General features: G+C 43.0%; 1 long non-coding RNA gene across 2 annotated transcripts; it reads right to left on the bottom strand.

Annotated features, from left to right (window-relative positions):
• Nucleotides 1–5,245: 5,245 nt before the first annotated feature.
• Nucleotides 5,246–182,210, bottom strand: LOC141095936 (uncharacterized). Of its 2 annotated transcripts, XR_012233514.1 has the most exons (3): nucleotides 182,023–182,210; nucleotides 52,845–52,940; nucleotides 5,246–6,172 (listed from the first exon to the last, which is right to left on the bottom strand). It is a non-coding gene; the product is annotated as an uncharacterized lncRNA (long non-coding RNA). The 2 variants fall into 2 exon arrangements; XR_012233513.1 differs by lacking the exons at nucleotides 52,845–52,940; nucleotides 182,023–182,210 and adding an exon at nucleotides 7,587–8,137.
• Between the last annotated feature and the right edge of the window lie 66,384 nt (nucleotides 182,211–248,594).

The following is a 248,594-nucleotide window of genomic DNA, read 5'->3' as shown; positions in this document are numbered from 1 at the left end:
TTTTCTATGTATTTATGTCTGAGATGTTGCAGGACTACAAGTGTGGCAGAGTGATAACATGGCAGTGCCAAGATACAGTATTATTAAAATCGAGGTTCAGCCACCTAGAGGAAGCCAGATAGATATACAAGATTTGCCAAAATTTGATACATCGGCCCTTGGAGCTTAGATCCAGTTCTACAGTATTTATTTATTTTTTTATTTCTACAGTGATAAGGATTTAATCCGACACATACATTACAAGAAATATCGTCATTTTCACTTTTTTTTTTTTTCTCCATCAACAACGTTTCGACTTCCATGCTATCTTCATTAGCAGCTATGGCGAAATAATGGTACCTTGGATTGGTGGAGAGGCAATTTTTTAGATCTTCGGCGTTATATGGTAAGAAACATAATTGTGTAGATGTCTTCATTCATCTTCCCGAGTAGGAAACATGCGCAGCTGTCATCTCAACATTATGCCGTCTTTAATTGACTTGAATCTTCCTTACTTGACAAGTTGATGTTTTATTCCCATGTTAGACAGATGCGATTCCTAAAAGTGACAACCTATTGGTTTCAATCATTTTTGAAAGGTAACCATCCCCAACTGACCAATGGAACTACATATCAAAAAGAAGATTGAAAAGAACAAACAAGCAAAAACAGCAATATAATAATAATAATAATAATAATAATAATAATAATAATAACAACAATAATAATAATAATAAAAAAAAGTTTCAGATACATTTATTGTAATTAAAAGGGTGTACAAGTTCTTTGCTTCCATGACCACCACAACCTTCCATGTTTATGCTGACATCACTGTTTTTAGGGAAATATTCCATTTCCAGGCATATGGTTTCCATGTTGGACCTTATTTCATAGATACCATCTGAATAGACAATCACTTTGGACTTCAACTGGAATTTAATGATTTAATGATGAGAGTGGATTTCAGGTGGGGTGTCACAGTTTAAAAATGACTCTATGCATCAGGTAGTAGAGTCCTCCCCTACTGTATAGGGGTCCTATAGTACAGGGGGCTTCAGTACAGATGTGCTCCTTTGTCCAGGCATCCATGGATACATAATTTAATGTCCACTAGGGACCACCCTTGTCTCATCCTACATAATGCAAAGTATTGTAGGATGCATCCATCATATTTCCCAGGAATGAAGGACAGTGAGAATTGTCTATGTCCAGGCATCTATAGAGGACATGCCTCTGATTTCCTTGGGTGCAATGTGCATCATAGGAAGAGCTGAAGGTCACAGACACCTTGCTGCTGTCTTTGTTAGTACACATGAGCCCCTAGCTGCCCTCTATTCCGGGGATGCAGCTTATTAGAAATGCAAGAAGCATTCATGGGAAAAGCCTCTGATGAGAGGAGACCAGAGCCCAGGTTGGCTCTGTGTAACCCTAAAGGGAAAAGGACAGGCAGTGCTAGCAAGAGGGTCCCCAGTCACTAGTGCAGATGAGGATGTTAGATTTGACTTAACAGTGAGCACAAGTAATTAGGGGCTATCCTTAGTCCTGACAGCTGAAGTAATAGGATGCCTCTGTGGGTTTGGGGCTGGGAGGTGGGAAGACATCTCTCTCTAGTGACTGAAAGAAGCAGAGTGTGATCTGCATGGTGGGATTCTCAGAGCTCTGATCAACAACAAGGTCATAACCTAACAGTATATATTTACTGTGAAGGCCAAGTCATAACCAGGCAATTGTCCCTTCCCCCTCCACGCCTAAACCCATTATTAAAATTCATAAATATTTATTATCTGAAATACAGATATGTGCTGGGTGAATGCAGTTATTGTAATCTATCATTCCTGAAAGAACTGATACAAATCACTCTATGGAAAAATATAACCACTCATCTATTGGAATATCACTTATTTCTTGTGCATTAACTATCTGTCTATCTATCTATCTATCTATCTATCTATCTATCTATCTATCTATCTATCTGTCTATCTGTCTGTCTGTCTGTCTATCTAACTATCTATCTATCTGTCTGTCTGTCTATCTAACTATCTATCTACATATCTATGGATCTATTGATCTATTTCTCTATAATCAGTCTACCTATATCAATGCATCTCTTTCTCTTTGCAATATATCAACTCTTCTTTTTTTCTTTCTTAATGATGCATAATGATAATAATAATAATAATAATAATTAAAAAAAATAAAAATTCGAATCACTTGTGAGTCTATGGGTATCTTGCCTGAAGTGTTACTGACTTCTTGCAGGTTTATCCAAATATGTGTGGCTACACATTAGAAACCTGCAGAGGGACTTTGCCCCGGTAGTGTGCAGTGACAGTTCTACATGCATTCTTAGTGTAACCCTGAGAAGGTTCATCTAATTCTGAGATTTTTTTATGTCTGTGAATCTTCAGTATGTTCTTGTCTGAAAGTCACTAATCGAATCTGTCTCCTGAGAAGAATTCTCCAATTATTTAGCGTCTAAACTTTAAACACCCAATAATTACACTTATTAAAGGTTGCTCCCTCCAAAAAATTTCCTTAAGGGCAGAACATAGTCATGATATATAACCTTCACTACATGCTAGCATTGATCCACCGACACACAGCCTTCTATCTATCTATCTATCTATCTATCTATCTATCTATCTATCTATCTATCTATCCCATATCTATCTATCTATCCATCCCATATCTATCTATCTATTTATCTATCTATCTATCTATCCCATATCTATCTATCTATCTATCTATCTATCCCATATATATATATATATATATATATATATATCCTATATCTATCTTTCTAGATAGATAGCTACAATTTTGAAGAATTATGGTCGGTTGAAGATTGCACTTGATAAAGAACATCCATCTCATTATTATTGTTTTGTAGATAATCATTGTGATTGTTTTCCAATTGTAAAAAAAAACCAAAATAACAGACAAACATAGCGATTACCTGCACTACTGATTATGCTAGAGGAACGTACAGGAAGATCATAATTAATATTATATATCTATCGTATATATTTTAATTATGTCATTATCTATCTATGTATTATAAATCTATATCTATCTATCTATCTATCCCACATCTATCTATCTGTCTGTCTGTCTATCTATCTATTATAAATATCTATCTATCTATCTATCTATCTATCTATCTATTATAAATATCTATCTATCCCATATCTATCTATCTATCTATCTATCTATCTATCTATCTATCTATCTATCTATCTTTCTATTATAAATATCTATCTATCTATCTATTATAAATATCTATCTATCTATCTATTCCATATCTATCTATCTATCTATCTATCTATCTATCTATCTATCTATCTATCTATCTATCTATCTATCTATCTATCCCTGCTCTTCTAAATGCATTTAATTGTTTTTAAAAAGCAAACCTAGGCATCACATTCACTGCTGTTTACCCCAGAACAATTCACAGTAAGATCAGGCTTAATATCGGACACTGTATGTGAGAAAATTATCATAGAAGGACAAGAAACGAATTACAGAGAGAAAACATAGAACTTTCTACAGTTAAACTAATCACGGTGGTTTCCTGCATTTCCACCAGATATAGTATGTATCAAACATTCTGTATTTATCCCTTTGCCAGACCTCCCATTTCACAGCAAATAGAAATAGGCATTGTGCAAATCTCTTGCTTCCTGCTCCCTATGTAGGGATCAGACAGATGCAGAGAGACTGGGGAGATGTTGCTATGAGCAGCCAGATAGTCCATTGGGCAGGTGTCTCTGACAGAGAGTGGCTGCCATGAGCAACCTGCACAACCTTTCTCCCTATATAACTCTGCTCTCTCCTCTGCTGCCCACACTGGGTCCCAGCACAGACTCCTCCTGGAGGGGGGTCTAATGAGCAATATAGAAGGAATAAAGAAGACTCTGGCAATGTAAAGATGTATAACTTTTGACATTAAAAATCCTCAACCAAAAATGTATAATTGTAACATGTATAGTTTTAGTTCTGGAAAAGCAGATATTTACCAGTCTGAATACAGATATGAAGCTAAAAACAATCACTTGCTGCAACAAAAAAAAACAACACAAAGCTTATAATGTTATATATAATGTGATTTTCACATATTTACTGAGACATTGCAGAGGATTATGGGTGCAAGTAGTCACTGACATTAATAATAATAATAATAATAATAATAATAATAATAATAATAATAATAATGAAAGTATATATTGTAATCACACTACTACTGCTTCTACAATAGCATGTCAATAATTATTGTATATTAATTACTATAAATGAACAATTTACTAGTAGTATTAATAGTAGCTGTATCAATTGTAGAATATTATTATAAGATATACTGCTTTCTACTTTATTCATGTTATTATTATTATTAGTATTATTATTAGTAGTATAAGAAGCAGTAGTTGTATTGGTAGTAGAAAATCATTATAAGACATACTAGTGTCCACTATATTATTGTCAGCATTATTAGGAGTAGTAATAGTAGTAGTACATCATAAGATAGGCTAGTTTCCACTTTATTAATTGTATTATTATTATTATTATTATTAGTAGTAGTAGTAGAAGACATTTTAGTAATAGAAGTAGTAGTGGTTGTATCAGTAGTAGATCATTATAAGATATACTGGTTTGTAGATTGTTCTGCAAGATGTTTTACACTAAAGGGGAGCACTGTCTCTACAGCATGAACCTCACTAGTGGCGCAGTGTTACCACACATCAGTTTTATGGTAACTGTGTAGTTATTATCTATTAACCCATGACATGCTGCACTGAACTTTTCTAATCTATTACCTTGATTAGATCTTAGTGATGTCTATGGACCTCTGAGCGCATCAGCTCTACACTTGTAGGTGCGTTATTTTTATATATATATATATATATATATATATATATATATATATATATATATATATATATATATATATATATAGTAGGCTTTAAATAACCACCAAAAGCCGCATTGAACAGGAGGATTAATCACTGTCTACGTTCTGGTGCCGAGTGGATAATAATACATTTATTAATTACTTTCTTCCCCAAAATGTAATCGTTTGGTCTTTTTGTTTTTGACATATTTACAAGTAAAAAAAAAGCATTTTGTGACCTCAGCTCATCTTTTTCCTAGCAGGAGCCAATATTCCAGTCTCTGGGCAGGCACTCATGAGGATCTGGTGGATTTGCTATTTGGTCCATTTATAAATCACTAATTCTGTTATTTCTACAAAGAGTTCTCAAAGGCCATATTTCTCTTTTTGTTTAATTTAAACAAACGCATGGTCAGCTCTATGTACACATTGTGCAGAAAACCATCATGTGCAAAATAATTATTCAGCTAGGACTTCACAGTGGATATTCTTAGTCCCTTATTTCCTGCAACACTGGAATATGTCTATCTATATATCCCATGCCTATCTGTCTATCTTTCTTTCTATCTATCTATCTATCTATCTATCTATCTATCCCATATCTATCTATCTATCTATCTATCTATCTATCTATCTATCTATCTATCTATCCCATACCTATCTATCTATCCCATATCTATCTATCTAGCTATCCCATATCTATCTATCTATCTATCTATCCATCCAATATCTATCTATCTATCTAACTATCCATCCAATATCTATCTATCTATCTATCTATCTATCTATCTATCTATCTATCTATCTATCTATCCCATATCTATCTATCTATCTATCTATCTATCCAATATCTATCTATCCCATACCTATCTATCCAATATCTATCTATCTATCTATCTATCTATCTATCTATCTATCTATCTATCTATCTATCTTTCTATCTATCTATCTATCTATCTGTCTATCTATCTATCTTCCAAATAGCATGGGGAAGGCTCAAGTCTTACACTGATATTAGATTATAGATAGATGTAATCATGCTTTGTGACCGGCTCGGCTCTGCTACATCTGCACCCATGTGATATATAAGGCTCAGGATCTCCTGTCTGGGGTAATGGGCCTGGAGGAATTATCTATATCTAATGGCCCATCTCAGCTGCTGGCGCTTTCCTTCCACAGAAGAATTCTAATCCTCACAGACAAAACAGCCTATAGTGTGAGAGTGATGTCCGGATCCCGCAGCCTGCGCTCCCCGGTCCTGGGTCTCTCTGCATTCCGCGGACTTCTCACCTCTTTGCTTCCAGCCTGATAAGAGACAATAGCAGCTAATTAGCTCATTTACCCTAATGGCTCATAAACAAGAAGGGGGAGGGGGACACAGTGTGGCCCCTCTGATGACAAGAGACATTACACACTAATGTGGGCCCCTATATCATGGTCAGGGCTGTTAGTGCTGTTATTGGTTTTTGTGTCTTTTAGTCCATTTCAGTTTTTTTTTCATCTTCATCATCATCATCATAATAATAATAATAATAATAATAATAATAAACCATCGCATAACATACTCTATTGTGACCAATATTTCCATCCAGCCTATTCTTAAAAACTTCGCAATCTCCACAAAATTTCAGAATACTAATTCATTTCATTTGCATATTTGTTATAATATTTTCTTTTTCTAATTAGGATCAATTTCCGTTCCCTTTGTTAGCGGGGTCTCTAGTGGCTTTAAATCGCTCTCCTGCCACGAAGTATAATTTGTATTGAATCACAAAAGGTTAATCCATCCCCAGGACCCCCCTTGTTAACCTCCTTCCAACCCAACATCTGACATTTTCTTATGTCGTTAAAACCCACCATTCATAAGGGGCAGGGTGTCCCCCTCCCAGAAATGAGTGTATGATGTGATTATTGAGGGCTGCCATAGGCAGAAGGCACAGTATGCCAATAGATACTGCCCAAAAATAAAGGGAACACATCCTAGTAGTCTGTGTGGGTTAAGTGCTCCCTTTATTTTTTTTTGAGCAGTATATATATAACTATGTGTGTATATATATCTATATATATAATGCTAGTTTTCAATATTTTGTGCTTAGTGTGACAGAATAAAGCATATATAATGTGTTTATATGGGATTTCATTTTTTATTCTCAGGGGGACTGAAAAAAGAAAAACGATAACATCATTAGATAGTAAAAATTGTGACAATTACCATCAGTAAAGCATTATAAACTATGGTGTATATTGCAATACTTTAGTGTGGAAACTGTTTTTTCTTTTTTTTTTGCAACACAGAGTTTTTAATTTATAGCTATGTATCTATCTACAATGATCGTTACGGATTTTATTTAGAAAGAAAACGTTTTTGTTACAGAAAACATAAACGAATAAATGAATGCATACATAAACAGATAAATGCAAAAATAAAACAAACGGTGCAAAAGAAGAAAAAATAGATACAAAAGTATAAATTAAATGCAAAAAAAACAAATAGATAAAAAGAAACTAAAGAATCCTTACAGTCACAATATTTAACAGTCATTATTTCATGTTTGCTTGATTGCTTGATGATAAATGCACATCTTCCCAGTATATATATATATATATATATATATACCATGTACAGCACCATGGAATCAATAGTGCTATATAAATAAATAATAATAATATGTATGTGATATAGATATATATATCTCACATACATATGAAATGCACTCACTTTTATCTTAGTCCTTTCTTCTTCCAAAGACAGTCTAACAATGTAATACTACTGGTGGAGAACTACAAGCCAGGTGTGCTATTAATGAGAGAAGAATATACACTTGGACAGGTTTGTGCAGACCTGGTCCTCAGCACTTGGCTGTGGCAGGAGATCTCCATCTCTGGAAGTGACTTGCTCACTTTCATTCCTATAGGATAATCGATGTTGTGCAGGAATCAATGAGTTCTAGATTTGATATTTGGGATTAGAATCGCAGGGGGCTGGATCATTTTTTTTTGTGTCTGAGGAAAAAAAAAAAAAACACGAGAAGCTAATGCTATGTTGATGTGGTGCCTCGTCTCTCCTGCGGGCTGCGGTCCTCCTGCCGGGCTGCGGTCCTCCTGCCGGGCTGCGGTCCTCCTGGCGGGCTGCGGTCCTCCTGGCGGGCGGGGCGGCATTCAGCAGGATTTGTGAATGAGCGGCGACTGCTCTTTCCCAGCTCACAGATCAGAGGGCTGAGATCACTGCACGGATCTGCTCCAATGGTTCCCTCCAAGATCTGCTCGGGTACAATGCAGGGGGCAGCTCGGAGCTGCAGCTCTCCTTTTCATACTCATCCCTTTGTGGAGTCACATACTTCAAAGGCAGGTTGGACACTTCCACCGAGAGCTTGTCACCTCCTAGGGCGCTTTTACTTATTAAAAATATAGATTTGACAAGAAAGGGAAACAGGCAAACGCATGGAATGACTACATTATTGTTAGAAGGGTGTTTAGTGATGTCAGGCTTCCATTTTTTCAGAAAGCATTTTGGATAACAAGATGATGCAAATGATGGGAATCACAAACTTCACAGACAATACAATACATTGATTGCATGTAGCAAGAAGAATCCAATGACATGGATGCTATCATTCTATCTATCTATCTATCTATCTATCTATCTATCTATCTATCTATCTATCCCATATCTATCCCATATCTATCTATTATCTATCTATCCCATATCTATCTATCTATCTATCTATCTATCTATCTATCTATCTATCTATCTATCTATCTATCCCATATCTATCCCATATCTATCTATTATCTATCTATCCCATATCTATCTATCTATCTATCTATCTATCCCATATTTATTCCATATCTATCTATCTATCTATCTATCCCATATCTATCCCATATATATCTATTATCTATCTATCCCATATCTATCTATCTATCTATCTATCTATCTATCTATCTATCTATCTATCCCATATTTATTCCATATCTATCTATCTATCTATCTATCTATGAAATCTATCTATCCCATATCTATCTATCTATCTATCTATCTATCCAATATCTATCTATCTATCCAATATCTATCTATAGAAAAAACCTGACCAGCACCTCCTAGGTGTGAACAGGTGCCAGCTGGGATAGCTGCATCATATAGAAAAAGAAAACACAGCAGCACTCTATAGGAGCCATTATATATGCAAACACTGAAAACATTGAATCTAAACTGTATTATTGTATTATTATTCAGTAAGATGAACTTACAAAAACTAAGGTTTTTCAGCACAAATTTGCCAACTCATGTGTGCCCATCAACCACAGCAAGGTGACCTTCCTCTGATGGGTTCCTGTTCTACTGTACATTCCTCTCTTGAGCTATTAGCCTACAATTAAATGAAAAAAAAAACCATGTCTCTCGCGGGTCCATGAGTCTACAATTCAAATGGGCAAGTAGAACTGATAAAATCACGGGAGGAGTGTTTTCTTTTTCTATATAAGGGAGCTATTGCAGCTGGCACCTGGTCACACCTAGCAGGTGCAGGTCAGGTTTTTTCTTTATGTTTTACTATTGGAGGTGTGACTGCCTCCAACATGACTCTGCGCACTCCTCCCATTGACCAGCAGCTGATGTATATCAGTTCTACTTACCCATTTGAATTGTAGACTACTGGTCCTCCAGAGACAGGTTTTGTCCATTTAACTTAAGGCTAATAACTCAAGAGATCTATGAACAGTAGAACAGGGACCCATCAGAGGGTGGTCACCTTGCCATGGTTGATGGGTACATATGAATTGGCCAATTTATGCACGAAGAACCTTAATTTTTGTAAGTTCATCTTACTGAATTCTAACACATTTTAGATTCAATGTTTTCAGTGTTTGCGTATATCTTGGCTCCTATAGAGTGCTGCTGTGTTTTATCTATCTATCTATCTATCTATCTATCTATCTATCTATCTATCTATCTATCTATCTATCTATCTATCTATCTATCTATCGATAAAAGCAGCACTTTTCCATGCAAATATTGGTGAAAGCCCCCAAAGGTTATAGCTAAAACCTCTTGCACACGAAAACTCAAAAAGGGGGCAGCACTCCAAAATAATTTGAATGAAAACTTTAATCTAAAAATGTCAGAAAAAAAATCTATTTTTAGAAAATTGTAATAATCTAGGAAAAGGAAAATTTGTTTCCAACACACAGGCTCCCCATGCATGTGCCGTGACTGTAACACAGCCGCGACATGCAGCAGCGGTGGCGGCAATCAGCTGTTCATCCGGCGCGATCCAGGAAGGCAGGTTCCCGCTGTTAGTCTTTTCGGCAAGCGCTATAGCTTGCTCAATAGGCCAGGAACTGAAGATATTCGCACAACTCTAGTCACCACTTCTGCATTTCTCACCTCGTTTTGCCTCCTTACAAATGCTGATATAAGATATTGATCAACTACTGAACGTGCGAATGTGTCTTAAAACTCCAGCAAAGTGAATGGAACTTATAGAAATCTCACGCCTACTGTGCTTTTTTCCCCACTGTGTAAGGGTGTGTGCACAGGTTGCGGATCCGCAGCGGATTTGACCCTGCGGATTTTTCCGCGGTTTTAAATTTGCAGCATGTCAATTCTTTGTGTGGAATCCGCTGCAGTTTGACACCTGCTCCATTACTAGGTGTTAAAATGCAGGGGAAAACCGCAGGCTAATCCGCACTAAATACGCAGTTAAAATGCAGGTCATTTGACCTGTGGATTTACCTGCGGAATTTAGCCAAATCCGCAGCAGAATCCGCAATGTGCGCACACACCCTAAACTGACCTACGGTGAGATTTTTCAAATCTTCAACATGTCAATTTCTTTTGCAGTTGCGCAAAGTTTTATGTGCGCATTTTCCTCATGGATTTGCATTAGATGCGGAAATTCTGCAGGTAAAAAAAAAAGAAAACCGCTAAAAACATGTAATCCGCACATGACTTCCAATAAAGTATTGTCAAGTCAAATACCAGGATGTACCAAAAACAAAGAAGCTTAATTTAAAACATGCCATACAAAAAAAAACAGAGAAAAACTGCGGCTTCAAAATGAGATAAAAATACATTGAAAAACATGCAAATAACCTAATTTACGCAATAGGTGTATAAATGCAGACTTTCTGAGCCCTGGATGAAGCAACAGGCGAAACATGTGCCGAGTCGTGAGTGACTGCCCAGTTTTCAGTAACCCTTTATTTTGGTATTACGTTCTTCATTCTTTGACCAGTACAGGCACGTTACAGTTAATGGATTTTGGTATCACTTTGACTTATATATACAGTATGCCCATATTCAATCTGTGCCTGTATCTGACTATGTGAACGTAAGCATTCATTCATACTGGTCAGGGTGTACTTTCTTTTCCCACTTATATGCAGTGTCACTCTTTTCTATATGTCTTTTTAATCATGTTTGATAAAGATTCTTTTTATATTTAATATTGCACCTCTTGTATATGATATTGACTTTATGTCTGACACCTTTTTTGCTTATTGCTTGCATATTGGGTATTTACAGATATTAGTATTAGTATTTACAGATGTTGTTATGGACATAGGAGTTTTTCTATGTAGTTGTATAGTATAAAAAACTCATCAAATACTTACCGTAGGAAAGAAGCCTTAGGCTGTGTGCACACGCTGCGGAATCTGCTGCTGATTGATCCGCGCAGATTTTTAAAATCGGCAGATAAATCCTATCTGCGGATTATCCTGCGGTTTTAGCATCTCCACAATGGAGGAGATGGTAAACCACAGCGGAATCCGCAGAAAGAATTGACATGTCAATTCTTTCTGCGGTTTAGAAACCGCAGAAAATTCCGCACCGTCTGCCCTGCGGTTTCCATTTCCCATAGGGAATAATGGTACTGTACACCGCAGCTGAATCCGCAGCGTGTGCACACACCCTTATAATGTTTGACGCAGTATTGTACAAGAACAATGCTTTGAAGAAAGCAGTGAAAACGCTTGATGACAAATTGCACAGTTTTCTATCAGTTGTGTCCCAATGAGTTATATTGGGCAGGAACAGGTTATTCTGAGCACATAAACTGTCATTGTTCTCGGCAGCACATGTCCTGTTTTCCCTAGGCCAATGTGCTGTTGAGAAAGATGATTTTTAAGCGAGCTTACATTTTTTCCAACAAACAAATATTTTATTATTAGGTAACGAGCATTTCTAGGAATATTTGGCCAGTGTAAATGTACCCTAATAAATATGGTATAGCTTCATTCCCACCTATGGTCGTCTGGCGATGGGGTCATTCACATTCGTCTGGCACGTCACTTGTTGCATTGGACTCTTCAAGTTACCAGATTAAAAAACACCATATATTACATTTTTTTTTACATACAACTTAGGCCAAGTTTCCATATATTTGCACAATCCATGTTAGTTTCCTTTGTGCCTGAACTGTTCACAATTGATGTCAAAATTGGATCAGTTGTCATCAGGCATTTTCACCAGTTTCAGATATGAATGATTCTATAGAAAACTTTCCCATCCGTTTTCACATAGGATTAACTCTGGTGTTTTATTGCCATGCCGGATGGAATAACCCCCCCCCCCAAAAAAAAAAATGGATGTCCAGATATTTAGGAACTCAGCCCTACCAATTTTGCAGTGGGACTGGCAAACAGATTTGCTGACAGCTGATGCATTTTTGATATTAGTGTTGATCTATTAACCCCTTCATGACAGGAGCTTTTTTTCGGTTTTGCGTTTTCGTTTTTCACTCCCTTTCTTCCCAGAGCCATAACTTTTTTATTTTTCAGTTAATATGACCGTGTGATGGCTTATGTTTTGCAGGATGAGTTGTACTTTTGAACAATCTCAATGGTTTTACCATGTCTTGTAACAGAAAACGGGAAATAAATTCCAAGTGCGGTGAAATTGCAAAAAGAAGTGCAATCCCACACTTGTTTTTTGCTTGGCTTTTTTGCTAGGTTCACTAAATATTAAAACTGACCTGCCATTATGATTCTCCAGGTCATTACGAGTTCATAGACACCAAACATGTCTAGGTTCTTTTTTATCTAAGTGGTGAAAAAAATTCAAAATTTTGCTAAAAAAAAAAAAAATTGCGCTATTTTCCAATACTCGTAGCATCTCCATTTTTCATGATCCAGGGTTGGATGAGGGCTTATTCTTTGCGTGCCAAGCTGACAATTTTAATGATACAATTTTTGTGTAGATACGATCTTTCGATCGCCCATTATTGCATTTTAATGCAATGTCGCGGGGACAAAAAACCCGTAATTCTGGTGTTTTGATTTTTCTTTCTTGTTACGCCGTTAAGCGATCGGGTTAATCCTTTTTTCATTGATAGATCGGGCGATTCTGAACACGGCAATACCAAATATGCCTATGTTTGATTTTATTTTTATTGTTTTATTTTCAATGGGGCGAAAGGGGGGTGATTTGAACTTTTATGCTTTTTTATTTTTTTCATATTTTTAAAACCTTTTTTTGTTTACTTTTGGCATGCTTCAATAGCCTCCATGGAAGGCTAGACGCTACCACAACTTGATCGGCTCTGCTAAATAGAGGCGATGCTCAGATCGCCTCTATGTAGCAGAATTACTGCATTACTATGAGTGCCGACCACAGGGTGGCGCTCACAGAAATCCGGCATCAACAACCATAGAGGTCTCAAGGAGATCTCTAGTTGTCATGCCGACACATCGGTGACCCGTGATCACGTGATGCGGGTGACCGGTGAGCGCATTTACGTCCGGATGTCCGGAAGCACTTGTTAAATGCCGCTGTCAGTTTGACAGCGGCATTTAACTAGTTAATAGCCGTGGGCGGATCGCGATTCCGCCCTCCGCTATTGCGGGCACATATATTATACCGTCGGATGGCAGTAAGGGGTTAAGGCACAGGAAAGCTGATCCATAGAGGGAAACCCAGCCTAATGCTAAATGGTTTGGCCATGATGAGGCCATGAACTGTCTTTTTTTTGTATTTCTTTGTAATTGATTGCTTGAGTTTCTGCTGTGCCCCAATATAAGGACAAGTTCATTCCGAGATTTGTTTTATTTCTCTTTTTTAAGCCGAAGAAAAAAAAGCATAAAAAAGTTTTAAGCTACGTTCCCATGATGAGCTTTTTGAGGAGTTTTGATGTACTTAAGTTTCTGCACTTCGGATCATGCGCAGTGCGCCTCTCTGAAGCTGGCACCCGTACACCTGACTTCAGAGGATCAATGATGAGCGGGAAAAAGCCACGGACATGCGTGAGGTACAGTAAGTATAGCTCTTACGATGTCGCCGACCCTTGTAAGTTATATTATCACGTCCACAGGGACGGGATAACATGCTTAGTGGGCCGACTAGTCTGGGGATACTAAGGTGTTGTGAATTCCCTCTCTGGTTTCCCTCTGGTGATTACTGAAGGTAGTGGAGCTAGTCAGATTGAGAGAGGGGTTACGAGTTCTCTTTCTGGGCTCCCTCTGGAGGTTACTGGAGGTAGTGGAGCTGATCTGATTGACAGAAGCTTGCCACCTGATAATGAGGAAGACGATTGGAGATCTGGGGTTTCTGATTGGGATTTAAGTAAGCTGACTCCCTCTATCTGCTGGTGATTTTCTTCCTGTGCCTTCTGAGGTCTGATGTCTCCTGCTCTTTCCCTGCATGGTTCAGCTAAGTAGTTCATTTGCTATTCTGATTGCATTTGATCTGGTTTTGTCTATCTCTGCTTTGTGCAGGTCAGCCAGCTCTGGCTGGGGCTGTGCTAAATCACCACCCATATGTTACCGCTTGTGCCAGTTTGTTTTGTCCCCTGTTATATTGGTCTCTTTTTGGTTTGCTTTCAGAATATACAAGAGTGCTGATATAGTGGGGGCGAAGTCGTGCGACTTCAGTGTCTTTTGTGCATCAGACATGTTGGACTTTTTGCAGGGTTTTTTGCGTGATTGCAGGCAGTGTCTTTCCTTTCCTGTCCTGTCTAGTCAGTGTGGGCCCCATCGTTTGCTCAGTCTATTTTTCTGCCTGCATTTGTGTTTTCATCTTGTCTCACCGACAATATATGTTTGGGGGCTATCTATTCCTTTGGGGTCTGCTCTGGGGCAGTTAGATTTCCCCTTTCTTGCTTTAGGCTTAGTTAGCTCTCCGGCTGTGCCGAGGCGTTTAGGATCATCGTAGGTACGCTCCACGGCTACTGCTAGTTGTGTGGACAGGATCAGGGGTCTGCATCCGCTTAATTACCAACCTCTCTGGTTTTCTGTGGCTTAGCCTGGGCCTGCTATCCTCCTCGGTGACCCATTCATAACACTAAGGCTATGTGCACGCGTAGTTTTCAGTGGTGCGGATTTTGGAAAAACTGCAGGTCAAAAAGACCTGCGGTTTACCTGCGGTCTAGGCTGCAGTTTAGCCCTGCAGTTTCACACCTCTACAATAGAGGAGATGTGAAACCGCAGTGGATTCCGCACAAACAATTGACATGCTGCGGATTGTAACCCGCAGCAAATCTGCGCTGAAAAATCTGCAGCATGTGCACAGCGTTTTTGGTTTTACCATTGGAAACAATGGTACTGTACAACGCAGCAGAAACTGCTGCGGACCCGCAGGGCCAGAATCGCTGCGGATCCGCAGCAGAATCCGCACCGTGTGCACATAGCCTAAGGCCCACTCGACTAGTCAAAGGGTTCATTTACAAATCATAAATGGACTCTAGAATCACTTTTTATAAAGATCTGTTTATGTAATGTAATACAAGGACTGTTAGACAGCGTGTTTATACACAGCTCTGGCAAAAATTAAGAGACCACTTTCAAATGTTCAGTTTATCTGATTTTTCTCTTTACAGGTATATTTTTGAGTAAAATGTAAATTGTTCTTTTAGTCTACAAACTGCTGACAACATGTCTCCGAATTTCCAAGCAATCAATTTTGTTTTTTTTTTTCTGAAGAGGAGAAATGGTCAAAATGAAAAAAAAACAACAACAGTGCTTTCAGACCTCAAATAATGCAAAGAAAACAAGTTCATAATCTTTTAGAAATAACAATACTAATGTTTTAACTCAGGAAGAGTTCAGAAATCAATATTTTGTGGAATAACCATGATTTTTATTCACAGCATTCATGCGTCTTGATATGCTTTCCACCAGTCTTTCACACTGCTTCTGGCGCAAATATTTAAGCAGTTCTTCTTTGTTTGATGGCTTGTGACTATCCATCACCCTCTTTATTACATTCCAGAGGTTTTCAATGGGGTTCAGGTCTAGAGAATGGGCTGCCCATGACAGGGTTTTGATGTGGTGGTCTCTTAATTTTTGCCAGAGCTGTATGTAGACACTAGTACTGGTGGTTCTGGGGGCACGGGGGACCTGACAGGTTCCTTTTAAGTATGATAGGTTACTTTCATTTTACCCAAAAATATGCAGTGTCAAAAACTCACTTCAAATACACTGTGGTAACGTAGCCTAAAAGAAGAACACTTTTTGAAAGTTTTTTTTATGCATTGGTTGCATTATTCTGTTTTTAGTGATGCAATGACTACAGTTGTTAAATGTGAAATGCTTCAAGAAATTATGTTGCTTTTTTTTCCACTGCAAAAAAAAACAAAAAAAAGCCCAAAAAATACGTGAGGCATGTTTTCCCATCTATATGAATAAAGCTTATTAAACAATGTTGTTTTTTTTCAGAAAGACATGTTTGATATGAATTTTGGAGTAGAGTTTACTCTAAAAAGCCATAGGAAAAGACCTTACTTTGGAGTAAGTAATAAAAATGCCTTAAAACATTCTCTCTCTCATTATTCTGGCATTTGGCAAATATTAATAATTATGGTAATCCTAATTGACCTAAAACAGGAAAGGTTTATTCTGATTTCACATCAGATATTGAGAAAAACATGCAGATGTGTCTTTATGTATAGTGTATGAAAACTTCTAGTTTCCACTGTATGTACTGACATAATAATGAATCGTACATGTCCAGCAGAAGTAGGCAATAATTACCACAGACTGCACAATGCAATAACGGAAGCACGGTGGCTCAGTGGTTAGCACTGTTGCTTTCCAGCACTGGAGCCCTGGGTTCAAATCCCACCAAGGACAACATTTGCAAGGAGTTTGTATGCTCTCCCCATGTTTGCATGGGTTTCCTCCGACACTCCAAAGACATATAGATAGGGAATGTAGATTGTGAGCCCCAATGGGGACAGTGATGATAAAGTACATTATCTATTTGATATATTAGTGTTTTTATCTCTTGATATTTGTGTCCTTTGGGGGCAAGTTTAGTATTTAAAGTATTTGACCATTGGGCTTTTTCTTGCATGTATACAGTATACTGTATATTTTATATAGATGGAGCATGGACCTCAGAATTTTTCCTTCTAAGCCTTAGTCAGACACATTCTACCTCTGTTGGCTTTATATAGTGTTTCTCCTTATTAAGGTCACACATATACAGTAATAACACATGAATATATAACATGTAACACAATGATGCTGTGTTGTAGTATCCCCATAATGACATTTCTATATATATATATTTTTTCCGGGGGGGAGGGGGTGACTGCATTGACTATACGTATAAGATTACTTTATTGTGGAAATGCTAAGCACAACAATATTATAATAATAATAATAATAATAATAATAATAATTTCGTTGACCATGGGTATATGGGCATGGGACTATGGGATGGAGGATGTGTGATGGGTATATGGGCATGGGACTATGGGATGGAGGATGTGTGATGGATATATGGGCACTCGACTATGGGATGGAGGATATGTATGATGGGTATATGGGCATGGGACTATGGGATGGAGGATATGTATGATGGGTATATGGGCATGGGACTATGGGATGGAGGATATGTATGATGGGGTATATGGGCATGGGACTATGGGATGGAGGATGTGTGATGGGTATATGGGCACTTGACTATGGGATGGAGGATGTGTGATGGGTATATGGGCATGGGACTATGGGATGGAGGATATGTATGATGGGTATATGGGCATGGGACTATGGGATGGAGGATGTGTGATGGGTATATGGGCACTCGACTATGGGATGGAGGATATGTATGATGGGTATATGGGCACGGGCCTATGGGATGGTGGATATGTATGATGGGTATATTGGCACGGGACTATGGGATGGAGGATAATTATAATTTGCTATAACTAACCACAGTTAGTTACTATGCCCGGGCAGCGCCGGGCTCTTCAGCTTGTAAGACATAAATTATACTCTAAAATTCGGTATTCTATCAGTAAATGAAGATGTCAAGTTCCACTTCATGTATGATCCCTACATACATATACTGGTATAAGACTCAGTGTCACCCATCATATACATTTCTGTTAGTCTCTTGGTGTCTCTATTTTCTGTATCTGATCTCTGGCATAGTGGGAATGCGAACTACAAACTTTAAGCATAAAAGTGCATAAGCTCCTGGGACATCAAAAGAAAATGTGGGTAAGGTCAGCGAGCCACAGAAGGGATCACAGCCCCCCAGCAGGGCTCGCATTGTGCTCCCAGCGCTAAAATGGGGAGGCATGATTAACAGGAAATAATGATTTAATGAACAATGCACATCTTTATTGGATTGTCACCACAAATGTGGCATATTCTGTGTACTCTATATACTGGTTACCTTAGGACAACAAAAATCCCATATGTGTATAAATACGGGATGATAAGAGGAGATCCAAAAATATTTAAAGACAGAATAATTAATTTTTATTTAGTAATATTTAAAAACATCATACGAAAAAAAGCAGAAATGCAGTTAGGGAACGCCGAGCATAAAGTACCAGTGGGGGGACAGAGGGGTGTCACATAGAGTATGGAGTGGGTAGCTGAAAGGGGTAAATAAAGGTGCAATTCCTCACATATAACAGATAAACAACCACAGAGTATAAATCAATAAGAATCAATCAATTTATATGGATACACCTGAATAAAATGTGAATGGTTGGTGATATCAACTTCCTGTTTGTGGCACATTAGTATATGGGAGGGGGGAAACTTCTTAAGATGGGTGGTGACCATGGCGGCCATTTTGAAGTCGGCCATTTTGTTCAATGGAAAGAGGGTCATTTGACACATCAAGCTTATTGAGAATTTCACAAGAAAAACAATGGTTGCTTGGTTTTAACATAACTTTATTCTTTCATGAGTTATTTACAAGTTTATGACCACTTATAAAATGTGTTCAAAGTGCTGCCCATTGTGTTGGATTGTCAATGCAACCCTCTTCTCCCACTCTTGACACACTGATAGCAACACCGCAGAAGAAATGCTAGCACAGGCTTCCAGTATCTGTTGTTTCAGATGCTGCACATCTCGTATCTTCACAGCATAGACAATTGCCTTCAGATGACCCCAAAGATAAGTCTAAGGGTGTGTGCACACAATGTGGATTCTGCTGCGGTGTACAGTACCATTAGAATCAATGGAAAGCAAAAACCGCAGTGCACACGGTGCAGAATTTTCCGCGCGGCCTTGCTGCGGTTTCAAAACCGCAGCATGTCACTTCTTTGTGTGGAATCTGCAGCGGTTTTACACCTAATCCATTGTCCAGGTGTCAAACCACAGGGGAAAACCGCAGGCTAATCCGCAGATAAACCGCAGGTCTTTTGACCTGCGGAGTTACCTGCGGATTTTGCAAAATCCGCGCAGAAAATTCCGCAGCAGAATCCACAGCGTGTGCACACACCCTAAGGGGGTCATCAGATCTGGAGACCTTGGTGGTCGTCGTGGGCCAGTTGAATGGCCAATCTACTTTCCAGGAAACTGTTCATGTAGGAATGCTTGGACCCGACACCCATAATTGATGGTATGGTGTGGTATATGGGGTACAAAGATAGTGGGGCCATTCTTCATCAGTGGAAACCTCAATGCCACTGGATATCTGAAATTGCTACATGATGATGTGTTGCCCTCTTTATGCACTGAAGATGGCACGTTCCCTGAATTTTTCCAGCATGATGGTGCACGACCACATTATGGGCGTCAGGTCCGAACATTCCTACAAGGAATCTGCCCCCCTTAGACTAGCATTTCTTCTGCGGTGTTGCTATCAGTGTGTCAAGAGTGGGAGAAAAGGGTTGCATTGACAATGAGAGGGTGAGTCAAATTGGCATGTGACCGCAAGTAAAGTGTGCAAATCTCATACATGCAGCCATGTGACTGCTCTCCCATAGGGAAATGCAGGGGGATCATGACAGTGTGCACATTGCACACTGTCCCAGTTTGACAGTCTGCAGTCACATAAACTTTTCTTCTGAGGTCGGACAGCTCCAGCTTGCAGCAATTCTGTAGAAATTACAATTCGTATCTTAGGGATGAGGTGATAATTTCTACAGAGATGCTACATGTATTTTAGTAGTTCTTTCTACAAGAACTAAGAGAACTTATTAGAATTATACCCACCTGGCTGATTCAATGCTGGTGAAGACATACAATTTTACTCAAAGACTTATGACAACTTTAGCCATTTTCCTTTCCCTATCAAACGCAAAAAATACAGTGGTATGTAAAAGTTTGGGCACCTCTGGTCAAAACTACTGATTGTGAACAAATAAGCAAGTTGAAGATGTAATGATCTCTAAAAGGCCTAAAGTTAGAGATGACACATTCCCTTTGTATTTTAGACCAAAAAAATAAAAATATAATGTAATTTTTTAGATTTTAAAAATTACAAAAAGGAAAATGAGCCAAAACAAAAGTTTGGGCCCCCTTGGAGATTTGTGTACTCAGATAACTTTGACCAAGGTTTCAGACCTTAATTAGCCTGTTAGGGTTATGGCTTGTTCACTATCATCGTAACGAAAGGCCAGGTGATGCAAATTTCCCAGCTTGAGGCTGAGTGCAGACGGACTTTTTTGCCCTGCGGATTTTTCCGCGCAGAATGGAAGAAATCCGCAGGTCAAATGACCTGCATTTTTCCTGCTGATTTCTTCCATTTTTCATGCGGTTTTCATGTGGTTTTTGTGCGGTTTTCCATCGCGGTTTTCCCCCTGCGAATTTGGTGACAGGGGAGATGGAAAACCACACAAAAGCAGTAACATGCTGCGGATTTTGTACCGCGGAAAAATCCGCAGCGTCTGCACAGCTGTTTTTTTTTTACATTGATTTTAAGGCTACTGTACATCACAATGCAGAAATGCAACGTTTCTGCGTGGTAAAATCCGCTGCGGAACTGCTGCAAATCTGCATCGTGTGCACACAGCCTTATAAAACACAGCCTCCTCTAACCTCATGCCAAAAAACAGCAGCCATGAGTTCTTCTAAACATCTGCTTAGCACTCTGAAAATGGTGGAGGCCCATCAAGCAGGAGAAAGCTACAAGAAGATAGCAAAGTGTTTTCTAGTTGTCCTTTCCTCAGTTTGAAATGTAATTAAGAAATGGTAGTTAACAGGAACAATAGAGTTCAAGACAAGGTCTAGAAGACCAAGCAAAATTTCAGGGAGAGCCGCTAGTAGGATTGCTAGAGAGGTAAATCAGAACCCTCGCTTGACACCAAAAGACCTTCAGAGAGATTTAGCAGACTCTGGAGTTGTGGTATATTTTTCTACTGTTCAGAGACACCTGCACAATGTGTCCTTCATGGAAGAGTCATCAAAAGAATGGATTCCATGAAATTTCAACAAATTCTTGATACAAATATAACATCATCTGTAAAAAAGCTGAAGTTGAAAAGTCAAAATCCTCAAGAGAATACCTCAAAAGGTGCAAGCTGAAGGTTTTATACAATGGCTCTCATATCATTGAAAATCTGTGGCTAGACCTGAAATTAACAGTGCATGCAAGACGACCCAGGAATCTCACAGAACCGGAACATTTTCCAAGGAAGAATGGATGAAAATCCCTCAAACAAGAATTAAAAGACTCTTGGCTGGCTACAAAAAGCGTTTACAAGCTGTGATACTTTCAAAAAGGGGTGTTACTAGGTATAAACCATTCAGGGTGCCAAAAACGTCTGCATTGATCCATTTTCCTTTTTGTAATTTTTAAGATGTAAAAGACGAAAATATATATATATTTTTTGCCTAAAATACAAAGGAAATGTGTCATCTTTAACTATACAGTAGGTCTTTTAGAGATCATTCAATCTTCAACTTGCATAATTTTTCACAATAACAGTAATTTTGTCCAGGGGTGCCTTAGTTTACATGCCACTGCAAGTAGAATGCGGATATCTGTTCTCATACGTTGGAACAAGTTAGCAAAACAAATCAGCAGAGAGAATGGGATGCTTCTAAATTATTATCCCCATTTTCTAATTTGTGATAAGACTTGTATTACTAAATCCAATCCACCATACAGCCTAACCATCTTTCTCCTTTAATGCTTTGACATAGCTGCAGTCAATGAGCTCATCCAAAGATAATTAACATATGCAAGAAGGGAAGGCGCCCTTGTGGCCTGTGCATATGATGAAGATGCTAACCCTGATGGTCCCTCCTTTTCCACTTTACATTGAATATCCTTCCAAATCCTTTTTCCTAATATGTTCTGATTGCCTTCATAAGCTCAGTTTAGAGTGGACCCTTGCTCAGAAGTTTTGGCACATATGTCAGATGGAATTGTGGAAATCAAGTCAGAAATCATGGCAGAAGGTAAAGTCAATAGGGTACATAGGCCACCAGTGGCATCCATTGTATGACAGATTTGGCAGTGCATTATGGCTTCATTATAAATGTAAACCAAGTACAAATATGAGCATAGCCTTATAGAGTGCATCCAATCATAGAATCTTAGAGCTGGAAGGGAGCTCCAGGGTCATAGTGTCCAACCCCCTGCTCCATGCAGGATTCACTAAACCATTTCAGACAGATGTCTGTCCAGCCTCTGTTTGAAGACTTCCATTGAAGGAGAACTCGTTCCCTCTCATGGCAGCCTGTGCATTACAGTGAGATATTAGACTGATTTATACAGTCCTTGCACAGGGGCCTCCATATGTCTGTTTGTCCCTTAGCAGGATGGACTCTCTTTCTGCAAGAATCCTATTCCACAGCTACGTGCGACTGTATGGGCCTTCAGTTTTATTAGCCAGGTCGTTGTGGAATAAGTTGCCATAATATTGCATTCAGCATCCCCACTTATTGTGTAAAATCTTATGCTGGAAACATTTTTTTTTGTGTCTGAACAAGTCCACAGGGGCGAAACCTGGGCAGACAGATTGTCATGTTGGTGAAATATCTTGCAGAGTATAACCAGACATTGTACAGTTTCCAGAAGTTTTAAAGAGCAGAATCCAAAAGGAAAAAAAAAAATAAAAAAATAAATGACACCCCTGCTGTTTTCTTATTACTGTCAGTGATACATATATGCTTGTGAAACAAACAAAAAGACAAACAAAAGAAAATTCACCCTCTTACAAGAACTGGGAGTTAGAAACTCTCCCAGCAGTCAAATCGCATCATCCATATTTGCAAGTGGTGAGCGGTGTATGATGAGGCTTCGGCATATCTATTTCCCTCATGTTTTTCATTATAATTTTGCTTGCTCAAGTGATGTGTTAGCTACCACTGAATCATCTGTGTGGAAAAAGTTGACTGGTAAATAAAGGACGGCTGCAGCTACTGTATACTCACAAAATATTTTATTATTGCAAGCAATCCTGACATTAAAATAGATGACTTTTGGGGCTGAAATAATTAACAGATGGGGAACTATCAATCACAAGCAATCCTAGGCTGACACAGTTTAGGGCTAGAAGTTACTCTACTGAAACCTAGATATTGAACATTATGTGAATGAAGGTCAGATTAAGCTCCCAATACTCCCAAATCCACCTCCCCCACCTGAGTCTTAGGCCGGGGTCACACTAACCGACGCAAAATACGGTCCGTAGTTTACATGCGTAATACGGATGAATGACCTCTAAATAGTGCTCCGAATGTCATCCGTAAGCAAGGTGTGGTCGCGTATTTTGCGCATGTCAGCATCCGTATGTAATCCGTATGGCGAGATTTTCTCGCAGGCTTGCAAAATGGACATTTAACGGTTTTGAGGCCTGCAAACAATTTAAATCATTAGCCTGCCCCTATTTATTGGCTCAGGAATAGGTGGCTGCCACCATTCTGTCCATTTGTGACCTTGCCTTCACTAGGTGTGTTGGTGTTGTATGTGCAACATGGCAGACAGTCTGACTTTCAACACAACTGAGCAGGTTCTCTTCAACTGGCTTTTGTCACGCCGCTTTGGTCAACCATACCCAGTGATAGTGGATCCGCGGAGGAGGAGACGCATGTGGCTACATCCACTTTTGAGGCAACGACTCACAAGAGGTCATTTTCACCGCCTCTATTCTTCTCTGTGGGAGCATCCGGCAAAATTTTACCAATACTGTCGCATGAGCCTTGCAACATTTTTTTTTTATCATAAAGGTTTTTATTGAGTTTTCAGAAAAAATACAAACTTCTCATACAAAAACATCAAGAACAGGAGCAATGAGTAGCAAGAGGTGGAATAACCTCGAGCCATTATTAGAATATCAATCTGGGACATTAAATACCCCTTCCAACAACAACTTGAACATAGAAGCGGGGAGAGGGGGGGGGGAAGGGGAAGCAGCTCTACATGCATGGCATTCTTAGGCACAATCAATTTATTTATGGTGTAGGTGTCTGTGTCTGGGGGAGGGCCGTTGCATAAAGGGAAGTGGCCCACGGATGCCATTGTTTAAGTCTCACCGTTCTCTTCTCTAGATTGGGGGTCAAGTTGGTTTCGTATAGCCAGTGTAGGTTGGTCCTCTCAATTAGTTCTGTTTTTGTAGGGGGGCTCACCGACCTCCACTTGTATGCTACACAGTACCTGCCGGCTATGAGAATGTGAGAAATGATATATTTTTTAAAAGATCCGGGATCCCATCTAGGCCAATGTGTAGCACCGCTAAGGTTGGGTTTGGGGAAAGACGGAGACTAGTAACCTCATGGATTAGATTGAACACCTCCTGCCAGAAGTTAGATAACTTAGGGCAAAACCACCACATATGACACAAGGTGCCCCTGTGGTTGCATCCCCTCCAGCACAAAGGTGACATATGTGGGGAAAAAGAAGCCAGTTTAGTAGGGGAGTTGTACCACCGCAGATGAACCTTTTTTAATTGCTCTATGTGATTGAGACATGAAGAGAATTTGTGGATCCATTTTGAGGCCGCGAACCATTCTTGCGACGGAAGCTGAGAGGCTAGATCTTTTTCCCATTTGAGCATAAGCGGCAATTGTTTGTCCGGTTCCGGGGAGTTTAGCAGGTTTTGGATGTATGAAAGGCCTTTGATTTTGCTATTTTGAAAGAATTTTTTAATTGCGGCGTGGTCGGCTGTTGTGGGAACCGGTAGGTGAGGAGCGGACTGAAGGAAGTGACGTATTTGAAAAAACTGGAATAAACTGTGTCGGGGGAGGTTAAATTTAACACACATTTCTGAGTACGGGAGTAGGACGCCTTCTCTATAGAGATCTGCTAGGGTAATTGGACCTCCACGTGTCCAGGCGGCAAGATTCAAATTCGGAATGAAGGCTTCCAGCGATCTAAGGGGAAGGCTGGGACCTAGAGCCTGTGACACTGGCTTGCTCTATAAGGACCAAGCTTTCTTTAGAGCTGCTGTGGTGGGTAGAAGATCGCCGGGGGGCGAAGGGGTTAGGAGCAGGGAGTCTATGAATTGTTTAGGGGAGTGGGCCTGTGCCCAGGTGTACTCAATCTGTAACCATCTCAAGTCTGAATCATTCTTCCACCAATCTCGAGCCGGTTCCAGGATAGCAGCTCTGTGATATGTTAGAATATTAGGAATACCCATTCCTCCACCACTGAACGGGGCATGCATACATCTCAGGGCTATTCTAGGTTTTTCCCAGCCCATATAAATTTACTCATTAGCGAATGAATTTTGGTGAGATACCGTTGCGGAATTGTTAGGGGCAGGCAACGAAGTAAGTAGATAATTTTTGGGAGACAGATCATTTTAAAAGTCTGCATTCTCGCCACCCAAGAGAGCGGGAGAAGAGAAAGGCGAGTAAGTTCTTTATCCAATGAGGTGTGCAGGGTCAGCAGATTTTTCCGGATCACGGAGTGTAGCGGGGCCAGTATAATACCCAGGTAGGGGATTCCCTCGTCTTCCCATTTGAAAGGGTAAAGATGAGAAAGAGTGGCTCTGGTAGAGGCTGGCAAGAAGAGCGGAAAAATTAAGGACTTGGTAATATTAAGCTTGTAATACGAGACTTGAGCGAAGGAGGACAGGATCTCCATTACGTGTTGTAGGGACACCTCTACATTAGTGCAAGATAAAATCACGTCATCTGCATATAGACTGACCACATGATTTATACTCCCCACTCGAATCCCCGAGATCCGAGGGCATTCACGGATAGTCTGCGCCAGAGGCTCTATAGCAAGGGCATAGATAATAGGGGAGAGCGGACACCCCTGGCGTGTCCCATTGGTTAATTCAAAACTCCGAGATATAAATCCGGATGCCAGAACTTTGGCGTTAGGGTTAGAGTACAGTGCCATTATGGCATTAAGTATGGGGCCTTTGAAACCAAACTTGGCCAGAACAGATTTCAGATATCCCCAGTGCACCCTGTCGAACGCCTTCTCTGCGTCCAGGGACAGGAATACACTGGGGATTTTCCTCCCCTCAGCCACCGCAATCAGATCCAGCATACGTCTCGTCCCATCTTTCGCCTCCCCGCCACAAACCCCACTTGATCCGGGGAAATCAGTGATGGAAGAACTTTATGTATTCTAGCTGAGATTATTTTGGCGTACAATTTTAAGTCGCAGTTTAGGAGGGATATTGGCCTGAAGTTTCCTGGTGAAATAGGGGGTTTTCCTGGTTTTGGCAGGGTAGTTATAATGGCCTCTAGATTATTTGGTGAAATATCTGCTGTGGCTCGCCAAGAGGAGAAAAGTCTCAGGAGGAAAGGAGACAGGGTTTCAGTGAATTGCCTATAATAGGAGTTAGTGAGACCGTCTGGGCCTGGAGCTGAATTTCTTTTGGCTGTGGTCACCGCCTGGCGAACCTCTTCCAGAGAAAAAGGGGAATTTAGTTGCTCCAGCTGTACTGCAGATAACCGAGGAAGATTAATATTGTTTAAGAAGGAATTAATTGCCGTTTGGGTAGGCTTTGGGGCAGTGGGGTCATTTTTAAGGTTGTAGAGAGACTGGTAAAAGTCAGCGAATGCGTTGGCTATTTCCGTTGGGTTGCGTATTGTGGCATTAGAACCCGTCACGAGGTATTCAATTTTATTTTGCATTTCTCGTTTTTTAACCCTCCTGGCTAGTAAGGCACCCGCCCTGTCGCCCATCACATAGTACCGCTGTTTGAGGGATCTTAAGTTTTTCTCATAGTCTGCCATCAACACCTGGCGGAGCTGTGTTCTTAGTTTCCTGAGTTCGTCAGATGTCGACAAGTTTGGGGCAGATTTATTGTGGGCTTCCAAAAGTACTATGTGGGACAGTAGAGCTTTGTAAGTTGCCTGACGCCTCCTCTTCTCCCTAGTGGCAATTTTGATGAATGACCCCCTAATATAGGCCTTGTGTGCAGACCAAAGCGTTTCCTCTGTCACCTCCTTGTTATCATTAAAGTTAAAAAACTCTGCGAGGTCGGCCTGCAACTCCTCAGAGATTTGTCTACAGGCTAGGAGGGAGTCATTCATGCGCCACCGGGCAAAAACAGGCGCGCGGTTTTGCTCCTGAACTGTCAGGTATATGGGGGCGTGGTCCGACCAAGCTATAAGTCCAATTTTTGAATCTGAGCAATCCATAATAAGTGAGCTATCAACCAGAAAGTAGTCCAATCTGCTGTAAGAGGTGAACCGAGGCGAGAAGAATGTGTAGTCCCTCTCATTTGCATGTTGGTATCTCCATATATCATGGAGATGCCTTTCTGAAATTATTGTGCTCATCTCCTTCCTCTTTACAGCAGTATTGGAGCAATCCAGAGTGCTGGACATTACCATGTTAAAATCCCCGCAGATTATTTGCTTACCCTCTTTAACGGATGAAAGCTTGGAAAGAAACCTCCGCAAAAAGCTGATCTGACCAGAGTTGGGGGCGTAAACGGTTGCAATAGTATACTTAGATCCATTTATGGAGCAATTAATAATGGCGTATCTACCGTCAGGGTCTAAATGTTGTGAATGTAGTGTGAACGCAACAGTATTTTTTACACAAATGAATACTCCAGCCTTTTTTTTTTTTTCCCACAAGCCAGCAGTATGAAAGGAAATTTAGCATTATTTAACCTGTGCGAGTCCCCTTGGAGGAGATGAGACTCCTGACCACATATTACATCACATTTGGATTTAACCACTTCCCGCCAAAACATGGATCTCTTGGCTGGCGAGTTCAGACCCCTAACATTTATAGACATACAGTTCAGTACCATTGTACATGGAAAAAAAAGTCTCTTGCCTAGAGCTGCAGGGGGAAAAGGAAGGTTAGGCAGGAAAGAGATAACACTAACAATATTGACATCACTAACATTACTGATGTAGGGAGCATCAGTCCACAAAGAAAAAAGCCCAAAAAAGGGGCCTGCGGTATGGTGGAAATTTACCGCCATGGGGGTTCAGGGTCCTGGTTGAACAGAACCAGCGGACCTTAAAAGTAGCAACTAAGTCTCAGCCGCGACTCAAACATATCACATAACTCACACGACGGACCAATCTTCATTCACTTTATCCTGTTGGGATGATCCTGTAGCTCTTGGAGATCTGGCCGGGAGATTTGCCAAGTTCCATGAGGACAGGAGCTTTGCCAACTGCTGTGGGGAATGGCAGGCGTGGGTATTTCCTGCTCGGAAAAGCAGGATCTTTACAGGGAAACCCCATCTATAGGATATAGCTTCATCCCTGAGAACTTTGGTATAAGGAGCAAATTCCCTCCTTTTTGCCAGGGTTCCTGCAGACAGATCTGGAAAAATGGACAGGTGCCGGAATTGCTCAGACAGAGGGGGTCTCTTTCTCAGGGCTTGCAGCAGGGCTTCTTTGGTCTTGTAAAAGTGCAGGCGAGCTAAAGTGTCCCGAGGGACATCAGCACTGAGGGATTTAGGCTTAGGGACTCTGTGTATTCTGTCCACCAGGAAATCAGTTGCAGTCAGGTCTGGGAGCAGCTCCTGCAGCAAGGAGCCCAGAAAACTCTGCAGCCCCTTGTCTGGTATGGCCTCTGGAATTCCTCTGATTCTTATATTATTTCGGCGGGACCTGTCCTCTAAATCCAAGACCTTGGTATGGAGCTTTTGCACTTGTTCCTCCAGTGCTGCATTGGCATCAATGAGGCTATTGTGTGACTTTGTCAGCTCCCCCATTTTAGATTCAATATGTGCCGTACGGCTGCCTATGGCAGTGATATCTCCCCTCAGCTCAGCCACCATATCTTTCCAATCCTGCTGCAGTGATGAGCGGAGGGCACTGAGCAGTTTCTGCATTGTACCTTTGGTAAGCGGTATATCTGCAGCGTCTGTGTCCAAGTCTGGGCCTGCTGTGGATCCCCTCCTGGATGAGCGTGAGGAAGCTGTGGAGGAGGATGCTGCCGCCATTTTCCCTCGCCCCGTGCTGGAGAAGAAGTCTGTAACTTTCGCCGGGGACGGCTTCTTCTGGGATTTTCCCCTTGGCATGCTATGATCCTGGATACCTCCGCAGCACTCCCCCCCGTGTGCAGAGAGATTGGTGCCGCTGGCGAGCCGCAATGAGCCGATTAGGAGTCGAAGTGGCTGGAGCTCAGCAGCTAAGTGACCGGTGCCATTAGCAAGCAGGCCACGCCCCCAGCCTTGCAACATTTGATCTACTCTTGGAGTCAGTGCGCCCTGGGATAACCTTTCAGGACACAAGGATGCGCAAAGCTATATCTGGTGAAGAGCGACTTCTACTCATATTACGGTATGTACTTCACAACCACATTGTCTATGTTCATGATGTGTTGCCCAAAGTATGTATTTATTGCTTCTTGGACTAAGTTTAATGCCCTCATCTTATTCCAGATATGTAGAAACTTACAGACCAAAATGTTATGTGTAATACAGTATGTACTGAATATCACTTAGTCATTGTGAGACCAAATATGTGTGCTAGTAGATCTGAAATCCTAACAAGTTTTGTATGTATGTACCTGTTTTTTGGTTAATTTGTGCATTCTAAAATGTTCCATTTCTGTTGTTCTTCAGCTTCCTGTCCACTGGCCTGTCTTATGCCGCCCTCCACCATGAGTTTCTGATTGGAAAATCTACCATTTCTGGCATAGTCAGGTCGACATGTAGTGAAATATGGTCAAGACTACATCAACTCATCATGCCCGAGCCCAGGATGGAAGACAGGTTGAGGATATCAAGGGACTTTGAGGAGGAATGCCAGTTTCCTAATTGTATTGGGGCCCTTGATGGCAAACATATCTGGGTGCGTAAGCCGCCGAATTCTGGCTCCCAATTCAATTATAAACAATACTTTTCTGTTGTATTGTTTGCTCTGGCCGACCCTCAATACAAGTTTATAATTGTTGACATTGGGGCCTATGGAAGGACGGGAGACTCTAGAGTCTTCAATACTTCCATTATGACTCGGCGCTATGCACCAACCAGTTGGATCTACCACCACCACGCCAGCTACCAGGCTCCACTCAAGAATCTGTCCCTTATGTCCTTGAGGTGTTTCAGTTAAAGCGCAATGTCATGAGGCCATATCCCCGGCGCAACCTTGACCACCATTGCAGAATTTTTAACTTGCGCCTATCACGTGCTCGGCGACTGGTGGAGTGTTCCTTTGGCATTCTTTATGCTAAATGGCGGGTACTCCAGTCTGCCATTCAGCTGAGTGAACAAAATGTTAATGAAGTAGTTAAAGCCTGTGTGGTTCTTCATAACTTCACCAGGATACATGATCGTTCCTCCTCTGCTGGTGTTGTGCGTGGGTTGGACAATGTGCGTAGGGCAAGACCACCTATTAACCCTCAACGTAGACCGCTCTCTGGCCTCAAAGTGCGTGATATTTTCACAAATTACTTTGTCACCTGAGGGGGAAACTTCTTGGCAAGAGCATGCTGTGTCTATGTTATAATTTATTTGTTTATGTCTGTCTAAATATATATATTTCAACCCCTTCTGATTCTATGACTGTTTAATTGTATTGGTAAGCATATGTTAGTATGCTGACACGGTTTTTTAGAATTGAGACAGAGACGTAAAATGTAGTAAACAAATGTTTACTTTTCCTTTTGTTTGTTAAGCAAAACATATTCTTGCCATATGCTAAATGTGGCAATGGGCCACATTGGCCTTTGTGCAGATGTGAACATTGTCTCAAAATAACATTTTTGGACATATAAAACCCAAACAATACCATTAGGCAATAACAAAATGGCTAAATTATACATTTTGGAATGTCGGGGGAGGAGAAGGTGGAAGACCAGCCTGTGTTTGCTGCTGCCTACTTTGCCCAACTTGACCATCGCCCTGTGTGGGGGCATACTGTTGCCCATGATTTTGGTAGTGTACTGCCTACTGGGGTTGTGCTTGGTACTGACTAGAGTGATACTGGAGAGGGGCCTCTTGTTGGGTCTGGTAGGCCTGTGTCTCATACCCACCAATATAGCCATATCGTCCCCAGCCTCCAACACTGGGTGGTAACAAGTGGCCATATTCGTGAGGTTGGCAAGAGCCAGACATATGTGGCTGCTGTTGTAAAGGTTGGGTGGGGGAGGAAGGGGGTGAGGTGTAGGCCCACGTATTTGAGGATCCTCAGAGCCTGCTTGAGCAAGCATGTGTGTGGGGTGTCTAAGGCGCATTAGATTTCTGGGTGAAAGCTGCCACCTCTCCAGATATTCAAATAGCTCATATGGGGTATTGGGGTGTGTGCTTGCATCAAGCAGGATATGAAAACATCCTCGAATACGGCGCCTCACCTCACGGGAAAGGGCACGAAGATAAAGGGCCATTCTGCATGAGTATGCCTCCTCGCCATCATTATTCACTCTAGCCAAATAGTTGATTACCCCTGTGTCAACATTGGTACGGGTATCTTGGGCAGGGATTTGGCGCCTTCTTCTTCCTCGCCGGGATGGTCCAGCAGGCTGTGGGGAGCCCCGGGTCTGGGCAGTTGGGCTACTGCTAATGTTGCCCTGCTCCTCCTGTCTGGCTGATGGTGCAGCAGCAGACGGTCCTGTTTGTGGATGTGGTCCTTCCTGGTGGTGGGGTATGTGGTGCAGGCACTGGGTTTTCTGGAGAGGAATCTTCACCCATGCTTCTTGGAGGGGGAGAAGATGGGCCAGCCACCTCTTCCCCTACAGACCCAGGATCTCTGATCGGCCCAGTTTCTCTCTCCGTAAGGTTGAGCTGAGTTCTGTTATGAAATAGAACAGAGCCAAAAATAATTCTTTTTTTTGGCCCAGTAAAGTATCTGTGTAATGCGGTGTGAGATATTTACTTACGGTCTCCGATCCAAATTATGGGCCATAATGGGCCAAATTATGGCACATTATGGCATTGTAAAACCATGGGTCACATAAAAATCTACCCGCCTCATGAGGCAAAAAGTCCAAGCACAGCACAGGAAGGGGGGTGGGCCTGATTCTAAATGCCTTTTTTGATGTGAGGTGATTTTAAACAGTTTTTGGGTTGTACTTACTCAGTTACTGCTTCTCCTAACGTGGCCGATCAGCAAAATCGTGGAACATCTGGCGACATATGTGCCTCCATGACGCCACCTTTCTTGCCCGGTTGGCATAATGGGCATCACGTTGGTCCCAGATTTCTGGCCGCTCCTGCACTAGCACAATCAACATCTCCACATTTAAGAAATATGGCGCCATGATGCTGCAGGACTCTGTGGAGGCGTACTTCCTGGATGTCTGGAGCGCTTTTTGAGCTCATTTGCATGTCTATGCTTCCTGATGATGGATTGGACCATTTCCTGTCATCTGGCAAAAGACCTGCGTATTTCTCGCAAGTCACACGTGTGGTCCGTGTGTAATCCGTATTTTTTGCGCTCCCATAGACTTGCATTGGCGTACTACGGGCGTAGTACGCTAACAATCGCAGCATGCTGCAATTGGCATGGACCGTAGAATACGGACGAGAAATATACGGCTGTTGGGAGCTTCCCCATAGAGAATCATTTGTCCATGTGTAATGTGTGCTTTTAACGGCTCTCACTCGTCCTTATTCCTCTCTAGTGTGACCCCGGCCTTAGAAGAAAATACATGATAATTACTATAAGGACTCGTACAAGATTGGGCCATAATCAGTACCTCACCAGCTACTGTAAAGGAAATATGTCAGTAGGATCATCAATCTGAACATGCAGGTAATAAAAAGCTGAATAAAATGATACCTTGATATCTGTGATCAAATGTTCTATTTCAGAGTAATCCACATTTTTCCTAGCATGTAAATGAACTGTTAAGATCTATGGACTGGACATAGGTCTCTCAGAGAATCTGCTTCCAGAGCTTATTTTACTTGAAAGGAGGCATTATCAGGGTGCGACATGTAATAACTGACAGTCTACTCTCCTGATCTACATGTATCACACTGGAAATGCTCCTATTTATTTAAAATATAATAAAAGTAATCTTAAAATCTTGCAGCTTTCACTCTTACCACTGAGATTAATATTAACCTGGCACTTCCTATACTGTAGAGATCCCTTCTCAGCTGTCTTCTTATTATCATTACAAGTGTGATTACAATGAAAGGTAACACCTATATTTTAGTAACACGGCATCCAAAATTCACAATAAGCAATGGTTACAGGTTACCTTCTCCCCTCCCTGCGCAATAACCTCTGCGCAGATCACAGAGCATGCTTAGAAAAATCTCCCATACAAGCGAATAAACAACTTCAGACTACCGTTTTCTATGATCCTTGTAACTGCTATAGATTAAAGCTCTGAAAGCTACCACCAGCAGCTCAGGTACGATGCCCATGTAAGGAGGTGGCAGAGACCCTCGACTGCACCCTCTCTCCTTCACTTTTTCCTCTGATTGCACCACTCCTGGTTTTATCTTACAAATACTGATATAAAATACTGATCAAATACTGAATGTGAAGGTTCAAATCTGCAAGAACAAAAATGAGCAGTGTGTTCATGAGATTTCAGAAATCTTATTCACTTTGCTGGTACATAATTTCTCCGTGGCAGAAATGTACGTGTGAACAAACCATTAGCGTGGTTTTATTTGGTAAAAAAAACATACATTCCCTTTAAGAAAAAAATCTACAGTTAAAGGACGTGTTACTTGCAAAAAATATGTAATTTTACCAAATGTAAAGGCTGCAGTTCTCCTGAATTTGGTGTTGCTTTTCTTTTGCTCCTTAGATAGGGTCCTCTTTTCCCTGTATACAGATCTAGTTTTTTTTTTTTCCAAGTGGGCCAAATTGGCTTAAAAGGCTAGATTTGTATAAGGCCTCTTTCACACATCCTGATATTTCCGGTACTGGAAAAAACTAAGCTAGCCTTGTCCGTATGTAACATACATGTGGCATACGTGTGCCGCAACAGTGTAAGGCCGGGATCACACATGCCAGAAACTTGAGCAAGTATGGCATCTTAATACCCGGCAGCAGGCGGCTGCATGTATTTCTATGCAGCTGCACGCTCCGCTCCCGAGTGCCGACGGCAGTGCCGGGTATTAAGATGTGAGACTCGTCTGAGTTTCTCGCATGTGTGATAACGGCCTAACACGTTCAGGCACCTGAAAAATGTACAGTTCACACGGTTTCCTGGGAACCTTTTGAGATATTGGCTCCTGTCCCAGATTATTAACATCATCCCCCAGAGGTCGGCTTTCCCTCTGCTGGTTATGAAAATTAAGCGGAAACCCATGCCATTTTTTTTTTTAATTATTTATTTTATACACAATGTACACAGTGGGAGCGGAATACAACTTCCATCATTATCTCCTGGTTGTGCAGATCTCAGGAAGATCCGAACTGTCTTCAGCACATGGCTCCTGAGAACAGCGGGAACTGTACCTCTTTTTCCCAGGTGCTGATGCATGTCAGAATGCACTTATGCGGGACATATTGTGGTCCGAGCTGCTGTTAAAAAACAGACATGTCAGCGTGTTTTGCCCATGGACACACGGTCCTTGAAAACATACTGACTTGTACAGACCCATTGATTTGAGCAGGTCTATGGAGCAATGCGTAGTAGAAGACTGTGAAAAATGAGAATGAATGAACTCACGGAGATCAACATCCAACACTGCGGAGACAACATCACATGTTTCTCAACGCAGTAATTCCAGAACATTGCCCCCATCCCTTATGGGAAATATGTAAAAACATGCAAAACACAAGCCGCTGAGACACCATCACATGTTTCTCAACGCAAGCAATGACTAGCCAGGTCTTTCCCCGGGAAGGAACAACCACGGGAAGGGCAGTCTCCAATGAAGGAAGCCACCTATGCCAAATCATGGTATCCATCCACAGACAGCTGTTTCGGGGTATTGCCCCTCATAAGGGATGGGGGCAATGTTCTGGAATCAATGCGTTGAGAAACATGTGATGGTGTCTCCGCAGTGTTGGATGTTGATCTCCGTGAGTTCATTCATCCTCATTTTTCACAGTCTTCTACTAGGCATTGCTCCTACTGGCCAGTTTCCTACTCCACACTGATGAGGGGCAAATACCCCGAAACAGCTGTCTGTGGATGGATACCATGTTTTGGCGTAGGTGGTTTCCTTCATTGGAGACTGCCCTTCCCGTGGTTGTTCCTTCCCAGGGAAAGACCTGGCTAGTCATTGCTTGCGTTGAGAAACATGTGATGGTGTCTCCGCGGCTTGTGTTTTGCATGTTTTTACATATTTCCCATAAGGGATGGGGGCAATGTTCTGGAATCACTGCGTTGAGAAACATGTGATGGTGTCTCCGCAGTGTTGCATGTTGATCTCCGTGAGTTCATTCATCCTCATTTTTCACATTATCTGTGTAAGTGTGTCTGGTGCGTGTGAAAACTGTCACCATATGTACTGGAGACACTGACATGTGAACGAGGCCTAAACGGAAGAGGAAACCACATCTTGGGAAAAGAAAGACGCATGATAAAATAATTATAAAAAAAAACAATGCCAAATTCGTTGACTTTTACACCAATAATAAAGTGTTATATTTATGGTAAGTGACAGGTCCTCTTTATGGCTTGTTCCTTTGTGAAGTATGAGCACAGCTGGGTACAGTAGGACGATCACATGCTGGATGGGCCTCATAATCGGGAGACATAGATCCCAGCTGTGCAAATGACATCAGTGACCAGTCAGATTACAGCTGACATTTACAACCTAAATCCAATGAAATCACTGTGCAGTACTGCAGCCTTCCTTTATACCATAGTATAATCATTAAGACCACGTGCACATGTAAGCCAAAACCAGGAGCGGGTAAAACAGGCATGTGGTGGTGACGTGTTTCTATTATACTTTTCATCTGATTGTTCCACTCCTGGTTTTGGCTTAAAAATACTGAGGTAAAAAACTGACCAAATACTGAACTTGTGAATGTGGCCTTAAGCTGCGTTCCCACAATGAGATTTTGTTGAGTTTTTTGATGCTGCAGTTTTTTGCAGCTATTAAATAAATTACTGTAGGTTACTTTTTATCGTGTTTTTGACTCTGTGGATTTTGTCTCTTGTTGGTGTGACATTCTTTAAATAAAGCTGCTTTATTTTTTATATTTCTTGTTATTTGGCTTTGAGAAGAGGTTATTGATACAGTCATGTGCGGATTAAATGCATTTTTGGCATGTGCGGAAACACATTTAAAACGTCGAGACGTTTTTTACCGAAGGATTTTCTGCATAAATTGCAAATCCATGGGAAAAATCTGCACATAAAACTCAGCGTACCCACAAGAGAAATTGACATGTCGCGGATTTCAAAAATGCACCGCAGTCAGCTTATGCAGCAAGAAAAAAAATCACAGCGGGCACAAGATTTCTTTAAATCCCATCCACTATGCTGGACTGTATGGCCACGTTCACATGTTCAGTATTTTACCTCCGTATTTTCAAGCCAAAACCAGGAGTGGAACAATCAGAGAAAAAGTATAATAGAAACAAGTCACCACTTCTGTATTTATGACCCAGGCCGGGGTCACACTAGAGAGGAATACGGACGAGTGAGAGGCGTTAAAAGCACGCATTACACACGGACAAATGATTCTTTATGGGGCACCTCCCAACAGCCGTATAATTCTCATCCGTATTCTACGGTCCGTGCCAATCGCAGCATGCTGCGATTGTCAGCGTACTACGTCCGTAGTACGCCAATGCAAGTCTATGGGTGCACAAAAAATACGGATTACACACTGACCACACGTGTGACTTGCGCGAAATACGCAGGTCTTTTGGCAGGTGACAGGAAATGGGCCAATCCATCATCATGAAGCTTAGACATGCTAATTAGCTCAAAAAGCGCTCCAGACATCCAGGAAGTATGCCTCCACGGAGTCCTGCAGCATCATGGCGCCATATTTCCTCAATGTGGAGATGCTTATTGTCTTAGTGCAGGAGCGGCCAGAAATCTGGGACCAACGTGATGCCCATTATGCTAACCGGGCAAGAATGGAGGCGTCATGGAGGCGCATATGTCGCCAGATGTTCCACGATTTTGCTGATCGGCCACGTGAGGAGCAGCAGCAACTGAGTAAGTACAACCCAAAAACGGTTTAAATTACCTCACATCAAAAAAGGCATTTAGAATCAGCCCCCCCCATCCAGTTCCTGTGCTTGGACTTTTTGCCTCATGAGGCGGGTAGATTTTTATGTGACCCATGGTTTTACACTGCCATAATTTGGCCCAGGCTACAAGCTCCTCTTCCTCCTAGCCAACCAAGTTTTAAATGTAGTTACTTGATACCTGAACTATTGTGACCTGTGTATCTGGCCTGGATGCCCCAATTATATACAGTGGGGAAAAAAAGTATTTAGTCAGTCAGCAATAGTGCAAGTTCCACCACTTAAAAAGATGAGAGGCGTCTGTAATTTACATCATAGGTAGACCTCAACTATGGGAGACAAACTGAGAAAAAAAAATCCAGAAAATCACATTGTCTGTTTTTTTTCATTTTTTTTGCATATTATGGTGGAAAATAAGTATTTGGTCAGAAACAAGCAATCAAGATTTCTGGCTCTCACAGACATGTAACTTCTTCTTTAAGAGTCTCCTCTTTCCTCCACTCATTACCTGTAGTAATGGCACCTGTTTAAACTTGTTATCAGTATAAAAAGACACCTGTGCACACCCTCAAACAGTCTGACTCCAAACTCCACTATGGTGAAGACCAAAGAGCTGTCAAAGGACACCAGAAACAAAATTGTAGCCCTGCACCAGGCTGGGAAGACTGAATCTGCAATAGCCAACCAGCTTGGAGTGAAGAAATCAACTGTGGGAGCAATAATTAGAAAATGGAAGACATACAAGACCACTGATAATCTCCCTCGATCTGGTGCTCCACGCAAAATCCCACCCCGTGGGGTCAGAATGATCACAAGAACGGTGAGCAAAAATCCCAGAACCACGCGGGGGGACCTAGTGAATGAACTGCAGAGAGCTGGGACCAATGTAACAAGGCCTACCATAAGTAACACACTACGCCACCATGGACTCAGATCCTGCAGTGCCAGACGTGTCCCACTGCTTAAGCCTGTACATGTCCGGGCCCGTCTGAAGTTTGCTAGAGAGCATTTGGATGATCCAGAGGAGTTTTGGGAGAATGTCCTATGGTCTGATGAAACCAAACTGGAACTGTTTGGTAGAAACATAACTTGTCGTGTTTGGAGGAAAAAGAATACTGAGTTGCATCCATCAAACACCATACCTACTGTAAAGCATGGTGGTGGAAACATCATGCTTTGGGGCTGTTTCTCTGCAAAGGGGCCAGGACGACTGATCCGGGTACATGAAAGAATGAATGGGGCCATGTATCGTGAGATTTTGAGTGCAAACCTCCTTCCATCAGCAAGGGCATTGAAGATGAAACGTGGCTGGGTCTTTCAACATGACAATGATCCAAAGCACACCGCCAGGGCAACGAAGGAGTGGCTTCGTAAGAAGCATTTCAAGGTCCTGGAGTGGCCTAGCCAGTCTCCAGATCTCAACCCTATAGAAAACCTTTGGATGGAGTTGAAAGTCCGTGTTGCCAAGCGAAAAGCCAAAAACATCACTGCTCTAGAGGAGATCTGCATGGAGGAATGGGCCAACATACCAACAACAGTGTGTGGCAACCTTGTGAAGACTTACAGAAAACGTTTGACCTCTGTCATTGCCAACAAAAAAGGATATATCACAAAGTATTGAGATGAAATTTTGTTTCTGACCAAATACTTATTTTCCACCATAATATGCAAATAAAATGAAAAAAAAAACAGACAATGTGATTTTCTGGATTTTTTTTTCTCAGTTTGTCTCCCATAGTTGAGGTCTACCTATGATGTAAATTATAGACGCCTCTCATCTTTTTAAGTGGTGGAACTTGCACTATTGCTGACTGACTAAATACTTTTTTTCCCCACTGTATGCCACCCTGGATAGAAAGCACACCCTAGAAGGCCACATGCCTAGGCTACTGGTAGCAAATTTGACCTAGCAAATATGTGAAATTGAGAATATTTCCTGTCACATTGCAGTGGAAGAAGTGATGAGACGGTGGCGCAGCATCTGCGACCAATACAGGCGGGAACGTCAGCAGCGGGCCAGGAGTGGTGATGCGGTCCACACAAAGCAAAAATATATTTATTATGATCGTCTCTCCTTCCTCGCTCCTATTCTGGATCTGACACCGTAAGTAGATACCTCACACCACATTACACAGATACTTTACAGGGCCAAAAAAATTGATTTATTTTTGGCTCTGTTCTATTTCATAACAGAACTCAGTCCAACCTACGGAGAGAGGAACTGGCTCAGATACCGAGCCCATCATAGATCCTGGGTCTGTAGGGGTTTAGGTGGCTGGCCCATCTTCTCCCCCTCCAAGAAGCATGGGTGAAGATTCCTCTCAGGAAAACCCAGTGCCTGCACCACAAACCCCACCACCAGGACCACATCCACAAGCAAGACCGTCTGCTGCTGCACAATCAGCCAGACAGGAGGAGCAGGGCAACATTAGCAGCAGCCCAACTCCCCACAGCCTGCTGGACCATCCCGGCGAGGAAGAAGAAGGCGCCATATCCCTGCCCGAGATACAATACCAATTTTGACACAGGGGTACTGAACTATCTGGCTAGAGTCATAAAGTAATTTGTGAAAATATCACGCACTTTGAGCCCAGAGAGCGGTCTGCGTTGAGGGTTGATAGGTGGTCTCGCCCTACGCACATTGTCCGACCCACGCACAACACCAGCAGAGGAGGAACAATCATGTATCCTGGTGAAGTTATGAAGAACCACACAGGCTTTAACTACTTCATTAACATTTTGTTCACTCAGCTGAATGGCAGACTGGAGTACCCGCCATTTGGCACAAAGTATGCCAAAGGAACACTCCACCAGTCGCCGAGCACGTGATAGGCGCAAGTTAAAAATTCTGTGCCGGTGGTCCAGGTTGCGCCGGGGATATGGCCTCATGACATTACGCGTTAACTGAAATGCCTCATCTGCCACGAGGACATAAGGGACTGATTCTTGAGTGGAGCCTGGTAGCTGGCATGGTGGTGGTAGATCCAACTGGTTGGTGCGTAGCCGCCGACCCATAATGGAAGTATTGAAGACTCGAGAGTCTCCCGTCCTTCCATAGGCCTGTTTCACACTTAAGTTTTTTTGTGTCAGTTAAAATCCGCCAAAAGGGCGGAAAGCGGATCCGTTGCTAACTGATGTGAACGGATGCCACCGGACCGATAATTTGATGGATCCGATGAATGAAGAATTTTAAAGGAACCGCAGCCCGGGGAGAGAGAGAGAGAATTTTTTCTGTCCCCCAGAAATGATTTCAGGGTTAAATTTCCGGCTGACTTCATTCCTCCGGGCATGCGCACTATAAAATGCGGATCCGGCAGCAAAAAAACTTTGCATGGTACCTCCAGGCATGTCGGCGGACGCAAAAAAATTGACGGATCCGCAAAAAACGGATCCAACGGATGGCCATCCATCAAGATCCGCCGGTAATGCAAATCAATGGGGAAAAAAACGGATCCGCCAAAAAAATGGAGGATCCTTTTTTTTTTTTTGCAAAACGGCGGATTTTGACTGATGGTCAAAAACAGAAGTGTGAAACAGGCCATAGGCCCCAATGTCAACAATTATAAACTTGTATTGAGGGTCGGCCAGAGCCAACAATACAACAGAAAAGTATTGTTTATAATTGAAGAATTGGGAGCCAGAGTTCGGCGGCTTACGCACCCGGATATGTTTGCCATCAAGGGCCCCAATACAATTAGGAAACTGGCATTCCTCCTCAAAGTCCCTTGATATCCTCAACCAGTCTTCCATCCTGGGCTCGGGCATGACGAGTTGATGTAGTCTTGACCATATTTCTCTACATGTCGACCTGACTTTGCCAGAAATGGTAGATCTTCCAATGAGAAACTCATGGTGGAGGGCGGCATAAGACAGGCCAGTGGACAGGAAGCTGAAGAACAACAGAAATGGAACATTTTAGAATGTACAAATTAACAAAACACCAGGTACATACATGCGAAACTTGTTAGTGATTCAGATCTACTAACACACATATATTTGGTCGCACAAAGACTACATGATATTCAGTACATATTACACATAACATTCTGGTCTGTAAGTTTAAATATATCTGGAATAAGATGAGGGCATTAAACTTAGTCCAAAAAGCAAAAAATACATACTTTGGGCAACACATCATGAACATAGAGAATGTGGTTGTGTAGTACATACCGTAATGTGAGTACGAGTCGTAGAAGTCGCTCCTCTCCAGATATGGCTTTGCGCATCCTTGTGTCCTGAAAGGTTATCCCAGGGCGCACTGTCTCCAAGAGTAGATAAAATGTTGCAAGGCTCATGCGACAGTATTGGTAAAATTTTTCCGGATGCTCCCGCAGAGAAGAATAGAGGCGGTGAAAATGACCTCTTGTGAGTCGTTGCCTCAAAAGTGGATGGACCCACATGCGTCTCCTCCTCCGGATCCACTATCACTGGGTATGGTTGACCAAAGCGGCGTGACAAAAGCCAGTTGAAGAGAACCTGCTCAGTTGTGTTGAAAGTCAGACTGTCTGCCATGTTGCACATACAACACCAACACATCTAGTCAAGGCAAGGTCACAAATGGACAGAATGGAGGCAGCCACCTGTTCCTGAGCCAATAAATAGGGGCAGGCTAATGATTTAAATAGTTTGCAGGCCTCAAAACCGTTAAATGTCCATTTTGCAAGCCTGCGAGAAAATCTCGCCATACGGATTGCATACGGATGCCATACGGATTACATACGGATGCTTACATGCGCAAAATACGCGACCACACCTTGCTTACGGATGACATACGAAGCACTATTTAGGGGTCATTCATCCGTATTACGCATGGAAAATACGGACCGTATTTTACGTCGGTTAGTGTGACCTCGGCCCCACTCCTGTTTCTGGCTTACAAATACTGAGGTAAAATATTGACCAAATACTGAACGTGTGAACGTAGGTGACAGTGCATTTTTGACTCAGCAAAAATACACGTCAAAAACTCAACATGGGAACATAGTCGAAGGCCATGTGCACATATTGAGTATTTGGTGAGTTTTTTACCTCACAAAATACTCAGTGGTAACGCTGTTTCTATTATACTTTTCCTCCGACTGTTCCACTCCTTGTTTTGGCTTATACATGCTGAGGTAAAATACCGATATAAAGTACTGAATGTGTGAACGTGGCCTCGGTATAAGATGACAGAATAGATGTCTTTTTTTTTTACTTGATTTGCAATCTAATATATAAAGCACAAAGTGGGTGTGTATGTATGTATGTATGTCAAGGATTGGCATCCGCACCGTCGCAGCTACAGCCACAAAATTTTTCACAGTCACACGTCTGGACCCCGAGAGCATCATAGGCTATGTTGTGAGGAGAAATTTTAACCCCGTGTGCTCCAATTCACCAAACAATTTTGCCCCTATCAACATAATGGGGAAAAAAGTGTATGTATGTATTGGCATCTGCACCGTCGTAGCTACAGCCACAAAATTTTGCAGTCACACGTCTGGACCCCGAGAGCACCATAGGCTATACTGTGAGGAGAAATTTTAACCCCGCGTATTCCAATTCACCAAACAATTTTACCCCTATCTACATAATGGGGAAAAAGTGAAAGGAAAAGTGTTGGAGGCAAATTGACAGCTGCCAGATGTGAACAAGGGGGACTGAAAGAATGAGAGCGATGGCGCCAAAGTGTATATACCGTACAGTTGCTAAGGTGGGGCCCTGACATGGGATACTCACCACACACGGGGATATGAATATGAACACACACACAAAATGCGCCACACACTACCACGTGCTTCAACACATATACCACCCTCAGCACACATTTCACCACACATACACCAACCTCGCCACATAAAAGTCGAAACACAAAGGTTGCCACTCAAAACTCACCACGCTGTCCCAGAGCTGTTTAAAAGATGAAAAATGAGCTGTGATTGGTTGCTATCAGCAACAGTTTTCTTTGTAGACAGTTGTGGTAACTGAGGCCTATTATTCTTATAATTTCTATGGTGTTATCGTCCTTCTGTAAAGCTGGAAATAACACAATTTATTACCGTGCCAACACAGACCACCCTCTGACACAGACTGCAGGGGGAGCCCAGTATCACACAGGATAGGATTAGATACACGGCTCAGCAGTCAGTATCACACAGGATAGGATTAGATACACAGCTCAGCAGTCAGTATCACACAGAATAGGATTAGATACACAGCTCAGCAGACAGTATCACACAGAATAGGATTAGATACACGGCTCAGCAGTCAGTATCACACAGGATAGGATTAGATATGCAGCTCAGCACACAGTATCACACAGAATAGGATTAGACACACGGCTCAGCAGTCAGTATCACACAGGATAGGATTAGATGCACGGTTTTTATGTGCAATATAATCATTATAATTTGCTATAACTAACCACAGTTGGTTACTATGCCCAGGCAACGCCGGGCTCTTCAGCTAGTTTATTAATATAAAACTTTTGGTCAATGATTGCATATACAGGTTGATAAAAGCCGTTAAAGTAAACTTAATATTATTGTACAATTACCACGTCTAGCGCCCATCATTAACCTAATGCAAGGCCAGAATAACACAATGGCCACTGTGTGTTCTTGCTGTTTTGATTCAGCAAAGGTCTCCAGTCTGAATGAGAGCAGAGACCTCCGGGTACAATGCTATGTGATTATAACCTGCAGGAATGAAGCAGCAGCACACGAGAACCTCTTAATGACCATGTGTTTTTAAAACAAGGCCCATTAAAGGTGTCATGACCAAATCTATAGCCATTGACAATGTAAAAAGGAGCTTTTACTCTCTGAGCCAATGCAAAACAACAGCAAGCTAATGTAATCTAATACACAGTATATGCTGTTTACATTGTGCCAGGATTCCAAGGATTCTCAGACACACACCAAACTAATCTCCACGGTCCCACTGCTCCGCTCATGGACATGTACTACTCTGGTATTCCCCTAGGAGGAAAAAGAAAAAAATCTAAAATAAACTTTTTGGGGATCAAGAAACGTTTGATTCCACACAATTATATTTAGATTTTAGATGCCAGCAAGTGCAGAGTATGTCAGGTATAATTTCCAAGGTATTTTTTTCATTCTGAGTAATTGGTGGCACTTGTTCTTCTGACGTTGCAGAATATTTTATTTATTTTATTTTATGTAATCCCTGCCAGACAGAAATTTAAAGGCTTCAACCCTAAGGTCACGTTCACTCGTTCAGTCATTGTTCAGTATTTTACATCAGAATTTGTAAACCAAAATCAGGAGTGGAACAATAAAAGGAAAAGTATAATAGAAACACGTCACCACTTCTGCATTTATCACCCACTCCTGGTTTTGGCTTACAAATACTGATGTAAAATACTGACCAAATACTGAACGCGCGAACGTGGCCTATAGGCTCTTTTAGGCCGGAGTCACACTAGCGAGGAATATGGACGAGTGCTATGCGATAAGACATCGCATAGCACTCGGACCGCTGTTAATCTTTGGGGCAGCTCCCATCACCATTTTTTTCTCGGCCGTATTATATGTGCGAGTGAAATCGCAGAATGCTGTTATTTGCTGTGTATATCAGCCGAGACTCACCAATGAAAGTCTATGGGTGCAAGAAAAAAAATCGCACAGCATTGGCACCATGCGAGTGCTGTCCGATTTTTACGCCCTGGTGTCCTTTGAAAAAGCAGAAATTCATGTGTGGCTACAGTAAAATCACACTGACAGCTTAGAAAACAATAGATATATACACATAGAATACATATATATAGATGTCAGTGACACACACATATATACAGTATATATGTATTTATATTGCAGAAAGAGATATATAGAAGAATAGCCGGTAATTCATTTGTCGGCTTCTGTAAAATCACTGCAGGAGCCGACAGGATAGGAGAGATGGATTACATACAGTAAATCCATATAGAATAGGTAGATATACATGTAAGTGACAAATACAATTAGTATAGTGTGTGTGCAAATTTTTGGACATGTATTTAATTACTAAAAGATTATTTCATGGAAAAAAATGGTGTGGGATCCCTCTATAATTAATAGCCAGCAATGGCTATGCAACTGATGGCTGATGTTAATAGCCAAAGAAGAGACCATGGATAGTGCTCCCTCACCGGCTAAAAATATCAGCTCTCAGCTGCCCAAGAAAAGGTGCATCTCTAAGTTGCACCAATTCTGGCACATAACCTTGCTCTTCCCACTGCCCTGTAGCGGTGGCATATGGGGTAATAGTAGGGGGTTAGTGTCACCTTTCAGGTGACAACAATCCCCGAGGTTAGTAATGGAGAGGCGTCAATAAGACGCCCCTATTACTAACCCCATTGTCAAATTGTAAAGAAAAAACAGGCACTCCTTTATTTAAAATAAACACACAGCCTTCTTTATTATATTTAATCAAACGATACTTACAAACACACCTGTTATGATTGAGTCACCGTAGGAGGCAAAAACAGAAATGCTAGCTAAGTCCTGAAAACCAGAGAAGTTGGCAACTATCAGATTGCAGACCCCTGAACCTATCAACACAACTAGCAGTAGCCGTGGGGGTTCCTACGATGACCTAGACCCCTCGATCACAGCCGGAGAGATACATAGACCTAAAGAAGGAAAGGGGAAATCTAACTGCCCCAGAGCAGACCCCAAAGCAATAGGCAGCCCCCCACATATAATGACGGTGAAGCAAGATGAAAACACTTACACAGACAGAAAGACAGGCTGAGCAAAGACGGGGCCCAAAAACTACCTAGATAGGAACGGATAGGAAGGCTGCTGTCTGCAATCTGCCAAAACCCTATCAGGGACAAAAGCCAACAAGCTGATATAAAAATGGCCCTGAAGCAACTAAGCTTCAAAAACTAAATCAGCACTCAGGTACTTTCAGAAAACAGAGCTCAAGGAACACTGCACACTCCAGCAGGGAGTGGCAGAATCCAAAAAGCAAGAAAAACAAAAACAAATCTTAGATGCAAAAAGGCAAAACAGCAAACTTAGCTTTAGGAGAGCAGGAATCAGACTGGTGTCCAAGAGTCCACAGAGAAATCACCCGCAGGGCAGAAAGGGCGTAGGCTGCCTTAAATCCAGTCATTGACTCCACTCAGCCAATCGTCTTCATTAGTCCCAGGTGCCTGATAATCAGGCTCACTACCTTCCTTCACTAGAATAGGGAGTTCACCAGGCCTCAGTGACGGAGGGGAAAATGAACTCACAACACACACCTAATCCATGTGAAGCCCTCGTTCTCCTATAATAAATATAAAATAAAAAAGCAACAATATTCCATATCTGTCCGTCATTGTGTCCCACGCCAATCCATATCTGGGGGTTATACATTTTTCAACCTGGAAGGTGCTAGAATGCGACCATCCCGGCTGAAAAACCACTGATGAATGAGGAGATGTTTCCAGTGCAGCTTCTGTGACTAGCGCTGACGTCACTGAGTCTGCGCTCCCTCACAGCCTGACCCATGCTGAACTCTGGAGCGTGAGAAAATGTCAGATCATTTTCCCACGCTACAGACTTCAGCGCAGGTTAGGCTGTGAGGGAGCGCAGCATCAGTGACATCACCGCTATTCACTGAAGCTGTTCTTGCAGCCGGACTGAACTGCTGTGACCTCAGCACCGTGGGAAAATGCCAGTGATGAGGTCATGGCAGTTCATGCTCACTGGATTCATAGCAGATCACTGTGAGAATTTCTACCCAAGTGTATTCAGCTCTGCAGAATATTCCTTAGGCTGGGGTCACAATTGCAACTGAAATGTGAGAAACTCGCATCTATACTCGGCACTGCCGCTGGCACTCAGGACTAGAGTGTGTGGCTGCATGTATTTCTATGCAGCTGAGCGCTCCAGTCCCGACTGCCAGCGGTGTGGCGCCCCCAGGAGTATGGACGTCACAGTGGCATTGCCTTTCTCCAGGGAGGGTGATGTCAGGCTTGGAGGCAATGAAGGGTCTCTCTAACAGTTAACCATGTCATACAGCACAGTTCCCACTCCAGGCCAGCAGAGGGAGCTCTGAACCAGAATTGGGGGAGGAGTGCTCTCTGAGGGCCAGGAAGGGAAATGAAGAGTTAGTGTGAGGAGGGCAATGTGTTTAGACGTGTGGAGAGAAGCTGGAGGTTGAGCTGAGGAAAGATAGCTCCCTCCCAGTGATAGCGCATGATCTGGAGCCTGGTCTCCACGGTTGTATGGATACTGAAGGTCCTGCAACAGAAACCAGAGGAATAGGAAGCTGTAAATGCTCTATTCCCAACTAAGACTCGGAGGCACAACAGCGACGGGTGAGCCAAGAGAGATAGAGGGCTACAGATGTCTGCCATACGAGGTAGTTCTAAGAGAAGATAAGAAGGAGGAACTTCAGAGTAATACTGTACTGCATGTACCTCAAGCCAGCGCTAGGAAGGAAACTACACAACCCATCTGATAGAGAGATCCCTGAGTTGCTTCCAGGCTAGCCTGCTCCTGTGCCATCTGTAGCCAGGACCCTGGACTGCGTTTGCCAAGTAAAGGTAAAGAAACTGCACCCTGTTGTGTCCTTGCCTCCTTCCTGCAACATCCTCAGCACTGCTACATCTCTGTGCCAAACACTGCACCCTCTTCCTAAACATTCCGCTACACTGCCCTGGGACCAACAGCCCTACCTGTGGAGGGCTACAACATCATTGCTGCACTACACCATCTGTCCCAGAGGATCTGTCTGCAGCGTCAGCTTAGCACCTCCCTTGTCGAACACCACAGGTGGCGTCATGAATCACTTATAAACTTTATTCCCAACTCAACCCCTTTTACATGGGCGCCCAGGGCCACGGACCGGGTCACCGCTGCTGTGACAGTCCCCTCTGAGAGACCGGCCCAGTACCGAGTACCCCACAGCCCTGGGAGGGCGGCACAGCGGCAGTTCCGGGTATTGATGCGAGAGACTAGCACGAGTTTCTCGATTTGCACTCACAAGTGTGACCCCGGCCTTAGATAAAGATTAATGACCTCAATGGAATCCGCCAGGGATTTCTGTGCATGATGCTCATAGTCAATGCTGAATAAATCAAGATGTTTTAAGAACTTTGCTTCCATTTTTTCATCATTTGCATATCATGAATATCTCTATCCATCCGGTGATTTCCATAATCCACAAATTTTCCTTTTTGGTGCTGTAATTTTAATGTTCAGGCACGTATAATTCTTATCTCAATAGGAAAAAATTCCCTGGGCCCCAGAACAACATTTATAATGGCCCCCTCCCCTCATCTAAAATCTCCCTCTACAATACTGGCATTTCCTATGTGGTACATGGATGTTTGACCCCTTCATCAGCACCAGGGGCTTGTCATCTACAATAAAACCATCTATTTTAGACATGCAGAATTGTAGAATACATTGTTAAATTGTGTTGCTAGGTAGAAATGTCTCATATATACATTTATACTGTATATACATTTAATTTAGGTCCATTGTGAACAGTACAATGTAGCCTTAAAGGAACAATAGCCCAGCTAGACAAACAGTGATACCGGAAACAATATCCCATAGCATGTCAGCACCAGCGACTTTTACTTTTATAGGTTAAACTGACCTTTAAAGGGGAATCTGCCACAAATACTTCCTGCGGGATCAGTCATTTGCCTAATACTGTCCTCTGAACCTATTTGTTTCCTTTCATGGATCAGCCCTAACACTTTCCCCTCTGCAGAGAGCTCTTTAATTTCATTAGAGGAAAATGTGCATTCCAGGACATTCCTGCAAACGCCATTGTGTTATCTGTTCTATTTCCTAAAATAAAGTAAATGAAGCAGCGAAGACTTTTCTTCACCAGAATGGACACTTTGAAATAATGTTTAAGGCAGATAATTTATCTGGTTTAATTACTCTTTAATCCCCCTGATCGTCCTGGCGTGCAGGGTTAAATCCCTTCTGAATAGGGGCAGTGGGTGTGAAGCTTCCTGAGGTTCAGGAGCTACTGGGCCCTACTGTCCGCCATCCTGCAAGACACAATCACCATCAACCTTTTTACCTAAAATCTGGAACATGGATATTTGGATATATAGGATCTGTCGGCCTAAACACTATGGATGTCATTGTTCAAGTAGTGACAAAACAGAAAATAGCTATACAAGGCTAAGATATAAGATACAAGAGTAATGTAAGGACTATGATGAGACGTAAAATTACCCAAAATGCTGGTGTTGTCTGATGTTTGGTCAAAATATTCATAAAAAGCAACTTGTATCCAGAGATGCATAAGTGTATTTAGATTTATGGTGATTGATAGACAGATATATAGAAAGATAAATAGTAGATAGTTAAATATTAGATAGATATTAGATAGCTATATATCATAGATCGATAAATGGATAGAAATGAAAACCATAGATAGTTTGGTATATCAATAGTTAGATAAATAATTGACAAATGGATAGATAATTGATAAACAACAAAAAGTTACATAAATAATTGATAAATAGATTGATGATCGATTGAATAGATATAAATATAGACACATAAAAAATAAATGGATATATGATACATAATGATAAAAAGATTGATTGATTGTTAAACATAGATAAAGTTTAGTTAGACATTTCGTACATAATTGATTAATGGATAGATGTTAGATAATTGATGAACAATATGTCATGATCCAGGTCGGGGTTTACTTTCAGTTATAATGTCAGGCTACTGCAGTGCGGTTACACACAACCTCCACCAGAGGTGCTGGTGAGGGGAAAAGGATGCACTCACAGCGTAGCACCAAAGTGCAGCAGCGCAGTAGCAACTAGATAGCAGAAGGGTTTCAATCCAGTTTTTTCCATGCCTATGCATGATTTGAGAGACCCCACCCCTCTCTTGTGTGACATGCACATAAAGAGCTGGCTTACACCATGTGCCCATACTAAGAAGCGGCCTATCTTCATCCTGTTCATTTAGACACTGTTCACATGTTCAGGTTTTAAATACATAAGATAGGGACTGCTTCAATAGGGTTACCTTGACGCGGTGAAGCAGCTTGATATACATTTTTTTGCAAAAAAAGTATTGACTAAATACCCTGTATTTGTTATCATCTTTTCATCAGCACTTGCTGGCTACTGTTATATGTTTTACTACAGGATATTTCTGCACAATTGTCATTCTGTGCTCTCTGTGTTTGAGTCAGTGGGTGGTATGAACAGTGTCCTACCGACTTGTTCATATGTGTGCATGTCACATGTGTTTTTAATCAAGTTTTTTCCATGCCTATGCATGATTTGAGAGACCCCACCCCTCTCTTGTGTGACATGCACATAAAGAGCTGGCTTACACCACGTGCCCATACTAAGGAGCGGCCTATCTTCATCCTGTTCATTTAGATACTGTTCACATGTTCATGTTTTAAATACATTAGATAGGGACTGCTTCAATAGGGTTACCTTGACGCGGTGAAGCAGCTTGATATACATTTTTTTGCAAAAAAACGTATCACTAAATACCCTGTATTTGTTATCTTTTCATCAGCACTTGCTGGCTACTGTTATATGTTTTACTGCAGGATATTTCTGCACAATTGTCATTCTGTGCTCTCTGTTTGTATTTTAGATAGCAAAAGGGTAGTCAGACAAGCCGGGTCAGCAACAGACAGGGAACGTGGTGTCAGAGGAAGAAGCAGTACATGTGGTGAGAAACAAGCCAGAGAAGTCAGAGCTGATCGGGAACAGGAGCGCCAGAGACGGAGAACAGTCAGACAGGTCAGAGAACAAGCTGGGTCAAATACCAAAGGGTCATAGCATGGGAAGCAGACACTAAGACAACTGAGTAACGGGAGGGGACAGGTACAGGAGCACAGTGAAAGGACAGAGGACAAATCAGCATGTAATGGGGTCAGCCACTCAAGCCGGGGCAGGAACTATAACTGATGCTGCCTGCCATCTGCGGCAAACAGAGCCAAACAGATCCAAAAGAGAGGCAGGGAAAATTAACCTCCGCAAGACCAGGTGGGGAAGAGGATAACAAAAAGTAAACCCCGTCCTGGATCATGACACAATAGTTACATAAACAATCAATGGATGATAGAAATATATTATATATTACAATAAATAATTGAATCTACAATGTTTTATGATTCATTTAAAAAGAACCGATCACTAAGTTAAAATTAATAATTTTTTTCAACATTTTTTTCAATGAGCGTTCCGTTATTTTTTTTGGATGTTTTTAAAACATGTCATATTGTTCCAAAGTGCAAATTCAGTGTAACTTTGTGGGGGTCTATACCAAGGGGATGTTGCTCACAGGGCAATAATGCAGAGCAGACTAAAGACACAATCTCAGAGAATCTTGTGAGCCATGTCCCCTTGGTATAGATCATAAAAAAGCACTATAAAAGACCAATATAAAAATTCAAAAATGTAATAATTAGGGTAACAGCGGGAAAAGAATATGAGCAAAATTGTCCACTTTTGTCTTGTCGGCAGGTTCTATTTCATATATATTATTAAAATGTTTGTATTTCTTTTTCTTAATTCCCATATTACTTTACCCGCCTGCTATATTTATGTAAAGCAGCCTACCTTAACCCTTTAAAACAAACAGAACAGAACAAAACAAAACAATTTTCAGACTCATACTATCAGAACAGCTAAACTGCTTTTATTTCTCCAAGCTGTCATCGGTAGGATTGCTCTCTCCAATATATAATATAGATATCATCTCTCAGGTCAGTGGCAGGATCATTTGCTTGTGTATACAGGATCATCTTCATTGATCAAGGCTGTGGAAATGAGCATCTTTACTCAATAAAAAGTATCCATTACAACCAGTCAGACTGCTATGTCCAGTTTATCCCCATCCCCTGTAGACTGCTATCCTCTTACAGAATGGCAGTAATTAAAAAGACTTTGTTGAGCTCACAGCCTGACCTAAGACACTGCTCCAAAACCAAAATGTGATTACTGACAAGTGACATTTAGCAGTTTTCATGTGGGTCACATGGCATTGGTTTATGGTGAAGAAAGAATATGTATCTGGTAAAACATGTGGATTAATTGGGGGTTAAATCAACACTAATTGTTAGCAGTGAGTCCAGTATTGATCTAGGTATACATGGAAATATTAGGTGTGGAACTGAGAGTATCACAGTTATTTAAAGAAGCACTGCTATCATAAAAGTGTTTATCCTCTAATATATTCCAGTCATCATATTAAATAGCATTGTGGACTTACAATAGCTCTTTTTGCCTTTCTACCCAGTTAATTCTTCTCTTTTCCATTAGGTCTATGACATCACGAGATTAAAAATTGACTAGCCGAATTGTTCTAAGCTCTATGTAAAAAGTGGAAATCTCTTTTACCTGTATGAGTCATCAGTCACTGCAAAAGTCCCTGACAGGGGGAGGAGGGAGCGGCTGGGTCAGGAGTTTCATGTAGGAAAAATAGACTTCTTGTTTCTACATAAAGCAGAGAAAAGAGAAGAATTAGCTGGGTAGAAAGGCAAAATGAGCAATTGTAAGTACACAGCGCTATATAATATGATGACTGCAATATATTAAGGGGATGAAAACTTTGATGGGAGGAGTGCTTCCTTAAAGAAATGGTACATGGATGTAGGGCGTTCAGGACAGCAAACTTCAGTAAGATACATTATATTACCTATGGTGTGTTCTTGTTCCAGTATGTTGAGTTTAGTATTATAATTTTGTATGTGAAATAATGTACTGCAATCTATGTGCAAATACAATTTTCCAAAATTTAAAAATTTAATGTTTAAAAGTTTTCAAATTTTTCATTTTGACTTTTTGAACCAATTTAATTCCTTCGCATAGAGAGACAAAGAAGGTATATGGCTTGAGATTCCAGAAGTCTGCCCTTACCAAAAAATTACTTACCATATATACTCGTGTATAAGCCGACCCGCGTATAAGCCAAACCCCTATGAATATGCGCATATTCATGACTTTCCACAAATTGAGAAAATAGATATCTGGCATCGTTGTGTGAAAAAAATTACCCTGAATGTCTGCACATATATTTTTCTCCACATTAATTAAAAAACACCTTAATCCCACTTGGAACGGGTGCTCAATCCCATAATTAAAAAACAGAACATTTCATTGTAGAGAAGAGAGAAAGCAGGATGGCACTCACCGTTCATGAGAATCAAATCACTTTACTTCACATACACAGGGCATCGGCATAGGCACGGGAGCAATGTGCTAGAAGATGGACAACAGCCGTTTCACGCTCAGTTGCTTCAACAGGTCCTGTTGAAGCGCATTGAGCGTGAAATGGCTGTTGTCCGTCTTCTAGCACATTGCTCCCGTGCCTATGCCGATGCCCTGTGTATGTGAAGTAAAGTGATTTGATTCTCATAAATGGTGAGTGCCATCCTGCTTTCTCTCTTCTCTACATATTCATGACTTTAATGAGCGGTACCACGTGACAGCCTAAGGAGACCGGGAGAAGCAGGGGGGCTGCAGAGACCGCGCCGGGGGGTCAATATGGTCTGACACCCCCGCTCCCTCTCCCCCACCGACCCCCAGTATATGACTCGCGTTTAAGCTGAGAGGGGGACTTTCAGTCCCAAAAAATGGGCTGAAAAATCTCGGCTTATACGCGAGTATGTACGGTATATATTGTGGGTTGCAAGAATTCTAGAGTTTCTTGGGATCGTGATCTATCCATAAAGAGCAAGTTCACTTCTAGTTCCATCATTTTCTTAGCTGATTTCACACATGGAACAAATGATAGGAAGGTGCATTGCTGATGAGCCAATCAGAATACACCAGTGATTTTTTTCTAAAGACAATTTCAGTGGTGACACATTGTTATTTCAGAATCCTTACTGAGTGCAGCAATATCCTGGGCTCAGATGGGTCAGTCCAACCCTGCAGGTTAGCAAAGTAGGGAGTACAATTATTTGCCGTAATCAATATTATAAGTGATGAAAAATGCTTACAGGTAAGTGTTAAACAGAAACACCAGGGGGAAACTGAAGTCCAGTCCCAGATTTTTTTGGAATAATTTTTAGTCATCACTCATCAGTTATTGATCTGGACTTGTAATAGAACACTATAAATAATGTTGCATGCAGTGTTTTTTTGATATTTGGATGCTGGAATCATGCAGAGTGTACAACTTTATCATTAGTTGCGCCACATACAGCTGATACACGAAAACCCATCTTTAGTAGGAATGAGCGGACCTGTGGAAGTTTGAGTTCTAGTACTTGAACCCAACTTTATTCCAAAGTACTGAACCAGAACTTGAACCAGAACCCAAACCCCATGGGTACCCAACCTTATGTCTGGTTAAGAAAAAAACCCCCAAACCTCTCTTTAACCCCTTTACCCCCAAGGGTAGTTTGCACGTTCATGAAAGGGCCAATTTTTACAATTCTGACCACTGTCCCTTTATGAGGTAATAACTCTGAAACGCTTCCATGGATCCCGGTGATTCTGACTTTGTTTTCTCATGACATATTGTACTTCATGTTAGTGGTAACATTTCATTCATATAACTTGCGTTTATTTGTGAAAAAAATGGAAAGTTGGCGAAAATTTCGCAATTTTCCAACTTTGAATTTTTATGCCCTTAAATCACAGAGATACGGCACACAAAAAACTTAATAAGTAACATTTCCCACATGTTTACTTTACATTAGCACAATTTTGGAACCAAATTTTTTTTTGTTAGGAAGTTATAAGGGTTAAAAGTTGACCAGCGATTACTAATTTTTACAACACCATTTTATTTTTACGGACCACATCACATTTGAAGCCACTTTGAGGGGTCTATATGACAGAAAATACCCAAAAGTGACACCATTCTAAAAACTGCACCCCTCAAGGTGCTTAAAACCACATTCAAGAAGTTCATTAACCCTTCAGGTGCTTCACAGGAATTTTTTGAATATTTAAAAAAAAAAAAAAAAATGAACATTTTAACTTTTTTTCACAAAAAAATTTTTTCAGGTTCAATTTTTTTATTTTACCAAAGGTAACAGGAGAAATTGGACTGGAAAAGTTATTGTGCAATTTGTCCTGAGTACGCTGATACCTGATATGTGGGGGGGAACGACTGTTTCGGCGCATGGCAGAGCTCAGAAGGGAGGTTTGACTTTTTCAATGCAAAATTGGCTGGAATTCTGATCGGACGCCATGTCACGTTTGGAGAGCCCCTGATGTACCTAAACAGTGGCAACCCCCCCAAGTGACCCCATTTTGGAAACTAGACCCCCCAAGGAACTTATCTAGATATGTGGTGAGAACTTTGAACCCACAAGGGCTTCACAGAAGTTTATAACGTACAGCGGTACAATTAAAAAATCATATTTTTTCCAAAAAAATGATCTTTTCACCCCAATTTTTATTTTCCCAAGGGTAACAGGACCCTAAAAGATATTGTGCAATTTGTCCTGAGTACGCTGATACCCCATATGTGGGGGTAAACCACTATTTGGGCGCATGGCAGAGCTCGGAAGGGAAGCAGCGCCATTTGACTTTTTTGGCTGGAATTGAGATCGGACACCATATCGTGTTTGGAAAGCCCCTGATGTACCAAAACAGTGGAAACCCCCCCACAAATGACACCATTTTGGAAACTAGACCCACCAAGGAACTTATCTAGATGTTTGGTGAGAACTTTGAACCCCCAAGGGCTTCACAGAAGTTTATAACGTACCGTCGTACAATTATAAAATCATATTTTTTCCACAAAAATGATCTTTTCACCCTCAATTCTTACTTTCCCAAGGGTAACAGGACCCTAAAAGTTATTGTGCAATTTGTCCTGACTACACTGATACCCCATATGTGGGGGTAAACCACTCTTTGGGTGCATGGCAGAGCTCGGAAGGGAAGCAGCGCCATTTGACGTTTTTGGCTGGAATTGAGATCGGACACCATGTCGCGTTTGGAAAGCCCCTGATCCCTGATGTTCCTAAACAGTGGAAACCCCCCACAAATGACACCATTTTGGAAACTAGACCCCCTAAGGAACTTATCTAGATGTGTGGTGAGCACTTTGAACCACCTCTCAGAAGTTTATAATGCCCGGGCGTGAAAATAAAAAAATCGCATTTTTTCCACAAACATGATCATTTAGTCCCCAATTTTTTTATTTTCCCAAGGGTACCAGGAGAAAATGGACCCCAAAATTTGTTGTCCAATTTGTCCTGAGTACCCTGATACCCTATATGTGGGAGAAAACTACTGTATGGGCCCACGTCGGGGCTCGGAAGGGAAGTAGTGACGTTTTGGAATGCAGACTTTGATGGAATGGTCTGCGGGTGTCATGTTGCATTTGGAGAGCCCCTAATGTACCTAAACAGTGGAAACCCCCCACAAATGACACCATTTTGGAAACTAGACCCCCTAAGGAACTTATTTAGGCATGTGGTGAGCACTTTGAACTCCCCCAGTGCTTCACAGAAGTTTATAACGCCCGGGCGTGAAAACAAAAAAATCGCATTTTTTCCACAAACATGATCATTTAGTCCCCATTTTTTTTATTTTCCCAAGGGTACCAGGAGAAAATGGACCCAAAAGTTGTTGTTCAATTTGTCATGAGTACGCTGATACCCCATATGTGGGAGAAAACTACTGTGTGGGCCCACGTCGGGGCTCGGAAGGGAAGTAGTGACGTTTTGGAATGCATACTTTGATGGAATGGTCTGCGGGTGTCATGTTGCCTTTGGAGAGCCCCTGATGTACCTAAACAGTGGAAACCCCCCACAAATTACACCATTTTGGAAACTAGACCCCCTAAGGAACTTATCTAGATGTGTGGTGAGCACTTCACAGAAGTTTATAACGTCCGGGCGTGAAAATAAAAAAATCTTATTTTTCCCACAAAAATGATATTTTTGCCCCCAATTTTTTATTTTCCTAAGGGCTACAGGAGAAATAGGACCCCAAAAGTTGTTTTGCAATTTGTCCTGAGTAGGCTGATACCCCATATGTGGGGGTAAAACACTGTTTGGGCACATGGCAGAGATTGGAAGGGAAGGAGCACCATTTGACTTTTTCAACGCAGAATTGGCTGGAATTGAGATCAGGCGCCATTTTGCGTTTGGAGAGGACCCGAAGTGCCCAAACAGTGGAAACCCCCCAATTCTAACTCCAACCCTAACCCCAACACACCCCTAACCCTAATCTCAGCCCTAACTCTAGCCATAACCCTAATGGGAAAATGGAAATAAATACATTTTTTTAATTTTATTATTTTTCCCTAACTAAGGGGGTGATAACGGGGGGTTTGATTTACTATTTATGGCGGTTTTTATTTTTGGCAGCTGTCACACGCTAAAAGACGCTTTTTATTGTAAAAATAGTTTTTGCATCACCACATATTGAGAGCTATAATTTTTCCGTATTTTGACCCACTGAATCATGTGAGGTCTTATTTTTTGCGGGACGAGTTGACATTTTTATTGGTATCATGTTTGGGCATGTGACATTTTTTGATCGCTTTTTATTCCGATTTTTGGGATGCAGAATGAACAAAAACCAGCGTTTCATGAATTTCTTTTGGGGGGTGCGTTTACACCGTTCCGCATGTGGTAAAATTGATAAAGTGGTTTTATTCTTTGGGTCAGTACAGTTACAGCAATACCTCATTTATGTCTTTTTTTATGTTTTGGCACTTTTATGCAATAAAAACAATTTTATATAAAAAATAATTATTTTTGCATCACTTTATTCTGCGAGCTAGAACTTTATTTTTTCTCTGATGATGCTGTGTGGTGGCTCGTTTTTTGCAGGACAAGATGATGTTTTCAGCGGTACCATGGATATTTATATGCGTCTTTTTGATCGCGCGTTATTGCACTTTTTGTTCGGCGGTATGATGATAAATCATTATTTTTTGCTTTGTTTTTTATTTTTATTTTTTAAGGGTTCGCTAAAGGGGTTAACTAATGGGACAGTTTATAGGGCAGGTCGTTACGGACACGGCGATACCAAATATGTGTACTTTTATTGTGGGTTTTTTTTTATTTCCAAAAAATGAATTTATTAGGGAATATTTTTTTTTTAATTTATTTAGCGATTTTTAAAAAAAATATTTTTACACTTTTTTTTTTAACTTTATTAGGTTGTCCCAGGGGGGACATCACTGTCCTGTGACAGATCACTGATCTGTCACATCACAGATCACTGTGACAGATCAGCAATCTGTCACAGGCAGTGTGTAGGTTTCCTCCTTGCCTGTGCTTTGCAGGCGCTGAGGAAGCCAGCTCCCTGCAGGCCCCTGAAGGTCCCCATCGCCATCTTGGATCCGGGGACCTGCAGGGAAAGAGCCCCCCGCATCAGCGCTACACATTGCGCTGCTGTGGGGGGCTTAGGGAAGCACGGAGGGAGCCCCCTCCCTGCCCTTCGTGTTTGATCGCGGTGTGCAAGGGGTTAACGTGTCGGGGGTGGTCTGTGACCGCCCCGACACATTGTGCCGGGTGTCAGCTGTGATAATCAGCTGACACCCGGCCGCGATCAGCGGCGCTCACCATGTGGGCGCTGCTGATCGCACTTGACATACTATCCTGTCCATGGGCATAGGGGCCCGGGCCCCATGGACTGGATAGTACGTCTGATGTCAGAAAGGGGTTAATGACAGCCAATACGTCTTTTTACTAACCTGAGATATAATATACTAACATCCCCATACAGGTGACAATCCAGCAGCTGCCGGCTGTACACTATAGCTGACAACTTGCTGCATCAGCCATGATCAGTGTTAGCACCGTCCACATCTGTTTAACCCCTTAAATGCTGCTGTCAATAATGACTATATCATATAAATGGTTAAAAAAGTATGGTGGCTCCCTCTTTATCCCTATTGACACCCTGAGATCATAATTGTGTAGTCCTGATGTTTGCCATGGCAATTCACGGCCAAATAGCGGCCTTAGAGTCTGCCGGCTGCAATGACCTGTTTAGAAGTTAGCAATATCTAGGTGGTAAAAATCAACTTTTTCATTCCTGTCATGCCACGTTATATTAATTCCTGAAAATCACCTGAAGGGTTAATAAACTATCTGACAGCAGTTTTCAGTATGTCAGAGAGTGCTGTTTTTTTCCAATATATAGGACCCCCAAAGTCGCTTCAAACCTGGATAGTTCCCTAAAAAAATAAATTTTGTAAATTTCCATGAAAAAATGAAAAATTGCTGCTACATTTTTAAACCTCCTAAAATGCAAATAAAATAAGATTTTACCAATGGTGCTGATTTAAAGCAGGCATGCATGAGGTAAATGTTATTCATTATTGTTTTTGTGTGGTATGACTATCTGGATTAAAGGGATAATTATTCAAAGTTTGAAAATTGCTAAAAGTTTTACAGTTTTGTCAAATTTCTGATATTTTTTATAAATAAACACAAAACATATAGCCCTAAATTTACCATTGTCATAAAGTATAATGTACCACGAAAAAACAATCTCAAGATCACAGGGATTTGTTGAAGCATTCTAGAGTTATTACTACATAAAGTGACACTGGTCAGATTTAAAAAATTTGGCCCGGTCACTAAGTGGTTCAACCCTTTGTTACGTTGGGCATAAGAGTACGCCCATGTCGGAATCCCTCCCTTTGATTTGGAACAGCTGACATGTGCCTTTAACAGCCGCCGGTGGAATCCCGATCCACCTACGGCTGTTAACCCGTTAAATGCCGCTGTAAATCTCTGACAGAGTCATTTAACTGAAGCCGGAAATCCCGCCCATCTGTGCCCCGTCATGTGATCGCGGGTCACCAATGGGTTTGCATGACAACCAGAGGTCTCCAGCAGACCTCTATGGTTGTCATAGCCAGATTGCTATGAGTGCTGCCTGGTGGTCGGCGCTCATAGCAAGTGAGCATTTCTGCTACATACAGGCGATCTGATCAACGCCTGTATGTAGCAGCGCCGATCGGACAACTGCAGCTTCTAGTCTCCCATGGAGACTATTGAAGCAAGCAAAAAGTAAAAAAAAAATGTTTCTAAAAATATTAAAAAATAAAAAATATATAAAAGTTCAGATCATCCCCCCTTTCGCCCAATTCAAAATAAAACAATAAAAAATTAAACATACACGTATTTGGTATTGCCGAGTTCAGAATCGCCCAATCTATCAATATAACAAATAGAATTAACCCAATCGCTAAATGGCATAACGAGAAAAAAAATTCAAAATGACAGAATTACGTGTTTTTGATCACCGCTACATTGCAATAAAATGCAATAATGGGCGATCAAAAGATCGTATTTACACCAAAATGGTATCAATAAAAACGTCAGCTCGGCGCACAAAAAAGCCCTCACACAGCCCCACAACACGAAAAATGACGCCTTTTTTTTTAACCAAAGTTTCTATTTTTTTTTTTTTACACCACCTAAAAAAGAACCTAGACATGTTTGGTGTCTATGAACTCGTAATGATATGGAAAATCATAATGGCAGGTCATTTTTAACATTTAGTGAAAATGGTAAAAAAAAAAACAAAGTAAAAAAGAAGTGTGGAATTGCATTTTTTCTTTTGCAATTTCACCACACTTGGAATTTTTTTCCCGTTTTCCAGTACACGATATGTTAAAACCAATGGTGTCGTTTCAAAAGTACATCTTGCCCCGCAAAAAAAAACAAGCCCTCACATGGCCATATTGACGGAAAACAAAAAAAGTTATAGCTCTGGGAAGAAAGGGAGCAAAATTCAAAAACACAAAAATGGAAAATGGCCCGGTGGTTAAGGGGTTAATGGGAGGCTAGGAGGATGTATGAACCAACGGGGAATTTAGGAAACAGGAATATTTGTGGTTTGGTTAATATTAGTAACAATTGCGTAATTCAATGGACAAAGTTGCTTATGGTCAGATCTTTGCAGGTGTGGACTTGATTGTATAATTCCTTTTGCGTGAAGCCTTCTCTGACAATGTGGTGATGACTGGATATTTTGCTTCTAGTTGGCCCACCACGTATAATCTGTGGGGGAACGAATCAGTGTGTGTTCAATATCCCAGCAGCGTCACAGCAGGTAAAGAGAAGCATTACATGGAATCAATGGATTGTGTATGTATTGCATACACACACTGTCTCCTCCAGAGAGAAAGCACTTTTTGTAGCCACTCTCTATTTTGACTGGAGGGTCTCATATAGGTACCACCTCTATAAATTCACAATTTGTTATTTGAAAACAGGTTGCCTACAACAAAAATAGGGCTGTGGATGATGCAGGAGTAGATCTCACTTTGGAAACTGAATATTACAGATATTTATATTGGATATTGCAGAAAGAGAATTTTTGATGATTAAGTACGTAGAGACATCAATTAACATTCACTTTGCATTTATTCACATCTGCTCACATTTTAGGAATTATTCTTGTTCTTTCCCACAGTTATTCCACAATATGTTATTTCTTAGCGACGTGTGCGTTTAATGTGGCATTTTGTCACCAACTGTCACACTATTCGGATCTGGGCACAGGTAGAGAGCAGCTGCTGGAGGATGGAACTGGACTCTGAGCACAACCTGTTCTGTGTTCTTTTCTAAATTAGGAAAACTAATAATTACAGTGCAAAGCTTGTAAAGTTTGTTGGCCAATTAGTAAGACTGTTCTCTATTTTTATAAAAGTTAAGATGAACAAATACATATTTTGGTAATATGAAGTCTAGGAGAGACCATCGTTCTCGACCCTCATGTACTATTCAAAGCAGAGGACAGCTATTAAGTCTCTCACTATGGAGGGCCGGGAATGTCCATGCAGTACACAGATAACCCAATGATTTTTATGGGAACTGTTTCATGTTTCTCCAGTGGTGGTGCTGCAGGGCAACTGAACACTTAAATCCAGATTACAAATTACAACTGATCGCTGTGGACCTTTCTAACAGAATACATTGTTCAAAGTGGATGATTTTAATCAGTAATGAAAATGTTAACACAGGAGATATGTGACTGCTGGCATCCACAGAAGATAGATGTCAGCCAAAATGTGATTTGTCAGTTTGGACTTTCCTGGGTATTGATGGTTAGAAATATAGGTGTAAGGTATGATGAACCGACTTTACGTAATCAGTGGTTACTTTGTACAAACACCTACATGGCCTTCTACTTTAATTCGTCATGCCATCAGGAATACTTCAACTGTGAGAAACAGAATCTAATAATAAAATCCAGAACATCACATTGTAGGTTTCTTACATAATTAATTTGCCTTTTTGTTGCATGAAATAACTATTTGATACAACAGAAAACAGAGCTTAATATTTGGTACAAAAACCTTTGTTTGCAATTACAGAGGTCAGAGGTCAAATTTTCACACACTGCAGCAGAGATTTTTGCCCACTCCTCCATACAGATATACTCCTGATCTGTCAGTTTTCGGGACTGTCTTTAGGCAACATTGAGTTTCAGCTCCCTCAAAAATTTTCTATTGGGTTCAGGTCTGGATTCTGCATAGGCAACTACAGAATATTGAAATGCTTCTTACGGAACCACTCCTTAGTTGCCCTAGCTGTGTGTTTTGAGTCATTATCATGCTGGAAGACCCAGCCACGACATATTTTCAATGATTTTACTGAGGGAAGGAGGTTGTTGGCCAAAATCTCATGATACATGACCCCATCCATCCTCCCTTCAATACGGTGCAGTCGGCATGTCCGGTTTGCAGAAAAGCATCCCCAAAATATGATGTTTCCCCCACCATGCTTCATGGTTGGGACATTGTTCTTGGGGTTGTACTCATCCTTCTTCTTCCTCCTTACACGGCAAGTGGAGTTGATACCAGAAAGTTCTATTTTGGTCTCATCTGATTACATGACCTTCTCCCATGCCTCCACTGGGTCATCCAGATGGTCATTGGCGTACTTCAAATGAACCTGGACATGTGCTGGCGTGAGCAGGGGGACCTTGCGTGCCCTGCAGGATTTTAATCCATGACGGCGTAGTGTGTCACTAACGGTAATGTTTGAGATTGTGGTCCCAGCTCTCTTTGGGTCATTGACCAGGTCCTCCTGTGTAGTTCTGGGCTGACTCCTGACCTTTCTCAGAATCATTTTTACCACATGAGGCGAGTTCTTGTATGGAGCCCCAGACCGAGGAAATTTGACAGTTATCTTGTGTTTCTTCTATTTTCTAATAATTGTGCAAATAGTTGTTGCCTTCTCACCAAGCTGCTTGCCTATTGTCCTGTAACCCATCCCAGCCATGTGCAGGTCTACAATTTTGTCCCTAGTGTCCTTAGACAGCCCTTTGGTTTTGGTCATGGTGGAGAAGTTGGAGTGTGATTAAGTGTGTGGACATTTGTCTTTTATAAATGTAATGAGTTCAAGCAGGTGTAAGGGAAGTGGACTGACGTACGGACCTGTCTACAGTGGGAAGGTAAAGGTATAGTGTGCTTTAGGTGGACTGTTGCATTTATAGATGGGAGACAGCTGGAGAAGGGAAAGATGGGTGTAGTGCTACAGTTTGGCCACAAGCTGGGAGTAGAGTTGTGAGAAATGGACTTAACATCAGTTTATGGCTACAAAACCGCACAGTCATGGGGGCGGGGTTACAAAAACGCTAGGGGGAATTCCAAAGGAGTGGGATAGAAGGAGGCTGGAGAGTTCTAGAAGTGGTCAGTCCAGGGAGAGGAGCTCAGGAGAGAAGACTGAAGGGAGAGACAAGAGAAGCTCCAGGAAGGACTGACAACGGAGACAGTCAGGGGGTTGCCCTGACAGGAGAAGCCGCAGACGGAGAGACAAGAGAAGCCCCAGACGGAGAGAGCCTGGGGGTACCACAAGACGGACGGACTCGGGCAGGTGAAGCGCTGTAGTGGTAGGCCTAGGGCAGGTGCAGTGAAAGAGCCGCGAGGGCCGTCATATGGAAGTAAGGAGGAAACAAAGGTACCCGGGCCTGTGTGCAGAGAGTGTCTAGCTGCTGCTGTATGTTGCTGCGGGTCATCAAAAGGACGGCCAATAAAGAGGACCTTTTTTTTCGATGCACTTCAGTCTCGTCTCAGTCTGTTCGCGGCGGTAAGAGGACCACCCCCCAGTCGGCTCACGTACCTACACAGGTGCAATCAATACAGGTAATGAGTGCAGAGTAGAAAAACTAACAGGTCTATGAGAGCCAGAATTGCTGGTTGGTAGCTGATCAAATACTTCATGCAATAAAATGCAATTTAATTATTTAAAATCATACAATGTGATTTTCTGTTTTTTACTCATAGATTCTGTCTATCACAGTTGAAGTGTACCTACGATAAAAATTACAGACCTCTCCATTCTTTGTAGGTGGGAAAACTTGCAAAATCGACAGTCTATCAAATAATTATGTTCCCCACTATGTATGGCCAGTTACATTTTTCTTACAGAAGATGTACACTATTTGAAAAATAGCTCTCTGAACAGTGCATAAAGAGTTAATAAATAAAAGGAAGACCAGCTCACCAGCAATGACTTCTTGGATATCGGAGCATGGAGACGTCGTGTTGGAGCACTTTGGAAAATAAATTGGAAGAAGTTCTCCGGCTCCACGATATTGTGAAAACAAATTTTCTTTATTCACATCAGACGATACAAAGTGGGAGCTAAAATGCCAGCATAGAAAATGCAGATGCTTGCGTTCTCAACGCGTTTCTGGTGTCTAAGCACCCTTAGTCATTTTAACTCCCACTTCGTATCGTCTGATGTGAATAAAGAAAATTTGATTTCACAACATCGTGGAGCCAGAGAACTTCTTCCAATTTATCTTATAAAGAGTTAATACACTGAGCTTGCAGTGCTAAATGCTAAGTACTGTGGAGTGTGAAGTTAGCATTTACTTGTCTGCTTATGTCCCTGGAAGTGTACAGAGAGCTAGATTCTCCTGTGTTACTTCCTAAAAGTGGAGACACATGCAGACTAGCAGCCAGGCAAAAGCTGAAGAAGAGAGAGGTTCGCATAAAATGTCTGCAACATAGAAAGCTCGTGATTAAGGGGTAAGAAATACTTTCCAGTTGGTGTGTCAACTTTCCAAACTGGTTAAGGCCACAGATAAACATGTAATAGGCTCCAGCCATCACTGCAATCAATGCAAAACAAAAATAGAGGAATTTTGCAACACTTCCATCCTATGAATAAAAAATACTTCACTGTAAAAATAAGGGAATCATTGTGGAGATGAATAAAAAACTGCCCCCAAATGTATTAGCTAATTTTTACAGATTTACAATAAAGTATTTTGTATTAATTGGATGAAAGTACTGCAAAATTCCTCTATTTTGGTTTTGCTGTGCCACTCCAGCAGGATTTGGCACTTATCAATGTCGAATTCTCAACTTTACATGGTTTGGACTAGAGTGGTGAGCGATATACTTTTCTTTTTTTTGTTACAGTCAATATAGTCTGTCTCAGGTAGAAGAGATTAAGCCACCTGGTTGAGAGAGCTGCCATTAGAGAAAGATAGAATTGTAGCCACAGAGGGAAGGACAGAGGCTTATTCTGGGGAGAAAAAGTATTTTCACTGATAAGAAGAAGTTAGCCACCATAGGAGCAAAGATTTTCAAAAGCAGAAGGAGGCATATAGGCTTACTCCTGATTGTGAGGGTTGACACACAAGTAGAGTCTGAGCGCTGATGACCACATCAGAGACGACCAGTGACAAGTGTCTGAGAAACTGTGATGCAGAGTGAGTAGGCAACAAGTGTGTGTAATTTGTCAGATGAGCTACTTACTACAGGACACTGCTACTAAGAGAGGTGACCATGGTGGGACTGTGACCAGCACTGAGGATGTCTGCTGTACTGTATTGCAAAATATGTCAAAGAGATTGTGCCTGAGTGCTGGAGGTGCTGCTGAAGTGTTTGCCAGCTGAACGGATTGTCACACGTAAAAGAAAAAGTCCCCTGTGTTAGCTCTTTGCTGTTTGCAAACAGTTTGCCCCTATACAAGCATATTACCTCTTAAAGAGAATCTGCAACCATCATGGTCATTGCCTCCCAGTGAATAAAAATGTCAGGATCCTGTTAGCGCCGGCGAACTGCCACGGCTGCACAGGGTGACTCACCCACACTGTGGGAGGGCCCGGGGTCCGATACTGCAGGGAAAGTTCAGGCAGACAGGACCTGCGGCGCTGAAGGTAGTAAAAAGTACAAGGACCTACGATCATGTGACCGCAGGGGGCAAGGCTTAGTGTCCTACTGCTGGAGATGATGTAATATACTTACTACAGGGATACTGTAGTAGAGGAGAGGGAAACTCAGGTCAGACAAGCAGAGGTCATACACGGAGAGGGTGACGCGGTACCAGAGGGACGAGCAGAGAGTAGTCAAAAAGTAAGCAATGAGTCATACACGGAGATAGCTGCACAGTACAGGAGGGGCGAACAGAGAATAGTCACGTCACAGGCAATGAGTCATACACAGAGAGTGTGCTGTTCCATCTAAAGTTATGATTATATGCTTATATAGATTGTGTTATGTTACCATTCTTTGTGTTCAGTTTTGCATTTGGTCTGCTGCCACCTGCTGTCCTTTTTCTGTACAGCAGACTGCAGCTAATTAATTTTAGTACATGCCTTCCACTTCCAGGTCAGTCACTCCTTCTCTTCCTGCTGGTGGCCATTATTAGTTTCATTTTCTCCTGGGAGAAACACGCTTACCAGGCTGTGAAAGGCATCAGTTTTTTTACTACAATTTGCTCAATTTGCTGAATCATCGTGCTACCAACTTGCTGCACACCTTGCTGCACACCCATTGCTGTATCACCTTGGTCGTTACACCTGTATTTCTGGAGAAGTACTGCATTATCATTCATTCGCTGTATGTCCAGATTTTCAATAAACAAGTCTGGACTTCACAATATCTGGTGTGTATCATCTCTCCAGATGCATGAACAGCCAAACAGCAACAATGGGTCCTGTCTGCTCTGCATTGAGGAATCGGAAGGTAGGAATCTCTCCCAGCCCCAATCAACTACACCTCCATTCGCCTCATGTGGGGACAGAACAGTAAAAAAACTGCCTTGAAGCCCGGCAAAAAATCACCCTTATATCCTAACCCGTCTGCCCGCTCACATACTGCAGCCCTGCTCTGATAAAAAAAACTCTGCAGCGTCATCCCAGACCGCATTGTGCATAGAGACTGTCTGTATACAATATTGCTGCAGATTGTCGGACTGCAAAACCCCACAATTCTCTAAAAACACATTGGGGATCTCGTCAGGATGTCTTAACTAAGCTGCACTGCGATTTCCAGCCCCCAATTCAAAAGTTGAGTTTCTTAAAGAGACAGTGCACCTTAAATCAAAATGGCCGAAAAAGACCCTACACAGTCTCCCATTGCTGAAACACAGCACATACTACCCGATACTGTCCATTATGAAGAGGGGGAAACAGTGCCAGCTTCAGAAACAGACCAAGACTCACGACCAAGACGCTCTGTCAAACCAACCATAAAGGCTGTCGAAAACTATCACAGTTCAAAGGATGAGTTCAATGACAACCTGGACGACCTATGGGAACGAGTCACCTCCCTCATGTCAAGCATCCAACGCCACAAAAATGATGCAGCTGGTCTACAGTACACAATAAAACGGCTAGACACGGCCTACGGAAGATACAAGAGACTGTCCGCAAGGTATGCCGCCTTCCTAAAAGACTCCAATATTGATGAAGCCTCATCAGAGTTAAGCAAAGTAGATTCCACAGACAGAGAAAGGGACGCCGCTGTGCAAGACGCCAAGGATAAAGCGGAGCTCTGTATTGCTCATCTGCAAGAATGAAGATCCCGCAGGTTAGACTCATCCAGACAGTCTTCTCGGTCATACAAATCATCCTGCTCAAGAACTTCAGCCCTCAGCAACAGAATCCTAGAGGCCCGTTTAAACACAGAGCGATCCAAACTAAGATGCTCCTACACAGAAAAGAAAGTAGAAGCAGAGGCAGAAGCCAAGAAAGCAGAGGGAGAGGCCAAGAAAGTAGAAGCAGAGGCTCGGGCAAAGATTCTTCAAACAGAAATGGATGAAGAAATCGCGCTAGCTGAAGTAAAAATACTCGAGCAAGCAATGAATCAAAACCTCGACCCGATTTGCCTACCACCACTGGAAGAAGAGGACCCAGATGTCCGTACCAGTGATTATGTGCAGAAACAGATATCTGCAGCACACACCTCCAGCGACGTTCAACCCAACAATGTGGAAACGTCCAAGTCAGCCCAACTTATGGTGCCAGTATTACCCACAGCATCTGCAGAGACCCAAAACCAACACAATAATGTGTCTTCTCAGGAGCAGCAATCATCACAAGACGATCGCAAGATGCATTCCAGTCCATCTCCACAGTTGAAGCCGCAGTCATCAAAATCTCCAGAGGTTAAACCACAGCTCAACCCTGCAGCAACATCACTCTACCCGGGAACAATTCACCCTTCCACGCCACCCAGCTTATACGCTCGAGAGGCAACACAAGCTAACATGGTAACAAGGAGTGAAGGATCGGATATGCCCGAGTTAGCCAGGCTTATGGTGAGCAAAGATCTAATCAGTAGAGTTGAGCGACTCTGGTCGGATCGGGTTTCATGAAACAAAATTTGTTTCAGATGAAACTGGTCCGACTAGGGCAAAAAAAGTCGGAGTTTCGTCTGAAACCCGACCCCAATGCAAGTCAATGGGAAATAAAAGTCGGCATTGAGTGGATGAATGTCATCCGCTCAATGCCGACTTTTATTCCCCATTGACTTGCATTGGGGTCGGGTTTCGGACGAAATTCTGACTTTTTTTTTTGCCCTAGTCGGACCAGTTTCATCTGAAACAAATTTTGTTTCATGAAACCCGATCTGACCAAAGTCATTCAACTCTACTAATCAGCACTAGCCTCTCAAAGTTTGACGACTGTGCAGACAACTACAGAGCCTGAAAAGCAACCTTCAAGGCCACCATTGCTGACCTCAATCTATCTGCATAACGGGAGCTCGACCTCATGGTAAAATGGTTGGGTCCTGACTCCATAAACCGTATCAAGAGTCTTCGGACCGTCTACGTGGGGCAAGCTGAAGGTCTCGCTGCTGCCTGGCTGAGACTCGAAAGAACCTATGGCAGCGCTGAAGCCATAGAAAAGTCCCTATTCGAGAGACTGCAGAATGTTCCAAGGATCAACCTTAAGGAAGCCCACAAGCTTCTGGACTTAAGCGATCTGCTTATGGAACTGGAACTTGCAAAGAGAGACCCTCATCTGTCTGGATTATGCTACCTGGACACTGCCCATGGGGTGAACCCAATCGTCTCAAAGCTGCGCATAGTCTGCAAGAGAAGTGGGCAGTATGCGTTTCCAGGTACAAAAGGTCACATGATGTCACCTTTCCTCTGTTTAATCAGTTCTGCAAGTTTGTTGACGAACAGGCCCAAATGAGGAACGACCCTAGTCTAGACTTCCTTGAGTCTAACACTACAGCTCCAGCAACACCGTCATCAAGGTATGAAAGCGTCTCACATAGACGCAAGGACTTTAGGAGCAATATAAGTGTCAGAAAGACTAACCTGCCACCACCTGCAGTAACTGCCGATAAACAGTACACTATTTCATCGAGAGATAAGTCTTTCAATCGTGAGTGTCCCATTCACAAAAAAACGCACTCACTGAATAAATGTATAGGCTTCAGGTCCAAAACCATGCAGGAGCGCAAGAAAATCCTCAGCGAACTTGGGGTATGTTTAAAGTGCTGCGCCTCATTAGAACACATGGCCAAGGACTGCAATTCTGCCATTAAGTGTGAAGAGTGTCATAGTGACAAACACCCATCAGCTTTGCATCCAACCTCAGCCACCAGCGATCCAGCAGTCAGTTACCTCTAGTCCATCAACAAGCCATGGCGGGGAGCCACAGAATAATGCCAATTCTACCACGGCTGTCTCCTGCTCATGCTCGAGGTATGTGGGGAGAGCCAAAGTGATAAATGCTGTGCCAGGATATGCCTAATCAGAGTTTATCCAGAAGGGCAATCAGAGAAGGCAGTAAAAATGTATGCCATCCTTGACGATCAGAGCAATCGATCCCTAGCTGGACCTAAGTTCTTTGAAACCTTTGGAATCAAGGGACCAGCAACGCCTTATACTCTGAACACTTGCTCAGGCCGCATAGAGACTAGCGGCAGGAGGGCACAAGGTTTCATTGCTTCTCCTGTCAACGGAGGCGTAGAAATACCCCTACCTACGCTAATCGAATGCGATCAAATACCCAGCCAAAGGGATGAGATTCCTACCCCAGAAGCTGCGTTCCACCAATCACACCTAAGGCACCTAGTCAGCGTTATCCCACCTATGGACACAGATGCTGAAATCCTACTTTTGCTCAGCAGAGACAATTTAAGGATAGATACATAAGGTCCGCCAACAGTGCAATGGTCCCGACTATGCCCCCTACGCACAGAGACTCAACTTGGGGTGGGTAATCATAGGAAATGTGTGCTTGGACCAAACAAGGGTCAACGCCTTTAAGACCTATGTACGCCGAGATGGATGAACTACTTTCTGCAAACCATGCCCTCATCACTATGATGTGAAAGAGAAGCCTCCAGATTCAGTACAGCTGCCTGATGTCATTCCTTCTCCCTATGCAGACGACTTAGGAAGATCAGTGTTTCATACAACTAAGGATGACAACAAAGTAGCCCCGACAATGGAAGACAAGGAATTTGTCAGGATAATGGACAATGAGTTCCTTAAGGATGAGACCAATCACTGGGTTTTTCCCCTACCCTTCCGAGCTACCAGGGTAAGACTCCCGAACAATCGTGAACAAGCCTTGTCCAGATTCAACTCTCTCCAGCACACACTTAGCAACAAACCGGAGATGAAAGAACACATTGTCATCTTTATGAGCAAGATATTCCGGAATAACTATGCAGAGCCAGCGCCTCCCTTAAAGGAAAACGAGGAGTGCTGGTACCTACCCTCATTCGGAGTATATCACCCATGGAAACCTAAGCAAATTAGAGTTGTCTTTGATTCAAGCGCCAAACATCAAGGCGTATCTCTCAACGATGTCCTCCTCATGGGTCCTAATCTTACAAACAACCTAGTAGGAGTGTTGATGAGGTTCCGGAAAAGCCCCATTTCCCACTTGAATCCAGTAATGGACGGCTTCGGTTTGCTGAGAGTCGGTGGTTGTTTAAATCAAGCCAAGATTGTGGCTTCAGAGCAACATCCTTGCATCATTCCCAGTAAACATCATATCACTGATCTACTGATCCGGCACTTTCATGAAAAAACCGAGCACCAAGACAGGCAGATCACAGAAGGCAAGTTACGGTCTGCAGGGCTTTGGATCATAGGTATTAAAAGACGTGTAGCAGGATCACTACATCGCTGTGTGCAATGTCGGAAAACCAGAGGAAAACAGGTACATCAATAAATGGCCGACCTGCCCTCTGACAGACTGAGTGCTGAACCGCCTTTCACCTACATTGGCCTAGATGTCTTTGGACCATGGATGGTATGCACGCAGAACTCGAGGTGTCCACGCCAACAGCAAACGTTGGGCTGTACTATTCACTTGTATGAGTGTCCATGCTGTCCACATAGAGGTAATAGAGTCTATGGACACATCCAGCCTGATCACCGCCCTCCGGCGGTTTCTAGCGATCAGAGGACCGGTGAAACAGTTGAGGTCTGACCGCGGAAGCAACTTCATCGGTGCATGTCGAGAGCTGGATATTGACATCACGCCAATTCAGGATCAACTGGCAGAAAGAGGTTGCACCTGGAACTTCAATCCTCCGCATAGTTCTCACATGGGAAGTTCCTGGGAAAGGATGATCGGGATCTCACGCAACATCCTGAACTCTGTTTATGGATGTAAATTCTTCAAGGCTTACGCATGAGACCTTGGTTACTCTTCTGGCTGAAGTTTCTGCCATAATCAACTCAAGACCACTTGTCCCAGTGTCCATGGATCCCGAAAAACCGACCATTCTTACGCCAGCTACTCTTCTCACCCAAAAGACCGGGAACCCGCTAACAGTTAGTGGAGAGTTTGCTCATGCAAACACCTACCAGAAGCAGTTGAAACGTGTGCAGTACCTCGCTGACTACTTCTGCAACCGGTTGAGAAAGGAATATCTCGTGACTCTCCAAGGAAGAAGAAAATGGCGACAGAGTAAACCGAACTTGAAAGAAGGAGACGTGGTGCTAATGAAAGAACAACAAGCCCGAAGGATCGACTGGCCTATGGGAATCGTTACAAAGACTTTCCCTAGTCAAGATGATAAGATCCGAAAGGTGGAGCTGAAGGTCCTTAGGAAAGGCAAGCCTAATGTTAGGAGTCAGATTTCTGTCTCTCCTATGCTGAAATCTAGATCCTCACATTCTGCAGTCTCCTGCTTTTCATCTGCTGCGGAGGAGATTGCAGAGGAGATTGCCTTGCGGCAACTCTCTCCAGAGGCAAATTGGATTGCCCTCCCAGGGCCGTGGGGTACTCGGTACCGGGCCGGTGTCAGGGGGAAGTGCTGCGGTGGTGGTGACCCGGTCCGTGGCCCTGGGCGCCCAATAAAATGGTGGTTTATGTTATAGTTTATATGAATAGTTCATGACGCCACCCGTGGTGTTTGGCAAGTAAGATCTTAGGCCAACGCTGCATACAGATCCGCTGGGACTGATTGTGTGGTGCAGCCAAGATGGTGTAGCTCCCCACAGGTGGAGCTGTAGTCCCAGGGCAGTGTAGGTGCAATGGATTAGGAGGCATGGGCAGTGTGGCTGTTGATGCCCAGATGTAGCGGTGCTGAAGGTGTTGCGCACGGATGAATGGAGGACACCAGGAGTGCAGTTTCAAAGCTTTACTCACAGTTCTTGGTACACACTGGTGCCTGCCTCCGTGCCGCGTCCTCCGGGGATGAGACTCAATCAACCTCCCGGGCAAGTCAGGTCTCTCCTCTCCAACACTCCGCCAACATGTACCTTTCCTGAACGACTCCTCCAATGCGCCTTTAAGTGCGAAGCACTCCAGTACTTAGTTACCCTGGAATGCCTCTCTTCAGATGTTCCTAGAACTCTACTTGTATGACAGACAGCTGTAGCCTGCTCGGGGACCTCCTGGATTCCGGCTCTCTATTCAGTTGCTGTTGTGTACCAAGTCTTTGATGGGAGTAGTGAATTTACAGCCAACTACTCCACCGGTGTCTGCTGCAGAACCATAAGTGTCCATACAACCTCGGGGACCGGGCCCCGGCCTTGAGCTGAGAACCTATAGGCAGGGTTCCTCTTCCAACCCATGACTCCTCTCTGTTCTCTCTCCTTCGTTCCGTACTTGTCCCTCACTCTCTATGGAAACTTAGGTTACAGTTCTACGCCTTTCTCCTTCTCTTCCTTTCCTGTGCCAGCTGGCTCAGATCACTGAGGCAGCTGCAGCACTTCTTCCTCCATCCCTTCTTCCAGGGATCCACCTCACTGAGTGACTTTTCTGTCCTACTCCACCTGCCCTCTTAACAGACTGACCTCACGGTCCTTCTGACCGACTGACCTGTAATTCTATACTTTTCCCTTCTTTTATAGCTAACTCCACCCACCACCCAGCACATCTCGTGTTACGAAGCAGGGTTCCACGAAGGGTGCTCTGCTACCCTCTGAGCCTGAAGCTGCAATGTTGTCCTGCTGAACTATCCTGTGTGTGGGATGCGGTGTTGGAGTGTGGAAAGGAGTTCCCAACTTACCAGGATAGTGGGGCACTACACCTTAGGAGAAGGTGCAGTGTTATGATGAGTCACCGAAGGAGGAAAAAACAAAATACCAGCTAAGTCCAGAAAAACCAGAGAGGTTGGCAGCTAACGGATTGCAGACCCCTGGTCCTATCCACAACAACTAGCAGTAGCCGTGGGGGGTTCCTACGGTGCCCTAGACCCCTCGATCACAGCCGGAGAACTACATAGCCTAAAGACAGAAAGGGGAAAAACTAAACTGCCCCAGAGCAGACCCCAAAGCAATAGGCAGCCCCCAACATATAATGACGGTGAAGCAAGATGAAAACACTAACACAGATCGAAAGATAGGTTGAGCAAATGATGGGGCCCAAGCTAACTACATAGGACAGGATAGGAAAGCTGCTGTCTGCCATCCGCAAAAACCCTATCAAAATGAGCCAACCGACTGATAGGAAAAACAGGCCCTGAAGTCGCTAGGCTTCAAAAGACTATATCAACACTCAGGTATATTCTGAAGACAGAGCAAAAGATCAACAGATCAGAGACAAAAATGGAATACAGCTCACCCCCGGCCGGGGATGGCAGAACTCCCAAAAAACAAGGCAAAACAAAAACAAAACTGAAGAGTACAAAGCAGAGAAGAAAAACTTAGCTTTGAGATGCAGGAATCAGACTGGTCTCCAAGAATCCAGCAGGAAAATCACCAGCCAGGAAGAAGGGCATCGGCAGCCTTATATCCAGTCCTCAATTCCAGCCACCCAGTCATCATCTAGCTGCCCAGGTGTTTGGTAATCAGCCTCACTACCTTCCTTCACCAGAGGAGGGAGTTCATCAGACCTCAATGGTGAAGGGAAAAATGAACTCACAACAGTGCAGTACTTCTGTGGCGACTGAGCCTCAGGGGCGCCACATACCCCCCAGTTAAACACAGCACGTCCGCGGGCTGCAAGGTAAACAGAGTTAACAGCAAAGAAACATTCAAAAATTTTGTAATGCAAAACAAACATTTCTTATACTAATCTTCCTAGTATAGGAGGTACTCATTCTTGAACGTTACCAACAATTCTTATCTAACTATCTAAAATTTTTAATTCTAAGTACAATTCTCAATTCAAAGTGCTGTTCTTCTGTAACACATTTCTTTATTATTTTTCTCTTACTCTGTCAGTTTTCTCTTCTAGATGCAAGACGCTGACCACAGATACCTGGCCCGTCACCTGTCACTTTCAATTCTTTATTCACATTGCTCATCTCTATATCAGACATTCCTAATTCTCTATAAAAGCCATTTCTCAGTTACTAATACTTTTATAAAGCACATTATCAAATACTTTACAATAAAACAGTCAAAAGATTCTTGTAAATGCTGAACACTGCTCCCAGCTGGGATTTCTTGCAGTGTCCTTTGAGGTAGACATCATTCTTCGAAAAGTGTCCATGCAAAATACTATCTTCGCAAAGTGTCTTTATGTAAAACATTATCTTCGCAAAGTGTTCTATATGTAAAACCAAGAGAGAGCACCTAAAGAGGTGCAAACTATTTACAATACAGTTCTGGATCAATCAGCGTCTATGATCTCCTCAGTTCAATTGAAGGAAAACGCTGCCAATGAAACTAGACAACTAGGTGCAAAACATGATAAAAAGGCACAACTGGTGCAAATGACCCCTTCTGGGTAACAAGATTAGAAATTTTCTTTTACTGGTGATCCCCTCCTGGGGTTCTGGAACTGGAACCGTTACCAGATGTGGTGTCTTCTCCGGAAATAAAATTGACAACTGCCTGTTCGGGTACCAAGGTAGCTGATGAGTCCGTTGCTTTTGGTTCTGTGGGGGTTGCAGCCGGTATCTCCGCTGTCAGCGATTCGGCTAGAGCGGCAGCAGGTACCAATAGATGTTGTTCGCAATTGCAGGGGGTATCACAGTGAATGAGACTACGGCCGGCGGTTGCGGGTATAAGGCAATTCGGTGGCCACCCCCGGACATCAGACCATTTCTGTCTATGGGTGCGGCTCCCAACACCAGGATCATAGCAGGAGCAGTCATACCTGCTACCTACCGGGGCTGTTCTGGCTCCTGTGGTGGCACCGGATGGCGAATGATGGCAGTCGCAACCCCCGGGGTTGTCTGTTGTACGGCCGGTAGCTGTATCCATCCCGGCTCATGGCCCGGACAGGCTGGCATGAGTCTGAGTGGCCGCGCCGGTTCCGGGCTGGGACTCCGCTCCCTCCACCCAACCTCTGGGGCTCTCATGTACCTTCTTCTGGCAGGACGCGTCCAATGACAGCACTGGCCTGGATACAGCGGCGGTCGCTGTAAGGGATACTGAAGCGCGGTACGCTCCGCGAGCGCTGCCTGGGGGAGGGCGGCTTCCCCCGTCATCTACTTCTGGCCTCCACGCTCCTTCCATCATGGCGTTCTGGCGTTCTTCTTCCTGTCTCGGCCCCTTTCCCGCCACTGGCTTCTTCTGCCCCTCCTTCTGGGGGCGGCGTCTTCTTCCAGCGCCTCCATACCAAGCCAGTATACGAACCCCTCGAGTGGTGGGCCATGTATCTGTCACATAGTAATTCAGGCAGGGAAGGCCCAATACTCTTCGCGGTCTTTTCTTAGGACCTCCCATCTCTTCACGCCCTTCTTCTCTGCACGAGCGGCCATTTTTGAGATTCATGTCACAGTCTATTAAATTTGGTCTTCTGCACATTTTCAAAAGTTCAGAGTCTGACAAATCATAGGCGCACAGAACCCGATGGCATCGGGTCTCGTCATCCTGTTCGTGATGCCAAAATTAGGTCGCCCTCCCAGGGCCGTGGGGTACTCGGTACCGGGCCGGAGTCAAGGGGAAGTGCTGCAGTGGCAGTGACCCGATCCGTGGCCCTGGGCGCCCAATAAAATGGTGGTTTATGTTATAGTTTATATGAATAGTTCGTGACTCCACCCATGGTGTTTGGCAAGTAAGATGTTAGGCCAACGCTGCATACAGATCCGCTGGGACTGATGGTGTGGTGCAGCTCAGATGGTGTAGCTCCCCACAGGTGGAGCTGTAGTCCCAGGGCAGTGTAGGTGCAATGGATTAGGAGGCACGGGCAGTGTGGCTGTTGATGCCCAGATGTAGCAGTGCTGAAGGTGTTGCGCACGGATGAATGGAGGACACCAGGCGTGCAGTTTCAAAGCTTTACTCACAGTTCTTGGTACACTCTGGTGTCTGCCTCTGTGCCATGTCCTCCAGGGATGAGACTCAATCAACCTCCCGGGCAAGTCAGGTCTCTCCTCTCCAACACTCCGCCAACATGTACCTTTCCTGAACGACTCCTCCAATGCGCCTTTAAGTGCGTAGCACTCCAATACTTAGTTACCCTGGAATGCCTCTCTTCAGATGTTCCTAGAACTCTACTTGTATGACAGACAGCTGCAGCCTGCTCGGGGACCTCCTTGATCTCGGCTATCTATTTAGTTGCTGTTGTGTCCCAAGTCTTTGATGAGAGTAGTGCATTTACAGCCAACTACTCCACCGGTGTCTGGTGCAGAACCATAGGTATCCATACAACCTCTGAGACCGGGCCCCGGCCTTGCGCTGAGAACCTATAGGCAGGATTCCTCTTCCAACCCACAACTCTCTGTTCTCTCTCCTTCGTTCCGTACTTGTCCTTCACTCTCTATGGAAACTTAGGTTACAGTTCTACGTCTTTCTCCTTCTCTTCCTTTCCCGTGCCAGCTGGCTCAGATCACTGAGGCAGCTGCAGCACGTCTTCCTCCATCACTTCTTCCAGGGACGGAACCGGATCTAAACCAAATAAGCAATAAGTTATCAGGCACAAGGCACACATACGCAAGGGGTCAACTAACTAAGCCAAGCGCAGGAGTATAACAGACACTGGACCTAGGTCGCGTGGTCACTAAATAGCCGCCCTCTGCCAGAGAGCGGCAGAAACAACCCCTGTCTGACCAGGACGGGCCAAAGGCAAAACCCCGTCATGGATCATGACAAAAATCCAATTGAACATTGTTCTCCGTGTCTGACTGCCTTACTTTTGCCATCCTGAGTGGGAAAACTACTTTGTCCAACAAGTGCCAGAGTATACTATTTAGAGCGGCACACCGCACAATCAAAACCGCCCTTACATACTAAACCAACTATTGATACTCTTAAAATATAACGGGTTGGGTATTCTGCATTAAACCTAATGGGGACACAGCAGGTCAGTACTAAATGTTGTGTAGCATCTTGCTTTTCAGTGTAATTTCTGGTCATAATGTATTCATCCTTATCCCATATAATCTAAGATTATTACTTAGTCTTGCATACAGTATTAAACAATCCACTTTGATAAAGGATTTCCTGTGAGTTCTGTTTTGTCCGTAACTGGTGCACATTATTACTGGATGTGTTTTGCTCCTCCAGATTTGATAGAAATCCTGATGCTGTACAGAGAGTTATCTACTGCCACAGAGCTTGATCCAAGGCTACGCTTCCCTGTTAGATAGATACCTTGTGTCTATGAACCATATCTTATAGTTATAATAAAGGTTAGATTGATTTTTGTCTGTTTTCTGTAAAGACAATTTTGATTTCAAGCTTAAATATTGGATTTCTGTGACACTCATAGTGTGTGGGCATACTGGTGCAAGATATATTGGCAATCCACCATAAGAAATGTAACACAATCAATGCAATGGCTAGAATATTCTAGGTTATGCATATAATATCAATGGCAAAAAAACACTAATAGTGAGAACCATTGATGTAATAGGTCAACATGCATGAAAATTGTGTTTGTGACATCAGTAGAATTTATTTTGCATCAGTAATTTCCACAATCTAAGTTTCCAAGCAGAATGACTTTGGAGTGTGTGAGGAAACGCACGCAGAACATACAGTACAAACTACTTGAAGATGTCGTTGGTGAGGTTTGAACCCAGGACCCCACTGCTGCAAAGTAATAGGGCTAACCACTGAGCCACCACAGTACCACAATGTATCATGTTTAGCAGCTCATCTCTAAGTATTTAGTCCTACAAGTACGGAACTACGGTCTTCTACCTTATGATATTCATGAAAAGTAGCACATGAATAAAAATAGACCTTTCCTGGATCCATACTCTCCAAAAATTTTACCTTTTCTGGTAAAGATCTGTGAACCTCTAAAAGGAAGGAGCTTAGAAAAACCAAATACAAAAGTAGGCATTGGGGAAGGGATGTTTTCCCCAGATATTTAGGGGGCATTACTAGAGAGAAGGCTTAATATATTTATTTTGTTCTAGGAGTGTTGGTAATTATGACTTTAATCTGATGGACATTTCAGCATACATGGCTGCAACTACGGTCACACTATCTGTTAGGCGTCAGGTTTCTGCGTCTGCTCTGCAGGAATCCAGAGCCTCACATTCTGCAGTCTCCTGCTGTCTTTCTACTACAGAGGAGATTACTTTGCAGCAGATCGCTCCAGAGACTAAGTCCCTCTGTGCTCCTACTGGGCATGCTCACGGGACGATCTCCCATTGGAGAGGAGAGTCATGTGCCCAGGTCCTGTTCCAGATCTCATTGGTCCATCTCGGAGATCTGGATGGTCCCGCACAGCTATAAAAAGCGCGCATGGCCGTTCCGCCATGCGCTAGTATAGACTATACTGCTATGTGTGAATGGTGACGGATGTATGACTCTGGTGACTGACTCATTTGAAACCCCTTCCCTCTGATATTACGCATGGTGATAGGGAATTAGTTTAGTAGTCAGCGCCAGTCAGTGGCAAGCTTTAAGCCACTGTGCTCACCGCACCGCTACGCTAGAGTCCGACATCGCGCTTGCCTTCCAGCCTTGTCATCGAGCGGCAGTGTCCTACGCCGCGCTGTAGTTGTAGCCCATCTTGGCGACGCCGCACACACGGTAGGTCTAGAAGGACGCAGCTCCTCTGTCTTAGGTCCTGCTCCTGTGACCAGATACCGTGTGTGCATTTTAACTGAACTCTGTGACACTAGCAGGTTCAGTGTTCTTTGTGTTTTTGTGTTGCGGCATCTCTGTGTGTGAACAGAGCCCGCTCTGCGCACTACGGGTGAAATTGAACCCGTGCGCATTATACCGCCATATTGCTCCTGCCATCACTCAGCAGCAGTTGTAACACCTACTGCACGGTGGACCCCGAGCGGCGAACGCACTTTATTATCATTTTTATTTAGTGTATTCCGCCGCTCCTAACACTATCAGTATTTGGTCAGTATTTTTCTCCATATTTGTAAGCCAAAACAGAGGAAAAGTATGATAGAAACATGTCACCACTTCTGCATTTTTCATCCACTCCTGATTTTGTCTTACAAAATCATTCAAGATCTTTATCAATGATTTAGATGAAGGAATTGAGGGTAAACTGATTAAATTTGCTGATGACACAAAGCTAGGAGGGATAGCTAATACTAGAGAAGAGAGAGAGAGGATTCAAAAAGATATAAATGAACTGGAGCAGTGGGCAGCAACTAACAGAATGGTTTTTAGCAGGGAAAAATGCAAAGTACTACATCTGGGCAATAAAAATGAAAAAAGCATATACAGAATGGGAGGAAGAGGGCTAAGCAACAGCACATGTGAAAAAGACTTGGGTATACTAATAGATCACAGACTGAATATGAGTCAACAGTGTGATGCAGCAGCAAAAAGGCAAATGCAATTCTAGGATGTATTAACAGAAGCATACAGTCTAGATGACGTGAAGTCATTATTTCCCTCTACTCCTCTTTGGTCAGACCTCATCTAGAATACTGTGTCCAGTTTTGGGCGCCACATTTTAAAAAAGGCATCAACAAACTGGAGCAAGTTCAGAAAAGAGCGATCAGAATGGTGACCGGTCTGCAAACCCTGTCTTATGAGGAAAAGTTGCAGGATTTGGGAATGTTTAGCTTGCAGAAGAAAAGACTGAGAGGAGACTTAATAGCTGTCTACAAATATCTCAAGGGCTGTCACATTGTAGAAGGATCATCTTTATTCTCATTTGCACAAGGAAAGACTAGAAGCAATGGGATGAAACTGAATGGGAGGAGACACAGATTAGATATTAGAAAAAACTTTTTGACAGTGAGGGTGATCAATGAGTGGAACAGGCTGCCACGAGAGGTGATGAGTTCTCCTTCAATAGAAATCTTCAAACAGAGGCTGGACAGACATCCGTTTAGGATGATTTAGCGAATCCTGGTTTGAGCAGGGGGTTGGACTAGATGGCTCAGGAGGTCCCTTCCAACTCTACAATTCTATGATTCTATGATGTGAAATACTGCCCAAATACTGAATGTGTGGCCAATGCCTTTAGGCCATGTTCAGACATGGCAATATTGGTGGTGCTGGACCTGCAGTGCAACTCTTCAGCAATATATGATACATGACACATGTAGAAATATAAGATTTGGAAAAAAAATCTAATCCACATGTATCAGATTAAATTTGCATGGAAATCCGAGGATAGTTATTATAAGGGGTAGTTATTTCCCCATGTGCTTGTTATTCCATCACATCTCAAGTTTTCCTAAAACTCATAGTTTTATCTCAAGCATTCTTGGGCAAGAATCTAAAGCGACACAAGGACACAGAGGTTTGTATATTGAAAATTAGAGAAATTGAATGTTTTTATATTGGAAAGCAATTAGTTGCCAACTTACATTTATAAATCTCCACTTTTTAAAGGAGTTGTCAAGTGGGCAAGTGAGGTACTGCTTCAGGGAAAAAAAAGCAAATGTTTAAAAATGTCGTATATCCTGTTTAAAGGGGTTGTCCTATGTATAATATTTACTGCCTACCCACAGCACAGGGCATTTTTATATATGAATGATCTGGCTGCTGAGACCCCAATTGTTCCTGAATATGGGGGACACAAAGTACCTTGTGTAAAGTGACCACCAGTCCTATATGGAATAGATGCAGCAAAGGTGGCACATGCTCACAACAGCTCTATTCACACAGGGAAGTAAGGACTCTTGTTTTAATGGTGTTGGGGTCTCAGCAGTCGGATCCTGATCATACCTTTGTCTATAGCATATGTGATATATGTTGATTTAAAGAATAAACATCTTTATATATATAATAAGAAACTTTATCATATATCTTATAAGAGAAATCTGCTTCTGCCCTGAACATTCACTCTCAAAATTCTCAATTCACAGGTAAAATCTGTCTTCGGTGAACACAGACTTTCCCGTTACTGAGATAGAAGGTGACAGTTGGTGCTTATAAAGTTCTATGGAACTTGCAGCAGAAGGTCTGTCTGTCTCTCACTCCTCCCTCCCTTCTCTATAGAAATCTCATAAGCACCAACTGTCATCACTAATCTCAGTCTTCACTGAATACCGATTTTACCCACAAACTGAGAGTGAATGATCAGTCCAGGAGGAGAAAAAAAGATGCTTTCTCTGATAAGATATATTACAAAGTTGCTTATTTTCATATGTACTGTTAATTTATGAAATAGAAATTGAAACGACAGTTACTCGTTGTAATTTACTGACATAATTACATGGCTGGGAACCAGAAGAAAAGCAAGAACCATAAAGCAACATCAGCGAGAGCTTTCAGGAAGCCATATATAAACCAATATAACCACAATGACGCTATTAGATACCAATCTACAACCCCAGTGGTTACCCCATGGGTCATTTAATAGGATGCCTGATGGAGAACACTAATCTTTTTGCTATCAGGAAATAAGAGACGTGTTATACACCGCCCGGAGGAAACTCAACTTATTCCAAACAGAACTTTTATTGTTATTTGGTCTAGAGTGACAAACGAAATCTAATTCACACAAGAACATGTAACACTAATGGTCTGTGTTTGCTCCAAGCAAATACTTTAAATACCCCAACCTTGCCCTTGTGGAACCCCGATAGCAATACGATTTCAGTATGCTAATAAACATCGTTCAGGGCAGATTTAAGTAAAATATACATAATGAGAACAGTTCCAGTAAAAAAAAAAAAGGTATAATTTCCTCTGTTCTCTGAAAAGAATAATATAGTGAAATGTATCCCAACGTAATCCACTATATTATTCCTGGCAACATCGGGCCAGAAAGTGTTTGTGCCCAGGTGTCTGCTAATCACTGCCACTCTCCGATTGTTTTCAAATGGCTGTATTGTTTACATTAGGGTTTAAATTAACTCGATGGCTCCTCTCCAAAAAAACAAGACTGACAGCCAGGAAGGGTAAGTCTCTTTGTTTTGGGTTGGAGGATTGTCTTTATAATTATGAATGTTGTATTAAGAGCCTATGACAGATGTTATATTGGAATATGACAATGCAGGCGAGAGATTCATGTATTTCACCCTCATTTCCATTGTGCAAAATAATCTCACATTGAGCACAGATACAATTATACCCACTGCTCAGAAAGGAAACATTTTCTACCAAAGTATTCTGATAGAAATTGAAAGAGCCTGGCTGGAGTGCAGCAGCAAATACTGATTGTGTTTTTCGATACTTTAAAAAAAAATTTTTTTTTGGGGTGTGGTAATGGTTAATTGTAAAAAAAAAGAATTTATTAACAAACGCTATAAAATGGTTATAACGATCAATAGAAGCCCGGGATTCAGATTGGGGATAATGAAGATAGCTATTTCACTCTGATTGTTGTTCATTTAATCTTTTCTTAAACAGAGTCAGAAAAATAAACCAAGCGTGAGAAAATAAATATACAATATATACAATATGTACACAGTGTTCCTGCTGTGTGTGTACCGCGCTTGAAGGAAACCCGAGTGTTTGCACTGTACAGCCATTCCATAACTTCAGGATCTTAAAAGTAATTGTGGTCTCTTTTTTTTATTTTACACGCTGTGGACTTTGTAAATCATTAAAAAAAAAAAAAAAAAATCGCAGGATTTTCGTTGCAAAAAATAAGGGGGAATAAATAAATCGAAAATGATAAGAAAAAAACCCCAGACAAAATGAAAAAATGTTCAATGAATAAACAAATAAATTTACAGTATAATATTGTAAAAAGCTCATAGAAACTTAACCGAAACTTGACCATATATTAATAAATCAAAAGCGATAGCAAGAGGTGCCATCATTATGGTTCAAAATGGCTGCACTTCCTGTTTTAAAATGCTGCTGCAAGTTATAGCAAAATAATGCTATATCTGTAGTTTTATTTTAAAACGCATAACTACTAAATGTTGACCACTTGTTATTTACTAACGTGACTAATTTTACATTTTCAGCAAACATTATTTTTTATTTAAAGCTGTTGTTCCATGAATAAAAAAACATTTTAATCAATAGATCTTGAAATGATAAATAATTCCACAGTTGCATGTGTGAAAAAATAATCTTCCTGTGCTGAGATAATCTTATACATGTGCCCCTGCTGTGTACTGTGTAATGGCTGTGACTGATCATGCAGGAACATGGTCTGATCGTACCACAGCTCCTGGGCAGGGGAGGAAGAATAAGTGATTATACACATGACTTAGCAGTAGCTTGCAACTACTCCTTTTTACTCCTGCCTGTCTTATCACAGGATCGAGTGTTTCTCCTGTGTCTACAGTCCCCTGAGCTCATCATACAGTATATCAAGTCATTACAAATCAGTCTGTCCCACTTAGACTCCACTAAAGACGTGGAAGTGAACAGAATAAACACAAAAGAAAAAATGCCAAACAAATCTTAAATATCAATTAGACAAAATTTATTTGACACAAATCTATTAATTACAATCAATAGTAACCTCAAAGTACTGAGGGACACAAATCGCTACTGGCTCCTTTAAAGGCACTCATTAAATAGGTGATGCAAATATTACCAATATTGGAGCAATTTATACTTAAACTTATTAAAGTGCTCAATGCAAAGAGGGGGAAAAATAGTACAAGTAGCGCTAAAGATATATCTAAAAAAGACTATTTAATTTATGCAGCTTCTATAATTTCACCATCCTTTGCAAATAATGCCACCGTTCAAATAGTACAACAAAGGCTCCGCATGATATTACCTGCTAGAGTGTGTGGAGCTCGTGCCGTGTCCCTCCACCCCGATGCGCGTTTCATATCAAGTCTGTGTGGTGGTAGCTCTAGCTGCCACTGAGCTTATATGTCACTGACTTAATAAATGAAGAGATCAGAGGTCTGGAGATGCAGCAGAAACACTCGCTCCTGTGATAAAAAGGTAGATAAATGCTTTACCTCACAGAAAGAATCAGCTACAATACCATACTGTCCTGTCAGCATACTCTCTTTTGTTTCTTTTTCTTTCCAGGAGCAGAGGTATGAACAGATCATGTTCCTGTACGGTCAGACACAGCTATTACACAGTACACAGCAGGGGCACATTTATAAGATTATCTCAGTGCTGGAAAAACTCTCCATAATGCTATTTAATGGGATTACTAACAGGAAGTTCAGTCTTTGTCTTCTTTTATAATTTGTACTGTATACTACATTTCTGCAGTTCTAAGAAGCTTTGGAGTTACATACATAGCTAATAGTGGCAGTAACAGCCTCCTTTTCTAAACTAGTAATTAAACACTTTATTTTCATGCAACTATGTAATACTGATGAGTATAAATCAAATGAATCCCTTGCGGGAGGGATCACTGTTTGGGGTTGGTCAAGACTCCTTGATATGTCTCTCTATCGCCACAATTTAGTCCATTTCAAGGGCTTGTTTAGAGTGTATGACCTATCTCTGAATGCAACCACCGATCAGCTACCTGAAAGCCGATGGGCGCTTATTCAAAAGCCTTCCGGTGCACACGGAATGGTCATAAATATATCATTCTGTACATATGGACTGCCATTGTTCTTGGCATCACATGTCCCGATACAAAATGCTTAAAATTAATTTTCCACCGACAAATGAGAGTTTTGCTAATTTGTGAAGTGATTGACAGCCCGTTTACACTACCCGAATACTGGGATGTGAGGGCTCATTCTCGAAAATCACGCAATGCAAAAAGCACCCTTTGTTTATTTCTGCTTTGTCAAGAGAGCCAACAAAATTAGTGATCAGTAAGTGACTTCATTTATTTAATATTAAGTATTTATTAAGAATTAATTTATTTATGAAGAATGTATTAAGACTTTTTCATATTATCTAATTGATGTTTTCAAACTTTTATGTATTTGGATCTTTGCATACAGTGCAGAGACTTTTAGAGGATTTATCAGTAGTCTATTTTATCACAATTTAATTTCTTAAAATAGTTTGAAATGAGAGTTTTGCTTCTAGAGTGATAGCGATTTTACAGCGTCCCTTAACAATTTATTTGGATTTACTATTCAAAGGCATGCTGCCAAAAAAAATGTGCAGTTCTGTTCTTGACCACCAGGGAGAGCTCATGTGCACATGTGTAACAATGCATTTTACATTGTAGACTGAGTACATGCAATTTCTTTTCACTATAAACATGCTATGATGTGTTTTTTTACTATTGTGCATACAGCAAATTAATCCCATTGCAAAACAGACAGTTATTTGGAGTAAGCCATGCCTTGCATTAACACAATTCAGTTTACTTGATAGATTTCATACTCTTCTGACAAGGGAGTCAACAGATTTGGTGATCAGTAGATGACTCCACTTTTTTCTATTTTACATTACCCCATGTATCCACTTATTCCGCACAATGATTTTTGCAAAGGTAAAAATGCAGTCCTATTCTTAACCACCAGTCAGAGCTGCAATTTTATAACAATACTCTTTACTTTGCAGACTACTTTACAGCAGCATGTATATTTATTAATTTTGCTCATGTATATAGCACCATATATGAATATACAGTGGGGAAAAAAAGTATTTAGTCAGCCACCAATTGTGCAAGTTCTCCCACTTAAAAAGATGAGACAGGCCTGTAATTGACATAATAGGCAGACCACAACTATGAGAGTCAAAATGAGAAAACAAATCCAGAAAATCACCTTGTCTGATTTGGCAAGATTTATTTTGCAATTTATGGTGAAAATAAGTATTTCATCTCAATATTTTGTTATATATCCTTTGTTTGCAATGACAGAGGTCAAACGTTTTCTGTACGTCTTCACAATGTTGGCACACACTGTGGGTGGTATGTGGCCCATTCCTCCATGCAGATCTTCTCTAGAGCAGTGATATTTTGGGCCTGTTGCTTGGCAACACAGATTTTCAAATCCCTCCAAAGGTTTTCTATGGGGTTGAGATCTGGAGACTGGCTAGGCCACTCCAGGACCTTCATATGTTCCTTCAAAGCCATTACTTCATTGCCCTGGCGATGTGCTTGAGATCATTATCATGCTGAAAGACCCATCCATGTTTCATCTTCAATGCCCTTGCTGATGGAAGGAGGTTTGCACTCAAAATTTCACGATACATGGCCCTATTCATTCTTTTATGTATGCAGATCAGTCATCCTGGTCCCTTTGCAGAGAAACAGCCCTAAACCATGATGTTGCCACCCCCATGATTCACAGTAGGTATGGTGTTCTTTGGATGCAACTCAGCATTCTGTCTCCTCCAAACACTCCCAGTTTTGTTTCTACCAAACATTTCTACTTTGGTTTCATCAGACCATATGCAATTCTCCCAATACTCTTCTGGATAATTTAAATGCTCTCTAGCAAACTTTAGATGGAACCGGACATGTACTGGCTTAAGAGGGGGACATGTCTGGAGCTGCAGGATCTGAGTCACTGGCGGCGTAGTGTGATACTGATGGTAGCCTTTGTGGCGGTGGTCCCAGTTCTATGCAAGTCATTCACTAGGACCCCCGTGTGGTTCTGGGATTTTTGCTCACCGTTCTGGGATTTTTGCTCAAACAGGTGCCATTACTACAGGTACTGAGTGGAGGACAGAGGAGCTTCTTAAAGAAGAAGTTACAAATATGTGAGAGCCAGAAATCTTGCATGTTTTTAGGTGACCAAATACTTATTTTCCATCATAATTTGTAAAATAAATCTTGCGAAATCTGGCAAGGTGATTTTCTGGATTTGTTTTCTCATTTTGACTCACATAGTTGTGGTATACCTATGATGTCAATTACAGGCCTCACCTTTTTAAGTAGGAGAACTTGCACAAATGGTGGCTGACTAAATACTCCCCCACACACTCTATTTATATATTCCACAGCACTTTACAGACATTATATCACTATCCCCATTGGGGTTCATAATCAAGATTCCCTATCAGTATGTCTTTGGAGTGTGGGAGGAAACCAGAGGTGGAAATACACACAAACTCCTTGAAGATGTTGTCAATTTACAATAAATCTCCATCAAAATATATAAAAAACTCTGAAAACCAATATACAAGACCAAAGATTCAATTTTCCTAAGGAACATGTGGCATCATTGTAAATAGAGGAAGAGAGAAAAATAACAAAGGGGCAACTTGAAAAATTACATAATTATATATATATATAAATATATAGTTAGATATCCAAAAAATGTAGGGAGAAGGGATGAGCATATCCGTGGGAGTTCGGGTTCTGGCATTAGGTACTAGGTGTCCGCTGCGAACCATGAATTTTACAGTTCGGGTTCACTCCTCTCTGGTAGGGAAGAGTCAGGCTAAAAGACATACGGTATATTGGGATTAGGGTGGAATTAGATCCACCATGATCCCTATAAAAAGAGGCAATAAAAAGTTTCCTATAGTTGTACTCCTAATGGGCAGTGATAGCTGTACATTCAAAATATGGATGGATAAAGTGCATGAAAGTCAACACTTATCTATAGCACCCAACACACTGATTATAGTGCTGGTAGCATACAAGATATCAGGAGAGAATAGTGCACAAAAATATACAATTATCCATTTAATTATGATATTGGCATAGAAAAGTGAAAAACACTTTTGTAATAACATAAACCCAAGATAAGAAATATGTTCCATGAAAAATTTGGTGTATAATCATCAAATTACCTTGAGACATAGTGAGTCTAATGGAGGTGACCTCTTTACAGATGTTGTCTCTGGTGGGATTGGAACCCAGGACCCCAGCACTAGCAAATCAACAGTGTTAACCACTGAGCCATGTTTTATTTGCCTGCTATTATAGAGATCCTAAGAAGGGTGTGGTTCAAAAATGAAACATAAAATTCTTGTTTTGTACATTGCACACCTGCTAATATCTAGAAAAAATGGACGGTAGATCGCTAGATAAGGAAAGATATCTATATTCTAGAAATACAATCCTCCACTATATGCCCGTGTTACTTTTTTGATTCCACCGTGTTTATGATAACTGGTGCACGGAAATAACTATCTGTCACAGCCAATACAAGTTATTCCGCTTACATAAAATGATATTTTTGTGATGAGATTTAGATAGCTTTTACCAGCAGTCACTTACGAGTGGCATGCCATTTTTCTCCTTGGATCTTTTCATGTAACACCAATCAGCTAAATTCACTCGTCCCTTTGTTCTGTGACAGCTGCTAAGGCAGTGAAGGAAAAAGGAAGTCTTTTGACTGTGGGTTGAGATGTGGAATGTTTACCTCCAGCTATTAAAGGATGTAATATGGTGTGTGCATGTGTGTGTGCGAGAAAGGGAGAGGGGGGACCATTTTCACTGCGATTATTTCCCTGCATTCATTACACGATACCATAAAAAAAATAACCTCACTTCCCTACAGAGAGATGTGCAAAGATACATGACAGGTTTATGTAAAGGATCAAGAAGTTGCGCAGACATGGTGTCTGGTCCATTGTTTTATGTACATCTATTATGTATACATCATATGCCGCTTTATTAGACGAGAGTCATTATAGTCATCAGGAGTGGCAGCCACTTGCTGAATGACACGTTTGATTGAAAAGAGAAGGAATTATTTCCGACAAAAGATAGACAAGCGTTGTTAGGTATGGCTTGTGCTGCCTAAGGTTTTCGCTACTCACTTAACAGGCACCTTTAATACATGTATACATTTGATAGGTTGGCTGCTAATGATAGGAGACACTTGATGTTGATGAGCTTTTTAGGAATGTACCTGTATTATCCCAAAGACAAGTGGTTACATTTAAAATTCTTAAAAAAATATAATTGCTCAGCAGCTAGAGCAGAAAGCGCGACTCTGCCTTATTGAGATACCCACATCATATTAAATAATCCATGAGCTGCCGAAATGGCATATAGGTCTAAATTTGTAATAAGGTGTAATTCTATTTCCTATCATTTAAAGCGGATCATTTGTCGAGCTGTGGATTTTGCGAAAGCCAACAAAATGCTCTGACAAATGAGTCCTGGAGAATAATAACAATACCGGGGGTCTGGATTCTGCAACGTCGGTCACTGGATTTTCTGCTGGATAACTTTCTCTGCACTAAACTTTTAATACTATACCAATATAGATTAAGGTTTATAGGATGCATTCGAGTAGTGAACTATATTTCCTTCTATAGCACAGGCAAGGAGAGGAAAGAGAACCAGAACAAATATTCATATGAATGTATGCCGAGATTTTTTCTCTGTTGAATTCCTTATGAAACTGACAATATCATTCCATGGTTCATTGGTTGCTGGATTACAAAACTATTCTCATGTAGAAACATTGCTTCTAGGGTAGGTAAAATATCTCTGAAATATGATATCGTACAGCGCACCGTATTACAGTCGGCACATATGGTACAATGTTTCATTGGGGGAGCTACTGGAGATGGAGAGACTCTAGGTCACTAATGACCTGAATCTGCGCCATTACGTAACAAAGAAATACCAGTAGGTATGTGATAGAAGAGAAGTACTGAGTGATTGGTAGGTGAATATGGGTCGCCCTCCCAGGTCCGTGGGGTACTCGGTACCGGGCCGGTGTCAGCGGGACGTGTCACAGCAATTAATGTAGGGGATGTGTAATGGTTTGAATGTAGTTTAAATGAATAGTTTGTGACGCCACCTGTGGTGTTCGGCAAGTAGGATGTTAGGCTGACGCTGCATACAGTTCCTCTGGTGCTGGTGGTGTGGTGCAGCCAAGATGGTGAAGCTCCCCACAGGCGGAGCTGTAGCCCCAGGGCAGTGTAGGTGTAATGGATGAGGAGAGGCGCAATAATGAATGGAGGACACCGAGGCTTGTAGTTCCAAAGCTTTACTCACAGTCTATAGTACACACAGGTGCCTGCCTCCGGGCAATTTCCTCTGGGTCAGAGACTCAGTCAACCTCCAGGGAAGATGGAAGGCTCCCCTCCAACACTCCGCCAACATGTACCTTTCTGAACGTCTCCTCTATAGCGCCTTTAAGTGTGAAGATCTCCTAGTACTGAGTTACACTGGAGTTCCTCCTGACAGATGTTTCCAAGAACTCTACTTGTATGGCAGACAGCTGTAGCCTGCTTCGGGGACTCCCTTCTCCTGAGTCTTAGCTCTCTATCCAAGTTGCTGTTGTGCCCCAAGTCTTAGATGGGAGTAGTGCATTTACAGCCCACCTATAGGCAGGGTCCTTCCTCTAACCCACGCCCTCTCTGTTCTCTTTTACGCCTTCATTCTGTAGTAATCTCTCTCTCTTATGGATGCTTAGGTTACAGTTCAATGTCCTTCTTCCTCCTTTCCTTTCCTGTGCCAGGTGGCTCAGATCACTGAGGCAGCTGCAGCACTCCTTCCTCCATCCCTTCTTCCAGGGATCCCCACTCCTCCCCGAGTGGCTTTCTTCCTGACTGTCCTCACGGACTCACCCTCACAGACTGACCTGAATTTCTAAACCCTCCCACTCTTTTATGTATTCTAACTCCACCCACCTCCCAGCATGTTTAGTGTTCCAAGCAGGGAGCCACCAAAGGTGCTCTGAGGAAAGGAGCCGCAATGTGGCTTTGCTGAACTACTGTGTTGTGTGGGGTGTGAGTGTTGGAGCATGGAAAGGAGTTCCCACCTTACTTGGATGGTGGGGCACTACACCTTAGGAGACGGTGCAGTACCTCTGTGGCGGCCGAGCCTCAGGGGCGCCACAAATATATATTAAATCTTGGCTATACTTGTTTTATTAACAGAAAAAGAAGCAAAACACCCTTTAAAGAGGTTGTACGTTGTATGTGAAGCCGTGCAAAGAAAGCAGCTGCCCTGCGAAGACAAACAAATAATACGGTAATTACTAATCGTCCGTTCTGCGACCATAGGGCTCATACTCACTTGTGAGAGACTCGCATGATTCTCGTGCTAGTCTCTTGCATGAAAACCTGGCACTTCTGCCGGCACTCGGCCCGGAGCGTGCGACTACATAGAAATACATGTAGCCGCACGCTCCGGTCCCAGTGCCAGTTGCTGTGCCAGGTTTTCATGCGAGGGACTCGCACAAGAATCGTGCGAGTCTCTCGCAAGTGAGTATGAGCCCATACACAGACATCAGCGGTATACGGCCCGAAACCGCTGAGGCTAGTGATTGGCTGCAGACATCAAGTGGGGGGTGTGTGTGCAGGTCTGCAACCAATGTAAACAGTATACCAGTGGAGAGCAGAGCTCACCCAGCACTAGAATGGATCATGTGTAAGTATTATTTCTTTTAGCAGTGCAGTTTCCTCTGTTGTGAAATATAAAAAACAGTAATCTTGTTCAGCACTTAATCTCCAATTTTCCAGTTCAAAAAAGAATTTCATTGATGTATTAAAAAGATGTTAAAAGCACACAAGTATAAAAACATGACATGGATTTTTTTTTAGCGGCCTTCTGCTCGATCTCGAGCGGTGTTGACTTGATGGATGAATGATCTGTAGGAACATAGATCTTGTGTAAGTCTAGATAGGTCCACTAGTATCAAGAAATCGGATTGCTGGTCTTCCTCTTTGCCTTGTTCAACTATTCTTCCGACCATGATGTCCTTCTCCAATGATTGCTCTCTTTGTATGATATATCCAAAGTAGGTAAGTCGTAGCTTGGTGATCCTTGCTTCAAGTGACATGTCTGGCTTGACTTGTTCCAAAACTGATTTGTTTGTTCTTCTTGCCTTCCATGATATTGATACCACCCTTCTCCAGCACCACATTTTGAAGATGTTGATTCTTCTTCTGCCTTGTTTCTTTATCAACCAGTTTTCGCATACATATACTGTATCACCACAGAAAAGACAAAACTATGTACGAGCCGTGTCTTTGTCACCAGTGAAATGTTTCTTGATTTGAAGACCTTGTACAGAGACTTCATTGTTGATGCTACCTTGTCCAGTGACTTATTTGCTGTTACGGCTGCGATCACAGATACGGCCCAGCCTACGCCTCCACGTTGCCTGACTATGATGACATGGGGCGAGCGTCCCAGGTGGGAACAGAATGTGGACCCACTAGACCACAGAAGGGTAACCTGGACGAGCAGGGTTTGTGGCAGCTGAGCATGTGGACAAGATGGCGACAAGCAAAACTAGATAACGCTGCACAACTTCAGGTATGAAGAAACATAAAGTTTACTTAAACAAAATTACAGTACATAAATGGAACATAACGATGCCAGGCTCCCGATTCTGCACATCAAGGAAGGGAACACGTCACAGGTTAACAGACGAAGGCAAGGGACATCACGGGTTGATGCAGTCCAGGGTTATCTGGCACGGGCATACTAGGACGGCCACTTTCTCAGGCCTCAGGCATAGCACAGGCTCAGCAGGAGAACATCAGACACCGACCCAGGACAGACACCATCACAGGGTGGACTCTGGGGAACCGGCGGAACATCCGGACACAGGCAGAACATCAGGACTCAGGCAGGACATCGGGACATCAGGATGTCTGGACAAAGGCTGAACATCAGGACACAGGCAGGACATCAGGACATCAGGACACAAGCTGTACATCAGGACATCAGGATACAGGCTGGACATCAGGACATCAGGACACAGGCAGGACATCGGAACACAGGCATGACATCGGGACACTGGCGTGGCAGCCCAGGTCATCGGCTGGGACACGGATGGCACAGGACCAGGAGCAACAGCATGGCAGGTCAGATCATAGACAGCTCAGGTCCAGGAACACCGGCGTGGCAACTCAGGACATCGGTTGAGACATGTATGGCACAGGACCAGGCAGCGGTGGTCGGGCTCCGGGTACCAGACAGCAGTTGCCAGACTCTGGACATCAGACACGATCTCCAGGCACCAGGCAGAAGTCGTCAGGTTCCAAACTACAGTGGTCAAGCTCCGGGCATCAGACCTAGGAAGGAACTCAAGCGAGACGGTGCAAGCACCACCGGGTTGGATCGGGGACAGACGGAGTTAGCCCCACATAACAGGCTGAGCACAGCATAGTAAATGCTCAGCAAATACACCCACCCAAGTTCACAGTCACTGGGTACAGGGTTCCAGACACAGAAGGACTTCAGGAACATAACACAGAGGACACAGTTCAGACAGGGTCAGGTACAGGAATGGATACAGAATCAAGGGTTCAGGCCTGAGAATGCAGCCCTCAGGAAGGCGGGAAACAAAACATAACAGAAACAGGCTTGGATATGCAGCCTCCAGGAAAGGCGGATCTGGGTACTCAGCCCCCAGAACAGGTGCAAAAACGGGACACAAACAGAAATGGATCTGGGTACTCAGCTCACAGGGCAGGCGGAAAAACAAGACAAACAGAAATGGATCTGGGTACTCAGCCCCCAGAGCAGGCAGAAAAACAGGCATCAGCTTCCCTAGAACTGAACGCAGGCAGAACAGGAGCTGAACACCAAACACACATGGTAAGACTCAGAAACTTAATTTTTTTTATTAGGATGTCTTGGTTTTAAACTTATGTGTTTTTCATATCTTTTTAATGGATCAATAAAGCTTTATTTTTACTTGGGAATTTGGAGATTAAGTGGTGGATAAGATTACCGTTTTTTTCACATGTTTTCTATCATCCTTCCATCTGGGATTCAGTGTCCGTGAAAATCTTGAGAGTTCAAAGATTTTTTTCAGCAGATTATCTAAACATTTCTATTTTGTAAACAGTTTCCTCTCTACAGGTTTTCGCACAACTTGGACTACCTCTTTAGCCTCCATATGTAGATGTGGAGTTTCCTACACGGCAATCCCCAGGATGTTCTCCCTGTAGTAATCATTGCTAGCATTGATGGACATGATGATATTTACCGCAGGTGTTCATAATACACCTCAGAAAGAGTTCAGTGATAAATGAAAGTCAGGGCAGGCAGCAAACAAAAGTATGTGGGCAGGATAACAAGAGGAGCTGTAACTACAAACAGCAGACACAAATGCATACAAAAGCAGACTGAAACCAAGTGGAGCTAATCTTAGGCACAGATTACTGTGGGAACAAGGGCGTAACTACAATAGGTGCAGGGGTTGCAGTCACACTTGGGACCTAAAGCATAAGGTGTTCAAATGTCCCTTTGGCCTATATGAAAAGACCAATACTATTTAAAATTGCAATAGTTGATGGGGGCCCAGTTGGACGTTTTGCATTGGGGCCCATGAGCTTCAAGATACTCTACTGTGTGGGAAAGATCCTAATGAATCCTAGGCTACATTGAGATTGGTTTAAATCAGAGGCATTTAATACATATTGGCCCTTTAGGAGGTCAGATGTTGGAGTGTCTGTACAACCCATGAGTGGAGCATCACGTTACAGGAAGAGAGTGGCAGCCAGGAGCAGAACGTCAGGCACCTATAGAGTTGAAGAAAAAAGTTGTCGGATCACACAGCTGAATAATCAAAAACAATTCTTCTTTATTTCACACCATCATAAAAAATGTGTAGATATATCCACAAATAGATAAAAACAGAGTCACATTCTTACGCGTTTCTGGCTATCAGCCCTTAGTCATAGAATGATTATTCAGCTGTGTGATCCGACAACTTTTTTCTTCCTCTCATTGTGATCCGACGATCACACGGAATTTTTTGGATCGCTGCTGGCAAATTCAAGGCTACCAGGCAGGCACATTGACACGGGGAGGCATTCCGTTTTTCCCTGTATTTTTTCTGTTGTTCACCTATAGAGTTGATCCAATGTACTACCACATACTGATAGCTTGAACCTCCATGAAGGTTAACGTAATCTAATATGAATAAAGTCAAAGTTGTTTTTAAGTCTAAAATATTTAACCCCTTAACGAACGCCGATACGCCTTTTGACGGCGGTAATTTAGTGTACTAAAACCACAGCGCCGTTAATTCACGGCGCAGTGGAGAAAGTACATAGCGCCCCCCCAGTGTCGGATTTTCTCCAGGGTCTCGGCTGCCAGGGGTAGCCGAGACCCCAGAGAACATGAATCGGTTGGTTTTTACCAACCCCGCTTTTGCGATCGCCGTTATTAACCCTATAACGGCAACCGCAAAAAAAGCCGCGATTATGCATTAAATTTCTCTTTCCTCTGATGTGATCGCACATCAGAGGAGAGAGAAATAGGGTCCCCGATCCCCCCCGGTACCTCTCCGTGGTCCTCCGTCCCCTCCCGGTGGTCCCGCGTCCCGCCGGCATCCTCCGATGGGTGCCGCCATCTTGAAAATGGCGGGCGCATGCGCAGTGCACCCGCCGGGAATCTGCCGGCTCCGGCTGGCAGATTCCATTCACTATTTTGATCACTATGATAAACGATCATAGTGATCAAAATAAAAAAAGTAGTACATAACCCCCCCCCGTTTATCACCCCTTATATAGGCAAACATAATGAAATAAATAAAATATTTTTTTTTTCAGTTTTCCATTAGGGTTAGGGCTAGGGCTAGGGTTAGGGTTAGGGTTGGGCTAGGGTTAGGGTTAGGGTTGGGCTAGGGTTAGGGTTAGGGTTGGGCTAGGGTTAGGGTTGGGCTAGGGTTAGGGCTAGGGTTAGGGTTGGGCTAGGGTTAGGGCTCGGGTTAGGGCTAGGGTTAAAATTAGGGTTAGGGCGAACTAGGATTAGGGTTAGAATTAGGATTAGGGATTAGGGTTGGGATTAGGGTTAGGGGTGTGTTGGGGTTAGGGTTGGAGCAAGAATTGAGGGGTTTCCACTATTTACCAACTTTGGGGGTCTAAAAATCGGGGTCTAAAAGATCACTTTTGTGGAAATATAAAAGACTTTTTATTTTCACGGCTCTGCGCTTATAAACTTCTGTGAAGCGCTTGGGGGTTCAAAGTGCTCACCACACATCTAGATAAGTTCCTTAGGGGGTCTAATTTCCAAAATGGGGTCACTTGTGGGGGGTTTCCACTGTTTAGGCCCATCAGGGGCTCTGCAAAAGCAACATGATGCCCGCAGACCATTCCATCAAAGTCTGCATTCCAAAATGGCACTCCTTCCCTTCCGAGCTCTCCCATGCGCCCAAACAGTGGTTCCCCCACATATGGGGTATCGGCGTACTCAGGACAAATCGCACAACAACTGTGGGGGTATGATTTCTCCTGTTACCCTTGTAAAAATAAAAATTTGGGGACGAAATATCATTTTTGTGGAAAAAAAATAGATTTCTTATTTTCACGGCTCTACGTTATAAACTTCTGTGAAGCACTTGAAGGTTCAAAGTGCTCACCACACATCTAGATAAGTTCCTTAATGGAAGAAGCCCGTGCGAAACGCACGTAGGGGTGAGGGAGGACACGTCACACACCACACTGCGCCACCAATGTTCCACCTACTTAAAGGTAATCTTATATTTCTCTCATGTCTAATATTTTTATTGGAATTATCCAGACTATTATTATAAGCGCCCTTCAATTTATGGCCGTGATTTTTTTGCTATAGTTATTGCTCCTTTATTATAATAGGGATTATCTTGGCAGTAATATATTTGTCAGTTTACATGGGGGAATATGTGACATACTAATAAAGTTCTTTTGGAACTACTTAGGCTAATTATATTAGCGTTTTCCAATTTTATAGCCGCGAATTGTTTGCTTAACATCGCCATGGATATAGTGATTGTTATTTACTACAATAGGTATTACCTTGGTAGTGATATTTTTCATCTTATATTAGGGGAACATGTGACATATTAATAAAGGTTTTGTATAGACACTGTTCTTTATAATATATATTTATATAAACTATAAAACTTCCATTTTGCATAAATTGGTATTTTTTGCTATAGATCAGAGTGGCGATATCAGTGTTTTGTTGTGTCTTCCATTGGGCATTGCTGTTTATTATGTATTAAAATATTGTAATAATAAAAATATTTTTCTATAATATTGCTGGATCTCTTAATTTTCGGGTACCTTTTTTGGTGTTACTCCGAATAAGGGTTTTTGATTTACGTATTTAAGTGCCAGCTCCTTGTTTAGTATTTATAAGGACACTCTTTATTTAATAAGTTCCTTAATGGGTCTAGTTTCCGAAATGGGGTCACTTGTTGGAGTTTGCCACTGTTTAGGCACATTAAGGCCTCTCCAAACGCAACATGGCATCCGATCTCAATTCCAGCCAATTCTGCGTTGAAAAAGTCAAAAGGCGCTCCATCCCTTGCGAGCTCTGCCGTGTGCTGAAAAAGTGGTTTACCCCCACATATGGGGTATCAGCGTATTCAGGAGAAATTGTACAACAAATTTTGTGGTTGATTTTCTTTTTTAACACTTGTGAAAATAAAAAAAATTGGTTCTGAAGTAATTTTTTTGCAAAAAAAAGTTAAATGTTAATTTTTTCATTCCACATTGCTTTAGTTCCTGTGAAGCACTTAAAGGGTTAATAAACTTCTTGAATGTGGTTTTGAGCACCTTGAGGGGTCTAGTTTTTAGAATGGTGCCACTTTTGGGTATTTTCTGTCATGTACACCCCTCAAAATGACTTTAAATATGATGTGGTCCCTAAAAAAAATGGTTTTGTAAATTTTGTTGTAAAAATGACAAATCGCTGGTCAACTTTTAACCCTTATAACTTCCTAACAAAAAAAAATTTTGCTTCCAAAATAGTGCTGATGTAAAGTAGACATGTGGTAAATGTTATTTATTAAGAAATTTGTGTGATACATCTCTCTGATTTAAGGGCATAAAAATTTAAAGTTTTAAAATTGCAAAATTTTCAAAATTTTTGCCATATTTCCATTTTTTTCATAAATAAACACAAGACTTATCAAAGAAATGTTATCACTAACATGAAGTACAATATGTCACGAAAAAACAATCTCAGAATCAGCGGGATCCATTAAAGTGTTCCAGAGTTATAACCTCATAAAGGGACACTGGTCAGAATTGTAAAAATTGGCCTGGTCATTAACCTGCAAACTGGCTCTGTCGCTAAGGGGTTAAAGGGAATCAGCCACCACCTATGGTCCTGCATATATAGTGGTAAATAGCATTAAATCATGTCTGGCTGGCTAAGTTGAGCAGCAGCTACAGGGATAAAATGACATTTTATTCTTCCTGAGGCCGCTTACTGATAGTTATCAGGGCGGTGCAGGGAGCTGTCACAGTCATATCTCACTATACAGTGAGTGCACTGTAATCACTCCACGGTACTTTAATTGACAGCCTGCTCTGCACACAGAAGCAACAGAACAAGTTGGCAAAAAATGTGCCGGAGAGTGATTACAGCGCACAATATAGTGAGCGGCGACTGTGACAGCTCCCTGCACTGCCCTGATAACTATCAGCAAGCGGCCTCAGGAAGAACAAAATGTCCTTTTTATCCCTGTAGCTGCTGCTCCACGAAGCCAGCCAGACATGATTTAAACGCTCTCTACCTGAAGATTGCCACTACATGTGCAGGTAAATAACATTTTTGGAGACGACAGGTTCCCCTTAAGGCATACTGTTCTAATAATGAGTTTTAAATAACAAGTAAGCGCCTTAGCATTCCCCTAGTGGTGCCTGCTGGAAGCTAGAATTTGTTTTTTTTAAAGCTCTTTTACCATACAGGGGATTTGGAGCTATTTAGCATAAATCACCAGAACTCATACAACTTTAAAGATTTAGTAGAAAATGAATAAAGAAAAAAGTGTAAAACTATTTATCTGAAGCAAAATTGTTCCCTTTTTTTCTCAATCTTCTCATCCAAAGGAATCAAATTACACTCTGATCCCACTCTGATCCCACTCTGATCAGTGTGCTATTTGCATAATCGGCCTGATTCTCTCAGAGAGGCCGGGGTCACATTTGCGAGAGTCTCGCACGAGTCTCGCATCTCAATACCCAGCACTCCCGCCGGCACTTGGACCGCAGTGCTCAGCTGCATAGAAATACATGCAGCCGCAGACTCCGATCCCTAGTGCCGGCGGCAGTGCCGGGTATTGAGACGCGAGACTCGTGCGAGTTTCTCGCAAATGTGACCCCGGCCTCTCTGAGAGAATCAGGCCGATTATGCAAATAGCACACTGATCAGAGTGGGATCAGAGTGGGATCAGAGTGTAATTTGATTCCTTTGGATGAGAAGATTGAGGAAAAAAAAGTCTCCATTCTGTCAGTCCGTGGAAATTGGACTGCATTCAGATGTCATCCAAGGTAAATATATCTCACAGGGAATTGTTTTTGGCAATGGTCAAAATTAATAATGCACAAATATTAAATATGTAATTCTGCAATTATACAAATAATGTCTTTAAATTCTCAGCTTGTGCACCCTTGTAGGTGATACAGTAGAGTCAGATGTGAGGACACATGGCTGCATGACCACAGTGCAGGTCTTTGACTTCTTGACTCACTATTTTCCCAAACCCACATCTGTATTTTCTTGTTTTATTTTATTTTTTTCAACTTGGGCAAAAGCTAAAAGCATCAGAGCACAAGTCTAATAAGTGCTCCCATTGCCTGCGCTTTGGTGTATGTATGGGAGCTGATGAAAGGTGCAGTCTGCACAAACATCAGGTGTAGCCTGACAGAGATCTGGGACTTATAACTTGCATGTTTGCACTGCGACTCTGAATGTCACAAAGCTAACGACTTCAGTGAGGAAAGAAGTGACATCCGCACTATTGTAATGATATCTGTCACTTTCAAAGCATTTTGTTCTATGAGATTCCTAGAACTGTCTTGTAGCAGTGACATTGCAGGAGACTTCATTTGCCCGTAAAAGAAAATAGCAAAAAGAAGGAAAACTGTCCTGCAGGAAGGCTGTATAAGAACACTGTGCATACAGTATGGCAGACCACAAGCAGAAAGCAGCTGATTCTCATATAGGAGTCCACTTGAGATTTCACAAGAGACACAGGGATCTTAAGTTAAATTAATTCCAACTAATGTTAGTTTCACATAGTATTGTTATTTTGTATTCTCAGTATACACAGGGAAGTTCTGGAGAGCAAATTGGATTTTGAAAGCAGGTCAGACATTGTGATTTCACAAATCAAATAGTATATATTAAATTGAATCCAACAACAGATGTTTGCTATGTAATCTGGCAGCATGATATAGGGACAGAGACCCTGATTCCAGCAATGTCTCACTTACTTTACTGGGTGCATCAGATGTGATAGTCACAGATTTCTCTTCTGTAGATCCTGCAGTGAGCTCAGTTGTATATAATTCTGACCACGCCACAGCTTTTTGTGTACATTGTATATTGACAGAGAGCTGCCAATCAGTGCTGGAGGCGTGGTTGGACTAGAAGGCAGGAGGACACTTGTCCTCTAGTGATAATCTCCTGCTGATAAAACACTTAGGCCGGGGTCACACTAACCTGCGCAAAATACGGTCCGTAGATTACAGGCGTAATACGGATGAATGACCCCTAAATAGTGCTCCGTATGTCATCCGTAAGCAAGGTGCGGTCACGTATTTTGCGCATGTCTGCATCCGTATGTAATCCGTGTGGCATCCGTATGCAATCCATATGGCGAGATTTTCTCGCAGCCTTGCAAAATGGACATTTAACGATTTTGAGGCCTGCTAACAATTTAAATCATTAGCCTGCACCCTATTTAGACACTCTGAAACAGGTGGCTGCCTCTATTCTGTCCATTTCTGACCTTGCTTTCACGAGGTGTGTTGGTGTTCTTTGTGCAACATGGCAGAGGGTCTGAGATTCAATACAACTGAGCAGGTTCTCTTCAACTGGCTTTTGTCACGCCGCTTTGGTCAACCATACCCAGTGATAGTGGATCCGCGGAGGAGGAGACGCATGTGGGTCCATCCACTTTTGAGGCAACGACTCACAAGAGGTCATTTTCACCGCCTCTATTCTTCTCTGCGGGAGCATCCGGCAAAATTTTACCAATATTGTCGCATGAGCATTTCCACATTTGATCTACTCTTGGAGACAGTGCGCCCTGGGATAACCTTTCAGGACACAAGGATGCGCAAAGCTATATCTGCAGAGGAGCGACTTCTACTCACAATACGGTATGTACTACACAACCACATTCTCTTTGTTCATAATGTGTGGGCTAAAGTATGTTTTTTTGCCTTCTTGGACTAAGTTTAATGCCCTCATCTTACTCCAAATATGGTTCAACTTACACAACAGAATGTTATGTCTAATGTGTACTGCATATCACTTAGTCATTGTGCAACCAAATATGTGTGTGTTAGTCTATCTCAATTCCTACCAAGTTTGGTCAGCATGTAACTGATGTTTTTGGACTTTATGCATTCTAAAATTATCCATTTCTGTTGTTCTACAGCTTCCTGTCCACTGGCCTGTCTTATGCCGCCCTCCACCATGAGTTTCTCATTGGAAGATCAACCATTTCAGGCATAGTGAGGTCAACATATAGTGAAATCTGGACAAGACTCCATCAAGTGGTCATGACCGAGCCCAGGATGGAAGACTGGTTGAGGATATCAAGGGACTTTGAGGAGGAATGCCAGTTTCCAAATTGTATTGGGGCCCTGGATGGCAAACATATCCGGGTGCGTAAGCCGCCGAACTCTGGTTCCCAATTCTTCAATTATAAACAATACTTTTCTGTTGTATTGTTGGCTCTGGCCAACCCTCAATACAAGTTTATAATTGGTGACATTGGGGCCTATGGAAGGACGGGAGACTCTAGAGTCTTCAATACTTCCATAATGGCTCGGCGGCTACGCACCAACCAGTTGGATCTACCACCACGCCAGCTACCAGGCTCCACTGAAGAATCAGTCCCTTATGTCCTTGTGGCAGATGAGGCGTTTCAGTTATCGCTCAATGTCATGAGGCCATATCCCCGGCGCAACCTTCACCACAGGCGCAGAATTTGTAACTTGCGCCTATCACGTGCTAGGCGACTGGTGGAGTGTTCCTTTGGGATTCTTTGTGCCAAATGGTGGGTACTCCAGTCTGCCATTCAGTTGAGTGAACAAAATGTGAATGAAGTTGTGAAAGCCTGTGTGGTTCTGCATAACTTCACCAGGATACATGATTGTTCCTCCTCTGCTGGTGTTGTGCGTAGGCCGGACAATGTGCGCAGGGTGAGACCACCTATGAACCCGCAACCTAGACCGCTCTCTGGCCTCAAAGTGCGTGATATTTTCACTAATTACTTCATCTCACCTGAGGGGGCAACTTCTTGGCAAGAGCATGTTGTGTCTATGTTATAATTTGTTTCTTTAAGTGTGTCTAAATATATATAACTCAACCCCTTATGATTCTATGACTGTTTCATTGCATTGGTTAGTGTATGTTAGTATGTTGACAGGGTTTTTGAGAAATCACACAGAGACGTTAACTATAGTAGACAAATTTTTAGTTTTGCCTTTTTTTTTGTTTCTTAAAGGCAAACATAATATTGCCATATGAACATTTTGGCAATGGGCAAAATGGCCCTTTTTGCCTTCTTAAACTTTTTTGAAAAGTAACATTATATAACATAACCCAAAAAAACATTAGGCAATAACAACATTGCTGCATGAGAATATTTAAATACAAAGGAAAAAAATAGGTGAGCTCCATCAACAAAATTAATCAAAATTAATGCTAAAAGATAACACTCACATTTCTTCAGAATGTTTTCCAATCATAGAAATATTCCACCATGACAGGCAAGGCTACCTCACATCTTTCACACAGATATTACCTGTCTGTAGAACAGAGACTATTTAACCATGCTATACTGGAAAGGATGAAAAAACAAAACTCACTTGTTAAGACATAGAGAGAGCGTGATATTCTGAAGGCTGGTCGCCTTGATTTGTTACTATAGATTGCTAGCAAAAAAGGTGACTACTTCACTAAGGCCAGCACGCCTTTCCTAGGCATTAGCAAGTGAGTAGTGTATTTTCATCCTTTGACTTTACAGTATAGCGCGTTTAAATATTCTCTTTTGTACACACATGTAATATCTGTCTGAAAGGCGTGAGGTAGCCTTGCCTGTCATGATGGATTCTTAATATGATTTGAAAACATTGTTAAAAAATTAGAATGTTAAATTTTGTAACAAAGTTTGGTGATGGAGAACACCTGTTTTTTCCTTTGTATTTGGAGCACCAGTGAAACCACACTGGACATCTACGGCCATCAGACTTATAAATCCTCATAGGTTGGGGAAGGGGAACGTGGAAGAGCAGCCTGTGGGTGCTGCTGGACACTGTGGTCAACATCGCCCTGTGTGGGGCCATACTGTTGCCCATGATGTGGGAATTGTCCTGCCTCCTGGGACTGTTGGGGATACTGGCCAGAGTAATGATGGGGAGGGGCTTCTTGTTGGCTGTGGTAGGCACGTGGCTCATACCCACCAAGATAGCCAGATCGTCCCCAACCAGGTTGGGACCAGCCTCCAACACTGGGTGGGTACAAGTGGCCATATTGGTGGGGTTGGCTAGAGGCTGACATTTGTGGCTGCTGAATAGAAGGTTGGGTAGTGGGAGGAAGGGGGTGAGGTGTAGGCCCACGTATTAGAGGATGTTCGGACCCTGCTTGAGCAAGCATCTGTGTGGATGGTCTCATGCGCATTAGATTTCTGGGGGAAAGCTGCCACCTCTCCAGATATTCGAAAAGCTCATATGGGGTATTGGGGAGGGTGCTTGCATCAAGCAGGATCTGAAAACATCGCCTAATACGGAGCCTGACCTCACGGGTAAGGGCACGGAGATAAAGGGTGAGGCTACGTGAGTAGGCCTCCTCCCCATCATCTGTAGTTACTCTTGATAAATAATTTAGCACCCCTGTGTCCACATTGGTCCTGCTGTCTTGAACAGTGACCTGGCGCCTTCTTCGTGTTCGCCGGGATGTAACAGCAGCCTGTGGAGATCCCCTGATATGGCCAGTTGGGCTGCTGCTCAAGTTGCCCGGCTCTTCCAGGATGGGTGATGGGGCAGTAGCAGACCGTCCTGGTGGTGTTGTGTGTTGGGCAGCCAATTGGTTCTCCTGTGATGCCTCATCTTCTGCCATCCTTCTTGTAGGGGGAGAAGATGGGCCAGCCACCTCATCCCCTACAGGATCAATTATGGGCTCTGTCTCTGAGGCCGTTCCTCGATCCGTAAGGTTGGATTGAGTTCTGTTATGAAATAGAACAGAGGCAAAAATACATCAATATTTTTGGCCCTGTAAAGTATCTGTGTCATGTGGTGTGAGGTATCTACTTACGGTCTCAGATCCAGAATTGGGGCGAGGAAGGAGAGCCGGTCATAATAGATGTATTTCCTTTTGACGTATCCCGCATCCCCACTCCTGGACCGCTGCTGGCGTTCCCGGCGGTATTGGTCCCGGATGCTTCGCCAGCGTTTCATCACATCTTCCACTGCAATGTGACAGGAAATATTGTCAAATTCACATATTTGATAGGTCACATTTGCTACCAGTAGTCTAGGCATGGGGCCTTCTGGGGTGTGCTTTCTACCCATGGTGGCATATCTAATTGGGCAGATACACAGGGTCTCTTTAGCTACACTTAATAATTGGTTTGTCTAGGAGGATGAGGAGTTTGTGGCCTAACCTCAAATTATGGCTGTGTGAATCCACGTGTCACATCCAAATTTAACGGCCTCATGAGGCAAAAAGTACATGCACAGGAAGGGGGGTGCTGATTCTATATTCCTTTTTTGTTGTGCGCTAAGGTTACTCATGTTTTGCCTTGTACTTACGAATTTTATGCTGCTCCTCACGTGGTCGGTCACCAAAGTCATGGTACATCTGGCGACAGATGCGCCTCCATGACGCCTCCTTTCTTGCCCGGTTTGCATAATTGGCATCGCGTTGGTCGCAGATTTCGGGACGCTCCTGCACCAGGACAATGAGCATCTCCACATTTATATATGTGGACGCCATGCTGCTGCTGTACTCCGTGGAGGCGTACTTCCGGGATGTCTGGAGCGCTTTTTGAGCTCATTTGCATGTCTAGGCTTCCTGATGATGGATTGGCCCATTTCCTGTCACCAGCCAAAAGACCTGCGTATTGCTCGCAGGTCACACGTCTGGTCCGTGTGTAATCCGTATTTTTTGCGCACCCATAGACTTGCATTGACGTACTACGGCTGTAGTACGCTGACAATCGCAGCATGCTGCGATTGGCATGGAGCGTAGAATACGGATGAGAAATATACGCCTGGTGCGAGTGACCCCATAGAGAATCATTTGTCCGTGTCTAATGCGTGCTTTTAGCGCCTCTCACTCGGCCGTATTCCTCGCCAGTGTGACCCCGGCCTTATTGTATTAAATCAGCAAAACACAGTCTAGTAAGTGACACATCACTGTAATCAGGGTCTCTATTCCTAAATTATGGTGCAATAAGATTACATAGCAGAAACCTAGTGACAGATTCCCTTTAATAAATAAATCTCTTAAGGCCCCGTCACACATAGCGATCTCGCTAGCGAGATGGCTGCTGAGTCACAATTTTTGTGACACAACAGCGATCTCACCAGCGAGATCGCTGTGTGTGACAGCGATCAGCGACCGGCCCCCATGCCGGTATCGCTGATCGCTGCAGGAAAGGCCAGGACTTTTTTTTGGTCGCTGGTCTCCCGCTGGCCACCACGCATCGCTGCGTGGGACAGGCGGGAGACCAGCGATCTGCTGGTAACTAAAGTACACATCGGGTATCCAAGGGACCGGCGTCCCTTAGATACCCGATGTGTACGTTAGTTACCAGCTTCCTGCATCAGCGCGCTGGTTACTAACGTGCACAGCGACGCCGGGCGCTGGGCGTCGCTGTGCTGATCGCTGGTGAAGCTGTCTGTTTGACAGCTCACCAGCGATCACATAGCGATTCACCAGCAATCCTGACACATTGATATCGTTGTCAGGATCGCTGGTGAGTTGCTATGTGTGATGCCAGCCTTAGGCCTGATGATGCTGGTTTCTTTATTTTGAAAATCCACACCATAATAGATGTATAATTCTTTTTAAAAGTTTTACCTACTGATATTGAAATGAACAATTGCTTTGTAAAGTAAGTATACCAGCCTCATCAAGGTTAAAACATCTATTAAGTTATGTATACAGCATGAAATATGGTGAGAAATCTTTTTTAATATAATGGAGGATAAAGACTTTAACCTGTCAAATGTGGATTAGAAAGGACATTCTCCTGGTAGATATTTGACAGTGATACCTCAATAAAGCTTTGCTTCAGCCTTATCATAAATCACTCAACCTTATAGAAAAAGATGTATACCCCGAGTCATTGTCAGATGTGTACAACTGTACAAGGATACTGTCCACAGAGATCCACCAGATCACACTGAAATGTACGTATACTGTATGTGGCTGGAGCACCAGACACTGAACAAGCATGGTGAAAAGGATTAAGCAATTGTACTAATCCGGCTTCACAGCTTGGTAGAAGTAAAAGGTAAATGTATTTTATCCACACATAAAATCTTCATGAAGGACATACGATACAGATATAACCTACACTGATTCAACCAACGTGTTTTGAACTAATGACTCATAAGCGCAAAACGTGTTGGTTCACTTTTTTTTTGTTTTTATCTCTATCCTTTGCACATCGCCAAGATTTCATGTGAGAATAAATGCAATTTAGGATTTCTACCAAGCTGTGAAGCTAGATTTCTGCACTTTGTATGGAAGAATGCAGTGGTATATGTCTAGCGCACACGTTTGGCTGAGTCTAGACTCAATAAATGAAGAAAAAAGAGGATATGCTACTTAGAAGAATTTTAGTACACCCATATCATGGGTAAGAAACTAATAGAGAATAAGCTTAGGATATTAGTTTGCTAGCTAATACTGCAGATAGAAATCCAAAGCTTGTAAATTGTAATGAACCACGTTTCAGAGTGAGACGAGCTTTGAAAATATCCAATTACTCGTTTGCAAAAAAGGAAACTTAAGGAGTTTTCTTGCAATGTTCTATCTATAATCGTACATTGTGTGTCATTTTACAGCCAGAACTATTTTTTTTCAGTTTAGTCACCAGAGTGTAAATTATTAGAGCCTTTAGAGCACTTGTTGGGAATTATAACTTGGCCTTCAGCCGTGTGCTTTGCAGGGCCCCAGAAGTGTGTAGCAATTGCTCAATAATGCACATCCTGAAGAGTCTAATTGCTTCGTTCAGAAATTCCCTGCAGCTCTGTGAGCTGTACATTACCACCAATGGCTGCATTTTAGTAGAAATTCATGGCCCCAATCATTGCCTGCTCCAGCATAAAAAAATGTCTTTTCCATACTCCCCTAGTCACCACCAAGGAATATGAAACAGCTATTGAATATTTTGGAAAGCACTATGTTCTTTTACAATGTTCGGACGTTTTCCTTAGAAATATACTTTATATAGACAAATTTGGCAAGTTGCGGGTGCATTGAAAAAATGTAGAATTGCTGAATATTGTATTTCATATAAAAAGTGGTAAAATATAAGTATATGCCCTTGTTTCCTTAGGATCTGAATTCACTATCTTTTAATCCCATCCTGGGGCCTCAGACTCTTGAGACTTGTTAAGGTCATGGACATCATCTTGAAAGGCCTCAATAAAGTATTAGGCTACTTTCACACATCAGTTTTTTGCCGTCAGGCAGGATCCGGCTATTTTTAGAAAAAACGGATCCGGCATAAATTTTGGAGAACTGTAGAAACGGATCCGTTTTTTTGCTGGATCCGTCTAGCAGGTTATATCTGTTTCCTGGGGGCTGGCCAATTGGATCTGAGCATGCGCAGACTTAAAAAAACGGATCCGGTGGCTGGATCCGTCTTTTTCTGGATCCGGCCCATTCCGGCGCCCATAGACTTTCATTGTAGCAAAAAGCTGGAAGCACCGGATCCGGCGCTTCCGGCTTTTTCGCCGGAGACAAAAAACGTTACAGTAGCCGTTTTTTCCAGACGCCGGATTGAGACAAGTAGCCGGATCCGGCAAAAAACGGATGAAACGCAATGCCATCCGGCGCGATCCGGCGCTAATGCAAGTCAATGGGGAAAAACTGGATCCGGCATTGCATTTTGCCGGATCCGGTTTTACAAAAAAAAGCCGGATCGCGCCTGATGGCAAAAAACTGATGTGTGAAAGAGGCCTAAAGGCATCAGTATTTTCCCCTGAACTGTTCTAATAAAGAAATCATATCACTATTATATAACGGGGTATTAAAAATGGCCATTGTCCATAAACCTCCTGTGAAAATGACCTGGATGTAATATTTTCACAAGCAAGATAATGGTGAGAGCATGAAGGAGAAGGCCTCTCTTACTCAGTGCAAAATGTGTCTATTTTAGTGTCTACTCGATATTCTTCATTACAGAGGTTGTTCAGTACTATTATTTTTTACAATGTGCCTAAGAACTTACAAGCAGGTGGTTGCTAACTACCTGCCTGCTGTGTCTGGCATCAATCTCTGCCGGCATGAAGCGGTTACAGACCGCTCCTGCCAGCAATTCAATGGCTACCACTGATGCTATATTGACAGAGCTGTGGCTTCTCCTCTGCTCTGCTTTAGTGACGGGACATTACTGCTAACATCATGCTGATTGACAGCTGTTGCTTAATTGTAGGAAGCCATTTGTCAATCATCATGAAGCAACAAGTCACACCTCGTCCACAGAGCAGTCCAGAAGAAGGAGAGCTGCTCTGTTGACGTCGAACAGTTGAATTGCCAGCGGGAGTGGTGAATGAGAGCTCTGTGCCGACGCTTGGTACAATAGGCGTTGCCTCTGTTAGCAACTACCTGTCTGTTAGTTTTTAGGCAAATAGTAAACAAAAAAAAGTCCTGGCCATCCCCTTTAATGATTTCATACAACTCATATATTTAGCAACTGAGTGGAAAAGTGGACAAGTAATATGTCATAGAGCTGAGCAAGAACATTTGCCGATAATTGAGAACTGAAACGATTCCGAGAACACAGCAAAAGGCAGTTTGTGCTTTCTGGTGTCACTGGAAGAATCTTTTTACCCACAGATTTATCTTACTAGTAGTGCATTTAAAGGCAACTTATCAGGTGATTCATGCTGCCCAAACTGCGGGCAGCTAGGTATATTAGCTTTTCAGGAAAAATATATGTTAAATATCCAGCCTGGGATCATAACCAGAGACCAGCATTGCTGCAGGTGATTGAAAAATGTTTCCCTTGGGTGTAACTAGGGAAAGACTTGAAAATCACTTGCAGCTGAGTTTATGAAGAGCCATCCAGTGAGGTAACCAGTCTAGTATGGTCTCTGGTTATGTTCCCAGTCGGATCTCTAAATAAGCACCGGGGTTTCAGACAATAATATATCGGGCTGCACTAGTGCAGTCAGACTTTGATTCACGCTTCCTGTGATTTCATGGCAACACGAATCTCCTGACAGGTTCCCTTTAATAGGAGATGTATACATCTATGCAGTGAGCTCCCCCTAGTGGCTGTTCTAGGCTGTAAGAAGTGTATAATTTAACTCTTATAGCTGTATAGACCTAGGACAAAAAATAAAAAGGATTCAACATTTACAAAATTATATAGACTATGGCCAGTTCTCAACGGGATGGTCCTATCTTTATTTAAGAGTAAAATTTCAAAGTGCTTATAAAAATAGGCAAATTTGCAATTTACCTTTTGTTACAAATCCACTCCATTTTCAAGGACAGAGGGATTTAAATTTCTACTGTGTACCTGTCCTCATTGCAGTCTCAAATTCACTGGCTGACTAGGCAAAGAGGGCCTCTGCTTACAGGCTCAATATTTTAGAGCCTGCTTTCACTGCTGTGAAGATGGCTTGATTGCTGGATCCGTCCAGCTTCAGTCCCCTGTACTTCTTCCATGCAGCAAATGCAACACTGACACTGCTAGCAGCATGGGAACCAACCATGTTGCTGGTCTGAACCTCAGTCTTCGGGAGTGGACTGCTTTGCTGCAAACAGGAAGCCAAGAGGCAGAGGAGCAGTGAGCTCCTGAAGAAAGAAGAGGAAACAAGGAAACAAACCTTTCAACTATCATATGCTCCTTTGTGAGTATGATAATTGCGTTTTAGAATAAAAATGTGCTAGAGTAAAACCAATTTGTTTTCGCTGCTCTGATTTATAGAGAATCAAATTTTTAATTTGGAGAAGAACATCTAAGGCATTGAAAACACACTCTAAGCATTATTATTATTATTATTATTATTATTATTATTATTATTATTATTATCATCTATTTATAAAGCACCATTGGTTCCATGGTGCTGTACATGAGAAGGGGTTACATACAAATTACAGATATCACTTACAGTAAACAAACTAACAATGACAGACTGATACAGAGGGGAGACGACCCTGCCCTTTCGGGCTTACATTCTACAGGATGGTTGGGAAGGAGACAGTAGGTTGGGGGGTTGCAGCAGCTCCAGTGATGGTGAGGCGGTAGCTCCGGTAGTGGTGAGGAGGCAGCGGGGATCATTGCAGGCAGTAGGCTTTCCTGGAGTGGTGGGTTTTCATGTTCAGTCTGAAGGATCTGAATATGGTTGATAGTCAGACATTTTGGGGCAAAGAATTCCAAAGGATGGGGGATATTTGGGAGAAGTCTTGGAGGCCGTTGGGTGAGGAGCGAATAAGTGTGGAGGAGAGAAGGAGGTCTTGGGAGGACCGTAGATTACGTGAGGGAACAAATCAGGAGATTAGTTCAGAGACATATGGAGGACACAGGTTATAGATGGCCTTGTAGGTCAGTATTAGTAATTTGAATTGGATAAGCTGAGGGAAAGGGAGCCAGTGAAGAGATTTGCATTAAATCCTAATATACCATCTATCCTAATGGATGCTGCCTGATTTGAAGATCAGTCTGGACAAAGCATTAAAGGGAACCTTTCACTAGGTTTTTCCCATTTGGGATACGACCACCACCTTTCAGCGCTCATATACTGCATACTACTCTGCTGCCATATACAGTGGGTACGGAAAGTATTCAGACTCCTTTAAATTTTTCACTCTTCATTTCATTGCAGCCATTTGGGAAATTCAAAAAATATATATTTTTTTCTCATTAATGTACACTCCGCACCCCATCTTGACTGAAAGAAAAACAGAAAGGTAGAAATTTTTGCAAATTTATTAAAAAAGAAAAACTGAAATATCACATGGTCTTTTGCAAAGAGGAGTGGACCAAAATTCCAAACATGGCGAGTTGAGTTAATGCGAAAGAGCTCAATTTTTGTCTCATCTGACCACAGCACCTGCTCCCAATCACTCACTGAATCATCCAGGTGTTCTTTGGCTAACTTCAGATGGGCCTTCACATGTGCCTTCTTGAGCACGGGGATTTTATGGGCAATTCAGGATTTTAAATCTTTACGGCATAATGTGTTGCCAATGGTTTTCTTGGTCACTGTGGTCCCAGCTGCGTTGAGATCATTAACAAGTTCCCCACCCGTGTAGTTTTAGGCTGATCTCTCACCTTCCTCCTGATCAAGGATACCCCACGAGGTGAGATTTTGCATGGTGCCCCAGATCGATGTCGATTGACAGTGATTTTGAAATTCTTCCATTTTCTTAATATTGCACCAACAGTGTCTCCTTCTCACCCAGCCTCTTACTTATGGTTTTGTAGCCCAAAGACCAAAGCTCTTTGGTCTTGCCCATGTTGCAGAGGTTAGAGTCTGCCTGATTAATTGAGTCTGTGGACAGGAGTCTTTTATAAAGGTGACTATGTAAGACAGCTGTCTTTAATGCAGGTAACGAGTTGATTAGGAGCGCCTAACTGGTCTGTAGGAGCCAGAACTCTTAATGGTTGGTAGGGGACCAAATACTTATTTCTCCCTGAAAAATGGAAATGAATTTATAAAATTTATACAATGTTATTTTCTGGATTTTATTTTTGATATTCTATCTCTCAATGCTAATTAACCTACCCTTAAAATTATAGACTGTTCATGTCTTTGTCAGTGGGCAAACTTACAAAATCAGCAAGGGATCAAATACTTATTTCCCCCACTGTATAAAATGAAATAATATGTAAAGGACCAAAATGATTGTTTAACACCTAATTAATAGGAATCAGACAAGAAAAAAAGAGATGTAGATAACCATATATTGTGGAATAAAAACAATCTTTATTGATACATAATAAAAAATAGATAACCATACAACTAGCCAATGTAATGGTCCACAAACCAGTAAATCAGAATAAATAGTAAAGTATAATCAGTTTTAGAACATGATTATGTCATAACTAAACATGTGGAGGGTTATAGGACCAATAAATGACATATAATAAATAGTAAATAGAAGTAGTACATGTACAATATAGTGGTCCATAGATAATATATATCACCTTTTAAGACATCTCATAGACAAACAATTAGCCCAGACGAAAAGATGTATCAGACAGACATGAACAAAATGATTTACCTAAATGGGATAGTGGAACCAGGTACCCCTACGTACGTTTCGGCGCACAAGCCTTCTTCTGGGGGGAGTCAGTTTGTATATACGCCATGCTACAATGCCAGATGACCATTTTTCCTATTATTTCAATGTATCAAAGAAAAGCAACTTTGCAATTTGTCTTGATGAAAACTCTCTCGTTTTCTGTGTGCAGATTTTGGATGATCCTTTGTGACCCTAAGGTAACATGCTACAAACCAATGCTCTGTAGTAAAATCATGCAGTAATTCTGATAGTTGTTCTACAAAAGAGCTGAGTAAATAAGATATTGTAATGATTCACCCCTCAGTGCTGAGCTGTCTGTGCAGTGATTGACAGCTCAGTTATCCAGTCTGGTACAGTGATGTGCTGAGCTGTCTGTGCTGTGATTGACAGCTCAGTTATCCAGTCTGGTGCAAGGGCGTGCTGAGCTGTCTCTACAGTGATTGACAGCTCAGTCATCCAGTCTGGTGCAAGGGCGTGCTGAGCTGTCTATACAGTGATTGACAGCTCAGTCATCCAGTCTGGTGCAAGGGCGTGCTGAGCTGTCTATACAGTGATTGACAGCTCAGTCATCCAGTCTGGTGCTGGGGCATGCTGAGCTTTCTATGCAGTGATTGACATCTCAGTTATCCTGTCTGAGGCAGGCGCTTGCTGAGTTATCTGTGCTTTAATTGACGGCTCGGCAGTCCAATCTGGGACCGGGATGTGCTGAGCTTTCATCAGGTGCTCTGAGTTGGTAAGCAGGTAGGAACATGCAGTAATGGGTCGGAGGCAGAGCAAGCATTAACGTGGGGTTTAATTTAATAGGTACCGTATTTTCCACTTTGTAAGACGCACTTTTTTTCCCCAAAATTTGGGGGGAAAACAGGGGTGCGTCTTACAAAGCGGACATGCCTTACCTAGGCTGTGATCGGGGGCGTCCGGCGGTTGCTGGCCGCTGCTGCGGGTGTGTCCGGTGCCGCGTTGTGTGCCCGTCGATGCCCGGGGCTCTGCCAACATTGTGCGACAGGCCAGAGCCCCGGCATTTCCTCAGTTCCCTGTGTGCCGGTAAAAAGATGGCCGCCGGCGCGTGCGCAGATGGGATCTCGGGACCCAGTTCTCGAGAGATGAGATTTGAAATCTCATCTCTCGAGAGGTGGGTCCCGAGATCCCATCTGCGCACGCGCCGGCGGCCATTTTCCCTGGGTTCCCTGTGTGCGCGCGGTGGTGCCTGCAAAAAAATGGCCGCCGCGCGTGCGCAGATGGGATCTCGGGACCCAGCTCTCGAGAGATGAGATTTCAGATCTCATCTCTCGAGAACTGGTCCCGAGATCCCATCTGCACACGCGCCGGCGGCCATTTTTTTTTTACCGGCACTTCAGCGCACATATACAGGGAACCGAGGAAATGCTGGGGCTCTGGTCTGTTGAACAATGTCGGCAGAGCCCCGGGCATCGATGGGCACACAACGCCGCACCGGAGCACCCGCAGCACCGGCCTCCAACCGCCAGACAAGTGGAGAAACCTGACACCAGCACAAGACTCTGCAGCAGCAACAGCACACATCGGAGCCCCCCCTCATCCCTGAATGCGGCCTGCAGCATCACTCCATGCCTGCCTCCTCCAGCAGCGAGCCTGGGACCCCTCTACACCGTAGCCACCAACCCCGGTAAGCAATAAGATGCAAGGATTATAAGAGGCACCACCATTTTATTAAAAAATATTTTTTTCTTATTTTTCTCCTCAAAAATTGTGGTGCGTCTTATAATCCGGAGCGTCTTATAAAGCGAAAAATACGGTATACTCCTCGCAGGGAGAAAACAGATAAAACAGTATAAAGGAACACAGGGGATGTAACTCAAGGGAAGCGGGTGTGAAGCATAGGGTAGGAAGTTCAAGGATAGAAAACTTATCAGTCTGATGACTTCAGAATGCGGTTAGTTCAGGACGTGGACATTGGCGCCAAAGCAGTGGCACATAAGGGGTCCGGTATGGTCCTGGAAAAGATGGCATCCTGGATCCTGGGGGCGGAGGTGATTCCTCGTGGTCCAGTGTAGTCCTGGAAAAGATGACATCTTAGCTCCTGGTGGCGACGGTGATTCCTTGTGGTCCGGTCAGTGATCGGTGTATCAGGAAATGATGAGCCAGACAGAGCACAGTCTTTCCCCCTGTAAGCCTACAGGAACAATGAGCAACTTGATTCAGTTACAAATGGAAACCTCTCACAGCGGGTGTCCCAATTCTCCCGTCGGTGCGCGCAGACTTATGTCCTGACTGGGTGTCCTGTCACTCATGGTCAGCGATGTCAGCGGGGACCAGGTACGTCGTTGTCGGCAGTCTCTGTTAACAGCTTTTACCCTCTGATGGTTTTTGCCCGCTATGACAGTTGGCCCCCCGCAGAAGCCCTGACACTGCCCTCCTGTGCAATGCACGTGCCCACGGCAACTAACTGATTTGCCACGCGCTGTGGCCCTTTTATCTTAGCCATGCCCCCTACTCCCAGGTGCAGAGATTGGTCCCGGGTGACAGCCCCGACAGTTCTGGATCAGTCACGGAGAAGGTAGGCCTGGTCTGGGTCTTCTCCTTACAAGTTCCCATTATTGCTCAGCTATTTAACTGAGCTGGCAGTCCCAGATAGCTGTCAGCTGTAGCTTCTGCTAAGTGTGGATAGTTTACCCTGGGATTTGGATTTTACTCATTGATCTCTCATTGCCTGACCTTGGACCTCGTTCTGACCATCTGTTTATTTTATCCCTTTGCTCTGATCCGTTATCCTCCTGGTATTTTGACCCTGGATTGTTATCTGTCTCTTCCCTCTATTTATGATGTACCCTTCTGCCTATTGACCTTGGACTTCTCGATTATCCCAACCCACGACTTTTCCGTGAAAATTGACTCAGGTAGACAGATATATATTTTTTCTTAAAGGGAATCTGTCAGCATCATTTGACACTTGAGACTATTTGTATGTTCATGCAGCTCTTTCAAAGGCAAATCAAACAATACCTTTACATGGACTGTTTGCTCCTCCATAACTGAGAAATCAGCATTTGAATTGATATGTACATGAGGCTGAAGTGCTATTGCAGATCTGCTGCCTCTGGAACTCCAGCTATATTCCCCATCCAGCACCACCTCCTCATGCCTGACTGACTGCTCATTTGCCTGAGGTTACACAGCATGGAGACTCAGTCAAGCAAGAAGAGGTGGCACTGGGCTTGGAATGGAGCTGGAGTGACAGAGGCTTCAGATCTATCATAGTCCTTCACCTTAATTTTCATATCAACTCAAAAACTGAGTTCTCAGTATTGGAGGAACAGACTGGGTATGTAAAGATATTGTTTGACTTGTCTTTGGTAGAGCAACATGTGTATATAAGTAATTTGGGATATGAAATCTTGCCGATAAATTCCTTTTATGCCTATTTGCAATGTTTTAATTTTTCTTGTTTTAGATTAAATAGTTGCAAATGTGATATATAAGTAATAAATATATTACTATTCAGTAATAAAAAAGACCTTTATTCATTTTTTTCTGTTTGCTTGTATTGATCATATATTAATAGATTAATAATAATATTATGTTCCTACAAGACTGTTTTTTTTTTTTTTCAAATGTGTATTGTGAGCCAGCCATAAAGGCCAGATTTGTGACAAAGAATCATTGTAAGATGTTTTCCACTATTAGTTTGTAGGCAATGAATGAAGAATTTTCTAACCGCCCTATTCACCATTTAGATTTAGTAGGGTGAGAGAAGAGCAGAAGCCAATGAGCAGAAAAGGAATGAATTGTTCCAATAAGATTTGATTTTCTCACTTTTCTTGCTGATAAGACCATCATGAGTACATCAGAAAGGTAGATGTCTAGGTTATGATATAAAACGCTTGTCAGAGAGGAGAAGTCAGTAAGTGAAATCAAAGGTTACAGGAGGGAATAATATTATATTGAAAGAATAATGTTACAACAAGAGGTCATGCTCCATGGCTGGAGGGTGAGAGGTGAGACAATTTAAGGTCATTCGGATTTATGAAGGGAGATCTGGGGCTGTAGTTTCCCTGCAGAGAGGATGAAGCGAACACAACAAAGCAAACAGAACAAATCACTGTCCACATAAGTCATATTCGTGCAATACATGGACTTTATTTTGTATGGAGCAAGTTTAAGTATTTTTGGTAACATTTTCATAGACCACCCAAGAGTAGAGAATATAATAACATTGTGCTCTGCTCAAATAATGCAAACATTAAAGGGAATCTGTCACCCCCCGGGTTGTACCATATATGACCTATTAATATGGGCATACAGGTAATAGAAATGTTACACTTGTTCTTTCTGTATGCCTCATATTAATGGTCTTGTTGCTGAGAAATGTTATGTTCTGTCTTTATGCTAATGATTTCTTCCAGGCTCCGGGTTGTGCGGTGCCTGGAAGAAATCCCTGCCTCCTCTCCTCATTACAACACTACCCCCATCCCATGTATGTCAGTTCCGGCCCCAGAATCCTGCGCCTGCTCCCTGAAATATTTTGGAAATGCATATCTCATCCTCTCTTCTGTGGGCACTGTATTCCAGGATCATCTGCACAGGTGTTGGCGACTTCCGCTCCAGTGACCTCCCGTGTGCACGCTGATAAGAAGCTCTCTCCATTTCCTCCCTGCATAGTCATCGCTATCTACACATGGTTCCTAGTGATGACTGTGCAGGGAGGAAGTGGGGAGAGCACATTATCTACATGCACACCGAAGGTCACAGTGACTCTCCTACGCCTGAGCGTAAGAATCCCGGAGTGCAGTGCCCATAGAAGAAAGGATGAGGTATGTATTTCTGAAGGACTGCAGGACGCAGGCGCGGGATTCTGATGCCAGAACTGGCGTTGATGGGAGGGGGTAATATTACAATAGAGACAGGAGGCAGGGATCTTTTCCAGGCACCGCACGCCCTGGAGCCTGGAAGAAATCATTACCATAAAGACAGAATATAACATTTGTCAACATCAAGACCATTAATATGAGGCATACAGGTAGGACTAGTGTAAAATTTCTACCACCTGTATGCCCATATTAATAGGTCATATACGTCCCTGTTATATTTTAGGAATCTTAACTTGGTTCTGATTTTGGAACTAGCAAGCATTAATGCAAATTAAAAATGATCATAGATTGGGAGAGACAATAATGAGATAAATAGATAGATAGATACACATGGTCAAAATTACTGTTATACAAGTTAATCAAATTGAAGGTAAAATTATCTCTAAAAGGCCAAAAATTAAAGATGACACATTTTCTTTTGGTATTTTAGGCAAAAAATTGTCATTTTTTACATTTTAAAAATTACAAGATGAGACTGGGCTAATGCAAAAGTTTGGACACCCTTTGAGATTTGTGTGCTCGGATAACTACGGCATCCACCCAGTCTCCCCGACATCGTGCTCCTGCGAAGAAATGTTTCTCTGCCATGATCAGTATAGAGCAAAATACTGCGGTGTGCAGGTGCCAGGAAGGGTCAAAGCATGCACAAAGCAGTGCTTTATTGTGCCCTCGTCAGGGTAGAGATGTACACCTGCGCAGGAGCGCGATACTGGGGAGACAGTGTGGATGAAGTAAGGACGCGTCATGCACACAAGCAAGAAGGAGGACGGCATCTCAGGAAGAAGTTAGGCACTAGACCAAGAACAGCAACAACCATCGGGACGGATCGCCCTGCAGTATAAGTATAATAAAAGGTCTTTTTCTTGTCTTGAAGGTCAGATTGGAGGCAGATATACAGCATTATAGAATTCTGTATATCAGGCCTGAAATGTGGTGGTCTTAAAGTATATCCGTCAAACCTGGTAACAGGTTCCCTTTAACTGTTCACAATAACAGTAATATTGACTAGGGGTGCCCAAACTTTTACATGCCACTGTAAGTAGAACACGAACGTATGTTACAGTAGACCGGATTACAGTGTTATAAATGACACATTGTCATGATCCAGACCGGGGTTGGAGTCCTGTTTTCCCTTTTTCCCGTTCTGGTCATGAAGGGGTTAACCTTTCTGAGCCTCAGTCTGGGTTCAGATTTGCTATTTATCGCCGCTGCTTTCTGCAGGCGATGTCGGTTATAGTTCCTGCCTAGGGCTGCTGTAGCTGACTCAGATTGCTCTGATTGGTCCTGCTATGTTTGCTATCTGAACCCGTGTCTCTGTTTTCCCCTATTCCTGTCCTCACTCAGTGTTTCCCTTTAGTGTGCTGACTCCCTGGTTTTGACTTGGCTTGCATCCTGACCTGCTTCTGTCTTTTGTCTTTGTCTTATCCTCTTCCGACTGTTGCTGATTCTCTGGCTTGTCCCTGACCGTGATTCCTTATTCCTTTGCTACTGCGCTACAGTCTAGGATTTGACCCAGCTAAGGCTAGTTTCAAACTAGCATTTATTTCCTGCAGCGCACGGTGCCGCTAAGCCCCGCCCCCTCCCGGCTCCCTGCCCGCCCCATCCGGTCATCGCCGCCTACTAGCGCACATGGGCGCTTGCGATCTGTGCACCCTATCTTTAGCATAGGGTGCGCACATCGTGCGCTGGCCGTGCGCTAGCAGGATTTTGCCGTGCGCTGCGCACTTTTGAAGGTGCGCCGTGCACGCCAAAATGCAACATGCTGCGATCGGCGCACACGGGCGCACCTTCAAAAGTGCGCAGCGCATGGCAAAATCCTGCTAGCGCACGGCCAGCGCACGATGTGTGCACCCTATGCTAAAGATAGGGTGCGCAGATCGCAAGCGCCCATGTGCGCTAGTAGGCGGCGATGACCGGATGGGGCTGGCAGGGATCCGGGAGGGGGCGGGGCTTAGCGGCGCCATGCGCTGCAGGAAATAAACGCTACTTTGAAACTAGGCTACTTTGACTTCTCTGCTGCCACCTGTGGTAGCCTTGCTGCTGGACTGCAAGTCAGCTCTGTTTAGGTGCAGTCCTGCTTCCACTCTACTGCCATCTTGTGGAGCCTGCACCTACCTGCATCGCAGCAGCATGATACACATGATGTTTGGAAAATGTGTATAAATATATTTTGACTGGCTTATGTATATTGTTCTTATGAATAGGATCACACACACTGGTATACCCTATCATTCCATCAATGCTATAGATCGGTGTCGGTCCAACACTCAGCATTCAATTGTTTTTTTGAGGGGTTGTGGGATTTCTGTGTTTTTTACGTCTACATAATTGGGACAAAGTTACAATACCAAACATGCCCTCTACTCTAACAAAATTATGTCGCTGTGAAGTTCAGAGCGTTGTAAGTCATGATGGAAACATGGTGCTTTAAGTACAAAACAAGACTTGATATTTATTACAAATGAGTGAATTTGTTTGACGTAAAACAAATTTGATTCTGATAAATCTTGCGCCGCCTGATGTCCCGTGATGTCAGAGACCTATTCGACGATGGAAGTCCCAGAAAATGCCTAAATAGGAAAAATGGAGGAAAGAACAGTAAGGACAGAGCAGAGGACCAGGGGGTGGATTGCGGCAGTGGTGGACAAGTAAGTGGCGAGGTGAGTATAAGGTTTTTTCATCTATTTACAGCTTATACTGATTATGCTCTGGAGTTTGGAGAGACCCGCGGACATAATAAAGAAAATGTGATTTGCATCAAATAAGTTTAAGGCAAATCATCGACAGATTGACTCACCACTAATATTTATTGCTACCCCACACTCTTAATAATTGAGTTAATTAATTTTCTGCAATTGTATCTTGATATTGCATTAATTGTGGTAATTTAGTTTCCTGGCCAGTTTCTTAACAGCATAAAAAAGATTTCTGGAGTCATCAAGCTTACTATGTGTGATTCAAGAACTAAATCGCACCAAAAATGTAATATTGTCATCTTTCCAGAACGAGAGGTTTGGTCATGCAGAACTGTGCAGAGCCGTGCCGGCCTTATCGCCTAAGAGGCACTGCAGGTCAGTGCAATGAAGCACTGGCACATTTGGTACACGCAGAGTGCCCACCGACGCCACAACACAATATATGAGTCAAAAGCTTCATCTCTTAACAATAGACACTTGGCCTATCTCTTTCTTGCTGCTGGCATTCTTATTTCTCAAGTCACTAGCTGTGTAATAGTTTAAAAAACATTCCAGTTTCCTATGTTTTTGTGTTTAGTAGGCTGATACGATGAAAGGATGCAATGTAACAAGTAACTTATCTATACATTAGAGAAATTAGACATTTCTTAGAATTTTGTCTACCATTATGGCTTTACAATCAGGTAATAATTTTCATATATTTCACAAAGTGCAACGAAAAAGAAAGCTGATGCTCCTTTATCACTGTTGCCCCAATAAACTCCACCATAGTCTTCATTTTTGTATAGACATGTTCATATTTCATTCTTTCTGTAGAGTGTAATTATCAAGTTTGAAAGTTATCCCATCACTGGAAATGTGATAACTCCCCAATCATTGGCTGACTGACCTTTTGGGATCCCCACCAATCCAGGAATCAGGGTTCTAAAAAGCCCTGTATGAAGGGAGCAGAGGTCGGTCATGAGCACTGCGGTTCCATTCATTCTTAGGGGAGTGACGAAGACCGTCGTAGTGTAAGGAGGTGGCGGGGAACCCCATTGCTTCCACTCTCTCCTATGTGCTGACCCCATGCACTCTGTGGTATAATGTTGTCTGTATCTGTATGTTAATGTGTGTCAGTTGTTGTATTGACCCCATGTACTGTAATGTAATGTTTCTTATATCTGTATTGACTTGTAATGTATATCTTAGTGGAGTTTCCCTTTAACTTGTAAATTGCACTAGCTGACCGTTAAGAGTTAAAGGTATGGGCTGGGCGAACAGGAGAAAGGCAGCAGCAAGCTGCTGCATTCAGTCAGTAGCTCGGGCACATTGGCCCTGGGCAGGTGTATAGGAGCAGCCGGGGCATTGCCAGATCCCAGGATGGGACAGAATCTGCTGCCCCGAGGTAAGGACTTAAGGACTTAGGACTTCGGAAGGGCCCCCGCTGAAGGGACTAAAAGCGTCCAGATCCCAGCGACTGGACTGTTGCTTGATCTTGGCTACCGTGGCTGTGGTGGGTAAGGCCGTGGACAGGGTTAGGGAGAGAGTAGGAAGCCAGTGTTGTACCCCTTTTTTTCTCATCACTGTTTTATTAAAGTTCATTCCCTGTTGGACAGCAGCTGTGATCCTGAACTTAAATTGCCTGGACTACCATGGCTGGGGGAAGAAAAGGAGAAAAGGTAATCCAAAGGGGAAGCTATGTCCATCCGGTGATTCATGTTCAAGGGACTGGAGTGTCTGTGGACTGTGTTTTGTGGGTGAACTCGGTCAAGACTACCACCCCTTGTTACCGCTGTGCAGCGCTCAGTTCAGTTATTTCCGGTAGTTCTATTAGGGCTGAATGTTACAGAGGTTTATTTTTATTTATTTATTATACATTGCTCATATAACGCTCATATTCCACATCGCTTCACAGACATTATCATCACTGTCCCTGCAAGCTAAATTCCCTACCAGTATGTCTTTTGATTATGGGAGGAAGCCGGAGAACCCGAAAGAAACCCACACAAGCACAGGGAGAACATACAAACTCCTTGCAGATGTTGTCCATGGTGAGATATGAACCCAGGACGCCAGCGCTGCAAAGCAACACTGCTAACCACTGAGCCACCGTGCTGTCCCATGCGCGTGATCGACCTCCACTCCATTCACATTTTGCTACTCAGAGTGATCAGGAAGTTGTCCCCTCTCCCAGGAATAGCCGATAACTTTTAATCTTGTTGTTATCCTTTTAATGGAGCTTAAAAATCAAATTTTAATGTTTCCCACATGGATACAAGGGACAATTTATAGGAAGACAGTTAAATTAACTTATTGAGCTGTTACTCTTGGTTGTATTTTAATCCACGATATCAATACTGCTGATTGAAAGGTTCACCTACTAATCAGAAGAAGAACGAGGAATGCTAGCAGGTAGGAGGAGGTTCACAGGGTTCTGTCCCGGGGGCCATAAATTACCGACGTGATCACTAGAACAGGGGTTTGTGAATATTTTTCCTCAACACTAATATGTAGCCATTAGGTAGTGTTCAAGTCTTTCACTTTTTTTCAGTTTAGTAAATTGTACTTCTGTTTAATGATTCTGCCTTTGTTGTATGAGAAATTGGTTCTCCATACACTGACAAACCTGGCGAGATTGTATTTACACACAGCAGCCAATCAGAGGAGACAGAGCTGATACTCGAGGGAGGAAGCCGCAGCCTGAACCAATGATGACACTGTACAATGGACCACACATCAGGTTCAGCCATGGCCTTGAAATGAGTGAGACTGACAGACACACAGGAGAGCGTTATCTTTGGTTTATAATGGATTGCATTATTTGTTTTTCCCAAAACTAGTATTGGGTCCCACAGATATTGAATTGAAATCTTCCCAAACTTTTTACACTACCTTATGATGAGCTCTGTTTTGACAAAATACATACAGATGGAAGATAGTATAGAATTAGAGCGGTGTAATCCTATATTCAGCAGTCAGCCATAACGTTAAGGCTGTGTGCCCACATAAGCGTTTTTTTAAGCATTTTTTCCATGCAAAAACGCTTAAAAATGCATACATTAAGCATCCCATTCTTATAATGCATTCTGCAATTTTTGTGCACATGATGCGTTTTTTTCCACACAAAAAATGCATCACGGTAAAAAACGCAGCATGTTCATTAATTTTGCGGAAAAAAACACATTTTCAACTATATTCCATGAGAATGTGGATTCTCCGGAAAAAAACGCATAAAAAACGCGCCCAAAAAAATGCGTTTTTCCTGAGAAGGAGTCCGGTTTTTAGTCAGGAATTTTCTGCATACGTGGGCACATAGCCTTAAACCACTGACAGATAAAGTATCTCATGGCAATGGCACCTGTCAAAGCAAACCAGTGGACCCCGTTGTAAGACCAGATGGCTGTACAGAGGTTAAAGGGCAAAGACCGATGCTCCTCTAGAATCTGCCAGACAGAGTGGCTAGTAACAAGTCTGTCTGAGGCACGTGTCTGGATGCGACAAGGAGATTGACAAAGACTGCAAGGTGTATACTTGGCCTCCAAATTTCCCGCATCTTAATCCAAATGAGCATCTGTGGGATATGCTAGAAAAATGAATGCAATCAATTGGTATCCATTGCATAATTCAGCTCATAGTGCAACTTTTTATCACTTTTTCACTCCACCTGCAATTTTTTCCCATATTTAAGTACATTATGTAGCGTCCGCATCTCTGCCGGAAGTCCCTCTCTCACTGCAGAGACATCAGCGTACTCCCCACCAAGGCTCCGGTCCAGCCCCTTGCGGGTCTGCTGCTGCACGAGGTGCATGCAAGTCTCCAGGTTCTGTGCTTATAGCGCATGCACCCTTCCTCTTTATTAAACTTTCTTAAAGGTGCCACGCGCGTTTCTCTAAAGTGTCCTCAGCCAATAGCTGTAGGTCTCTAACTATTTAAACTGCCTCCTCCAACATGGAGGTGCCTGTGCAATGTTGTGAGTTTGTTCCTAACATGCTTGTCAGTTCTCAGGTCCCTGTACTTGTATCCAAGTTTGCTGCACCCACCAGTGCTTCCTACAACGGTAACTGAGTCTGCTGCACCATCCAGTGCTTCCTTCAACAGTAGCAGAGGCAGCTGCATCTGCCAGTGCTCACCTCAATGGCAGACAAGCCAGCTGCACCCGCCAGTGCTCACCTCAATGGCAGCCAGTCCAGTTGTACCGCCAGTGCGCTTCTCTCCATCAGACTGTTCTGTCTGCACCTGAGGTTTCTGTCATCTTCTCTGCCTGCCTGCATCAGTCGAACATTCCCCCGGATTCCTTGGGATAGATTCAAGGACTTCAGTGCGCTGCTAGACAAATTCACTAATCCAGGTTGTGAGAAAGATTAACTGTTTATTTCCCAACGCGTTTCAAAGTGTATACCACTTCTTCATCAGGGGATGACATATGTCAACCCCTGATGAAGAAGTGGTATACACTTTGAAACGCGTTGGGAAATAAACAGTTAATCTTTCTCACAACCTGGATTAGTGAATTTGTCTAGCAGCGCACTGAAGTCCATGAATCTATCCCAAGGAATCTGAAGTTTTACGGTCACAGAGCTGACCTTTGGACGTGCAGCAAGCTGACTACGATCTTACATGCCTGAACCTCTCCTGAAAAGGGTGAGTAGATTCTAATTTATTCTTCTAACAATAACCAGGATAAGACCCTATTGCGCTTTTTGTTCCTTTAGTTTGATTGCATTGAACATTCCCCCGGACCATTCCAGCAATCTGCTCCTAGGGGTCTGCTGCCATCTACCCAAGGTCAGTCCTGGAGTAGCACCTGGATCACTTCCTTTGTCTCTCCACAGACTGCGGTGTTGTTAGCTGCTGCGTGTCCATGGTCGGTTTGGGTGAGGCTCCTAGTCACGCCCCTCCAGGTCTTCCTTGTGCTTTGGCACAGTGGTTCCACCACCCAGCCCATTACACATTATATGGTAAAATGAATGGTGTCATTCAAAACTACAGTTCAAACTGGAAACAACAAGCCCTCTTATGGCTATGTCGATGGACAAATAAAAAGTTATGGCTCTTGAAAAAAGGTGAGGGAAAACAAAATCTCTAAATTGTAAACTGATTGCATTCATAAAGGGGGTTGTCCAGGCATATGTATTTCATGAACTCTGTATAAAATAGGTCATCAATAGCAAGTGAGTAAGGGTCTGACACCCAGCAACATCACCGATCATATAATTATTGCTCTGGAAGCGGCCAGATATACCATATTTTTCAGATTATAAGACAAAATTTTTCCCCAAATTTTGGGGGAAAATGGGTGTGTGTCTTATTATCTGAATGTAGCTTACCGGCTGTGGTGGAGCGGGGTCCCAGAGTCGCTGCTGCAGGAAGCTTCTGGTGCCAACAGGAGTGAGATAATGCTGCAGGTCACAGACTGTTAGGAGAGGGTGCTCGGTGGTGTGGGGGCTCCACCGACATTTTGTTAAAGCCCGGAGCCCCACTCCTACCATCGCCGAACACCACCCCCTACCAGCCAGAGGTCCGCAGCATCTCCTGCCTCTTCCACTGAAGCCATCTTCCTATTCCTACAGGAGTGACTCTGCCACCTGGGATCCCGCTCCTCCGCCGCGACTCTGCTGGTAAGCTTCTGTAAAAGTGGATTGTAAGACACACCACCATTTTATAAAAATGTTTTTTTTCCTCGCCAAAATTTGGGTTGTGTCTTATAATCCACAAACTATGGTAAATGCTTTGAATGAGAGATATGGGCATATCTCCATTTAAAGTATAGTGCCCACGGCTGGTCTTTGTCAACTACTGCCGCACAACTCCTGTACTTTTGAATAGTACCTGTACTGCAGCAAATGCCACCGGCCTCTACACTTTGAATGAAACTGTGCCAAGTAGCTTCACGCAGAACATTTACACCTGGCCACCACTGGAACAAAAATCAGCTGATTTATTGGTGCAATCACTAACTTAAAGCTTGTTACTTAATGCTTGGGGGCCCCAATGCAAAACCTCCAACAGGGCCCTCAATGATTGCAGATCTTTAATAGTTATGGTCTTCTAATATGGGCGAAAATTATTGTTTGGGTCCTCAAAGTCTCCAGGGCCCGGATGCGATTGCGACCCCTGCAATTAATACAGTTACGCCCCTGAGCACAGCGTGTCAGATTCCCACTGATATCCTATAGATAGTTTAACAAATGCCTATGCCTGGAAAATCCCTTTAAGGGGTTAGAATGTCATCAAAAATTATCGGTCTATGTAGTCTATTATACACTCAAAAGTGTGTAAGTGATTTCAGTTTCTAGACTTTATGCCCCTGACTGCTGTGCCCCATTATGAGGGGTTAATGTATGTGGAAATGAGTCCAACTAACCATAATAGACGTCCTTAGATGTTCGGAGCTCAGGAAATGCCGTGTCAAGGCGTACAGCAATACCAAAACAGAAGAAAATCCAGCTTGATGAACTTGTGAACAATCTTCTTTCTTTATTCAGTGAATAAAGAAGTTTGTTCGCAAGTTTGTCGAGCTGGACTTTCTTCTATTTTCTTAATGTATGTGTCCCAAGTCTGATTCTCCTCCTTCTTTGTTGCCAGCCAATGATCCTGCTCTTCTCCCATTCTTCCATTTTATAAGCTCTAACCCTTCCTCTTCCAGTCTCTCCTCACTGCGTGGGACCTGGAGACTTTTGTCCCCACCCTCTTGTCATCTGTTGTTATACCTTTGCTCATGTTTGTAGTCTGTTTTAAGTCACAGCATCGGTCAATTTTACAACCTTGATTGTTTTTGTTTGAAGGCTGACTTTTGCCAGGAATCCGGCTGTTGCATAACGCTTGTACCGATGGAAGTTTACTTGCACTTTGCAAGCTGACAGACAAGATGCTGAGATCCTAAGCTATAAGAAAAACCAGTTGTAAGCTGTGTTATCTTTGTTCCTGAATAAATATATATTCACTATTGAATGACTGGACAGTACAGAGACTAATCCACTGCTAATGGGTCCAGAGACCCAGGGAACCAGAGAGCAGCCCAGAGGAGAGCGAACAACATTGTACTGTACTAAGAAGAAGAGGAAAAGATGGCCACCAGCAGCAATTCTCTGAAGTTCACAGTGCTAAATCTGAGCAACCAGAACTACCAATCCTGAAAATTCAAGGTAAAGATGCTGCCGATAAGAGAAGGTTCGTGGAAATACACACAGGATATTTAACCTGACCCACTACCAGAAGACTGGGTAGAGCACAAATCTCCCTACCAGTTGTAAGCTGTCTTATCTTTGTTCCTGAATACACATTCACTGTTGAACGACTGGACTTTACAGAGATTAATACGCTTACTTTGGGTACAAAAATTACCTTTGCCCAAAGGTCCTTTTGCCACCTAAGATTATCCCAGTATTATAAATGGTGCATGCTAGGCAGGGGCCCTGTTACAAATTCTGCATTGAGGCCCAGGAGCTTCCTCTGCATTCACTATTTCTATGGCATTTCTATGGAACTGTACAGACAAAGGCAGATTGTACTACAAGATGGGAATTATAGGAAAGCGCAAGAGGTCATCTGAAATCACTAATCATCAAGCCTGTTACAATAGTAAACCATGTAGGAAGGGGAACGGATACAGGCAGCATTATTAATGTAGAATATCAAATGAATATCTGTATCATAAAATCTCTGGGTGTTCAATTTTAATAATATGTAGATAGCCTTTTTTACATTTAAATTGAAAATATCATTAAGAATTAAACTGTAGAAAATGTTCTATATATTAAAAAATCAGCTAATAATAAATCCAATCCTTGAAAGATGTTTTATCATTCTGTGTTGACCTGGAGGCTCTTACAGTCCTGCAGCAATCGCCTGAGGCTCATACCATACCCTAAGTGCGCATTATGGAGTGATATCCTTATTTATTTAACCCTTCGCTCCTGAGGACATCTCTAATATACATTCAATCAATTTTCTTTTTATCTTCCGGACTCGTTTCATAGAATATATGCAGATTTATCTTGTGTCATGGGAAGACTGTAGAAGTATTTGTCTGTGATATGTCATTTATGGTGGTTGATCACAAAAAAAAGCAGAATTGTTAAAGGGATATTCTGATAAAAAAAATGAAATTAATCAACTGCTTTATACTAATACACACAAAAATATAAATAGTATTAAAATACATATATAAAGTAAGATATTCTAAAGTAAATATTTACACCTACAAAAGGAGGGAAGAACCACAAAATCAAATATCTATAAATCTAGTTTTATTGATACATATATATTTTAAAATTTACATTAAAAATGAGGGGGGAAGTTGACAAAAGAAAGTTCATGACAAACATATCCGATATAGGTATCATATAAGAATTCAGTGTTATATTCTCTGATAGTTAAAAAATGGTTTATATATAAAGGATATAGCATTGACATATAATAATAGAAAGTGCTTTATATGTACCGTATATGTACAGTATCTCCACCGAATGGGTAAGGAATAGCATAAATGAATAAATAATGCAGCAATGATAAATGCAATTATCACATTTCAGGGGACTCCGATGTCCATTTTATCTTTGGTTTTTCAGAAAGCCAAAGGCTTTTAACAAGTCTCCATTACTTGTTCTGCGGTTCCGTGTCTTCTTTCCACTGCTGGCGCCCTGGAACTCCCAATCGGGACACTTTACTTGTCCAACGTACTAAGTCCTGTTTAGGCCCGATACCTTCCAGCATTATCACCTTGGGGTCTCATGGATAGGCGTCCTCTTCTAGAACCTGTTTCCGGCAGGCCACTCTGTCTTTTAGTCACTTCTTGCTATCCCTGCTCTTCGGTCTCCTCTTAAGGTCACCCCACAATGTGGCACTGCTTTCCTTGGACCTTTTTGTCCATTCACTCTGCACTCCAGACCCTATCTAACTTTCTGACAGGAATTTGTCACTTTCCCTAAAATAGCCACTCCCACTCTGGGCTAGTCCCAAACTTTAGCTCTAACTGTTCCAACAGTCGACCTACCCATATTACCAACATTACTAACATGGTTAACTCACATCACAATTCACATTACAAATCACATCAAACAACATTGAAACTTGTTTTTCTTCAAGGGGGAAATGTAGGCAACATGTCCATATCCTTACACATAAATGATGGATGTATGAAATCAGACTAATGCACAGATTTGCTGCAAATTTTCAAACTCTGCAACGGTTGAAATTTGCAAAATCCAGTGGAAAAACAGTGGCATCAAATCTGCCATTTGCAAATATCACTTTGCCCCTCATAGGAGGCAAATTGGAGATCGGGTTCACACAAGCATCTATTTTACATTCAGAAAAAACTGTCGCGTTTTCATCCATATTGTCACCCATGTATTCATTTTTTATTTCCGTAGGCAATTAGTATGCCTGTATTGCACATCCGTTTAGCATCTGTTTTTTTACATGAACAATGTAATAAATATTAAAAAAAGAAATTTTGTTATTTTAATAATGGTAATGTTTCCATCAAAACTGCGTGACATCTGGATGGTAACCTTTATGTGATCCATTTTTCATGCACTTCTTGACTTCTAATGGGCAAATCTGACCCGGAACACAGATCAAAGATGACTATCCCAGTATATGCACAAGCCTTTTTTATGGCATTATAGTAGAGAGGAGTGTGTTGTGAGCTCATTTTCTCGTTCACCTTTGATGTCCGATGAACTCCCTCTGCTGGTGAAGGGAGGTCGTGAAACTGATTTGGATGGGAGGAACCTCTCACCTGAACAGGTGGATTGCGATTGGACATCCGGAATCTCTGAGTGGATGTAAGGCAGCCGACGCCCTGTAGGGTTGCTGGTGATTTCTCTGCTCTGAGCTCTGGCCTCTAGTTCAGTTCCTGTCTTCTAAAGCTAAGTTTTGCTCTGTTATTGTTCCATGAGATTTTGTCTGATTTGCTTAGTTTTGTGTTCAGCCAGCCCCGGCTGGGGCTTTGCTGAATTTCCATTTTTGTCCCTGATCGGTTAAATCTCTTTTGCTCTGTCTTCAGAATATATCGGAATGCTGATATAGGGATTTTGAAGTCTAGTGACTTCAGGGCCGTTTTTCCTATCAGACGTGTTGGGACATTTTTGGTAGGGTTTTTGCGGATTGCAGCCAGCATCCTTTCTGTCCTTTCCTATCTAGTTAGTTGGGCCCCATCGTTTGCTCTGCCTGTCTTTCTGTCTGTGTTTGTGTTTTCATCTGTTTTCACCGACAATACATGTTGGGGGCTGTCTATTGCTTTGGGGTCTGCTCTGGGGCAGTTTAGATTTTCCCTTTTCTTTTTTAGGCTTATTTAGTTCTCCGGCTGCGAAGAGGCGTCTAGGACCACCGTAGGAACGCTCCTTGGCTACTGTTAGTTGTTGTGAATAGGATCAGGGGTCTGCAATCTGTTAGCTACCAACCTCTCCGGTTTTCTGGACTGAGCTTGCATTTTTGTTTTTTCCTCCTCCAGTGACTCATTCATAACAGGAGTCGATCTTTTGATATTTGAATTTGCCGACTTCTAATTTTTGCAAAAAATTAGATTGCCCGGAAATAAATTCCATGAATCTCAATATTGGAAAGGTTTAATCCCTTCACCACCTTGGGATTTTCCATTTTTTAATTTTCGTTTTCTTCTCCCTTTCTTCCCAGAGCTATAACTTTTTTATTTTTCAGCCAATATGGCCGTGTGATGGCTTGCTTTTGCTGGACAAGTTGTACTTTTGAACGACACCATTGGTTTTACTATATCGTGTACTGGAAATTAAGAAAAAAAATTCAAAGTGCGGTGAAATTGCAAAAAAACTGCAATTCCACAATTGTTTTTTGTTTTTTTACCATGTTTACTAAATGATAAAACTGCCCTGCCATTATGATTCCTCAGGTCATTAGGAGTTTGCTGGTACCAATCATGTCTAGGTTCTTTTTCAATTATGTGGTTAAAAACAAATACAAAGTTTGTTAAAAAAAAAGGCACCATTTTCTGAGGCCCACAGTGTCTCCATTTTACATGACCTGGGGCTGGGTGAAGACTTATTTTTTGTGCGCTGAGCTGACGTTTTTATTGGGATCATATTGGGGTAAATATGATCTTTTAGTCGCCCGTTATTGCATTGTTTTGCAATTTTGCGGTGACCAAAAAAAACTTAATTCGGGCGTTTTGATTTTTTTTTCTCGTTGCGCCATTTACTGATTGGATTAATTCTTTTAACATTTTGATAGATCGGATGATTCTGAATGCGGCGATACCAAATATGTGAATTTTTAATTTCTTTATTGTTTTATTTTGAATGGGACAAAAGGGGGGTGATTTGAACTTTTATATTTTATTTTATATTTTTTTTAAACTTTTGTTTTCTCCTTTTTACTTGCTTACATAGTCTCCTCAAGAAACTTCAAGCTGCAATATTCCGATCGCCTGTGCTACACATGGCAGGACGCTCATAGCAGAGTGACAATTACAACCACAGTGGTCTCTTGCAGACCCAAGGTTGTCTTGCCAACACATCTGCGCCCCACAACCATGTGACAGAGGTGCCGATGGTAGGGATTAGCGACTTGCTTCCAGTGTTTCTGTATCAGTTTTTCTCTATGATTTAAGACATTTTTAAATTTAATGGCCCAGTCCATTGGAGCAAATGCCCTATTTCCTAACATTGGCCTTATTTTGATACAATATTCTCTGCAGTTTTTCACATTTTATATCATGGCTTTTCCTGTTTTCACCATGCTTATGATATGATCTGATCTTTAGAACAGATTTAACATCTTATTCTCTCTGCTCTTTTTCTACCATATATGTCCTTCACACATCTAATTTTCTGCCCGGACACCTCTGTTACAGAGAATCTCTTCTTCCTGCACATTTTAGTTCTCATATATTCCCTTATCCTTTAGGCTATATCCACAAGGACCCTTTAGCTGAACATACAGGGAGCGAAATGGAACAAGAAGAGGAATGTAGGATGTCGTATAATTTTTCATCCCCTGGACACTTTTTATTCCTCGTGCCCTTTGATGAGGCATTTACTGCTTACTTTGCACAAATCAGTATCTAATTATTTTTTATTTTTATAACAACCACAATAGTAATATTTTTTTTAAATACTGCAAATGTCAAATAGTATTCTGCAACCCACATATAGGTCTATCAGATGTATAGGGCATATGATTTTGACAAGTTTAATGTCAGAATACCTTTTTATATGATACTTAATAGTGTAGCTGTATAATTCTATGAGATGAGAAATCGCACACAAGCTAAAAGTTTTTATTTCATTCAACTGTGGAAGCTAATGAGGACCTTGTAAACATTTTTTCATGTTGAACTGTGCACACAATGTAATAATGTCTGCAAAATGGAATCATTTATTTGTTTTTAATTTGGCCTTTCAATTGCTGGGATATTAACAAAGTATTTGGCACCTAAGAAGTTAATTTTCGTTAAGATAAGTGGTTGTAATCAGATATATTTCACTGAGGCTGTGAACTTCTACCCCTGAATGATGTTGACCAATCATAAGCAGACAGCAACACTCAGGATGAAGAAGAATCCTCTCCCATCATACCTCAGAACAGGTTTTCAGTCTTGATCTTCTGGTCTAACCTCAATGATTTAAAAATGCTGGGAGTTGTTAATTAACAACTTCCAGATAAGGTCTCTGTGGGAGGAGTAGCGGAGCTGAGTTTAGCTGCGTTACTTTATAAACCCTTGATTCTGTCACTCAATACATGGACTACATGTATAGCATAGGGTCTGTCACTCTCTCCCTGCCCTCCATGTGTAGTGTGGGGTCTGTCTCTCCCTACCTACCCTCCATGTGTAGTGCGGGGTCTGTCACTCACTACCTGCCTTCCATGTGTAGTGCGGGGTCTGTCACTCACTACCTGCCCTCCATGTGTAGTGCGGGGTCTGTCACTCACTACCTGCCCTCCATGTGTAGTGCGGGATCTGTCACTCACTACCTGCCCTCCATGTGTAGTGCGGGATCTGTCACTCTCTCCCTGCCCTCCATGTGTAGTGCGGGGTCTGTCACTCACTACCTGCCCTCCATGTGTAGTGCGGGGTCTGTCACTCACTACCTGCCCTCCATGTGTAGTGCGGGGTCTGTCACTCACTACCTGCCCTCCATGTGTAGTGCGGGGTCTGTCACTCACTACCTGCCCTCCATGTGTAGTGCGGGATCTGTCACTCACTACCTGCCCTCCATGTGTAGCGTGGGGTCTGTCTCTCCCTACCTACCCTCCATATGAAGTGTGGGGTCTATCACTCACTACCTGCCCTCCATGTGTAGTGCGGGATCGGTCACTCACTACCTGCCCCCTATTTGTAGTGCAGGGTCTATCACTCACTAACTTCCCTCTATGTGTAATGCAGTGTCTGTCACTTACTACGAATCCTATATGTGAAATGCAGGGTCTGTCGTTCACTACCTTTACTCCTTGTGTAAAACGGGGTCTGTCACTCACTACCTGTCTTCCATGTGTAGTGTAAGGTATGTCACTCTCTACATCCTCTCCATGTGTAGTACTGGGTCTGTCTCTCTACCTCTATATATCTAATGAGCTGTCTGTACTCTCTTTCTGCCCTCTATGTGTAATGCAGGTTATGTCATTCTCTACCTACCATTTATGTGTAGTGCAAGGTCTGTCACTCTTTACTTACCCTCTATGTATAGTGTGGAGTCTGTCACTCTCTACCTGCCCTACATGTGTAGTGCAGGATCTGTCACTGTCTACCTTTCTTTTATGTGTAGTGCACATCTTTCACTCTCTACTTGTCCTTTATATTTAGTGCAGGGTCTGTCACTATCTTCTTCCCTATTATGTTTAGTGCAGGGTCTGTCACTGTCTTCTTCCCCTTTATGTATAGTGCAGGGTCTGTCACTCTCTACCTGTCCTTTATGTATAGTGCTCGGTCTGTCACTCTCTACCTGTCCTTTATGTTTAGTGCAGGGTCTGTCACTATCTTCATCTCCTTTATGTATAGTGCTCGGTCTGACACTCTCTACCTGTCCTTTATGTTTAGTGCAGGGTCTGTCACTATCTTCTTCCCCTTTATGTTTAGTGCAGGGTCTGTCACTATCTTCATCTCCTTTATGTATAGTGCTCGGTCTGACACTCTCTACCTGTCCTTTATGTTTAGTGCAGGGTCTGTCACTATCTTCTTCCCCTTTATGTTTAGTGCAGGGTCTGTCACTATCTTCATCTCCTTTATGTATAGTGTGGGGGTCTGTCACTCTCTACCTGTCCTTTATGTTTAGTGCAGGGTCTGTCACTGTCTTCTTCCCCTTTATGTATAGTGCAGGGTCTGTCACTATCTTCATCTCCTTTATGTATAGTGCTCGGTCTGTCACTCTCTACCTGTCCTTTATGTTTAGTGCAGGGTCTGTCACTATCTTCTTCCCCTTTATGTTTAGTGCAGGGTCTGTCACTATCTTCATCTCCTTTATGTATAGTGTGGGGGTCTGTCACTCTCTACCTGTCCTTTATGTTTAGTGCAGGGTCTGTTACTATCTTCTTCCCCTTTATGTTTAGTGCAGGGTCTGTCACTATCTTCATCTCCTTTATGTATAGTGTGGGGGTCTGTCACTCTCTACCTGTCATTTATGAATAGTGCAGGGTCTGTCACTATCTTCTTCCCCTTTATGTTTAGTGCAGGGTCTGTCACTATCTTCTTCCCCTTTTTGTATAGTGCAGGGTCTGTCACTCTCTACCTGTCCTTTATGTATGGTGCTCGGTCTGTCACTCTCTACCTGTCCTTTATGTTTAGTGCAGGGTCTGTCACTATCTTCTTCCCCTTTATGTTTAGTGCAGGGTCTGTCACTATCTTCATCTCCTTTATGTATAGTGTGGGGGTCTGTCACTCTCTACCTGTCCTTTATGTTTAGTGCAGGGTCTGTCACTATCTTCATCTGCTTTATGTATAGTGTGGGGGTCTGTCACTCTCTACCTGTCCTTTATGTATAGTGCTCGGTCTGTCACTCTCTACCTGTCCTTTATGTTTAGTGCAGGGTCTGTCACTATCTTCTTCCCCTTTATGTTTAGTGCAGGGTCTGTCACTATCTTCATCTCCTTTATGTATAGTGTGGGGGTCTGTCACTCTCTACCTGTCATTTATGTTTAGCGCAGGATCTGTCACTATCTTCTTCCCCTTAACGAGTAGTGCAGGGTATGTCAGTCTCTATGTGCCTTCTATGTGTACTGTGTGATTTGCCAATTTCTAGCTGTCCTCCATGTGATGTGTAGGGTTTGTAAACCTCTATTCACCTCCCATGAGCCCGCTCTGCATGCAGTTTTGGACTGATCACAACTGCAATGAGGGGCAATGTTTATGAGAAGCTTTAATCTACGCTACAGAGATAATACCAGTAAAATAGACATACAATCTTTCCACACTGTAATTATATTGTTAATAAATCAGAACTGTGGCTGGAGGCTGTGTGGCAATTTAGAAATATATGTTTTCATTTCCACTTTTTTTTCACTTAAATGGCACCTTTCACGCCCAACAGTAGAGCTTAAAATGAATAAAAACAGAATAAAGAGGTTCAGAAAGATACAAATTTTTACATCTCGGGAAACTAATTCATTTTCCAGTACATGTTTGTAGATTATAATTTAATAAAAATGTGACAAAATGTTGCAGGAATGCTGCGCTCTTGAGAAATGTTAACACATAAACACGTTCCTATGTGCCTCACAGGCCTAAGATAACAGTCTATTGATAACGGAGGTCAAAGGGGAACATAGCGCCTTGGTTGGAGCCAATCTCATATTAGATCTTACGTGGGAAGCCTATATGGCCTTGGGCCACTCTAGGGAAACATTCGGTTGTTCCATTGCGTCAAGGTCCAAATTTTCAGAACTGAAAAAAAACGTTCTTCATTCTCTCGTGACTGATTGCTTGCTAATATCCAGGTCTGTTTGCAAATTTTGATTTACGCAACGCTCAGCCTAATGAAAGCGCCAGCGTGAAAAAAAAGCTGACAAATTAGCAGCTGTATTAGGATGAGCACTTTTGTATCCATCATCTTGAGAGACATTGATAGGGTCTTATTCTACTGGTAAAGGATGGAAGACTCGGAACAGGAAAACTAATTTAGAGACTGAACCGATAACAGATTCCGCACTTTATCTGCTTCTTCTCCATTTCCCCATTACCGTGTGTGACCATTTCTAGAGACATATCTACGCTGAAGTCCCCTAGACAAATGCTGCAGATGGAAATACTTGCCAGACATTGGTTTGGTTTAATGAAATAGATAAACCACAATACTTTATTACAAAACAAGGAACCGGGAACAGTTCGTATTACAAAAATTACTACGGCGTTTATTTAACTCACTCCAGTAAATCAATCCCGATGGAGGTTTGAGTTTATGAACTATTATTGTGTGCCACTTATTTACATATCAAGCCACCGGATGTATCCAGCTATGTCCCCTGGAAGGCTTAACGCCGGAACGTTTCCCTCTCCAGAATCAGATGTTGTCGTTTACATGAAATAAATTAGCTTGCTCTTCTCATCAAGATTCCCCCTATTTATGCCTGCTTGATCCACGAAGGCAAGAAAGATGTTTTGCATGCAAATCCAATATGTCTGAGGAAGAAAACGTTTCTTCCCTACTCTGGTTAGCAATTGAAAATACACCCTGAAGCAACTGTACTATCAATTCTTTATGCCCCGTAATCAGTTTTTTTTAAAACCATGTATAATAAATGAAAAAAGTTTTATAAAATGTGCCTGAATGGTCATATACAGTAAAACTATGGCAGCCCTGATATTAAATCTGAGCAGCAATGGAGGCACAGCTTTATCTTCTGTAATATACTTTTAGAAATAATACAATTGTAATAAATGTGTATAGCTTTTTTATTTATTTCCTGTTGCTTATACTCTGGTTTCAAAGCAAAGCATTTTGCAGTGTTTTTCAATGCTTTTTTAACAAAATTTAATTTTGGGGTCTGATGTTACTTTAAAGTCTATATTAAATACAAAAAGCACTACATGCTACACACACTGTATGTTACACAGAAACTACATATCACACACATACATACAAATTCCGTGTCACAGCTCCCTCCCCATGCTATACACATACTCCATGCTACATACACACACTTAGCATGTTGCAAGCAAACATAGACACACTGCATGTGACACACATACACATTACATAACCATACTGCATCTTAAGGTACTGTCACACTTAGCGATGTACCAGTGTCCCAACCAGCGATATGACGCGGTCAGGATTGCTGGTGCATCGCTAAGTGGTCGCTAGTGAGCTGCCATACAGGCAGATCTCACCAGCGACATCGCTGGGGACGGGGGTCGCTACTTACCTGTCAGACGAGGCGATCCTGCGTCCTCTCGCCCGGCTCCATGCGTCGCTCGTCTCTCCACAGGAAGCCCAGCAGGAAGCTGACGGCGAGAAACAGTCCAGGACGTTCTCGCGCGATCAGCGATAACCAGCGGGGGAGCGGTTGGAGGTAAGTATCAGACACAGCGATATCCCTATAACGTCACAAGTTATAGCGATATTGCTAGCGATATCGCTTAGTGTGACAGGCCCCTAACACACACTGCATGATAAGAACTACATAGTACACACACACTGCATGTTGTTACTCACTTTGCATGTTACACACACAACACACTCTGCATGTTATTCATACACAACATTACACACATAAATACTACACGATATCACACAGACATGGTATGACACCCCACACTCTATGTGAACCTACTGCATGTTTTTTTTACATCCCCTGCATGTTACACACACCTACTGCATGTCGCACACCCATACACGTTCCATGTTTTACACACATAAGAACACACAAAGAGCGTAGAAACCATACCAGGTTTTCTCCTCTTCGTCATTCCCTCCATACTAATGCATGAAGAAAGACCACTAGTAACATCACATGACCATCATGTCATTAACGGTCCTTCTAAACCTCGGCAATGGCTCTGATAGCATGGGACTGGCATTATCAGTGCAGTTTCTAGTTTGTAAATGCTGGAGGCTCTTTTCGGCACGGAGTCCCTGGACATGTGCCCAGTTTGCCCCCAACACTGTCCATGGATGTTGGTTTCTAACAAGGGCTCAAAACAAATGTCATGCTTGATCGTGACATTCTCGGACATTTTAAAAGGTGTCTTTCATATCTACATCCACTTATTATAGATCACAACTCTGTATACTTCATATATGCCAAATTCCACCAGCGCCTTTCTCTCACGCTCTCCTCCCTCCCAAAGTGTGGCTGATCTACAAGCTCAGTCTCATGAAGGAACACACCGGCTTTAAGCCCAAGTAAACTTTTGAACAAGTTACTTTACAGGAGATTTCTGGAGGCCTTGGCAGCACCTTGGAGATTTGCTGTCTCTTTTAGGAGTACATGAATTCTCTATTTTTCCAGGAGCCAGCTGAACGTTTTGGGAAGAGTAGAAAAATATGATTTTAAAATAATGAATATATCGCCTCATGTTGATAGCTACATCCACATAAACATTATATATTATATGGTGTAATTAACTATAACATGACAGATTTTATAGATCATATATTAACTTTAGAAATGTATATGCTTAACATGTAAATCTCTGCAAGGAGAAATGATACTTCTTGGATATCGGTCAGACACCTCACACAGCCAAACCAGATCTCACAGTTTGCACTGACGAGGGGCTGTACCACAAAACACAGTGTCTGAAAATTGAGATTCTGGCTTGGCTTTTATCCTAAGTCATGTGACAAGGCTCATTAAAGGGTCGACATTAACTTTTAGAATTGCTACTTCCAATAGGTGGCACTAGAGTTCTAGTCCTCTTCCTCTCTGAAGAGACAATTTGCATAATTAGCATATTTCCCAGAGGAGCATTGCGGCTTTAAGTCTCCTCATCTCGACATGCTTAGCATGTCATTCTCCGCAAGGAGAAATGATACTTCTTGGCTATCGGTCAGACTCCTCTCTCACAGCCAAACCAGATCTCACACTTTGCACTGATGAGGGGCAGTACCCCGAAACACAGTGTCTGCAAATTGAAATTCTGGCTTGGCTTTTATCCTAAGTTATGTAACAAGGCTCGTTAAAGGGTCGACAATGACTTTTAGGATTGCTACTTCCAATAGGTGGCACTAGAGTTCTAGTTCTCTTCCTCTCTGAAGAAACAATTTGCATAATTAGCATACATACTTTTCAAAACTTTAGCAAACATAGTGCAAAAAAATTGTATGCAAGTAGCTTTTTTTGTCAGTTTTTGTGAAAATTTTAAATTTTTGTGGCTTAGTTTAAGATGACTTTTTAGGGTCAGTCTTTGGAGTAAATTGCTTGACAAATGTGGGTAATAGACTCAAGACTACACCCAAAATGTTTTCAGACTCAAACCCCCAAATAAACTCAAACCCCAGAATACATACAATATCTAGGTCGCAAAATAAGCACAGTCACCAATATAGATACAGACCTCAAAATAACTATAGAATCAAGACTACAAACATAGACTTCTGAGCTAAAAATAAATAGACCACATAAAAATGCCACCCGCTGGGTCAAAAGTAAATACATTCCAACATAAATACAAACCATTGAATCAACAATAAAAGGAACCCCCTTAAAAAAACAAAGCTAAAGAATACATTCAGCCCCCAAACCATACACAAGTAAAGTAAATACAGACCTCAGACCAAACTAAAAAAAAATAACTGGCCAGTCGCTAAAACAGCATGCCATCATCCAAATAAATACAGATCCTCACACCACACCACCTAAGCATCAGACCTCGACCAGACCTCATAATAAATAGAACCTAGACCCTTCAAAAAAGTGCAGACCCCTGAGAAGCCCCCCAAAATATAAAGACCCTAGAGTCAAAAACTAATGGATGTGGACAAATAAAAAATGATCAAAGCCAAACGTTTTAAAAACAATATAGCGATATTCAGTGATTTGCAGAAGTATTTGCCCCCTTCGCTTTTTACCTATTTTGTTACATTTCAACCTGCGTTTAAATATTTTTGTAAACAGCTTTGTGTGTGATGCATCAACACTAGATAGTCTAAGTTGCTGAAGTGAGAAAAATATAGGCATAAATTAAATTTATGGGATAAAATAAATAAAAATTGGAATGTGCATATGTATTCACATCTATTGTGATGAAACTCCTACTGGTGCAAGCAATTACCTTCATAAGCCACATGCTTAGTGAAAGGAAGCCCACTGTGAAGAACGAAGAGCTCTGCAAACAAGATGGGGACAAAGATGTTGAGAAGTACAAGTCAGGGTTTGGTTCTAAAAAGATATCGCAATCTCTGATGAAACCCCGAAGCACCAACCTGCCAAGAGAGGGCCACCCACCAAAACTCTCAGCCTGTGCAAGGAGGGCATTAATCAGAAAGGCAGTACAGAGACACTCCTACCCCCATTTTTTTGAAGAAGCTACCACGAAACGCACGTCAGGGTCCTTTCTACTGCACACAGACTGCTCACCCAGGTTTGCCTTACCCATATGTATTTACGTAATTTTTTTGAATTATGTTTTGTCTCTGCATTCACTATTATTATTTAACTATGATATAAGTATTTATTATTATTTTCACTGCACTTTACCCTTTGCATAGAGTCTCTTGGCTATATCTGGGAAACATCACTCATCACCTGATGACATGTATACACTAAATGTATCACTACAGATACATATAAATTCTCAGGGTATCCCTCATTCATTTTTTGCAGTACCACTTTAACAATAGTCTTGCATTATTTCAGATTTATAGCATTTATATAACACTTGTGAATAACACTTGTAGATAAAAAAAAATCCTGACTGAAACATCAAGAACTGGTCGGGACAGGTGCATACCAAAAAAATTACTTACATATCCAAAATTGCGAAAATGGCTGTACTCAATCGTGTTAAAGCATGTCAGTTTGAAATACATGAATAGCAAAATGGCTTACGAATATTGAGAAATATATATGAGACGCTTTGCACAAAATTTGGCCAAATAGTGTGAGCCCATCAACCATCGTCAAGGTGGTCTCATGAATCTGATGACAGGTATGCACCTGTTCAGACCAGTTCTTGACGTTTCAGTCAGTTTTCTGTTATTTATATGCTAGGCTTTCTGATGGAGCCCTCCGCCCTTCACCATGTGGTGACTTTAATTACTTCTAGTTACATTTGGCTCCGGCCAACCCATAAATGTAGGCTTTACTGAGAGAGGTGTCCACATTCACCCATGCATGCAGATATTAGCCTTAGGTAAGTGTTCACACTGGACAGGGAGGTCAGGGACCCATCAGATTCATGAGACCACCTTGATATGGTTGATGGGCTCACACTATTTGGCCAAATTTTGTGCAAAGCGTCTCACATATATTTCCTAATATTCATAAGCCATTTTGCTATTCATGTATTTCACATTGACATGCTGTAACACGATTGAGTGCAACCATTTTTGCAATGTTGGATAGGTCCTATTTAATGATCACTGTCATTTCCACAAAGACAGGCATAAAGTAATGGCACAAGGGAAGATTGGAAACTTTGCAATATATTTTACTAGAGTAATATGCTTCTTTTTCCAGTAATTAAGCACTACTTCTCCTTTGTCCTGCCTCCTGAACTCATCATTTATTCTGAAAAAAGCTAAAATTCCTACTTGGTTAACCCTAGAACGCATACCTGGGGTCTCGCAGCCCTGCTAGGTTAATTGTTTTCTATTTTCTGCAAGATTACTTTAGTTCTGAAACTCTAGGTATTCCTCAGGTATATAGTTGTTAGTAATTTCCAGTTGTTCATATATTTTATGTTACAGACATTTTGGTACAACAACTCGTTTTTGGGAATACCCCATATTCACATACCTGGGGTCTTTTAGGCCTGTACTAGGTTTACATGTGATCCTCAGTCTTTTTGTCTTTTCTGTTGCTGGGGAAGGCTTTGTCTTTATGGCTCTGCTGTTGCTGTGAAGAGTGTGGATTCTGCCTGAGTACATGGTCATGGGAAGGAGGCTATTATGGGATGAATGGTCTGATTTACTGTGGCAAAGAAGTTGATGCTCCAGTCCAGAAACACCTATGTTCTGACATAGTAAAAACACTTGCTGTACCAATTTTCAATTCTGGAAAAAATATAACCATGGACAACTACTTTACCAATCTTGAACTGGGCAAATTTTTGCTTCAGAAACAACTTACACTTGTTGGTACTATGAAGCCAAACCGCCGAAAAATTCGTCCAATCATGAAGCACAGTCCACAGCGAACACTTTATGAGAGTGTCTTTGGTTTCTGCAATCAAGCGACAATGGTTTCTTATAAAGTGAAGAAAGAAAAATCCGTGATATTACTGAGTACCATGCATCACGATGGAAGTATTGACACCAATGACAGGAAACAGAAACTAGAAATCATCCTGCATTATAATAAAACTAAAGGAGGTGTGGACAAGATGGACGAAATGATTGGAGAGTAGTCGTGCAAGATGCAGACAAAACGTTGGCCTGTAGTCATTTTTTCTAATATGCTTGATGTGTCAGCCCTCAATACCTATATTGTTTATAGTGAAACTCATCCAGAATTCCATGCCAACAGGAAGGACAAGAGACGTCTATTCTTGATGGAACTTTGCTATGAACTTTTAATGCCTGCCATGATGGAGCGAATCGTAACACTGAAATAGCACAAAAAGAGGACTTGAAAATCCTCCCATAATACAAAAACACAGTCCTCTTTTTGTGCTATTTCAGTGTTAGGATTTAGTGTTAGGACCCGTAAACGTGGAGACCTTTGGCGCAGGTTACGGGCTCACGTATTTTGGCCAAAATATCAGCTAAAACCTCACATTTTTTATGTGTTTTTTGCACTTTTTATTCGGGGTGCAGCTGGGCCCATTTGGTCTTGTAAACTGCGGTATCTGTTCACATGGCATGCATTTTGATAGCGCTGGGCAGCCCGCCTGATCTAAAAGAAGGGTGTAACTACTAGGCTGTTAACCTGGATTCTGTGCATTGCCATAGTGTGAACAGTGCCGCATACAAGTTTTTATTGTGCATCAATATATCAAGCCACCGCCCCCTCCATGTATTGGTAGGCTATGAGCGGTTGCTTCATCAGAATTCTTGCACCTGTGTTGCCATCTTTATTATATGGGTCCACTGCATCCTGATAGTGCATTTGTCTGGAGGCCTGGACGAGTAAGCATCTATGCTTTTTTGCTGTGTTTTTCATGATGGACTGAAGCAACGCGAAATGCTTGCCAAGGCAAACTACGGAAGCTATGATCTGAGGTGGTATACATTTTCAGGAACATCCTTAGCCAAGTGAAAAAAAAAGAAAGCGTTGTTATATTTGTCCAGCAAAGAAGGAAAGGAAATCTGAGGGTATCTATACTACTTGTGGACAAAATGTCTGCAAGGAACATTCTTCCGAACAGATAACATGTGAAAATTGTTGGGGTCATCAGTAAAGTTGAAAAGGAAAGTTTGAAAAGAAATATTCCTGCACCATGTTTACTACAACTTTTATATAAAAAACTTTTAGACAAAAAAAGTCACTATTATAAAGAATTATATAGAATGCATATATTGGGTGTTTGAAGCCCGTGTACTTACTTTTTTGTTGTTTTTTTGCACATAATAATAATGTTTTGAAATATTCACATCTTAGGCTGTGTTCCCACTGGTGCGGGGGTCCGACAGGAGGGGATACGTAATAGATCTTACTTGATGGTAACTCCAGTTAAGGCTGCCGGAATGCCGGGATTCCGCCAGCCTTAGCTGGGGTCACCAGCAGGTCAGGTCCATTACGGATCCCCTCCTGGCAGACCCCAGGGCTAGTGGGAATGTGTCATGCTCGCCATGTCTGTCATGTCCACCATGTCTGTTTTGCCTAATGACCCCTGGAGCGGTGTGCACGCACATCTCATGTCTGCTATCCTGCATGTTCCCTAGAGCAGTGTGCACACTCACCTCATGACTGTTGGGCTGCAAGATACCTGCGTTTCTACTCTGCCTTCTGTGGTCATCTCTGTGTTCCAAGAACCCCTGATCATGTGTCCTTCCTAGGCTCCAGCACTGGCTGGTTCTGCAATCATCTCTGCATGTCTGGAACCCCTGATCATGTGACCTTTCCTAGGTTCCAGCATTGTCTGGTTCTGCAATAATCTCTGCATGTCTGGAATCCCTGATCATGTGACTGCTCTCTGTGATCCTGGAGGATCTGAACTGGAAGTTCTCTGTCATGATCACGTGTGTCAGGACGCAGATGATGTCGCAAGGCGAACCCATAACACACGTGACCCTGGATACACTGCCTCCAGTGGGGCGAATTTAAATAATAAAGCGTGCAGGTGGATACGCCGCCTCCACCTGGCGGATTTAGGTATTACACGCCATGCATACATATATCTGGAAACACCGCCTCCAGTAAGGCGCATTTAAATAATAAGGGGGGAACCTGGGTAACTTTAACAATGGTGGGCCCTGCGATAGGGAATGGGGAAATGGAGACCTCCTGCACTCCCCTGAGCCAGTGACCCTACACTCCTCACATTCCCTAAACAGGCTCCGCACCTGTCGCCGCACGCATACCTTAACGCCCTTGCTCACCCTGAGCCTAAACCCTCACTAGGGAATAGGTCGGTGCGGAGACTAATCCCACCACTGCACTAACAACACACATGAGGAAAGAGACAATACAGTGGAAACACCACTTATCTTTGCTCTGTTGCGTGCGCTCCTAGCAACAGAGCCCACCACCTGTGTGCATCTTCTCCTCCACCCTGATCCATCACATAACTGGATCCATCACCATCGTGCAGCCTGGGAGCAGAGTCCATCACCACTTGCAGCAGTCCAGTACATAGAGTCCCAAGATGAGTCCAGCCTCTGCCAAGAATCCAAGCATGCTCGAGTCCAGTTCTCAGCAACCAAGTCGAACATGCTGAGTGCAACTCTCTTCCAAGTCGCCACTCCTCCAAGCTATGCCCGCACCTCCCGCCGACACCATAAACTGCGACTCCACCAGGCCATGCCAGTCCTTCCTGCAGACACCATTAGCTGGCACTCATTCTCTCTGGCTGACTGCGCAGGACTCCTATCCAGCTCCATCATTCCACCAGGCCCTCCAACAACTCAGCAAGAAATATCACCAGCGGTGAGTGAACCCCCTAAGCACACCTTTATAGGGAGTCACACCTGATCCCTAATTAAGTGAACATTAACCTAAACCTATGGTGCGATACCGCTAACCACCACCGGGGACAGTCAAAACACCTTTGAACTCAACCAAAGTAAAAAAAAGTTCACTTTGTGCTTTTAATACTGCCAGATCCAACACTGGATCATGACATTCTCCCCTGGTCCTGACCTGGAAGTACTGGTGCTATGGTGCTATATCAGACCGCCCCTCCCTATGGTCAGGGCCTGAGTATCGTGTTGCTTCCCTGCATGGCTGCTTGGTCTGCTCGGTTGCTCTCTGTATTCTGTGCCCCTGCACTTTGCTCTGTTGTGCGTCTCTGCACACACTCTGTGCTTGTACTCTGCCTCTTGATGGTGCCTTGTCTAGTGTTTGTCCTTCGTGCCATGTTTTGTCTCTGCTCTGCTTTGCCTTGTAGTCCTTCCTTGCTCTGATTCCGTTTTATGCTTCAGCCTAGCTTCAGTTCCTTGTTCCGTACCTTGCCTTTGCTCTGACCTACCTATGGTCTCTGTCTTTGCTTGCTCTGGCTCGCTCTCTCCTATGGTGCTCTGTATTGCTCTCTGGCACATGCACCATTCCTCTTCTCTTACTTTTGTGCTCTTTTCCATGTCTAGTCCCAAGGCTCTGCCTTGGCCCGGCTCTGGGCTTCGGCCTACGCTCCGCTGCTAGACTCTGTCCTATTGTGCTCTCTTGCACATTTCTAGGCTAGTCCCAAGGCTCTGCCTTGGCCCGGCTCTGGGCATCGGCCTACGCTCCGCTGCTAGTTCTGTTCTCGCTCTGACCTGGTTCTGTTTCTGCCTAAGTTTCCGCTCCATGCTCCGTACTTTGCCTAAGCTCTGCCTGGTTTCTTGTCTTGTCTTGCTTTGTTTCTTTGTGTGCCCTTTGCATGCGCCTGGCCTTCCTAGCCTCCTGCTTGTGCCTCAGCCATGCCCGCCCTAGCCGTGCCCGCCTGCTTGTGCCTCAGTCGTGCTCGTCAGTCAGTGACAGCTGTGTCGCCTGCTATGCCCCAGTCAGGTTCGCTGTAGTCTTACCCGCCTGATTGTGCTGCAGCCCGTCCAGCTAGCCAGTGCCCCAGCCATGCTCTCTGTGCTTCCTTGCACTCACGCTGTCTCTGCACTGTGCTCTCCGTGCTTCTCTTAGCATGCGCAGGCCCTCGCCTGCCCCGTGGCATACCTCCCCGTGCTTCTGTAAAAGTACGCGCAGGTCTTGCCATGTCCCCTGTCGTGCCCTCTCGCACGCACAGGTCCTAGCCTGTACTCTGTCCCTGGCATGTCCTATGCATGCTCAGGACTCTGCTTTTAACCCTGACCCTGGCATGTCTCTCTGCACGTGCAGGACTCTGCCTTGAACCTGGACCCTGGCGTGTCCCTCTGCACGCGCAGGACTCTGCCTTGAACCCTGATCCTGGCGTGCCCCTCTGCACGCGCAGGACTCTGCCTTGAACCTGACCCTGGTGTGTCTCTCTGCACGTGCAGGATTCTGCCTTGTACCTTGTGCCTTGGCGTGTCTCTTCACATGCACCTTGTATTGTTTGTTGAACGTTGAACCCTGGCGTGTCCCCTACACACGCACCTTGCTTTGAACCCTGGCGTGTCCCCTACACACGCACCCTGCCTTGCACCTTGCCCTGGACCCTGGTGTGCCCCAGCACGCACTCTGCCTGGAATCCTGCCTTGGACCTCGGCGTGTTCCCTAACACGCATCATGCCTGGAAATCTGTCGTGCATCCTTGCCTGAACCCTGGTTTGCCTGCCGGATGCCCGGAACCTGCCGATCGCTGCCAGAGATCGCAAGCCTGATGACTGTGGCCTGATGTCCTGAGCTGATGTCCGCAGCCTGATGCCCTGATCATGTCGATTGTTGCCAGCTGTCTGAAGTCCGATGCCATTGTGCCTTTACCTGTACCCAGGCGTACCACCTGGCATGTACCATGCTATAGACCTTGGCGTGCCCACGCACGCACCTTGCCGTGTTTGCTTGTTATCACGTTTTTGCACTGAATGTTTTCCTGAAGTTGTCTTAATGAAGTTACCTTGAACTTGCGTCTTGTCTTGTCTTGCTTCCTGCTCGTCCTTGTCGTCAGACACTCACATAGTGTCCCCCTGAGCCGGCCGTCGGGTGCCAGCAGTCGTGGTGGCTCACCGCTTTGGTCTTGCCCCTGACACTCCCTGTATATGGGGTGGTTCCTTACAAGGTCAGCTCGCCCTAGGTGGGTGGGTGCCACGACCCAGAGGGTCCACTCAGAAGAAAAACGACTCAGCGTAAGCTGACGCTCGTCACAGAATGCATCCTTACTTTGCAATTTTCAAATAAACTTTGAAAACTATTTTTATTTGAGTTATTCCATGTTATTTGCACACAGGCCTAAAAGGCTCCAGGTATGTGAAAGTGTAGATTTCTATTGTTATGCGTTCTAGAGTTAAGATAAGACAGACTGACAACTCACTTAGGGATCAGATTACAGCTGTCAGCTTTTGAATTCTTTGGGCATGGGAGGAGAAGGAAAACCTGAATGAGACACAGAGTGGCAGAGATAGGCAAAGAGACACACAGATAGTGTGCATTTGTTTTCTATGTTTTTAGCTCACAACAGTGCTGGAGTCACAGTTAAGCCCCCGTTACACACTGCGATATCGCTAGCAATATCGCTGTAAAGTCACCGATTTTGTGACGTTGCAGCGATATTGCTAGCGATATCGCTGCATGTGATACTTACCTCCGACCGGCTCCCCCGCTGGTTATCGCTGATCGCGCGAGAAGCTGCTGGACCATTCCTCGTCGGCCACTTCCTGCTGGGCTTCCTGTGGCGCCGACGAGCGAGGCGTGGAGCCGGGCGGGAGGACGCAGGATCGCCGCATCTGACAGGTAAGTAGCGATCCCCGTCCCCTGAGATGTCGCTTGTGAGATCTGCCTGTGTGGCAGCTCACAAGCGACCACCTAGCGATGCACCAGCGATCCTGACCGCGTCATATCGCTGGTCGGGATCGCTGGTGCATCGCTAGGTGTAACGGTGCCCTTACACTGTTCAGTACTTCAGATTTTCACTGACTAATCCAATTAGAGTGAAGAAGAATTAAAATTAAAACATAACTTTTAATTACAAATTTTACGTAAAATTTCTTGTTTTACTATTATTAAAACACACAAGTGCCTAGCCAACTGCAATATTCAGTAACTGTTATAACTCCAATGTCTATTGAAAACTGTATTTGGACAAACAGGGTGGTAGCTCAATCCAATGATACAGGGGGCACCTGCTGAAAACATACATAATAACATCCAGACTTAAAGCCCTTTAAGGGCGGTTATCTTCTCAGGTTCACACAGGAAATATTATATTGAATAAATCTGTTATACTGTGGGGGCAGAAACCTGAATGACAGTATATGAACAAAAGGGGAGAAAATATTACGTTGCTATAATTAAATTAAATAAAATTGGCTCTCCAGTTCATAGGGCACGATACCTTATCATTTATCACAATCTATTAGATTGTCTAACATCAGTGCTGAAACCGCAGATCTCAATAAGGATATCACTGGAATATTGCGGTTGACTAGGCACTTTTGTGTGTTTTAATAATAGTAAAACAATACATTTTACATAAAATGTGTCATTAAAAGTTATGTTTTAATATTAATTCTTCTTCACTCCAATTGGATTAGTCAGTGAAAATTTAAAATGTATTCTTTTTTGGAGAAATTACAAATATTAGTTCCCTGTGAAATTAACCATTCAGTACTTCCAATAAAATGATTTTGTCATCTAAACAAAGAAAGTAAAATCATAAGGGTGTATTAAATGGATTATACATGTCAGGAGTAGAAAAAACATAGTTTTTTTTATTTTCAAAAGAGTGATGCAATCATCAAACTTTTTCTTGTGATAGTGCAGCTCAGCTCCATTGATTTTAATGAGTGGAGCTGTTATATCTTATTCTCCCTATTGACTGGCTGAGTGCTGTTTTTGGAATAAACTGACAATATTTTTGTTAATATTTCTGCATTTATAGCCATCCAATTCAGAGAGATGTAAAAGAACAAGAAGTAAGAGCATTGTGGAAGTCAATTCTTTCTGAGGACTTTTACCACTTAATTTGCAGCAGAATCTACATTAGATTTTTTTTTCCATCTTGTGAGGATGTGCCATAAAAGTACTGTAGTTTGTGCTTTTGACAGTTTGGCTTATAGAAAATCTCCTTCTATCATATCCTTGTGATCTAACGAGTCATGTGCACAGTGGTTATGTTATGCTGTGACAGTCTTTGATAAGGAAGGTGGAGCTCATACTGTCCCTGGAACTGGGACTTAACTATTCCTATCCTGGGGGTACTCTTGAAGGTAGAAAGGCCTCAGTCTCCCACCTTATTATGCTCCTGTTAAACCGTGATCTGTTCCCTCCCCCATCCCATGAGGCATGGAACAGAAATTTAAGATAAACAAGACTCAAAGACAAAACAGGGATAACAAAAAACTTCTCACATACAAAAGCACTAACCAACAATAGGGAAGTGGGTAGGGACAGGGAGGAATAAACTAAATGGGAACAGGGACCAGGAGATAAACACACACATACTACAGCAAATCACACATCACTAGTACAACTCTACTCCAACCACTTTGCTTTAACACACAGCACATTAAAACAAATCTTTCACCAGGAAGGGCAAAATGGTCTGCATAGTTATTATAGGAAGAGGTAATGAGGTAAACAAGACAGAAAGACAAAACAGTGATAACAGAAAATCTCTATCATACAAATGCAATAACCAACAATAGTGAGGATTGTAAGTACACCACATTCATTTTTACATCTTGCGACCGTTTCAGATGGACTCATGCAATTATTTCGATATGCTAAGCACCTAAGGCTTCCATAAAAAAAGCTATATGCTATACTCTATACTTTTTTGTGTATGGTTGTATTGAAAAATACAATTGCCTATGCTTAATATTAATACAGTTTGTGCTACTCTTTTGGCATATGTTTGCCCACAAAAGTCTACAGGCACATCAGTGTATTCCCCCCCATATGTATCTTTACACATGCATCAAAGATAACAAAATAGCAAATTTGCAAATTAGAAGCGTATTAAACCACCCAATATTTTCATCAGTGGTCAGGAATTTCTAACATATAAATATTATTTGGACTGATAATGGCCGACACAGAATATAAAGGTGGAACAACTTGAAACTATTTTCCTTAGGATAATTTGCGCCAATCATACCAATCTCCTCTATTGTTTACCATTACTATACTCTTTTTTTCTCTCGAAAGGTACATTTGGAAAGTTGAGCTATGTTTCCCAACTCTCGATCAACTGTTAATCCTACTGGAGCCATATGATACACAAGAGTGTACAGATAAGCTAGATATGGAGTCCAACAAGGAATCAGATATATTTATTTATTTTGCTGGCTCTTGTAGTGCCAAAATATTCTGCAGTAATTTACAGACATTGTAATCGCTATTGTCAAAGTGGTACTGTAAATCTAAATTTTCTATTAATATGTCTTTGGAGTGTGTGAGGCATCGGAGTACACAGATGAAACAAAGAAAGAACATGAAAACTCCTTGAAGAAAGTGTTCTGAGTTGGGTTTGTACTCAGTACTAGTGGTAAGCGAGTATGCTCGTTACTCGACATTTCCGAGCATGCTCGGATATTCTCCAAGTATTTTGGGCGTGCTTGGAGATTTAGTTTGTGTCACCGCAGCTGCATGATTTGTGGCTGCTAGACAGCCTGAATACATGTGGGGATTTACTAACAAACGGACACATCCCACATGTATTCAGGCTGTCTAGCAGCCGCAAATCATGCAGCTGCGGTGACACAAACTAAATCTCCGAGCACGCCCAAAATACTTGGAGAATACCCGAGCATGCTCGGAAATCTCAAGTAACGAGCATACTCGCCCATCACTACTCAGGACCCCAGGAAAAACACAATGTCTAACCATTAAGCCAAAGTGCCATATATACCTTGGGTGTATAGGGTATACAAAATTACATACAGATCAGAGTCAGAAAACGGTAATAAAAGGAAAATAGTTACAATCAGAGATGAGCAAATATTTTAAAATTCAAATTCGGCAAACTCGCAGAATTTTCCCAGGAAATTCACTTTGTGATTAATTGATTTGTGGTAAATCAAAACTTCTCTAACGCCTCCAATTCCCCTGATAAATGAATATAAAACTATTCTCTTTTCCTAACGCACTAGTGATCTTGACTGTTACACATGATCTTGAGGCTGATTTCAGGCCGAATTGTGATTTTTTTGCCATGAAAGAGGTAATTCACAAACATTTTTGCACGCTTTTTGAAAAATGCAGTAAAACAATGCGTTTTTGCCACAACTTCAGCAAAAAAACACAATAAGGATGCAATGTGTCAGTGCAGCTTTACATTTTTAGGACTCTCTCTCCCTATATCTATGGCTAAAAGCTGTCACATCCTGATTGACCATAAAATGCCTACTGCGTTTCCTGATTCTGCTTTTAGGGTATGTTCACACGTTGCGGATTTGTTGCGGATTCGCAGCAGATTCGCCGTTGCGGATCCGCAAGTGATTTACAGTACAATGATAACCTATGTAAAAAAAAAATTGGCTGTGCACATGCTGCGGAAAATTCCGCACGGAATCCGCAGCAGTTCAATTTCCGCAGCATGTCAATTCTTTGTGCGGATTCCGCAACGTTTTTACACCCATTCCATTATAGAAATCCGCAGTTGTAAAAATGCATGCAAAATCCGCACAAAATCCGCAATAAATCTGCAGGAAATCCGCATAAAAATTGTGCGGATTTTGACCTGCGGATTCTGCCAAGAGATACAGATTCTGTGCGGAAAATTCTGCACAGCAAACCACAACGTGTGCACGTACTCTTATACAGACAACAAAAGTCATTCCTGATCGGCTGTGTTATACCATGTGATATGACAGCTGCAAAGCCCTACGGCTGATGCAGTCTTCTGCATTAGGTAAATAGGGGCAGACGTTTTTTGGCGATTTGTGGATTGAATCGCAAATTGTTTGAATTTGCAGGGCCAGCAAATTTAATTCCCTTATCTCTATTATTCAACTTTTTAAATAAAAGTCAACTGTGAACAGTTTTTCAGACAGTGAACTTTCTGTTGTAGAATAATCTGATTAGGTAAATGTCATGTCTTCACTGCTGCCAAACTGCTTACCAGTATCAGAGTAATTTGATTTCTGAGGATTCACTGTTTAGTAACTGCACTTTGCACATAATTAAAGTATATGTCAAGTGATGAACTCTAGCATGATACATAAGTCAGTACCTAGAAGTGATTCTTATCTGTTATTTATTTTCTTTAGTATGTGCTCCTTGGCTTCTGTTTAGCTCATCATTATCAGGACAGAGTTGTGGTCTGTGACTACAGCTTAGTTACAGTGCCAACAGGAAGACTTGGGTAGTCTGAGGCACGACTCCTGGCTCGTCATTCGTTCAGGCTGCTACTCTCGCTCCTCCCCTATAGCTCTGCCTCCTCCGATTGGTTGCTGTATATGAAGTCTATTACACCAAGTTATTGCACTTCTGATTTTCAGTATTGTGAGGGCACAATAATCAGAAAAATACTTAACCAGCATCAAGAAACAAAGATCATCAGAAAACATACTTGGCCAATTGAGTCTGAGGCTAGGGTCGTACGACCAAATTTTCCCTTATCGGAGAAAATCAGTCTAATTTTGATCAGAGTTTGATCATAGTGTGATCCCATTTTATCAGCTGAGAGGATGAAAAAAAATTTCTTCCTTCTTCTCTATTCTGTTAGTCTATGAAAATCGGATTGTACTCAGATGTCAACTGAGTGTGGTCCCGTTATTTTCCCCCAGACACACTGACTTGCATGACCGAGTGCGATCCGAATATCAGATGAAAATCGTACATGCTGTGATTCCTTTTCTTGGGCAAAATTTGTGGAGGAAAAAAATGCACATGTGCATGGCCCAAAAGAATAACATTGGCCCGACTGCGATCCAATGTTTTGTTGGATCGCACTCAGGCTAAAAATACACGAGCCCATGGGGTAAAACTGGAAAATCACTTTAAGCAGTATTAGAAATGCACATTTTATTTCCAATCTGCTATATAATCGTCTAATTCTGTCTTTCTGTCTGTAACGGAAATCCCGCGTCGCTGATTTGGTTGCAGCCGGCCGGCTGCAACCAATCAGCGACAGGTGTAGTCTGGCTGCAAATTGGCATGGCATTCGAATGACGCACGCCACCGCTACCGCCGGGAGATCTGCGGCGCTAGTCGCTGATCTCCCGACGGTTGCCGCGGGTCATCTCCTGCCGCATGGAGGTCAGCGTCAATGAAGCCGGAAGATGACCTGCGCAGCGCTCAATGTGGGGATGGTACCCAGGGTCCGGAGGAATGGAGACTCTCCTCCAGGCCCTGGGTACCATAAACCTGTAAAAAATAGAATTGAAATAAAAAATAGTGATATACTCACTTTCCGATAGCCCCCGGACTCTTTCCCTCCTCTCACCACGCACACGGCATCTTCCGGTCCCAGTAATGCTTAGCGCGAAAGACCGCTAATGACGTCGCGCTCTCGCGAGAGTGATGTCATCTCCAGTCCTTCACGCTAAGCATTACTGTGACCGGAAGATGCCGGGAGCGTGGAGAGGAGATCGGGGGCTGTCGGAAGGTGAGTATATCTCTCTGTTTGTAATGGAAATCCCATGTGCAGAGCACTGTGCCCTCCCGATGCGATAGCATCGGGCCTCCATCTAGTACACAATAATCAACATTGTACACATTCAAACAATATTTTCCCTTTAATATAGTTACATTGATATTAAAACAGAATATTTTTGAACATTTTAGATACCCGTGTTGAAGTAGTGGTCACAATAATTTATTTCATATGCAAAATATGTAATGTCTCCTTTAATTCAGAAAAGCAGAATTTAAATTTTTCTTTAGATCAACCTTTTATCCAGTATGTCAAAGAAGTGTTTTAAGATAATTGCTTTATATTAGTTTAGAATTTCGAAAAAAAAACCATCTAATTTACTGTATGTTTTGATAAATTTTGGCTACTTTTGTTATTATTGTTATAAAAAGACGGATTGGGAAAATTTCAATTTTTACTATTTCCAACTTAAAGTCCTATTTTACTAGGAAGGAAAAATATTCTAAAATATTCCACTTTAAGAATTCAGCTTGGTCTAGACAATGCCTATCACATCGCGGCTGTCAAAGGTAGATAGTTTCTATGGACAGGGCTGAGGAAAAACGTCTCCTTATTTGCAAAAGGACCAAGTGCAAGAAACTCATAAGACCGACACATAGTGAGATGATCTTTGTAAAACAGCAGGGCATCTGGTGAGAGGCAATGCACCGAAAAAGTTGAAAAAAAAAAAAGATGAAGCTTTTGGTTTAATAAAGTTTTCAAAGGAAATAAGGAAGGTCTCCACTCTTTTCTGCAATGATTCCAGTTAGACAGTAATGTAATCAGCATGGTCTTCACGCAGATCAGATAATTAATAATTGATTATTTAATTAATCAGCCAACATGAAATATTCCCTAACAAATTACTCATGTTATAATAAGAAAAAAAAAATATGTATATAAGAAAAAAACATTTGGGCAAAATATTATTTTAGTGAAAAAAGAAAAACAAACTACTAAAATAGATTTATATAGTGTATATATATATATATATATATATACTCACATATACACTCACTGGCCACTTTATTAGGTACACCATGCTAGTAACGGGTTGGACCCCCTTTTGCCTTCAGAACTGCCTCAATTCTTCGTGGCAGAGATTCAACAAGGTGCTGGAAGCATTCCTCAGAGATTTTGGACCAAATTGACATGATGGCATCACACAGTTGGCGCAGATTTGTCGGCTGCACATCCCTGATGCGAATCTCCCGTTCCACCACATCCCAAAGATGCTCTATTGGATTGAGATCTGGTGACTGAGGAGGCCATTTGAGTACAGTGAACTCATTGTCATGTTCAAGAAACCAATCTGAGATGATTCGAGCTTTATGACATGGCGCATTATCCTGCTGAAAGTAGCCATCAGATGTTGGGTACATTGTGGTCATAAAGGGATGGACATGGTCAGCAACAATACTCAGGTAGGCTGTGGCGTTGCAACGATGCTCAATTGGTACCAAGGGGCCCAAAGAGTGCCAAGAAAAAATTCCCCACACCATGACACCACCACCACCAGCCTGAACCGTCGATACAAGGCAGGATGGATCCATGCTTTCATGTTGTTTACGCCAAATTCTGACCCTACCATCCGAATGTCGCAGCAGAAATCGAGACTCATCAGACCAGGCAACGTTTTTCCAATCTTCTACTGTCCAATTTCGATGAGCTTGTGCAAATTGTAGCCTCAGTTTCCTGTTCTTAGCTGAGAGGAGTGGTACCCGGTGTGGTCTTCTGCTGCTGTAGCCCATCTGCCTCAAAGTTCGACGCACTGTGCGTTCAGAGATGCTCTTCTGCCTACCTTGGTTGTAACGGGTGGCAATTTGAGTCACTGTTGCCTTTCTATCAGCTCAAACCAGTCTGCCCATTCTCCTCTGACCTCTGGCATCAACAAGGCATTTCCGGCCACAGAACTGCCGCTCACTGGATTTTTTTTCTTTTTCGGACCATTCTCTGTAAACCCTAGAGATGGTTGTGCGTGAAAATCCCAGTAGATCAGCAGTTTCTGAAATACTCAGACCAGCCCTTCTGGCACCAACAATCATGCCACGTTCAAAGGCACTCAAATCACCTTTCTTCCCCATACTGATGCTCGGTTTGAACTGCAGGAGATTGTCTTGACCATGTCTACATGCCTAAATGCACTGAGTTGCCGCCATGTGATTGGCAGATTAGAAATTAAGTCTTAACACACAGTTGGACAGGTGTACCTAATAAAGTGGCCAGTGAGTGTATATACACACTGTATTTGTTGGATTATAAGACGCATTCCAAATTTTGAAGACAAAAATAGGAATTTTTTTTTTAATAAAATGGTGGTGCTTCTTATAATCCATGTGTCTTATTGCTTACCGGGGGATGGTGGCTGCGGTGAAGCAGGGTCCCAGGGTCGCTGCTGGAGGAGGCAGGAGTGGGGCAATGCTCTAGACTGAGATGAGGGGGTGTTCCGACGTGCGGTGTACCGCTGAGTGTTTCCAGTGCTGCTGCGGGTGTCCGGTGCTGTGGGGGTGTCCGACGGTGCTGCTGCGGGTTTCTCTGGTGCTGCTGCGGGTGCCCGGTGGTGCTACGGAAGTTTCCAGCGCTGTGGGGGTTTCCGGCGGTGCTGCCTGGTGCTGTTGCGGGTGTCTTCGATGCTGCGGGGGCTCTGCCGACATTTTGTTAAAGTCTAGAGCCCCCGCAGTTCCATGGTTTCCTCCCGTGCGGTGGACTCCGGGAAAATGGCTACCGGGGGCGGCGCATGCGCAGATCGAGATCTTGGCAACCATTTTCCTGGAGTCCATCACACAGGAGGAAACTATGGAACTGCGGGGGCTCTGGTCTTTCACAAAATGTCGGCAGAGCCCCCGCAACACCGGAGATACCCGCAGCAGCATCGGGCAGCATTGTTAGACACACCTGCAGCGCCGGACACCCTCGTAACACCGCCGGACACCCGCAGAACCGCCTGACACCCTCTCATCCCAGCCTACGGCCTGCAGCAACGGTACTGGTAAGGTATATCCGCATTATAAGGCGCACCCCTATTCCCCCCCAAATTTGAGGGGAAAAAAGTGTATCTTATAATCCAAAAAACACGGTATATACTGTATATACTTGTGTATAGGCCGAGTTTTTCAGCACATTTTTTTGTGTTGAAAACGCCCCCTCAGCTTATACATGAGCCCCCCCAGCGGGGAGCGGCAGAGCAGCGGGTCACAGGAGGCAAGAGCTGGTGGCTGCGGCTGTAACTGTGCCCGCTGCTAAAGAGAAATGAATATTCATATCTCTTATAGCGCGCACAGTGACACCCGAAGACGCCAGCTTCCAGAAGACATCCTACTCACCTTCCTGCGCGCCCTTGCTGCATCTCGTTGGTTCCGGCACCAGTAGCATTTCCGGCCGAGCGATCAGGTGGCCCCACTCATTAAGGTAATGAATATGCACGCCTCTCCACTCCCATAGGCGTGGAGTGAATATTCATTATCTTAATGAGCGGGGCCATGTGATCGCTCTGCAGGAAGAGCTACCGGCGCCGGAACGAGATGCATTGAGGTCGCGCAGGCAAGGTAAGTAGGATGTTTGTTTTTTTAATAGGAAACATGCATACAAGGATAGGGGATAAGGAGCCATGCATACCAGGACATGGATGAGGGGACAATGCATACCCAGCTCATACTCAAGTCAATAAGCTTACCTTGTTTTTTGAGGCAAAATTAGGTGCCTCAGCTTATAGTCAGGGTAGCTTATACTCAAGTATATACAGTGTGTATAAAGTCTATTTCAGTAGTTTTAGTTTATCTTTTCCACTAAAATAATATCTTGCACATTTTTTCTTCTTATAATTTTATATATATATATATATATATATATATATATATACACTCACTGGCCACTTTATTAGGTACACCATGCTAGTAACGGGTTGGACCCCCTTTTGCCTTCAGAACTGCCTCAATTCTTCGTGGCAGAGATTCAACAAGGTGCTGGAAGCATTCCTCAGAGATTTTGGACCATATTGACATGATGGCATCACACAGTTGGCGCAGATTTGTCGGCTGCACATCCCTGATGCGAATCTCCCGTTCCACCACATCCCAAAGATGCTCTATTGGATTGAGATCTGGTGACTGAGGAGGCCATTTGAGTACAGTGAACTCATTGTCATGTTCAAGAAACCAATCTGAGATGATTCGAGCTTTATGACATGGCGCATTATCCTGCTGAAAGTAGCCATCAGATGTTGGGTACATTGTGGTCATAAAGGGATGGACATGGTCAGCAACAATACTCAGGTAGGCTGTGGCGTTGCAACGATGCTCAATTGGTACCAAGGGGCCCAAAGAGTGCCAAGAAAAAATTCCCCACACCATGACACCACCACCACCAGCCTGAACCGTTGATACAAGGCAGGATGGATCCATGCTTTCATGTTGTTTACGCCAAATTCTGACCCTACCATCCGAATGTCGCAGCAGAAATCGAGACTCATCAGACCAGGCAACGTTTTTCCAATCTTCTACTGTCCAATTTCGATGAGCTTGTGCAAATTGTAGCCTCAGTTTCCTGTTCTTAGCTGAGAGGAGTGGTACCCGGTGTGGTCTTCTGCTGCTGTAGCCCATCTGCCTCAAAGTTCGACGCACTGTGCGTTCAGAGATGCTCTTCTGCCTACCTTGGTTGTAACGGGTGGCAATTTGAGTCACTGTTGCCTTTCTATCAGCTCGAACCAGTCTGCCCATTCTCCTCTGACCTCTGGCATCAACAAGGCATTTCCGGCCACAGAACTGCCGCTCACTGGATTTTTTTTCTTTTTCGGACCATTCTCTGTAAACCCTAGAGATGGTTGTGCGTGAAAATCCCAGTAGATCAGCAGTTTCTGAAATACTCAGACCAGCCCTTCTGGCACCAACAATCATGCCACGTTCAAAGGCACTCAAATCACCTTTCTTCCCCATACTGATGCTCGGTTTGAACTGCAGGAGATTGTCTTGACCATGTCTACATGCCTAAATGCACTGAGTTGCCGCCATGTGATTGGCTGATTAGAAATTAAGTCTTAACACACAGTTGGACAGGTGTACCTAATAAAGTGGCCAGTGAGTGTATATATATATATATATATATATATATATATATATATATATATATATATATATATAAATATATATATATATATATACAGCTCTGACAAAAATTAAGAGACCACCACATCAAAACCCTGTCATGGGCAGCCCATTATCCAGACCTGAACTCCACAGAAAACCTCTGGAATGTAATCGAGAGGATGATGAATAGCCACAAGCCATCAAACAAAGACTGGCGGAAAGCATGCCAAGATGGATGAAAGCTGTTTTAAAAATCATGGTTATTCCACAAAATATTGATTTCTGAACTCTTCCTGAGTTAAAACATTAGTATTGTTGTTTCTAAATGATTATGAACTTGTTTTATTTTCATTATTTGAGGTCTGAAAGCACTGTTTTTTTTAATTTTGACCATTTCTCCTTTTCAGAAAAAAAAACCAAGCAAAATTTATTGCTTGGAAATTCGGAGACTTGTTGTCAGCAGTTTGTAGACTAAAAGTACAATTTACATTATACTCAAAAATATACCTATAAAGAGAAAAATCAGACAAACTGAACATTTGAAAGTGGTCTCTTAATTTTTGCCAGAGCTGTATATATAGAGTATATACACTCACTGGCCACTTTATTAGGTACACCTGTCCAACTGTGTGTTAAGACTTAATTTCTAATCAGCCAATCACATGGCGGCAACTCAGTGCATTTAGGCATGTAGACATGGTCAAGACAATCTCCTGCAGTTCAAACCGAGCATCAGTATGGGGAAGAAAGGTGATTTGAGTGCCTTTGAACGTGGCATGATTGTTGGTGCCAGAAGGGCTGGTCTGAGAATTTCAGAAACTGCTGATCTACTGGGATTTTCACGCACAACCATCTCTAGGGTTTACAGAGAATGGTCCGAAAAAGAAAAAAAATCCAGTGAGCGGCAGTTCTGTGGCCGGAAATGCCATGTTGATGCCAGAGGTCAGAGGAGAATGGGCAGACTGGTTCGAGCTGATAGAAAGGCAACAGTGACTCAAATTGCCACCCGTTACAACCAAGGTAGGCAGAAGAGCATCTCTGAACGCACAGTGCGTCGAACTTTGAGGCAGATGGGCTACAGCAGCAGAAGACCACACTGGGTACCACTCCTCTCAGCTAAGAACAGGAAACTGAGGCTACAATTTGCACAAGCTCATCGAAATTGGACAGTAGAAGATTGGAAAAACGTTGCCTGGTCTGATGAGTCTCGATTTCTGCTGCGACATTCGGATGGTAGGGTCAGAATTTGGCGTAAACAACATGAAAGCATGGATCCATCCTGCCTTGTATCAACGGTTCAGGCTGGTGGTGGTGGTGTCATGGTGTGGGGAATTTTTTCTGGGCACTCTTTGGGCCCCTTGGTACCAATTGAGCATCGTTGCAACACCACAGCCTACCTGAGTATTGTTGCTGACCATGTCCATCCCTTTATGACCACAATGTACCCAACATCTGATGGCTACTTTCAGCAGGATAATGCGCCATGTCATAAAGCTCGAATCATCTCAGATTGGTTTCTTGAACATGACAATGAGTTTACTGTACTCAAATGGCCTCCTCAGTCACCAGATCTCAATCCAATAGAGCATCTTTGGGATGTGGTGGAACGGGAGATTCGCATCAGGGATGTGCAGCCGACAAATCTGCGCCAACTGTGTGATGCCATCATGTCAATATGGTCCAAAATCTCTGAGGAATGCTTCCAGCACCTTGTTGAATCTCTGCCACGAAGAATTGAGGCAGTTCTGAAGGCAAAAGGGGGTCCAACCCCTTACTAGCATGGTGTACCTAATAAAGTGGCCAGTGAGTGTGTATATATATATATATATATATATATATATATATATACTGTATGTATATATATATACATATATAATCAGTTGTCCAAAAATGTTCTCAATTCAATTCTAGAAATTCCAATTCTTTGTTTTTAATTTTTGTAATTTTGGAAAATATTTCTTTGCAGGTGTATATGTGTGTGTCATGTATTTCATGGAGTAAAATCTGAGTATTGAAGTGCAGCCAACATTGACTTAGCACTGCATTAGTTTCGTCTGAGAATATCACTTGCCTGGTTCATCGCCTGAGTCCAAAAGTGCGGGAAAACTTTGATAAATCAGCACTCCTGTCTGTGTAAAAATAACATTTTATTGATCTAAACGAGAACACTTGGACTGTTTTCCTCACACGTGCATGAAAGGTTTTGTAATCCCTCGGAAGAACTCAAGTCTAACTTATTCGAGGCCGGTGAGGTGTGTTACGCGAGGCAAGGCTTACTAAATCTTCCCATACATTTCCACGCTAATATACAGAGCAGGTTAAAAAAAAATAAAACAATCCTGGCAAGTAAGGTGAATGAGACAATGGGGCAAGCAGAAGCCCTCACGAGGTTTACATTACTTCTCAACCCCGAGGCCTAGTAAGTAGAATGCTTTCCTGTAGACCTGATAGTAAAAGTCTCCGAGCTTTTTTCCTTCACCCATACAAACACTGACAATTACAAAGTATATCGGCTTCCTGTCATCACCCCTTACACCACTTATCGAAATAATAACCCCAGGTGAATGTAAATTGTACTGCACTATTATTTAACTATATCTGGATCTGTTTGTTCTCAATGCTTTAAAGGGATTTTTTTATAGTCATTCCGTTTTTGTTGGTAGAGTGAGACAAGGCAAAGAAACAACCTACAAACCCGAAAAAGACACATGGTAGAGTTTAAGGGAAATTGAAAAATAGCTTATTTTATTTTTTTTTATGGGATTAAAGTAGTTTGAATTGTTTGATGATTTAAATGTTGGCGGCGCTAATTCCCTGTATCAACATATGTAAGGAGCCTTAACATTTTCTAAAAGGTGTGGCATTCTTTATTTAATAAAGGCGACAAGCTCTTTTAGTCTTAATTGTAATCAGTGTAACTGAAATAACGACCTTTACATGGCCGGCCAACATAAAGGAACGAAGCAGAACTAACGAAATAATGAGGCCTAGTTCCACTTAAAGTTATTTTTAGAAATCTCTTTTAGCGCGGCCATGTCCTATGATTTAGAAGTACTTAAGGTCATTACAGAAGAAGCCAAGGTGACCAAGATTCTACCGCAATCAATATCAATTCAATCCTATCATTTTAATATAAGCTAAATACATTTTAGAAATCAGAAATCCAAAATTTATAGGAATGGTAAGGTTACTGCGCGACGCACAGTCGTTTACAAATTGTAAACTTAGAAAAGCATTCCCATGTTTTCTGAGGTTGGAGATGAAGCTGTACATTATGACAGCGATGAAATATGTAGGTGACATGTAATTCAATAAATGTGTTTGTTGCTTGACTTCATTTTCTTTATATGATTAGGAGGGCAACCATATTGTCTTAGCTACTGCGCCGACCTGGGAAAAGCAGCTCTAGAAATTTGTTTTAAAGGAAGTTATAATCAGAAAATGACATAGTTTAAATTAGGTTTATGTGTTGAATGTATTTTTAAAAATATTTTAGCAAAGTTTTTTTTTCATATCACTATCTCTATTAAAGTAGCACTCCCATCAGGGTTGTTATCCTCTTAATATATTGCAAGCATCACATTTTATAGCACTGTGTACTTACAATTGCTCATTTGGCATTTCTACCCTGATCATTCTTCTCTTTTCCATTGGGTCTATGGCATCACCTGATTAAAAACTGACTAGCTGAATCCTTCTAAGCTCTATTTAGAAACATAGAGGTAAGAGGAGGCTGAGTTTTTATAAAGCTGGGAAATTTGCATCACCTGGCCTTTCCTATTGATGACAGTGAACAAGCCGTAACCCTAACAGGCTAATTAATATCTGAATCCTTGGTCAAAGTTATCTGAGCGCACAAATCTCCAAGGGTGCTCCATATCTATCCCACATCCATCTATCTATTTAAAGAAAAAATTGTAATAGCACCATCAAAAAAGCTATGGGGGGAAGGCCTCCCAAACAATTGTCCAGTTGTAATATAAATAAAAATAAGACAAGGAGGCAGCACTCAAAAAATTAAATGTGAAAAAGTGGACTTTATTAGCCCATATGGTGTGGCGATGTTTCGGTTGTGAGGAAGGTTGTTCACAACCAAAACGTCGCCACACCTTACAGGCTAATAAAGTCCACTTTTTCACCTTTAATTTTTTAATTGCTGACTGCTTTTCTTATTTCTATCTATCTATCTATCTATCTATCTATCTATCTATCTAACCCATATAAATTCAATTAAATTAAAAAAGCTTTATTGGCAGGACTAAATACACATTAGTTTTGCCAAATCAAGTGTACAATAAGGATAGGGACTGTGGATATTATGGGTAGGGAGGGACTATAAGAAATATGGATGGGGCAGATCCAGGGTGGGGGCTATGGAAGTCCTTGGCATACAATAGTTCTCTTTCTCGCAGCCTATGGCATGCGTTCACATATTGCGCTGCTACTGTATATCCACCGCGCTCTATTTTTCTTCCAGCAGGAAAAAGGTGTTCTCTTCCTCCTTCATGGAATTGAAATCCGTGAAGAGATCGGATAGTCTCCGGAAGTGAGTGTCCCACACTTCTGAGTATTTGTTGCAGTGTAGCATTAAATGGGTTTCATCTTCCTGGTCGCAGTGTGGGCACAGTCTGTCCTCCCTGGGCTTGTAGCTCTGTCTGTGCTGGCCGGACTTGATGGCCAGATTGTGGGCACTGAGTCTAAATCGGTTCAGTATCAGGCGGTCTCTAGGGTGCGGGAGTTTCTCCAAATATGAAGCTAGTCCGTAGTCTCTCTGTAGAGTCCGGTACATGATCAGTTTCTGTGAGGTGATTATATCATTCCTCCAGTCACGGACATACGTCTACTGGCCCTCGTCTAACATATTCCTATTCCTGGCTGTTTTTGTCAGGCTGCTGTGATTGATGTTTTGGGCTGGTTTGGTTTGGGTGAGCTGTTCCGGGGTCCTGGTTCGTGTTGACCACCTATATGTGGCAGAGCTTTATGGCGATGGGAGCTCGCACTGCTACTATGTAGGTGAGCCCAGAATGACAGTGGCCTCTTCAGAACTGCTAGGTTTAAAGGGAATCTGACCAGCTCAGCCTGCCAGGCACGGTTGGAGATGTTTAGATGGATCTGGAGAAGGTGCTTTCAGAATTCCAGGTGGGATATTTCTGTTGGGCTGGAATCCCACCTTGACCAGTCTGGGTATGTGTGAGAACCCCATTTGAAAAAGCATATACTGTAGGAATTAATAATATACAGAGTGAACATATAATCCCTATAAAAACTATTTTATTTCATACATATAAAAAACACCAATTTATGTGTGAGAACCCCAAAATTTGCTGCTGTACAGGAGTATTGGAACGATGATGGCATCGAAGATTTTTAGCCAGACCCTCACTGGTGGCTTCAGATTGTAGTTTTTCCTAAGGATGGCATAGAAGGTTTTGCAGGCCGAGTCCTTCAGGGTCTCTATGGCTTGTTTTAAGCTCCCTGACTGGTGAATTTTTAGGCCCAGGTAGGTGTATTTATCCATTCGTGTAAGAGTACAGCTGATTAGCACAAATGAAGGGTGATGGCACGATCCTGGCTGTCTCCTCTAGAACACCATGATGTTGGTTTTCTTTGGGTTGATCGGTAGTGCCCATGTGGAGCTGAATTTCTCCAAGATTTTCAGGTCTTGGAGGCCTTTGTCGGTTGGTGACAACAGCAGTAGGTCCTCTGCATACAGCAGGAATTTCACCAGGGCGTCATGGAGTGTGAGACCTGGTGCTGTGGAAGATTCGAGAGTGATGGTCATCTCATTGATGTAAATGTTTAAGAGCGTAGGTCTAAAGCCCCCCGTCTCACATAGCGAGATCGATAATGCGTCACCGATTTTGTGACGCAACAGCGATCTCGCCTGCAATCTCGCTACATGTGACACACAGCAGCGACCGGCCCCCCTGCTGGATATTGCTGATCATGCAGGAATGTCCTGGGCCATTTTTTCGCTGTCGGCGTCCCGCTGGCCAGCATGTGGGTCACCCTCCCAGGGCTGTGGGGTACTCGGTATGGCCCGTTGTCGGCGGGATGTGCCACAGCAGCGGTGACCCGGTCCGTGGCCCTGGGCGCCCAATTAATAGGGGGAGTTTGAATGGTGGAATTTAGTTAATGGAATAGTTCGTGACGCCACCTGTGGTATTCGGCAAGTGAGATGTTAAGCCGACGCTGCTTGCAGATCCTCTGGGGCTGGTGGTGTGTTGCAGCCAAGATGGTGAAGCTCCCCACAGGTGAAGCTGTAGCCCCAGGGCAGTGTTGATGTGGAGTTAGAGGAGAGGCACAAGCGGTGTGGAAGTTGGTACCCAGATGTAGCAGTGCTGGGTGTGTTGACGCAAGAATCAATGGAGGACACCAGGGCTTGTAGTTCCAAAGCTTTACTCACAGTCTGTAGTACACACAGGTGCCTGCCTCCGTACTGTGTCCTCCGGGTCAGAGGCTCAATCAACCTCCAGGTCAGATGGAATGCTCCCTTCCAACACTCCGCCAACATGTACCTTTCTGAACGTCCCCTCTTACAGCGCCTTTAAGTGTGAAGTACTCCCAGTACTGAGTTACACTGGAGTGCCTCCTGACTGATGTTCCCAAGAACTCTACTTGCACGGCAGACAGCTGTAGCCTGCTTCGGGGACTCCTCACTCCTGAGTCCTGGCTCAGTATCCAAGTTGCTGTTGTGCCCCCAAGTCTTAGATGGGAGTAGTGCATTTACAGCCCACTACTCCACCGGTGTCTGCTGCTGGACCATTAGCATCCATACAACCTCGGGGACCAGGCCCCGGCCTTGCGCTTAGAACTTCTAGGCAGGGTTCTCTCCTAACCCACGTCCTCTCTGTTCCCTTTTACTCCTTCGTTCCGTACTAATCTCTCCTTCTCCTGGAAGATCAGGATTCAGTTCAATGTCTTTCTCCTTCTTTCCTTTCCCGTGCCAGCAGACCCAGGTCACTGAGGTCTGCTGCAGGACCTCCTTCCTCCATCCCTCTTCCAGGGATCTTCTTTCCTCACTCCTCTCTGAGTGGCTTCATCTCTCAGACTGACCTGTAATTCTAAACCTTCCCGCTTTTATGTATTCTCAACTCCATCCACCTCCCAGCACGTTTAGTGTTCCAAGCAGGGAGCCGCCAAAGGTGCTCTGCTACACTCCAAGCAGGGAGCCGCAATGTGGCTTTGCTGAACTACTCTGTTGTGTGGGGTGCGAGTGTTGGAGCGTGGTCAGGAGCCTCCAACCTACCTGAAGGTGCGCCCGTGTGCGGCGAACACAGCATGTTGCATTTCGGCGCGCTCGGCGCACCTTCAAAAGTGCGCAGCACACGGAAAAATCCTGCTAGCGCACGGCCAGGCCACGATCTGCGCACCCTATGCTAAAGATGGGGTGCGCAGATCGCAAGCGCCCATGTGCGCTAGTAGGCGGCGATGACCGGATGGGGCGGGCAGGGAGCCGGGAGGGGGCGGGGCTTAGCGGCGCCGTGCGCTGCAGGAAATAAACGCTAGTGTGAAACTAGCCTTAGTCCTTCCTTCAGGATGTCTTTATAAAGGTTTATGAAGTACTGGAGAGAGATGTTGCTGTTTTGGATATGTATGTTGTTTTTCTTGCTTTTTGTGCCAATGTGGTTCCATAGTTCCCAGTAGAAGTTGTCTTGGAGGGTGTCTTGGAGTTGGTTAAGCTTGGTAGAAATGTAAGTCTGCTTCTTCCTCAGAATTGTTTTGTACTGCCTTTGTATGGTGTCATAGGCATCCCTCAGATCTGACTGGTTGGGGTCTATGTATCTTGTTTGAGGCTGTTCTCAGTATCATTGAGGTCTTTTGCAGCTTGGTTCACTCCTTTTGGGTTAGGCTTCTACTCGTAGTTGTAGATCGATCTATCTATGTATTTAAATAGAAAAAACAGACAGCAGCACAAACTTGAGCAGATTTTGGGTGCAATACTTCCTGAGTAATGCGGTTGTCCAACGCAAATAATAAATGGAAAAAAATCAGGCAGCACTCCAGTTCAAGGAAAAATTGTGGACTTTAATCCAGCACCAAGTGGTGCAACGTTTCGACCTCACAGCACAGTCTTTGTCAAGCTCTATCTATCTATCTATCTATCTATCTATCTATCTATCTATCTATCTATCTATCTATCCAATATCTATCTATCTATCTATCTATCCATCCATCCATCAGCACATCCAGGATAGGGAAAAAGTAAGGATCCTTTATTAGATAGATGGATAGATATACACAGTGATGTAACTTGCAGTGTGAAAGCCCCAGTGCAAGATGTCCAACAAGACCCCAACAGTCAGGGACATGTAATATACTGTATATATATACATTATAAATACATATATATATACTGTATATGCACACATGGTATATACACAGTATATATATATATATATATATATATATATATGAATCTTATAGATGGGTACATACATGATGTACACTGAGGAAGCTCTGAGCTGAAATTGTTGAGCTATATAAATACCAAGTATCTGACTCATATACTGCATGTGATCTACATAGTTATTAAAATCAATAAATAATAAATACTGTGGAAGGAAAGTGGGATTACCAGCAGCAGAGTCTCTGAGACGTTACGAAAAACGAGAGTATTAACCAAATAAATAAAGAGGAAAAAATACAGACTGATGTCTGGCGGCGCTCACCTCCCTTCACCCTCAAGACAAAATTAGTAGAAAAGGCTACTGTGAACTAGAGGCCTGTATATTAGTGGATGTCTTGATTCTCCCATCATCTACTGATAATGGAAAGAAATCAGCTATACGTTCAGCTAATTTCATAGTTGCTGTTTTTCTTAATGACAAAAAAATACTTTTAAATACGGCATCATATAATTGAATCATAAATGTGTATTATCCGACTCTTAAAGATATATCCATAATATATACCATAAACATTTGATGTGTGCAGGTTCCACCTCTGGGATTTACTCCTATCCCCAGAATAGGGGTCCTACGACTCCTGCCCCACTGGTGGCCATAACAGCCAGAGGAGGAATAAATGCAAAAAAAATATGCACATGAGTTTGGGTTCAAATTTTTCTGTAACACTCTTAGAACTTAATATACAGAGCCCCAATTTTGGTGATAAGTTATACAGAATTTGCCAACTCTCCTGGAATGTCCTGGAGGCTCATGGCAAATTTGGAGTCCCCTCAAGACTTCTGAAGAGGTTGGCAAATATCCTTGTAGCTGCTGAAGTCTCCCAAAGCCTCCCGTTTTGGGGTGTTTGTGGCGATTTGTGTAGAAAAACTACCACATGTAAGTACAAAAGTAACATGTCCCTTAATATTTGGTGTAAAAAAGGCAACCATACTTGCTAATATGTCTTTTGCATCAACTAAATATATATGTTAATCTATGTACAGTAGAAAATCAGAGCCTGGTCAGAAACTTCTGCCATGCTGATGTATGTTAACGTCTTGTTTTAGTGTCATGGGCACACATTTTGAGTGGCAGTGTCACTTACATTTTTCTATATGGGCAAGCTGTGGTCACTTAGGCCTTGTAGGTTATCATATTTGTTACATAGGAATTAACTCCTGACTATTTGGTCACATGTTATGCCAACCAAATTCCACAATGTTCCACATATATAAATGGTGGGTCACAGAATACAGCCTCCTGTTTCCCTTGTGTGCTAAATTATTGCAGTTATATTTGATTTACTATGAAATGTTGCGGTGTTTCAAAGAAAAGATAGTTGAAAGCGGGTTATGAATTTTGGAAATCTAGTCCGAGGCAGGCCGCTCCCTGCGTGTGTATTGGAAAGGACCATGCCTGTGCACTATGGTGGGCAGAGCCAAAAACATAAGTGCGCATGCACAGTTATGATTTATGCTCTGCCCACAGTAGTATAGTGCACAGGCGCGAACCGACGATTTCTCAGCGCCTGCACGAGATTTCGCCCGCCTATGTGGCTGACACAGGAGCTGTCATCCACATCAATAAGAGCAGAAAGACGGCTATCAGCAGCTGGGAGGAGGGACATAGAATCTGGGAGGAGGGATGGAGATCCGAACCAACAGGATTAACATGCAGGAGAACTTCAAAAGGTTTTTTGGGGAGTATACAGGAGGAGTCAGGGGGTTACATAACCATTGATATACTGCAGCATGGGCGCTCATTAAGGTTGTAGTTGTAATTTACACAGGGTAAAGCTGGTAACAGGCTCCCTTTAAAGTAGTTTTATTGAGCAAGAAAACGTCCTGGCCAAAATGTGGGTACATGTGAGGCTTGCCATAGACAATCTGGATATTTTCAGCTGCTCTGACCAGCAAGCTAATTATTTGCCTTTTCATTAAGAAATCGCAAGCGCTTCAACAATGACAAATGCTCTATATTGTCATATGGAGAAAAAAAGCAATACCTAAAATTGGGTGTTCAATAAGTTATTTATCCCAGCATGTTCTGTCAGTGTTAGAGCGCTGAATGTTATGAATGGGTCACCGAGGAGGAGAGCAGGTCCAGGATATGCCACAGAAAACCAGAGAGGTTGGTACCTAAGCGGATTGCAGACCCCTGATCCTATCCACACAACTAGCAGTAGCCGTGGAGCGTACCTACGATGATCCTAGATGGCTCGGCACAGCCGGAGAGCTAACTAAGCCTAAAGCAAGAAAGGGGAAATCTAAACTGCCCCAGAGCAGACCCCAAAGGAATAGATAGCCCCCAACATATATTGTCGGTGAGACAAGATGGAAACACAAACAAAGGCAGGAAAATAGACTGAGCAAATGATGGGGCCCACACTGACTAGACAGGACAGGAAAGGAAAAACACTGTTTGCAATCACACAAAAAAACCCTGCAAAAAGTCCAACACGTCTGATGCAAAAAACACTGAAGTTGCACGACTTCGCCCCTCACTATATCAGCACTCTGGAATATTCTGAAAGCAGAGCAAAAAGAGACCAATCTAATAGGGGATAAAACAAACTGGCACAAGCAGTAACATATGTGATTCAGCACAGCCCCAGCCGGAGCTGGCTGACCCGCACCAAGAAGAGATAGACAAAATCAGATCAAATGCAAATCAGAATAGCAAATAAAACACTTAGCTGAACATGCAGGGACAGAGCTGGAGAAATCAGACCTCAGGAGGAACAGGAAGCAAATCACCAGCAGGGATAGAGGGAGTCGGCTGTCTTAAATCTCAATCTGAAACCCCAGATCTCCAATCATCATCATCATTATCAGGTGGCAAGCCTCTGTCAATCAGATCAGCTCCATTACCTCCAGTAACCACCAGAGGGAGCCCAGAAAGAGAACTCGCAACCCCTCTGTCGATCTGACCAGCTTCACTACCTTCAGTAATAACCAGAGGGAGGCCAGAAAGCGAATTCACAACAGCTGAACCTTTCTGTGCATGTTGAGATGTGTAACGCACATAGAAGAAGTTCAGTCTGATGAAAGCACTGGAAGTGACAGGATGGTAAGAACAGTACAGTGCAGCTCTACAAAGAAAGTGAGGAATTTGGAGCTTCATTCACTGATTGTTTCTTAGAAAGGAAAAAAGAAGCCTAAAGAAATCCATGAAAGGAAGATTTTTGTATATGGTGATGTTGCACATTTCTAATACCAAGTAAAGTTTTGAGCCAAACAGTAGGGTAGGGAATCAACTGAATATGACCCCTCTTCACAATGACCTGTCGAAGAATCTTCAAAGGAAATGTGCTGTAAAGAGGAGACCATGATTTTGAAAGATCGTTGGGTCAAAGTCAGTTTTATAGCTCATTAATTAGGGATTTCAGTAGATATGGTTTCCAGTATTATTCATGATATTTTGATGATGCCAAAGGTAAGTTCCAGTGGGTGCAAAAATTGTTAATGTGTGAGTAAAAAATATGTCGCCAGAAAATTAGCCAAGAGAATATAAACTTGTTCATAGAAAATCCAGGAGACTTCTATTCTTAATTATTACTAGTGATGAAACATGGGTCCACCACCTTGATCCGGAGACCAAACAAGTATCCATGCAATGGAAGTACAAGGGGTCGCCAACTCCAAAGAAATTTTATGTCTAGCAGTCAGCTGTGACAGATCATGGCAACAGTTTTTTGGGATACAGAAGGTATTTCAATACTAGAATTCATGCCACACAAGACAACAATTACTGGAGACACCTATGTTTCAACAATGAAGGAATTACATGAGGCAATCAAAGAGAAATGCAGTGGGAGGTTGTTGACAGGTGTGTTGCTGCTTCACGACAATGCGCCAGCTCACAAGTCTCGCAAATCACAAGTTGCTATCAGGGAATACAGCTTCATGGAGCTTAACCATCTGCCCTACAGTCCAGACCTGGCTCCCAGTGATTACCTTCTACTGTATTTTGGAACCTGAAGGAACTTCGTTGTGGGCAATGATTTAATGATGATAATGCATTCAAAGATGCAGTAACAGGGTCCTTGAAGCAGCAAGAAGTCTCCTTCTACTCTGAAGGCATCCTATCACTGGAGACAAAGTGGAATAAGTGTGTTGAAGTGAAGAGGGGTTACATTGAAAATAGTAAGTTCAATTTTCTCAGAAAACTTTGTTTGCATTCAGGTAGATAAATTATTGAACACACGTCATATTAGACAGAGTAGAAAATAGGTAAAAAGAACATCAGGCTCTGGAGGATCCAGCAGATTCTTGCATTACAGACACCCAACTGATTTTATTGGAAGATGTGTAATACTTCATATCCCCTGTGGGGGTGCTGCAGGGTAATTGAACACTTGCAGCGCAGAAGATTTGCGGAGGGTAACAACAGCAAAATACCTTCTCATCAGTTTACTATTGAGAGATCCCTCAATCAAATTTTTTCTCACCTAATCCTTGTATCTAAATAATAAATGTGCATTGGCCCTGAACATGGGAGCTTTAGTTGTATGATTTCAGGAAGGAAAATCAAACAGGATGATAATATTTCACCATAATCCTGATTGTGTGCCTCTAGTCTTTGCTATGATATTAGAAATAATTGGAAAACCTGAAATGGGTACTAGTATATCATGATTACTATATATAAGATTGTGTTCTCATGTGTTATTTGTACAGTGTATGCATTAGAGGCGAGCCATTGACAGCTTGGTTATCTTGTTTTGACTAGGCCTTTTTTTACAAGTCCCTAGCATGCTTACATGTATAGAGTATTTCTAAATGTCGCTATTGGCTCTATCATAAAATTGTATTCAAGCTTTAATGGTTCTTTACATAAACCAATAGGATGTATTGCTTGGCTTGACATATTAAAGTGCGATAGACTGAGCTAAGCTCTGCAAATATGAGATACTATAATCCTCTCTGATAAGCAAATCTGATTTGAACACAACAAACAGATTTATTACTGGAAATCCTGACATATACACCTTAAAACGGCCCATCAGCTTCATTTAATTTCAACAAAACATAGACAAATTTGTTTTCTGTATACGCATCCAAGAAAATAATGAGTAAAACAGACGTACACAAAGCAAAAATGTGTAAAAGCAAAACATCTAAACAAAATAATATTAATATTAGTATATATTGAACAGATCCAATGCAGCCATCTCATCTCTATGGGAAATAAAAGTAAAGTAACTTCCAAAATGTAAAGCTCAAATCTAATTGGTTGCTCTAAGCCAGCGGTCCCCAACCTTTCTGACCTAGGGAGCCACCTTCAGTTCTGAGAGAGGGTCGCGAACCACATCCAGCTCCCTCCCCCCTCACAATAGTGGCAACCAGAGCCCCCATTACGGGTATAATGATAACCAAAGATTTTCCACAGAAATCCCCCAGAAGCCGTATAACAAGATCCAGTGGTCCCCACAATTCCCCCATTCAGTATTCTCCCATCCAGCACTCCCAGCACACTGTCACATAAAGCTTCAGGCACCACTTCCGACAGGTAGTATCATCCTGTCTCCAGCATACCATACTTAAAAAACATCGAAACCTCTAAAGCCACAAGTTTTGTGACGCAACAGCGATCTCACCAGCGAGATCGCTGTGTGTGACACTGACCAGCAACCGGCCCCCCTACCGGTTATCGCTGATTGTCCTGGAATGGCCAGGACATTTTTTTGATCGCTGGTCTCCCGCTGGCCATCACGCATCGCTGCGTGTGACAGGCGGGAGACCAGCGATCAGCACGCTGGTAACTAAGGTAAACGTCGGGTTTCTAAGCGGCGCGCAGCGCTTAGAAACCCAATGTGTACCTTAGTTACCAGCGCGCTGGTGCAGGAAGTTGGTAACCAAGGTACACATCGAGTTTCTAAGTGCCGCGCGCTGCTCAGAAACCCGATGTGTACCTTGGTTACCAAGTCCCTGCACCAGTGCGCTGGTAACTAAGGTACACAGTGGGTAACTAAGCGACGTGCGTTGCTTGTTACCCTCCTGTCGCTGGTGCTGATCGCTGGTGAAGCTGCCTGTTTGGCAGCTCACCAGCGATCATGTAGCGACACACCAGCACTCCTGACAAGATCATATCGTTGTCGGGATTGCTGGTGCGTCGCTATGTATGACGGGGCCCTAAGACCAGTATATGTGCATCCAGGTCTGCTCTTCTGTGCATGGCTACTCATAAAATTCACCATTTTGAGATTTGCTCCTCATACCTGTTAGCTAGATGTGGAGCTAATGCACCAAGCTGGCAGACAGCCGCGAGCCACAATTCATGGGACCGCGAGCCACATGTGGCTCCCAAGCTACAAGTTGGGGACCCCTGCTCTAAGCTATATTGACATATGCATGAGACCCAATGAGCCAATTGATGGAGTTTTGTCAATTATCATTACATAAACGAGCATCTGGGGATGTGCAGGATATGACAAAGAGTAATATCAGATGATAAGTACTCACCTTTTTTCCAAATTGGGTAACTGAATCTTCTGTTCCCCAATGTAAAATCATTAGCTAGACCTCCGATTATGGATCCTGTAGGTCCCTGGTTCGACCATAACTTCTGTACCCCATAGATGCACCCCTGCTCCTCCCTGCTGCTAAGCTGAACAATCATAAATAGGGCTCAATGAATTACTCTGCGTTAAACATGTAAAGAGGATTTTTTTTCAATATTTTCTATGCCAAGCATTTATTGCAAGAGGTTACAGGCCCAAAGCCTGAGGTCTTTGTGCTTATAGTGGTAACATGTTCCGCTCCGGTGTCAGTTACAAAGAAATGTAATTGTTTAATATATAAGCATCCATGATATAAGATGTAACGATTATGAATAAAGCTTATATACAGTATATATTTATATATTTATTTAAAACATATTTTTAAATTACGGTAATTCAAGAAGCTCCAATTCGATTCATGCAAGCAAAAATGTCACCAATGTCATATTTCTGGTGACAAATACATAGGACCCTTGAAGCAGCAGCTTTTGGCAGCTTTCCAATGCTATCACCGAGAGTAAATTAATCACCTTTCTAAGGCCAGTTTTCATGTCCATGTTATGCACATAAGACAAATGAACTTCTCTGGTTATCTAGGTTTCACTTCATAGATCCTCAGGGTAGGGCCTGTTTTCTATGAAAAATTATTCGCGAGTCAACATTTATAGCCAACATTTAGTTCTCAAATAATATGCAGTTTCTAAATAATACCCCCTTGCCACATGAAAAATAATAATAATCCGAACCTGTCACATGAAAAAAAATGCTATTAACCTGCACATATGGGGTCTAAAGCTGAGCTGCTGTCAGTCAGTGCTGGGGACTCGGTTGCAACTCTAGCTCTGTAAATTTCCACCAGAGGCTGCGTGTGTGCAGATTGAGATCTTGGCAGCCATTTTCCAGAAGCCGAGTGCCGTTGAGATCTCAATCTGTGCATGCGCAGCCTCTGGCGGCCACTTTACTGAAGCCTCCGGTGGCCCACGGCTTGAGCTTGAGGAAGATGGGCGCAGGGAAACTGGTGATACAATCGGCTCTGCTTGGCGTGGACACATTTCCGCCGCCGGCATCCTGAGGAAGAGACCCTGCTCAGTTGCACTCCACATGGCCCCAGCATCGCGACACTTCTGCTGCCACTACACCACTGCCGCAAACCCCCGGTAAGCCTGCGTTCGCACTATAAGACGCACCCCCCATTTTCCTCCTAAATTGTTTGGGAAAAAAGTGTGTCTTATAGTTCGAAAAATACGGTAAGTCTATTTATATACATGACAGAGTTATAAAGTATCATATATACTAATGAAATGGCGGTTAGTGAACCTTAAAGTCTTGGAGTGACTCTGAGAGTATACTGATTTAAAAGAAGCTTGCATTTAATTAAAAAAATCTAATATCCTTTGTAGATATAGTAAAGTCAACTTTCATTTGGGACTTATGGTAGGCACTTATGAGATTCAATGTGACACAACATTGGACTACTGATATTTTAGATCTATTCTTCAAACAATAAGATAATTTCATTGTTATTTATCACTGTAGAACATATCACAGGCATAATACTAGATATACTATTTAAACTGACCTCTGACGCCATTCTAAATACCATGACTAAAGGTGCTTGACGCACCAGAAACACATGTAAAATTTGTACACCCGTGGAGCTGGATCTCTCCTCCTTGCTTACGGAACATACCACAAACACAGTGACCACTATGAGTGAAGTTGTTATAGCATGTGGCTTTTTCTAAAGTCCAAGAGTATTCGCTTTTAGTGCTACTAAAAAGTGCAAAAAAATTCAAAAGCATGCAAAAAGGAAACCTTCTACAAAAGAATAAGAGCACCCACAAACATTCTCTAAACCTCAAAACCAGAAGGCCCAGCATCGGTCAGGGATCACTGACTTCTCATCATAAAGGCTTGGCTTTCTCAAAGAGAGGAACCAGTGTTGCAGAGTGGTAGGGACCCTGATTTTAGAAGGTATGTGCTGTAAGAACGCCACAACCTTAAAAGATCCTGTGACAAACAAATATGCAAAGTGAATCCACAGTGACATAAAAATTAATGAAGGATGTGAACAATAAATATAGCCTGTACATCCACTATAAAAATTCTTCATTCTCTCCATGGCAGGAAGTCCAGGTAAAGACAGGTTAGTGTGGTCCAAAGAGTGAAATGAACTGTGAGCAAATGTGTCGTTATGCCTCAGGGTCACCATTCCTGGGGCATCTTTGCACCTTGGATCTTTACATTATCTGACCTTATAGCTTTGATTCTGGGGTTCTAGATCCTATTATAACAAGTCCGATATTTTAGCAATGCTTCAGGTCTAGCCACTAATAAGAGCAGGCACTACATTTAAATATACCCAAAAGGTTAGGTTGCATTCTAGGCTGTGTTCATCCAGTTTTAGATAACTATGCAATATGATAATAACTGTGGCCTCTTTTACCACCAAAGAAAATGAAGACTTCTTTGAGTACAATTCTGGTTCATCATCTTATTGAGCCACCTCCTTTCTCCTCCCTCACATTCTTCACAACTCCATGTCTTGGTACAAATGTAGCACTGTAGTTTACATATTAGGGTGAAGTCATGTTTCATTTAATACTGAGATGTCCTACATGATACAAGAATGTATTTATTAATGTATATAATAAACTTATAAGCATAGTAAACCAAAAATATTTTTGCGATGCATCACCAACTAAGAGGTCAAGAACCAAAGTCCAACATGAATAGTCAATCCTTCCCGTAAAGAGATTTGTCAACTGCAATTAAGGACTTCCGTGACATTTTACTATTTCGTCTCATAACTGAATAGTTTGATTTAAATTATCCATCAATATATTGAACAGGAATCAGACCATTGAATAATCAGACTGTAGGGCCAGGTCCTAATGTCTGAGTTTATAGAAGTACAGATCCAATGGTAAATGGAAATCAAGTTTATTATTAAGGATATTGGAAGTAACCTCAATGCATCTAAGATGGTTGGAATGTGATTTCATATCATTGTAGAGGTAGTCATTAGTTATGCCATTCTCTATGGCACAGCTTGGTGGTCTATACATAACCTGATGGACATCTGTAGGATCTTGACTTCAGCGGTGGCATCAGATTTCCATCTCGCTTTGCATTACTTTTTTTAAGATAGTCTTCAATTCTATTCCTGCTAATATAAAGACAAGGCCCCAACAGACTCATGAATGTCAATGGGGTCCATCGGGGCTTTCCAGTATCCATTGGAAAATGGACTGAGCAAAAATACCTTAGCTCTAATAAATTGCATACATAGAGCCATAGATTTGCTGACTTTCTGTATGATACAACCAACAACCAGCCATTGTGTCGATCATTATTTTCGCTATACTAGTAACATAGGCACTTACAACAAACTACTATTCTATTTGGCCTTTATTAAGATTAGCTTTGAAATTTTGGTGGGTCATGATTTCTCATGAAATGTGTTCAACAGTGTGACCTCTTGTGTATGATCAATTCAAAGCAATGGAGGTCAGTCGTTCTGATTGTGTATTTTCTGGACATGGTCAAGTCTATATAGATTATAGGTCATTGCAATTCATTATATATATTCATTATATAGGATAAAATAATACAATAAAAAAATAATAATTGAGTACTGATGAAGATAAAATAAGCTAAATCTTTTAGAAAAAAAAACTAAAATCTGTATACACTAGTGATGTCTGATGTTGGTATAATAAATTGTACTGGATTCATCTTATATTCTGGTTTTCTTCTACTTCCTCACTGTACATTTTAATGATGAAGTATAAGTAACATTTTAAGCAGATCCTTGTTTTACTTACCTCTAATGTTAAACATGCAATTACATTTTATCGGAACCGCTTTATCTTACTAAATATGAAAACACTTGCAATTGCTTGGATGTCAGCCTGATCTGACATTAATTGTATAAATCAAATTTCACGTATTGGTACCAACTTGCAAAATCCACTTAATAGCATAATCTCGCCACCCATATAGCTAAGACCCTCCCACCGTGCCTCCGACACAAAATGCCAGGGAAGATAAATCAATCTCTAGCACACCTAAATACATAACTGCACCGCAGGAAGGAAAGTCATTCTGATATGTATTTTGGATAGGAAAGCAAATATTTTTCATTTGCTACATGACCACTCTTATCATTATCTGGAAATACATATACAAGTTCAATTGTGCACATAAAACACAATTGTATGATATCAATAATTACAATTATCTTCGTAGCCTGATCATGTCATCTATCTAAATCCTTATTAGTTCTTATTAGTTGTTTTATTACATTTTATTACATTAAAAATAGATCATGATTCATTTGATGACGAAATAGCCTCATAAGCCTCCAATGAAGATGAAAATGAAAATATAGATTAAAAAAATATATATACAAAAATATATACAAACATATACATATGTATACATTCATATTATTTTGAGCATATATATTTATATATAAATATATATATATGTATATGCATATATGTGTGTATATATATGTATATATAAAATATATATATTTACAATGTTAGGTGTCTTATATGATTTGTGCAAAATTCTATTAACTGTTAATTTTAATTTTACACATACACTTAAAATAATGATTATAAACAGTCTTCCTTTCCGTACTACAATTTTTTTTGCATTGTGTAAAAATGGGGGGAAAAAACATATTTAGGGTTGTTTACAAATGTTTTTCATAAATATTTTAGAAAACAATAAAGCCACACGTGAAATTGGAAATGTAAAAAAAAAAAACAGAAAAATTCTAAATCAGAACTTTCAAACTTGAAGTTGCCATGGAAACCTTGGCAGTAACCGGTTAAAATACATCTGTACTTATCTGATTTTAATTTAAATCCCCCAGCCATTTACATTACATGGCAATATCCAAGCCACTTTTATTAGTTCAATATAGTTCTTCTGCTCCAGATAGGCCTTTTAATCAAATCTATTTCATCACATCTTTTAATGCAAATTGTCATTAATAGTCATTGTTGAAATCTGTTCACATAATTCTAAATTGGAAATATATCAAGCTTTTATTTACCAGGAATATCCTTTGAACTGCTTTAGTCTCTGGGTAGAAGATTAGGTTAATATGAGTCTCTCTCTTTTTTTTTTTCTTTCTTTTTTTTTTTAGCACAATTTTTTTTTTCTTTTAGCCAAACTGAAAACATATTGATTGTATAATTAGATTCACAATTGATGAGATCATATTTGAGGATGGGGGCATCTAAATTACTTTGTGGGCTATACCGTCACACAGAATTGTGCTGCAGCCCCCTCTATCAGCAATCATGAAAAATGGCTGCTGCATTGTGTTTTTTGTGCTATCGTTTTCTTTTATCACATCGTACGAACACGGATCAGATTGGTTTCAAAGCGGGATTCTCATTTTTAATGTGTCTAAAAATATTTTTTCTGCTTCCTTAAAAAATGTTTAAAAAGAAAACTAACCCATCAAAGAAAAAATATGATTATTGAGGTGTACAAATTGAGATCTTTGAACACTGTATATTATCTATATGTATATAGTTTATATTATATAGATTCTTTAAATCATGCAATTATTGTATTTTTTATTATTTTGTTATATACAACTTATACATTTATTTTACAAAATATTATTTTATCTTTATTATTATTATTGTTATTATTTTTGTCATATATCAAATAAATTACAAATAAAGCAGACACCCTCAACACAAAGCTGAAAGGCTAAAATCAGCGCAATGTTTCTTATCTCCTATCAGCAATCAATACGATTCTAGGACTCTGTCTGCAACAATTGAGTTTTATATATCATTGCCATCACCTAACCTTTGCTGCAAATGTGGAAATATCCTTAAATGACCTTTTAACACTGTCCATGCATGGGCTCTATAAAAAACAATGAATCATCATGACACATGACGTATGTAGTGCAATTATTCCAACAACCATCAACATAATTCTGCCCAAATGTAGAAAATTCGTTAGATAATCCTTAACCTGCAAGGTAAAACACTAAATTCATTAAGTCACCTAATATATAAATATATATATATATATTTTTTTCAAAATGTGTGACTTGGCAATTCTATTCTCAGACTTTAATTGCAATAATCCAGATATTAAACATTTACTGAGCATTTTATTAAAGCGGTTCTGTTAAGTAAATGCACATGCTATCTGCCCTAATCTGAATCTAGGACACATGAACTATTATCATATATTCACATGCACATTAATATTTTTTAAAATATATAACAAATTATATATTTAAATATATATATATTAATTATATATTATATTTTATATATATATATATATATATATATATATAGTAAATTATATATTTGTAAATACTCTATATAACTGTAAACAAACAGATCCTGTTTATAAATAAGGTTCTGGTCTACATTTATAGGTTGGAATGTAGGGTTAATTGATGTTTTTCTCCATTTATGTGTTTGTCAGTTTTGTCCATGTCTGTAAGGCGTGCATATTTCCCCTGCAATGAATCCCATGGCACAGTCTTGTCCTATTTCTGGCCATCCTACAGGATTAAGCCGAGAGTTATTAGGGACACTTGGCGGCTGGCAGGACAGGCTGACTCTACACTATAATGATCTCATGTAAATGTTTTGATGAGTCAGTGCTTTTTGCTGACCCACAAACTACTCTTCTCCTTGTTAGAGGGAATCTGCTTGAAAACGACACAAAATCATGGGGAGCACTTCCAGCTAAAGAGAATATATATGACACAGCTGCAAGCAGACTAAAGGCTATGGATTCAATTAGTGGATGATGGCCTTAGATCTTCAGTGCAAGAAGAAGGATTGTAAAGTGCTGCGGAATATGTTGGCGCCATAGAAATGAAAACATTATTAGGCAAAGTAGATTGTGATGAGAGATGGCTCCATCTGATCAGTGGAATATTTCGCAATTATACAAAGGAAATACAATGTCCTATCAAATCTATGTAGGGTAATGGATTAGATGCCCTCATGCAACAAGTACAGGTTACTCTTCACTTACTTATTGGCTCAGAGTCCTTGCCACATTGACTTGGATCATGCCTTTCTCATAGACCCTTGGAAGAGGTCCCTTGGTGGCCGGCTTGGTCCCCTTTTCCCTCCCAAGCCCTCCTCATTAGAAGATTGCTTTCACGCTACTGACTTTCTGCTGCTGAAGAGTAAAGGTCGCAGAAAGACCTCTCATACTTATCAGGCCTGCACGGGTCAGTAACTGGGAGCTGGGCTGCATTGGGTAAGCTCAGGAAAAGCTGGGAATCACACACACTCCATTATAACACCCTCACTTCAAGGATTTGCAGCCAGGATTTCTCTACAACTTGCAGACTGACATATTGGCAAGTTCTAATAACAGACAAAAACCTAAGAAAATACTCCAGCCAGGCCAGGCTGCATGATTGGCAAGTCCAAGGATTGCGTCCTGGGAATCCAAGATGGCAATCATCGGTGCACAATGTGCACTACGGAGTCTAGTTAATTAATGGAGCTGGATATTTCCACATTTACAGTAGACTTCAACTTCGAAATATGAAATTTGGAAATTTTAATATAACCGAATGCCTCAACCTCTGACGCTTCAACTTTGCCAGTACTAAATCCAAATCAAAAAGTGTGAAAACCCTGAGGGTACCTTCCCACCATGAGCTTTTGGTGAGTTTTTGATGTTGCAGATTTTCTGCACCCTAAATAGGTTACTTGCATTTTCTTTTTCGAAAATAAGCAGCGTAAAAAAACTCACCAAAAACTCATAGTTCGGAAAGTAGCCTTATAGCAAGTGCTGCAGATTACATTGACATTGGTATATGGAAAGGTTTCTGGAGGCTCTAAAAAAACAAGAAATATCAGATAAGGGGGAGATCATTGAAAATCCCTGCCATATGTCCTTCTCCACCACCTTACGTGACTGTTTATAAGGAAACATAGACTGTACTGCCAATGGGTAAAAAAAAGGCAAGATAAAGTAGCGTTAATGTTTAAGGTCCATTTAGGCTGCAAAGTCCAACACAGGGTATGTTAGGACACAACTGGAAAGCCTGCTGCTTGTATATGCCTATATATCAGCTGTCACTTGGGATTAAAGGACCCACTAGCAATAAGAATACAATGACTAAGCTACTGGCATCCAAGTTTTACTGTCAGTCACTCAACTTCAAGGCTCTTTGGTGCCATATACACTAGTCTTAATTAGACCAATTACATGAGTAAAATAGATGAAGTTAAAGACTCCGTAACTAATAGGTTTGTAGCTTAAAGGCAACTTTTCACCGGTTCAAGAGCGAGAGTAAAGGGTGGCACAGACAGGAGATGGCAGTGACAGCCAGGCTCCCCATGACCAGAGCCATGCCAGGCCCCATCCCATCATTGGCATACATCTGACCTTTAATTAAAACAGACAAGGGTATTTAATCTAGGCTGCGTTTCGCTTCCAGGACCCCCTCCTTTTCTCTATCTGCCTTTTTTTTCCCTGCCTTTAGTGTTTCAGAAGGTGGAAGTTGCCTTTGTGTGACATAGGTCAGACCTAGGCACTCTGCTGCAGAAGGCTTTAACGCTGTGTGAGCACACAGAAAGGCTCCACTGGAGAGCTCAAGGCCTCTGACAATCACCATTGTTTTGAAATTGAACAGAGCCCGCATTGGCAAAAAATACCAAGTTCACTACCCGAAAAGGGACCTTTATAATAATCAAACTAAAGAAAAAAGGGAAAAGGGGAAAGAATGTCAGATGAAGACGGAGGGGAGAAAGAGGATGCAATATATAGAGGCAGATAGACAGATAGACACACATGTAGAAAATAGATTGGTAGATACATAGTTGGCGAGATGACAAAGATAGATAGAAAAATAGATAGATAGAGAGATAGATAGATATGGGATAGATAGACAGATAGATAGATAGATAGATAGATAGATAGATAGATAGATAATATACAGCTCTGGCAAAAATTAAGAGACCACTGCACAGTTTTATAAAAATCAGCTTCTCTACATGTTTGACAGCCATTCCATTCCAGTGTCAGTTGAATTCCAACCAGACTACACCTCAATCTACTTCATGTGCTTCTGATTAGATGATCACCTGAACCAAATCTTATTTAATGAAGTACAAGCAACCCTGCTGTCGTGTTCACAATCCTCTTGCAATAGGACAAGCTGGATGGCAAGACAAGTGCTAGTAATATCCCAAAAGTAATAGGAATGAAAAAATAACTTTTAACCATGCCAAGGGAGTTGAAAAGAAAAGTCTTGAGTGAGGAAAAGAAGGGCTCAATTCTGGCTTTACTAGCAGAGGGATACAGTGAGCGTCATGTTGCCTCCATCCTTAAAATTTCTAAGGCGGCAGTCCATTACAACAAAGTCAAGCAGCAGACATTGAGGACAACAAAGCTACAGACCAGCAGAGGGCATAAATGATTCTCCAATGACCGGGATGACTGTCATCTTATTCGAATGTCACTCAGCAACTGCAGGATGACATCAAGTGACCTACAAAAAGAATGGCAAATGGCAGCTGGGGTGAAGTGCATGGCAAGAACAGTTCGCAACAGGCTCCTAGAGGCAGGGCTCAAGTCATGTAAAGCGAGAAAAAAGCTTTTTATCAATGAGAAGCAAAGGAGAGCCAGGCTGAAGTTTGCCAAAGACCATAAGGATTGGACCATAGAGGACTGGAGAAAGGTAATCTTCTCTGATGAGTCTAATTTTCAGCTTTGCCCAACACCCGGTTATCTAATAGTTAGACGGAGACCTGGAGAGGTGTACAAGCCACAGTCTCTTGCACCCACAGTTAAATTTGGTGGTGGATCGGTGATGATCTGTGGATGCATCAGCAAGGCTGGAATTGGGCAGGTTAATCTTTGCGAAGGATGTATGAATCAAACCGCATACAAGGTTATCCTGGAAAAACAGTTGATTCCTTCTGCTCAGGTAATGTTCCCCAACTCTGAGGACGGGTTTTTCCAGCAGGAGTCATGCTGGGTCAATCAATGTGTGGTTGAAGGACCACCACATCAAATCCCTGTCATGGGCAGCCCAATCTCCAGACCTGAACCCCATTGAAAACCTCTGGAATGTAATCAAGAGGAGGATGGATAGTCACAAGCCATCAAACAAAGAAGAACTGCTTACATTTTTATACCAGGAGTGGTATAAGGTCACCCAAAAGCAGTGTGAAAGACTGGAGGAAAGCAGCCAAGACGCATGAAAGCTGTGATTAACAATCATGGTTATTCCACAAAATATTGATTTCTGAACTCTTCCTGAGTTAAAACATTAGTATTGTTGTATCTAAATGATTATGAACTTGTTTTCTTAGCATTAATTGAGGTCTACAAGCACTCTGCATTATTTTGTTATTTTGACCATTTCTCATTTTCTGAAAATAAATATAAAATTTATTGCTTGGAAATTCGGAGACATGTAGTCAGTAGTTTATAGAATAAAAGAGCAATTTACATTTTACTCAAAAATATACCTATAAAGGGAAAAATCAGACAAACTGAAGATTTTGCAGTGGTCTCTTAATTTTTGACAGAGCTGTATAGGTAGATAATAGATAGATAGTTTGTGAAAGGCTGGTAAAAGCCGAAACGTTGCTTCACCATATGGACTAATAAGGTCCACTTTTTTCATAATTTATTGGAGTCTGCCTCCTTTTTTCTTTCTTATTGTTTATACAAATGGATATTTATTTGGAGGGCCTTGCACCCTGAATTCATCTGTACAGTGTTGTTCCACTTTTTCTTCTAGATACATAGATAGATAAAATCCCAAAAAATAGGAGGCAGCACACCGTTTGTAGTGAAAAAAAGAGCTATTTAATAAGCCCAAAAGGCGATATTTCGGTCCAAACAACATGAACCTTTTTCAATCCTTGAAAAAAGTTATTTTTGCTTAAACCGAAACATCGCCTTTTGGGCTTATTAAATAGCTCTTTTTTTCACTACAAACGGTGTGCTGCCTCCTATTTTTTGGATTTTACATTTGAGGTTTGGTGTCTACCTGGGGGGCTCTGCAACAGGAATCTTTCTTTCTTTGTGCTGCTCTAATTTTTTTATTTTTTTCTCATTTAAATAGATAGATAGATGATAGTTGGAGACATTTTGGTCCCATCACACAACTTTAGGACCGAAACATCACCAAATGGGTTAATAAAATTACACTTTTTTGCATCATGTGAGTGCTGTCTCTCTATTTTGTTTTATTTTAGTGGACAAAGTTGGTACATGTGCAGGAGGCTCTAGCACCTTTTGCTGCACATTTATTATTTTTATGCTGCTCCGTTATACAATAGTTAAATATGAGATAGATCAATCTATCTATCAATTAATATGATATATATAGAAATAAAAAGAAAGAAAGGAAAAAAGAAAGACAGGAAGAAAAAAAGGAGAGAAAGAAAGAAATAAAGAAAATGCAAGAGAAAGAGAGACAAAGAAAGAGAAAAAAGAGAAAGATAGAAAAGAAAAAGAAAGAGAGAAAGGAAGGAACGTAGAAAGAAAGAGAGCGAGAGAAAAAAGTGAGAGAAAGAAGGAGAGAGAAAGGAAGAAAAAAGCAAAAGAAATATAGAGAGAAAGAAGGAAAGAAAAAAGAGCAAGAGAAAGATAGAGAGAAAGGAAGAAAGAACAAAAAATAGACAGAAAGAAAGAGAAACGAAGAAACAGAACGATAGAGAGGAAGGAAAGAAAGAAAGAAAAGAGGGTGAAAGAGAAAGAGAGACAAAGAAAGAAAGAAAAAGAGAGAAAAAGATAGAAAAGAAAAAGAAAGAGAGAAAGAAAGGAACGTAGAAAGAAAGAGAGCGCGAGAAGGAAAGAAAAGAAGAAAAAAGCTAGAGAAATATAGAGAGAAAGGAAGAAAGAACAAAAAAGATAGAAAGAAAGAAAGAGAGAAACGAACAAAGAAATAGAAAGATAGGAAGGAAAGAAAGAAAGTAAGAGAAAAAAAGAAAGAAAGAAAGAGAAAAAAGTGAAAAAGATAGAAAAGAAAAAGAAAGAGAGAAAGGAAGGAACGTAGAAAGAAAGAGAGCGAGAGAAAAAAGTGAGAAAGAAAGAAAGAGAGAAAGGAATAAAAAGGCAAAAGAAATATAGAGAGTAAGGAAAGAAAGAACAAAAAAGATAGAAAGAAAGAGAGAAACGAAGAAAGAAATAAAGAAAGAAAGAAAGAAAGACAGAAAAAGAATATAATGCATGTATCCAATTGTTCCAGGACTGACCCATGACTGAGCAGGGAGAGGAGGTGTAGGCCTTGGTGTTGGGGGTGCGGGGACACCTGGGCACAGGGCAGCTATAATTCCAGGTGGCAATTTCTGCCTTTTAGTCACACAGTCAGATAGATTGTCAGACAGAGAGAGGCCGGAGTTTATTTGAACAGCAGCCGGATTTAGGAGGAATGTAGCCGGAGACCACTGCAAAGAACTTTCAATTTGTACTTCTAAGGCAGCAAAAATAAATAACCCTGAAAGGGAAAAAAAATTCAGGAAATTGAATGTGTTTTCTTCCCTCTGGTGAAGTTTCCCTTGAGTGGTCCCATTTTGTTGCTGTCTGGCCTTCCAGTCCTTGGGCCTTCAGCTTCCTAGCATGACCCAGCTCATAGATAGCTGCTCTATACCTATGGCGACTGGGACACCCAAACAATGCGTTTGTCATGTAAAACGTCCGCCAGAGGAACAAAATATGTCATTTCACAGTCATTGTAAAACATGAAGAAATAGGATTAGCTGAAAATATCAGCAAGGTAAGTAGGATTAATGGCTGCGTCAAATAAATTGTGGAATTCTATCAGGACAGGGCATATGTCTTGTCTTTTATGCTGCAAATTCCTGCCTTGTTTTGTTTGCTCTACCAATATCAGCAATATAAATTTAACTTGTGTAATTGTTTTAATTTGTTTTTAACACCCTAATGATTTCAGACCTGGTCCTCCCAGGGATCACAGGAAGACTGAGGCTCTGCTGCTCCAACTGTGCGGCTCCACCTGGTGGCTAATGTGCAAACTGCATGAACAGTTTGAATTATGCTGCACACAAATGTGTTTATCTATTACAATATTGGGAATATCACACAATCAAGTAATCAAAGTTATTTATTCAGAAATGACAATTATTGACTTTGTAAAATGTAATATACCTTCCATCTGTTGGATCCTATAGTCTTTCCTAAAACAATTAAATGGATGTTTATGTATGATTCTATTTGGAAAATAATAGATTGAAAACAGGGCATTTATTAATGCAACAATAAAATATAAATGACTAAATAATCTGTCTGTTTCTATATAATTATTTATTTTCAATTACCTCTATGGTATTCTTTCATACAATTAATATTAATTATAGCAAAAACCCGCACATTGTACAATTATAGTTATTTAATGACCTGGCTACACTTGTAAATGTAATAATATTAGGAATAGAAATTATTTATAACATAGCTTTGGAATTATTGGAATCATGCGATCTTGTATCTATCATTCCGTTCTAATTGTTACGATTATTTAATTAATGGGATTTTTGGGGGGGCAGCGTAATTGGGCTACAATAGTTTGCAGCTAGAGCTGATTAGTGCAGTGTGAAGGCTTTATGTTATCTACTGTCTAGAAAAGCAATACTCAAATTATTGCTCAACATTTTTTATTTGTTATGTATATCCTTTTTCACAAGTAAAGCGCCCAGGAATAAATGGCGCTATAATAATAATAATAATAATAATAATAATAATAATAAATAATCATAAAACTCAAATAAACCCACAGCTTTCCTACATTTATTTTTTTACAATGGTTTTTACATATTACTCTACAGTAATTCCTAATCTATATGTTTTTTTTCTTCATGGAAAGTTCCCTGGATCTGACAATACCAATATGGATGTAGATGTATAATAGTGTAAAAGATGTAGCTGCACTTGGCAGCAAACTATGAAGCTGATAAGAGAGCAAATAGACAGATGTACCTGTGTGTGGGTGAGGAGCAGTCAGAGCTGCAGCTCTCCCATCAGCTGCCCTGTGATGGGGCTGTAAGTTGACTAGTATGTGTGACATTTTAATTCTGCCAGTGATTTGGCTGATCACTATGGCTGAGGAGCAGGCCAGGTGGTGAGTGGTCCTGGCTGTCACTGCAGTGATTGACACATGTCTCTATCACTCACCTGACCTGTTATTACACTCCTCACTACCTGACAAGCCTGGTGGACAGCACAATAACAAGCAAGCACCCCAGATCTAATCCCTCCTGTGTGTGGGGAAGACATGGAGGGAAAGCCAAAAACCACACAGCACCCCTCACACTGCACAGGAGAGAGGGGTGATAGGGAGTGCAAGATGGATAACCTGGAGCCCTGCAGCTGACACACCACACATTCAGATGAGAGCTAGATAGATAGATAATATATAGATAGATAAATAGATAATTATATAGATAATTAGATAGATAAATAGATAGTATATAGATAGAAAGATATGGGATAGATAGATAAATAGATAAATAGATAGATAAATAGATAATATATAGATAGAAAGATATGGGATAGATAGATAAATAGATAAATAGATAGATAAATAGATAGTATATAGATAGAAAGATATGGGATAGATAGATAAATAGATAAATAGATAGATAAATAGATAATATATAGATAGAAAGATATGGGATAGATAGATAGATAGATAGATAGATATGGGATAGATAGATAGATAGATAGATATGGGATAGATGGATATGAGATAGATGGATAGATAGATAGATAGATAGATAGATAGATAGATAGATAGATAGATAGATATGGGCAGGCTCGGACTGGCTTATAGGGTAACAGGGAAATCCCCCAGGGGGCCCCTGTGCAGATCTGGGCCCTCAACCCCACTATATGGGCAGTACTTGGCATAATTTAATTGATTCACTACGTACAGAAAAAAGTAGTATCTCATCATTCACTGACCAAACTACCCAGTTTATTATTATATAGAGATATAGGTACATTTGTGAATGATGGTAGTGTAATATTTGTATGCAGGTGAAAAGTGGGCCCCCAAAGACAGTGTTACTGGTGGGCCATATGCACCCCAGACCAACACTGGAAATGGGATGGATAGACAGACAGATAGATAGATAGATAGATATGGGATAGATTGATAGATATGATAGATAGATAGATAGATAGATAGATAGATAGATATGAGATAGATAGATATGAGATAGATAGATATGGGATAGATTGATAGATATGATAGATAGATAGATAGATAGATATGGATGCATGATAATATATGAAAAAACCATGATTAATATATAGTAGAAAATAATAATAGTAATAATAATACTACTACTAATAATAAATATTTGTATTATTGTTGTTGCTGTTATTATTATTATTATTATTATTATTATTATCTTTCTATTGATAATTAGGATAATTTTATTTAAAGAGCTAAACTCATTTGCAGTGTAAAAAATACTGGGATTTTGCAAAATAACAAACCGTTAATTATTTCATTTTCTAAACTAAAGGCAACTAAACCAACCAGGAGGCACAGCCTGACATGAGCTGTAGAGCCAATGTCTGACAATAATATTTTACTGGGTCTGTAGTTGTGGTTTGGAGCAAACTTTCAGCTCATGATGCTGGAAAAACAACATGTAGAGAATGTCCACAAGCCTGAGATAATGATGTATCTATAATAACAGAATAATAACAAGGAAATAAGGCATAAGCAGATGAGCCAGGCGGTTTTTCAGGTGTGTGTTTACAATGTTATCTAATGTCTCTTGTATTTGTTTGTTGTCGTTATTATTATTAGTATTATATCATCACCATCATCATTCATAATTCATTCCATTATTAATAAATATCATTCAATCAACTATGTTGTACATATTTTTTCTGCTGATATATCTAAATAAAACTACATCAATTTCCCTTATCTCTCTATCTAATAACTACCTGCCTATATAATATTTATTGGTCTCCTTATGTAATAAGGATGAGTGTTACATTCAGCCCATGGTCACTTCTGTACACCCGTTATTTCCCCTGCTCCCTCTGTTCTGTGTGCCTGTCTTCTGGCCATGTGTCTCTGCACCCCTGGGTATCACAGGCCCCTGGAGCTGGTGCAGGTCTCCTTTCTTATGGTCACACCCTGGGGACCAGTGTGGACTTTGGGCAGCTCCAGATCACTTCTATGTGGTGTGCGGATCCTGCTGGCGGCACAGGGCAGATTACAGCAGAGTTTTCTGATCACAATGAACAGCTATTAACCATTGCGGGGAGAAGAGTTTCTAATTGTGAGAGAAAACAGCCCCATAACTGAGGATGTCATCTGCTGCTGCGCTAGGAGAGAAGCCAGGTCTGGAGATCCTGCAGGAGCTGAAGTTCTGTCTGTGGCTTCCTCTATACTCTGTGTCCCATAGTATTGTAGAAATGAAGGAACCAGACACCTATTCTTTCTTCTTTAAAGTCGGCATATTTACAAGTTGCAAGTAAAAAAACACCATTTATAATAATATACTATTAAATATGACTGTTACTGAAACCTTATAAATACACAATGGCTCTATCTGATGATGTTCACAAACAAATCTCAATCTTTTCATATTTTATCTGTGTTCTATCTATCTATCATCTATCTATTATCTATCTATCTGTTTATCTATCCCATATCTATCTATCTATCTATCTATCTATCTATCTATCCCATATCTATCTATCTATCTATCCCATATCTATCTATCTATCTATCTATCTATCTATCTATCTATCTATCTATCTATCTATCTCATATCTATCTCATATCTATCTATCTATCATCTATCTGTTTATCTATCCCATATCTATCTATCTATCTATCTATCTATCTATCTATCTATCCCATATCTATCTATCCCATATCTATCCCATATCTATCTATCTATCTAATATTTATCTGTATATCTTCTATCTATATGACTAGATCGTGTATGATATATCTATTAATTTGTCTATATCTATTATTTATATTTTGTCTATCTATATTTTATCTATCATCATCATCTGTCTTTTTTATCTTTGTAACTATATATCGTGTACATATGATATTTTTATTTATTTATCCATCTGTTTATCTATGCATCTATAAATCATCTATCTAGCTACGATCATCTACATTTATCTGTTCCTCTACTTAGATATAAAAATATAGACAGTTACAATATAGATTCTATTCGATAGATAGATAATAGATAGATAGATAATAGATAGATAAATTGAAAAATTGGCAGATTGATAGACTTTATATGGAACACTTTTATTTTACTGTGTATGATGTTTATTGCTGCACTTTATAAATGGTAATTATTCCAATTTAATGGGCAACTGTAGTCAATCGCTGAATCACAAGTGAACTTCAGTATTCGATAAGGATATTAACGAAATAAATAATATTATTCTTGCACATGGCATTAGTAAATTAAATTTAGCAGTAAGAACACGTGTGCTGTATAACGATCACATAACACATTGCTCCATACTATAACCACATGTTTAATGAATGAACAGAAGTGATTAGTGTAGAAATGATGACAAAGTTTCAGGCTGCTCTTCTCCTAGAGATAACACAGGCTGCAGTTCACACCATGCAGCAGGCGCTGACTGCCGCAGCCGGCATTGTACTCGGCGATGTTCTCACTTGTGATTATTACTGGGAAACAATTGTTAGTTTGGCTGCATTGTTCCAGTTAATTATATGATACAGATCTAGAACACACAACACTTTCCTTCTTCCTCAGCGCTGGGAGGAATGTGCTGGAGCCGCTCAGACGGAGCTGAACTCGGCAGCCACCACCATGCGACTCTGGGGGTGCTATGCAGCATCGGGGATGGGATGTGACTGCCATAGACAGAGAATCCTGCACGACCAAAACTGCTCTATAATATCCTGCACCAAGATCGAAAGATAGCTGAGAGATACAATGGTTGCAGAGGTGAACGATACCTAGCTGGTATATCTACCCAGTAACACAGACAAATACATATTTTAATAATAGCTGGTAATAATAATAATAGCAGCAATTATAACTGATAGAGTAAAATTAGAAGCAGCATGCCAACACAATTAATAAAATATAAAAAGTGTTTTTTTTTATCGCTCATAAGGCAATGTTTCGGTCCAAGTGAGGACCTTTTTCAAGCCAAATGGATAATGTAGATAGGAGATAGATATATTATATAGATAGATAGATAGATAATTGATAGATAGATAGATATTGGCTAGATAGATAAATAGATAGATAGATAGATAGAAAAGATAGATAGATATGGGATAGATATAGATACATAGTATAGATAGATAGATATAGATACATAGTATAGATAGATAGAGATAGATAGATAGATAGATAGATAGAAAAGATAGATAGATATGGGATAGATATAGATACATAGTATAGATAGATAGATAGATATAGATACATAGTATAGATAGAGATAGATAGATAGATAGATAGATAGATAGATAGATAGATAGAAAAGATAGATAGATATGGGATAGATATAGATACATAGTATAGATAGATAGATATAAAAGATAGATAGATATGGGATAGATATAGATACATAGTATAGATAGATAGATAGATAGATAGATATAGATACATAGTATAGATAGATAGAGATATATAGATAGATAGATAGAAAAGATAGATAGATATGGGATAGATATAGATACATAGTATAGATAGAGATAGATAGATAGAAAAGATAGATAGATATGGGATAGATAGATAGATAGATAGATATGGGATAGATATAGATACATAGTATAGATAGATAGATAGATAGATAGATAGAGATAGTACAGATAAATAGCTGTAGATAGATAGGAAGCTTTGCTGTTGCTGTGAGTGTGTACTGAGTGTCACCACCTCCCATAGATAATGACTCCATTGCTCTGCAGACATACAAGGGACATAGAGAAGTGACTGAGACAGGATGTGACACTTGACCTTCATGTTGTACACCCTGGAGGCCGCACATCTGACTCGCCCCCTCCCACGTCCTGTCTGCTGATCCGGGCCTCCTGTCCGGGGACCTCGCTGCCTCCTCCCCCATTCTCCCACTCCTCTCATTATATTGATAGCTGGCTGATCCGGGCGGTGTGCCCCCTGCTGGACCCCGTGTACACTGCACAGTGATGGAGCCAGGCGGGACCGGTCATGGATTATAGAGCAAGTGATGCCAAAGAAGAAGGACAATTCACAGTTAATAAAACTCACAGTAATAATTACAATTCCAAACCGAATTCACTGAAAAATGCAAATAATTAAATAATACACAAATCAACGATCATTCACTTTATTTTACTCCCATTTTTTGCACTCACATTGGCTGCACTTGTTTGTACCATTATTATCTTTACAACCAATGAATGATTATTTTCCGAATTATCCAGTTTTCGTGAAAAAAAAAAAGACATCGTTCCTTTTTCATTGCAGAGATAATGTTTGGTTGAGACGACGCCTCCTGCGCACCTTCCTCCGAACAGACCGAATTTCGTCAATTCTTCTGGCAGAATTATAAAAAAAAGTCCTAATTTTTTCCTATGAAATGACAGCTCCCTGAGCTCATTAAAAATTACCTTATTAATCTATTAAACTCCAAGAAGGCGATATAAGAAATTTCCCTATGAAACGAATACATTTAAGTGCTTGTAACAAAATGTTTCCCCATGATAAAAAAATAACTAATAAGTGTATGTCGGCAGAAGGGGATATAGAGATATATAAATGATCATATAGATCACAATTTCTCACCCAATAAGGGATGATCCCAAAGAGCCCAGAAGGTTTTTCTCCACGCTGAAATGATTCCTATTGGACGGTGCGGAGCTCTCAGCATGGGGTGTGAGACAGGTTGGGATAGATAGGTCAATACCTCATTTACCCAGCAGGAGGCAGCGCTGTCCAATTTCCAGCGCCCGCAGCTCCCAGCTGCGTGTAACTAACGCCTTGGCCGCTGATTGCCGTAAAGCGCACGCCTGGCTGGTTATTCCTGGACATTCGCTGGCTGCTCCTCACACAAAGAGCTCCTTGTGGTGTGAGCATTGTCTGACGAGCCTGTACACTGCCCTGCTCTCCTCATAGCACATTAATATCTCGCTTATTCCAGCTTTTAGCAGATTCTCCATATTTTGCATCTTTTCTCCTGGTGTAAATCGCCCTCTGACAATGCTGGGTACATCCCATCACATAATACAATGGAGACCAGCGGCCACTGGCTGGAGGAAATGTCTGAGAATTACTTGGACAATATTCAATTAGTGACCGATTAATACTTTTTATTGCTATATACTGATATCTACTGTATTCTAGTGTAATATCTGGTGTGAACGCAGGCATTAGCTTATCTTCAGATCAATCTTTTAAAAATGTATTATCTATCTATCTATCTAGAAGGAAAAAAGAGTCAGAACTCCAATGAATGATGAAAAAAAGTGGACTTTATTAGCCCATATGTTGTGGCAAGGTTTTGGCTGTGACCACCCTTTCTCATTTATTGGAGTGCTGCCTCCTTTTTTCTTCTATAAGATTTATACAAATGGAATTCATCTAAATGATGCTATTCCATTTTTCCTCTATCTATCCCATATCTATCTATCTATCTATCTATCTATCTATCTATCTATCTATCTATCTATCTATCTACAGTGCCTTGCAAAAGTATTCGGCCCCCTGGAACTTTTCAACCTTTCCCCACATATCATGCTTCAAACATAAAGATACCAAATGTAAATTTTTGATGAAGAATCGACAACAAGTGGGACACAATTGTGAAGTTGTATGAAATTTATTGGTTATTTTAAATTTTTGTGGAAATTCAGAAACTGAAAAGTGGGGCGTGCAATATTATTCGGCCCCTATAACTTAATACTTTGTTGCGCCACCTTTTGCTGTGATTACAGCTGCAAGTCTCTTGGGGTATGTCTCTATCAGTTTTGTACATCGAGAAACTGAAATTCTTGCCCATTCTTCCTTGGCAAATAGCTCGAGCTCAGTGAGGTTTGATGGAGATCGTTTGTGAACAGCAGTTTTCAGCTCTTTCCACAGATTCTCGATTGGATTCAGGTCTGGACTTTGACTTGGCCATTCTAACACCTGGATATGTTTATTTGTGAACCATTCCATTGTAGATTTTGCTTTATGTTTGGGATCGTTGTCTTGTTGGAAGACAAATCTCCGTCCCAATCTCAGGTCTTTTGCAGACTCCAACAGGTTTTCTTCAAGAATGGTCCTGTATTTGGCTTCATCCATCTTCCCATTAATTTTAACCATCTTCCCTGTCCCTGCTGAAGAAAAGCTGCCCCAAACCATGATACTGCCACCACCATGTTTGACAGTGGGGATGGTGTGTTCAGGATGATGAGCTGTGTTGCCTTTACGCCAAACATATCATTTAGCATTGTTGCCAAAAAAGCTTGATTTTGGTTTCATCTGACCAGAGCACCTTCTTCCACATGTTTGGTGTGTCTCCCAGGTGGCTTGTTGCAAACATTAAACAACACTTTTTATGGAAATCTTTGAGAAATGGCTTTCTTCTTGCCACTCTTCCATAAAGGCCAGATTTGTGCAGTGTACGACTGATTGTTGTTCTATGGACAGACTGTCCCACCTCAGCTGTAGATCTCTGCAGTTCATCCACAGTGATCACGGGCCTCTTGGCTGCATCTCTGATCAGTCTTCTCCTTGTTTGAGATGAAAGTTTAGAGGGACGGCTGGCTCTTGGTAGATTTGCAGTGGTATGATACTCCTTCCATTTCAATATGATCGCATGCACAGTGCTCCTTGGGATGTTTAAAGTTTTGGAAATCATTTTGTATCCAAATCCAGCTTTAAACTTCTCCACAACAGTATCACGGACCTGCCTGTTGTGTTCCTTTGTCTTCATGGTGCTCTCTGTGCATCAAACAGAACCCTGAGACTATCACAGAGCAGGTGCATTTATACGGAGACTTGATTACACACAGGTGGATTATATTTATCGTCATTAGTCATTTAGGACAACATGGGATCATTCAGAGATCCACAATGAAGTTCTAGAGTGAGTTTGCTGCACTGAAAGCAAAGGGGCAGAATAATATTGCACGCCCCACTTTTCAGTTTCTGAATTTCCACAAAAATTTAAAATAACCAATAAATTTCGTTCAACTTCACAATTGTGTCCCACTTGTTGTTGATTCTTCACCAAAAATTTACATTTGGTATCTTTATGTTTGAAGCATGATATGTGGGAAAAGGTTGAAAAGTTCCAGGGGGCCGAATACTTTCGCAAGGCACTGTATCTATCTATCTATCTATCTATCTATCTATCTATCTATCTATCTATTCCATATCTATCTATCTAGTGATCCAAAGAATTGGAACAGCACTTTGTTTCTTGTGAAAGAAGAGAGCTATTTTATTTAGCCCATGATAGCGACATTTCGGTTCAAACAAACGAACCTTTCTCAAGCAGTGGTAAAGTGCATATACAGGGTATATAAAGGGTGTTCATGATTACAATCATTTAAGATCAATATTACAAAAAACATAATTTTCCATTGTGAACAACATACAAGTCATGTGGACTTTCTCATAGATCCATATACATCTCATAAAGTGCAGTGCAGTGAATATTAATTCATATAATTGCATACAATGTGCATTATCATATTAATAAGCAATAAAAGTGCAGGTGCATATTATTGAGAAATATTAAAAAATTCTCTGCATGGCTCGCCCCATTCAGATACACACGCCTGTCAGCGTCCTCCTGCGCTGAATGCGCATGTCAGGAGACAGTGAATCAATAGACATTTGTAGCATAACGCTGCGCTTGCGCAGTAGCAGCAGGAAAAAAGTCCAGCGCTATTTTGGCTCCTGGCAAAAGGATAGAACAAACTGCGCATGTCAGAAAAATAAATATCACGCTTGCGCATCTTAAATTTCAGCAACCTAAGCATCATCTTCATTGTATATAAGAAAAAGATAAAAAAGAAAAAAGAAAAACGTTCTCTCTGTTTATATTTTAAAGGAGAGGGACACAAGCCCTAAATGAGGCATGGATCCCAATCCTATATCTCCATTAGGTGCAGTGCTTCCCTTTTCTTTCACCACTCACATCCATGAAATATTTCCAGTTGAAAACTGAGAGAATTTTATCAAAATAATATCCGGGACAATGCAAGTTGCTGATATCCAATGTACATTCCTATTAATTTCAATGGGGCGAGTTATGTATCGGGGTTCAAACAATCTCCAAAAAATATATAAAAAATAAATTTATGAAAATGAAGATAAAAATTTTTTCCTTGGGATAGAAAAATACCAAAATTAAAATACAACCTCAAAGGACTATTTGCAGTTTATAATTTACATTCAAACCAAAGGGTTTTAATGTTTTTAACCTTCAGATCCAAAACAGCTCCCTTATTTTCAATAATTTGACTCGGTCCCCACCCCGTCTCAAGTGAGGGATGTGGTCAATAATACTAAATTTTAAACTTTTTTCATTATGACCCTGTTCTGCAAAGTGTTTTGAAACAGGTAAATCAATCCTCTTTTCCTGATTGTGTACCTATGGTGGTTCACACGGGTTTTAAAGTCTGTCTGTCTATCTGTCTAGCTATCTATCTCAGGGGTGGGCAATTAATTTTCCCGAGAGGCCACATGAGAGACTGATTGTTGTGGAAAGCCGAACCAATAGGCCAGAATTAATTTTAGTTAATATTAATATCGATATATTATAATTATATTAATTGAATCACTTAATATTGAGCAGAATTAAGTATGCTGAAATCCCCCTATATATAATTTGAACCCGAGTACAGCCACTTTTGTATATCTTATGAGCCCCCCAACAGCCCCTTATATAGTGTAAGAGCCCCACACAGTCTCCCCCATATGCAACATGAGCTCTAAACAGCCTACCCCATATCCAGCAAAATTCCAACACAGCCTCCCTATACACAGCATGAACCCCAGAGCCTCCCCATATACAGTATGAGCCCCACACAGCCTCCCTATATACACTGCATGATCCCCACACTGTCCCTCTATATACAGAATGAGCCCCACACAGCCTCCCTATATATACAGCATGAGCCCCAAACAGCCTCCCTATACACAGCATGAACCCCAGAGCCTCCCCATATACAGTATGAGCCCACACAGCCTCCCTATACACAGCATGAACCCCAGAGCCTCCCCATATACAGCATGAGCCCCACACAGCCTCCCTATATATACAGCATGAGCCCCACACAGCCTCCCTATACACAGCATGAACCCCAGAGCCTCCCCATATACAGTATGAGCCCCACACAGCCTCCCTATACACAGCATGAACCCCAGAGCCTCCCCATATACAGCATGAGCCCCACACAGCCTCCCTATATACAGCATGATCCCCACACTGCCTCTCTATATACAGAATGAGCCCCACACAGCCTCCCTATACACAGCATGAACCCCAGAGCCTCCCCATATACAGTATGAGCCCCACACAGCCTCCCTATCACAGCATGAACCCTAGAGCCTCCCCATATACAGCATGAGCCCCACACAGCCTCCCTATATACAGTCATGGCCAAAAGTATTGACACCCCTGAAATTCTGTCAGATAATATTCAGTTTCTTCCTGAAAATGATTGCAAACACAAATTCTTTGGTATTATTATCTTCATTTAATTTGTCTTAAATGAAAAAACACAAAAGAGAATGAAGCAAAAAGCGAAACATTGATCATTTCACACAAAACTCCAAAAATGGGCCGGACAAAAGTATTGGCACCCTCAGCCTAATACTTGGTTGCACAACCTTTAGCCAAAATAACTGCCACCAACCGCTTCCGGTAACCATCAATGAGTTTCTTACAATGCTCTGCTGGAATTTTAGACCATTCTTCTTTGGCAAACTACTCCAGGTCCCTGATATTTGAAGGGTGCCTTCTCCAAAGTGCCATTTTTAGATCTCTCCACAGGTGTTCTATGGGATTCAGGTCTGGACTCATTGCTGGCCACCTTAGAAGTCTCCAGTGCTTTCTCTCAAACCATTTTCTAGTGCTTTTTGAAGTGTGTTTTGGGTTATGTCCTGCTGGAAGACCCATGACCTCTGAGGTAGACCCAGCTTTCTCACACTGGGCCCTAAATTATGCTGCAAAATTTGTTGGTAGTCTTCTGACTTCATAATGCCATGCACACGGTCAAGCAGTCCAGTGCCAGAGGCAGCAAAGCAACCCCAAAACATCAGGGAACCTCCGCCATGTTTGACTGTAGGGACCGTGTACTTTTCTTTGAATGCCTCTTTTTTCTCCTGTAAACTCTATGTTGATGCTTTTGCCCTAAAAGCTCTACTTTTGTCTCATCTCACCAAAGAACATTCTTCCAAAATGTTTTAGGCTTTTTTAGGTAAGTTTTGGCAAACTCCAGCCTGGCTTTTTTATGTCTCGGGGTAAGAAGTGGAGTCTTCCTGGGTCTCCTACCATACAGTCCCTTTTCATTCAGATGCCGATGGATAGTACGGGTTGACACCGTTGTACCCTCGGACTGCAGGGCAGCTTGAACTTGTTTGGATGTTAGTCGAGGTTCTTTATCCAACATCCGCACAATCTTGCGTTGAAATCTCTTGTCAATTTTTCTTTTCCATCCACATCTAGGGAGGTTAGCCACAGTGCCATGGGCTTTAAACTTCTTGATGACACTGCGCACGGTAGACACAGGAACATTCAGGTCTTTGGAGATGGACTTGTAGCCTTGAGATTGCTCATGCTTCCTTACAATTTGGTTTCTCAAGTCCTCAGACAGTTCTTTGGTCTTCTTTCTTTTCTCCATGCTCAATGTGGTACACACAAGGACACAGGACAGAGGTTGAGTCAACTTTAATCCATGTCAACTGGCTGCAAGTGTGATTTAGTTATTGCCAACACCTGTTAGGTGCCACAGGTAAGTTACAGGTGCTGTTAATTACACAAATTAGAGAAGCATCACATGATTTTTCGCACAGTGCCAATACTTTTGTCCACCCTCTTTTTTATGTTTGGTGTGGAATTATATCCAATTTGGCTTTAGGACAATTCTTTTTGTGTTTTTTCATTTAAGACAAATTAAATGAAGATAATAATACCAAAGAATTTGTGTTTGCAATCATTTTCAGGAAGAAACTGAGTATTATCTGACAGAATTGCAGGGGTGTCAATACTTTTGGCCATGACTGTATACAGCATGAGCCCCACACAGCCTCCCTATACACAGCATGAACCCCAGAGCCTCCCCTTATACAGTATGAGCCCCACACAGCCTCCCTATACACAGCATGAACCCCAGAGCCTCCCCATATACAGCATGAGCCCCACACAGCCTCCCTATATACAGCATGATCCCCACACTGCCTCTCTATATACAGAATGAGCCCCACACAGCCTCCCTATATACAGCATGAGCCCCAAACAGCCTCCCTATACACAGCATGAACCCCAGAGCCTCCCCATATACAGTATGAGCCCCACACAGCCTCCCTATACACAGCATGAACCCCAGAGCCTCCCCATATACAGCATGAGCCCCACACAGCCTCCCTATATATACAGCATGAGCCCCACACAGCCTCCCTATACACAGCATGAACCCCAGAGCCTCCCCATATACAGTATGAGCCCCACACAGCCTCCCTATACACAGCATGAACCCCAGAGCCTCCCCATACACAGCATGAGCCCCACACAGCCTCCCTATATACAGCATGATCCCCACACTGCCTCTCTATATACAGAATGAGCCCCACACAGCCTCCCCATATACAGCATGAGCCCCACACAGCCTCCCTATATACTGCGTGAGCCCCATACAGCCTCCCTATATACTGCGTGAGCCCCATACAGCCTCCCTATATACTGCTTGAGCCCCACACAGCCTCCCTATATACGGCATGAAGCCTCCACAGTCTCCCCATAAACAGCATGAGGCACATACAACCTCCCCATTTACAACATGAGGCACACACAGTCTCAATATATGCTGCATGAGACCCACACAGCCTCCCTATATACTGCATGAGCCCTACACAGCCTCCCTATATACACCGCATGAGCCACACTCAGCCTTCCTATATACTGCATGAGCCCCACACAACCTCCCTATATACAGCATGAGCCCCACACAGCCTCCCTATATACAGCATGAGCCCCACACAGCCTCCCTATATACAGCATGAGCCCCACACAGCCTCCCTATATACAGCATGAGCCCCACACAGCCTCCTTATATACAGCATGAGCCCCAAACAGCCTCCCCATATACAGCATGAACCCCACACAGCCTCCCTATATACACCGCATGAGCCACACACAGCCTTCCTATATACTGCATGAGCCCCACACAACCTCCCTATATACAGCATGAGCCCCACATCGCCTCCAGCATGAGACTCACACAGTTTCCACATATACAGCATGAGCCCAACACAGCCTCCTCATATACAGCATGAGCCCCACATAGGCACCCTATATATACTGCATGAGCCCCACACAGCCTCCCTATATATCAGTGGTCCCCAACCTTTCTGATCTAAAGAGCCACCTTCATCTCTGAGAGAGGGTCGCCAGCCACCTCCAGCTCCTTCCCCCCTCAGAGTAGTGGCAACCAGAGCCCCCCATTACGGGTATAATGATAACCAAAGCTTTTCCACAGAAATCCCCCAGAAGCCGTATAACAAGATCCAGTGATCCCCACAATACCCCCATTCAGTATTCTCCCATCCAGCACTCTCAACTCACTGTCACATCCAGCTTCAGTCACCTCCTCCGACAGGTAGTATCATCCTGTCTCCAGCATACCATACTTAAAAAACATCGAAAACTCTAAGACAAGTATATAGGCATCCAGATCTGCTCTTCTGTGCAGGGCTACTCACAAAATTCACCATTTTGAGATGTGCTCCTCATACCTGTTGCTAGACCTGGATCTAATACACCAAGCTGGAAGACAGCCGCGAGCCACAATTCATGGGACCGCAAACCACATGTGGCTCCCGAACTAAAGGTTGGGGACCCCTTCTATATATACTGCATGAGCCTCACACAGCCTCCCTTTATACTGCACGAGCCCCACACAGCCTCCCTATATACTGCATGAGCCCCACACAGCCTCCCTATATATTCTGCATGAGCCCCACACAGCCTTTCTATATATACTGCATGAGTCTCACCATATACTGCATGAGGCCCCCATTGCCTCTCCATGTGCAGCATAACACCCCATAGCCTCTCCATGTATAGCATGTCACCCCCATAGCCTCCATGTGCTGCATGTTTCCCCCACAGCCTCCCCATGTGCTGCATGATACCCCCATATCCTCCCCATGTGCTGCATGAAACCCCCATAGCCTCCTCATGTGCTGAATGACACCCCCATAGCCTCCCCATGTGCTGCATGTCACCCCCATAGCCTCCCCATGTGCTGCATGAAACCCCCATAGCCTCCTCATGTGCTGCATGACACCCCCATGGCCTCCCCATGTGCTGCATGTCACCCCCATAGCTTCCCCATGTGCTGCAGGTCACCCCCGTAGCCTCCCAATGTCAGCATGACACCCCCATAGCCTCCCCATGCCCACCCAAACATCCCATACAAATGAAAAAAAAAAATAACACTGCATACTCACCTCAGTCCTGTTTCTTGGTGCGCTGCTCCTGTCGGTGTCTCAGGTGCGCTGATGTGAGCAGGTTGCGAGATGCAGTGATGGGCAGGAGGCAGAGCAAGGGTTATCAGATTTATTAACATGGGAATACTCCACGCAGGGAGGTAATGGGTAAAACAGGGGTATAAACAGTGCAATAACAAAGGATATTCTGAGGTAAAGGTGACAGCGATCGGTCTCTGGTACCTTCCGCTGCCCCTAGTCCATATGCTGAATTAGGCCTGTTTCACACATCAGTTTTTTACCATCAGTCAAGATCCGCCAATTTTGAAAAAAAACGGATCCGCCAAAAAAGGGGCTGATCCGTTTTTTTCACCCATAGAGTTACATTATTGGCGGATCTTGACTGATGGTTGTCCGTCACACCCGTTTTTGTACAGATCCGCCAAGATTTTAGCGGCTCCCGGGTGGATGAAACGGACCATGCAATGTTTTTTTTCGTTGACGGTCCGCTAATTTCACCATTAACCCTTCCGGGAGCCGATAAAATCTCTCTCTCTCTCTCACTCCTCACTGCTCCTGCGACATCTCCATGCCCGACATCACCGCTCCCGCGACATCTCCGTGCCCGACATCACCGTCCCCGCTCCCGCGACATCTTCGTGCCCGACATCACCGTCCCCGCTCCCGCGACATCTCTGTGCCCGACATCACCATCCCCGCCCCGCGACATCTCCGTGCCCGACATCACTGTCCCCGCTCCCGCGACATCTCCGTGCCCGACATCACCGTCCCCGCTCCCATGAGATCTCCTTGCCCGTGACCTCACTGCTCCCGCGAGATCTCCGTGCCCGCGACCTCACCGCTCCCCCGAGATCTCCGTGCCCGCTCGACATGCAGATGCCCGCTACATCGCCGGTATGAAGTTTGTTTTTTTTCCCAGGCGCGGTTCCTTTAACGGCGGATCCCAGCGCACCAACGGACCAGTGGCTCCCGTTGGTGTTTCGTCGCCCGCGGATCCTTTTTCTGCCATTTTGGCGGATTTTAACTGACCTCAAAAACTGATGTGTGAAACAGGCCTTAGCTGACAAGGGTGAAGGCCGCAGTCCTGTACGAGCCCAACGTGGCTCTGCAAATATACACTGGTGCAGTCAGGGAGCAAGTGTCAGGGCAAATATTCCCTGGCAACATCAGGGCACAAGTGTCAGTCCTGTATGCGGTCCCTCTTATGTGGTACGTGTGCAGTACTCACGGACACTTAGTGTGCGGCGCCTTTCTCTCTGGTAGTCACCAGCACACTGCACCTTCTCTCTGTAGTCACCAGGCACACTGCACCTCTCTCTGTAGTCACCGGGCACACACTGCATGTGCCTCTCCCTCTATGGTTCTCGCTGTTGGTGGCAGGAGACGGCGAATGTGGCGCCCTCAGGAGTATGGCCGCCACAGTGACTTTGCCTTCCTCCAAGGAGGGTGAGGTCATGCTTGGAAGCAGTGAAGGGTCTCTCTCGCAGTTAACCTATACATGCAACACAGTTCCACTCCAGGCCAGCAGGGGGAACTCTGAACCGGAATTGAGGGGAGGAGTGCCCTCTGAGGGCCAAGAGGAAGGAGTGGTCAGTCAGTGTGAGGAGGTCCATGTGTGCAGACGGGTGGAGAGAAGCTGGAGGTTGAGCTGAGGAAGGAGAGCTCCCTCACAGTGAGGAACTTCAGTGTAACTCAGTACTAGGAGTACTTCATCTGAATAAGCGCTAGGAAGGAGACTGCACAGCCCTTCTGCCGAGAAAGAATCCTGAGCTGCTTCTAGGCTAGCCTGCTCCGATACCATCTGTAATCAGGACCCCGGACTGCACTTATCAAGTAAAGGTACAGAAATCGCACCCCGCTGTGTCTTGTCTGCTTCCTACCCTTCCGGCACTGCTACATCCCCGTGCAAACCACATCTACACTGCCCTGGGACTACAGCTTCACCTGTGGGGAGCTTTCACATCTTTGCTGCACAATACCATCAGTCCCAGTGGATCTGCATGCAGCGTCGGCTTAGCATCTCACTTGCCGAACACCACAGGTGTCGTCATGAACTATTCCATTAACTACATTCCACCATTTCAATTTCCCATTACTTGGGCGCCCAGGGCCACGGACCGGGTCACCGCTGCTGTGACACATCCCGCTGACAGCAGCCCGGTGCCGAGTACCCCACAGCCCTGGGAGGGTGACACAATTTGGCGTCACGAACAGGATTACGGAGCCCGGTACCCCCCGGGTCCTGTGTGCCATAGACTGTGCTTGTGAAAAAGACTGTGTGTGAAATTGGCGCCAATTGCCGCCATTGCCGCGCTGCTTGGTGCATGCGAGAAGAAAGAGGGGCAGGCCTTCGTTGGCGGAGCCTGCCACAGAGAAGAAGTGAAGTGCCACGCGGGAAGAGAGGACAGCGCGCGAGAAGGGGAGGAGCTGAGGCCTAGAGTCCCGAGCGTCGGGCCTACGAAGCGGCCACCGGTGAGCTCCCACAACCCCTGGCCCTGGCTAACGTTAACTAGGGGGGAAGAGAATGTCCGCGCCACACGGCGACGTAGCGGCGGACGCCGTCAACAACCCGGCAGCACCGCCAGGAGGAGCGCCCGCCGCAGCGCTCTCCATAATGCCACTGTCCATGCCTTACATACTGGGAGCGGCTTGGCTACCGCAGTACTCGGGTGAGTCACATACCCTGAGTGAATTTAACGGGAGACTGTGCAGTTTGTTTAAAGTCTACCCTCTGTCTGAAAGCCAGAAAGTGAACATCCTGATTGGACAGCTAACAGGTGCAGCGCAGAGAGAAGTGAAAGCCTGGCAGGACACTGATAAAGAGACTGTTGCAAAGATCCTGGCCAAGCTAAGAAGCACCTTTGACACCCTGCAGCTGAAATCAAGATGAGGTTCTTTGGCTGTAAACAGAAGGTGCAGGACAGTATCAGGGACTATGCTCTCAATCTGCAGGAGGCGCTGCGAGCAGTTAAACAAGTTGATCCTGACAGTGTGAAGGAAGAAGATAAACTGTTAAAGGAGCAGTTCATTGAAGGACTCCTGTCCAGTACCCACAGAGGACAGTTACGCATCATAACCCTGCAAAACCCTGCAGGGCTATTCGAGTACTGCTGGAATCAACTGACAGCCGTCCAGCGCCCCCTAGGCGCCCAGCGATCACCTACCATCAGGAAGCAACATCTTTTCCTTCCATCCCTGTGGAGGCTGATGCACAGACTCTGGATAAAGATCCAACAGAAGAGCTGCGTCTTCAGGTCCATGAGTTGACCAAAGGAATGGCTGCGCTTATTAAAACCGTGCAGTCCCTGCAGGCATCCTCCAAGGAAAGGTCCAGTTTGCTTCCAGTCCAGAGGATGTCCCGTGGCTCCGGAGGAGGAGAGCCCCGCCACTTCGAGGAAGGATCAACGATCGCTATGACCAGGACGGACTTCCCATCTGTCGCTGCTACAAGGCAGGTCATCTTGCAAGATTTTGTCCTTTAAACGAGCAACCCCTGGGGCAGAGGGGCAAGCCCCAGGAGTAGGACCACAAGGCCCAAGGAACTGGTGAGCCAAGTATGTGGGAGGGAGACCGATCCTTCCAGTGGTGATTGACGGCATCCCCATGAACGCTTTGCTGGACACTTGCTCCCAGGTGACCACCATGCCCTATATCCTCTACAAGTGGTATTGGGCTGATTCTGAACTCACCCGTGGCCCAACTGATGAACTAACAGTAATTGCCAGTAATGGTCAGTCTTTGCCGCAGATTGGATGTAAAGAAATTACTGTTAAAGTGGGGAGGGTAGAGCTAAAATCTCAAGGTCTGATAGTTGTGGATATTGATCGACGTGAATATAATCCCATGATGACTCTTGGTACAAATGTAATTGAAAACTGTCTGTCCGAGGTTATTGTCTTGTTGCAACAGGTGGCTGAGACTGCTGGTTCCAGTGAACAACGAGTCCTGCAGAAGTAGATCAGAGCCCTGATGCAAAGACAACAGGTAGAACTCTCTGGAGGAGAAATTGGCAGTATCAGAGTGAGTGATCCCTTCCCCATTGCAATACCCCCAGATGTGAAATGTTGATTTGGTGTCGGGCAGCCATAGGTCTCAGAGGGAGAGATTACCAGGCATTGGTAGAACCAGTATATTCTGATAGCAGGCCCACTGTTCTGACAGCCAGAGGGGTGGTTGATGTATGTAAAGGGAGAGTACCTGTACGCCTTTTGAATTGTGGCGAGGAGGAGGCCACAATACCTCGGTACGCCACAATTGCTAAGCTGCTCACCGTTAATAACAACTCTTTGCAGGCAGCGGAGCCCTTGGTCTCATCCGATCAGGTGGAGGACAATGGCTCTGTGAAACAGATGGAAGAGTGGTGCCAGCAACTGCAGGTGGGGACCGACTCCACACCTTCATACCAGAAAAATGGGGTTTACAGAGTGACACAAGAGTATGAGCGGGTATTCAGCAAACACCCACTAGGGCTTGGGCAGGCAAAAGGGGTTCAACATCATATCCCCACTGGAGACCATCCACCCATTAAGGAGAGGTACAGACCTATACCCCCAACGCAATACCAATGTGCTAAGAGTATGTTGAGAGAGATGAAGGAAGCTGGGGTTATTAGAGACAGTTGTAGCCCCTGGGCAGCTCCAATAATTTTTGTAAAGAAAAAGGATGGTGCCATGAGAATGTGTGTTGATTACAGGAAAATTAACAGCATTACACATAAAGATGCCTACCCATTACCTAGAATTGAAGAGTCATTAGCTGCACTTAAAACTGCTAACTACTTTTCCACCTTGGATCTCACCAGTGGGTATTGGCAGGTTCCCGTGGCAGAGGCAGACAAGGAGAAAACGGCATTTACTACTCCAATGGGTCTCTGTGAGTTCAATTATATGCCATTTGGGCTCTGCACTGCCCCAGGAACATTTCAACGGCTGATGGAGTGCTGCCTGGGACACATGAACTTTGAGACAGTCCTGTTGTATCTTGATGATGTCATCGTTTTCTCCAAAACCTATGAAGATCATCTGGAACACCTGGCTGAAGTGTTTGAAGCTTTGTCCAATTTTGGCCTGAAGGTGAAGCCTTCCAAATGCCACCTCCAGAAGCCCAAGGTGCAGTATCTCGGTCATGTGGTCAGTGCAGAAGGTGTGGCACCAGATCCTGACAAGGTCACAGTCATCCGGGACTGGATGAAGCCCAGCAACCTCCATGAAGTACGCCAATTCCTTGGACTGGTTGGCTACTACCGGAGATTCATCAAAGGCTTTACTGAAATAGCCACTCCTATGCAAAATCTCCTAGTGGGGCAGTCCAAGAAAACCAAACAGAAGAATTCCACATTTGAATGGACTGAGGAGTTGGAGAGGTCCTTCACCAGATTGAAGATGGCTCTCACAGGTGACGAAGTTTTGGCCTACCCAGATTATGACAAACCCTTTGTGCTGTACATGGATGCCAGCAATGTGGGACTAGGAGCAGTACTGTTGCAGGTACAGAATGGAAAAGAAAGAGTGATCTCCTACGCCAGCAGGAAGTTGCGTCCCACTGAGAGGAACCCTGATAACTACAGTTCTTTCAAGCTGGAGTTCCTTGCCATAGTCTGGGCTGTCACCAAAAGGTTCAAGCATTACCTAGCCTCCGCCAAGTTTACTATCTTCATGGACAACAATCCGTTGACCCACTTGGACACTGCAAAATTAGGTGCACTGGAGCAGCGATGGATGGCTCGGCTATCTAACTATGAGTTTACCATCAAGTACCGGGCAGGGCACAAGAATGCCAATGCTGATGCGCTGTCCAGAATGCCCAATCTGCCAGATGCAGGAGGAGACCCTGAGGCTCTTGAAGAAATAGAGTTGCCTCCCTTCCACTGGCCACTTGCAGCCCAGTGTGCTCAAGGAGTGAGAAACCGACGGTCTGGCTTGAAGGAGGTCACCCTGAATCCATTGCCCCATCATGACTGGGCAGAAACGCAAGATAGTGACCCTGCAGTCCGCCTGGTGAAGGAGCTGCTGACACAATCTGACTCACGCCCAGAGTCGGATGCTCCTGAAGAAACCCAGCAGTTGTGGAAGGAAAGAGGTCGGCTGTTCATTTATGAAGGAAAGCTGTGTCAGAGGAGTATCAATGCCCGCACTCATGAGCTGGTTTAGCAGGTGATAGTTCCAAAGAGAGAGGCATCAATAGTCGTGGAAGCATACCACAATGGAGCTGGACACTTCGGATGGAAGAAGTTGGAAGCATTGCTCCGGGAGAGGTTCTACTGGGCTGGTATGAGGAAAGCCATTGAGAGGTGGTGCCGGGAGTGTGGACAATGTAACCTGCGCAGAAAGGATCGAGACAGCCAGAGAGCTCCTCTACAGCCAATCATCACCCAACAGCCACTTGAGTTGGTAGCCCTTGACCATGTGAAGCTGGTTCCAAGCCGGTCAGGCTACATCTATGCTCTTACCATCGTGGACCACTATTCAAGATTACTGGTAGTTGTGCCTGTCAAAGATCAGACAGCCAGGACGGCAGCTTGAGCATTCCAACAGCATTTCTGTAGACCACATGGTTACCCTGAAAGAGTACTTACAGATCAAGGTCCAGCTTTTGAATCAGAAATTCCAGGAATTCTGTAACTTGTATGGTTGCAAGAAGATCCGGACAACCCCATATCACCCACAGACCAATGGCATGTGTGAGAAGATGAACCAGGTAGTGATTGACCTACTGAAGACATTGCCTTTGGAGGAGAAAAATCTGTGGCCAGAAAAGTTGCCAGATCTGGTAGACCTCTACAACCATATGGGTAGCCCCCGTCCCAGGGCTATGGGGTACTCGGTACGGGGCCGATGTCAGGGGAATGTGCTGCGGTGGCGGTGACCCGGTCCATGGCACTGGGCGCCCAATAAAATGGTGGTTTAATGTAATGATTTATATGGAAAGTTCGTGACGCCACCTGTGGTGTTCGGCAAGTATGGTGTTAGGCCGACGCTGCGTGCAGATCCTCTGGGACTGGTGGTGAGTGCAGCTAAGATGGCGTAGCTCCCCATAGGTGGAGCTGTAGTCCCAGGGCAGTGTAGGGGTAGCAATGGAGGAGAGGCACAGATAATGTAGGTGCTGGTACCCCAAATGTAGCGGTTCGGGAATAACTGGAGGACACCAGGGTGTGCGGTTCCAAAGCTTTACTCACAGTCTGCAGTTCACACAGGTGCCTGCCTCCATGCCGTGTTCTCCCGGTCAGGGCTCCAGCCAACCTCCAGGCAAGATAGGATTCTCCTTTCCAACACTCCGCCAACATGTACCTTTCCTGAACGTCTCCTCTAATGCGCCTTTTAGTGTGAAGTACCCCAGTACCGTGGTTCCCTGGAGTGCCTCTTGTCTTGGGTTCCTACGACCCTTACTTGTATGACAAACAGCTGTAGCCTGATCAGGGATCTCTATCTCCAGAGTCCCGGCTCTCTAATAAAATTGCTGTTGCGTCCCAAGTCTATGATGGGAGCAAGGCGTTAGCGGCTCACTACTCCACCGGTGTCTGTTGCTGGATATTAAGGATCCGATCAACCTCGGGGACCGGGCCCCGGCCTTTGCGCTCTGGACTGGAAGGGTTATCTATCTTTCTTCAACCTGCTTCCCACCATCCTTCTGTCTCCTTTGTTCTGAACTGTTCTATCTTTCTTATGGAAGGTTAGGTTATCAGTCTTGTCAGTCTCCTTCTCTGCCTTCCCCGTGCCAGCAGCCCAGATCACTGGGACCTGCTGCAGCACGTCCTTCAAGCATCTATCCTTCTCCTTCTCCACTCTCTAACCAACTAACTCCCAATCCTCACTCTTCCCACTCTTTGTGTCATCTTACTCCACCCGCCTCCCAGCACATCTCGTGTTACGAAGTCAGGGACCACGAAAGGTGCTCTGCTACCTTCCCAGCATAAAGCATGGATGGGACCCTGCTGAATATCCTGTGTGTGGGGTGCAGGTGTGGAGTGTGGTCAGGAGCTCCCACCTTACCTGGATGGTGGGGCACCACACATTAGGAGAAGGTGCAGTACCTCTGTGACGACTGAAGCCTCTGGTGCGCCACATACCCCCCCGTTAAACACAGCACGTCCGCGGGCTGCAAGACAATAAGGTTAACAGTACAGGAACATACAACATTTTTTAAATGCTTGTAAACAATACTTATCTAATCTTCCTAATGTAGGAGGTACATTTCTTGAATGTTGCAAACAAGCTAACTTCCTATCTTAATATCAAAAATTTTACTTCAAGTGCAATTCTTAATTCAAAGTGCTATGCTCTCTTTAACACATTTCCTGTATTACGCTTCTATCAAATATTCTCTTTCTACTAGACGCAAGACACTGACCATCTGTATTTGGCCTGTCACCTGTCACTTTCAATTCTTTATTCAATTCTCACATTCTATCTCAAAACATTCCTAATTCTCTGTATCAAACATTCTATCAAAGGCATTTCTCATCTACTTTTACTAAAACACATTATCAAATACTTTATCAAAAAACATTCAAAGATTCTTGTAAGGTGCTGGACACCGCTCCCAGACGGGATTTCTTGCAGTGTCCTTTGAGGTAGACATCATTCTTCGAAAAGTGTCCATGCAAAAACATCATCTTCGCAAAGAGTCTATATGTAAAACCAAAAGAGAGCACCCAAAGGGGTGCAAACTATTTACAATAAAGTTTGTGATACACTCCAAGTTCATGATCACTGAAGTTCAATGGTGGAGGTTGCCAATGGAAACTAGGCAACCAAAAAGTGCAAAAACATGATAAACAACAAAAATGCAAAAGAGCACAACTGGTGCAAATACCCTCCTGGGTAAAGAGATTTAAGTATTCCTTTCTTTACTGGTGATCCCCTCCTGGGGTACTGGGACCGGTATAGCTATCAAGGGTAACATCCTGGGTGTCTTCATCTTGGGGTAGAGGGAATCCATGGTGCATGTCAATCCCTATCGGTGGTTCTTCAGGGATGGAGGATATGGCTGATCTGGTGCGCAGCCTGGCACAGATGGCTGCTGTGTCCTGTTGGCGCTGATAAGCAACCACGTGGGAGGTCGCCAGCGGAGGGACCCCGAAATCACCATCCCAGAACGTGCCGGACGCCCCCGTGCCCTGAAGATGTTGAATCGGGCGTGCCTGCTCCAACCGCACCCTCCGCAGCAGAGACCTCCTCCACCTCCCCATCTCGGATTCAGAGGGTATCCCATTAGGAGGGCCGGGGTGCATACCTGGTACATCCCGGTGACATTTTTGCTGCTCCAGCGCAGGCGTAGTGGTGAAGGGCACCGCTTGGTGGGGTACCGGGGATGGTGGAGGAGTCACTGACGGTTCCGGACTCACAGGGACCTCTGTAGGGACCTGCGCAGCCGCGCCAGGTCCAAGCGGGAATTCCCCTTCCTCCGCACCAGCTCCCTGTGCCGGGTATAACTCCTCCAATAGCTGCGGCAGTGAGGGAGCACGGTATGCTGCCGGTGACAAGGCAGCGGTAGTAAGCCCCCTCAGGTCTGCCCAGAAAAGTTCCGGTGTAACAGCGACGGGTACCGGTGGAGAGGGCACCGCGGGTGTGGGCCCCTCCGGGGCACACCGCCGGTTCAGCTCCTCCCAAGCCTTCTGCTTCAGCTACAGTCGGGTAGTCAGTGCAGAGATTTCGTCTTCTAATTGCTGGCAGGTCATTCCGGTCTCAGGATTGGAGCCGTCAGCCATGGCGCCGGAGGTTTGCACTTCCCCGCACTCCACAGGCCTCCTTCCCTTGTTTTCCAAAATGGCGTTCTCGTGTTCTTCCTCCTGCTCCGGCCCCTTTCCCGCCACTGGCTTCTGCCCCTCCTTCTTTGGGCGGCGTCTTCGTCCAGCGCCTCCATACCAAGCCAGTAGATGAACCCCTCGGGGGGTGGGCCAAGCATCGGTCACATAGCAATTCAGGCAGGGCAGGCCCAATACTCTTCGCGGTCTTTTCCAAGGACCTCCCTTCTCTTCACGCCCTTCTCCGCGCCAGCGGCCATTTTTGATGTTCATGTCACAGTATTAAATTTGGTCTTCTACACATTTTCAAAAGCTCAAAGTCCAAGGCACACAGAACCCGATGGCATCTGGTCTCGTCATCCTGTTCGTGAAGCCAAAAATTGGGTCGCCCCCATCCCAGGGCTGTGGTACTCGGTACCGGGCCGGTGTCAGGGGGATGTGCTGCGGTGGCGTTGACCCGGTCCATGGCACTGGGCGCCCAATAAAATGGTGGTTTAATGTAATGATTTATATGGAAAGTTCGTGACGCCACCTGTGGTGTTCGGCAAGTATGGTGTTAGGCCGACGCTGCGTGCAGATCCTCTGGGACTGGTGGTGAGTGCAGCTAAGATGGCGCAGCTCCCCACAGGTGGAGCTGTAGTCCCAGGGCAGTGTAGGGGTAGCAATGGAGGAGAGGCGCAGATGGTGTAGGTGCTGGTACCCCAAATGTAGCAGTTCGGGAATAATTGGAGGACACCAGAGTGTGCGGTTCCAAAGCTTTACTCACAGTCTGCAGTTCACACAGGTGCCTGCCTCCGTGCCGTGTTCTCCTGGTCAGGGCTCCAGGCCAACCTCCAGGCAAGATAGGATTCTCCTTTCCAACACTCCGCCAACATGTACCTTTCCTGAACGTCTCCTCTAATGCGCCTTTTAGTGTGAAGTACCCCAGTACCGTGGTTCCCTGGAGTGCCTCTTGTCTTGGGTTCCTACGACCCTTACTTGTATGACAGACAGCTGTAGCCTGATCAGGGATCTCTATCTCCAGAGTCCCGGCTCTCTAATAAAGTTGCTGTTGTGTCCCAAGTCTATGATGGGAGCAAGGCGTTAGCGGCTCACTACTCCACCGGTGTCTGTTGCTGGATATTAAGGATCCGATCAACCTCGGGGACCGGGCCCCGGCCTTTGCGCTCTGGACTGGAAGGGTTATCTATCTTTCTTCAACCTGCTTCCCACCATCCTTCTGTCTCCTTCGTTCCGAACTGTTCTATCTTTCTTATGGAAGGTTAGGTTATCAGTCTTGTCAGTCTCCTTCTCTGCCTTCCCCGTGCCAGCAGCCCAGATCACTGGGACCTGCTGCAGCACGTCCTTCAAGCATCCATCCTTCTCCTTCTCCACTCTCTAACCAACTAACTCCCAATCCTCACTCTTCCCAATCTTTGTGTCATCTTACTCCACTCGCCTCCCAGCACATCTCGTGTTACGAAGTCAGGGACCACGAAAGGTGCTCTGCTACCTTCCCAGCATAAAGCATGGATGGGACCCTGCTGAACATCCTGTGTGTGGGGTGCAGGTGTGGAGTGTGGTCAGGAGCTCCCACCTTACCTGGATGGTGGGGCACCACACCTTATGAGAAGGTGCAGTACCTCTGTGGCGACTGAAGCCTCAGGGGCGCCACACATATCCCTGTGAATTCCACCAACTGTACCCCAGCCTACCTAATGAGAGCAAGACCAGGTAAGCTGCCTATTGATTTGGACATGGGAGTCCTGACACCTGAAGTAATGTCACCAGATGCTGACTGGGATACAGAGAGGCAGCAACAGTACAGAAGAGTACAAGAGTGTGTGGAGAAGAGTCAAGCCCAGGCAAGACAAAAGCAGGAGAAGCTTTACAATCAAAATGCACCTGCCGTTCCTTTTTCGCCGGGAGAACAAGTCTTAAAAAGGAAGAGAAGATTGCACAAATTGGATGATCAATGGGAAGCTGAGCCTTATACCATTCTTCCCTCAAACTTTGACAATACCAAGGTGTGCCTTATTAGTAAAGATGGAGGAGAAACCTCAGCAGCAGTATCCACGGATCACTTGAAAGTACGCCCTGACCGGTTGAGAGAAAGAATGGAAGAATCGGATAACATCCAACCCATAGAGGAAGAGAATGTCAGCACAGTACTGGGAGATTTCCCTGTGAATTGGACTAAAGTGAATGATGCTATAGTGGTGCCAGTGTTGATATTTCCCCAATTTGTAACACAGGAAGATGTGACTCAAGGAAATCCTGAGGATCAGGAAAATCAGGCAGCAGATGCCACACCAGCAGTGGAGCCAGAGAACCCTCGCCCTGCAAGTGGTGAACCTGTTGTGCCCATGGTGAGTCTAAGAGTCCCTAGACAATCTAGTATCCCTGTGTTACATAGAACCACCAGTAGTGTATCCAGTACCTTACACACTACACCAGCATAAAGCAGGTCTACCCGTACTACACAAGGTATACCACCCATCAGATATTGTATATAGCAAAGTAATGTGAATGTTGAAATGTATATATCTAACTGTTTTTCAAGTTTTGTGCCTACAGGTAACCTGTAAGAGTTTCCTTGGAATTTGCCAGTTTGTTTTATGGACATTGTACCACAGGACTTGTGTGGTCAAAAACTTTATTTGTTTATAGTTCACCATTTGCCCAGGAATGGACCATGGACATTGAGGCTTGGACTTATCATCATAGGACCATTTTTGAAGCACTTGGTTTTTGTACATTTTTCACTTTTATAAATCTTGTACAATTATTATTGTTTAACTGTTTATATGTTTTTCATGTTTTATTCAGCCCAGGAGTGCTGACTTGCACTAGGGGGAATGTGGCGCCCCAGGAGTATGGCCGCCACAGTGACTTTGCCTTCCTCCAGGGAGGGTGAGGTCATGCTTGGAAGCAGTGAAGGGTCTCTCTCGCAGTTAACCTATACATGCAACACAGTTCCACTCCAGGCCAGCAGTGGGAACTTTGAACCGGAATTGAAAGGATGAGTGCCCTCTGAGGGCCAAGAGGAAGGAGTGGTCAGTGTGAGGAGGTCCACGTGTGCAGACATGTGGAGAGAAGCTGGAGGTTGAGCTGAGGAAGGAGAGCTCCCTCACAGTGAGAGCGCATGAAGTGGAGCCTGGTCTCCACGGTTGTATGGATACTAACGGTCCTGCAACAGACATCAGAGGAGTAGGAGGCTGTAAATGCCCTGCACCCACCTAAGACTTGAGGGCACAACAGCAGCTTGGATAGTGAGCCGGGACTCAGGAGAGAGGAGTCCCCGAGATAGGCTACAGCTGTCTGCCGTGCAAGTAAGGTTCTTGAGAACATCTGTCAGGAGGAACTTCAGTGTAACTCAGTACTAGGAGTACTTCATCTGAATAAGCGCTAGGATGGAGACTGCACAGCCCTTCTGCTGAGAGAGAATCCTGAGCTGCTTCCAGGCTAGCCTGCTCCGATACCATCTGTAATCAGGACCCGGGACTGCACTTATCAAGTAAAGGTACAGAAATCGCACCCCGCTGTGTCTTGTCTGCTTCCTACCCTTCCGGCACTGCTACATCCCTGTGCCAACCACATCTACACTGCCCTGGGACTACAGCTTCACCTGTGGGGAGCTTTCACATCTTTGCTGCACAATACCATCAGTCCCAGTGGATCTGCATGCAGCGTCGGCTTAGCATCTCACTTGCCGAACACCACAGGTGGCGTCATGAACTATTCCATTAACTACATTCCACCATTTCAATTCCCCATTACTTGGGCGCCCAGTACCACGGACCGGGTCACCGCTGCTGTGACACATCTCGCTGACACCGGCCCGGTACCGAGTACCCAACATCCCTGGGAGGGCGACCCACGAACACTGGCCTGCACTCTGCTGATGCTCCCAGTATGGAGCACTCCTCTGCCTGGCTGCTGCTACTGCTCTGCGTTCACGTAAAACTGACCTGCTGCGCGCGCTTTTCTCTTTTATCCCCCTGCTGCCGTGCGCTCTTTCCTCCTGTCTCTCCCCGCCCTCCTGGGCCTGCAGGAAGGTCTCACTGGCTCAAGTTTCCCTCAGGCAAAAGGGGAAGGTCCGTCTCACTAAAGTTTCCCCCTGGGAACAGGGGATGCCGCCTCTTCAGTTCCGGACCCAGCATGCAGGTACCCACGGTCCGGTCGTCCCCCTTACACTGACTCCACAGTACACAGCTGACGCAATGAAGTGATGTTATCATGTCAGCTGTTTCACACACTGATTGGTGGAGGAAGTGGCCGGAGGCCCCTCCTCCACCAAAGGAGTCAGTGCAGATGGAGACAGCGAGCGCGGGCACGGTGCGGCCCGTTGACCTCTGGTTTCCAGCCTCACGGCTGTCTCAGTCTGCGGGCCGGACTGAGACAGCCAGAGGGCCTGATGTGATCTGTGGGCCGCACTTTGCTCAGATCTGATCTATTTCATATCTATCCTGACCTATTGTGTTTAGTTCTATCACTCAGATACGTCTTCTCAGTAGCCTACACTGCACATTTTTACTATAATTATTTGCAGAAGAATTCTAGTGGATTTTAGTTTCTTACATAAATACATTATTTCCATGTACTGTATGTAATCTTTTTCTTTCTGTATATAGATGTTAAAAAAAATAAAATATAAACAGTCTGGCAGGAAACTTTAAACCGAAAAACTCTTCAAAAATTGTCAGTGTAGTTTAATAACTAGAAATCACCGAGTATTTCAATGTTACCAGTATATGTTATTGTATGTGGGTGGAGTTAGCGATTATACACTACTAAAGGACAACTTTATTGGTATTCATTAAAGCATAAAAATACTGAAATAAATACACCTCAAAACGTGATTACTAGGGATGAGCGAATAGCTTCGAATAACTCGTTATACTCGTTGTACGCAAATAGCTATAGCGCTTACCAAATAGCTGCATCGGGAACCCGGATACCTGGAGCGCTCCCGATGATCAGCTGTTCGGCACCGCAGCTGCATGTGTCGCGGCTGTGTGACAACCCAACAACTATGTAGCTATTTGGTAAACGCTATAGCTATTCGGATAAGAACTTATCCAAAGCTCATCCCTAGTGATAACACAATAATGATAATAAAACTGTTACATACTCTCGTTCCTACCATTCCACGGAGGATAGCACCCCATTGGAACGCAATTGCTGCCTGCTCCTCATCGATTTGCCCTCGTCTTCCCTATCAGACCCTATACAGATGACAGAAAATAAGAAACTGCAGCTCGAAAATCCAAAGAGGTAATGTATACTCAACTCGAGCCACAAGATCATTGGCACCGTCCTAGGGACATCAATAGTACGCAATTTATTGTCCCCCCTTTTACTCTTAAATACTTGATAGTTCTATTATCACTACTGTGTTATCACATTTTGGGGTGTTTTATTTCAGTATTTTTAAGTTTTAATGAATACCAATAAAGTTATTTTTTAGTAGTGTATAGTTGGTGAATCAGTAGTTTAATAACAAATAAACACATCAGTTTATTTGATGTACGGGAAAAACGGACCAAGATACATCAGTGATTTTTATCAGAGTCTCATCAGTTGTTTTCACTGATAAAAAAAAAAGTTTCTCCACCTTCTATCAGTGAGTGAAAAACGGACAGCACATTGATGGCCATTGAATGCTGCCATATTTTTTCAGTGACCCTTGGACTTGCATTGCCGGTTTTGATCCAACATTTGAACTAATATTGGACATGTGTCCGCGATTTTGTAGCCGCATAGACATAGTTATAGATATGAGTGCTACAGTATCTGAGAAAAACTGATGTGTGAATGAGACCTGCTCAGGATAATGTGCTGCCAAGAGCAATATTGGCGAAGCAAATTAACACGTTGCGGTTTCGTCACATATTTTTCTGAGCCGATTTGTCACAAAACCTGAAGGATTTTCTAGTACCAGCAAAGTGAATGAGGTTCCTGAAGTCTCATGCACATGTTGCCTATTTTTTCCCTTGCAGATTTGGAGCAGATTTAATTCTGCTAGAATATTAATTCTTTCAGTATTTTTGCAGCAGATTACACCCGTACCAATGAATGGTAAAAACACATAAAAAATGCAAGCAAAATGTGTAGTATTCGCATAAACACATGTAAAAAAAATGCACGTATTTTATGCTGGATATATCCTGCCAACACATCAGTATTTGCCTCAGATTTGCAATACATTTGCTTCATATTCTGAATGTGCGCACATACTAATCAGTATTCATATTCCCTTATGTCTTGTAAAAAGTGCTCAAAAATTCACATGCTGATGCTACAACTTCCTCTATGACTATATGACTGTCTGTGTAGTGATGTTGTTCAGGTGAATGAGAGATACACCACAATACTCGTCAGCGGCCAATAAACAACGTACAGAATTGCGTTGTTCCACGCTGTACATTGCTTACATCCGGCCACTGCTGGAGCAGATATTAGATCCCTGGGCGTCAGACCCTCACCGATCTCATGATGATGACCTTTCTAACAGAATAATGAAGAGCTTGAGTTTGACTAGAAGGTGTAGACATTCATGGTCAATCTTCTGATCCCGTTTGGCACTTCAAATTACAAAAGGACATGAGGTGTGGAGGTGCCTGTGCATTCTATGGAAGTTGCAAAATGCTCTTCTGCTTCTTTGTTCCTCTGATAAGAGGGAGTCTCAAAAGTAGAACCTCCATCTGTCTTTAAGATTGGTGTGCTTGTCTGGTCTTGGAGCACGATCAATAAAGGTTGCAAGTAGTATTCTTCGATCAAGCTCCAGATGCTGGCGCAATGCATGGCTTTGTCTTCAGTTGTGCTTGGCTCAGGCATGCGTCTAATCTACGGACACAACTGATGTACGTGAACCAGACCTACAGCTTCATATAGCCCATAAGAGCAGTACAATCTGGTAGTGTTGACCTTGAGTAAGAATGTTGAAAATGGCTCCACTTGTTGAACCTTTTACAAGACAGACTGGACCTATTCTGTGTGATTTCAGTTCTCAACCTGGACTTTGCTTAGTGTACGTCAGTGTATGTAGAAAATGCTGAGCTATGCCAATACTACATCTCTCTAGAATCCGCCCTTTTCTCACCGTGGAAATAACAAAAACCCTCACTGTCCCCCTGATCCACTCCCGTCTGAACTACTGTAACGCTCTATTAATTGGCCTCCCTCTCACTCGACTTTCCCCTCTCCAGTCCATCCTTAATGCAGCAGCCAGGGTCATCCATCTGGCTAATCGGTACACGAACGCATCCGCTCTTCGCCATTTGTTACACTGGCTGCAAATTCGTTATAGGATCCAATTCAAAGTACTTGTTCTCACCCACAAAGCTCTCCACAGTATGGCACCCCCTTACATCGCCTCCCTCATTTCTGTCTATCGGCCTAGCCGATCGCTGCGCTCTGCAAATTACTTTCGACTAACCTTTGTACTAATCCGTACCTCCCACGTTGCGCCAATCCTCTGGAATGCTCTACCCCAAGAAATTAGGACCACCCAACTTTGACTCAATTGAGATGAATTGAGATGAGCTGGAAGCACAGTGAAGGCAAAGCAGCCAACAAATGGTCAACCCCACTGGGATCTCCATCAAGAGTGTTGGAAAGCTACTCCAGATGAGACCTGATGAAGCTGGTTGAAAGAATGACTAGTGCATGCAAAGCTGTCACCAGAGTAAAAGGAGGTTACTTTGAGGAATTACACACATTCTGTTTTTTTTCATTTATTCCTTTACCCTTTTTTTCTATATTTGCTCCTTTGTGGTTTTACTGCCTTCAGTCTAAACTTAGAATGTGCACATATGAATAACAACAAGAAAAAAAAATGCATGAACGAGTATGTTCAAAAAATTACTGGTACTTCAGGTTGTTCCTGCCACTATAGGGAAGTTGCAGAGAGCATTTAGATAGGAGTTACAAAGGCCTCTGTGTCTGTCCCAGGCATGGAAGGTCATGGCTGCCCATAAAAAGAAGAGGTGTTGTCTCCAAGGAGATAGGGAGGTGTAGTCATCAGGATAGAGTGAGTGTCTGATGCCAGAATTAGCTTACTAGAGTATAGGCCTAGAGATTTGCAGCCAATGAGGAACCGTGCTGTGCGTGAGGAGTAAGCCACTGCACACAAAGTATACAGAACTGCTTGCTTGGTGTAGACGTAGAGACGTTTTGAAGCTGTAGAGCGATGAAGTGGAATGAATCGTACAGAGTTCCAAGTTATTTACATGTACTATTACGGTGGCATAATCCCAATTTTTTTAGACAACCCCTGATTGTTTTATTTTTGTCCACTACAATATGAAAAAAATGGATACAAATTTGGTAACGCCATAATCATACCCACCTGAAGAAGCACATTGCCAGGTCATTTTTGATGCACAGTGAATGCCATAAAAGCATAATGCAAGCAACTATGGCAGAATTATGTTTTTTCACCATTTTACTTCGATTACTATATTTTCATTTTTCAGTACATTAGATGTACTAAAAAATAAATGGTGTCATTCAAAACTACAAATCTCAATTGAGCTAGACTGACACAAGGTGAGATTTTAATACTATAAGATAGTCCAATCCCATTTGGGTGCAGCTTGTCGTGGTGGGATGTCTTTTACGCTTTTTTGATCAAAATAAGGTTAACTAAGTATCCTATGTTATTTACATGTACTATCACTATTTACTTATTTATATACTACAGGGTATATTCTCGTTTTGTTTTTATCTTGGATTTTGTCTGCTGAATGGCCGCAGTGTGAATGTGCTCCTACAAATTGTATGTAAAGCAACTTATGCATTGGCTCATTTCTTTGGTTTTGCTGTAGTTTCTTGTACTTTGCACAAAGGGGGGTGTAGTGTAGCTTCTCCTTTTTGAGATAGGCTTTAATCTATATAAGCTTCCCATTGCCAGGTATCTGAACAATCAGGCCTGGGTATTGCTCTGCACCATCTATATTCAGATTGGCTGACACTAGGTAAGGTTCCCCTTAGTGACCGGGCCAAATTTTTAAAATCTCACCAGTGTCACTTTATGTGGTAATAACTCTGGAACACTTCAACAAAACCCAGTGATTTTGAGATTGTTTTTTTGTGGCACATTAGAATTTAGGATGATGTTAAATTTAGGTCAATATGTTTTGTGATTATTTAAAATAAATATCAAAAATTTGACCAAAATGTTAAAAAAATTAGCAATTTTCAAACTTTGAATGATGATTATCCCTTTAATCCAGATAGTCATACCACAGAAAAACATTAATAACATTTCCCACATATCGGCTTTACATCAGAACCATTTGCAAAATGTTATTTTATTTTATTTGCATTTTAGGAGCTTTAAAAATGTAGCAGTAATTTTTCATTTTTTCAAGGAAATGTACAAAATTAATTTTTTTAGGAACCTATCGAGGTTTGAAGTGACTTTGAGTTCCTATATATTGGAAAACCCCCAAAAGTGATACCATTTTAAAAGCAGCACCCCTTGACATATTGAAAACTGCTGTCAGGTAGTTTATTAAGCCTTCGGGTGATTTTACGAATTAATGTAAATTGGCATGACAGGAATGAAAAAGTGTATTTTTACCACTTAAATGTCACTAACTTCTGAACAGGCCACTGTAGCCGGCAGGCACTAAGGCCGCTATTTGGCAGTGAATTGCCATGGCAAAAATCAGTACCACACAATCTTGATCTCAGGGTGCCGATGGTGATAAAGAGGGAGCCCCCACACTCTGTTAACCATTTATATGATGTAGTCACTATTGACAACAGCATCTGAGGAGTTAAACAGATATGGATGGTGCCAATGCTGATCGTTTCTAATGCACCAAGTTGTCAGCTATAGTGTACACCCGACAGCTGCTGGATTGTCACCTGTATGAGGAGGCTATTCTCTTATACCTCAGGTCAGTAAAAAGACGTATTGGCTGTCATTAAGGGGATAATACTTGAAGATATTACCATCCTGATTGGGTTCACCTTGTCGTAGTGGGATAGAGTTTACTCTTTTTTGATCAAAACAATGTTTACGAAGGATCTTATGTTATTTACATGTACTATTACTATTTACTTACTATAAGGAATATGCTCATTTTGCTTTTATCTTGGGTTTTGTCAGATAATCTGAAGAACAGGTGTGTTCATATTTCAATTCCCATAAGTGACACAATTTTGCTCGAATACATGGATTCCTAAAGTATTGTACAAACATTTGTATTGTTACAAAGTAAATTTTATCAAAACTATTTGATAATCAATTTCATGGTTTTATATGAACAGCAGCCTTTGCCTTTGCTCTTATTCCAATGCTCCAACCGGTATGGAACACGATCAACCAATCACTGAAAGCTGTACCTGTTAAAGTCTTGAATTTCTTGTCGGTCAAATCGTTGACCAAGGGAACAATCTCCTTTTACATTGCACAATTTTTGAAAGATGAACAAGCAAATTTTCACTTGTCTAAATTATTTTACAGAGCGGTTTGTGGGACACAATTCTGTCACTGATGTACGTGGGTGAGATGTGTCTGGGGGATGTGAACACAGTTCTAGGTATAAGTGATAACAGATAGCGTTAACTCACTAACTCGTGTGTATTATTCCTGATGAGCTGCACGTGATTAGTCCGGAAGGATGATGCAGTGATGAATTCAACAGGTTTTATTCACAGTACCTTGATGAGATGAGGTGAGATATCAGGGATGATGAAGGGATGAAGATGAGGTAGGAGTTAGTACTGCAAGTTAGAATCACAAAGTTAGAGGTAACAAGAGAATCCTTTCTCCAGTCTTGTAGCATGTGTTATCCAAGATGGCACTGACAAAGAAGAATGAAGTGAGATACAGATAGGAGGAGTTGCAGAAAGAAAGGTATTAAGGGTAAAGCAGAGTAATATTACATGAAGAACATAACATAACAATGGCCAGTAGCTGGCAGCAAAGTACAACAAATACATAGATGGAATTAAAACCACATACATTATGTTATGTCCTCAAACTCAAAAATATTTCCCGGATCCACTCATTCCTCAACCACAAAAACACTAGTGCATGCTCTTATCATCTCCCGCCTCGACTACTGCAACCTCCTACTCTCTGGCCTCCCCTCTAGCACTCTGGCTCTGCTCCAGTCCATCCTACACTCTGCTGCCTGACTAATCCAGTAGTTTTAATTCTTCTTTATAAAAAACACCTAACCCAATGTGAAGGGTAATAAAAAAACCCAAAAATACAGTAATCCTGCCTGCCAAGACCCTACACTATACCTAAACTGACTCCTTCCTTGCTGTGGAGGTTGGCACCGTAAGAAATGATTTTTTTGGCGCCCCCACTCAACGTGGACTATCCCTCTCTTCCCTGATATACCCCTATAAATATAGGTGGGAAAACAATATAGCAAAGAAAAGAAATGAAAGGAATAGATCTTTGTATAATAAAACACATTTCAGGCTTGCTACCTAGGACTGGCAGACAAGAACAAAAACCAAAAAACCAAAACACACACAGAAAAAGCCACCAATTGCATCAATGGCAAATATCTGATAAATTAATCTTGAAGATACTGCAGCAAAATCATATCAATAGATAAAAATATCCCCCAATAGTCAATAAAACTTCAACACACTTGAGGGTATCCAAGGAAATCACTCCTCAGCCATAAGAACACCAAAGCTTTAGATAAAGCAGAATATATGGATATAAACAATTAGAACTTAGCGTATGTTGAGGCCACCCAACGCGTTTCCCCGCTAGCACGGTTCATCAGGAGGAATAGATGATACAGATGCCGGATGCCATGATGATGCTAGGCATAGCTGGCAGTCACACAAAGGGGATTTAAATAACCCTCGTTTAATCAATCGCCTTAATAAGCTCCACCCACCTATGGTTGGCGGTATCACATCCAGGTCGTATAATCACTGCATGTCCCACTTCCCCCTCACCTGCGGTCCACGCTGGCGTGCGTTCCACAGCTCAGCCCCAGGCGCTCCAAGGACTCACATTACTGTATTTTTGTTAATTTTTTTTTTATTACCCTTCACATTGGGTTAGGTGTTTTTTATAAAGAAGAAATAAAACTATTGCTTTTAAGGGAAATATATGTTCACTATATGATTGCATTTTCCTGAACAAAATTTTGCTGAAGTGAGTCGCTGCCCGACTAATCCACCTGTCTGCCCGCTATTCCCCAGCCTCCCCCCTATGCCAGGCCCTTCACTGGCTTCCTATTGCCCAGAGGCTCCAATTCAAAACCCTAACCATGACATACAAAGCCATCCACAACCTATCTCCTCCATACATCTGTGACATGGTCTCTAGGTACCTACCCGCACGCAACCTTCGATCATCTCAAGATCTCCTTATCTACTCCCCCTTATCTCCTCTTCCCACAACCGCATACAAGACTTCTCCCGTGCTTCCCCCCATATGCTGGAACTCTCTGCCGCAACACATCAGACTCTCACCATCAACGGAAACCTTCACGAAGAACCTGAAGATCCACCTGTTCCATCAAGCCTACAGCCTGCAATGATCCTCGGTCTACTGAACCACCGCACGACTTGCTCTACCGTCTCCTACTGTATCCTCACCCATCCCTGTAGACTGTGAGCCCTCGCGGGCAGGGTCCCCTCTCCTTATGTACTTGTGTTTCCCTTGTCTTACACATGTTTATTATACTTGTCTATATTTCCCCATGGAATAAATGGCGCTTTATAAATGCATAATTATAATAATAATAATAGTGACTGAAAAGTCTTCGCAAAGGATTAGCTGACAGCACAGGACACATTGTTCAGTCTCTCACCTCATTCACATGACACAGTTATCGTGAACGACATACCATTATTGTTAGATTCTGAATGATTATCGGCCATTGTAAAATTCGTCTAATAAAGTGATTTTTTTTTCTTCTTATCTTGAACTGTCTTGGGCTTTTAATTTTTGTTTGAAAAAATAACTCTAAAGATTACCGGAAAGATATATGTCTTTGTACCGTGTTAGCCAGTAGAAAGCCATTAAAAGGTATCAACCACTGAGGACTCTCAATCTAATATATAAAGCTCAGTGTGGATGTGTGTGTGTGTGTATGTATTTATGTATGTATGTGTGTGTGTGTATGTCCGGGATTGGCATCCGCACCGTCGCAGCTACAGCCACAAAATTTTGCACAGTCACACGTCTGGACCCCGAGAGCCAACACTGCGGAGACACCATCACATGTTTCTCAACGCAGTGATTCCCCATCCCTTATGGGAAATATGTAAAAATATGCAAAACACAAGCCGCGGAGACATCATCACATGTTTCTCAACGCAAGCAATCACTGCGTTGAGAAACATGTGATGTTGTCTCCGCAATGTTGGATGTTGATCTCCATGAGTTCATTCATCCTCATTTTTCACAGTCTTCTACTAGGCATTGCTCCTACTGGCCAGTTTCCTACTCCACACTGATGAGGGGCAATACCCCGAAACAGCTGTCTGTGGATGGATACCATGTTTTGGCATAGGTGGTTTCCTTAATTGGAGACTGCCCTTCCCGTGGTTGTTCCTTCCCGGGGAAAGACCTGGCTAGTCATTGCTTGCGTTGAGAAACATGTGATGGTGTCTCCGCGGCTTGTGTTTTGGACCCCGAGAGCGTCATAGGCTATGTTGTGAGGCGAAATTTTAACCCCGCGCGTTCCAATTCACCAAACAATTTTGCCCCTATCTACATAATGGGGAAAAAGTGTATGTATTGGCATCTGTACTGTCGTAGTTACAGCCACAAAATTTTGCACAGTCACACGTCTGGACCCCGAGAGCGTCATAGGCTATGTTGTGAGGCAAAATTTTAACCCCGCACGTTCCAATTCACAAAACAATTTTGCCCCTATCTACATAATGGGGAAAAAGTGAAAGGAAAAGTGTTGGAGGCAAATTGACAGCTGCCAGATGTGAACAAGGGGGACTTAAAGAATGAGAGCGATGGCGCCAAAGAGTATATACCGTACAGTTGCTAAGGGGGGGCCCTAACATGGGATACTCACCACACACGGGGATATGAACACACACACAAAATGCGTTACACACTACCATGTGCTTCAACACATATACCACCCTCAGCACACATTTCACCACACATACAAGAACCTCGCCACACAAAAGTCGAAACACAAAAGTCGCCACTCAAAACTCGCCACGCTGTCCCAGAGCTGTTTAAAAGATGAAAAATGAGCTGTGATTGGTTGCTATCAGCAACAGTTTTCTTTGTAGACAGTTGTGGTAACTGAGGCCTATTATTCTTATCATTTCTATGGTGTTATTGTCCTTCTGTAAAGCTGGAAAGAACACAATTTATTACCATGCCAACACAGACCACCCTCTGACACAGACTGCAGGGGGAGCCCAGTATCACACAGGATAGGATTAGATACATGGCTCAGCAGACAGTATCACACAGAATAGGATTAGATACATGGCTCAGCAGTCAGTATCACACAGGACAGGATTAGATACACGGCGCAGCAGTCAGTAACACACATGATAGGATTAGATACACGGCTCAGCAGTCAGTATCACATAGGATAGGGTTAGATACACGGCTCAGCAGACGGTATCACACAGGATAGGATTAGATACACTGCTCAGCAGTCAGTATCACACAGGATAGGATTAGATACATGGCTGAGCAGTCAGTAACACACGATAGGATTAGATACACAGCTCAGCAGTAAGTATCACACAGGAGAGGATACTTGGGTAATCGTTTAGTTAATTTGTGTTGCAAATCTGTAGTGTTGAATATATGATGAGAAATGTTTTAATGTGCAATATAATTATTATAATTTGTTATAACTAACCACAGTTGGTTACTAGGCCCAGGCAACGCCGAGCTCTTCAGCTAGTTCTAAATATTCTTCTAAAGATTACTGTAATTTTATTCCACCTATTCTACTGCCAGATATTTCACTACATAGTTTTATTCCTGGAGGACTGGAAACTGAGCTAGTGTCTCCTCTACACATTTATATTACACTATAGGCACATATCGCATATATTGTACAGATTTATATTAATAGATATACAGTATATCTGTATCAAATATGCTATATATGAATAGATGAATAGAGGAGGTAATGTCAGTGCATGAACATCAGAATATAGTAATGATATAACAATTTTGCCAGATATAACTGAGAAAATGCTATACGAAATGTTAATAAGTGCTGATACTTGAATGCACTTAGCCCATGTACCATCTGAAATATGTCTAATATTGCTATAAATTAGGAATACTATTCAACTATAATTAGAACTATAGACGGCCGTATTATTCATGCAGCTGTCATGCTCGGGTCAGACGCAGGAGAGCCGAGGGCGTGTCCACAGATTGCGATGTGATCCTCATGCGAGTATTATGACCACATGACTGCGCCCTATGTGCGCTACTATGTGCTAATGACATGATTGCTGACACCCACTGGCACCTTAATGTGCATTTAGTTAATACTAAAAGGTAATCCATTAATCCCTTTACAGCAAAAAACTGGACTTACAATTTTGCATGTGGTCCAACAAATTTAATATGATGAATTAAATCTTTTGATGAATTTTTTTGCATCTTCCTCCAGTGGATCCCAGATCAAGGCTGGTGAACAAAACACTGTCGCTGCATTTTTTTTCTTTAATTTTGTTTTATAAAGCATTGGATGTCTGGATCAGGATGACACAACCTTAGATCGGTTGCTGCTAAGCTGGGTTGCCAACTGTCCATAGCGTCTGGCAGAAAAAAAGCGCTATCTGTGATTTTGAATTTTTTTTTTCCTGAAGTTTGAACTGCGCATGCGTTAATGAGACTGGTGTGCACAGTGTCAGGGCTGGTGTCAGCATCCGCCACACCTGGGCAAATGTTGGGGTCCTTAGCAGGTAGGGGGGCCCACTCGCTGTTGGGAACACCGGCGTGCTATGGGGGCCCGGTATATGTACCAGTGCTGGTGCTTGCGAGTGGGTTCCCCTGCTTGTTCTGAGGCCTGGTACTTGTGATACTTACCTCTCCCCGCTCCACCGCGGCGGAATCTTCCGTGTCTCCTGACTGTGACGTTCAGGTCAAAGGGCGCAATGTCACATCTGTGCACCCTCTGCCTGAGCAGTCACAGTGCAGAGAACTGGAAGATGCAGACGCTGAGGAGTCTGGAGCAGAGGAGCAGCCCTGCAACGAGAGGTGAGTATTTAATTTTCTTTGATGTTTGGAGCATTATATATAGGGACCATCATACATAGAGCATTATATACAATATGGTCCATCATACACTGAAGAATCATATATGTGCCCATTATATATCGACCATTATGTGGGGCCCATCATACAATGGAGCATCATGTATGGGGCCCGTTATATACTGAGCATTATATGAGGCACCTCATACACTAGAGCATCATATATAGAGCCCATTATATATGCAACATTATATGAGGCTCATCATGGAGCATCATATGGGGCCCATTATATATGGAGCATCATATGGGACCCATTATACTGTATATGGAGCATCATATGGGACACATTATACATGGAGCATCATATGGGGCCCATTACTAATGGAGCATTATATGGGCCCATTATATATTCAGCATTATATGAAGACTGTTCTGTATGGAACAATATATGTGGCCCATCATATACTGTATGGAGCAATATATTGGGCTCATTATTCTGTATAGAGCAAAATATGGGGCTCATTATACTGTATGGGGCCCATCCTATACCGTATGTAGCATTATATGAGGTCCATTAAATAAGGAGCACAACATATACTGTATCGCACATTATATGAGACCCATAATATATGGAACATTATCTGGGGCTCATTATACTATATGAAGAAATATATGGGGCTCATTATTCTTTATGGAGCATTATACAGGGTCTATTATACATAATGGAGCAATATATGGGGCCTATTATATACTGTATGCAGCATTATATGGGGCCCATTATTCTGTATGGAGCATTATATGGAGTCCATTATTCTGTATGGAGCAATATATGTGGCTCATTATTCTGTATGGAGCATTATGTGGTGCCTACAATACTGTATGGAGGACTATACTGTCCAGTATTTGACCTATTCTAGAATTTACAATAGATATCACTCATGTAATGTAAGAAGTAAAATCTTTGGCATTGTACTATATCTATATTTCTCTGCTGTATCTGTGCATCATGAATTGTGGTACGTGTTAAAGTGGCCCACTGAGACTCTTTTGCCCAGAGCCCACGAAAATCTGGAGCCGGTCCGGCACAGTGCAAACAGGACGTTAGCGGAAGAAGGATGTTGGAGAGAAGATCTAGTCACTGTTGAATGCGCAACTCTGTCCTCTGCTGAAGTGTCGTGGCCAGCGCTGAGGGAGTGTAACTGAGTGTGTGTCTATAACACTGTGGTGCATACTATATGGTGGATAAGTCACAATATATGATATATACACCACCATAGCTGTTGCTGAGCACTGTGATTCGGGGCCTACATATTTCTTTATGTTTTTAATGAAGTTTATTCCATTTTGAAGCTCCAGTGATTATTGATTGTCAGTCTACTGCTTGGACCATGCATGGAGCTAATCAATGCTTGTAATCTCTGGGCAGTCGGCTCCTGTCACTACTGTTCTGCTGAGTCCAGGCTGCAGCTGCCCCCGACTCCATCTCCCATCCAGCAGAGCATATATAGTGACATATATACTGTACCTGAATAATAAATACAGTATAAATGATACACAGGTACAGCGTATATACAGTAATCTATTATATAAAGCTCAAGTGTGTGTATTTGTGTATGTATGTATGTGTGTGTGTGTGTGTATGTCCGGGATAGGCATCCGCACCGTCGCAGCTACAGCCACAAAATTTGGCACAGTCACACGTCTGGACCCCGAGAGCGTCCTAAGCTATGTTGTGAGGTGAAATTTTAAACCCGCGTGTTCCAATTCACCAAACAATTTTGCCGCTATCTACATAATGGGGAAAAAGTGTGTGCGTGTCAAGCCCCGCCCCTCATTATGATGTCATAATGCCCCTATCTCCATAATGGGTAAACAGTGTGTGCATATCAAGCCCCACCCCTCATTATGATGTCATAATGGTTGCCATGGCGATGCTGATTCATCATAGGTTGCAAGCCCCGCCACTCATTATGATGTCATAATGGTTGACTATGGGATGGAGGATGTGTGCTGGGTATATGGGCACTGGACTATGGGATGGAGGATATGTATGACGGGTATATGGGCATGGGACTATGGGATGGAGGATGTGTGATGGGTATATGGGCACTGGACTATGGGATGGAGGATATGTATGACGGGTATATGGGCACGGTACTATGGGATGGCAGATATGTATGATGGGTATATGGGCACGGGACTATGGGATGGACGATATGTATGATGGGTATATGGGCATGGGACTATGAGATGAAGGATGTGTGATGGGTATATGGGCACTCGACTATGGGATGGCGAATATGTATGATGGGTATATGGGCATGGGACTATGGGATGGAGAATATGTATGATGGGTATATGGGCATGGGACTATGGGATGAAGAATCTGTATAATGGGTATATGGGCATGGGACTATGGGATGGAGGATATGTATGATGGTTATATGGGCATGGGCCTATGGGATGGTGGATATGTAGGATGGGTATATGGGCACGGGACTATGGGATGGAGTATAATTATAATTTGTTATAACTAACCACAGTTAGTTACTATGCCCGGGCAGCGCCGGGCTCTTCAGCTAGTCTAATATATAAAGCTCAAAGTGTGTATGTGTGTATGTATGTGTGTATGTGTGTGTGTGTATGTTTGTTTGTATGTCCGGGATAGGCATCCGCACCGTCGCAGCTACAGCCACAAAATTTGGCACAGTCACACGTCTGGACCCCGAGAGCGTCCTAAGCTATGTTGTGAGGTGAAATTTTAACCCCGCGCGTTCCAATTCACCAAACAATTTTGCCCCTATCTACATACTGGGGGAAAAAGTGTGTGCGCGTCAAGCCCCGCCCCTCATTGTGATGTCACAATTCCCCTATTTGCATACTGGGGAAGCAGTGTGTGCGCGCCAAGCCCCGCCCCTCATTATGATGTCACAATGGTTGCCATGGCGACGCTGTTGTCATCAAAGGTTGCAAGCCCCGCCGCCGCTCATTATGATGTCATAATGGTTGACTATGAGATGGAGGATGTGTGATGAGTATATGGGCACCGGACTATGGGATGGAGGATATGTATGATGGGTATATGGGAACGGCACTATGGGATGGAGGATGTGTGATGGGTATATGGGCACTGGACTATGGGATGGAGGATATGTATATGGGCACGGGAGTATGGGATGGAGGATATGTATGATGGGTATATGGGAACGGGACTATGGGATGGAGGATGTGTGATGGGTATATGGGCACTGGACTATGGGATGGAGGATATGTATGACGGGTATGGGCACGGGACTATGGGATGGCGGATATGTATATGGGTACGGGACTATGGGATGGAAGATGTGTGATGGGTATATGGGCACTGGACTATGGAATAGAGGATATGTTTGACGGGTATATGGGCACGGGACTATGGGATGGTGGATATGTATATGGGCACGGGTTTATAGGATGGAGGATGTGTGATGGGTATACGGGCACTGGACTATAGGATGGAGGATATGTATGACGGGTATATGGGCACGGGACTATGAGATGGCGGATATGTATGATGGGTATATGGGCACTCGACTATGGGATGGAGGATGTGTGATGGGTATATGGGCACTCGACTATGGGATGGCGAATATGTATGATGGGTATATGGGCATGGGACTATGGGATGGAGAATATGTATGATGGGTATATGGGCATGGGACTATGGGATGGAGAATATGTATGATGGGTATATGGGCATGGGACTATGGGATGGAGGATGTGTGATGGGTATATGGGCACTTGACTTTGGGATGGAGGATATGTATGATGGGTATATGGGCACGGGCCTATGGGATCGTGGATATGTATGATGAGTATATGGGCACAGGACTATGGGATGGAGGATAATTATAATTTTCTATAACTAACCACAGTTAGTTACTATGCCCGGGCAGCGCCGGGCTCTTCAGCTAGTATATATATATACTAGCTGAAGAGCCTGGCGTTGCCTGGGCGTAGTAAGCAACTGTGGTTAGTTATAACAAATTATAATAATCATATTGCACATAAAAACATTTCACATCATATATTCAACACTACAGATTTGCAACACAAATTAACTAAACGATTACCCAAGTATCCTCTCCTGTGTGATACTTTCTGCTGAGCTGTGTATCTAATCCTATCATGTGATACTGACTGCTGAGCCGTGTATCTAATCCTATCCTGTGTGATACTGCCTGCTTAGCCGTGTATCTAATCCTATCCTGTGTGATACCGTCTGCTGAGCCGTGTATCTAACCATATCCTGTGTGATACTGACTGCTGAGCCGTGTATCTAATCCTATCATGTGTGTTACTCACTGCTCAGCCGTGTATCTAATCCTCTCCTGTGTGATACTGACTGCTTATTCGTGTATCTAATCCTCTCCTGTGTGATACTGACTGCTTATCCGTGTATCTAATCCTCTCCTGTGTGATACTGACTGCTTATCCGTGTATCTAATCCTCTCCTGTGTGATACTGACTGCTGAGCCGTGTACCTAATCCTATCAAATGTGTTACTGACTGTTCAGCCATGTATCTAATCCTATCCTGTGTGATACTGACTGCTCAGCGTGTATCTAATCCTATCCTGTGTGATACTGACTGCTGAGCCGTGTATCTAATAGATGATAACACCATAGAAATTATAAGAATAATAGGCCTCAGTTACCACAACTGTCTACAAAGAAAACTGTTGCTGATAGTGACCAATCACAGCTCATTTTTCATCTTTTAAACAGCTCTGGGACAGCGTGGCGAGTTTTGAGTGGCGACTTTTGTGTTTCGACTTTTATGTGGCGAGGTTGGTGTATGTGTGGAGAAATGTGTGCTGAGGGTGGTATATGTGTTGAAGCACGTGGTAGTGTGTGGCGCATTTTGTGTGTGTGTTCATATCCCCGTGTGTGGTGAGTATCCCATGTCAGGGCTCCACATTAGCAACTGTGCGGTATATACTCTTTGGCGCTATCGCTCTCATTCTTTAAGTCCCCCTTGTTCACATCTGGCAGCTGTCAATTTGCCTCCAACACTTTTCCTTTCACTTTTTCCCCATTATTTAGATAGGGGCAAAATTGTTTGGTGAATTGGAACGCGCGGGTGTAACGGGGTCTACCAAGCTGGGGTACCTCTTTCAGTACCACCCCGTGTTTTCGGAGGTCTGCTCTGCGTTGGCTGGAGTCTGAATGACGCTGGCTGGAATTCTTCTGAGTGCATGGGCGCATATAAAAGATCACTGCTTCTCCATGTATTTCCAGTCTGACAACACTTTACTCACAGGACACAGAATATATCACACAGATACAGAGGGCAGGCCAGACATGCATTACAAAAGCCGCAGGTGGCCGGTGCCTGCCATGTTTACTGTGGAAATTACAAAGGTGGGGGGAGGGCGGACAAAAGGGGAATGCTGATACATTAGGGACATGCATCTCTCATAGAACCTATTATACATCCATATAACTGCACAACATATTCTGGGTGCTGAGTGGTTCTGTATCATGGCTCCCCCTTTTCAGCGACGCGATCGGCATACACAGTCTGATCCTTAACGGATCGGTTTGGGGATGACCGAAGTTTATGGGGTTGGTACAAGTTCCGTTTGTCGACTTAGTCCATCGGCGTTACCGTTTTGTTTGCCAGGACTGTAGTGGATGAAGTCCAGAGGTTGTAGAGCTAAACTCCACCGCAGCAATCTGGCTTTGTCTCCGGAGACCCGATTAAACCAGACTAGGGGATTATGGTCCGTTAGAAGGGAAAACTGTCGTCCATACAAATATGGTTGCAACTTCTTGAGTGCCCATACTACCGCCAGGCACTCCTTCTCGATGGCCGCATAGCTTACTTCACGGGGCAGTAGTTTCCGACTCAGGTAAGCTACTGGGTGTTCTTGGCCGTCCGGCCCGACTTGGCTCAGTACTGCCCCCAATCCAAACATAGAAGCGTCCGTATGAACAAGGAAACGTTTAGTTGGATCGGGTGCGGCCAATACAGGGGTATTGGTGAGGGCGTCCTTTAGTTGGCGGAAAGCTTCCTCACACTCTGAGGTCCAGGTTACCTGGAGGGGTTGGTTCTTACGGGTCAAATCAGTGAGGGGCTTGGCTACGCTGCTGTAATTGGGAACAAATTTCCTGTAATACCCCGCTGTCCCTAGAAACGCCATGGGTTCAGGGTGATTCCGGCCTGGTGGATCATGTCCAATACTGTCTCTAGGTGATTTAGATGCTCTTCCCATGTCGCACTGTAGATGGCGATGTCGTCCAGGTAGGCACAAGCATAGTCCTGGAGACCATCCAGAAGCCGGTCAGCCAGCCTTTGGAAGGTCGCCGAGGCATTCTTCATTCCGAATGGCATAACTCGAAACTGGAATAAGCCGAACGGGGTGACAAATGCCGACTTGGGAATAGCGTCAGGACTAAGGGGAATCTGCCAGTAGCCTTTGCATAGATCGATGGTGGTCAAATACTTTGCCCCCGCCAGCCGGTCTAACAACTCATCCACATGCGGCATGGGGTATGCATCCGTCACTGTTTTCTCATTGAGCTTACGATAGTCTACACAAAACCGTGTAGTCCCATCCTTCTTGGGCACTAACACTACGGGGGATGCCCAGGGACTATCTGACTCTTCAATGACCCCTAAACGCAACATCTCTTGTATCTCTTGTCGCATCCCCTCTCGTACAGACTCAGGGACGTGGAAGGGGTTTTGTCGCAGGGGGGTCTGATCCTGGGTCTCAACCTTGTGTTGTGCCAGGCGAGTGTACCCCGGTCTCTCTGAAAACATCCTCTGTCGCAGCCTCAACAATGCCTCCGCCTGTTGTCTCTCCCGGGAGCCTACGTCTTCACCCAAGTGTACCTGGTCCCATGTTTTAGACTGAGTCCTTGCCCCTAAGACATCCGGCAAGGGAAGTCTGGCTAAATCCTCTCCTTCAGGTGCACAGATGGCCACTACCTCTTCAGGGCGCTCCCGGTAGGGCTTCAGCATATTCACGTGGAACATGCGGATAACCCTGGGGTCGTCACAATCGGCGACATTATAGGTTGTGTCGGCTATTTTCCCCACTACCTGGTAGGGCCCCTGCCATGCAGCTTGAAACTTATTCTGCTTAGTGGGCTCTAACACCAGGACCTTCTGTCCTATTTCCAAAGTGCGCTCTCTGGCCCTCCGATCGTACCATATGCGCTGGCGCCGCTGAGTCGCTGCATGTTCTCACGTACAGCCTGAGTCAGCTCCTGTAGGCGGTCCCGGAATTCCAGCACATAGGTTACAATAGGTACCCCTTCTATGAGGCCCTCCCCTTCCCAGTGTTCCAGCACTAAGTCTAGGGGTCCCCTTACCCGTCTCCCGTATACCAGCTCGAACGGGGAGAACCCCGTGGATTCTTGTGGCACCTCCCGATAGGCAAACAGGAGATGTGGCAAGAATTTCTCCCAGTCCCTGTAGGTCCTGGTAAAAGTCCCAATGAGCTGTTTTAATGTCCCGTTAAAGCGTTCACACAACCCATTGGTTTGCGGGTGGTACGGGGCGCTTCTAATGGACTTTATGCCGCACAGCTTCCACAGTTGGTTGGTCACCTCTGCTGTAAACTGGGTACCCTGGTCCGAGATAATCTCCCGGGGAAATCCAACCCGTGAGAAAACCTGGAGCAGGGTGGCCGCCACCGTCTCTGCCAGTATGTTAGGTAACGCAGCCGCCTCTGGATACCGTGTGGCATAATCTACCACGGTCAATATATACTTTTTCCCGGACGGACTGGCTTTGGCTAACGGCCCTATCAGATCGACCGCTACTCGGCTAAATGGTTCCTCCAAAATGGGGAGGGGGCGTAATTTGGCCTTGCATCGATCCCCCCTCTTGCCAATGCGCTGACAACTGTCACAGGTCTGGCAGTACTGACGAACATCATAGGTTACCCCCGGCCAAAAGAAGTTTTGTGTCAGACGATGCCTGGTGCGACTGACGCCGAAGTGCCCGGCCAAGGGTATATCATGAGAGATTCGCAGTAGCTCCTGCCTATACTTCTTGGGAACTACCAGCTGTTGTTTTATAGTGGGGCTCGTCCCTGTGTGGTGCTGCTCTGTGATCCGGTAGAGGAGTCCCCGCTTCCATACAAATTGTTCCCCTTCTAGTACTCCTCTCCTCTTCTGTGCCTTCCCACGATATCCCTCTAATGAAGGATCCTCAAGTAACTCCCTCTTAAATTCATCTGGGGTGGCCCAAGAAATGTGTCTGGCTATGGGAATACGTGCAGGGCTGGGATGTCTTACCTGGGCCTCCTCTGAGTGTGATTCCGCCTCCGCAGCTCGAGCTTGTCTCCGTGTGGTCACAGGATAGGTCTCAGCCTGAGGGGCCACCGAGAATGCAGACAACATGGGCCCCAAGTCATTTCCCAGCAAGACGTCTGCAGGCAAATCCTCCATCAAGCCGACCTCAACAAGGCCATCCCCGACTCCCCAGTTCAGGTGAATCCTGGCAGTGGATAGTCGATGTATAGCTCCCCCTGCTACACAGACTGCCACTGTCCGGTCCGTCTTTTCTTGGTCCCGGACGAGATGAGGCTTCACAAGGGTCAAATTTGCTCCGGAATCTCTTAGTCCCTGCATATGTTTCCCATTAACCCACACGACCTGTCGATGCTGTTGTCGATTATCTGCCCAGGGCTGCCTGCACGGGGTCTACTTCATGCAGCACTTCCTCCATCTCTTCCACCCCTTGGTTAGTCGTAGTCCCCAATGCCGGGTCAGCTTCGCCTTGGTAGCAGTGTACAGCAGCCCGGCTGAAGGTAGCTGTTCCCGCCTTTGGCCACTGGGTATGCTGAGTCCGGTTGGGGCATTGTCTTTGCAGGTGGCCCAGCTGACGGCAGGTGTGGCATCGCGCCCCAGGGGGACTGTGGTAGGCCGAGTTTCTAGCTGATCCCCTACAATCTTTGGTGGTTTGGGGCCCTCCAGGTCCATGGGTGGGCCCCTAGTGACCACCTTTAATCCGGAGAACTGCAGCCTCCTGGCATCATGATGTTCATCGGCCAGACGAGCGGCTTCCTCAAGAGTCTTTGGCCGCCTGTCCCGAAGCCATTCCTGTGTCTCGGGGTTTAGTCCATTAAAGAATCGTTCTAACAGGAAGAGCTGGAGGACGTCCTCTTTAGTGGTTGCTTGGCTCCCTTGTACCCACTGTAGCAGTGACCGCCGTAATTTACAGGCCCATCCAGCATGGGTATCGGTTACGCGTTTTATAAGTCCGCGGAACTTTTGGCGGTATGCCTCTGGTGTCAACACATACCGGGCCAAGATCACTTCTTTGATCTGCTCATAGTCCATACAGTCCTCATCAGGTACCGTGCGATAGGCGTCCGCTGCCCGGCCTGTCAGCTTGCTGGCCAGAATCTGAACACGTTCTTCCGGCTTTGCTTGATGAAGAAGGGCACACTGCCGCTCAAAGTCCTGCAGAAAGCCATCAATGTCTTCCTCTGCCTCCCCCAACTGTCGGAAGGCATTGTACTGGATCTTTTTGTTGCTTACTGTTGAAGGTACCTGGTCGAAGGCCAGAGCTCCCCCTGCTCGCTGACTCTACTCTCTCAGCTCTGCCATCTCCATCTTGGCCAGCTCCACTTTGGTCCGCTCTGCCATTTCCATCTTGGCTATCTCTATTCTGGTCCGCTCGGCCATCTTTTCCTTCAGATCAGTACGCACATCAGCCATCACCTCTCGTATGATCTCTACTGCAGGGTTTGGGCCATAGAACTCCAGTCTGTTCTTTACCTCCCTCTGGAATTCGGTCTCCTCCATGTTCACATAGGGGGGGCGCTGCACTGTCGTGTTCCATGATGGCTGCTATCAAATCCGCTTTTGTTTTGTTGCTGGCGATCAACCCTCGGGCTTCCACCAGATCTTTTAATGTAGTCCTCTTTAACTTCTGGTAGTTATTTTCCATTCATTTCCTTCCTCCTGTAGAAAGGGTATCAAATCCCGCTGTCTGCCACCAGTGTAACGGGGTCTACCAAGCTGGGGTACCTCTTTCAGTACCACCCCGTGTTTTCGGAGGTCCGCTCTGCGTTGGCTGGAGTCTGAATGAATGACGCTGGCTGGAATTCTTCTGAGTGCATGGGCGCATATAAAAGATCACTGCTTCTCCATGTATTTCCAGTCTGACAACACTTTACTCACAGGACACAGAATATATCACACAGATACAGAGGGCAGGCCAGACATGCATTACAAAAGCTGCAGGTGGCCGGAGCCTGCCATGTTTACTGTGGAAATTACAAAGGTGGGGGGAGGGCGGACAAAAGGGGAATGCTGATACATTAGGGACATGCATCTCTCATAGAACCTATTATACATCCATATAACTGCACAACATATTCTGGGTGCTGAGTGGTTCTGTAACAGCAGGGTTAAAATTTCGCCTCACAACATAGCCTATGACGCTCTCGGGGTCCAGACATGTGACTGTGCAAAATTTTGTGGCTGTAGCTACGACGGTGCAGATGCCAATACATACATACACTTTTTCCCCATTATGTAGATAGGGGCAAAATTGTTTGGTGAATTGGAACGCGCAGGGTTAAAATTTCGCCTCACAACATAGCCTATGATGCTCTCGGGGTCCAGACGTGTGACTGTGCAAAATTTTGTGGCTGTAGCTGCGACGGTGCGGATGCCTATCCCAGACATACACACACACACACACACATACATACACACATAAATACATACATACACACACTTGAGCTTTATATAATAGATGTCAGATATCTTTATTGAGGTACATAATAATGACACTGTTATTATTGAGGTCGAAGTGTGTTGCAGAAGTCTGGAGAAGGCTGAATACTGCAGAGGTGAACTGTGGATGTGGAAAGTCATCATTGCGTCAGAACCAAATGAAGAGAATCAGAGAAAAGGTCACTTATGAGATACCTGAATACAAATGTTTATTTGTGATACTGCCTTCGTCTCATCAGTACTATGATTCCTGTAAGGTCCGCAGTCTGAATATGGCTGAAAGCAACAACTCCCAACATTTCCTTACTATTGTTAAAGACGTACTGGGAGTTGATGGGTTAATTAAAAAAAAATATACACCTATATACCACCACCAGAGTCACCCTACTTCAATCCAGACTGCTTCGAGATCCTACAAAGAGAAGCCGCCCACTATCAAGCCCTGGGCAAAGTTCTCATCTTTGGAGACCTCAATGCAAGAACAGGGAGAGAAAAAGACTTCCTGACGACGGACGGGAACATCTACATATTTGGAGCAGAGAATGACGGCCAAGACTCAATACTCACAGAGAGAAACAGCTATGACAGTACAGTCAACAAAAGTGGTAAAAAGCTCCTGAACGTATGTAGAAGTTTAGGACTTCATATTCTTAATGGACGAACCAAAGGAGACTCCTTAGGGAGGTGTACACTAAACTCCCATGTAGGGAGGAGTGTAGTAGATTATGCCATTACAGATATGAACCTGGCAAATATCAGCGCCTTCATAGTCTCCCCACAAATGCACCTGTCAGACCACAGCCAACTTCTTCTGTATCTGAAATTTCCAGAGAAACCATCCACTCAAAAGCCTCAGCAGAGCGGCCTCTTCACACGGCCTCCATCCTATAAATGGCACAAAATGTCGGCATTAAAGCATAAAGAGGCTCCCAGCAGACCTGAAATACAGCGGATGCTCCACCACTTCTACAACTACGAGTACCAGCCTAACCCAAAGGGAGTGAGTCAAGCTGCAAAAGACCTCAACAATATATTCTATGCAACGGCCAGACTGTCCGACCTTAGAAAAGTCAACTACAAGAGATCAAAAGAAAAACAGACCAATGGATGGTTTGACAGAGAATGTAAAGCCATACGGCAGACCCTGAGAACAGCCTCAAACAAGAAACACAGAGACCCCAACAACCCGGGTCTGAGGGAAGCCTATGACACCATACAAAGGCAGTACAAAACCATCCTCAGGAGCAAGAAGCAGAGTTACATCTCCACCTAACTTAACCAACTCCAAGACTCCCTCCAAGACAACTCCTTCTGGGAACTATGGAACCACATGGGCACAAAAGACAAGAAAAACAACATTCATATCCAAAATGGCAACATTTGGCTCCAGTACTTCAGAAACCTCTATAAAGACATCCCAAAAGAAGAACTAAGCCAAGAACAGGAAAGCATAATGGCAAAACTAAAAGCAATGGAGGAAAAAGTAAAAAATTTCCAAAACCCCGTGGATACACCAATCACACTACAGGAAGTTTCAGAGCGAATCTTTTCCATAAGATGTAGAAAAGCCGGTGGCCTGGATGGAATCCCACCAGAAATGCTAAAGTACAGCACACCAGAAATACAGGCCGCAATGGTTAAACTCTTCAATATTGTGCTAAGTGCCGGCTACTTCCCTCGTACCTGGAACCAAGGCCTCATCACACCCATCCACAAGAATGGGGACAGGTACGACTCTGCCAACTACAGAGGAATATGTGTCAGCAGCAACCTGGGAAAACTGTTCAACAGCATCCTGAACAAGAGGATCCTCAGTTTCTCCACTGAGCACAACGTCCTCAGCAAAAGCCAAGCAGGGTTCATGCCAAACCACCGCACCACTGACCACATCTACACCCTGCACAGCCTCATTGAGAGCCATGTCCACAATACAAAGAACGGGACGATATATGCCTGTTTTGTGGACTTTAAAAAGGCCTTTGAATCGGTGTGGCACCCAGGCTTATTCCTGAAACTGCTGGAGAGTGGAATAGGAGGAAAGATGTTATCAAAAGCTCCTACACCGAGAACCTCTGCAGTGTGAGTGTGAACGGTAAAAGAACGACCTATTTCCAGCAGAGCCGGGGAGTCAGACAAGGCTGCAGCCTAAGCCCAACGCTCTTCAACATTTACATCAACGAGCTGGCTACCGCTCTGGAATCTTCCACAGCACCAGGTCTCACCCTCCACGAGGCGCAGGTGAAATTCCTGCTGTATGCAGATGACCTGCTGATTCTGTCACCAACCGAGAAAGGACTGCAAGAAAACCTGAAAATCTTAGAGAAATTCAGCTCCACCTGGGCACTTCCGGTCATCCTAAAGAAAACCAACATCATGGTGTTCCAGAAGAGAAAGAGAAAATCAGACCAGCACCCTTCATTTGTCCTCAACAACTGCGCCCTTACAGGAACGGACAAATATACCTACCTGGGCCTAGAGATTCACCGGTCAGGGAGCTTCAAACAAGCCATAGAGACCCTGAAAGACATGGCCAGCAAAATCTTCTATGCCATCGGAAGGAAACTCTACCATCTGAAGCCACCAGTGAGGGTCTGGTTAAAAGTCTTTGACTCTATTGTCGCCCCAATCCTCCTGTATGGCAGCGAAGTCTGGGGCCCTCACACCAACCCAGACTGGTCAAGGTGGGATTCCAGCCCAACAGAAATATTCCACCTGGAATTCTGCAAGCACCTTCTCCAAGTCCATCGGAGCACCTCCAACAGTGCTTGCCGGGCCGAGCTGGGCAGATTCCCTCTACACCTAACGGTTCTAAAGAGGGCACTGTCCTTCAGGGCTCACCTACGTAGGAGCAATCCAAGCTCCCATCACCATAAAGCACTGACACATGTAGAGGAAACAGAAAAAGCAGGACCCACGGAACAGCTCACCCAAACCCAACCTGACCAGAACACCAATCACAACAACCTGACAAAAGTCCGAATCAGGAAGATGGTAGATGAAGTCCAGGAGATGTTCGTAAGTGACTGGAAGAACGACATCATCAGCTCACAGAAACTGACCATGTACCAGAGTCTACAGAGAGACTACAGACTGGCCCCATATCTGGAGAAACTCCCGAACCCCAGAGACTGCAAGATCCTGAGCCGGTATAGCCCAGGGAGGAAAGACTGTGCCAACACTCTGACCAGGAGGCCCTGGAGGATGAGACCCACTTCCTGCTACACTGCCCCAAATACTCAGCAGTGAGGGACACTCACTTCAGGAGACTCTCACAACTCTTCCCGGATTTCATCACCATGAAGGAGAAAGAGAAAACATATATCCTGCTGGGGGAAGAGGAGAGAGCAGTGGAGATAGTGGCACGGTATGTGAGCGAATGTCATAGACTGCGAGAAAGAGAACTATGATATGCCATGGACTTCTATGGCCCCCACCCTGGATATGCCCCATCCCTCATCCACCTTCCCTATGCCATGGACTTCTATAGCCCCCATCCTGGATCTGCCCCCATCCCCCCATCCACCTTCCCTATTCCATTGACTTCTATAGCCCCCATCCTGGATCTGCCCCATCCCCCCATCCACCTTCCCTATGCCATGGACTTCTATAGCCCCCATCCTGGATCTGCCCCCATCCCCCCATCCACCTTCCCTATGCCATGGACTTCTATAGCCCCCATCCTGGATCTGCCCCTACCCACCTTTCCTACAGCCCCTACCCAACATCCCTACAGTCCCTATCCCTACTCCCTTTTGCACACTTGCTTTGGCAAAACTAATGTGTATTTAGTCCTGCCAATAAAGCTTCTTTGAATTTGAAAAATTTGAATTTGGTGGAGGATGACCTAACATTGTAATTGATTCCTTTATTAAAGGGGTTGTCCCTTTTCTGAAAGTTCTGGTCCCCAAGCGCAGTTTTGATATACAGTATATACACACAAGTGCTTCTCACAAAATTAGAATATCGTCAAAATGTTAATTTATTTCAGTTCCTCAATACAAAAAGTGAAACATATATTATATAGAGTCATTACAAACAGTGATCTATTTCAAGAGTTTATTTCTGTTAATGATGATTATGGCTTACAGCCAATGAAAACCCAAAAGTCATTATCTCGGTAAATTAGAATAATTAACACCTGCAAAGGCTTCCTAAGCTTTCAAAAATGGCCCTTAGTCTGTTTCAGTAGGCTCCACAATCATGGGGAAGACTGCTGACTTTCACTTTCTGTATTCAAGAACTGAAATAAATTAACTTTTTGATGATATTCTAATTTAGTGAGAAGCACTTGTATGAGTGTGTGTGTATATATATATATATATATATATATATATATAAATATATATATATACACATGTAAAACAAATTGCACTTTACCCATCATGCCTGGATCCATGGCTGAGTCTCCACTGTTGCTGCTGGTGTTTGGAATTGGCTGCAGCATTGACGTCATGTCGACAGCACAACAGCCAATATGTGAGCTCAGTGTCTCTGACCGGAGTGTTCCATCTGCACTAGCAAAGCTGCAAAGTTCACTGATTTGCAGCTGCATCGTCAGCACTGTAGCCAATTCTAGATACCGATTCAGCGGCAGAAACTAACCAATGGACCCGATGATGAGTAAAGTGCGGTCTGGTTATTTATTTATTGGTTATTTTTTTTAAACAAACTGTGCTAACTGCTGGGAATTTTCTGAAAGACGACAACCCCTTTATGTTTGCTGCTGTATTCATGTACTCATGGTGGTTCTGGGTATGTATTCATGTACTGATGGTGGTTCTGGGGATGCATTCATGTCAGGATCGTACTGGCCCACTGGAGAATTCTCCGGTGGGCCCATGCACTGACACCTGTTGGCATATTGGCCAGCAGCTTCCTAGGGCCCCCACTGCTCCAGGGGCCCCCCAGCCAGTGGCGTGCCACTAATAGCGGCACACCCAGCTGCTATGGGGCCTCTGAGTCAAGGGGGGGCCCTCCCGGTGCCAGAGAGCAGCAGCTGGAGACAGGAGCCTGTCCCCGCTGCTAAAGAGAAATTAATATTCACGCTTCCCCATTTCCCCATGGGTGTAGAGAGAAGTGAATCCCATTTCACTTTTATAGTGGGCAGCGTTCGCCACAGGTTGAGGCTAACACTGCCTGCCGGTGCTGCTGAATCAGCACTCCAGAGGTGGGCCCCTAAAGTGCGGCGAACCCTGATTGTGATCCCTGCAGCTTGGGACCGGAGCGGAGCTGCAGGGATCCGACACCATCCTCCTTCTTGCCTGCCTGCCCGGCACATCCTGTCTGCCTCAGCGCGGCTGGATGACATCATCATTTAGCACGCTGTTTCAGAGAGGAAGCTGCCGGGATGTGCTGCAGCTGCTGGGAACATGCGGAGAGGTGAGTGGGTGCAGTGTGTGTCTCTGCCTGCATTCCTGCATGTGTGGGGCTGTATGTGTATGTGGTGCGGTGCTTTGTGTGTGTGTGAGAGTGGTGGTGTGGTGCTGTATGTGTGATAGTGGTGTTGTGTCTGTGTATTGGAGATATTGGATATTGGCAATGATGTGGGTGATGGAGAGAGCAGTGATGGGGTGGTGGGGGAGAAGGCAATGTTGTTGTTGGTGGAAAGGACGATGGGGGTTGGTGGGGGAGAAGGCAATGATGGTGGTGGGTGGAGGCAATGATTGTGGTGGGAGAGGCAATGATGGAGGTGGTGGAATGGGCAATGGTGGTGTGGGGAGGCAATGATGGTGGTGGGGAGGCATTGATGATGGTGGTGGGGGGAGGCATTGATGGAGGTGGTGGAATGGGCAATGATGGGGTGGTGGGGGAGAAGTCAAATGATGGTTGTGGTGGAAAGGACAATGATGATGGTGGTGGGTGGAGGCAATGATGGAGGTGTTGGAATGGGCAATGATGGGGGTGGTGTGGGAGAAAGCAATGATGGCTGTGGTGTAAAGGACAATGATGGTAGTGGTGGAAAGGACAATGGTGATGGGGAGGAAGCAATGACGGAGGAGGTGGGTGAGAAGGCAATGATGGAGGTGGTGATGAGGACAATGATGGGGTGGAGAGGAAGAACAATGATGGAGGTGGAGGGAGCTGCATTATACCCTTTCAGGGGGGCTGCATTATACCCCATGAGGGAGCTACATTATATTCTGTGGGGGGGCTGCATTATTCTCTTGGGGCTACATCAAACGATATGAGGGGAGCTGCATTATGCCCTTTGAGGGGGCTACAGTATATTCTATGGGGGGCTGCCTTATAAGGGGGTTGCATTATATATACTCTGAGGGGGCTACATTATCTTCTGTGGAGGGGCTGCATTATACTATATGAGGGGGGCTGCATTATGCCATATGAGGGGGTTACATTATATTGTATGGGGGTCTGCATTATACCTTATGAGGGGGTTACATTATATTTTGTGGGGTGCTGTATTGTACCCTATGAGGGGGGCTGCATTATATTCCATGAGGGAGGCTACATTATAATCTATGAGGGGGGGCTACTTTATATTCTATGAGGGGGCTAACCAAACCCCATGGTGCATAATTAAGTCGTGTACTACCTTATATTATACAAATGGTGGTCTTTAATTTATTTCTATGTAGCTACATAGTGGCCCCCAAGAATGATTTTCTCTGGTGGGCCCAAGGTGCTCCAGTCCGACGCTGCATTCATGTACTGATGGTGGTTCTGGTCATGGTGGCATCACAAACCATACATATAAAAAAGAAAAAAATGTATGAAAGTTTTGTACTGCTGTAATCACACCAGGTGAATCATGTTCAGAGGTCACTTCTACCATAAAATGAATGACAGAATTGTGTTTGTTCACTGAAGGTTAATATTGCATTGGGGTAGGGGCTCTATTTCAAGTTTGACTTCAAGCTACAGAAAAGCTAGAATAAGGGTGTGTGCACACGCTGCGGATTGTCCTGTGGATTTTTCCACGCGGATTTGTCAAAAACTGCAGGTAAATCCGCAAGTTAAAAGACCTGCGGTTTATATGCAGCTTTTCTGTGGTTTAGCCTGCGGTTTTCCCCTGCGGTTTGACACTTGCCATGGAGCAGGTGCCAAACTGCAGCGGAATCCGCATAAAGAATTGACATGCTGCGGTTTTGAAACGGCAGCAAATCCACACGGAAAAATCCGCACTGTCTGCACTGCGATTTTCATTGACTTTAATGGTACGTTACACCGCAGCAGAAACTGCTGCGGATCCGCTGGACCAAAATTGCTGCAGATCCGCAGCAGAATCCACAGCGTGTGCACACTCCATCAGTCTTTCTAACATTGCCACCGTATGAAGTCCCTATAGTTTCCACAAAAAAAGCATCCCAAAATACCTGTGTCCTTTCACATCCCTGCTTCAGTCACTTCAGGACTATCCCGCTGGATCCTGTACGGTTGAGAGGTATGCTTATAACATCTTGAGACATACGTCACACTTCCTACTAAAATGGACCTTCGCTGATCCTACTCTAGTGTATATAACATGAAAATCAGAAAAGAATTTGTCAATAGATTTTCTTTTTATGTCCGCCAAGTCAAATTTCCACATTGACCACTAGATGGCGATAAATGATAAGGAAATGACTAACATGACTGAAGCATGATTTAGGAGAAATGATCACGTGATTTCATTTGCCCTTTGGATGTCGATGACCTATCAAACACATTCTGATTTGCTGACAGCTTTCGCCTTTATATAGATCATTACATGTTCCACATGTGCACATAACTCGAGTTAGATAGAATCACAGATGCAGGACAGTCTAAAGTTTTCACCCTTGGTCTATTCTTTCAATCAATCAAATGATCATTTTGTGTTTGCTCAGGTCCTATAAGAGTTCTGGTGAGCACTGAGAAATTATGCATACACATATAGGGCTCCTTCTATGTACACCTGGCCCTATCATGAGTATAAGGCTACGTGCACACGTCTTTTACACCCAAGTGAACCTGACAATTTTTCCAAGAGGAAGACACGTTAGCATTTTTTGTCCTATATTTTTTTTTGCATATTTTTGATTGTTTCCTGAGCACTTGCTTTATTGTGTTTGATCGTGTTTTTTCCAAAAGGTTTTCGATAGTTTTTAGGTTTTTTTTTTTTTCTGATGATCTCTGATGTTTTTTTTGTCATTCAACAGTGTGGTTTGTTTCCGCAGTGAAAACACTGACAACACATGCAAAAAGACAATTTATAGGTCCCTGATGATATTTACTCGTTGTAGAGTGTAAGAGTAGCCATGATCGCAAGATTTATTT

Source organism: Dendrobates tinctorius, unplaced genomic scaffold, assembly GCF_039654945.1.
Source record: "Dendrobates tinctorius isolate UK_male_01 unplaced genomic scaffold, ASM3965494v1 ptg000070l, whole genome shotgun sequence".
Classification (NCBI taxonomy): Eukaryota; Metazoa; Chordata; class Amphibia; order Anura; family Dendrobatidae; genus Dendrobates; species Dendrobates tinctorius.
Note: the sequence above shows the minus strand (reverse complement) of the source record. Positions and strands in the feature narration are given on the sequence as shown.